Genomic DNA, 239372 nt, shown 5'->3' with positions numbered 1-239372 from the left:
CTCTAGTTCTGCCTGAAGACAAGGCCAGGAGTTTGGGATTCTGAAGAATGTTTGGATCACTATGTCCTCCAATCTTAAAGTAACTGTAACAGCCGTCCTTTTAGTGGCTGGTGTGGATGATGGTGACTTGAGACAAGGCAGGTCTCAGTGGAAAGGGAAAGGAGGGTAGTTTGGGTAAGGGTTGAACATTGGCAGCTGGGATCCAAGGAGGAAATTTTTTTCAATCATCCAGGAATATACCCTGAAATCAGTCTTTTCTCTTCAGAAAACAAAAGGACCTTGAAAATATTAAAAGATAAAGAAGTTGAAGAACTATGTATTCCTGATTTTAAAATAAAGAAAACTCTACCCTTCCTTCTCAGAGAAGATACATTTGTTTCCCAAGTAGAGTACATTACTTGAAGAATAGTCATTCTTCACAGTTAACCCTGTGCTTTGGCTTTAACTAAGAAGAATGAGTTTCTTTTAATATAGGAATCCCAATGATGCTGAGTATAATGGATTGAGTGTATGTGTCCTCCCCGCAAATTCATATGCTGAAAGCCTAGCCCCTAAGGTAGTAGTATTTAGAAGAGGGACCTCGGGAAGTATTAGGTCATAAAGGTGGAGCTCTCATGAGTGGAATCTGTGCCCTCATAAAAGGGACTCCAGAGAGCTCCCTCATCTCTTTCACTATGCATGAACACAGCAAGAAGATGGCCTTCCAGGAACCAGGAAGCAGGCTGACATCACACTCCCTATTGCCAACACCATGATCTTGGACTTCCCAGTCTCAGAACTGTGAGAAACAAATTTCTATTGTTTATAAGCCACCCAGTTTATAGTATTCTGCTATAACACCCCAAATGGACTAAGACATCAAGCTTCCACATGCATGCATTAACCAGAAGTACAGCCTTCCCCTGTTTTGACCAAATCTCTCAACAGTGCTGGCACAGTCCAAAGGGTCAGTCTTGGTTACGCTCATGTTAAACAATCACTGCTGAAGACTGGCTGTGTTCTGGGGGCAAGAGCAGACATTCTCCCCTTCACTCCTTTCCCCCTCTCTTAGCTCCCCCAATTTGTCACACTCAGCCTCAGGCGTGCCAAGGCAGATCTGTGTTCCGCTGGTGCCATCCTTCAGTTGACAACCATTTCCCCAGACACTCCCATAGTGTCAAGTTGCATGGGTCGGAAGGAGGCTCCAGCATCAGTCTCATGCTGTTTCCAGAGTTCCAGCTCCCCTCTGATGAGCTCGAGGCCCTTGGACACCCGTCCAGATTCTCCCCTGTCTTGTGATGAAGGTCATTTCAGCAGCCTAGTCCCAACTGTCTGTCACTGAGCCTCTGTTAGGAAGCCCCAAGTTCACCTGACATGTTTGAGTAACTCTGAATCTCAGAAAGACTAGGTCAATAATAATATGAGCTGTTACAGCTGTCATACGTTATTTATTCTCGAAGTATAAATTCATGTTAAATTTAACTGAATGAAACAGGAAGGGTGATGAGAAGTTGGCTCTGTGGCTTCCAGATGAATACGTGCATATGTGTGTGTGCATGTGCGTGTGTGTGCATGCATGTATGTGGGGAAAGGAGCAGGCTGTGAGGACCAGGTCCGGAGGACATATTCTGGGGTCCAGGACTCTAGTTTGTTGTGATTTCCTAACAGAACCTAGGGTAAGACCAATATGAAGATTTAGGAGTCAGGGAAATTTTATAACATCTTACTAATTGGCCATCATCTGTCTACAGTCTAAATTCTTGAGGCGTGCCCAGGTGGCTCAGTTGTTAAGCGTCTGCCTTTGGCTCAGGTCATAATCCCAGGGTCCTGGGACTAAGACCCACATGGGGCTCCCCAACTCGGCGGTAAGTCTTTCTCTCCTTCTCCCATTCCCCTGTATGTATTGTATTCCCTCTCTCGCGGTGTCTCTGTCAAATGAATTTTTAAAAAGTTTTTAAAAGAATAAAAAAATAAAATGGTTGAACTTTTGGCCAGCTGGGGCAGTTGGCAGTCTGCACTGTCAACAGTAACCACATCAGACATTTCTGTAAGTTTTGACAATCATATAACAGGCCAGGTACAAGTCATACTCTAGGTATGCCAGGAAACCCCAAAGCTGTTTAGAGCCCTGGGAATCCAGAGAAAGAGAGAGAGATGCTTCTTTGGCCTATGACAAACAGATTAATTTGGCACAATTAGTAACGCTAAGCATCTCCTCTCTGCTAAACCTTTAGGGAAAGAAATGCTGTGCCTCTTTCTGTGAAAGAGTCGATCACCTCCCTGGGGACAGCAGAAGGATGCAATTCTAGAAAGAATGAAGACAGAAGACTCTGCACAGGGCCTCTGGGCATGACCTTTAGCTGCCCTCGCTACCATTGTGTGACCAGCTACCTCCAGAAAGAAGTGCTTCCGTGTCTCCCACGTGGTCACTCTGCAGGGCGGCCACTGACTCTTGGAATCGGGGAAGAGTTTGCTCCCAGGAATTAGGGCACTTGGGTCGAGAGGTGGAATGGCAGCAGCTGGCATCCCTTATGTCTGGTTCAGGGGTGGGGTTGAAATGGTACCTCGAGGCTTTACCATTCACCAGGTGTTTTCAAGCCGGGAAAGGATGCACAGACATGTCCCGGGAGAGGGTGGCGGTTCCTGTGCCCAGAGATCTGGATGCTTTGTCATGGTGCTGAATCATCTGAAAAGGTAAAACCAAAACCAAAACCAAGTCTAAGTCAAGGTGGGTGGGAAGGGAGACTGGGGCTGGCAGGGACATCTACCTTAGGGTTGGATGAGAAGAGATTGGCCGTCTCCGGAGAGAGCGGGGTAGGTGTTTCTCACAAGAAGTGAAGTCCCCTAGTTTTCTACAGGGCTATGGGAAAAATTGCTTATAATTATGTTAATTACAACAACAGAGCCCTTCACGTCTCAGGAGGGCTTTTCATCTTCAAAGGGGCTCCAGGATGGGACATTAACACTTGACATGAAAGTCTTTGGAGTTTCAGAACTGAAGGGCGAGGCAGGGGGCGGGGGGCTAGCTTTGCAGGCTGGGGCACCGGCACAGGCCTGCAAGGCCAATGCCCAAGGAATTCTCTTGCTTTTGGGTGGGGAAAGCAAGGTCAAAAGCAGGGATGTGTTCCAGAAACTGACCCTTACCTCACTGAAATTGGAAGGACAGAGGGATGGAAGCATCAGCCTCACTCTGGTTCTCCTGAGCCCTGCCCCCCTATATTGGAACACCATGATAAATCTGAATTTCAGATAAACAATAAGCACACAAATGCACTACACAATCTGCTTACACACACCCACACGCAGCCTGTGAGCAATCAGAGGCTGAGCTTCCTACCTGATCGACTGCTACCAGAGAGGTCAGCAAATTGGGGCGTGTTCCCCCAGGGCCACAGGGAACAAGGGCTCTTCAGACCTGCCCAGACCCAGCCTCTTTCCCAGCCCGGTGTGGGAATGCCAGCTCTCTGTCAGGGCTAGAACTCAGGGCCGGGCTGCTGGGTGCACTCGGGCCTCCCCAATCCCTTATTTACCTTGGATTTGGGGGATGAAACAGCCTCAGGAATGAAGGTCTAACGCTTCCCTTCGCTCCCTCCCATCGCTCCTTCTCTGCAAACTGACCTGCCCTCCACCGCTCTGTGATTCAAGGGAGACATCTATGGCCACCCACCCCTACCTCCCGAAACGGCCAGACTAGAAATTCCTCTGCGACAAAAACCAGAGAGAAGTGGTCACTGGGCTGAGAGGAGATTCCAGCTGCGGCAGTGGAATCCAGGCTGCCAGGACGGGTCTGGGCCTGAACTAGGAACGCCGCCGGGTTCCCGGGCTGGGCGGGAAGGCAAGACAAGCTGGCACTTGCCACAGCACAGAATAGTAACTGGGAGGGGGTGATGCTGGCTGTGAAACAGAGCGAAACTCTCAGGGCCTCCAGACTCCGACATACTGAGAGAGGTTCCCAGGCCCCGAAAGCTCCAGAGCCAGCCCCTGGGCTCAGTCAGTCAGGGTCAAGGACAGAGCGTGCTGACTTCTTCACGCCCCCAGGACAGACAGATGGTCCCACACATCTACATCCTGGGATATGACTTCAGGCCTGTGGGCAAGATTAACATTCCGAAGCTTTTCGTTCCCCTTCATGACCTAATGGAAAGGGCACGGGGTCAGTCATGTGGGGTGGGGTTAGCTTCCCACGCACCACGAACCAGCTGAGTGAACTTGGGGAAGAGACTTTTCTACAGATTAAATTTTAAAAGTTTCCGTCTATGCTTGAAAATGAAGTCATTTAAAGAGAATAGATGTGGGTAAGAGGAACCTGGCTGGCTGGTCAGCAACACTGCAGGGATCTCCTGGACTGAGGGCAGGAGCACAGAACCTCAGCCATTCCTCAGATTCCAGAAAGGCTAATCTTAGGAAATTATTCTTAGAATTGTATTGGGGAAGAGCAACTTTCTCCTGTGAATTATAATAGTGGGTTAAGACAGGCTAATGTTTCCTTCTCTCCTTATCCTTTCTTCCTGAATTAAAAGAGCAAAATATATGAATGAAGCGTGACACACTCAGTTCATGGGCATCATTCAAATCATTACCTGCAGTTACGGAAGTATGTTGAACACTGAACAATGAATGTTTATTGACTGACTAACTAACCTACTGTCCCATTAGAGGAAGAAAGGCCAGAGCAAGGATTGATTTTGCGTCAACCGAGTAGATCTTATTAGAAATCCTGCATCTTATTTTAGAAGCCTCAAAGTCTAGTATTTTTTCTCCCCAAATCCCCATTCACTGGTTCTGCTGTTTTCCTTCTTCTTTCCATTTTTATTTATGCAGCAGTTATGCCCAGCTCTGCCCATAATATTTTGTAACTAGTGAACCAGAGCAGCTACTTGGCTTCACCAAGGGATTTGTCAGCCAGGCTCCAGGCCAGCGAAGGCCCTGTGGGTCCTTCCTTGGGTCTGAAAGGCCCAGGGGAAAGTGCTGCTGCTAGCAGCTCCACATTACACAGATGTCACAGGGCAGGGGAGGGACAGGTGGTGTGTGGGCTGCCTCATCTCTAATACCTAGGTCTGAGCAAAACAAAGGAGAAAAAACAGCCCGATAGAGTAGGATCAGAAGTATCCCAAGGGAGTTAAAACCAGGGGAGCCTCACACAAGATTTTGGTAACAAGTGGAAACAGCCCTGGGGTAGCAGGTGGTGCAAAGGTCAGATGAAGAACAGTTTCTACTCATAATCTGTTTCTCTTGGGAGTCATTTTGTCTCATTTCAAGTTCAGAGATTTGATCTTGAACAAGAGTATGGGCACTTGCTGGGTGATCTATTATCCTGTGTGAGTCTCTGTTTCCCCAAGTGTAACTAGAAATATGAATTACTAACCCATATGTATGTACTGAACACTTACTGTGTGCCAGGCCCTGTGCCACACCCTGAGAGGACAGTGAGAACAAGACAAAGCCCCTGTCTTCTTGGAGATCCTTTATACTCCGGGGCAAAAGCCCCCAAACGACAGCTCCTGGGGGGTGTTCTATCTGGCTCACATAATTAAAATTTCTTAAAATGTGTGCAAACTATGTGAAAACATAGAAAAAGTTTTACATAAAAGTCTAGATTTCCCAGTGGCAAACCTAAGCCCGTTTTCCTGGATGGCAACCATCAGCCAGAGCTCTGTGTCTGCTTCTTTTAAAAGGAAAGCATTCTCTCTCTCTCCATGTCTCCAGAGTCTGAGCATTTCCAGACACTCTTATCTTGCTCAAGCTTTAACAAGATTTTTGTTTGTTTGTGTACTTTCCATGAAAGTTTGTGTACTTCATGACTATAAAAAGGAGAAAGCCCAACTCTTTAACATGGCATTCAAGGCCTTCTAGGTCTATTTCCTGACTGATGTGTCCCTACAAATACTAAAGTTCCAGCAAACTGCAGTTTCCCACGTGGTACCGCTGAACATCTGCAATATCATTTTCTTTGCCCAACATGTCTTTTGCCTCTATTTTTTCTATTTGGAAAATTGATATTGATTTTTTAGGTTTAGACATTTTTTAGAAATGTCTTCAACATTTCTCTTTCTATTTGTTCAGACTTCCAGTGAGGAAATGCCCAGAAAAGTCACATCTTCATCAAAGATGGAAAAGCTACTTTTGAGATCCAAGGGCAGCAATTTTTCTATATCTTGTGGTTGGGCCCAGGAACCTTCCAACTGGTGACATTTTGTAAAAACCCTCAGCTTTCCTAATACATAGGACAAAATATCAACATTAAATGAAATAGTGACTATGAGAGAAATTAGATAAAACTTTAAAAAACACACATTTGACTGGAGTTATGGAAGCTTAGGGAGTAGCAGCTATTATTCTCATTGTATTATTATTAATATTCCAAGTGGAAGCAACTTCATCAAGAATGGGAGGCCAGAAACAACAGTGTATGTTCTGGAAAAAGTCTATTAGGGCTATAAGGTAAGATACGTGATTGGAAAAAGCAGGCTAGGGTGAGAGAGGGGCCTTCCAACTAGTCTCCCTACTTGGCCTTTTCCTCACTTCTTTCTATCTTAAACACAGCAGCAGAGTGATGCTGCAAAATGAGCCACCCCATGTTGCTCTTATACCCTAAAGCTCCTAGTGGCTCCCTAGCTCCCTCAGAGTAAAAACCAAAGTCATCATCTCTCCTCATATCCCAACACTTTCCCCTTGCTCCTTGTTCTTTTCAGCCCCTGAACTCCGTTCTGACCTCCCTGTCCATCCTTTAATGGGCAAGCATGTGCTCACCTCAGGGCCTTTGCACTTGCCAGTCCCTCCTTCTGGAATAATCTTCCCTCTGCTATCTACAGGGCTCCATCCATTACTGTCTTAGATCTTAACTCAAATGTCATCTTCTCCCTGGCTAGTCTGTGTAAAATTTTACTTCTCCCCGCCCCCTCCCCTCCTTAATCTCTGTTGACTTATTGTTCTTGGAACTTATCACCAACTAACGTGCTTCACTTGTTTTGCTTATTTATCTTGGTTATTGTCTGTCTCCCCCACTAAAATATAAGCACTCTGAAAGCAGAAGTTCTTTCCTGTCTTTCTTACTGCTGTATCCCCCAGAATCTAGAGCAGAGCCTGGCACATAGTAGATATACAATAAATATCTACTAGATGAATGTTTCTTGATTCAAGAAACCTTGGGACATCACAGAATGTTTTGAGCAGGAGAATGAATGGATCAGAGCTCACAGAGGGCTGTAGGATAGATTAGAATGGGGCTGGAACTTAGCAGAGAGGAGGTAGTCACAATAGCAGAAGGTGAAAGTTTAAACACAGGATTTCAGTACCAATAGAAGAAGACAATAGGGGGCGGTAAGTTTCATGAGGGTGGAGAATTTGTCTGGCATATAGTAGGTGTTCAATAAATATTTACCGATTGATGAATGAAGAAGTGATGCTTGTGTTTTTCACATGGGATGGGCTCAGGCCTCTGGTCTGAGTCTGTCTTCGGAAAGACCTAAACCTTGTTTGCTCTTGACTCTGGGATTCTCCTGGCCAGGAGATACATGAGGTCAACACTGAACTCTTACATTTGTAGGTACATCTTCCCTTCTTTCCTTGGCTGGGCTAACCCTCCATGGCATGCAGTCACCTTTTAGGCCTCAGCTTAGCTCAGACAAATGGGGGTTCAGACTGTAGGAATTGAGGTGGGGCTCAGGCTGCAGGTTTCTAGGGGGCAGGGACCTGATCAAATGACCTTTTTGAATACTGTACAACTAAAGTTTTAGGTGTTGCGGAGAAATTAGTGTAGAAGGGAGCTGGTAGTGTGGAAATGAGTGTGCCAGTCCAGAACCCCTCAAGAATGTGGAAATCCCTCTGCATGTCATCTTTACCTTTCCTGAAGAACCACTGGTTAATGGATAGGAGGCTGATCTAGGTTGAGGCTGGGTATGTGGACCATGTTAAGAGAAAGTCCCACAGTGGAAGGGGGGGGGGCGGGATGCGAGGTGGGGGGTGCCTGCTTGGTCAAAGAACCTCTTATATATACTATCCTCCCTGGTCTGCCCTTTCCCTAGTGACATCTCCTCAAAGGAATTATTCATTAGGTTCTGAGATCCACACTGGGACCTGGCCCCTAATCCAATCAATAGAAATGAAGTGCTTTATTACCTCCTGACCCCAAGAATGAATATATAGTAGCTCATTTCTGAATTCTCTAGGTTTCTATTAAGCAAATGCCTGGTACCCAGAACTGCACCAGATCCTTGCTTAAAGATGGTGGAGAAAAATAACATTTGCATAAGCTTATTACTGTTTTAGTTATTTGATTTGATCTTCTTGCCAATCCTGGTGAAACCGTCAGTATCCTCATGCAGGACAGGAGTAAGCTGAAATCCAGCTAGTTAACATAACTAGAAATCAAGAGAAGGGAAATTCAAGACAAATTTTGACGAATTCCAAAGCATAGGTTGGTTTTCTGAGGCCATCAGTGCTACCTCTAGAATTTAATCCCTGAACTAGGAATTGTTAGAACTAGATGGTGATTGCAGAATTCGTTCGGCTCCTTCCAATGAGGGGTTCAGGCTCAGAGAGCAGCAGCGACAAGCTGGCAAGCTTGGCGGTCACCCAATGCCAAAGAAAGGTCTGACGCTCAGGTCTCCTGGCTCCCCAGTGCTTTTCCTTTTGTCTTTGAAAGTACATGATGATAATATCTTTCTTAAATATTATGTTTACCTGCTTTAAAAGTCAAAGAGTACTGAAAGCTTTATAACCCAAACATCAGCTATCCCCACTCCTTATTTTTGTTGAAATAATATTTCATCTCCTAATATTTCTGTTGCAATCTTTCATCCCTTCTTATCCCCACCCCCCACCCCCGCCCACCACCACCATGCTTTTTGTTCTCTCTTGACCTTGTGCTTGTTCTAGAATGGTTGGAGGAGGGGAAAGAGATAAACCCATTTGGTCAATCAGTCCTATTGGACAGAAGTCCAATGTCTTAACCACGCTGTCCTCCATAAGATTCTGTATCCCCAGACAACTCATTTTTCTGAAGTCAACACATGTCCAGTGCTCACGTAGCTTACCCTGAGCCTGACCTGTGCTAGCAGCTCCTGGCTCACAAGAGCGCCTGTCTGGCCTGTGCCTTGCTGTGCTAAAGGACTTGACTGAAGCCAGAGAATGATTTACATGAGAAAACAAAGAGCAGATAAGTGCAGAGACGACCCCTCCCATCCACACTTGGCCAATTTCAGAAAGCTTTCATATCCACAATCTCATTTGACAGCAGCATATAATCACAGGATACGTTGTTGGGTGCTGACCGTGGAGACAATATCAGACACTGCTCTGTCCTGACAGGGCTGCATATTTAAAACCAGGACTGTGAATCTTCACATTCGAGGTGGTTTCTTATTTGGGTCTTTGGTCTGCAGGGCCAATGGAAGCTGCTTTCTCCAGGGCAGGTGGAAGTGGACTCCGGGATTTGGAGAGAGCTTACTTCTAAGAGATTTACTGAGCCTTGTTTTTTCCCCCTACTCGTCCTCCCCATAGATCCAAGTTTGGAATAAAGTAAACTGCTTCTTTGAGAATGCTTACCAGTGCTTGGCTCAGTTCAAGGATAAAAAGAGAGTCAGAAACTAATAATTCTGGGGCGCCTGGGTGGCTCAGTGCATTAAGCCTCTGCCTTCGGCTCAGGTCATGGTCTCAGGGTCCTGGGACTCTGAACCTGTATAGGGCTCTCTGCTCATCAGGGAGCCTGCTTTCCCCTCTCTCTCTGCCTGCCTCTTTGCCTACCTATGATCTCTCTCTGTCAAATAAATAAATAAAATTTAGAGAAAAAAAGAGAAACTAATAATTCTGAGCACTTTAGTGAGGAATCCACCCAAAATCCCAAACTGAAGTCAGTTTCATTGCCTGGGCTGGAAAGAGAGATTCATTTATAAATTTATTTCTGCTGCAGCTTCCATTGTAGAAATCTCATTGAACCTCAAATCTGGATCACACTCTGGGGTGCCTCTATAGGGAGTAAGGGGACAGAGGAAGGACAACAATTCAGGCTGCAGTTTAGGCAATGTGTTAGGTTCACCTATAACCCTAGGACCTTGAAACACTTGGATGGAGCTAGACATAAATCAGGGTAGGATTTAGGGTAGTCATGATGGGCTCCAAAATGCCTTCTAGAAGGCTGGATGGGGTCTGAGCTCCTCTGAGAGAGCACAGAATTGGACTGTTCAGCCTCTTCTATGGCCCCACCAACAAGTAGCCCAGTCTAGTGCTATTACTGACACCAGGGACACTAAGTTCCCCACTGTACTAAACCACTGGGAGCAGTCCCAGTTGCCACACCCTCTGCTCTGCCAAGACAAGTGGGATTTGGGTCACATGGCTTTATTGCCATATGATTGATGCTGTAGAGATGAAAGCCTCTGGGTGGTAAGAGAGACCCATCTTCACAAAGTAAGAGCTGCCTGCGAGCAGGAGGGAGAAATTCCCAGATTCCTTGTAGCTATAAGTCAGTGCCCCTGTGTTGAAACAACATCTCACTGCCTGAAACTCAGACTCACAAGTGAGTCAGCAATGCCTTACGTGAATGGGGATGGAAGGCAAAACAATGGGAATATCACAGGCCCAAGCCACATTGACAATCTCTGAATCTTAAGAGTGCCCTTTGGAGAACATAGAACTGATTCCTCCTGAGCCTTTGGAGGGGCTCGCAAGATGTTCTTATTCCCCAGACCAAGCAGATGAGGTTTATCTCAAGCCAAAGAAGACTTCAGGGTGGCTATTGCCAGATCTCAGCATTGAAAGAGTCTGGAAGTTCTTCCTGATCTCTACTATAATTCCTCCTGCTTTATTCTCTTTCATTGATTCTTCAGTAGAGTGACCCCAGAGTTGGGACTTTGTTTTCTTCACCATAGTATCAACAGTGCCTAGATACATGGGTGATTAAAAAAAAAAAATTAACAACTAGTGCAGCACCAGTCAGAATAGACTCTTGCTGGGATGCCGAACAGGGTCCAAGTGGAAGGGTTTGGGATCTAGTCTTGGCTTTGTGCCTAATTTGCTACGTGACCTGGAGCAAATCACTGGACCTTCTTAGACCTCAGTTTTCTCATCATTGGAAAGGGGGAATTTGGACTAGGCGTCCCAAACTCATATGCCTCCAGGGTCAGGTAGTTAAAGTAAATGAGTGAATCCTATAGGGTGCGGTTGTCCTGATTTTAACATGTGGATTCCACCTAAATGAGCAGCTGGTGTCAGATGGAACTACTGAGCCAGGATGTCCAGAGCATCTGACTCTTGGAGAGATGCTGAAAATCTGGATGTTTATGTGAAATCTCCTGGTGTTTAAAATACTGTGTGGGTCAAACAAACATCTCTAAGCCAGTTTTACCCTCAGACTAGAGGATTAGAAGGGCCCTCCCAGCTTGAATTTTCTGATTCTCAAGTATGTCTTCTAAAGAAAATCTTTAAGAAATCACCTTAGTTATGGGGATTTCTGCCAGCGCACAGTGAATGCCTGTGTGTGGGCTCATGCTTGTATGACGGGCTTTGGACTCCCATTAAAATGATGCTCTCCTGGTGGTCTTCCCCCCACCCCTCACACACACCTGCAGTGGACTGTTTGCTTGGTCTCCAGAGCCAAACCCTGAGCCAAATGGGACAAGTTGCCTGTCCAGTGAGCAGTAAAGAGCAGGCTGTATTGATTAAATAGTCCTTCCCCTCATGAAGGCAAGAGTGGCCACCAGCCGTGGCTGAGCCAGAAGTTGGCTAGGTCAGGCTTGGAAACTTGATATCTTCACAGACCTTTGCTCGATATGTCCCTAAGCTGAACTGGCACTGGGAATCAAGTTCACATGATTACCAGTCTGGAGTTCTCCAACATACTTGCATTAGCCTGCTCGGGCTAATGGAACTAAGTACCACAGTCTGGGTAGCTTTTTTTTTTTTTTAATATTTTATTTATTTATTTGAGAGAAAGAGAGAATAAGTGGTAGGGAAGGGCAGAAGGAGAGAGAGAAGTAGACTTTCCACTGAGCAGGGAGCCCGATGCAGAATTCGATCCCAGGACCTGGAGATCATGACCTGAGCTGAAGGCAGACGTTTAACCGACTGAGCCACCCAGGTGCCCCAGGTAACTTAAGCAACAGAAATGTCTTGTCTCACAGTTCTGCAGGCTGGAAGTCCAAAATCAAGGTGTCAGTAAGGTTGGATCCTTCTGAAGGCTCTGAGGGAAGGGTCTGTTCCAGGCCTCTCTCGTGGTTTGTAGATGGTCATCTTCTCCCTGTGTCTCTTCACATCACCTTCCCTCTGTGTCTGTCAACCTCTATGTCCAACTTTCCCTTTTTAAAAAATATAAGGACACTAGTCCTAGTTGATTAGGGCCCACCCTAATGACCTCATTTTTTTTTTTTTCTAATGACCTCATTTTAACGGGATCACCTCTGTCAAGACTCTATGTCCAACTAAGGTCACAGTCGGAGGTATTGGGGGGGACATCATAATTTAGGGGGGGGGCACAGTTCAACCATAACACTACTCATTCCTGGTCTCTCACTTATTGCTTTAAACTCCCAAACCCAAGTACCCCACTTATGCCCCTTCCTACCCGTGCCAGCTCGGTGCTTCAGGGTCTCCGTACTGTTTCAGAGCTCCCTGTAAGCATGTACTCTGTAAGGACTGGGATTCACTCGAGTGGGAAAGGAGAGGGGACTCCCATCAAACACCTGTTAGGGGACATATAGGCCTTGAATGTCAGGTAATAACAGGAGACGTCACCTCATTTTGTCTGTGAGGCATTGTCTATATACTTTGGATCCATATACAAAAACTTCAAGTATTTAAATATCGCTCAATAAGTGCCAAAGTGCTGCTCCAAATGCTTTTTATGAAGCAACCTATTGAACCCCCACGACACCCCTTTGAGGTGGGTACTTTTATTTACCTCGCTGTACCAATAAGGAATTGAGGACCAGAGAGCTTAGGAAATGTTCCCAAGTCTTAGTAACTGATGGAGTTAGGGTTTGAATCCTAATAGTTAGCTCCAGAGGCCATGCTTTTAGTCATTACTGGATAGTGACTGGAAAAGGCAGCAAATATTCTTCTTGAATAGATGAGAAAAGTGAAACCAAGAAGCCGAGTAATTTACAATCACTCGGGTAAGGGGCACAATAAAGGCAGAATTCCTGCTCTGGAAGCCACAAGGCTTCTCTCTCCAAGGGACTAAGTGTCCTGAGTCTCTTTTCCATATCCCACTCGCTTACACAGGCCCAAAGGGAGTAGGGCCAACCCAGAATCTCTAAACCCTTTTTTGTGGTTAACTGTCTCCATACGGCGGGGTAACTATGGGACAAGAGGAAAGGGGAGGCACCCTCTCCTCTTTAGATGTGACCTCCCAGTTTCCAAGACCACCAGCCCGGAGGCATGAGATCGAGACACGAGCCTGGGAATTTTCTCAGCCGGGGTTAGAAGCGGGAGAGTGAGGTGGGGAAGGGGCTGGGCTGCTCTGGGCCGCCAGGAACACAGAGGATCCTATTTCTCTCAACCCGCCAATGCCGAACGCGAGAGGGCGTGGTCATACCTGGGAGGCGGGGCCGGACGGCGGAGGGGCGGCGGCGTCCCAGGGCGAGGCGCTGACGTGAGTTCGGCGCACCTGGGTTGGGCAGGTAAGGGCCGGTGCGGGACGCGGAGCCGAGCTCCAAGACTCTACCTGCGCAAAGCCAGGTGTGCTTGCCGGACCGATCAAGGAGAGCGGTGGCGACGGGGGATCTTAACTGGGGACGTGGTTCGGAGGGACGTCCGCTTCTTGTCGCCGGACTGAGAAAAGGTGAGGACGCTAACTTCTGAACACTAGCATTGGAAGGGGGTGGGGGTGGGGTTTGGGGACACACCCGCCCCAGAGTTTGTGCGGTTAGGAACCTTGCTTGAGAACATCTGTTTGTTTGGGGAGACCTTCTGGGGCTGGGTGCCTGTCGCCCTGCTTTAGGTAGCTTCTGGGCGGTCCTAGCCCTGGAGCACGCGGGGCCCCTCCCGACCCCACACTTCTCTCTACTCTCTTTCTCTCCCTGCCCTACCGGAGTGTGCCTATCTCGGCCTCTACCCACCCACCATGGGATAGAGCTACGGCGCCTCCGCCCCTCCGGTCTTACCAGCTCGCTGAGCCGCTGGCCCGAGTCCCAAAGAGGGGGATTTCCTAGGCCTGCGGGCCTTTGGTCCTGGTAGATGTTTGGGGAAATGGGGATGGGGCTGCCAGGATTTTAGCCAGTTTGTTTTTCCTCCTTGAATTTGTTTGGCAGTCAGGCCCCTATGTGGGGCCTGGGAGACACCCATGGATTTCCAAGTAGCCAAGCTTGGTGTTGGGCAGGGTGGCACTGGGTGTGGTCGCTCTGGGGGTGAGGCCCTCTTCCCCTGAAGGGGATGGAGGGTGGCTGTGGAAAAATGGAGAAAGTCTCCCACCCCTGCCTGGAAAGGAGGCCCGGGGTGTCACTCTTTACACGGAGCCTGCTTTGTAGTAAAAGGGTCATCTCCGTCCCAAACCTGCTTTCCTAGTGGATATCAAAAGTGGAATCCAGGGAAGGGAGAGGGAGAAGGTGCTCCAGTAGGAGTTAGTGAAGGTTGGTGCTGACCCAGGAGAGTAGTTTAGGGTTAGATGTATGCATAATGCATGACAGCAGCTCCCAATACCCTGAAGCTCCCTCTCACCGCCCCCAACTTCAATCCAGCAAAGAAGAAGGGCATGGGAATTATGGCGAGAGGCACAGAATTTACCCCTAAGCAGGGCTAAACTAAATGGAGGGAAGGTTGGGGAACTTGGAACTACCTGGCAAGTGTGTTCTACTCTAAGCCAAACCGCTGGCCCAATCTCGAAGCTCGGCTTTGGGGTAGTGGTGCCCCTGGAAACTAGTCTGGGCAGGGGCTGCAACTAGTGGGGGTGGGGGTTGTTTATAGAGGACCAGCTCCCTGGAATGGGTGTGTGAGAGAGGACGGTTATGCCTTGGAGAGGTTGGAAGATCCCTGCTTAGTGCCCAGTGTGAGGGGAGTGGACAAGTGAGCATCTTTGTTCTTTGGCTGGGTAAGTACCTGTTGGAGACACAGGCTTTGAATTTCACTGTGATGGCAGCTAGAGATACCAGGGCTGAGTCCAGCTAGGCCAAGGTTCTGTGGGCATTGGGATTTGGGTGGTGTGTGTGTTTTGAACGAGAACTCTGATTCAGGTGTGTTTGGGGGTGGGTGTCATGGAGTCTCCTCCCTAACCACTTCCTTGGCCTTTCATGCTGCTGGGATCTTGTCAGTATTTTTGGTTTACTTTCTTAGTGTGCGGAAGGAGGGATTTGGAAAGCAGGGCATTGTGGCAGGATTCAGTGCTATGATGTACTCTGACTCAGGAGTATTGGGTCCAAGCCCCAGATGAAGCAGTTTTCTGTGTCTCAGTTAATCCAGCTATAAAATGGGGATAATAATAGTACTACTTCCAGATCATGAGGATGAAATCATACATGTTAAATGAAAGTGCATGTAAAAAACTCTAAAGCCTATGTAGGTATGAAGGACTGTTGGTATCATAGTCTCAGCAGCTATGAAGATGAAAAGATGAAGGGCATCATCTGTTATACCTTCCAGTGGCCAAGAAAGGTCTTCGCTTCCTGTGGTTAAAGGAAATACTATGTGTAGGTGTTTTTCACTTTTTAAAGAAGATTTATTTATTTATTTGACTGAGAGAGAAAGAGAGAGGGAGCACAGGCAGGGGGAGCAGCAGGCAGAGGGAGAAGCAGGCTCCCGCTGAGCAGAGAGCCCTATGTGGGGCTCGCCGAGGACCCTGGCATCAAGACCTGAGCTGAAGGCAGATGCTTATCTGACTGAGCCGCCCAGGCGCCTCAATTTTCTTTTCATTTTGTTATAAATTGAAGCATGTCACTGTAGGAAAATGTGAATCATACACAAAAGTATATACATATGTATAAAATCACCCATAATCCTATCACCAGGTAACCATTTTGGATGTCTTGTTACATTGGGGTATTTCTTTTACTTTTTTTTTTTTTTAAGATTTTACTTATTTATTTGACAGAGATCAAAAGTAGGCAGAGAGGGAGGCAGTGGTGGGGGAGGGGAAGCAGGGTCCCTGCTGAGCAGAGAGCCCAATGTGGAGCTCGATCTGAGGACCCTGAGATCATGACCTGAGCTGAAGGCAGAAGCTTTAACCCACTGAAGGCAGAAAGGCACCCTTTCTTTTCCTTTCTTTAAATCATCTGTGTGTACGTGCGTATGTATGCAAGTGCATGTTATGTTAAAGGATGGAGAGAATACTATATAGTCGATATTGTGTGCTGTATTTTCTCCCTTAACTTCATGTTGTAAACATTTCCCCAAATCCAATAAAAATTCTTCAGACACCCCGTTGTTAATGGTTGCTTAATAGTGCAGCCTGAGAGACTGTATGTAATTAGCCATTTTCCTCTGTTATTTTGGTTGCTTCCAACTTTTCCCTCTCTGCCAGTTTTTAGAGCCCTAGGTACTGAGTGGCAGGTGGGGGAGATCTTGGCTGACTCTTTTTTGACTGAGTTGGAGAGGGTTAGCAGCGGTGCAGGTGAGGCATGAGGAAGGCAGGCTGGGGCGGGGTTGTTACGTGCAGGGCCATCTTGAGAGAAGGCTGAGAACCCAGGACTCTGGATCTTAACAATCAGTCAGTCTCTGTGATATTGCTTCTTCCCTATGACTATGTGCAGGTTCCTGCGTTGACTTGGTTGCTTTAATTTTCTCTTGATGAGTTATTGATCAACTATGATAAATGCTTTTCTTCAAAGTCCATGGTCCGTCTAGAACTGATTTCACATGTCTGACAAGCGTAGACACAGGACTTATGGCTATTGCAATAGAAATTCTCAAATGTCCCTTACGAGGCTGACCAGTGTGGTGTCCCATTTCCCCATTCGTCCGTCCCTTGCTCCATCCCCTTTCCAGTGGGCTGGGACTGAGGAGCAGAAGGTAGAACTTGTCCTTAGGAGAAGATGCATTCTCTTCTCCTTCTAAGGTAAATGTTTTCCCCCTGGTTTGATGGCTTCACTTGCTGCCCTACAAAGCAACCCCAACAAGGCCAAGAACATGGGTTCTGGGGACAGTTGAATACCTGCATGCCAACCTGACCTGCCCACTCTAAGCTGTGCTCCCAGGGGGTAGGTTTCAGTTGCAGAACTTGTTAACTGGGTCAGAAGGCTCAGGTGAGAGCAGGTCCTGCCTTGCTCTTAAAGTGCCAGAAGCCAGCTTGATTTGGGTTTGGGTTTTCCCTGCTTGTTGGGAGTCTGGCTGGGGAAGGAAGTGGAGTTTGGGGCCACCCCCTCAGCTAAGCTCCTGTGAGTGGGAGCCTTCAGCTGACTCAACTGGTTTGGCTTCTGAACTGTGATCCAGGTGGGGACCTTCCTGGGTGTGAAGGTGACTTATTTATCTTCCTTTCCTCAGGCCGTTGTGGGGTTTGAGCAGTTCCAGTGTGGATTTCTTCAGGGAGTCTGACGAAAGCCATTTCTAACCGACATAGTGTTGGACACAGTAGCTGATGGATGTGTATTCGCTGAGGGAAGGCGATTTTGCAGACCTCACCTTAAGTAAAAACAAAGTAAAAGGAGAGTACACACAACAAAAAATACCTAAACACAACACCCCTGGCAAACAATTCTCTAGGGACCAGTTTTTCCTAAAGGCACCCAGCGTGGGCAGGCCTTTGTTTCCTGCTGTGAGTGCGGGCTGGTGCCGAATGTTATCTGCCGAGCCCGTGTGTTTTTATGAGGATCAATTGCAGACTTTACCCAGGCCGCCTCCTGCAACCTCCTGCAACCCGTGAGTTCACTCTAGCCTCTGTGGGGAGATAAACAGACCCAGGTGGAAGAGGCCAGCTTGTCTTATGGTTGTTTTTAGCAGCCTAGGGTGAAGAGCCATAGCACTTGATTATTCTTGGGCTCCTGGACTTTTCCAGACTCAGGTGTGAGAAGGGTCCTCAGAGCCTTTGTCTCCCATGTTCCCAAGTCTTCTGCAAGCCACTGGATTGTCCTGTGCATAACCAACTTGGGACCCCTTTTTCTTGATTACAGAGTCTTTGGCCAGCACAGAGGAAGGAGAGCTGACTCGAGGCCCAGCTCTTTAGATCCCCGTGGATACACTGCCCGCTCATCTCTGTAAGTGAGGACTTGGGAACCAGGACCCACCCCTTGCCTCCTACCCCTCACCACGGTGCTGTCATTTCTTATTAAAATATTCCTGATCGTGTTGAGTTGTCTTATCTATAAAGAAGGTGTGCTTCAAATTCTTGCCCCTATCTTTGCAGTTTCCATAACTTTTTTTCTCCTGTCTCCTGAGATGAGATTGAAAAGAGCAATTTCACTTCTCTTCCAAAGCCCTTGGTTCTTCAGGAAGGACTGTGTTCCAGCAGGGATGATGTCATCTTTTATTATTTTCCTGCTTCAGGATTTAAATAGGAGAAATGTGATCTACTTACATGATAAGTCTGATTTGGCTAGAACATGAAGTATAAATGGCTTTGGAATAAGAATCAAAAGAACCTTTTAACCTCTTTTCTTTTCTTCCCCACCTGGCACAGTCTATTCCCATATTTAGTTTCTTTGCTGTAATCTAATGAAACTGTAGCTCTATCATACGGGAACAGTGGCTGGGAAAAGTTCCCAGAGGCTGGCCTAATTCTCCTGCTCTCCTGACTCTCTACCCTCCCTCCCCCTCCCCTAGATCATGGCCCTCCACCCCCGCAGAGTTCGGCTGAAGCCCTGGCTGGTGGCCCAGGTGGATAGTGGCCTGTACCCCGGGCTCATTTGGCTACACAGGGACTCCAAACGCTTCCAGATTCCCTGGAAACATGCCACCCGGCATAGCCCCCAACAAGAGGAGGAAAATACCATTTTCAAGGTAAAGGGTTTCTTCCACCATCTGACTTAAAATGCTTTCCAGTTCTGTCAGAGCTTTCTTGGTTTTTCGGTTGTTGTTTTGTTCCGTTTTTTATTTTGGCATGAGGAGTACACTAGATCCCAAATGCTGATGCCTCAGAGAGAATGTTTATGAAGGGGTTGCCCAAACTTAGGCACAGTAATTTCTCTTGCCGGGACACGTCTGTGATTTTGAGGGTGTTTATTCTTTCCCACTGGCTAAAGGTACTCAACTCATATCCCAAAAGATCCCGGGTGCAGTTGGTAAAACTGCAAGTGATTGTGTTGGTGTGGTTGTTCCAAAAGCTCCCGGAGGCCAGCAAATGACCCTTGCTCTTCATGCCCTCAGGGCTCTGGCTATGAAGAGAGGTGCCTGGGCCTGGGAATGACTCTCCAGACCAGGGCAGAACTACTGATTGTTGGCAGCCTCCTAACATAGCCTGTAGGATGGATGTAGAGGGCCCTCTGCATGGTGTTCTTTTGATATTAAAATACCTTGCCCCGTGCATAACCTCTGCTTAAAACTTAATGGTGATCTAGTACAGGTTTTTCTTCTACAAGTATGTTTTCTTAAATAAAAAATAGCTCTGATGTGAGCATTGTTTTACTTAACAGAAAACAAGATTTAATCACACTGCATTTTACAAAATTCAGTGAAGCCGAAGTTTGGCTTAAGGCAGAAGTCGGTGGGAAGCTGGTCACAGGAAGGGGTGGAATGTGGTTTCTAATTCCAGACCCTGTGCCTTTGCTTCCGACCAACTTCTCTGTGCTGGTCAGCCTTCTGCCTCATGAGTTGCTTTAGTTCCTGCATGTCCAAGACACAGAGGAGTGAGTTTAGCTTTTTCTTCCTTTATAAGCTGGAAGTCAGAAGTGAAATCTAGTCCCTACCCTGGGCCTCTCAAGATTGACGCCCCAGTTCTTGCTGAGATTGGATCAGAAGATGTGGGCTTATCCCTCAAAGGAGAGCCGTCCTAGAGATGTTTCCCACCCAACTCTGTTATATCAGGTGTAGACATGAGAGGCAGAGGGAAAATTGGCCTGAAAGCACTTAGAAGGAAAGTATATGAGCGCTTTTAATTTCAAAAATGATAGGGAAAAACATCTGTAAACCAGCCCCAATGACTGAAGCTGGCACTGGGAGGGAATGGGCCTGCCTCAGCCCAGCCGGCCTCTGGCTGTGGCCATGGTCTGAAACTGCATTTGCTGTGGCTGGTTGGGAGTGGCTGGCCGTGGGGGAAGACGCTGGTTTCTGAAAGCCTCACTCACGAGAGTGGTCTGCACACAGGGCTTGAGAGGAACATGGCTGCGGGAAGCTTGTCTTGCTTATGTTTGTATCTCTGTTTGCAGAATGCTAAGGGAGGGCCTTAAAAGTCAGGAGAAGAGTGAGGGCACTTTCACAGATCCCAAGTTCTGAGAGGCCTTGGGAAGGATTTGTGGGAGCAAGAAGGAGGCAGGGGACCTGCTCCTTAAATGGATGCCTGCTCTGTATCCCTTGTCCATTGTCTCATTGAATTCTCAGCAACTGTGTAAGGGAGGTATTACCCAGTGTTGTAGGTGCAGAGGCTGAGTCTCTGAGGGGCTAAATAACTTGCCCAAATCACACAGCTAGTGAGGGGTGTGGCCAGGATTTGAACCCAAGCCTGTCTGCTCCCCCATTACCATCTACGCCATTCTGACCAGGAATTGGAAGTCCTCGTTTCAGATCCTACCATCAGTTGCACGGATGGTCTTGAACACGTCACATAATCTCTTTGGGCTTTAGCTTCCCCTTCAGTAAAATGGGGGATGAAACCAGTCTTGCCTGCCTCACAGGATTGTTATGAGAATTGAGTGAAATAATGTGTAGGGAGGGACTAGTGAATTACCAATTAAAATATAGAAGTTACTTCGATTTCTGGAAGAGAAGTAGTAGGGACCTGCACAGTGACCTGAGTGTCAGAAGCAAGACCCAGAATGGGTTGAGTATGTCCTGTTTATAAATCACTATGATTGCCACGGGGTGGGTAGCCCCACTGCTGCATTGCCCTCTGTGTGGGCCCTGAGGAGGAATGGCCGTGTTGTGAGCCAGAAGGCTGCGGCTGTGGTTCTGGCTTAGTTTGGCTGCTCTCCATGGAGGGGCAGGGATTTAAGGAGCCACAGAAATATTTAGACCTGAGCCAAAGTCAGCACAGCCCAAGCCGGGTGGGCGGGGCCAGAGCAGGAGTGGGTACCAGGGATCAAATAAACGGAAGGGAAGATGTAGTGAGCCAGCAGTCAAGTACCACCAGGCACCACTAGAGATGTGCTTCTCAGATATTGCGGACCAGTGACATCAACATCCCCTGTAGGGAGCTGGATGGAACGGAGCCAGCACAGCCATCTGGGGCAGCACCCATTTCTCAGACCTCCACATTCTGTACTGCAGAACTACACTGCAGGTGCTCGAGTCTGAGGACATGGTAAGAAGTGAATCTGAATTAGAAGAGGAGGACTGAAATTTGTTTTGGAAAAAACTTCCTGATGATTGTCAAGGTCTGGGGCAGGGAGTGACTGAGGGAGGTCATAGATCTCAAAGGATGGGGCAGAAAATTTCCATTTCAGCTTGAGGTTAGAAGCAGAGGCAAGGAGTTGGAACTGGACATGAGCCCTGTCCATTTCCACAAACTGGGGTATGCTTCCTGGTCTTGAGGGCTCTGCTAATGACATCCCCCTTTTCTGCACCAGAAGGTAACATCCTGAAGAAAGCATAGAGCTCTGAGAGTATGTTAGCAGTGGGGGAGAGTGGGTAGCCCATGAGTGGAAACACACATACCTCTGGACCCAGAAATGGAGAACCAGTGAGGAGGAGTCAAAGCAGTTTTAGCTCATACCTGGTGTTTGCAGCAAAGTATTTCCAATGAAGTGGGACTCTGAGGAACTAGGGAAGGGCAAAAGGTGTGGGATCAGTCCAGTGAGGCCCTCCGCCTCCAGCTGGACTCCCAGACTGTGCTGCCTTGCCCTCCGACAGGCTTTTATTCCTAAAGGCACTTGTTTTCCACAGTTATTTATGCATCAGATTGAAGAATGTAGGGGGAGGGAACAGCAAGGCCAAACTCTTCATATCACATGGCGTCTCCCTTTGTCATCTTATAAAAGTAATTAATGTAAAAAACAAGCCCCCCCAAAAAAATTGACCTGAAATCCTGCTATCCAAAGTTACCATTAGCATTTTGGGGTATAAAGCGGACACTTGAACATGGGTTGGAACTGCATGGGTCCACTTATTTATTTATTTATGTGTGTGTTTATTTATTTATTTACTTACTTACTCAATAATCTCTGTACTCAACATTGGGCCCCAACGCATGACCTGGAGATCAAGAACCACATGCTTTTCTAACTGAGCCAACCAGACACCTCTGTACACGTCCACTTACGTGCAGATTTTCTTTCAATGAGTACAGTACTATAAATTATATTTTCTCTTCCTTATGATTTTTTTAATAGCATTTCCTTTTCTCTAGCTTGCTTTATTATAAGAATATAGTCTGTAGTATAAAAAATGTGTATTAATCAGCTGTTACCAGTAAGATAGTTCAGTTTTGGGGAGTCAAAAATTAAATATGTGGATTTTTGACAGTGCAGAGGGTCAGTATTCCTGACCCCTGTATTGTTCAAAGGTGAACTGTATTTTTTCCAGGCCCTTCTTTATTACTAACCTTTATTATAGCCACTCTTGACGGGTGGTGCTGGCACCAACAGTTGAGATAAGGCTCCTCCTTTCAAAAGATTATGTTTGCATATGGCTTAATGTCCCTCTGGTGCTGCCCGGCCAGGGCCTGAGGGTGGGGCTTCCTGCTGCAGGCTCTGTAAGTGGGGATGGGGATGGCGGGGCAGTCAGGCCCGGGTATATGTGCTCATGAGCGAGGGTGAACACATTCTGGGCAACGGCAGGCATTCACTGTGGTTTCCTGTTCCTCAGGCCTGGGCTGTGGAGACAGGGAAGTACCAGGAAGGGGTGGATGACCCTGACCCAGCTAAATGGAAGGCCCAGCTCCGCTGTGCTCTCAACAAGAGCAGGGAATTCAACCTGATGTACGATGGCACCAAGGAGGTACCCATGAACCCAGTGAAGATATACCAAGTGTGTGACATCCCACAGCCTCAGGGATCAATCATTAACCCAGGTGAGGCCCCAGCTGCTGGCAGGACAGGTGGACAATAAGCCAGGTTCTGGGCTGGACTCTTTAAAGAGATAGTTGACTTGAACATCACTTACAAAGTTTAGTTACAAAGCAAGAAAGCCTTTCTCTAGGAAGGACCTGGAGAACAAAAGATATGTCAGCAAAATCTTCTTGTTCACTTAGGGGAATAGTTACTAGCCTGACTGTTTAAAAGAATGAGAAAGTAGAGGGAGGATAGAGACCTATTGTAGGAAGAGCTTCTCTTGGGACTCAACACTGAGAGGAGAGGTCAGGTGGTTTTGAAGATGGAGGAATTAAAAACCTAGGAGGTTTGAGTTCTGAACCTGGCTCTTATCATTTTGCTCCTTATGGGACATGGAATCTAGTCATTTGACCTTTGAGCCTCAGTTTCTTCAGTGGTAAAATCTGGGTTCTCATCTTTCCTGCCTACCTCAAAGACTATTGTAAGACTCAATTGACATGACATTTTAAAGCTATTAAGTTCCCTTTCCAAATGTTGGGTGAGTGATTATTTAATTTGTAGGATACTTTTCCTAAGAGAATACCACCCGATCCTCCTGTTTACCCAGTGCTTTGGAAGTACCGAGAGCCGGGTGATTTAGACTTGTTCTCCAATGGATCTAGTGAGGCCCTGCCAAGAGCGAAGGGTCTGTCCTCACATTAAGCTTACAAAGGGGAGAAATTGTGTCCTTGAGTCCTTAAAAGGGAAGCTAATGTGTAGCAAGAGGTTGAAAGGTGGGAATTCAGAGATTTCTAAGAAAGGGGATAGGGTCTGCAGTTCCTGGGTAGGAGAGAAGAGAGCTTACATTAGAGCTCAGTAGGAGGAGTTAGAGCCAGAGGTTAATACACCTTTGGTTCCCACTCTTTTTGGCTAGGGCATTGGGGGTGCATATTGAGCTCTGGATGCCTCTGTACTAATAATACCTAGCATATAGAGCAGATCAGCTATAAGGATGACAGTGCAACCCCAGCAGCTCACTTGTGGGATGATGTGTTTGTTTCTCGGTTAGGATCCACTGGATCTGCTCCTTGGGATGAGAAGGATAATGATGTAGATGAAGAAGATGAAGAAGATGAGCTTGATCAGTCACAGCACCATGTTCCCATCCAGGACACTTTCCCCTTCCTGAACATCAATGGTGAGTGGGGATGGTCAGTGGTGGTACAGAAGAATGAAGAGGGTGGAACAGGCTTTGACTTAACAACTACTGACTCAGCCCCAGCTGCACTGGGAGCAGTGATGCGGCCTTGTGGCCAAGCTGCTGGTCTACTAACAAGTAGGGGCCATAGACAGGGGAACTCTGCTGGCCCAGTTATCCCAGTGGGCAGCTTCCAGGCATAGAGAACATCTAAGGAATCTTACAGATAATTCAGAGAAATTAAACAAATTCATTCTTAGTTCCATATAAAAATACATCAGTTGTTATAAATTGCACTAATTTCCTTGAAGCCAACTATAGATATCATTTTGACGAATTATATGCAAAGTCTTCCACTATTTCCCTTGATACAAATTTTGTGTCACTTTCTTAGCAGGGTATCTACTCTGCTAAGGCTATGTCCTGGGAAACTTGTGGTTTCTACAATACTTGGCTTTGATAGAATTTATCTGCAAGAGACTTTTTGCTTCTTTTATGCGCTTTTTGAATTAAGCTTCCCAGGAAAAATGAGTTGAGGGGTTGGAAGGTCACTGTAACAGAGCAGGTACTGACTCTTCCATTGCACATTCTGAGGATGCTCAAATACAAGGTGAAGTGCTCTTCAGCATCTTCACTTGAACTGTCGACTGAAATGTTCCTAGTCTAATGCCGTGCACTAGTTGAGTTGAGAAGCTCATCACTCCATTTCTAGTTCCATCTGGCTGCTCTGGGTCAAATGAGATACTTATGCCACTTAGAAAAAGTTATCGAAATGATTCCTTTAGGAGTTTGGAGTCCCCTACTTTAGGTGATTCTCTTACCTTTAAGAATCGGGAAATAACTCTTATTTTCTGTCCACTTTCCCTCCTTCACTTAACCTGCTATTTATATCTTTACAACCAAGGGATGAGTACAGAAAATTATCATTGAGTTCTCTCAGGTCAATATTGTCACATGCTACATTCGCACTTAGTGATTTGAGTTGGATATCTGGAAATACGAGATTTGTTCCCAAATCCTTGGCTGATTCATTCTGTTATTTTCGCCCATTAAAAGGGTGCAACCTATCTCCAGGACCCTGATTTCATATTTTCTGTTCATATTTTACCAAAGCAAATTTTTTTTGCCTTATGTTAGGGGTTGCTTTGGATCATTTTGGGAAGATGTGGGACATCTATTTAAAAAGCGGCACCTGAGTGGCTCAGTTGGTTGGGCGTCCCACTCTTGATTTCAACTCAGGTCATGATCTCAATTTTTGGGATCCAGCCCCAAGTTAGGCTCCCTGCTCGGGGAGGGGGGGGGGAGTCTGCTTAAGGATTCACTCTCTCTCTTTCCCTTTGCCCCTCCCCTCGTTTGTGCACATGCTGTTTCTCAAATAAATAATCTTTAAAAATAAAAAATAAAAACAAAAAAGGAAAATGGGTACATTGATTTAACCAGACTTTTGCACAAACGGTCAAAGAAACATTACTTCTATGATTTCAGAGCCCTTGGGGCAGAGGAAGAAGAATTGTTGAAGAATAGATGCCTAAGAAGTGAGGCTAGGAGGAGAAATCTCTAGACTTTGGAGTGAACCAACTTTGAGAATAGCAAGAAATAGGATGGGTATTTCATTTTCTTTCCTAAAAGCTATTAATTGGATACTTTTGAATAAATATTGGTTTTACATGTTTTAAAATTCATAATGGTACCAAAAGGTTTTCCTCCCTTTCTGTCTCTGACCCCCTGTTTGGTTTCCCTGGAAGAAACTGATCCTTTTAGATTTTTTGATACCCTTCCAGATGTTTTGTGCACGTAAAAGTATTTGTGTTTATTTTTATTTTATTTTTATTTTGAAAAGATTTTATTTATTTATTTGATGGAGAGACACAGTGAAGGAGGGAACACAAGCAGGGGGAGTGGGAGAGGGAGAAGCAGGCTCCCCAAGGGGCAGGGAGCCCGATATAGTGCTTGATCCCAGGACCCTGGGATCATGACTGGAACTGAAGGCAGACACTTAACTGACAGAGCCACCCAGGCACCCCAGTATTTGTTTGTTTTTAATGGAATTTCTATATACCCAAAGATAATCAACTAATTCAATTGAGTTCATTTTATAGAAGAGTTCATTTTGTAGAAGACAGCCAACTTCTATGTAATTGCTGGGGCGAAAATCTGTAACAGGGAACCTTTCATTCATGCTCATTCTAATTTAACCCCAGAGGATACTCATATGTTTGGTTATCTTCAGCAAATGCACGTTTTCAGAACTTTGAGTTTATGGGAGAATTAATATGATTAGGAAGTAGAAGCAGGGGAACTGTATCTCTTTTTGTGTCAGTTGTGGAAATCATTGATGGGCTGCCACATGGAGTCATAGTCCAGTGTTTGACTCTTGTCTGTCAGCCTTGTTAGGTTTTAAAGCCCCGAGCCAGGTGATGTACAAACGTGGTGCCCCTGCCTGCTCACCCACAGCTTTCTGTTCTAGGTTCTCCCATGGCACCAGCCAGTGTGGGCAACTGCAGCCCTGAAGCAGTGTGGCCCAAAACTGAGCCTCTGGAAATAGATGTACCCCAGGCACCTATACAGCCCTTTTATAGCTCTCCAGAGCTGTGGATCAGCTCTCTCCCAAGTAAGTGAGACTTGATCTTTCTAGCTGGGTCTTCAGCTCCTATTACAGTCCCTTTTCCTGCCCCACCTTCTGCCTCCATTTCTTTGCCATATATAGAATAGCTACCCATCCTATAGGCAGCCGCTGTCCGGTTCCTGACTGGCTGATGAGTCATCAGGGAAGAAGTGAAGAAACATTAGTTCATATCTACCTGCCCATGGAGATGCTGTGATTAGTTGCAGCTCAGGGTTACTCACCTGTTAGGTGAGTGGAAGGCCTGGGTTCATCAGTTTGTCTAGGGGATCTGGGCTTAAGGCCAGTTGAGGGACAGGAAGATTAATGGCCATGAATTTGATCAAGAAGGTTCTTGGATTTTGTAGGGCTTTTGGAAGGGAGAAAATAATTCTGAATTGAACACAAATTGATCTCAATGAAGAACCAGTGTCACTGCCCCATCTCCCTTTCATGGTATGCATCGTGGTAGTGGGGATGGGGTGGAGGGTGGGAATGTGAGGGCTAGTATTTGGTCCAAGAGAGTAATAGCTTTGATAAGACCTGTAAGGTTCAGTGGAGGCTTGATGAGTAAAAATTTACTTTGCCATGAGCTGTGCGTCCTTTTATGGTAAATTGTTAGAACAAATCCTCAGAGTGTGCTCATGTGTGTAATTTTCAGAAAGATAAGATGGCTTGGTATTTTTTCTTACTCTTCTGATTTCTTTTAAAATGAGCCAAAAATGAGACACAAACTAGATAACCTTAGTTTTTAGCTGCTTCCATGTCCACTGATGTGAACACTTCAGTCAGTATAAATGAGGAGACTGAACCAAGAAGTTTGCTTGGAGAGATTCTAGCCCTTAGGGTGTAATGATTAAACAGAGATAGTATATGTGGACCTTGAACTATCTGCTTTTAAGGTAGTCTTTCGACTGAATAGTTCAGGGATAGGTTGATGTCTTCCTTTGTTGCAGGAAGGATAACGGTGGTGGTGACCTTCCTGAATGCTGGGCGAAAGGTGGCTTGATCTTGATGGACTTGGATGAGTCCCAGGCAGAGCATTAGAGCAGGACTCTCACTGTACTCTCTCACCTTGCAGTGACTGACTTGGACATCAAGTTTCAGTACCGTGGGAAGGAATATGGGCAGACCATGACCGTGAGCAACCCCCAGGGCTGCCGGCTCTTCTATGGGGACCTGGGTCCCATGCCTGACCAAGAGGAACTCTTTGGTCCCGTCAGTCTGGAGCAGGTGAAGTTCCCAGGTCCAGAGCATATCACCAATGAGAAGCAGAAGCTGTTCACCAGTAAGCTGCTAGACGTCATGGACAGAGGACTGATCCTGGAGGTCAGCGGTCATGCCATTTATGCCATCAGGCTGTGCCAGTGCAAAGTGTACTGGTCTGGGCCATGTGCCCCATCGCTTGTTGCCCCCAACCTGATTGAGAGACAAAAGAAGGTCAAACTATTTTGCCTGGAAACGTTCCTTAGTGGTAAGTCTTTCTTCAGAAGGTTTGTGATTGGGGGCTTCACCCCAGAAGTAGGTTTTCCACCTTCCCAACCCCCTTTCCTGGCTCTTCAGGTATCTTAAAAAAACTGGAGGAAGTAAAGGTAGAAGAGAACCTTAGTTCTAAGAAATGAAAGTGACCTGCGCAACAAAGAAGGGCATTTCACTCCAAAGCTATGTACTTGGAAGCTAATTTTAGTTTGGTTGTGGCTCCTTTAGTGGCAGAAGAGGGAGACAGCCTTGTTATTACTGCCAGATGCTGCCACTGCCACCTTAACTTTGGAAGTTGACTTCATCATAATCAGCAAAACATACTCTTCTCATTTGGGAAATACCAAGTGGCAAATTCAAGCAAATAGATTTAGGAAGATCACTGAGATGTGGATTTTACAATACAATTTGAACCCCAGGTCTAGTTCAATGATATCCTCAGAACCCTCAGAAATGATAAAAGTGTTCTTATTTGTGTTGTCCACAATGGCTCACATGGGGCAACTGAGTACATGAATGTGACTCATAATGACTAAGGAACTATTTAATTTTAATTAATTTAAATGTAATAGCCACATGTGGCTAGTGACCACTAAATTGGGCAGCCCAGAAAATGGTATTTTACTGAGTGGATATGGAATGGCCAAGTATACCAAGCTTGCTCTTCCACCTTCTACAGATCTCATTGCCCACCAGAAAGGACAGATAGAGAAGCAGCCACCATTTGAGATCTACTTATGCTTTGGGGAAGAATGGCCAGATGGGAAACCCTTGGAAAGGAAACTCATCTTGGTTCAGGTGAGGATATAAGGATATGTCAACAACTCTTTGCCTTTTTACCAGTGCTTTAGCCCCAGGACTAGGATTGTGCTGAGCAAAGATCCATCAGCCTATGTATGTTTTAATCCCATCAAATAGAATAGCAGACTCAAGTTTTGTTTATTGTAAGAACCAACTAGGACCACGCTGGAGCACAGAGGTCCTCAAAATGGATGACTGGCTTAGTGAAGACCTTACCTTGCATTCTTTTATTGACATTAGAGTCTTGCTGAAACCTAACAGGATATGGTCCTTTCTAGCTCTTTTAGAAAGACCTTTTGAGTTACTTTTAAGAGTGTAACCTTATTCTAGTAAGTGGCAGCAAGACCACTTGGATTTGGTTCCTGGCTTTGTAAAAAAAAGATAGTCAACAGATAAAATGTGGGTAAGAGACTTCCTAAATAAGCAGCTGTTTATCTAGGCATGTGATTTAATGAAACATATAGGTTCTTTACCTTCATTTGAACCAAGTTCTAGAGTGAGCCTTAGCAAGATGGTCTAGAGAGAAGAAGGCATACACTCTATCATAAGGGGTGGCAGCTTTCCTAGGACCTCACTGGTCCTTTCTATCATTTTGAGTCCCTCCTGCTGCTTAAAAATACCTTCTCTTCAGTGGATACCTGTGTGTTCTGTGTCCTGAACAGGTTATTCCAGTGGTAGCTCGGATGATCTACGAGATGTTTTCTGGTGATTTTACACGGTCCTTTGACAGTGGCAGTGTCCGCCTGCAGATCTCAACTCCAGACATCAAAGATAACATCGTTGCTCAACTGAAGCAGCTGTACCGCATCCTCCAAACCCAAGAAAGCTGGCAGCCCATGCAGCCCGCCCCCAGCATGCAACTCCCCCCTGCCCTGCCAGCCCAGTAATCATGAATGCCATCTTTTTTTACAATATTGTACATAGCAGTATTTTTTATTATTCAGATTTACCCAGCTTTTGAACCTCTTCCTTCTAACAATGTTAGTGGCCTTCGATTCTCCACAGTATGCCTGGCTTTTAAAGTTGATTTAATTTATGGAAAAAAATCACCTTTCATAGTCCCCCTTTCTTTTTGAAACCTCCCAGTGTTAGTGTAATGTAGTAGAGGGAGATTTGGCCTGGGACTTTGGACACCAGCATTCTAGCTGCAGTGCTCTGCTTCAGTGACCTTGAACTACCAACTCATTTAACCTCTAGACTTCAGATTAATTCCTGTAAAACGAAGGGGTTGGAACAGTGCCTGAAATAATGCCAGTTAAAACTCTGACCTGATGACTTCATTCTACTTGTACAAGGCATACCGGCCTGGAATAGAACCTTTCTGCATTGTTCTTGCATCATATTTTTTTCTTGCTTTCATTAAAGTTCCCTCAAGCACTGATTTGTCCAAGATTGATCTCCGTTTGACCTGTTCTGCTAGTATAGGAAGCTGGCTCCCTGACGGAGTAAGTGAGAGGGAGGGGAGCTGACTGGTTGCTTAGGAACCAAGCTTGATATCTAAATAGAAATAGGTGCCAAAGTCTGAAAAGTCACCTGGTCTGTGGAGTAAATGCTCATAAACAGCTCCTCAAGGGAATCTGTCAGCAGAAGGCCTAGGGATTCTGCACAGTTGGTTGTCAGGTGTTTACCTTGCCACCACTCAATAACACTCAGAATGTGGTAGGTGAGAGTGCATGACTCAGTGGTACCTTTCAGAGAGGATAGAGCTTTTTCTTCTTTCTTCTTTGAGGAAGAGCTGGGAGTGAGCTGGGCATCTAGGACAAATTTCTGACTAAAAAAGGGACAGTTCCTTTTTGTTTTAAAACTTACAGTTTTGCTATCGTTTGGACTTTTTGCAGTTGAAAAATTGGGGTATTCAGGGTGAAGGAGGACTGGGCAGTGCTCTTCTGCCAAAGGCTCATCTGGCCCAAATCTACTTGTCCCCTTTCTTGTGGAGGTAGCTGGGTGTGAACTATTCAAGTGAAGAGTGGTGTAGAACACTGTAGCTATGGCTGCCACAGACTGGTCTTATCTATTAACTCTTGCTCCATCTTCCATTTTTTTGCCTTACCCCCAACCTTTAAAAAAAAAAAAAAAGACAGTATAATTTAAACTCCAAGACCTAAATGGAAAGCAAGATATTAATCTCTGGTTGCAGGCCTCTAAGGCTCTTGAATACTGATGCCTCTTTGTGCCAGGCCATTACAAGAAAACCCATGTCTAGTGTACTACCCTTAAACTAGGCCATCCAGGCCATTCCCTACTTGCTACTGTAGTTGAACTAGCTGAAAAATCAGGTAGCTTCAAAAGCCATAAGCTCAATTTGGTTACAGGTGGCAGAGCTGAAGCTATGTTTTTAGGATCTCTAAGGGATGTAGTGGGATCTGCTGTTAAACTAAAGCATGACCAAGAGAAATCTGGGTAAATGTCAGGTGCTCAGCTGTGAGCAGCATTTGGGCTTCTAGAGATCAGGAAACATGCAAGGTACAGAAACTTTGTAATTTTTGGTCATTTTGGTTGAGTGGGTAACATGGAGGATTTGGTTTTGGTGTCTGGCTAACTCTGTAACTGCACAGCTCAAAGTTAAAAAGAGCCCACTGTAGGTAAAGTGGAGGGCAACTGCTAGATCTGGGTTGTCTTTTCCCCTTATGCTATGAAACACTAATAGCCAGGCTCTCCATCTGGATAGAGGCCCAGAAAAGAGGAGCTGGCAAAAGGTGATGAAGATTGTGTTCTGAAGAGCCAAGAAGGATCAAACTTGTATGTAACTGTAATGAAAAGCTTACATAGATGCCAGAGGAATGGATGAGTAGTTTTGTGTAGTCTTAACTAGAGAGACTAGTTTCTTCTATGTTTTTTATTGTTTTCAGAATGCTGGGAGAAAAGTGCCTGATGGCTCAGTTGGTTAAGAGCTGGACTGAGGGTCATGAGATTGAGCCCCACATCTCCATGCTCAGTGGGGAGTCTGCTTGAGATTTTCTTTTTCCTCTTCCTCTCCCTGCCCTCACTCACTCTCTCTAATAATAAATACATTTTTCAAAAAAACAAAAAACAAAACAAAACCACTGGGTGAGTGTGTGCAGGGCTGTTCACTGATCTCCCTCACTGCTCCTTCTCTGGTCCCGATGGATAGATAGATACCAGGTGCCCTTTCTTTCTTGGAGACTGTTAGTTTTGGTTGCTACGCCGCACACTCTCTTGGTGTGGTCTGCTTTCTTGCCTCCACCTTGCTTAAGAGTGGAAGGGGAATTGGATGGTGTCACCAGCTCTTCTTTTTGTTCTCTGTCCACCCCGCTAAACTGGATTAGCTCAAAGTTAAACAGAACAAAACACTGTAGGTAATTTGGAGGGCGATGGTTGGATCTGGGCTTGTTCCTTCCCCATATAATTCGATCTCTGGTTATATGTTCCCATATCATCCTATACTTCCTTTTTCAGAATAATCAATTCCCTTGTAATTGCTTAGCATCTGTGTCCTATTTGACTACCAACTTGCTGAAGGTAGAGACTATTTGTCTTGGACTCTGTTGCCAGTGTCTGGTGCATACTATTTTCTCAAATAGAACTGATCCTTGAACAACACAGGTGTGAGTTGCACAGGCCCACTTACACCCAGATTGTTTTTTTGATAAATATAGTACAGTACTGTAAATGTATTATGATTTTTTAGTGTTTTCTTTTTCCCTAGATTACTTTATTATAAGAATACAGTATAAAATGTTGCTATAACAAAAATATCTGTTGACTGTTTATATTATTGGAAAGGCTTCTGGTCAATAGTAGGCTATTAGTAAAGTTCTGGGAGAGTTATAAGTTATATTCAGAGTTCCTGCTGTGTGGGGCACCCCTACCGCCTGCTTGTTCAAGGGTCACCTGTATTTGTTGTTAGAATAAATGAATGAACTAAATAAATAAGTCTTTCATTTTACAGATTTATTGCTAAGGACCATGGGAAAATAAATCTGGGGAAGGAAAAAATCCAAAAATTGGTTTCTAGTCTCTGTTTCTGACTCTCTCTGAGCTAAAAACCAGCGTTAGACTGGGAGCTCCCACACGCTGATCCTCCTTCCTCGCTAGCCCCATCTTTACTCCATACTTGTCTATTTTCACCTTCCGAAGATACCACCAAGGTAGAGCAAGGAGTGGAGCCTCCCGTGTCGGATCCCGCAGTTCCCTTTGCCTCTGTCCTGCCCACATAGCAATAAAGTTAGGCCGTTTTCTCAGCAGAGCGTTCTCAGGAAATTCTTGCCCTAGGGCTGGCAGTTTAGGTGTTAGCCCTTCAGCGAAACCCTTCCTTCTTACTGGCCTGATTGAAAAGCTTCTGCCTCTCTGTTCATTTCTCATGTGAAGCCAGAAAACTGAATTTCTCGAACCTGAGCCCGTGAAGGTGGGGTTTCTGTGTATTTTGTACGTTGCAATAATACTGCCAGCGCCCAGAAGCATGCCTGGCACACATTTATTCCGAGTGAACAGGGCCCATGCCCTTCACACCCAGCTTCGAGACGGCAAATCTTGGGCAGGACAGCCCTTGCGCACCCACTTCTAGGAATTCAGCCTCTCCAATTGGGGATTTAGGCAGGTCAGAGTAAACAACGGACTTCGTAGGGCCACTCACAGGTGAGGACAGTCTGCAAAACATGTCGCTTTCTCGAGAGAAGCTTCGTTTGGAGGGGATAGCGCGCTTGCCCAGACAAAGCAGAGTGTTTTTGTGCTGAGCGCAGCGTGCGCCTCTTTGAATTCCCTAATAACACGACGCGAAGCTACGTGAGGGTAGCGGCCGGCTACTAGCTTCGCCAGGTCCCGCCTTCTCTCGGGCACTTCCGCCCCTCCCAGTCCCTGCGCAGACGGGCGGGGCCGGCTTCTGTCTGGCCGGAAAGGGCCGGGCCATAGGCGTCCACACTTCCGGCACAGCCGGGCGGGAGGTCCTAACGCGAGGCGCGCGAGCGGCCTGGATGACGTCACGGAAAGTGGCGGGAGGGCCTGTGTTGGACCTGCGCAGTGGGCCGGTTTTGCCGACCTGGAGCGCGGCACCTTGCGAGGGATTTCCAGTGTTTCGGCGGAGCGTTCTGGTTTCGGCGTTTTCTCGGCAGCTCACAGGAAACGCGCGGGCGCTTGTGATCCCGCGAACCTGCGGCGGAAGTGGAAGCAGAAAGTACGTGTGTCTGTGTGTGTGAGAGAGACCTGTGACTCATTTAACAAGTCACTCTAATATGCTCAGCGCTGCGTGTGGGGATTGGAGGGAGCCCATCGTCCGAAGGTCCGTAGGTGACGGCCAGAAGGGGAAGGCGGGGTCGGCAAAAGTATAACCCTTCTGCAGTTAGAAGACTTTATTGACTACTTCTGCGTCCCAGGGTGCCGTGGTTGTAAGCCCATATTCTAGTGTATAGTAATCGGATCGCTGTTCTTACAGCTGTTGGCGGGAAGATAAGGGGACGTTGGTAGGGGGAAAGAGGGCGTGTGGATCCCAGAATTCTGCCTCAGAAGGGCAGTTTTAGGGTTAGACCCCGGAATTTTGCCAAAGATAGCCCTGGCACTACTCTTCCCCGATTTCTTTAAGGTTTGAATCCGAGAAAGTAGTTTACAACAGGTAAAATTTAGAAGAATTCAGAGAGAATGTCAACGTAGCCATAAGGTGTGAAAGACACATGAATTTGAGACTAAGTCAACCATAGAAATCAGGCAGCATTGGCGATCGCATCTTATGTGATCTGGATTAGCATTTCACAGCAGAGGGAGGGACAAAAAGATGTTTGGAAGATGCTGTAAAACTTAGGGGAAGGCTGTTGGCAGGTTTCCTGGTTTGTCATTGGGTGGTGTTAATAATCCCCTGCTACTGCTTTGTTTTTAGGCCCTTCCTCAAGTGCCTGGAGCTCAGAGATGCGGCCCAGGGGAGGGAACTGTAGCTAGGTAAGGAGGCCATGCTTGCCGTTGCTTCCAGATTCCATGTCAGCACCGAGTCCTCAGATGCTTGTGGCAGCTGCTCAGCAGACCTTGGGCATGGGAAAGAGACGGTGCCCACCCCGAGCTATCTGCCTTCACCTAGCTGGAGAGGTGCTGGCTGTGGCCCAGGGACTGAAGCCAGCTCTGCTCTATGATTGCAGTTGTGCAGGGCCATCAGAGCTCCAGAGCTATCTGGAGGAACTGCAGGGCCTGGGCTTCCCGACCCAGGGACTTCACATCCTCGAGATTGGAGAAGACAGCTTGATTGTCAATCCTGAGCACGTTTGTCAGCACTTGGAGCAGGTGCTGCTTGGTACCATAGCCTTTGTGGATGTTTCCAGCTCCCAACCTCATCCTTCTATTTGCTCCCTGGACCAGCTTCAGAATTTGAAGGCCCTAATGGCTGAGATCATTGCGCATTTGCAAGGGCTGCAGAGGGACCTATCCCTGGCAGTCTCCTGTAGCAGACTTCATTCCTCAGGCTGGAATCTCTGTACTGTGTTTGGGATCCTCCTGGGCTATCCTGTTCCGTATACCTTTCGTCTGAACCAGGGAGACGACAACTGCTTAGCCTTGACCCCACTACGGGTGTTCACTGCCCGGATCTCGTGGCTTTGTGGTCATCCCCCCGTCTTGCTCTATTCCTTTAGTGTCCCGGAAAGCTTGTTCCCAGCCCTGAGGGAGATTCTAAATACTTGGGAGGAGGACCTTAGAACTCGATGTAGGACTCAGAATGACTTTGCCGACCTGAGCATCTCCTCTGAGATAGTCACGCTGCCAGCAGTGGCTCTTTGACTTTAACTCTTCTCTCATGCAGAAGGTACTCAGTAAACAATCAGCTCTAGCTGATGGCATCTCAAGTACCAATTCACAGCATCTTGAAAACACCGGGGACGGGGTGTGTGTGTGTGCTATAATCAGTTGTCCACATCACAGTGGGCATGGGATTAGTGGTGGCAGCATTGGTTGTACATTTGCCATTTCTGTACTAAGGAGTCCTCTTGACTTTGCTGTGATATCTGCTGATTTTTCCACTGGGTAGGAGATAGAAGAAGAGAGATTGTGCAGAAGAGCGGCGGAGGAAGTGTATGTTCTTGTGTGGTAACTATAAATACACCTGCCTCCGTGGGTGGTGTCTGCCAGAAAGTAGAAGACTAGGCGGGTTTTACCACATGCTTATATACCACCAGCTGAATTGGACTAGGGAGGGTAGACGAGGATGCTCAGGTGTCTCACACGTGTGATGTGAATTGTCATTCCAGAGTAAACGAAGAGTTCTGAGGAACAGAGACTGTTAGATGAAGTATTTATTTTACAATAGATTAAAAAAATAATAACAAAGTCAGAAATCTCAGGTGGGAAAATGCACCCCCCTTCAAAGTATATCAACCTTCTGAGTTTTTTATTGAGTTTCTTGCTTCAGGTTTTCACCCAAGCAGTGGTCACAAGTGATTCAGATCATCAGGCTGTCCTTCTTGGCCAGGAACACTGCCAGTGCTATAGCAATCATTACCATCAGCATCGAGAGCCATCGGCCACATTGCCTCTGTTAGGAGGGGCGGGGGAGAGAAAGAGGCCATGGGTTGTTGGAGAAGGTACAGGCAAAAATAATCTTCCTTCTTCCCATCCTAGCCCAGTGGAAAACCTTGGATCAGTAGAGGAGAAAAAGCTTTTTGTATCACTGTCTCTCTCACTTGGTCACATCCTTTGGGATAAAACTACTTTACTGCTGGTCACTGGCCCCCAATCCAGGGCCACTGGCTCAGGGAACCATACTCAGCAAGAGCTAGATACTTAGATACTGATAAGAATAGTTAAGGAAAGGGGCGCCCTGGTGGCTCAGTGGGTTAAGCCTCTGCCTTCGGCTCAGGTCTTGATCCCTGGGTCCTGGGATGGAGCCCGACATAGGGCTCTCTGCTTCGCGGGGAGCCTGCTTCCTCTCCTCTCTCTGCCTGCCTCTGCCTACTTGTGATCTCTGTCTGTCAAATAAATAAATAAAATCTTTAAAAAAAAAAAAAAAGAATAGTTAAGAATGGGACAGAATTCAGCAAAATTATATTATGCTCTGTTCGTATTCCGTGGTACTTTTGCTCTCCTCACTCTTACCACTAGCTCATAATAAGCTAAAAGAATACCACTTCATACTTTAGCTAATAGTAAGTCTTCCCCTCAGGCTCAAGAATTCCATGAAAATTAGGCTTGGATCCATGAGCCAGTGTTTGCTGACACTGGTTATAGTATCAAGTATGTCAACCAAGTTGAATGGAACAGGCTGGCCAGATGTTGGCACGGGCTGATAAACTTTATCTGCAGGATTTGGCTGAAGGAGGAACCATCCCACCAACATGCAGGGCGATCTGGGAGGATAGACCCTCTTACTCTGGGAGGCAGCTGCTGGCTCTGGTTCAGCTCTTCTCGACAGTGCTGCAGCTTACGCAGGCAGGAGAGGTACTCGTCACTGAGGTTGTCTAACTCCGAATGCAGTTCTTTGCACTGGAGGGGAGAACACCACCACCATCATCACCACCAGTTCCTTCTGGGACAGAGCCCCAGGTCTGGGACAGAGAGGGCCCCCTGTGAATCACCCCCTCATTCGTTTGGAATTTTTACCACCATCCTCCCTTCCCAGCTTTTCTCAGAGATTTCAGTTTGGGTTTTGACCGTATCACTTAGTTTTCCCGGAATGTGGTTGTTTAAATGATTGTAATGCATATTATAATATTACGTATTGTACATGTCTGTGCTCCCACGTGATTGTGTGTGTGCAAGTGCTTTGTAAATGGGGGCACCAAAAACTGAAGTTCTTGTAGCACAAAAGACCTGGGAGTGATCTCAGTACAAACATTTTCCCTAGGACCTAGTTGAGTTGCATGTGAAGACTTCTGGGGATATGTATGTTTCCAAGTACGTAGATGGAAAGGGTGTTGTTATTTAAAAGGCACACTGTATAAAAGTTTTAAGATAACTCTAGGACAAAGTGTGAGGGGTTAATATGTTTTATTAAATGTGTTTGAGTTTAGGTTGACTTTACAAAAGTAATTATTTAATAAAATCTGGAATAGCAGTTGGTATAAATGAAGAAGGGAAAAGATTGACAGATTAGCCCAAAAGCAAAGACATTTTATAAAGGCAAATGAATACCTGCTGGCATCCAGTTACTATGTAAACTTCAAAATCTTTGCTCTCTGGCTGCCTCCCAGCAGTTTTCCCTACCGTGGCGGGATGATTCCCTCACTATCTTAAGGTCACCATCTCACCTCCTTTTCCTTGGCCTGGAGCTGCAAAGTCTTCTTTTGCAGCTGGTCTCTGAAATCCCATTCTTTCTCCTTCCCTGTGCCCTCAGGTTCCACTTCATAATGGGAGGGCTTTGGACTCCACACAGGCAAAGCCTGATCTAAAAAAGCAGCCAGATTCTCAGTGATGGTGAGGTCCACACCTCTGAGGCAGGGTCCTATCACTGAGACAACACTGGAGTGAGGGGAAGGGAGGAAAGGGAACAGGGGAGGACCTGTCCCTGATGAGACAGCATAGAGTAGAATTCTCTTACTTCCTCCCATTGGGGCCGTGCTCAGTCTTGACACAGAGCTGGAATTTGAGCCCCTTGAGAGGCAGGTTGGCATCTTACTTTTCTTTGTATCCCTAGCCCTGTTTAATGGCAGATACTTCCAGAGAATACTTGCTAATCCATTTTCTTTTGTGATATTTCTAGTAGGTTTGCTGGACGCTTTAGTATAACTAACCCCTTCTCCCTTCTAGCTTCATTTCAGTCATGAGAATGGCTGTCCTATCCTAGACTTCATCTTCCTGTGGTTAAAGATGGCTTCTGAGCTGCATGGCAGTCTTAGTCTTGGTGAAGAGAGCACTGCCCTAGGAGTCAAAAATTCTGGATTGTTGTCTTAGCTGTGTCCTTAATTCTTATGACCGTAGACTTTCATTTTCTTACCCATTCTATGGGTATCATAACTTCTGCCTTCTCTTTTACATGGTGATTATGATGAGAAAACAAAAGACCATGTGGAGTACGTAAGTGAGGAACTTGCCCTCTTTAACCCCCCATACATGATGAATTCTTTTCAGGTAGCTAAGGCAGCAGACTTTTGAGTGCTAAGAGTGACGTGATTATTGAATGCAGCATGGTGTGGGCTTGTGGAGTTGGATGTGACTTGGAAAGTCAAGTGTAAAAATTGACATTAAATCCTGCGTTCAAAATCAATTTATTGAAATGTTCAACACAGATTTATATTTTCAGAGTAGAAATTCTTTTCACAGTTTATATACCTCTCAGGATAGGAGGCTAACTGATTAAAGTGTTCTCAAAGTCAATCATCAGTCCTGAAAAAGCTCCCCTAGATCCCTGACCTAACAGACTTCTAGAACTGTATGGGACTCCAAGAGGTCCTGTAGTCCATCCCCTGCCTCTAGGCAGGCAAGAAAGACCACTAGCTTAGAATTTGTGGAAGTAAATTTGCTGACCTTTCTTTGTTAAGAGTTTCTCCTGTTCTTGAAGCTGTGAGGATTGATTCTGGAGCAAACCTGTGGAAAAACACAAGGAACTTGTTTGTACTAGCCTGTCTACTGGACACAGTGTCTTTTCAGAACTTTGCTTCAAACCTTAATTATTTAAGATGTTCTTGTCTATTATTGGTTGAATTGTGCCCCTCCCCCCAATTCATAGGAAGTCTTAACCCCTAGTGCCTTAAAATGTGACTTTATTTGGAGAAAGGGTCTTTACAGAGGTAATCAAGTATTTTAGGGCGTTAGAGTGGGCCCTAATCTCATACGACTATGTCCTTATAAGAAGGGGAAATTTTGGGATGCCTGGGTGGCTCAGTTGGTTGGGCTGCTGCCTTTGGCTCAGGTCATGATCCCAGCGTTCTGGGATCGAGCTCCTTGCTTGGTGGGGAGCCTGCTTCTCCCTCTGCCTCTGCCTGCCACTCTGTCTGCCTGTTCTCGCTCTCTCTCTGTCTCACAAATAAATAAATAAAATCTTTAAAAAAAAAAAAAAGAAGGAGAAATTTCAACACAACTAGATAGAAGATACCTGAAGAAACATAGGGAGAAGAAAGCCAGCTACAAGCCAAAGAAAGTGGCCTGGAACAGATCCTCAGAAGGAATCAGCCCTGCCAACACCTTGACCTTGGACTTGTAGCCTCCAGAAAAAAATAAATTACTGTTTTTAAAGTCACCCAGTGTGTGGTATTTTGTTAATGAATACATCATCCTTGTATCTCTTCCTACCATGTCTTTACCTTTAAGTCGCCTTAGAAGAAAGACTTCCCCAGACGGCCCTGTATGAAATAGCAACTGTTTTCCCTTTAACCGGCTTTATTTTTCTCCATGGCAGCTATTACTACCTGACACACACTTAATTGTAAATGGAAGCTCCATACCTTATTGTAAGCTTCATTTAGGGAAAGAGCTGTGTCAGGGCTGCTCAGCACTGTATCCTCAGTGTGTATACCTAAGGTGCCTGGTACTTGGTAGGGAATAAATAAGGCATGATTTTGAATCCATTCCTTGCGCATTCAGCTCCTGCCCTATAGGTGCTCGGCATCTGCTTGTGGCTGCCTTACTCTTACTATGCATTGCACGAAACTTCTCTGTTGGGGTGTCAGGTTAAGGTGGTGGGAAGCCAGCAGAGCTATTAATTGAATCAGGTTCTCCAGCTTTTCAGCCATTGCCTACATTTTTTTTTTTTTTCCTCTCCTGAAATGTCCCCTTTCCTCTTTGGCCCCAACAGGTAGTTTTGAAGTGGACTGAGGCATCTGTAGTGTGAGCTGATTTTCCAAACCATTCCTAATGACAGATGTCTATAGGACATACTCACATATGTAATGACTGTCAGTATATAAAATAACTGCCTTAGAAAACTCAGCGTTTTTTAAAATCTGAAAATCCGGGGGAAATTTGGGTGGTTGTCTTTGGCACAGAAGGAGGAAAGTAGAAAAGAAAAAAAGACAGGCTAACATTAACTCGTGAAGAGCTGTGTAAATGACCTCACTTTTCAAGAAGGTCCAAAAACGCACAGAGGTGGAGGATGCGTCAAAGACCGGGCTCCAGGCCCCTCTTTTGGATTCCTCTTGTGGGGCGGGAGCGGCAGGAACACCAGAAAGAGCCAGCTGTGCTACTCTGAGAATCTGGAAGGGGAACTTACCCTGCAGCTGCTGTACTTGGGCCACCAGGGCGAGTTTCTCCTCCTCTGACCTCTTCAGCTGATCTGAAAGTGAAATAACGCAAATCGAAACAGATGAACCTGAGACTTAACCTGACCCCTGAGGAGGGGAGTTCGTCGTAACCACTGATGTGTGCTAAGTGGAAGTCCTCTCTTTTTTCTACTCGCTCAGAGGGACTGGCTGGAAGAGCCAGCTGATACAGACACTCTAGCACAGCACAAATCTTCAGGCTGGGATGATTGAAACAGCCCTGCCTTTCCCTCGAGGTAAAATGAAATCACAAACCCAACCAAAGACTGAGTGAGGCCTTCTCCTCCACCCATCTTCCTAGAGGCCTTGGAGGGGAAGACTACCTTGTAGGTGCAGGGTATCCGAGCTGTACAGATCTCTGTCCCCCTGCAGGTGTTCAATCTTGGCCTGCAGTTCCTGGTGCTCATTTTCCAGAAGTCGCAGAGCCTGGTTCATCTGTAGGTCTCTACTGTCTGCTCCCTGTAAGGAGGGGGTCCAACCCAGAGGCAGGTCAGTGCTGCGGCGGAGATTGGGAACAGATTCCATGGAAGAGGAAGACTAGAATTTTAGAGACAGAGGATTATCAGGGAAATGGAAACATTTGGGATTCTTTGTTTCTTCCATCTGCTCTTTCCTCATGCATTAGATTTTTGATATTTCACAAGGGACTCATTTGAGTCAAGCCCAAATCATCGCTTTTTTAGGTGTCCTTCACATTGCCTTCTTATTCTAACACTGTCATTTTTTTTCCCCCTTTGGTAGGGTCATTTTTCTCAAAAGATTAAGGTTCAAAAGAAAAAGGCCTTCATGAGAGATATGGCAAATAGTGTATTGGCCAGCTGGGTTCACAGCTTTGAGAAGACACACGCTTCGGCTTATTAATTTGGCTACTCGGGTTCCTGCTTCAGGAAAATGATAAAGGTGAATTTTTGATGTGGGTCCTCAAAATTTCAAACCAAGTAAATAAAATCTATGAAGAGAAATAGCTACTATGGATGGAGGCCTGTGCCAGTTGACTTTGACAAGATAACACCTGTTGGAAATGATGGAACCCTTGAGAATGCCAAGGGTCTACTGTAATTGCTTAAAAATGACATTGGCAGGATGTTAGTCAATCCTCAACCTCTGAGTATGTCCGGGTGGCTTGTTCTGTGCCAGTAGTGGACATATCTGAGCTGAATGCTCTGCTGGCTTGGGGTGCAGAGAGTGGGTTGGAGTATGACAGTAGGCTGATGAATATTCCAGTCTAACTCTTTGCGCATGGATGGTATCGTTCGGGGAACACTTAGTTCATTTGCATGAAACATCCTTGCTGAACTCATAATTAGATTCCAGGGCCCAAACAGTGAGTCAGAAACAAAGTGGGCAGTGAGTGGGGGACTGAAAGCCAGACGCTGTCAGGCTGCCTTGAGAACCCCCATCCCAGCAGCAACTTCTGTCTCCCTGCTGTCACTGCCCCTCGTCCCATAAGCCCTGCCTTTTCTCTCCCCATGTGCCCACCCCAGGGCCTGGTACCTGCAGTTTGGACTGGAGCACGTGGAGTTGGCTCTCCAGCTCTCTGTGCTGGGCCCCCAGGTTCCTCCAGTCCTCCTTCAGAGCTTCATACTGGCTCCTCCACTCTTCACACTTCTGCTTGGCCAGAGCCAGGGACCGCTGAGGGGATGGTCAGACAAGAAGAGGGTGCCTTGGGGGTTCCAGGGAGTTATGCAGCTGGCTCCCATGCTGCCCAGAGCCACCCAGGGTCCCAGCCCCAAGGACTACACAGCATCCCTGCACCTGTGTGCTCTGCAGTTGTTGCTCCGCGCTCATTTTCTCTTCCAGCACCTTCTGCAGTGACTCCTTGGCCTTCTGCTCATAGTTGTTTTTCTGGTCTTCCATCTCCAATAACACCTTTTTCATTCCCCAAGGGGGGTAGTTCTGTAAATTTCATGCAATTCAACAAACACATATTGAACTTCTGTGTGCCAACCCCTTAGCTGGGATACAGAAAGGAAAAGAATTTGCTCCTGGCCCCCAGAGCAGAGATACCAGTAACCTGGTGGACCTCCTTCCGGGTTCGAGGTGGACAGGGAGAGGGTCCCAGGTGATGAGGGAGGTAAGTGGGGTTAACATGGTGCTCTAGGCATGTTGGGCCTCCCCAGGCCTTCCAAGAGCACTTCAAATTCAATATTTCCAAGTCAAAATAATCTTTCTCCACCTGCTCCTTTCTCCTGGGCTGCCTATCTCGGTGACCAGCATCATTACCCACTCAGTCTCCCTAGCCTGAGACCAGGGAGTCATCCTTAATTTCTCTCACTTTCTCCCACCAATCCGTTGCTCATGGAACACTGTCAAATCAACCTCTTTAACACCTCATGTCTGTGTCTTCTCCATAATTCATGGCACTTCCTTGGTTCAAACTCTGGTAACACTATTATATGGGTCGATGCAATATTTTCTCTATCTTCAAGCCTTGAAGCTAGAGGGTACTTTCTGAAATGTAAATCTGATCACGTCACTCCCTTTTTAAATCTCTCAGTGACTAAGGATCAGGTCCAAAATCCTTGGCATGGCTCCTACTTGAGAGCTCAGACTTTGGTTCTATGCTACTTCCACCCAAACTGAACTGGTTGCAGATTCCCTAAGCACCGTGCATTTTGGCCTTTGACTTTGTCCATGTAGATTCTGCCTAGAGCATCCTCACCTACCCTTTCCACCTAGTTAAACTCTACTCATGCTCAAGACTCCCTCCAAGGATCATGTAAATTCTGATAAATTTTGACCAATCACCCCCGACTCATGGATTAGGTAGCTTTTCTTAGTGTTCACATAGTATCCTCTGTAAGTCTCTATCTTCCCACTCTGTTGACTCATTTGTGTCCCTTATGGGACTTTGGGGTAGAGAGCATACTTTTTTTCCCCTCTTTTATCTTTGTAGCTCTAGTACTCTCAATATTTTTAAATTCATATATTTGCATTTAAAAATTATCTTGGCTTCAGGAGTTAAGAAAAGAGTAGCTTTGTATATTCACTTAGGGTCTTCCCTTCCCTAGCTCTTTCATCTTTTTGCCCTGTGATTCTTGGGAAGGCAGGCAGCTTTTGCTGTCAACTCTGGGTTATCCCACTGAATAAACAGTAGTCTACATGGTACAGATCTCAGGATCAATATGAAATCATTTCCATTAAGCTTTGGAGTCATCTGAAAATTTGGATCTAAATGTGAGTGGGTCTTAGGTTCTTGGCATTTTCATCAAGAGCAGCATCCAGGAAGTCATACATAGGTATATCCCAGTTAGTGGACTTACCCATGCTGGCCAGCTTTACCCCCCTGCCCACTGAAAATGAAGAGCCTGGCATTCTGGATTATATGTCGGTATTTTATAAGCATGGTTGGCATCATATAGTTCCTAAGAGTCTGACAAAACAGGCCATACTGAAAAAACTAAAAGTTGTGAATCAGCAAACCTGTCTATAAACTCTGTTCCCCTATAAGACCCCAAGTGTGCACCCAGGTCCATCTTCTCTCCCTAACTCCACATGTGCCACCTCATTCTCTTATCTGACATCTCACCACTTGTCAGAAGCCGATCACTTCTCCAGTGTGAAAGCTGATTTCTTTCTATCTCTTGTAATCCAAGATCAGGCCAATCAAGAGTTTACTGAAGATGGATAACAATACCATAGAAAAGCCAAGAGTCGTGGCCTTTTACTTTCTTCCAGGGATTGCTACTAGACTAAAGTTGCCCACAGAATGGAAATCATTTTGTAAGACTTTGTTCCAATATCCAGTTTGTCTGTTCAAAGATTGGGACCTTTGAAGGTCTATCTGAGTGATGAGCATCTTTACTAGGGCCTGTCCCTACAGTTCCAGGTATTCCTAAGATTCCCTTGGAGCTGGCAGAATCCTTGATGCTGGAGTTGTTTCTCAGGGTGCAAAGGGAAGAACACTAGGAAAAATGGAGAAGAGGTGGGTTGGGGACCAAAGTGAAAATGGCAAAGCCAGAACCGAGTGAGTAGGAATGGGTGCTTTCAGCTTGATCAGGTGTCATTTCCAGAGAGCAGGATCGAGGCTCAAGCATTCTCCTTTAATTCTAAATTCCTGGGCTGGAAATGTCTTAAGAAAGCTTACCTGAGTACAGGTGTACAGCTGGTTTTCTAAAGATCTCAGTTTGCCCTTCAATTTGTCTTCGTTAAGCTGGCCCTGGAGCAAAGGGGATGAGTTAATGAGTTTGGACCAAAATACGACATGCAGAGTTTTCTTCTGTTTTTCCAGCTTACTGCCTAAAACGTGGTCTGTGCTCAAGCGATGTTTGTGAAATTGAACTCTTTCAGGATGTAGGGAGGAGGAAAGATGACAAAGGATGTTTGACTAGAAGAGGGTCATTTCCTCTTTCTCTGAAATAGGAGAAGGAAGAGTTGGACTGGCCCCAAGTCTTCTCTGTACCTTGAGGTTCTCTATCCAGTGGTTCAGGGTATCATAGTAGGAGTTCACTTGAGGCAAATCTAAGCTCTCTTTTTCTTTCCTCCTTATCTCTCTCTTTTGTCTGTCTAGGCACTTCTATATTCCTCATCTCCTCTTAGTTTTATACATGGAACTTTACTTCTAAAGTATAGGCCAATAAGACTAAAGGAGTCTCCATATTCCCTTCTTTACCCCTGTCATGGGCTGAATTGTGTCTGCCCCCTCCACTACCTTCCCCCCAAGTTTATATGTTAACATTTTAACTCCCAGCACCTCAGAATGTGACTGTATTTGGAAATAAGGTCTTTAAAGAGATAACTAAGTTAAGGGACACCTGGTGGCTCAATCTATTGAGTGTCCAGCTCTTGATTTTGGCTCAGGTCATGATCGTGGGGTTGTGGGATCAAGCCCCACATCAGCATGCCTGCTCAGCATGGAGTCAGCTTGAAATTCTCTCTCTTTCTTTCTCTCTCTCTCTGTCCCTCCCTCCCCCCTACCCCTGCTTTTTCTCTTTCTCTCTCTTAAAAAAAAAAAAAAGATAGTTAAGTTCAAATAGGTCATTAGGGTGGGCTCTAATCCAATATGCCTGCTGTCCTCATAAGAAGAGAACAGAACACCATGTGAAGACACAGGAGAAGATAGCCATCTGCAAGCCAAGGAGAGAGGCCTCATGAGAAACCAACCCTGTCAACACCTTGATTGTAGACTTTTAGCTTCCAGAATTGTGAGAAAATAAATTTTTGTTGGTTAAGCCACCCAGGGTCCTGGGATCAAGCCTACCACAGGGCTCCTTGCTCAGCTGGGAGTCTGCTTCTCTCTTGGCTCCTCCCCTTCTTCCTGTCCCCCCCCCCCTCATGCTCTCTCTCAAATAAATAAAAAAAATATCTTTTAAAAAAAAAGATGAGAAGGGGAGCCTGGGTGGCTCAGTGGGTTAAAGCCTCTGCCTGCAGCTCAGGTCATGATCCCCATGGTCCTGGGATCAAGCCCCACATCGGGCTCTCTGCTCAGCAGGGAGCCTGCTTCCTCCTCTCTGTCTCTGCCTGCCTCTCTGCCTACTTGTGATCTCTGTCAAAAAAATAAATAAAAATAAAATCTTAAAAAATATATGAGAATTTTTTTTCTTTTTCTTTTTTTTTTTTTTTTTAAGAATTTATTTCTCTTTGTCAGAGAGAGAGAGAGTGCACAAGCGGGGTGAGCACAGGCAGAGCAGGCAGAAGGAGATGCAGGTTCCCTGCTAAGCAAGGAGCCAGATGCAGGACTGGATCCCGGGACCCTCGGATCATGACCTGAGCCGAAGACAGCCCTCAACCAACTAAGCCATCCCAAGAAATTCTTTCAGAAAGCAGGAAATGGAGGAGAGATATCAAGATAGGGTGTGTGTATGTGGGGAGGGGTGGTGGTGGTGGTAGAAGGGCTTCCCAAAAGCCACGTTCTAGGTATTCATAAGCAGCGGTTCTAGGTATTCATAAGCAGCGGTTCTAGGTATTCATAAGCAGCGGTTCTAGGTATTCATAAGCAGGGTTGGCTTAATGCCATTTTGGACTTCCCAAGAGAGATGCTAATCTCAAGCGTGAGGGTAGAGAAAGGCAGGCTGGAAGAGCCTTATCTGTTTCTCAGTTTTTCAGTCTTTCTGCTGAGTGGCTAACAATCTCCTTGCTGCTTTGTTCTTTCCTCCACCAGTAGTGGTCTCCCTTTCTCCAAGGGCAGGGTTTTGTTCTTCCATCTCTGAGTCTGACTTAAGGTTGTCTGTATGAGGGGTTTGGGGAGAGAGCCGGTTTCCCAGAGGAAAGGCCGTGGGTCTCTAGCAGGAACTCTGATTTTCATATCCTTTTCTCTGGCTTTTTCCAACCAGACCCCGTGAGACACTTGTGAAGTCTACAAATTCTATTTCTCTCCAAGCCTGAGATGCCACATCTCCTCTCAGTCAGGCAGCTTGGGTGTTTGGAACCCTCGTGATGTTTCTGGTCTACAGTGGCCTGCGTGCAGCGGAGGGGCCTCTGTTTTGAGGTCTGTCCCCTTCAGTGAGTTTCAGGGCACCTGGGGGAGGCAGGAAGTGGTATCTCACAGCTCCTGTTTTGATCTTGTTTGGCTGATTCTTCTAGCCCTGGGAGCCAGGGGGCGCCCCCACCCTTTCTGCTTCCTGTATTATTCAGCTGGGCTTTGCAAAAGCAAAAAGCTTTGCCAAAAATAATTTTTCAAAGTGCCTCCTGTTATTAATGTTTTTCATAATGTCTTGTGTGAGAGCTGAGAGTCCAGGATTTGGCATCTCCAGTAGCCACAGGGCTTTGGGACAGATAAAAGAGATGGACAAAGACTTTCATTGTTCTGGGCTTTGGACTAACTGGTAAAAGGGCTGTATTTCCCTGAGTGACCTGTTCACTATCAATCCACCGGTCCTGAAATCAGCTCCTTCTGCACCCCCATTTCCTGGTTCAGATCTCTGCATTTTCCTTGTGCCTAAACTCCTGGCTACGGCAGAATGTAATGAAACCCACTGAGTTTAAGGTTTATCTTGCTGTAGTTTGAGAAGACAACAGACATGCCCAAAGCAATATCTTTACATTTTCCCCCTGTCTTCTACCCTTTTGAGATAGCTCCTCTCTCCTTCCTTACGATGGTTTTAATCCAACATTTTGCCTCTCCCAACTGTTTCTGTATTTTAGACATACCCCAGATTACTTTTCCATTCACGGTGCAATAGAAGACAGTTGAGGAGAGCCCCTTCAGTGGGGATGAAGGACCACCCAAGTCTGGGGCTTGGAAAAAAAATTTCTTATCCACAGCTCAACCTTCCCAGGCTCCCTGAGGCAGGGAAGAAAGCTGTAGCCAAGTTGTTGCAAATGGGGCATATAGTTTCCTGGTCTAAGCCTCAGTCCTCCTGCCACACATGCTCCTGCCCCATCAAGCCCAGTGGTATACTATGTGGGAAGAAGCACTCTTTATAGGCCTACTGTGGATGTTTTCTGGGCAACCGCCCCCCCTGGGAGCCCAGGGCTCAGAGAGCACAATACCTCTGGTTGGAAAAGGGAGCAAGATGGAGGCCATACACACCTGGTGCTGGTCTGAGGTCTTCAGCTCCTGCTTCTGCTTGGCTTTCCCCAGCCTCTGATCTGTTCTCCAGAAACACCACCACCTCACCGCAGAAGCGCCAGCCCACAGCTCATCTCTGCTCTAGCAGGGGTTGCTTAGGGCTCCCAGCCAATCCCCCGCGGTGCTGTCATCTCAAGATCTCATTTCCACTTTGCAGAACTTAAAACCCCAGTGTGCCCTGCTCCTGTTTTGTATTGCCCAACACAGCCAGCTTGCTTTCTCTACTGCCGGAAATGTGTCTGCTCTGAAGGGTGGACGCAGCTCTGGAGTCTCAGCAGTGCCCCAGGCCCCATCACCTCCAGCAGCACCAGGGTCAGCTTTGAGGTGGAGGCAATGCAGGGAGCTCGTTCTTGGGGTCCTCTCCGAGTTTGTAGTGAGCTTCCGTGCATGTGAAGTTAGAGAGTCGAATCACAGGGGCCAAATGGGAAAAATAAAGGCCAGAACTGGGCTGAATGTCAGTCCCTATTTTGGTCACATTCTTCCAATTAGTTTTCCCAATACCATAGTCTGGGCTTGTCCTTCAGCAGCAGTTGGCAGGGATGCAGGGTTGGATTATTTTGTTTTGGGGGAAGCAAGAGCTCTTAACTGACTATTTTTGTGAAAAACAGGAAGCTAGGGGTTTGGGGGGGAGGAGGAAGAATAGAAGGGTGCATATAGGGAGGGGTGGGAGAAAACCACAACCAGAGGAACTCACACTCGCGTGCCCACTGTGGAGGGAAACTGCTCCAGAGGTGACCTTGGAAATGTCTCCCATTCCCGCCAAGCTTGCCACGACTCGCGCTCTGAGTGTGGCTGACCTGGGATGTTGCCCCAGCTTTGGCCACTTCCACACCCACCCAGAGCCACGGTCCCCACTGTCGTCAGAGATACTTCCAAAACACAGATCCAATCGTTTTTTACTCACTTCCGCGACTTTTTAGCATGTGTATTGCCCAAGTGAGCACAGCTCCCCAGCTATTGACTGCGATCCTTGGGAGGACGGGCCAGATGTTCCTCAGTATCCGATTTTAAACCCACATTCTGAATCCTCCCGTTGCTCCCCTGCCGATTGCCTGGAGCAGAGTTTCTCAGACTGGGGTTGACATGTATTCTCCTAGGTCTGTGATGCCTATGCCTTTCATTTAGGAAAGAGTCTCTGCATTATTTAAGTTTGAGATGCCCTGTCCAACAGAAAACTTCATAATTCCAGAGCCCTGTCTGAAGCCCCTCCTGGTCTGACCTTTGGAACTCCTCTGCCTCCATCCATCCCTTCATTTCAGCCACTTTGTCACACAGAGGCCTACAACCATTCTGATTCCTTTACCATAAACACCCTTTTCTTTCTGTTTTTTTTTCTTCCCCATTATCATTTGTACTGCTGTAACCAATAAATGACGCATCCTTCCAGACCCGGCTCAAATGGTCCCTTTCCTTTGGAGCCTACCCTGTTCCACTTCAGGCAGAATAATTGTTTCCTTCTCTTTCCTCTGCGTCCCATTTTAGAAACCACTGTTACAGTTTTATCATAAGCTGCATTCGGGTTATTTACTACACGTCTCTCTCTTCCTGGTTGATAGGTGAGCGCCGCAAGAGCAAGAACCCTACTTCTTGTTGTCCCTGTAGCATGGGGCTCAGCACACAGTTGAAACTTATCAAATGCCCGCTGAATAGATGACTTTGATGATCTCAAATTAGTTCAGCACCAGAAATCACCTGGCATGCACAGCTTTCTGTCCAGGCTCCTGCTCTGCCCATGACAACGACTTCCTTGACAATCAGGAGCCCTGAGCATAGACACTAAATCCCGGTACAATGACATGTGAGGAAGGAGGCCTGAACTGAGGAAGTCTCTTTTGCATCACTGTCAACTTCTTGGTTTTGATCTACACCCTCCCAGCCCAACTCTCTGTCTAAAGACAAGTCCTCTGTGCTGGAGGGTTAGGTGTTCGTGGAGGCCTGTGAGGTCGTGCTTTCTCTTTGTCTGCCCTGCTCTTTGCTCCAGTGGCGTAGCTCCCGGAATAGCATAGTCTAGAGGGTTTCACTATGGGGTCTAAGGACCCCTGGGAGTGCCTGAGACCCTTTTACAGGTTTGGTGAGGTTCTTCCCTTTTCAACTACGTATCTGGGTGAGTCTGGATTTTCCTTCATATACTTCAATCAAAACAGTGTATTACAACAGATGGAAATAGGAGAATCGAGCAGTCTTCTTTTCAGACTTTAAAAAGATTTGCCAAAGTATAAAACAGTGCTACACTCTTCACTATTTTTTGGAAAAAGATACTCATTTTTCATAAAAATATGTAAATTCGGTTCACGTGTAATGAGCTTATTGTTATTTTAAAAATTTATATACATTTTAAGATTCCTATTTTCATTTCTCATATGGTAAATCCTAATAGGGTAAATATAAAAAATTCTTTGGGGTTTTTCATGAACTTTTTTAAGAATATAAAGCAGTCTTGAGATTAAAAAGTAGGAAACCCATCGCATTAGACTATAGCACACCTCTAGGTCTTTGCTTATGTTGTATCCCCAGCCTAGAATGTAGTTCCTGCTTCCACATTAGTCTGGAAAATACTTAATGTAACTATAAATATTTCCCTGGTTCTCCTCTTCTCTGGAGTCATTCCTTCCTTCTTGTGTACTATTATATCCCGAAAACATTTCTCTTATTTCATTTCTCATATCTCTGCATTGTTTAGGCATCTGTTTCCCTGCCAAAACCACAGTTCTCTGAAAGCAGGGACCTTGACTAATTAATCTCATGATTTCCAGTGCCCAGTATGGAGAACATGATCTATGAATATTTGTTGAACGAATGGACTAAATTAAGGAGGTCTGAATTTTAGTTCCAGTTCTGCCTCTAGCTAGCAATGTGACTTTAGGCAAGTCACTTGACCTCTCTGACACACAGTTTCCTCATTGGGGAAAGAAGAAAACTTAGACTACATGATCTCTAAAATCGCTTCTCACTTTGACCTTGATGTCTAAGCTGATTAGTAGGTACACAGTAGCTCACAGTTAATATTGGAGTGAATCCCGTACAAAAAAAATAAGTTGGCATTTATCACAATCCGTAATAGCAAATATATGGGCATCTTCCTTCTTTTCTCCCAACAAATTGAGCCATGGGAATTCTTGCCAGTTTTGGTTCTGGGTCTTTCCTGGGTGTGGAGTAGTATGACCCCAGCTCAGGACTGTGGATTTAGCTGAGCTCTCCCGTATAGTTACTGTGACATGTCTGACCTCTAGGTCTTAGCGCCTCCCACCTCACCTCTTCAGTAGTGAGAAAACCTCTTCCCTTGCTGGGATCATATGGAAAAAGGATCAGAAACTCACGAGCTTTGTTCAAATAAAGATTTCATTCCCTTACCTTCCAAGAGCTGTCAGAGGCCCTTATCAGAGTGGAGAGTAGGTCTTGGAGAATCACCATTTTCTGTTTTAGAACAAGCTCCCTTTGTAAGGCCTCCTGAGGGGCAAAACACAAGAAGGGACATTAACCTGGAGGAGGAGGGAGCAGGTGGGCAAAGAGCTGAGGGGAGAGCTCACAGGTTACTTACTTTGAGGTACTCAGAAAGCTGGATGATTTCCTAGAGAGAAAGAAAAAGGGTATTCTAGAAGATTCTATGTCCTCTGAAATCCTGGAACACAGAACCAGAGCCAGGACTGACTTGTGTCAAGTAAATGTTGTTCCTTGCTCAGACAGAGTCCCTCCAGGTCCCCATGTCTGTGCTTGTCCAGGAAGAAGGTGCCCCTTCATCCTAGCTGTGTTTGCCATGGAATTCCAGAATGTCAGATCTTGGAGGAGCTGAGATACCCTCTGAGTCAACCCTTCAAAGTGAGGATTTTCTTACCTTATCCAGAACTGCAACTCCGTAACTGAGAAGAGAAGAAATGAAAACAGAAATGACAATGGATCGGAGAAACAAGCATATGGGGAGAAGTGGGTAGATTCCTGCTCCAGTCTCTTCCCCTCTACCAACAGGGCGGGGCAGTTAAGGAGGACATGGAAGGTCACTGTGCTCCTTCTCCACCCGGGGGAGTGGGTGGCGGTGGTGGTGAGGGTTTCAGCAAAGCGTAGATGAGAGCAATGGGTGGTGTGTAAGGAAGCTGGGGGCAGGAACGGAGAAGGTACTCACTTGGTTTGCTGACTGGCATCATTCTTAATTGTTGGCTGGGCTGCTTCGGCCTTTGTCTGAGTGCCTGAGCGATAGAAGATAAGGCGATTCAGAACCATGGAGGAGGAAGTGGGAAGGGACAGCGGCTGTCCATTGTCAGCAAGCTGAGCCTGCTGTGGCAAGATTCTCTGCAGGCCCCAGTGAGTGAGGGAGGCTCTGCTCTTACCGCGATGGTGCTGGGGTGGTTTTTTGGTGGGAGAGTCCTTCGGTGAAAAGTCCCTGGCCTGGGAGGGGCGGTCAGGTAGATCCCTCCAGGTGCCTGAGGGAGGGTGACGCTGGGTGTGAAAAATCTCAGAGCTGGTGTCTGACACCTGGAAAACAAGTGGGGGATGCTGAAAGCTTAGAGCCTCTTAGAGCATGATTCTCCAGCTAACTGCAAAAAGATGAACCCATGATCAATTTCCAGTCCAGAACACCAAAGCAACCCATTCAAACCTTGAAAACTACTAAGTTGTCCCTGCTCCTGCCCTCTCTCATCCTGGCTGGTGGGAACTGTCCTTCCCAGGCCAGGCAAAGAGGGAGCAGGGCTTGACTCTCCTTACTTTCTTTGGAACCCCTGTCTACTTTGTTTGATTTCGGCCACTTACACTGCCCACGGTGATGTGGAGAGAGAACTGGTCTGAGAGTGAGGGCGTCTGGGGTCAGACCCTGCCCTTTCTATGAGATCTCAGTCTTCTGTCCGTGTAATGAATCTACATGACGTAGGCGGTCTCTGAGGCCCCCTCCATATTCAAGAGGTGGCTTCCTGCCACTCAGGGATGGCTGGAATACTGCTGAGGTTTTTGGGAAGAGCAGAGATGTGTAGGGAGGGGTATAGTAGCAGTTGTCACCATCTAGTCCACTCTTTTTAAAGATCTTCTATATGCACACTCAAAAATTCTATGGTTGTAACACCACCAAAAGGCTAAGGAATGCCTGTGGTGGCCAGTCATGCAGATTGACTCGACCGCAGTAAAACTTCAGTAACTGATAGGCTTAGGTGAAATTCTTTACTTACGTATGTTTTGTTCTTTCTCGTCTTAAAAAAAAAAAATTTTTTTTAAACAAAAAGCAAGCAAAAAAAGAACAGAAACCTCCTTGCTGTAGAAACTACACAGTTGGTTTTATTTCATAATCAGACTCAAGGATCGTTTTTCTGAACAGGGCCTTCTGTTGTGGATGATAGATCCATTAGTTAAGAAACCCTGACTGAACTTCTAGTCTGGGCATGGAACTAGGCCAGGTACTTCCAGGGAATACGGCAGACCCGTCCCTGCTGTCAACAGGCACACAACACGGATCGAGGACACAGATGGCTGGCTGGCTTAGATTGCCTCAGCAGACCCTGATTTCTGCCAGCACTGCTCCTTCCCAGGCCAGAACGATGGGTTCTCGAAGTATTATTACACAATCTTAGAGGATTTATAACCTCCTAAGGACCACAGAGAGCAGAAGAGGCCTGAGGAAGCCAGGGAAAGCTTACTGGACCAGATGAAGCTTTCGTTGAATGAATTTAGTAAAATGGAATGGTCCAAGTGGGTGCAACAGCCTCACAGAACAAGAGAGGACAGGGGTGTGTGTGTGTGGGTGTGTGTGTGTGCATGTTCCTGAGAGGGGGCATGAAGAAGATGGGCCTGTCTACCTGGCATACAGTAAGCACTCTGTAAATATGTGTTGAACGATATATGTATAGACCGCCTAAATCTGAACAGATAACTCGGAGTTAGCAATGGCGTTACTTACATTTTTTTTTCTTCTTTAAGGAAGAAAAAGAGGCAAGTACAAAACAAAACAAAACAAAAAAACCCAGCTGAACAAACAAACAAAAACCCAAACAACGAAAGTCCCTGAATGAGTCTAAGTGGCTCAGGGAGGTGACTTTATCACTGAGGAAGCAGGAACTTAATTTAAATTTGCTTTTCAGTGAGTCTGAACCCACCCACGTGCCATAGTACCCTTGCCCCTGTCCAGAGCAAGGTGTCCCCTGACATGACCCACCTGCTGCCGGGGGCAAGAGATCCTGTGGGCACAAGACAAGGGTTCTTTGAGGTCAGTTGGCTGGCCTGGCCTCCTGGAGGGACCTCGCTCCTTGGCCCTGGGGCTCTGGGCCTTGCCTTTCTCCTCCACCTCCAAGTTCCTCCTCCTGAAGAACTCCTGTTGTCGTGCTCTCTGGAGCTGCTCTCTTTGCTGGAGCCTCCGTGCCTTCCCCACCTGGCGGCAAGTGGTCACATTGGGGCGGCAGCGGCGGCTCTCACGGGTCTCCTGCCGGCGCTCACACTTGGCCTCGTAGCTCTCAGCCCACCGGGCCAAGCGAGGTGAAGGCCTGGGGTCCGGGCTGATCATGATGACCTCCTGAGCACCTGTTGTGCTTGGCTTCCAGTTCCTGGAATAGCTGCCTGGGTCTGCCAAATGCCAAGAGGGAGGAGAAGGGGAGGGGTCAGGAGATGGGCAGAAAAATGACTGTCACCCTGGACCAGGGGCAGAAATAGCATAGCCTCCCCCTGCATGTGGGTTGAAAACTGACAAGGCGATGGTGTTGAACTGGGAGTCAGGACTCCTGGGTCCAGGCTGTACCTGGCACCTGTAACTTTTGCTTTCCTCTCTCCTATGTTTCCCCCTCTGCAAAGCAAAAAGATCTCTCTGGCTACCACTTCTTCCTTGACCTTCCTTGACCTCACCCTGCCCCTGAGTCAGGGGAGTCTGAGAAATAATTGATGAAAATTGACATGGCAAGTTGATGAAATTTGGATGGTAGATAGGGATGTGTTCATTTTCCAGAGATTTCTAGAGAACCAGGTAAACTGGCTTCCTATTCTCCAATCTAGAAGGAAAGCCAGCATCTTTATGCTCTCTTGGCCCAAGCTGATGCTAAAATAGATGAGTGACTCTTCTGAAGGCCTGGAGAGATAACCAGGCCCCCCAAATTGGGGCCTGTCCTGTGACCCACTGCTATCTTCTTAACCCTTAATAGCTAGCTTCTGAGTCCAGTTTTGGGTGTGGTTTAGCAGGGAAACCTCACACTAACTCCTCTACTCATGGAGTCCTGACATTGGTCCGTTGGTACCCACTCCTGGCCCAGGACTGGGCTCTGACCTGGAGCACATCAACTCAAACCAATATTGGCTGAGTACCTGCCAACTGCCCAGCGTTGACCAAAACATTTCAGAGCTTCCAGCTCAGTAACTCTCCAAGCTGAAGTTTCCATGTTTTAGAATCTCCTCCCTGTTAGGGCTAAGTATGCTGCTAGGTCTGCTCTCCTTAGCCCAAACAGAGATCGTGCCATCAACACCAGCAACCATGGAAATGATACCTCAATAAGGCTATTATAAATGGAAATGAAACAACTGAAAACAGTCACCCCAAGACCCCAGGGAACCAGGCTTGATGCAGAAGCCATACTTGCTGCCTCTTCTTTCTTCTCTGTGCTCTTCTCCCTCTTTCCCACTCTCTGTCACCTACCTTCTGCACATTTGTTTCTTCTCCTAGAACCCTCTGGTAGCTTGGCTGAATTGGGGCTGGAGCTGGCTGAGCCAGATTCTGAGCACAGGAAATTCGGTGCCCTGCTTCCGCTGATCACTGGAGTGGATGATGAAGGAAGAGGGACTCTCCCTTCCAGCTTCTGCTTCTCCTCTCTGTCCCACAATGTCATCACCCACCACCCGGGGAACCCAGTTCCTGGATAGGTCAGAGAGGGCATCTCAGCTTCACTGGTCAGCAGACAATCTCCAGCTCTGACCCCTTGAGTTTATTTATAAGCCAAACAGACTCAACAGGTAGCAGCCTCTCTGCCCTTTCATTGGAACTTTGCTACCCATCTGGCTCAGTCCAGAATTCTCTGCAGGATTCTTACTCTCTCTCTGATCATACCACTCATGCTCTGGGGTGAGGGCGGTCTCACTCCAGGAGAAGGTCTTATAAGGTCAAGCCAGGCATTCTCCCAAATGCCTGACTCTTGAGGCTTGGAGGGGCATCACTCTGGCCTTGGGCCGTGCAGGCCCCAGGCAGATTGTGAAGTTGTCAGCGCTTTCCTCTCATCCCATCCCTGGGGAGCTCTCCCCTTTCTTTAGGCTTTTCTCCTCATTCCTACCCTGTAGGGTTCCCAGACTTCCCACCTGCCACTTCTGTTATTTAAAAACAGAACAGGATCCAAATGGTCCATTGGTATTGAGTTGTGAATGACTGAATGATTGTGTACAGGTGAGCTCCACATCCAGAATCTACCTTGTAGTAAGTAGCTTAAGCCATAGCCCCTGGCTATTCTGCCTTAGATGAGGGCAGCTGAGAGCCCTGGCTCCTGGCTGTGTGAGTTCATATCCTGGCTCTCCTGCTACCTCTGTGCTTTTGGACAGGCTATTAACCATCTCTTAGTCTTAGTTTTTTCCATTTATAAAATAGGACCACAACCTCCCTTGTAAGCTTGTAAGAATTGAAGAAAAAAAAAAATGCCCATCGAGCATCCGGCACATAACACACAATAAACATTAGGTTTTTACAATTCTGAAGTAGGATTATTATTACCCCGGTCTTGCTGATCTTGGCTCTTAAAGACTTGGTGCTGTAAGACCGAGACCTCCAGCTAGACTCCAGGAGCAAGCATGCCTCACCCCTCTGTCCCCCACTCTCTTCTCTTTGAAGGGGTGCTGTCTCCACATGGAGGGGATGTGGTCTCCGGTTGAAATCATATTTACGGCTCTGGTTCATCTGAGTGTGGGCCACAAGGAAAAGGGACTTCTCTGTGATCTGGGCACAGCTGCCATCTCAATTAGGTCCCGCAGAAAAGCAAAGAAGAGGTGGGGTGAAGAATGCATGTCCAGCCCATCTGCTTCCCACCATTAAAACGTGGGCCACTGGGTCCTCTCCCTATTTGGCTCCAGGGAATCCGAGGGCTTTGCAGGGGAGGCAAAGCCAGTGATTATGGAGAATCCTCCTACCTCCCTGCCATGGGGAGGAAAGGGCTGCGGGGGAGGAGCTGGGGCCAGAGATGGGGTCTCTCCAGATTCTGCCAGGTCGCGGACACCAGTGCACCAGTCCGCGGACACGTGGGGTGGCCTGAGGGGCAGACCCCGGGGCCAGCTACCCAGGCAGGCAGAGACTCGCAGTACGAATGGCTCCTTACAGAACGGAGCATTCCCAGACCCCCCACCCCCACCCCACCCCCATAGGATTAGATGCACACAGCTGAGTGGAATCCCATCCAGCCTTCCGGGATGTCTTGACCGTTCTGATTTGCTTAAACACAAGAAGCCGTGTGGGACGCCTGAGTGACAGGGATGGGCTGCGGATGAAAAGGGAACTGGTCCCTGTGTGGTTCAAAGAAAGGTCACTGGGCCGCTGCCCAGGCTTTCTGGCAGCATGACAGGGCCCATGTGGAGCTTGGAGAGGAGGTGATACAGGCTCAGGGTGTCCTGCCACGGGGAGAGGTCAGGGTACTGCCCTCACCTGACAGTGGTTTGTCGCCGCCTTTCCAAGTCTGCTCCTGCTTCCTGTCTGTGTGTGCAGTTAGGGGCTTCCCGCAGAGGTCTGGCCGCCCGGGGCACAGCTCCCAGTGTGAGCTTAGGAGAGAAGGGCCTGCACAGAAGCCGCGGAAAGGCAGCGTGTTGTTTTGGGGACTCTTGCTTTGAAGACAACCATAAAAGGTCATTTACTTCATGCCCATCACTGGCAAGCTGGGACCCTAAGTCATTTGACTCACTCCTAATCCAATCTAACGGACAGAGCGGAGGAGCGTACAAAGCTGTATCCCTGGGCCAGGCCTGGTGTCTCCCGGAACCATCGCAGGACGCCTTCCTGCTTACCCCACTCCCAACACTCTTAAACCAATTCATCTGCTTCTGTGTCTCCCCCTTGAGCCTAGGGAAGCTTGGGTGACGGATCATTTTCCCCACCCCAGAGTCAGAGGTCCCCAACCTGGACACAAAAGCATCCTCCTTCTCAGTTACCTTGGGTCCCAGGCTCCAAACCAAACAACTCAGGAGAGCATTCCAGCGCCTGGGCAGATCGTGGCTCTGGTCTCAGATGGGGCAGGACAGCAGCTGAGTAAAGCGCAAGCTCTCAATCCATGGCCCCCTTAGCGTTTCCCTTGTTAGTACGGTCTTTCTTTTTGCACAGCAGCCTTTGCTGAAACAGGAAACAGACAAAGCCACAGTGCTTGCTCACCCCAGTTCCTCTCTCTTGCTCGTGGGCACAATCTGAGTGGGCCCCTGAGCTCTTGAGGCCTCTGGGGCTGGGCACAGGAGCTCCTCCCATCTTCGGACACCCCAGCCACCCTGTCTCTGGCTGGTGGATTGTTGTGAGCTCTCAGTTGGTTTCAAATCCAGATCCCATTCTAAAAAGTAGACAAAGATGGGACTCAGGGTCACATCCAAACCTTGCAGTTTCTATGAGGAGGAAAATACCTTTCTGACCTTGAAGAGATGTTCTCAGTATAGGTTTTCATGCATATCAGGTAGCTCTGTCTGTAAAGATTTTCTCTTTCCCCTGGATTCCTCTTCCCAATCCTAAAGAGTTGGAAAGAGTTTCTGCTCTTCCAAAGTACCTGGTATCTTTCTCAGAATTCTGGAATGAGGCCAGCTCCAAATTTGCTCCTTTCTGAAGCAATGAGGGGGCGGGGGTATGAAAAGATAATGGGTGGGTGGCTCGGGCATGATAGGAGCAAAGCAGACGGAATCTCATAAAAAATCTCTTTCCAGTTGACTAGGAAATTTGGGGAAACACTAGAAAGAACTGATCTCTGTGCATTAAAAAGAAACTATTGCAAATGATATTGTCAGGAAATTCACAAGAAGTTGGGGATAAGAAGGTGGAGAGGCAACTGCATCAGGACAAGTTAACTAAGTAGCTTTGAAACCGAGCAGTAAGGAGTGGTCCACTCAATGCGGCTTCTGTGAATTCTAAGGCTTGACACATGTGAAGGATATAATGAGACTTTTAAATAGCTGCGAAAGCACCTATTAACTTGTGGGGCCTATGTCACAATCTTCTCTGGTGCCTACTACTTCCCCCATTCTCTGAGGAGGAAAAGGATAAGGAGTGGGCGGGGGGGGGGGGAAACCCAGAGCAAGATTCTCAAGCACTAGAGCTGAAGGTAAACAACATTCCTTCAGGAAGACAGACAAGGGCTCAAGATCCTGGGGCCCTGAATATGGGAATGAGAAAGAGTAGAGGAGAGAGAGGTTGGGGAGTCCAACATGGTAGGGATAAGAAATTTTTATTGGCACGGATGAGTGAGAGGGTGCCAGTAGTTCTTTACACTAGAGTATAAAGATTGTAACAGGAATTCCTATGTGCCAACAATTTGGACTCCGTTAAAAATCAGAAAGAAATGTGTATAAAGCTCAAAATTCTTTTCAGGGTGCATCAATGGGATACCACACCTACGATCATGTGAACGGTTAGGATGATTACCTTTGTTTTCAGCCAAGAATCCTGACAGTCTAAACAACATTAACTGTACTCATGAACACTCTAATTCTGGAGATATTTGCTCCCTAGTAAAATTAGCTTATTTAATAGTCTTATCTTCTGTCTGAAACTGGCAATTTTCCTTCCTGGCTTAAACTGTCATTTCTTGCCACAGCCTTAGTTAAACTATCCCTGTTATTTCACAGATGGCTTCATCCTCCAGAGCCTTTTCTATACATTTTACACATTTCTATCCTTACCTTTCTTACCTTTTTTAATTTAAAATTTTTTAAAGTAAACTGTATACCCAACATGACCTTGAGATCAAGAGTTGTATGCTCTACTGACTGAGCCAGCCAGGTGCCCTTCCTTTCTGGTCTATTTTATGGTCAGAACAATCTGTTGTTCATAACAGAGGACATTTAAATTGATGTAGTAAAATTGAACCCAAACTGATCTCACCAAAGTACTGACAGCTTGCTGTCAGCCTGCTGTGTAAAGATCATTTTAGGAGCACACTTTGAAAACGAATAAGGCAGATTGTTGGAGAGATGAGTCAGAAAGCATTGAGATATTCTTTTTTCAGCTTTGTAAAAATTATAATATGATACCATTAAAATAACTTGTATTTTTTATTGTATTTATTTGTTTTTTTTTTTTTTACAGTAGGTTCTACACCCAGTGTGGAGCCCAATGTGGGGCTTGAGCTCACAACCCTGAGATCAAGACCTGAGCTGAGATCAAGAGTCAGATGCTTAATCAACGGAGCCACACAGGTGCCCCTTTTTAATTTTTATTTATTTATTTTTTCAAATATTTTATTTATTTATTTGACAGAGATCACAAGTAGGCACAGAGGCAGGCAGAGAGAGAGAGAGGAGAAAGCAGGCTCCCTGCTGAGCAGAAAGCCCGATGTGGGGCTCGATCCCAGGATCCTGGGATCATGACCTGAGCCAAAGGCATGAGGCTTTAACCCACTGAGCCACCCAGGCGCCCCTATTTTTATTTTTTTCTTAAAAGATTTTATTTATTTATTTGACAGAGATCACAAGTAGGCAGAGAGGGAGGCAGAGAGAGAGGGGAAAGCAGGCTCCCCACTGAGCAGAGAGCCGGATTATTTTCATTTTTTAAATAAGTTTTAAAGTAGAAAAATAAACACCTTAATCCTACTCCCTAAACACAACTTAGTTTCATATTTTTCACGTTCCCTTCTATTTTTTGTCTATATGCACTTCTTTTTTACATATTTCAAGTGTAGTGAACCTATAATTATGTGTTTGTTTTTCCACTTGCTACCAGAATTTTTTTTTCAGATTTTTACTTTTTCTCATATTTTTACCTTTTAGTGTTGGTTTCCTAATGTTGTTTCCTAATGTTAATGTACCCCAATCTGTTTGGTAATTTCCTTATTATTGAACAGTAGCTGTGTCTAGCTGACATTGCTCAGGATAATTATTAACCCCTGGTAAATACAATTTAATAGCCATAAGGAAAATGAGTCTGAGTTATCATAATTTTCTCTAATTGCAATCATTAATTCAGCACTGTGATAACTTTCAACCTTATAACAGGATTACTTTGTAACTTTGTAAATCACACGGGTCACAAGCTCCGAAGCACACATACTTCCCGAGCAGCAGCCGCTGCGGGGCGGGGGTGGGGGGGTGCGGGGCGGGGCAGGGGGGTGTAGCCCGGCAGCAGGAGCACTCCAGGAGGGCTGCCGGGATTGGAAGCCTGGCTTTACCCTTCACTTCCTATTTCAGTTCAGTAAATTACTTAAGGTCTTTGCATCTCTGGTTCCTCCTCAGTAAGATTGCAATGATGATCATACCTACTCAATGTGATGATTTTAAGATTTGTTGTATAACACTTATGATGTGCTCAATAAATTCTGTCACTACCGTCATAGTACACCTGCAATTTGGAGCATCTGCCCTTGTGACTTTTTAGCGGTTATAACCAAACGGACCCTCCATCGGACCTGCAGTTGTAGGAAAGCGAGGTAGTTTCAATGCAACAGTGTGTTTTCTCTGATACCGTTTCATAAGTATATCCAGAGGCTAAAAAACATTTCGCTTTGAAAAATTAATAAACATGAAGATCTTCTCCGTCTATGGGATGATGGCAAAAGTTAAAATATGTACTTAAAAAAAAAAAGATTTTATTTGTTTAGGGGCGCCTGGGTGGCTCAGTGGGTTAAGTCTCTGCCTTTGGCTCAGGTCATGATCTCAGAGTCCTGGGATCAAGCCCGTCCTCACATCGGGCTCTCCGCTCAGCAGAGGGCCTGCTTCTCTCCACCCGTGTCTGCCTCTCTGCCTACTTGTGATCTCTCTCTCTCTCTGTCAAATAAATAAATAAAATCTTAAAAAATTTTTTTTTTACTTATTTGACAGAGAGAGACACAGTGAGAGGGGGAACACAAGCAGAGGGAGTGGGAGAGAAGAAGCAGGCTTCCTGCCCAGTAGGGAGCCTGATGTGGGGCTGGATCCCAGGACCCTTGGACTATGACCTAAGGCGAAGGCACCACCCAGATGCCCCCAAATATGTAAGTTTTTAAACTCACCCAACTCAAGTCAACTGACCATCCTCTTTTATAAATATGTATCATACAACTGTATCAGGAAGAAAAACATTTGATGTACCTCACAGTGCTGCTTCAAAGAAGTGTCTTGTATGCCATTTAACTTTCATTTTATATCAGACTGAAGCACATGTATTCTGAAATAAATAATGTGGACACAATAGCACCTGCCTCATAGGGCTGTCTTGAGAATATAAGTGAGTTCATATTCATGCACTAGAATAGTGCCTGAACATAGTAAGTCCTATGTTTGCTAATAAAGTGAAGTAAAAAAACAAATTGTCCCAATGTGATGAGACTCTTCTTAGTTTCTGCATGAAGTAATCGATTATTTGATTCATGTGGAGATTATAGAGAGGAATTGATTTTTGTTTATAAGGAGATTGTTGTCATTTCTGTTTTAACTTTTACAAATACTACTGCAAGTGAGCATCTTCTGGCAGGAAATTCTGTGTTCTTCTTCTTTTGAACTACTGCCTTTAGGATAAAATCCAGGAGTGGGTATGCTGGAGCAGTTTCAAGAAGAAGCAGTCTAGTTCTGATGAGGAAGTTTTGCAGGAAGTGGGCAGGAAGGAACAGAGCGAGGGTTTGGGGCCCTGTTGGAGATGGCAAGGTCCAGGAACTGCTGGGAGGTGAGGGGCTGTCCTGCCTGTTGCAGTACTGCTGGCTGTTTGTAGACAGGCAAAAACAGGGTGGTGTGGGGCAAGGAATAAAGGGCTGGAATCTGATGAAATGACTTTTAGATCCATCTACACCTTTTCCTTGAAATGAGAAGTTGTTTTGTCCCCATAGTAAGCCTTTCCCAGTATTAGGGTCTAGGAGTCCTTTATTTCTCAAACTAATCAAATACGTTATACACACCAAGATCTGCGTTCCGTATTAGGGATGCAACAATGAGTAACAGAAAGTAAATACCTTTAAGGAAGTACATAAGACAATTTTAAAGGTAAGTTTAAAGTCTAGTGAACTAAAGTGATTGATGGATACAGAGAATTATAGAGGCATAGGGTAAGGCTTGGGAGAGTACCCACCCCAGCACTGAGGACAGGCCTTGGAGGAAGGGAGGACACTTGTCCCAGAGGAAGTCATGGTGGAGCTGAGTCTTAAAGGACAGGTAGGAGTTAAATAGACAATAGGGAGAGTGAAGAGCGTTCGGGGCAGAGGAGATAACATGGGCAAAGGCCCAGTGGGAAAAGAAGGGTGCCTTCAGAGGTAGCCAAAGTCCTTGGACATCACTTTAAAGAATTGGGGTTCTCTTTGTACCATTTTCCTCAAGGATGGCTTTGGATAAATGCTAGCCTGCCGTGGCAGCCAAGAAGCTGCCTTGATTCCCCATTTCACCTTGGCATTTCTTTCCCAGGGAGGCTCGCCGCACCTTGCTTTCAAGGGTGACCACTAGCTGTCGCTATTGAACAGATCTAGCGAAAAGCCAATGGTTTAGGGCCTAACCTGGCCTTTAGGGCCGGGAGGCCCCACCAGATGCTTGAGTCCCGCCCCGCCGCCAGCAAGGTGTGTTCATCCGCCCTAAGCGGTGATTCACGAGAAGGCACGCAGTGTCGCGGTGCTGGTAGCGCTCCCAGAGCGTGAACTGGGGGTCAGAAACCGTGGTGATGTGCGGTACAGCACCAACAGTCAGCCACTGGGTGGCGCTGTGCCCCCTCGACGGCAAACCCCGAGGCTTGTGCAAAGGAAGTCTTTGGTTAGGCTGGCCTGGCTCTGTGTCTTGGGGTGGAGTAGCTTTTCTTGCCCTCGGTCACCCGGAGTTCAGAGTGCCACAGGACTGTTCGAGGACAGTGTGAGGTCCCGAAGCACGCCCACTCAGCGGTCCCAGGGCAGCCAATCACAGCACAGGGAAAGACCCAACACTGCTGACCTCGGCTCTCACCAGTGTGGGTCTTTTGAAACCCTCGGGTTCCTGGTCAAGGGACATGTCAATGTGTCCTCCCCTTTGGCTGCTGCTTCTATGCCATCCTCCCAAAAACTCCTATCTCCAAAGCCTCTGCAACTCAAGCAGGTTGTTCATCTGGCGCTTTCCTATTTTTTGAGAACTGATTTCCCTGCCCCTCCCTGTGGTTTTACCTTTTGCTCTAGGATCCTGTCCTCACCCGGTGTGTTCTGGATCTCTGCCGACTTAATTCTGCTTCTCCTGACTTTCATGCCTGTGGGCATTGGTGTCCTCAGTCCTGTTTGACCTTTTTGAAAATTCTCTTTTCTCCTTTGGCTTTTCTTTTCACATTAGCTCTGTACCAACCTCTGTCCCCCCTCCTTAAAAACTAGGATTTAGACACATTCTAAGTCTACCTAGAAAACGTCTAACAGCTAAGAGAACTTAGGTTTTTAAGAATTGCTGAGGGGGGAGGAACTAGCACATTGGGATAGCCTGATTTCCCTGAGCATTCCCCATGACCTGGTGACCGTGTGGCGTGTGATGGAGATTGGAGAGTACTGAGATGTTGACAGCGAAGCAGAGTTGCTGGAAGCATCCCCAGACAGGATATGCCCTGAATCAAGGTGGGCAATGTGTTTTCTCTGTTCCCTTAATGCTGCAAATGAGTTTGGTTTACGTACGTCTCAAGAGATTAAGGGATGCTTCTGGGACTTGATTAGCATACATTCTCCAGTGCTGGAAATGGGGCACAGTGGAGACGAACTTGGGTCCTTGGCAAATTCCTTGGACAGCAGGCAGTGGTGGGGGAGGCGGGGGAGGTGGAGAGGATGGATTCTACCCTACATGTGGCCCCTTGAGAGAGCAATGGGTCACCCTGAGCCACGGGTGCCTGCTGATGCTCTCACTAATAAGGCCTGGCTAGAAGCATCACACATGCTGACTTCTTTCTTTTAACATAGCTTCAGAGCCGAGCTCTGCAGCAAGTCAAGGAGCTACTAGATGTGGGGGGATGTGGCAACTTCTATTTATTTTTTATCTTATCTTTTCATGATTTCTATTTTTGTCTATGCTTTATGTTAGTAAATATTACATGCATGTATTATATAAATAGTAACTGTATATCTGTTAGAAATCTGTACGCCTAATCATGTTTTAATAATGAAGTATGCGATCCCAAGTTTTGGCAGCCACAACTCGAGAGCATCTTTGAAGCTTGCCGTCGACCCTGGGGGTGGGTTTGCGATGCTGGCCTACAGTAGGCCAGCCAAGGAGAAAGGCCCAACTTATGTTAACAGATGTGGTGGCGAAGTGGGAATTAACTGTCCTGAGAGGGAGCTCTCCAGGAACAGCAGATGGGATGAGTTACTGTCTCTGAGGTTACCTCGGGGCTCCCTGCTTCCTCTTATCTAGGGTCTTCCATTACACTCTTAACTGAGGAGAGGGAATCATAGCTCCTCAGAGTGGAGTTTGGAGAGGCGAGAGCCCAGGGTGCTCTTCAGTATGGGGGTGAGGAGGGTGTGGGGGGAGGGCGGGATTAAATTAGACCTCGGAGGTGGTCGGTGGAACTGGATCCTGTCACCAAGGTCAGGAACCTGGCATCTAAGGAACAGTGTCCTTCTGCTCTCATTGTGGATTTCTTTGTTTCTGTCAGGATTTACATAGGTGACAAAGACTTCTGGTTCCTCATAGACCCCAGTTTTGTTGGGGGTAAGTGTGGGCTCAGCTGAAAGCTCCATTTCTCAACCTCTCTTGAAGGGAGGGGTGGTCACACGACGTGACTCGAGCCCAGAGGATGTGAGCTGAAGTCCTTAGATGGGGCTTCCCAATTTGCTGTTTATCAGGGGGCAGATTCCGCTGGTGTGCCTCTTTCCCCCTTCCCTCTTCCCTTCCCTGAAACAGCATGATGCTGAGTTGGAGCCACTATCTTGTAACTCCACGGTGACAAGGAGGAGGATGGATGGTTGAGTGGAAAGACGGAAGGAGCCTGGCTCTCCAAGGCCCTGGTCGGCCCCTCTTGGACTACTTGTGAGGGGAGGAAAAGTAATTTCTACTTGACTGAGCCACCTTCAGTGGGGTTTTCTGGTATTCTCAGGGGAGGGCAGGGCTAGTGAATGTGCTAGTGAAAGAGAGAGAGAGAGAAAAGTCAGTTTGGGGACTTGCACACAGTTAAGGCTGTTGACTTCATGCAAAATGCTGACTCCCTGAGAGTTCAAGAAGGTGAATATCCCCCGTCTTTGGGAGCCCTTGCGCCCCCAGCCTCCCAGCAATGGAGTAAAAGCTGACCTGTTACTTTCAAGTCCTTGGAGGAGGGAAGAGGCTTTGAGCTGGGCCTTTAAGGATAACTAATTCTGTCAAGAATGTGGGATGGGAAAGTCGGGGCGCGGTGCTGGAGCAGGCAGTACAGGTTTGGGAGAGCTGACGGTGCATTTCTCTTCTAGTACACATGCAGCCATGTGACCCCCTGGCTCGAAATTGACCAGGTTGAGAGTATTTACATCAAGGAAGCAAGCAAAAGCTTCTTTTCTCTCTCTCTCTTTTTCTGGAGAGCCAATTGTTAAACATTTACCAACACACCCTTGGAAAGACCAAAGGTTTAGTTTATTAGTTACATAAATATTGTTACATACCTCCTCTTGCTTTCCCCATAAGTGAACAGAATCAGGGAGCAGCTGATTTATACTAAACATAGGCTGAAGTGTGCCTTTAAGCGGAAGAGAACCCTAAAAGTTCAGACTGAAGGCAAAACTAATTGGAAGCTGGCTCTGGCCATAAATTTGTTATCTGACCATGTTTCTGTCTCAATGTTTACCGCCTTTCCTCCTGACCAGCCTTCCACCCTCCTCCTGTTGCAAACCTGGCTTCTTGCCCCATTTGTGACACATGCAGAGGCCCCTGATTCTGGGACTAGCACAACAGTTTACCACCCGCTTCCAGACACTTGATGATCTTCTCTGATTCAGCACTAGTGTGCATATCCGTTGTGCTGTATGGTCAGAAATCTGACTTTACATTTTGGATCTCTTTTCTGGCATACAGGTGCAGTCAGGTCTTTCCTGTTCCCTTGTACTGAGCATAGTCTGGAAAGAATCTCTTTCTAAGAAAAGCCCAGCCATATTCACCCTCAGTGCTAGCTCCTTGTCCAGGTGGTTGGCAGGCTCAATGGATTCCAGTCTGTTCTGCTGCCTGGTCATTTAGATTAAGTGACGGGGAAAGGAAATTTCTCTGGTGCATCTAATCCCATGTCTCGTGTCCTAGTATCTCTTACCATGGAAACCCTGCATTTGGGGATGTTGAGTTCATGCTGGATAAACCCCATCTATCCCTCCAGAACATTCTTCATTCTTTCCTACTGTGCTGTCCATGAGGAAGCTGACCTGGGTGGTTTATATCAGTCTGCTCCCTTGATCCTCTGGTTAGCTAAGAGAAAATATTAGCAAGAAATTGAAGGGAGGGAAGAGAATGAGGCTGGGGTGTTTATCCCCTCCACATCCTTCCTGCATAGTCCTAGCTGGGCTGGCGGCATCCTGTAACTGAATGTCGTAGCTCCTGTTCTGTGATGCTCTGTGAACAGCTTCTATCTCTGGATTCTTGTAACTGTTCTTTTTGTCCCTAAGGTGGGACCCACCACAAGACACTACCTTATCCCTTGTGATTGCACTATAACCTTGTCCCCACTTCTGTAACAAAACCCCTGTTTACTAAAGCCTACTAAAATGATCTAATTTGCCCTCTTTTACCTGTTGGGGACCTAACCAATACCGGGCTTTGCTGAGTTGTTAATATAGCTGATTTCTGTTTCCTGTTTGGTTGTAGTCAGGTGATGTCTGACAAGTGTTTGATAAATGTTTGCTGGATAAAGAAATGGCGAAATGTGTAAGCGGGAGGATGGAACTCCATTCCCTTCTCTCCAGACTTCTAACACACAGTGGAGAGTTCACACATAAAGTGGAGATGCCTGATGCAGTCTAAGGGCAATCAACATGTTTACGTTGTGTGGCTCAAGTTCCCAGGGACTTCCACTTCCATGGCTTGCCCTAGTGATTTATACCCACCCAGGTATCCTCCCTCCTTGAGGAGCAATATAAAATAATATAAAGAGTATCTGAAATATACAATATGGTATGGACATGATGTCCATTAAATGGAGAACAGGGTGATTTCTGCAACTCAAAAACAATAAGAAGGTTCAGACCACGAGATACGAAATGAACACTGAACATTTTCACTTGTGTGGTTTTAAAGGACCTTACTGAATGAGCTGAACTTAGAGCTACTAATCATGAATTTACAACATGGATATGACCTTTATTATAATTAATATTGTATGGATCATAATCTTATATATGAGGTAAATTTGATAGAACTACCTTTTAATTATACCTGCGGTTACTATCCGTTTCGCAACTGCAGATTGCCGTGGCTCATGGCATTCATTATAATTAGGTTTCTACTGTGCAAGTGTTAGAGGAACTCCTTCAAACTGTGAGATGTGATGCGTGATTTACGACTCTCGGGGGCACCCATTTGTCTCTCTGGAGATGCCTTCCTGGACGGAGCTTAGATAGATATCAGGAAGAACAGTTCCAAAGCTCCCCCACCATGCTCCACAACTAAGGAAGTGCTTAGTTGTTGATAAATTTGTCCAAACTATAACTTCTTAAGGACAAGAATTCCAGGATCTTCCTCCCTGGATTTCCCAGCAGGAGATCTGTCCAGACTGAGTTGTCATAGTACACTTCCTCTTGACGCAGAGCTCCCCCTTTGATGATTTCCAGGGCACATTCTTCCTTGGGAGATGCATCAATGTTGATGATCCCCGAAACGGCCTTCATGGCTGTGTCTATAGAATGATGAGAGAAGAGTGGGGTTATCCAAGACCAGTAGAGTCTACAACATGGAAAGTCTGCAGACAGTAACAGCTTAACTTCGAGGGGCTGTTTGCCAGTGCTTGTTCTATAAGACCCACAGGCCCTCTCAGAAGACTGGGCCCGCATTTAGGCCCTGCTGTGCAAAAAGAGGCTTAGAGTTCATGTGGACCCTGTGTTCCTGGATGAAGATTTGGTGGGGGGTGCACAGTTAGAGGGGATTGAGGGAATTAAATCACGCTTCTCTCTTGAGTGTTTTGGTTGGGGTGAGGGAGTAATATGGGGGAGCACAATGGGGATAGAAGTTATATCAAGACCCAGTACCTAATGGAAAATGTCAGTGGGCAAAGCCGAGTGCTGTTTATGTTAATGATTTACAAATTTGTAAAAGGAAGAGATGGGCAAGAATCCAGGCCTTTGCTTTCTGTCAACACGAACCACTTTCATTTTGGAAGGGAAGTTACTTTATCTCTTCCAAATTCCCATGTCCTTTTGGATGGCTTCTTTTTCTCTTTCTATCCTCGTTTCACTGTGTGTGTGTGTGTGTGTGTGTGTGTGTGTTTTCTCTTGTTCGGTAACAACTCCTTAACTTATTCAATTACTCTTCAAAGTTTTCTTCTTGTACCTATTCTACATAAACTTGCATTTGGACTTACAGAAAAGTTGTAAAAATTGGGTATTCCCTTGTAGCCTTCACCCTGCTTCCCCTAATTATAACATCACGCGTTACCGCTGTGCAAGTGTCAAGGTACATTGTAATAAGGGCAATTTTACTAACTAAAACACAGACCTTATTTTTTTCACTAACATCCTTTTTATGTTCCAGGATCTTAGTCAGGATTAGACTTAGTAATCATTTCTTCTTTTCTCTCCAGTCTGGGGGCAGTTCCTCATTCTTCCCTTGTCCCTCATGGCCTTGACACTTTTGAAAAGTATTGATCAATTGTTTTGTGGAATGGTAGTTTGGGTTAGTCCATTTCTCTCTCTTTTTTTAAAGAAAAAAAAAATATTTTATTTTTCAGTGATCTCTGCACCCAGTGTGGGACTCAAACGTACAATCCTGAGAACAAAAGACTTCATGCTGTACCGAATGAGCCAGCCAGGTGCCTCTGTCTTTTTTTTTTTTTTTTTCTGATGATTGCAGTGAGGTTATGCATTTTTGGCAAGAATATCACAAAGATGATGTTGTGTCCTCATTGCATCATGTCAAGGGGTTTATGAGGGGCGCCTGACTGGCTCAGTCAATAGAGCATGCAACTCTTGATCTTGGGGTTGTAAGTTTGAGCCCCATATTGGGTGTAGAGATTACTTACGAAAAAAAGAAGATTCAGGATATCAATAGTTCTTATCACTGGTGATGGTATTAAGAATAACAAACTTGTACTTAATAAGCCTCAGAGAGGACAGTAATGGCCATTGAGTGTTCCTGAGGACATAAAGGTTCAGAATAGGGTTAAGTGATGGGTCTGGTGTCACTCGGCCCACTTGGTGGTTAGAATGGAAAGAAGTGTCTAAGGATAGTCAGAGGCGTCCCTGGTGACAAAGTGCTTCAGTAAGTGGAGACTGGTGCTCTTGCTGGCTTTTAGTCAATGACACATGAGTCAAGGAGTTTAGCGCCTCCTTTACTCACAGTGGTATGGCAGGCTGTTTGTTCCACAGTCTTCACCTTACCTGTGTTTATGAGGCCGAGGATACAGAGAGTGATCGACACATTGACCTTGGTCACAGAATGTTCCATCCTGACAGAGGAGAAAAACCCATCCAGAGCAAACTTGCTTGCAGAATAGGGCGCAACAAGTGGGCTAGCCATTTTCCCTAAATAATAAGGAAATGGGTTAAGAAGGTGACCCATTTTGGCTTCTACAGAGATGATCTTTGCTTTATCTGTAGTAGGACTTGTAACCCCTGTGGAGTCCTTTTACCCTCTGAGGCATAGTTTCTCTTTGCTCATATAGAGGCTATCATGCTGTGTTGAATTTCTGAAAGAAAAAAAGATTGTTAAGATATCAAAGAAACTTCCCTTGAAGAGACTGGGGTGGAAGGTGGGGTGGGCTGCATGAAAAGCTTCACTGAAGAAAGACTTGTTAGATTTTGGGAAGGGGAGTTTATGAGTGGGACTACAAAAGAGCCATGTAATCCCATAGTCACTAACTGCTACGTCTGACCCAAGACAGCAAAGATCTGAGGGTTTGGCAAGAGCTCTCTGCCAACACAGCAACCTATTATTTGATTTTCTTTTCTATACAAGGGAAATGAAAATCCTTGTATTTGCTTTTCTGCTTAAAACTGCTTTTCTTACTTTCATCACCCCTGTTCATTCTCAGTCAGTTTGGGGAAGGACATGTGGACATATGCCTGATAGGGTGACCTCTTCATTATACCCTTTTCAAGAGGAGGGATTAGAAGGGGACTGAGACCTTGACTGTTTGCTGAGCAAAGAGTTATAACAGCTACTTTAAAATTTTTGTCTGCTAATTCTAAAATATGGGTCATTTAAGGATTGATCTCCATTGATTGCCTTTCCTCCTAAGTATCAGTCATATTTCTTATTCTTGCATACGGAGTAATTTTGCAGTGTGTTCTTGATGTTGTGAATGAAACATTATAGAGTCTCTGGATTCTGTCATATTCCTCCAAAAGTATTGATTTTTTACTTTTTCTTTTTTCAGGTGGAGATTTAACTTAGCTTATACCCTGTGTCTCTTGCAGTAGGTTCCAGCTAAAATCTCTGTTGAATTCTTTAATCTTTTTTAAAAAAGATTTTATTTATTTATTTGAGAGAGAGACAGTGAAAGAGCGCATGAGCGATGAGAAGGTCAGAGAGAAGAGCCAACTCCCCATGGAGCTGGGAGCCTGATGCAGGACTTGAACCCGGGACTCCAGGATCATGACCTGAGCCGAAGGCAGTCGTCCAACCAACTGAGCCACCCAGGCATCCCGAATTATTTAATCTTAATTGGTTTCTTGGTATCTACATAATCCATGAGTAATTCAGAGGATAAATGGAAGAGTTTATATATAAAATTTGGTACTGTTCCACTGTGGCTCTTTCCTTTCCAGTATGTTCCCCTATACTTTCTGGATGCTACAGAAACCCTAAACTCTTTTTTCTGGTTCTTCAAGGTAGTAAGATGGCAGTTGCCTATCCCAGATCAGATATGGTGTTAATTGTGGACTGCCCTTCGGCATAAGCTACAAAACTCATTTATTGTCAGTTCCCTGTTTCCCCCTTTCAGGTGTCAACAACTCTCCAGTTTTTGTAAGCTTTTGCTTTTTCTCTCCAGTGCTTTCAATGGTTGTTTTCTATATTTTGTCCAAAGTTTGATCTGGAGCAGGCTGGTCTATTAGGTACCATTCTGCTGTTATTGGAATTGGAAACTCTATAAACTTACCAAATCAATGAAAGAAAATGACTTATTCAATAAAGATGCTAGTAAAGTTGGTTAACTCATTGAAAATAATTATTAGCTCCTTGTTCTATATCATATATCCAAAAAATTCTAGATGAAAAGTATGGCAGACACTGTTGTTTACCCAATATCCATTTCCCCCTTTTTAATAGTAGAATTTGATTTTTTTTAAACCAGGACAGCAGTGTGTTCAGATAAAAATATTTATTTCCTCAAGATTCCCTTGATCTTTTTTATGGCCAATGATCTAGTTCTGGCCAATGAGAAATCTAACAGAGGAGGTCTCTGGAAAAGATAATAATTTCCTAACGAACTAGGAGGATTCAGGTGACATGCATTTTTAAAATTTTGCCTCTTTTCTTTCATCCTAAATGTACTTCGGATGTGATGCCTAGCATTGCAGTGGCCATTTGTGAACCTGAGGAAAGCTACATATTAGGAATTATGGCACAGAAATGTAAAATGATTCTTGAAGATATAATAAGTCCATTAAACCAACCTTGAACTTATTCCCTGAGAAAAGGGAAGCCCTATTTAGTGTTAAGTGATTATAAGTAGAGTCTTGTTATATGTGCAGCAGAAAGCATCTTCTGACTGATAAAAAATAATTCAATCAGGAAAGAAGATAATATAGGTGGATATTTATCAGATCCTTGGTTATGAAAGATCATTCTAACAGAAAAGTAAAAAAAAATATGTAAAGGCAAAAAATATTTGATGATATAAAATGTAAAACTTCTATATGTGAAAGCAATAGCTATAATAACATCACTATAAAGGTAATGGGTAAATGAGAAACTAGAAAATAATTTAGAACAAAAGCTTAATATCTTTAATCTGAACTTCAATTCTTAATGTATTAACTCTTCAAAAAAATACAAACAAATCGGGCGCCTGGGTGGCTCAGTGGGTTAAGCTGCTGCCTTCGGCTCGGGTCATGATCTCGGGGTCCTGGGATTGAGTCCCGCATCGGGCTCTCTGCTCAGCAGGGAGTCTGCTTCTCTCTCTCTCTCTCTCTCTCTCTGCCTGCCTCTCTGTCTACTTGTGATTTCTCTGTCCAATAAATCAATAAATAAATCTTTAAAAAAAAATACAAACAAATCTCTCCAACTCCATTCTCAATCATGAGTTTTGGTTTGGAATTACTCTACAGTCAAGTTCCAGGAATGGGTGTGTGTGGCACAAGATGTCCAACCAGAGTATCTGATACCGCTTGGTTGTTGACTAGTCTAGGACTGGACCAAAGACTCCGTGAGGGCTTCAGGACACATTGTTGGTTGCCTAACCAGAATTTACTTCCCCTTTCTTCCTCTGTAACCGAACCCCGATTGATTTCATGTTTCTACCTGTTGTAGAGACTGCTAGCATGCTCTCAATATATCTTTTGTTCTTCTTCTTTAGTAGTGGAATCTCTGATGTGTGTCTGGGAAAATAATTATCTGGGATAAAATCCACATTTCTTAGCTTCTTTGAGCCAGATGTTGCCAAATGACTAAGTGCTGTCCAATGGGTTGTAAACAGAAATGTATCATGTGATTTCTGGAATATGTCCCTAAAAGAAGAAATCAGTCTCTCCCTTCCACTCCTTCCTCCTTCTTGGTGCCTAAAGGTAGATATGTTGGCTGTGGCTCCAGAATTACCTAAGATCATGAAGTAGAAGCCACATGTTGAGACTGGGAGAGCACTAAGAGAGGAGGGAAACTGGGTGACCATGGAGCCTCCCTCCTAGCCCTACCTCCAGGGTACTGCCTACCTCCAGACTGATTAACCTTTTGACTTATTTAATCTATTGCTGTTTTAAATTTTATGCATTAGAGAGCTGAACCTAATCCTTACTGAGAGTCCTTACTTTTATGCTGCCCATGTTCCAAAGGAAAGTTGATACCATCTCTAATGCTAGGGGTGGTATAATTGATTTAATCCAATCTCCTGGCCCATAATTGACACAGGAATGAGCATATGCTCCATTTTCGACCAATGCCTTTTTTTTTTTTAATATTTTATTTATTTATTTGACACACAGAGAGAGAAATCACAAATAGGCGGCAGGTTGGGGGGGAGCAGGCTCTCCACTGAGCAGAGAGCCTGATGCCGGACATGATCCCAGGACCCTGAGACTATGACCTGAGCCGAAGGCAGAGGCTTAACCCACTGAGCCAACCAGGTGCCCTCAACCAATGTCTTGAGAAGAATTTTGTTGGAGAGTCTGAGAAAATTTTTTATTCTTCTGGGAGAGTTTCTTAAAGTAGCCATTTTTTGTTTCTCTTCTACCAGACAATTTTGTGCATGAATACGGGGGCTAGGATTACTGCAGCTATCTACTGTCAGCCTAGGGATGAAGCCACACATGGAAGAGAGCAGAGTCAAGAGAATCATAGGGAGTGAGCTTGAGCCAAGTCAGCCTTCAATCTGGACTTCAGTTACGTCAAAAATGTTTTCTATTGTTTAAGCTAAAAATAGACCAAATTATTTATGAGAATAGCATAGTGGGGGCACCTGGGTGGCTCAGTTGGTTGAGCAGTCGACTGCCTGCAGCTCAAGTCATGATCCTGGAGTTCTGGGATTGAGTCCCGCAGCAGGCTTCTGGCTCCGCAGGCGGTCTGTTTCTCCCTCTGACATTCCCCCTCTCATGCTTGCTCTCTCTCATTCTCTCTCTCTCAAAAAAATAAATAAAATATTTTTAAAAAGAAGAGAAAAGAGTAGCATAGTGGTTAAAAATATGAATTCTACAATTAGATGACCTGAGTGTGAATCCCAAGTATGGCATTTCTTAGTTGTCATATGTGGATAATAATACTGCTAAGCTGAAATGTAATATACTCAGCTCAAACTCTGGGACATAGAAGTATTTAGTAAATGTGATTGCTATTAGTATTCACATTTTAAATTGGTGAGAAAAGTATGAGCTATTCAAAAGATTATGTTGGGACAAATAGGCTATTTGGAGAAAAGTACCCTTCTAATAAAAGAATTCAAATTAGAGAGTATATGTGGAAAGTAAAATAACAAAATGAGGGTCAATATATGATCTCAAGGTAAGAGATACTTTTTTAAAAAGACTGTATTTATTTATTTGACAGAGAGAGAGAAAAAAAAAACAAAACAAAAGAAGGAGGTACAGCGGGCAGAGGGAGAGGGAGAAGCAGGCTCCTAGCTGAGCAGGGAGCTCGATTATGACATGGGGCTCGATCCCAGAGCCTGGGATCATGACCTGAGCTGAAGGCAGATGCTTGACCAACGGAGCCACCCAGGTACCCCAAGAGATGCTTTTTAAAGCATGAAATCAAAGGCATAGATAATGAAAGAATATATAAATAGGTTCAAATATACAAAATTTTAAAGGCTGCTGAGTTCTGGAGATGCTCACCATTGTCTTTTTTTTTTTTTTTTCTTTAACCATTACCTTTCTACACACATACCCTTCAAAAAGATTTTGCCTTCACAGTCATAGAAGAAGGTGAGGCCAGTGATAGCTAGCACGCACAATGGCTTAACATCCATCATGGTCTCTCTCAAGATATTGAAATAAGTGATGCAAGGATTCTAATTAGCTGCTGTTGGATTTTGAACTAAAAAGTTGTGTAAGGTTGGGACTGGGGTTGCCATTTCCAGCCATGGAAAAGGATAAGCAAACAGACAAACGGCCATGTGGAGTAGACAAAAAAATCACAAAAATGAAGATAATAGGAGCTAACACTTATTTAGCTCTTAGGTGCCCATCTCAAGGCTAGACAATTGCCTGACGTTACAGAGTTAATGAGTAGGAGAACCAGGAGCCAAATCAGGATTCAAATTCAACTCTAGTGGCCCACAATTTCAAGCAGCAGGAGATAGCTCCTCAGAAGAAGCCACTGTTCTTTTTTTATTTTATTTTAATCCCAGTATAACAAATGTATAGCTTTATATTAGTTTCAGGTGTCCAGTAGTCATTCAACAATTCTATACATCACTGAGTCAGAAGCCACTGTTATTTATCTGAGTATTTTTCCGAAGCCATTCCTGAGTTGGTGAAGATTCTCTCTGCTTGACAATTAAGCCCCCAAATAGGCAAAATTTATGAATAGCGTTACTATTTTCCCTTCTAAGCTGACAGATGAGCTACCCATAGGGCTAATCACTTTTAGTCCCTTTATGTTAGTTTCCTAGGGCTGCCATAATAAGTCGCCACAATCTTGAAGGCCTGAGTCCACAAAAATGTATTTTCTCATAGTTCTGGAGACTACAAGTCCCAAACCAAGGTATCAGCAAGGCCATGTTCTCTCCAAAGTCTCAAGTGGAGAATTCTTCCTTGTTTCTGCAAGCTCCTGATGTTTGCTGCCAATCTTAGGCATTCCTTGGCTTATCAATGCATCACTCTGATCTCTGCCTCCATTTTCACATGGCCTCCTCCAATTCTGTCTCTGTCTTACTTTTCTTATTAGGATACTTGCCATTGGATTTAAGCTCACCTATATAACCTGGGATGATCTCATCTTGAGATCTTTACCTTTATTACATCTGTAAAGACCTTTTTTCATATAAGGTCACATTCACAGGTTCCAGGTTGACATATCTGCTCACTCTTCCCTTTGAGATGATAATAAAGATATTGACTGTATTATTTGTCCAGGTAGCAACAGGGATGCAGAAGAAAGAGACCATGTTAACCATAGTCTGAATTCCTGTAACAGTGATTTTGGTCCCATTAAGGGAGCTTAGTGTATCCCACTTTCTGTCTTTAATTATGCCTTAGCTTCTGCCAAAGCACAAAAAGATATTAAATTGTTTTGCAGGAGAAAAGAAGAGATTTTTGGTGGTGGTGGTGTTTTGTTTGTTTGTTTGTTGTTCTCGAGAGAAGAGAGAAAGGGAAAGAGGAAGAGAGGAGAGAGGTAGAGAAACAGCCAGACATGGAAGAAAACCTCCTGGAAAATTCACCGGTAGAAGCATGGTTTAAAAAAATATATTTTTTAAAAGACTTTATGTATTTAAGAGAGAGAGAGAGAGAGCAAGAGCACACAAGTGGGGAGAGGGGCAGAGGAAGAGAGAGAAGCCGATGCCCCACTGAGCAGGGATCCTGAGGCAGGGCTCAATTCCAGGACTCCAGGTTCGTGACCTGAGCTGAAGGTAGACACTTCACTGACTGAGCCACCCAGGTGCCCCTAAAAAAATATTTTTAAATGGTGAAGAAATATATTGAATTATTAGACAAGGGTCAAGATTGAACAAATTCTGTTGAAAACTCTAACTTTTACTAGGAAAACTACGCATGAGGTAAACGGCAACTGTCTTTCTCAGTCATTATAACCAAATTTTATATCTTAAATTTTGTGACCTGCTATTGATCTGCAAACCTTTAAACCAGTAATTCTCAAATTCATGGAGAGATGGGGCACCTGGGTGGCTCAGTTGGTAGAGCACACGACTCTTGATCTCAGGGTTGTAAGTTCAAGCCCCATGTTGGGTGTAGAGATTACCTAAACATAATAAAATTCTTAAAAAAATATATGGAGAGACCCTACAGATTTGAGTCTACTCCCTTCTCAGAGTCTTCTAGTTTGTTTTCTGGAGTAGAGGACTGTGTTGAGAGGTTCAGTAGGAAAGAAGGTCTTTATCCATAAAGGATATTTATGGTGGCCTTTGAGGGTGGGTGTGGGAGCAGGAGATGCATGGTGACATAAACTCATTGAACCTGATCTAGGAGCTCCCAGAAGAAGTGGAGAGGGAAGTTCTTTGGAAGGGGCTTCCTGAAATCTTATGATAGCAGCTGGGTAAACTATCATTAAATTATGAGTCACTGTGTCTCTTTAAAGCCCACACTAGTGTGACCGGGCAAACCATGTGTCCCAAATCTAAACTGGATATTTATGTGAAGAAAGATATTGAACTAACCAGGAAAGTTCAAACTTCACCTTCAGGAGGTAGGCTGTGAATTCTGCTTTGATGAGAGAAGGTACAGAAGGGCCAGGGATGGGTGGGAATGGCTTGTACAAAGACTAGAGGTGGGGATGGGTCACTTATCAGAAGAAGCTAGTAGAACAAGAAAAATAATAACAACACAGTTCATTATATTTTCTTCTTTTCAAAAGTATAGGCTATTAAGTACTTGTCCAAAACCCACAGGGCCTGATGTGTTAAGGAATTCAGAATTATTTTTGGAATTTAGGAGGTGGTATGGGGTTTATGGTGTGTACTACATAATACCCCCAGTAGTCTGAGGAGGCAGGTTGTAAGTAAACATATGATTATTTCTGCACTAAAATATTTGAAAGTTCACACTGAGATAAAAGCTTTAAGTAGCTTCCCTTCAGTTCAGGTTAAACTAACTATAGATAATTAATTACGGGGGAAGAAATCCTTAGTATTCAGAGCTCCTACCCCCCTCCCCACCCCTAATCCTAACCTCTACCCTTCACCCCCCAGCCCATAACTTTTTGGATTTTGGAGTTGCAGATAAAGGATTTTGTGAACCAGTCTAGGCTCACTAAAGAAAAGCTGAAACATTTCAAAAAGTAGAAAAAAGAGAAAAGAAGGGAGAAAAATCTCCTAAGTGCTCACTATTCCAAAAACAACACTGCTGCATTTCATTCAAGTCTGTTTTCTATTCATGGAGCTGTTCTTAAATTTTTCTGTATAACGCAGATACGCTTGTGTGAGGGAACCTCTGTGTTCTGCTATACGTGAAATATATTTAGAAGTTTCAGAAAGCTCAAAAGGGCAAGGCCCCTCTAAAAACCCAGATTTTTATTTTTTAGAAGGGTTCCATGAGTTAAGGGGCCCTGGCCAAGATGGAATAAATAACATGTAACAGGATGTTAAAAATTGACTTCTGTTCTAGTTTCAGCTGAGGTTCAAAGGCTGAGAGCAAACTGGCAAATGCCTTTGTCTTCTGAAGCAAGGTTCCAGACTACCTGTGCACTTACACAGCATGTGGTAACACAGATAAGCAAAAACCTGAAAAACCCCAAAACCAAAAATGTGTTTGCAGCATGTAGACCTTCATCCATCCTGAGGGAAGAAAGGGACTGAAGGCGCAGAGGCCAGAGGGCATGGAGTAGGAAGAGGATGTTGAGCTGACTCGCCGTGACCTTCTAAGGAGAAGGGGTGGGCCTTCCCCTCATGTCCATTCTTGTGAAAGAAGCTCCAAGGGCACCTCATGGAGAGCTTGTCCCAAGGAGTTTGAGGAGCATCAAGGACTGGGGTTTGAACCAACCCAAGAGGTCTGCTTACTATGGGCAAGGCCACTGCAGAACGGGTGCGAACTGTGTCGGACAGAAGGGAAGGAAGGCTTCCTGTAGGAAGCTGGACATCCAGCCCCCACTCGGCTTGCTGCCACCGTAGGGGCTTTGTCTTAACACTCATCCCTTCTTCCCCAGAGTCATTTCCAATCCTGTCCCAAAGAGCAGCCCCAAGTGGTGTGTATCCCCCTGTACTCCCACTGAACTCCCAGGGCCAGAGGGAAATACATCCCATAAGCACTCGCTGCCCCAATCACAAGAAGAACCAGCAGTGTTCCAGCAGGGGCTTCCTAAAGATACCCACAAAAATCCCCCATGCAAGAGCCAGATTTGGTCATGCTCCCAGCTCCAACAGCGTGAGCTTTGAACGTTTGCTGTGGCCAGAGCTCAGTGGTATATTAACCAGGTGTCAGCCAAGGAAGGCTTCACCTATCCTGGACCTTCCTTCTTCCCTGTGTTTACCTCTTTTCTTTTAAACAAGAGGGGCTAGAGGGAGCCTGGTAAGGGAGGAAAAACTGAACGCATCTCTCCTTGCTACAGCAGGCTCAAGCTCTATCAGGGGAGAAGCTTTAGTGAAATTACTCGTGACCGGACATTTTAATTACTGAAGTGAGACCTTTCTTGAGATTGGAGGCAGCCAGAGGATCTTTTATTAGCCGACAGCACTGCCCTCTGCCTGCCATCACACCCAGTTTCAGGGATGAGCTAACCCACAAGAATAAAGTTATTTTCTGACTGCAGACCCCAAGATTCACTTGTGAACTACCAGTTAGAAAGCAAAGTATGATCTTAATGAAATCAAATGAACAAGTAAATAAATGTACTAATTTGCGTGAAACTGTCATGAAACTGAGGGGGTAGAGGCCTGAGCTCTTCTGCCCAAGGGTAGGTTTCGTTTCCGGAGGGGATAGAATGGAGCCATCGGGGCAGAATAGATGTATGTTAGCTTGGTTTCTCTCCTGGGAAGTTTTAGACCGCTGAGAAACAGAGCTCTGGCGATCATATTTTCTGAAGAAAATATGGGACATGGAGTCTGACAAGTAAGAGTGCAGACTTTGTGATGAATAGGACATACTGTTTGCAATTAGCTCTGTCCCAGAAACGCTGGGACATAGCCACCGTAGGAACAGCAAGAGCCAGAGGGCTGGCAGCTCAGCTGTGTGCTGGAGCTTGTTAGTGGAGAAGAAGAGGTCAAAAGCAGGCCTCAGGGCTTTTTGTTCATCCACTCCACACCCTCCATCCCCAACTGCCCCGCTGAGATTTTGAAATTACAGTATTTCCATTTCAAAGGCAGATTTTCAACTGAATTGAGAGCTCCAAAGAAAGTGTGCAGGGTGGAAAAACTTCATTTCTGCCCGCCTTCAGACTCTCAGAGTGACCCCAGGCAAATGCGCCACATCTCCCACTGAGCGAACCCCAACACAGGGTTCACCATGCCTTGGTGGCTTCAAGGCTGGAACTCATCCCAGATCTGGCGCCTTTTATCCAGCTCTTCCTAAAAATATTTCCTGAGCTGGGCCCCTGAGGGTCTAACCTCTTTAGTTGTTTGGGTTGAGTTGGGCTCTAAAGATAAATCCGTCTTTCTATTGCAGGCTTTGGAGAACCTGAGGTATCATTGTAAACATTGGGACAACCCACAGTCCCGTGAAGCAAAGGGAATGGATGGTGATGCCAGGGGGGTATGTTGAGTGAGAAGAGAAGAGGGCTCAGGGTGGAAAGAATCTTAAGGAAACCAAGAGTACGACTTCGGGATAAAGAGAACTAAGCAAGGCATCCTGGGTGGCCAGGGGACATGACACCTGGGAGGTGGTGTGATTTGGCAGAACACAAAAGAGGAGAGTACATTATTGAAACAGTGCAAAATGTACCAGAGATAAGTAAGATAAAACCTGTTACCTAGGTTTTGCAAGATGACTTTGACAAAAGCTTTTCCGTGCAGGTACGGGGCCATGAAGCGCGTGGCTCCTCCTACTGTCCCGATCACATGAGCACATCTCCAGAGTAGATTTCAAGAGCTCGCACAGTTGCTGTGCCTGACCATTTCCACTTGCATTACCTAATCACCCATATCTGGCCAAAATAGTTGTGCTTGGAGAAAGGAGGGTGATCATCGTCCTATGTGTTCCTCCACTGCGGATTAGGGAGGTATTTGCATTTCCATCATTAAGAGAGGCTTTAAGATTACTTGGAGAGCTTTGCAAGTGTCCACAAGAGTTTGGGAACTAGTTGAGTGCATTGTGGGATCAAATGTACCAATGAGTATCAGGCTTCTCAAAAACCAAATATGGAGCCCATGGAGGGGAGCTGGCCTGGGGCCACCTGCTCAGGGATAGTGGGGTGGACTGGGCCGAGAGGGATGGGCTGATCAAAGCCTTTGGGCTGACGAAGAAGCCAAAAAGAGCGAACTGCAGGAAACATTAGCACATCTCCTGCAGGGAAGCTCCAAGGAACCCACCAAAAGGCCCCACAAAATCCACTGTCATACCTCTTCCAAGTCACTAGATCCCTAGGATGGAGATTTTTTTTTTTTTTTTTTTTTTTTTTTTTTTTTTAAATAACTTCAAACTTAGAGTTGCAAGAAGAGTACAAAGGACCTCTCCCTTCCCCTTCCTGAACCATTTGGGAGTAAATTGCTGTAATTGAGGTAATTGCCGACCCAAAGGCCCACGGCCCCTGAATATGTTAGTGTGCATTTCCTACACAGAGGGACATTCTGGGACTTAACCACAATGCAACTATCAAAATGTGGCAAATAATTTATTGGTTTCCTAGACCTGCTGTAACAAATTACTACAAGCTGGCTGACTTAAGACAACAGAGGTTTATTCTTTCACAGTTCTGGAGACCAGAAGTCTGAAATCAGGGTGTTGGCAGGGCTGCATGCCCTTCAGAGGTTCTAGGGGAGAGAGGATCCTCCCTTGATTTTTCTAGCTTCTAGTGTCTGTCAGCATTCCTCATGGCTTATCACTCCAGACTCTGCCTCTCTTTTCACACAGCTCTCTCCTTCTGGCCATGTCTTCTCATCTATCTCTTATAAGGACACTTGCCATTGGATTTAGAGCCCAAACCAGGTCATCCAGGATGATCTTATCTCAAAATCCTTAACTTAATTACAACTGCAATGACCCTTTTTTCAAATAACATCACATATATAGGTTCAGGACCTTAGGACATGGATGTATCTTTTTGAGGGTCACCATTCAACGTACTACAATATTTTGTAGGGTGGTACTTAAAATTAAAAAAAAACTTATTAACCAGTGTTAAGTGTACAGTCCAGTGGTATTGAGTACATTCATATTGTTGTGCCAATCATTACCAGCATCCATCTCCAGAGCTCTTTTCATCTTGCAACACTGAAACTGTGTGTATCCATTAAGAATAATTCCCCATACCCCTCTCCTCCTAGCCCCTGGCAACCACTATCCACTTTCTATCTTTATCATTTTGACTGTTCTAAGCATCTAAGTGTAATTATATAGTATTTGCCTTTTTGTGACTAGTTTATTTCACTTAACATAATGTCCTCAAGGTTCATCCACTTTGTAGCATATATCAGAATTTCCTTTCTTTTTAAGAATGAATTGAATGTCTTCCTTTCTCTTTCTCTTCTTTTCTCTTTTCTTCTTTCTTTCTTTCTTTCTTTCTTTCTCTCTCTCTCTCTCTCTCTCTCTCTCTCTCTCCCTCTCTCTCTCTCTCTTTCTTTCTTTCTTTTCTTCCCTTCCCTTTCCTTTTTAAAAGATTTGTTTATCGTGGAAACTCTGTTGTTAAGCGTCTGCCTTTGGCTCGGGTCATGATCCCAGGGTCCTTCTCTGTCTCCCACTCCCCCTGCTTCTGTTCCCTCTCTCACTGTCTCTCTCTGTGTATTTGACCCAGAGAGAAAGTACGAGCAGGCGGAGCAGCAGGCAGAGGGAGAGAAAGAAGCAGGCTGTCTGCTCAGCAAGGAGCCTGACAGGGGACTCGATTCCAGGACCCTGAGATCAGGACCCAAGCTGAAGGCAGATGCCCAACTGACTGAGTGACCCAGGTGCCCCTGAACTGTATGTATGTACTACATTTTGCTTATCTATTCATCTGTTGATGGACCCTTGGGTTGCTTCCATGATTTAGCTATTGTGAATAATGTTCTATAAACACAAGTGTACAAGTATCTTTTGGGGTGTACTTTCAGTTCTTTTGAATATATGCAAAGGAGTATAATTTCTAGATCATATGGTAATTCTATTTTTAATTTTTTGAGGATCCTCGATACTAGTTTCCATGGTGTTTGCACCATTCAACATTCCCACCAACAGTGTACAAATGTTCCAATTTCTCTACATCCTCCCCAGATCTTGTTGCTTCCTGTTTTTGCTTTTATTTTGTTTTGTTTTGTTTTTATTTTTGATAAGGACCACCCCAACAGTTGTTAGGTGGTATCTCATGTGGTTGGATCTACATTTCTCTGATAATTAGTGATGTTGAGCATCTTTTCATATACAGTTGTTTATTCAGGTCCTTTTTTCATTTTTGAATATTGTTTTTCTCTTGTTGAGTAGGGTGGCACTTTAAGACTAGGTAAATGCCGTGTTTCTTATTAAACTTTCACCCTCCAGTTTTGGCATCCATTGATGTTTTCTGGCTGAATTATTATTAATTTTTTTGAATTATTGCTACTTATTTCTAATTTCATCACTCCTCCTGTATTTCTCATTTAGCTTTCCACTATATGGAAATGCCTTCTCCACTCCCCACTTGTTTGTGTATTTATTTATCTCATTATGGAATTTAGTGCATCTTATGGGCTATAATCTGTTATTGTCATTATTTATTTGAACATCCCAATGGTTACAGGTTTGGCTTGTGGGAGCCTTTTAAAAGTTTCTGTGTCCTAGTAACATGTCCCTATATTCTTTGGGTAGTTTTTAAATTGCTGGCACAAGAATTTCAGGTTCATCTTAAACCTTTCCTGGCACTGCCCTGGAATCAACCATTTCTCCAAGAATACTTGGCTTCTTTTAGTGGAGAATGATATTTAGAAACCACGATCTGGACACTCAGTGTGCTCCCAGGTCCTCTCAGTAGGCAAAGCAAGGGAATTATATGCATGCATATATAGACATACAAATCTGTATTTCCATATCTATTCATGGATTTTAAGAACGATTGTTTCATAGACATCTCCAGGACCAGTCCAATATCATAGGGTTCATTCGAATTTGTTACACTGACAGCAAGATCCATTTTCCTTAGTATGTATTACTTCTTTGATGAATGCGCCTTGTATGTCATTATTCTGTAGTTATTTCTGAGCCCTCTGTGTGGATGCCCTCCTCATCCTCCCTGGACTCTGGCACTTCCTACCAGGGCTCATGGGTGACCTCTATACTCGATGTTGGGCTGCCCTTAGCGGCACCCATTGCAAAGTCCCCATTGCCTCTCTTAGTTCTAATGTTCCAGGTGCCACACAGACACCCTGCTTGGCCCACCTGAACTCTGAAAGTCCTCACAAGGCTACCATTGCTGTCTCTTTTATGGACGCCCTCTTCATCTCATCTCAGTGTTGCTATTCCAAGTCAGGCTGCCACTGCCGCTCCCTGACATAGACCTGTCTGATCCTGCCCAAGTTGGACAACGTGGGCTGGCAGAAGCAGTCTTTAAGGAAGATTACCCAAAGCCTGTGCAAATGACTCAGACAGGTCAACCATCTTCCACCCTGCTTCTTTCCTAACTCTGTCCTCCCCGTGGCCTCACTGATTAAACTTGAGTCAATGGTTGTGCCTCCAGGCTGGTAAAGTCACGAATAACTTCTGGGATTGACTTAAAAAATTCAGGTGAGCCAATCGGACGCCTCTTCTTTTGGGAGGGGGGCGGGAATTGGAGTTGGAGATCAAGTGACCAGGAGGTTTGGCCATGGGGCAGAAGTTCAAAGCATATGGAGAGCTGATAGGCTGAGAAAGGGGCCGTGGCAGCCAGGTTGAAGCAGGTGGCAAATGAAGCAGAGCCTAATGGAGAAAAGAGAAAGGGGAGCAGGTGTGCTGAGAAAAGCCGGTATGGTAGAGACATGCTATCTCTGGGAGATCTTGGCCTGGCCTTCTTTCCAGGCAGCGTGTCTGCTACAATTGCCATAAGGCCAGTGGTCTCCCCAGGGATGGGCTGAGACAGGTGTATGTCCAGCGTGGGCCAGGGATCCGGCACCCCTTCAAAATAATATTCTTTAAATATTGTTAACATTTAATGTTACTTACTTTTTAAATGCTAGAAATAAAGGATTTATTATATGCACTTATCACATGGGAGTTCCTGAACCAGACAGTTTTGTTGGAAAATAGCAAATAATTTAAAACCCATATAATAAAATGGACTACGCGTTAACTGGATCCTGAACTTTCAGTCGACTGTGATGGCTGACTTGAGGCACACGTGAGTGGGCTGTTTTCAGTGTTGGTAGCTTTGCTTGCAGATTGGTAGACAAGCTGAAAAAAAAAATCCTCCAATAAATGTTTTCCTGTGTACATCTGTGACTGGATTGGTGGTTCTATCTTGAGAGATTCTCAACATTATGTCTGCTGAGTGAAATGACGGAAGAACTTCTGAGGCTACTGATACATTTTGCCAAATTGTTTTAGACAAAATGAACAATGAGGGACTAGACTTTTAAAGATCAGTGATGGAAACCACTTAAAAATAGTTTTTAAAAAATCATACTCTTCCCTACCAGGAGTATATGAGAGTGACCAGTAGCTCCACAGCTACTCTGTGGAGGGAACAAAGTTCTCGGCAATTGACAATTTTGTAGGCAAACAAACAAACAAAACAACAAAAATCAACCCTCCACTCCCACCATGGCATTTAGTGGTTTGAATTTGATAATGCAGTAGTTTTAAGTTACTTGAATTTGCTTATTTACTTGTGAAATGGAGCACAATCTCTAATCTACCCTCGCCCCAAATCAGCCATCATGGGAGGAGAAATATTTTGGTTCCAGTTACCATATAGGAACCCAATCCCTTACTTTTTGTTTAAAAAAAAAAAATTATTCTGATTTTTCTAATTATCCTAAAGCTCATTGTGCAAGAAACAGTTCTGAAGTCTGTAAAATGAAAGATGAAAGCCCTATCTTTTTTTTTCTTTAAAGATTTTTTTTAAATTTATTTGACAGAGAGACAGAGCACGAGTCGAGACAGAGGGAGAGGAAGAGGACGAAGCAGGCTCCCCGCTGAGCAGGGAGCCTGATGTGGGGCTCTATCTCAGGACTCCAGGATCATGACCTGAGCCAAAGGCAGATCCTTCACTGATGGGGAACCATCATGCACTCAAAAAACCCCTTTAAACACAGTTGGGCTCATACTATATATAGTGTTCTTTAAATTACTTTTCCTTCAAACACTGTTTTTATAGTTAGTATGTATAAAAATTTACATAGTATTTCACTGCAATTTAGAAACCTGTCACTAGTGGTGAATATTCAGATTGCTTTCAGTTTTCAAATAACAATAAACAATGTAACGATCATTTACACTGAAGCGGGGGCTCTGCAGTGATGTCCCTAGCCTTGCTTTCCTTGCTCCCTGCCAGAGCCCTGGCACTGTGTGTGGCTCAGAGTGGAGCTGCAATTCATATCTTTTGAATAAATGAGTGAAAGTATTTTGCGAACACTTTTGCAAATGTGTGTAGAATAAATTTCTCAGATGTAAAGTTGTGCTCTCTCTCCCCAGACCTGTCTTATCCTGAAATATCTTAAGTGGACTTCTACTTACTGAAATCAATACTTATTTCAGCAGGAATTCTCCTTGGGTCAAACCCAACTGTCTAAAGGTCTATATTCACACCATGTCAACTTCACTTTTCACTTTATTAATTTTATACTTAACTGAGTTTCAAAGATATGCCTTTGTCAACATTTGCGACAAGAAGCTGCATATGAAATCAATTAGGTTATTTATTATTAGAAAAGTTTTGCTAACATCTCGATGGGCAGAGGCATGGCAAAACAATTCACAGAATAGAAAATATAAATATCCTATAAACACATGAAAATGTAATTAATTCACTATTGGCTGGACCTTTATTAAATATCCACTACGTGCCATGTGCTGCTGTAGGAAATAAGATATAATGTAATAAAAAATGAACACCACTGCTCTCAAAGGGACAGGGACCATGTTTCATGTCAAATGAAACTTATCACTACTAAACACCTTTTTCTTTTACCTACAAACTTGTCAATTGCCAAAAATTTTGTGAACTCTGCAAAGTAGTTGTGAGAGGAATACTTGTGTCTATACTTGGGGTGGGAACGGGCCATGATGCTCATATTCATCTAAATTCGTTTTTATTTTTGTATATTTTAAAAGTCTACTCTTTTATTTTTCCTTTCATCTAAAGCGGTTTGGAAAGATGTACCAAAAGCCTTCAAAACGTTTCTATCATTTCATCCAGTAAATCTAGTACTAAGAATTTATTAAGGAAATAATCATCAGCTCAGCCACATGTTTAAATAGAAGACATTTATTACAGGATTTTTAAAATAGCAAAATATTGGAAGGAACCTAAATGTTTGGCAATAGAAACATAATTGTTTTATATCTCTACCTTTTTTGGAAAGAAATTCTCCAAAATATTGGGACGATTATGGATGATTTTTACTTTGAGTTTTACACTTTTCTTCTTTTTCCAGATATTCATAGAATGTGTCTGTGTGTGTGTTGATTTTTAAAATTATGGAAACATTTAAGAAAGTTGTTAGGGGCATTGCTCTTTTCATTACTTTCTGCATGTACTTTATGTCTTTCATGAGAAATTTATTTTAGATATTATTTGCTTCCTATAGTACCTCCTTCTTTTGAATATAATCTTATCTATACACTGACCTTCTTCTTTTTCTTTTTGTTAAGAAAATTCAAGAGGCAGGGGCATCTGAGTGGTTTAGTTGGTTAAGCTCAGGTCACGATCCCGGGGTCCTGGGCTGAGTCCTCCCTGCATTGGGCTTCCTGCTCAGCGGGAAGTCTGCTTTGCTTCTCCCGATCCTCTACCCCCTTCCTAACTTGTACTCTCTTTCTCTCTCTCAAATAAATAAAATCTTTTAAAAAAATTTCAAGAGGCAAATCTGAAACTTAAGGACTGCATCTGTGTAGAGTCTGATTTTGGCATTATATTCTTTTCTTAAGATCTAGTTTTCTGTATGTATATTTTCAAGTAGAGTGTATTTGTTCTAAGCCTTCTCAAACTCCTCACAAGTAAATGTAAAGACACGATGGTAGAACTCCCCTCTTTTCACCAAGAAATGCACTGGAACAAAAATCAGTAGACTAGCAGGCTTAAGTAGACATGATGACTTAAGCTCTACCCAGCCTTTCAAGGGGAAAAGGTGGACCAATGGTTGTCACGAAGGGCACGATCTTGTTCACAACCTGGACTAAATTGTTAATGTCTTCAGCAAGAAATCATCTTTCCCCCTTGCAGATCTCCACTTGCCCCTTTTGCAGGGCTGGTACAACAATGAACCTGAGGACGAGTCCAACAGGTTCTGTCTCAGTCCTTCGGGTTTGCCTAAACACCACCTCTTGACTTTAGGCTAGCATGGCTCCAGAAACTTTTATGTCCAGGTTGTTGATTCTTCCTTGAATCTTTTCGGCCTTCCTGCAGACACTATAGATGACATATCTGTAAATGTAGGTATCTCATTCCCCCCTATGTTCCCCCAATCTCCTCAAAATAGTCCAAGTCTACAGCACCACCTCCCTCCTGCCCATTTCAATACTTCTATTTGCATGTATAAACACTTCCACTCACCTTGGAAAGTGTGGTTCCTGAAAATTCTTTCTTTCTTTTTTTAAAATTTTTATTTATTTATTTGACAGACAGAGATCACAAGTAGGCAGAGAGGCAGACAGAGAAAGAGGGCGAAGCAGGTTCCCGCCGAGCAGAGAGCCCGATGTGGGGCTCGATCCCAGAACCCTGAGATCATGACCTGAGCCGAAGGCAGAGACTTAACCCACTGCGCCACCCAGGCGCCCCTGAAAATTATTTCTGAGGTAATTGGATTTAAGGGTAAAGATTCACCTTAGAAAAATATAAAATAATTGGGTGAGGAATAAATCACCCCTTTCTACTCTAGTTCCTAGACCCCTTTGCATCCAAAGCCTTGACCTTGGCCTTCCTCTCCCCACCACACTCCAAGGCATATCCACACTATTTTGAGGCATTGCCTGCCTTTCAGGAAAAAGTGGGTATGCCGAGCTGAAGGCAGGGATGAGATTAACATCTGTATATTCTTGTCTTGATGCAAAACACCATTATGGGTATTCCAAATCCTGTTAGTTGATACATGTAGTTGAGAAACCCGTCTTATTTTTTTCCTCCCTCTTTGTAATGTTGAATTCTTGAAGTAGTTTTAGACCACACAGGCAGCCCTTAACCCTCAAACAGGTTAAGGTCGAACAAGTGACTTCATACATTGGTTTGAGTTTTCCCACAAAAGCCTTGTCTTATGAGGTATTTGCCTCTGCTTAGTCATCTCATAATACGCCTGAAATGCTATGCATCTATGTAAAAAAATATATATATATGAAGCAATGCTGGAAATGAGTAAACCAGAAAAGGAATACATTTGAATAAGACTTTAAAAAGTAAATACAGAAAGTTAATCTTTTCAAAAGAGGATTTACTTGGAAAATAATGAATTAGGTAACCAGAGACACTTAACAGAGCTGGCAAAGAGAGGTCTGAGCATTCAGGGGCCATTGGCAAGGTCCTCTTATTCCTTTAGTTTTCCATTTTGAATATTTAAAGAAACCCAGAATTATATTATGTGCAATTGCGCTTCAAAGTATGTCTTACATTTTTCTTGATACAGAAGCATCAATATACCTACACTTAATGCGGGCCTGGTGTGGTTAGCCTTGGTAGAATTTTAAAGCTGATTTTCCAAAATGTATTGGATAAGAGGAAGAGGAAAGGGTCTGGCAAGAATTGACAAGGATTTCATGGGAAGTGAGGTCCCTAGGAGGAGAAGGGGGCAGGAGGACTGCAGGATTGGTCTGTGAGTCCCGAGGGGCCGTAAAGGAGGGGCAGAGCAACAGCCTTAGAAGCTGGATTCTGGCTGTCATGCGTGTGACTGATGTGATGGGCCATCATTAACAGGGTTCACAGAGCCAAGGGATATGAAAAGGCAGTGACCTTTACTTTTTGAAAATTGAACCTAAGTCAAGAAGACCCATTTTGATTAATGGCCGATAAACTTTTTCCAGATGTTTTCAACTGCTCTTTGCCCAATTCAGTGATTTCTTTTCCAGTCACATTGGAGTAGTAGTATCTCCGTCTCCGTTTGCTTCACAAATACCATCTAGGCATTCTCCTTCTGTGCCTTCCCTTGCCCCACTGCGTCCTGCACTGCTGCCGGATGGAAGGGGTTTTGTTTTCATAGCAGACCTCAAATCTGGAGAGATCAAGTCTGGAGTGTGAGTCTATGGCGTGCAGTAGGCCCATGGGGTGGCCTGGAGGCACTCCCGCCTTCTGATCTTATATCAGATATAGATATGCCTTACCTTGGCATGGCTGATGAGGGAGAGAGACACCACTAGTTACTTGTCAACATCGGTATGTTTTGTAGAACTAGAATCCCTGGTTTTCAGTTGGACACAAATCCACTTTGAATAAAGACCACAATGGCAGCCAGCTGTGGTAGAAGACTTTACAGACTTTCAGGTTGTGTCCTTCTCTCTCCTTTTTCTGTAGCTAGAATTCTGATATGCTAATATCAGACCTGGACATACGGGTGAGGATAACGCCCTAGGGATGGCAGCTCTGAGACAGAGAGGTTCCTGGACAACTTTGTGAGACAGAACAACTGTATCAGTCTTAGACTGCTTACTCCAGGCTGTTTTATGAGAGGAAGGATAGATTTTTATTTGTGTAAGCCAGTATAAATGTGAGTGTTTGTTATAGTAGCTCAACTCATGGCCAAACTAGCACGTGGTGGAAAGAGGGGAGACGAATCAATGTAACTGGATATTATATATATGTAAAAACTTGAATAGTAGGTACCCCAAACATGGGTAGATGCGGACTGTAAGGAAATTCCCAGAGGCAGCAATTGTGTCTCGATGCTAAAGCATACATAAAGCTGAGGCTTTAAAGAATGTATTAAAAGTACAGGATTTCTAGGTAATGCAACACCTGGAAATGCACTGGGGATAAAAGACAACCACTTACCGCCATAATTCAATAAATGACTGAATGCATTCCCTGGAAGGAGTGATTAAAAATCCATCCCAATACTCTTTGGCTGACCTTAGGATCAATTTGAGGATTAGCATCCCACATTTGTGGAATTCAGATTTTAAGGAGGAAGGATTAGTGAAATGTGTTTTCTGAATATTTAAAAAAAATATAGCATAGAGCAGAAAAATTCTTCAGTTAGGAAGAGAAAGCAGTGTCTGTACTTTGCAAGTTCACAGACATGTTTCAAAGCAAACAGACTGAACTCTTTGAGCTATACAAACAGCAGATGTGAAGGGTAGTAGTTCAACTAGATTTCCATCTCTGAGTCCACACACTTTATGAAGCGACTTTTGGTAGGCGTAGAAGATGTGTGGAAGCAGAGGTTATCAGACTTTCATCATGCCTTTGGACTTCTACAGGGATTCTTGTTCCTTCTGAGAACACTAAGACATTGTCTGTGTTATAGAAAGTTCAATTTCTCTAGGCAAAGATGAAGCACACTCTTTGCCTAGAATGGGTATATTATTTAATCAACTTAAATCATTAAAGCCACCTAAACCATGACTGATGTGAGGGTTTTGGCCAATGCCCTCGGATGGATTGGGGATGTGCCCAGCACCCTCCCACTCAGTATGCATCCGGAAGCTCTCCTTCCTTTCAGCCTGGAGAGAGGCTGTGTCTGGGGAGGGGTGCGGAGTCTGTGTTGTCTGGGAAGCGCAGGGATGCATATCAATCCCTCCGTTTGGCGGGTAGCACAGACACACTGCCCTTTTATCCCGTCACTATGCGGGCCTTTCCTGTCCAGGAAATAAAATTCTTTACAACATCGATGGTGTTCTTAGTTACAGTAACAGCTCATAGTAGTTTGTGAAATACTTAAGAATTACAAAGTCTGCAGGTTATTTGTTTTTACATTGCCAGGAACCACATTTAGAGTGCAGATTTTAATCCTGGTATTTGCCACATCCTTCTGACTAATCAACAAGTAGGTGTGGGACTTCTCTCCTGGACTCGTGACAGAACAAACTCCCGAAGCTGGAAAATCTCTAGCTCTTTTGTGGGGATAACGTCTGATACTACCACCATCCAAAGAGTCAATGACCTTTCTTGATCATACAGTGTTCTCTTCATGAATATATCTCTGTACACAATCTCTCCCTACCCTCCTGGTATTTCAATAGCACTCTTAAGGTAATAAGTTCAGATTCTGAAGAACACTCCCAATTTAGGCAGATCTGCTAATACAGTGTATTTGTTTCTGTTCTTCATTTCATTTTGCCTTAGCCTGACCCGCGTACCAGACACATGTATGTTAAAATATTCCACTTCTCAGTTCTACCTTTGTATCAACTAACTTCACCAGCCTATAGCTTTTGGTTATGGCAGAAGCAAAATCCTATCCATCGTGACCAGGTCTCTCTCCCTTAGGATCAAGGTGAGCTGTATCTCCCCCAGTCTCTCTATGTCCCTTTAGACTTCTGTTTGTAGATCACAAGCCACCAAGTTTGTTTGAATTACTGCTCTTTCTCTGTTCTTTCCAGGGACCTTGCAGCCCAACTGCCTTGAACAGCCCCTTATTTCTTATGGTCCCACTTGTTCTTCACAATGTCTCTTTCACTCAGCACACATGCTTCCACTGTATTGACACACTCAAGCCTCATACTCAGATGCCTACTTCCTCATGCCCAGGAGCAAGCCGTGAATCAGCTTTTGCTTAGTATCACTGGGAAGATTGACCGATCGACTGGTTTATTGATTGATTTTGCACGGTGAACATTTAAAATTCTAGTTTATAGAGTATTACTCCTCTGCATGGAAATGGATAAAACTTCACATTCACTGCAGAGCCCCCAACACCACCACTGGCACGTCTCCCACTCCTGCCTTCCATATGGGTCTCAGCCCCACTCACCAGCCTTCGAGGAGACGACCACAATGCTTCCATTGCTCTGCTTCAGCATGGGCAAAGCAGCAACACTCAGGACCACATAACTGAGGAAGTTGACTTCCATGCTTCTGCGCACGAGGTGGATATCACCACTAAATAGATTCATAGAAGTGTTGGTGATGTGGTTGAGAATAAGCATGTCTAGTCCCCCTGCAAGAGATGGCTGTGTTGAGAGAAACCATCTGGGGGGGGATACCTTTCCTCCCATTCTCCCCCTCCCCAAAGCTCCCTGGTGACCCTGAGAACAGAGTCCAGTAGAGGAGGGAGGAGAAGCGGCCTCACCCATGAGCTTTCCAGCTTGGGCAACAAATTGCTCTGCAAAGGTCATGTTCTCCATGGAGCCAGCAATGTAGTGTGCTGAGGCTGCTCCAAGCTCCAGACAGTGGGATACCACCTGCGGGGACATAGCAGCAATGGTGTCAGACTTGGCTGCAGACTTCGGGGGCAATCTCTGAAGTAATGGGGGTTTAAATGGGAAGTTGCTCAGAACCCTGTTTTGGTAAGAATGGAAGGTGCCACCTGACACAATCTTGGTCCTCTGTCGGAAGTATTTCAGCGACAGTGTAAGTAAAGAAGTCATCACTGTGCTGGGGTTTAAGTTCATGACATGTGCTTATGAGTTTCTGTGAATAGAGGTATGTGAATCCATTCTTGGTGTGGATGCTAGTCTCTGTGTGAGTAGCCCTAAGTTTGTGAATGTTTCTATCCTTGGGTTTGTAAGTCTGAGCATATGAGAAAGCATGTGTCCGAGAGTCGGAATGGGGATGAGAATATGAATTCATGAGTAGATACTGGAATTTTGGTCTCTGAGCACATATCTATATATCCATGATCCCAGATCTAAATGTGTGTGCATAGGCATGTCTGTGAGAATAGATACATAGATAGGTAGATAGATAGAAAGAGAGAGATAGATGTGTGTGTGTGTGTGTGTGTGTGTGTGTGTGTGTGTATAGGAATCAAAGCTTAAATGCATTCTCTTTATATTCCTGTGGGTGTTTGAACCTGTGTGTGTGTATGTGTGTGTGTTTGTACCTGTGATGGGTGTGCCAGTTTCTATGTGTTGGCATGTGTATGTGACATGTGTCTGTGGGTGCAGAACCCTCACCTTCTTTAGCGTTTCTTTAGACCTTGCTGTCACCACCACATGGGCTCCCATCTTTGCCAGATGATAGGCCATCTGTTCTCCAATCCCCTTGCTGGCCCCTGTGACAATCACTTTCTTTCCTTGGAGCATCTCTGTGAAACCCAAAAGGAAGTGAGGGCCATACCCAAGCCAGCGGCAGTCTTCCTTCCACTCTGGATGTGGACAACCTTACCTCAATGTCTAAAGATTATGAGCCCAGACCAACTTTTCTCAAACTGCAAAATCAATGAAGGAACAGTTCAAGTCTTTCATAAACATGCTTTAGAACGGAGGCTTAGCTTGATTGCTCAAAAACAAGCCTTCTTGCTCTCTTTCTTACAAATGTCCATAGACGGAGGCTTCAGCTAAGACACTGGAGTTCCAGACATTTCTGGACTATCCAATTTTACTCAATTGAAATAAGACTCAAAAAGTCATCAAAACACATGTGCTCATAGAAATTCCAGGGATTTTCCCTCACTACTATTTAGTCATCAACTCCAGAGTCCTTTCCGGTCTCCCACTTATCAGTCCCTCCTTAGAGCCCGATTATCTGCCTGTGCTGTAAATTTTGGAATTACCCTCATTTTTTGTAGGGAATTTGAAACTGCTTTCCATTAAGGGTGCCAAATAAAGCATGGACTATTTGGCAGTCTGTTGGTGACATGCTTACCCCTCCCCACACTGCTATTACCCATATCCTTCCATGTCTGGAAGACACAGAAATACAGTCCCATCTCAGGCTTCCTCTTGTTCAGCAACTCTGGGGTTCAGGAACTCATTCTGATCCTCAGAAACCCTCCAGCCACCCCTGTGTTTTTATATCTATTCCTCCCAAATTAGATACATTGGTACTTACCTGGTCTGAATTCCTCATTTGCGGAATAGTAGTAGTAGGCCAAGAAGAACCCCAGAATGGGGGGGAGATATTTTTTCATAAAAGCCATCAGACAGATACCTGGCCCGAGGAGCCCTGTAGGACACACAGAGAGAACCTACAGAGCTTTCTACAACCTCCTAGGCAGGCAGCAGCCTCTGAATTGTGACATCAGGGACGGGGGAGGCTGGAGTAGTCTCAGGCAGTGCTAGCCAATTTCCCTGTCAGAGCAGCGATTGGCTTTGGGTGGGATCCCATTCGTCCCTGGCAGCCTGTGTGGTGGATTTCATAATGGACAATGTTTACTCCATTTCATTGAGCAAGAAGAGACTTCCAGATGGCCAAGCTCATGACTGTACAGAACTGGATTCCTGAACATCCCTACCCAGGGCCCATCTTCCCTTAACACCATTTATGCCAAGAATCAACGGCTTTTCAAAAGTGGTATGTCAAAGGCAGAGAGAAAGTATGTGCGGGGCTTCTGGGGAAATGTGAGTAATAGCAAATTCAAGCCAAATTCAAGCCAAATCTCACTCTTGTCCCCGCCTCCCAGTCGGAAGCAATTAAAAATAACAGCACAAAACAGAAAAATCAGCTTAAGAAAATAATGTGCACATCTTGGGGGGGAAAAAAAGCAAACAATTCCTATAAGCCCTACACTCGAGTTCAATGAACAAGTATTACAACATCAAAGGGGAATGCAAGCCAGCCAGAACCCAGATGGCGGGAAACCCAAGACCGGTTCAAGACTCTCAGGCAAGTGCAACGGAACGTACACTTATTACTTTAACAGCAAATAAAAGAAGAAATAGCGAGTGCCAAAAACCAAACCAAAACAAAACAACAAGGCACTACGCTATTAAATTGGGTCTTGTAAATGCTACAGAGGAACAATATACATGAAGAAGTAAGAAAGAGGGGATCTGGCCCAGGAGCAAACAGAACTGGCACCGCTGAAGCAGAATTAGCCCGCAAAGCCCACATCCAGCTAAAGGCTGATCTAGTAACAATCAAAGGGCCAGAGGGGGAAACCCCTAGTAATTTAGAATTATAGAAATAACCACAGAAATATAGAAATAACCACTTTGGTATGTTTGTAGCAAGCATTCAGTAAGCAACTATCCTCAAAAAGAGAATTTAAGATATATTATTGTTAAGTTTTTAACTTCAAACCAACTAACCAAACATAACAATTCTCCCATCACTGAGCAAATATAGAATTCTTCAAATTACAATTAGAGTTGGGAAAACCATGGAAATGTTAGGATAAGAGTAAGTCCCCGTGTTTTGGGAGGAAGAATATGGGTTAAGGGTGGGGATCAGGGGATTCACTCAAGATTAAGAGAAATTGAGTTATAAGCCCAAGTACAGTGTATGGAAACATGCACTGAGTTTTCACTTCAGAGTAAGGGGAAATAATTTAAGACCCAGAGGAGATGAAATAATTTGTCAACAAAGGCTCACAGCTGTGAAGTTCACTTCCTGAAAACAATGGAGATTTGACAACTGTTGAGGGCTAGCTAGAGCTCAAGGTTTATGGAGGACCAAATAGAAAAAAAAAGAAAGAAAGAAAGAAAGAAAGAAAGAAAATTCAAGTGGGAAATTACATTATATCCTGACAGAACTATAAGATATATATGCGTAATTTTATAAAGGGCTTTACGCTGCCAAGACTTGTTACAGACTAGACTCCATTTTCATCTCCAGACGGAAGGAAATTTAAAGTTGCACTTTCTTAGTACTATCCTATTAATAGAAAAATTATAGAAAACAATGAAAAGTTACTTTAAAATATGATGCTGCTGAAATGGTGAGAAAGATAGAGGGGTGCCTGGGTGGCTCAGTGGGTTAAGCCTCTGCCTTTGGCTCAGGTCATGATCCCAGGGTCCTGGGATCCAGCCCTGCCTCAGGCTCCCCGCTCAGTGAGAACCCTGCTTCTCCCTCTCCCACTCCCCCTGCTTGTCTTTCCTCTCTCACTGTCTCTGTCTGTGGAATAAATAAATAAAATCTTTTTTTAAAAAAAAGGACTTTAAGATGCACTAAAGAAAGCATATTTAAGGAAAACAAGAGTAAAGATAAAAGATAAAACTGCAGGGTGTCTGGGTGGCTCTGTTGGTTAAGCAACTGTCTTCTGCTCAGGTCAGGATCCTGGAGTCCTGGGATCGAGTCCCGCACCGGGATCCCAGCTCCATGGGGAGTCTGCTTTTCTCTCTGACCTTCTCACCTCTCATGCTCTCTCACTGTCTCTCTCTCAAATAAATAAATAAATAAAATCTTTTTTTTTTTAAATAAAGATAAAACTGCAGGTGATAAAACATAAAACAAATCGATCAACTATTGCTGATTTTTTGGCTGAACTAAAAAAATGAAGTCCACATTGTGCTGCTCAAAAGACCCACGTAGACATAAAAAGGCACAAAAGAAAACACAGACAGTTTAATAATTAGCTATTGTGCTAGAGAAAAAGGATACAGAAAAAGCATTCAATAAAGTAATTTTCATGAACTCTATGAAACAGTTTTTATCTGGTAAAATGCGTTTGTGAGAAATGAGGACACCATGTAATGGTAGATGATATATGAAGTCTTAGCAGTTCTCCAAATTTTTGGTCTTGGGATCCCTTTACAATCTATAAAAATTACCGAGGCTCTCCATTTTTGTCTAGAGGCAGATCTTGGAGATACTACAGGTTCAATTCCAGACCCCCACCAAAAAGCAAGTATTACAATAATGTGAGTCCAATGAGGTTTTTGGTTTCCCAGTGCATGTAAAAGCTATGTTTACATTATACTGTAATCTATTTAGTGTGCAATAACATGATGTCTTTAAAATATCTATACTTTAATTAAGTTCTTTATTGCTGAAAATGCTAACCATCCTCTGCGTTTTTTGCTAGTTTTCATCTTTTTGCTGGTGGAGGGTTTTCCCTCAATGTGGATGGCCGCTGAGGGGTCAGGGTGGTAGTTGCTGGTGGTTGGGTGGCTGTGGCAATTTCTTCAAATAAGACAACTGTAAAGATCATCACGTTGATCGACTCCTTTTTTTGTGAATGACTTCTCTGTAGCATATAATACTACAGAAAGAATTAGAACTTCCTTCAAAACTTGGGAATCAAGACTCTCAAACCCTGCTACTGCTTTATCAACTAAGTTTATGCAATATTCCAAATATTTTGTTGTTATTTCAAAAATCTTCACAGCACCAGGAATAGATTGCTTCTTATGAAACCACTTTCTTTGCTCCCGTATAACAAGCAACTCTTCCTCCATTAAGTATTCTCATGAGATTGAAGCAATTCACCCGTCCCTTCAGGCTCCACTGCTAATTCTGGTTCTCTTGCTATTTCCACCACATCTGCTGTACTTCCTCCACTAAAGTCTTGAACGCCTCAAAGTCATCCATGAGTGTCAGAATCGCCTTCTTCCCAATTCCTGTTAGTGTTAATATTTGAACCTCTCTCCATGAATCATGAATGTTCTTAATGGCACTAAAATGGTGAATTCTTTCCGGGAGGCTTTCAATTTACTTTGCCTAGATTCATCAGAGAAGTCATTATCTATGGCAGCTATAACTTTATGAAATGTATTTCATTAAAAAATTATTTATTTAAGAGAGAGAGGGGGAGAGAGTCAGAGACAGCATGGGCAGGAGGAAGGACAGAGGGAAAGGGAGAAGCAGGCTCCCTGCTGAGCAGGGAGTCCAATGTGGGGCTTGATTCTAGGACCCTAAGATCATGATCTGAGCCAAAGGCAGATGCTTAAACAGACTGAGCTACCTAGGTATCCCAAAATGTATTTCTTAAGTAAAAACACTTGAAAGTCAAAATTACTCCTTGATCCATGGGCTGCAGAATGGATGTCGTGTTAGCAAGCATGAAAACAGCATTAATCTAATTCTACATCTCTATAAGAGCCCCTTGGGTGACAAGGTGTATTGTCAATGGATAGTAATATTTTGAAAATGATTTCTTTTTTCTGAGTAGTAGGTTTCAACAGTGGACTTAAAATATTCTGTAAGTGGGTGAGCTATCATCCAGGCTTTGTTGTTAGAGCTAGTGCACAGGCACAGTAGATTTAGCATCATTCTTAAGGACCCTAGGATTTTCAGAATGGTAAATGAGCACTGGCTTCAACTTAAAGTCACCAGCTGCATTAGCCCTTAACAAAAGAGTTCGTTTGTCCTTCGAAGCTTTGAAGCCAGGCATTGACTTTTCCTTTTTAGCTGCGAATCTTCTTCAGATAGAAAGCTGTTTTGTCTACACAGAAATCTGTTATTTACTGTAGCCATCAGTAATTATCCTAGCTCGATCTTCTGGATAACTTGCTGCTTCCCCTTGAACTTTTAGGTTATGGAGATGGCTTCTTTCCTTAAACTTCATGAATTAACCTCTGCCTCTTCTGCAGCTTCCTCACCTCTCAGCCTTTATGGAATTGAAGAGACGTAGGGCCCTGCTCTGGATCAGGCTTTGGCTTAAGGGAAGGTTATGGCTGTTTGATCTTCCATCCAGACCACTCATATCAGTAATAAGGCCGTTTCACTTTCTTATCACTTGGGCATTAGCTAAAGCAGCACTGATAATTTCCTTCAAGAACTTTTCCTTTGAATTCACAACTGGACTAGCTGACACAAGAACACCAGCTTTCAGCCTACCTTGGCTTTTGACTCACCTTCACTAAGGTTAATCATTTCTAGATTTTGATTTAGAGTGAGAGATGTGTAACTTTTCCTTTCACTTTTTCCTTTCACCTGAAAGGCCACTGGGGGTGATTGGTTGGCCTAATTTCAATATTGTATCTCAGGGAATAGGGTGGCCTGAGGGAAGGGAGAGAGATGAGGGAACAGCCAGTTGGTGAGTCGGAACACTATTTATTAATTTCGCCATCTTAGATAGGCACAGTGTGTGGAGCCCCAAAACAATTACACCAGTAACATCGAAGATCAGTTATCATAGACCATAACAAATATAATAATGAAAAAGTCTGAAATATTGTGAGAATTGTCCAAGTGTAACACAAAGACACAAAGTTAGCAAAGTTGCCGGTAGACTTGCTTGATCCAGGGTTGATGTAAACCTTCAGTTTATAAAAACACAATATCTAAAAACACAACACAATACAGTATCTACAAAGCAAATAAAACAAAATGCAATAAGATGAAGTGTGCCTATATGTGGTTTTACTATTGATATTGATATATTAGAAATTGAGAATGAGGGGGCACCTGGCTGGCTCAGTTGGTAGAGCATGTGACTTTTGATCTTGGGGTTGTGAGTTCAAGCCCCATGTTGGGTGTAGAGATTACTTAAACTTTTTTTTTTTAATTAGTGGAGGCTCCTTTAAAAGAAATTAGGACTGAGATTTTTTTTTTTTTAAAGTAAGCTCTGTGTCTAATATGGGGCTTGAACTCATAACCCTGAGATCAATGTTCCATGCTCTACCAACTGAGCTAGCCAGTCACCCAAGACTGAGAACTTTTTTCAATTCAAGAATATATAAGTATACATGTATTATGCTTTGTATTATCACACATCCTGTAGCTTCTAGAAAACTTATGAAAGAATAAGAAAAAAAGCAAATGATGTCTTAGCATGATTATGAAAATAGTGGACCTTTCAAACCCCCCAAAGGGTCTCAGAGATGCATTACTGCCACACTTTGAACAGACTATGTAATAAACATTGATCCAAGGTATGTCCATATCTTCATGCCTGGTTCTCTTATTAGCTTATAAACTCCTGGAGGATGTGGACTGGATCTTTTTGTCTTTATTTCTTTCCATCTCCCCCCTAGTCCTGCTCCAAAATAGACATTCAATGAACTTTGCTGTTTTAGTATATCTGAGATGCTGCAGCAATGAGAAAATTGCTGTATTTCTGCAACCTGATTTATCCAGGGAAATCACTGGGACTCAGCATTCTGGTTAGAACTTTTAGCCCCACTCCCTACTCCTTTTCTAGTGGTTCTCAACAAAATAACAGTAAATAAATAAATAAATAAAACAAAAGGAAATATGAATGTTGCACCTAGCAATTGTTTGGAGTCATATTTTTCACCATTCAAGTAAAATTCCTTTCGCTGCCATGGCAACGAAGCTAGCTGTTCACTCTACTCCTTGATGCTGGCCCACATACACTTTAGAGCAGGCTTCCCATGAAATACCTAAATACAACCTGGCAGTTTTAAAAAATGCAAAGTGGGTCCCTCTCAGCTGGAGGCACATGTCCCAGCCCAGCAAGGAATTCTGATTTGATCATTCTCACCTGAATATATGGGTCAAGAAGTAGGAAGGGGAGAAGAGCAGGACATTGAATGGGAAAGTAACTCTAAGGAATGGGCCAGATCTGATAGGACTAATATATTAGTGGGTGGTAGTACTGTGAAGAGAGGCAGCCAAAGAGGAATTTCTATGCATTTGGCACTTGGCATAAGATGTGGATATTTGGTATATGATGTGGCTCATAAAAGGTGCACCTGTCATTTCTGAGGCAGCAGCAGCTATGGGGGGTTTTCAGGACTGTTTAGTAGCTTTGTTAAGTGGTCTCTTCTTTTTGAAAACTAACCCCACCAGGGGAAGAGTGGGAAGACCTCTGAGTAAAAGGTGGGTGAACCCTTTCATTTTGGAGATTCTCCCTTCCCTGGGAAAACACCGACAACATGCTGAAGCAGGAAAGGAGCTTATCATATTAAAATGCATAAAATTCTCCCTTTCTTTTTACCTTTCCCACCCATTCAGGTTCTCAGGTCTGATTTTTTAGGAACTCAATCTGCGCATGGCTGCCACAATTTGTTCCAAGTTATGGACACAACCACCACTTTATATCATTTTATCTAATAACACAGTTTCCTTCTAATAACACATTTCCCCCTTTCTTCCCCCCCACCCCTGTATATCTAATGAGGTATGGGGGAGAAGTTCTTTGTCAACCCTTCTGCATGATCCTGCTCCTAAGGGACAGATTTTTCTCACCTTTTCTAACTAATGAAATCTCAAAGTCAAGGAAAATGAACTAGTCATGTGATAAACTGCCCTGTGTATGCTGTCCTGCCCTCACCTGTCACATATGGTCTGTGGCCAGGAGAATGTTGGGGCAGATCACCTGGAATCCATTTGTGTGGGAGAGCCAAGATCCTCTTGGGAAAGAACAGGTACCTGATGAGGCCTGAAGCGTGGTCTGATCCCTGCCCCTCAGTGGGAGTGGGGCAGAGACAATTCTAAACATGCTGTAGTTGCAGTTTTTCAGGTTTTTCCTTTGGCCTAATTTCCATGGATTTGCATCTGAGCATGGAGGAGAGATAGGGCCCACCTACAGTAAGTGAAAAAAGTTATTCTCTGGCAACTTTGGTAAAGTAGTGGTAGCACATGAGGAGCAGTGGAAGAAGCCCACACAGCTCACACTTTTGAGCTTTGGCCCATCTTGTGTTTTTACTTGGTCATTCAGTCCAGCTTTCAGGAAGCCCATCAAGATGGCATGGCAGCCTCAGCTGGGTGGGTTTCTTTAGGGTTCACATGCCTTCAGCATTAGAGAGAAGCCACTTCCCTTTGGTGGGAAGCAGGTTTGCCAGATTAACAAATAGAAATCCAGGACACCCAGTTAAAGTTGAACTGCAGAATATGTTTTTTAGGATATATATAATCAATAAATATATATAAACTATGGATATATATATATTTATACACACACAACAAATACATTTTGGGGCTATGTGTCAGGGAGGAAAATTTTTCCTCTGCTTTTTAAGGTTCTTCTAGCTGGTCTAAGAATCAAATCGACTTAAGACAGATTAACAGGAGAAAGTAAAAACTGAAGTTTAATAACATGTATGCCTCCTATATACCTGGGAGAGATCCAGGGAAACTAACACCCTGAAAAGGCTGAAGCTACCCGTGAAATACTATCTCCAGCTAAAGACAAAAGATGTTGTGTGTGGGGAGTCAGCTCTAAGTTACCAGGAAAAGCATAGTAGTCAAGTATAAGGTTATTATGCAGATTGAAGTCCCTGCTTTCTCCATTGATAACAGTTTCTAGAATATTTAGAGTCACCTCCTTCCTCCTGGTACTGAAGGATACACCCTTACAAATCAAGATTTTTCCCTTATACATATAAATATCTCTTACAAAAAGGTAACTTCTACTTGTTTTTCAGAGCTTCTCTTGTGCCCACAGTTTATTAAAAATAACCAAATTAGAATAATCAATGTGTGAAAAAGACATATCTTGGGGTGATAAAATTTCCCTCCCTACAACAGAATGGGATATACTTATACTAAAACAGTGTTCATTGTTTATCTGAAATTCAGGTTTAACTGGGCATTCTGTGTTTTATCTGGTGATCCCAGAAGTGGCACAGAGCTTTGGGAACACTGGGATACTGGGCCTTAGGTGTCAGCAAAACATTCTTGACCATAGCTATTGATAGCAGAGGTCAGACTACCTCATCCACTTTCACACAATGAAAACCAGCAGCCTGGCCATAGACAGCTCCCAAAAGGGCCCTAAGTAGGAAGCAGGAAAAGGGATATATATGCCCTATGGTGGCTGAAGGGAGATTTCACCTGCTAACATTTATTTAGTACTTACTATGGGTCAAGTCCTATGAATGAAAAGCAAATAAAATGCTTTCTAAGTCCCAGAAGAAGACAGACAGGGAAGTAAGTGAAATGTATAAAGAGTTACTAGTGATATGGTAGAAGTCTGTGGTGGAGGCTGTGGAGGACATGAAGAATTTCCTCTGCTCTTCAAAGTTGTTCTAGCTGGACTCATCATCAAATTGAGAAAAGACAGATTAATGGGAGATTAATGTAACAGTTTTATACATATGGGGAATCCACAGACATGGAATTCCAAAGACAGTGAGGCAACATGAGACTTATATGAGCTAAGGAGGGGGCTAGGAGTCTGAGGATACAAAAGATTGGGGGAGTCATTAGCAGAAGGGTGAAAGGAGATGTTTGGAAAGCAAAGATTGCCCCATTATGCAAATAAGTTTCTTAGGTAAAGAGGAATCTCCCCTCTAGCTCTCTTCTGGGTAGAAGCAGGGAGTTGAGGGGGAGATAAAGAGCTTTTTCTGAATCTGCTGGGTTTTAACTGCTTTTAACTCAAAATAATGTTTAAGCCAAAGTGGCCCATCTTGGGGCAGTCTGCAGTTCCATCCTCTGAAACTTTCCTGGCATTTCTAAAAGTTGAGCCTGTAGATTGTCTAAGCTCACTGAACCAGTCTCAGCAATAGATCAGGTTAGTTAAAATCATTTCAGGAGGAGGTATTTGAGGTGTGTCCTCAAAGTTAGGCCTATGGTTCAAGCAATGAGGTATTAAATAAGAGGCATTTCAATGAAAACAAACAAAAAACAATGGTTAATGATTGAATCAAGTTATAAACCAGTTTCTGAATTCTGAGGGAAAATTTCTCTTGAGAGAAAATTTCTAGATGTCAAGCTTGAAGCATCTTCAAATAGTGTGACAGCAGCCAGTGACAGATTTTCCTGGTTTGTAGTTTGAATGTTTTTGGTGATATTTTTGCCCACAAAGCAGCAGGCATGAAGATTGCCTATATGTGAGCTGTTGTGGTGATTTCTCTGAAGTTTATATCAAGTTGTTTGTACTTAGTTTGCAGGGCTTCAGGACAAAGGGCATTTTAGTTCTCAAATGAATCTAACTCAGGATATGGGAGAAAAATAAAAAACTTTACTTTGAAGGGTTGTAGCCAGGTATTGGAGGACACTGGAAGAAATCAGGTTCTGGTCTAGTTTATATTGTACAGTATCAGAATCTATATTTGCTCAGGTCTGTTGTTGAAACCTATTTTCTCTCTACAGTCACCCCGATTTCTACCAAAGATAGCCAGACTAATAATTTGTTTGCAAAATAAGTCTAGTTTCAAAAACAAGCAAGCAAACAAACAAACAAAAAACAATTGACCTGATTATTTATCTAAGTGCAGCAAGAATAGCAGTTGGCCACAAAGGCTTTTTAAAAACCTGCCTTGCAGGCACCTGGGGAACTCAGTGGGTTTAGCCTCTGCCTTTTGCTCAGGTCATGATCTCAAGGTCCTGGGATTGAGCCCCGCATCAGACTCCCTGCTTAGCAGGGAGCCTATTTCCCCCTCTCTCTCTGTCTTCCTCTCTGCCTACTTGTGATCTCTCTATCTCTCTCTGTCAAATAAATAAATAAACCTTAAAAAACAAAGCAAAACAAAACAAAACCTGCTTTGGGGCACCTGGCTGGCTCAGTTGGTAGACTGTACAACTCTTGATCTCGGGATCATGGGTTTGAGTCCCATAGGGGTTGTAGAGATTACTTAAATAAATAAAAAATAAAAACTTGCTTTGCTGTAAGTTTTCATGAGGTATCTAGATTGAATTCTTAATCTTTTGAGGCTAGAGACTAAGTCATATATTGTCATCAGACTTTGCCTGCAATACTTGTGGACTTGGGTTAATTCCTCTCTTCTTGAGGTCCCCCAAATATCCTGAGGATCCTGTACCTGCCACAAAATGACTTTACTCACCAAATAGCCTGCTGGGAACTCTGAAAGCAAGGTACCAGGCTGATATTTCCAAGGGACTTTATTGCCTCCATAAAGTCAGCCTTAGTTCCTTAAAGTTGTGGGGTCATATCTATGTCTGGTCTATGTATGTCTCCCTCAAATACGAAATTTCAAAGTCTTGGTAATATAACCAATGTTTCCGATTTCCTTGTATCTTGTTACAAGGAGAACAGTTTCTTAGTAAACTTATGCAAGTAAATATATTGCCATGAAAATATAAAGAACACTCACTGAGAGCTTTTAAATTCTGGAAGGACAGGGTAGGGAGGAAAAGATAAATGTTTCAATTCTGATTACAAAGGTATAATTTCTCACACTGCTATAGGTGAGTCAGCTTAAGAGAAAAAGTTTCCTGAAATGCGGAAAAACAAAATATTTAAAAATGTCATCAATGATGTAAACAAAAAGTCATAAAAATGATAGTTGTCTTCTTATTCAGTCCCCAAGTTGTTAATTCTTTGATTCCAGTTTTACCACTAGTTTTGGAAATTCTTACCTAGTTCAGTTTTACGATTTTAAGGTTATCAGAAATCCGTACTCAGAATTTTTTTCTCAGTCTCACTTAAGATGAAATACATTGGCAACAGCATTGAAATGAAACAGTAACTTTAAATGAAAAGACTTACAAATGACCAGGGTTAAAGATCTGATTAGACTTCATTACAATGCAATGGACAGAGAAATTTGGTTATTTCTGTGACACACAACACTCTAAGAAGATAACATACCAGGACATCGGATTTCTAGGAGTTTCATACAATTTTTAGAACACTTAGTTTAATAAAATATCTATATAAATATAACCCAAGAGGGTTTAGTAACACTTATTTGACAATGCTTCCCATGTAATCTAACATGCCAAATAAGCCTACTTAATTTAATTTCTTACAAAATCCTTGAAATGTTCCAGGAGTGCTCTGGTCAAAAGATTTCATTTTAGAATTTCATTTTGGGATCATAATTATTATGAAACATTATTTTATTATGTATTTAACCAAATTGACAATAGAAGATTTCAAATACAAAAGGCTAAATAGTTGTAAGCAAAATTTAGCCTTTTAAATATTAGCACTCAGTTTTCTTAAGTAATCAGACTTGATAAATATAGGAAATTATTTTGGGAAAACACAGAATGCTTGTTTTCTAGGCAGGTAACTTTAAAGGTGAAGAAAAACTTTTGTTTGCCACTTCTTATTAAGAGCAGACCAATAGTTCAAGAAAACTTTGTCCTTTTATCAAAGAGAAAGACAAAATTTTGATTTTGCGTCAGTGTATTTTTAATATTAAAACTCATCTATTTACTTAAATCGACTCTAATCTTAGCCAGTACTAATGACACATAAAATTCCTTTCCAGATTTCTTTTCCATAAACCTGCAACATTTTTACACTCGGATATTGTCCTAAGTCTTCCTTCTTTAAATAACCAGCCTCACTTTAGGACAAAATTACTTTCTTTTCCCTCAACAAAAATGTTTTCCCATTCCTCATGCTTCTTCTTCTTCTTCTTCTTTTTTTTATCCCCAGACACACATCTTACTTTCCTTGCATACAAAGTTATTTCCTTTATTATTTTCAGTAGTCTTAATTATATTTATTAAAAATTTTCTCTTAGAAATCTTAATTTCTAAAGAAATCTAAATAGTAAGCAATTTGTGAACTGTTATACCAGTCTTCTTTAGGTTGGCAAATTTATGAATACATTTTAAAATTTTTAGAAGTGTGTGTTTTTCATAGTACAACCCTTCAATAAAGCACAAACCATGTTTACTAGCAGACCTGAATTTATCGTTAGTTTCTCTGTAATTAAGCAAAACTAAATACTTAATCTTTTATTATTTTTTCTTGTTTGGAAATGATCTAGATATTTAACAAATTTAGCAATGTGTCATTTAACTTAGCAAAACTTTGTTAAGTTTCAACTTATTAAAGATTTTGGAAGCTATTTAAAAGTTTACCTACAAACCTTTTCTCTTTTTACATCCATTTAATCTACTTGTTCTTAACAATTGTGTTTAGATTACCCACAAAACATCATGAGGCATTTGATAAAGTCAATGATTATTTGAAGATTTTTTTTTCTTTTGACAAATTTTGCAATAGAGATGTAGCATGAACTTATTTGATTTTCAGTAAATATAGGCAGAATAAAAGTTTTACATTTAATGCTGATAACTCTAAAGATATGTTTATTTTAATTAGATAAACAACTTCAAATAGGCTTTTTAATACTGAATATTTTCCCAGATCATGTGAACCGGAAAAACATTTGGGTTAGTTTCTCTCTCTGAGTTTTAGAATGTCCAAGTTTTACAAATGCTTGCCTTCAACTAAAAGAGCTCTTTGGCAAATTAATTTTAGCAATACCACCTGGAGGTAGAGAAAATAGCTCATATTTACAACACATATGGACACACATTCAGATGGAAACAAAATCTTAGAGCTTTTACTTTTACTAATATTTGTGGAGAGGACAGGAAGACCCAATTTTTAAATACCTCCCTCTATTTTTTTTTTCCCCCTGATGAAAAACTCTCTTATTTTTGTATTTCAAAGAATGGCTCTTAGGTCCCAGGAAAGATGGGAGTAGAAGATTTGCATCACAAAGGCACAGAGTAAATATCCAAAATTTTTCCAAGGTAGAGATTGGGTGCATATCTGCCTATTATCAGAGATGCTGGAGGCTGGGCATAAGAGCCATTTTAGCAGTTTTTATTTCAAAAAGCCTTCCTCCCTCCCTTTTTTCCTTCAGTCTCAGGTGACAGTGGGCTGTATTTACCTTACAAAGACATGATAATATTTACAATTTCAAGGGACAGAGAAAGAATGAAAAATGTTTTCCCCCCTCAAATTTCAGGGAAATTGCTATCAAAAATTTACCCCCCCCCCCTTTTTTAATACAGGGGAATTTTGTTCTGATATTGTGTCTATATCTACGATCCTTTTGAGAGGAAGAGGCAAGTTTTAGGGATTAGTAAAGATGGGTGGGCTTTGACTTTTATTTTTAGAGTTGCATTTCTGGTTTTGTAGAGCTTTGTAAGACAAAGACAGTTGTTTCTAATTCCCCCAAAGAACTGGATTACAGCCTGAATATCAAGGGACTGGCCTGCTTTTTAAACTAAATTTGCTTCTTTATATCAGGGGATTTTTAAGTAAAATGGGAATCAAAAGACTTATGCCTTTGTAGAGTCTATATAAAGCATTTCAACAAAAGCCTTTTTTCTGGGTACAAAATTTAACCTTGGCTTCTATTATTCCCTGAATATTAGCTTTTTGAGGTCATTTGTAGGAGGGCTACAGAGAAATGTTGGTCCTGTTTCCTCTGTGGAAGGGAGGTTATGAATAGTCATCAACCAATTCCTCTCTAACTTTGGTAGGATTTTCTGAGGAGGGGGTGGGGGAAAGTCTTTATAATTTAAAAGATCTGCTGCTGTCCAGGCAAAATAATTCTTCTGCAGTGGGGGATCTAGGACACACCTAGGACATGGCACAGGAATGCCTAAAGCTGGCAGATCCTGCTTATACTTCTAGCCCAGGGATGTAGGATCAAAGCCAGCCTCACTGCCAACCTTGGGTACTTTTATTAAGTTCATTTCCTGGCATTCAGCATTTATATAAGTAACTTGCATACCTTGAACCCAGAGAATAGGCTGGATGCTCCCTGGACATCTTGTAGGGAAAGGGAAGTTAAAACAGGCAGATTTTAGGAAAATTTGCATTGGATGTGCGCATTTATTTTTGTGCTAAGTCTAATTTCTGTCCTTGCATCTTGTCAAAGGACTCCCTAAGGTTAGCTGTTATACTAATAAGACAATTGGGAGCTCTCTATAAAAAATATTTTTCTTCTAAAGAGAGCCAATTTAAAGAATCCATCACTTGGCCATTGAGGAGTAGGATCTATTAATAGCAACTCAAACCAATACACCTTTTAATGGCTTAACCAAAGACACAAGTGTCATTCAAAGAGGGCATAGATGGTGCAGCCGCCATGATCCAAAATTTACTCCCAAGATTAGTCTGAGAAAGAAAAGGTCTTCACTGCACAGGCAGTAAGGATGGTGTCTGGTCTTGTTGTGCCCAAATTCCGAGACCCCCTCCCCCCCAAAGATGACCACCAGAGTCCAGAGTGAAAGCCAAACAGCAAGGGTTGTTTATTACGAGTTCGAACCCGGACCTCCGCGCACTCGTTGCCGGTGACACTAAGAGGTCCTGAGCTCAGGATCACAGCACTTTTTATACACTATTTTTGGGGAGGCAGGGACTTAGCATACATCATAGTATCTCTTAACAAATCACTACATACCGCGGGAAAATCAAACAGCAACTCTATAATATGACTGGCGCGCTACAGAGCGGGAAATGGCTGGGAACAGATTATTGGTTAGGTCAAAGGGCTGTCTTTTTTCAAACTGCTTGGTTGGCACCTCTAGGGTATGTGTCACCTCAGGATTGGCCAGGGTCTCCCTGTCAAGCCGCGGGGTGCCAGATGGTTATTATCTCCTGTACCCAAAGCTGGGTGGGGGATCCGGGAGCAGTCACTTTGTCACGTCCAATTCTGGGTGGGGGTTTCTCTGGCTCCAGATGGCTGTTATCTCCCGGCCCAGAGCCCAGTGGGGGTCTGGGAGTGGCCACTCTGCTAGGTTCGATTCTGGGCGGGGGTGGTGTGGTTACAGAGTGCCTTTAGAAAGTTTGCTGGTAATTTTCCATCGCCTCATGGGTTAGCAAGTGAAGGTACAGAAGCAGAAATAGCGGTTATGGTTATAATTTAGGCATCTCAGTCTCTTACAGAATCATAAGAGTCCTCCAGTCACAGGCCACTCATATGTGATACTAGGCAGGTGCTATTGAAATGGGACTTCCCAGCATTTATAAGCAATGAAGGTTGAGAGGATGAAGGTTCCTATGGTCTAGACATGCTCTCATGGCGAACACCACTGAGAGGTGGAAAGGCCCAGGATGAAAGGTCAGGGGGAGAGAGAGAGAGTCGGAGTTCGATCTCTAGTCTTTTCAGCTAGCCACCAAGGTGTACCCTGGTAAACACATCCTTCAAATGATGGAGACCAAAGAGAATATTCTCATGGGTCACAAAGCCAAGCTCTTAGGACACAGAACAAAAAAAAAAAAAAAAAAGGAAAAATCTTATATGCCTCTTAACCACTTTAGCTAAAGCCTTGGGTCTCTTGTGGTGTGGAAATATTGGGGTTCAGAGCAAATTGTCAAGAGAGAATTCTTGAGAATGTCTTCAGCGCAAAAAGGTGGTTTTATTAAAGCACAGGGACTGGACCCATGGGCAGAAAGAGGTGCACTGGGGTCGTGAGAAAGTGGCCAGTTATATATTTTTAAGTTGGAAGGGGATTAGAGAAAGCACAAACCTCCAAGGTAGTTTGGAAATAAGGTCTCCAGGACCCTGAGTGAGCTAGCTGTTATTTGGAAAAGGTCATTTATTACTGTTAAGTAAAAACTCAATCATGAGATCGTTCAGATGTGTATCAGTGGGCCATATGCTTGGAGGATGATTGCTAACATGTCTCTTGGGTAGAGACAAAGGAAGTTTTCCAAAGGAATTTCTATACGTTTAAAGTAGACTCACAGGATCCTGGGGCAGGGGTGCGGAAGATTGGGTGGAGGGGGTGGAGGAGGGGTCAGGCAAAAATTTCCTTTTGCCCTTAGCAAAGTGTCAACATTGAGGCCATTAAGCTCCCAGAGGAAGGTCACTCTGCCTGTTTCAAGGACTTGTCAATGGGCTGTAAGTAGTAAGGAAATTTCGTTTTTAAAAAGATTTTATTTATTTATTTGACAGAGAGGGAGATCACAAGTAGGCAGAGAGGCAGACAGAGAGAGAGGAGGAAACAGGCTCCCCGCTGAGCAGAGAGCCAGACACGGGGCTTGATCTTAGGACCCTGAGATCATGACCGGAGTAGAAGGCAGAGACTTAATCCACTGAGCCACCTGGGTGCCCCAGGAAATTTAATTTTTCTTTTGCTTGTTTCCCACATCATTTCCCCCTGAATAATTTTGACCCTTAAATCTTTAAGGTTTCTGAGGGTGGAAGGTCTTATATTCTGTAGCTTTCTTCTGATGAATATGGGGATGGAGATATCCCTATCTGTGGGTCAACATTGGTCAGTTGGGGGTTTATACATATAGGAATTATGAAAGGCAGAGGCAGCTGAATTCAAGGGAGACCACATGCTGGATCTTCCCAAGTGGAAAGGAGCATCTGTTGGCTTGAGTTATGGCAGGAAAGGGGTCTCTGCACCAGGTGGAGAGACATGGGAGAAAACAGCAAACATGATTAGAATAACAAAAAGAAAAAAGAAGCCCAAATAAAAGTCCTTTGATAGTTGGCAAAAATCCTCTTGGAGTCCAGGGGTTCAACCAATCATTTAAAGAAAGAGAGGGATCCTTTTAAGTGCCAATTTGAGTATTCATGTCAGTTAGAAACCCAGAAATGTTTTTTGTGATAACCTGGAGTGTTATTATGATAGCACAAGTTCTACCTTGTTCAGCAATTAAAACATCTAATGCCATTCTAGTTTGTAAATCTGTTTTATGCATGCATGTTACTTCAGCATTTAATAGGGAAATGCTATTTTGAATGTCATTTAGGGCTTTGACTGTGTACTTATCAAGTGCTTCCATGCGCCAAATGACATCCTCCAGTATCAAAGAGGTTTGTTCCCTCTGAGTTTGATGAGGTTTGTTTGAACACTAGATGTTCATACCAATGAAACAGAACATATCCACTGTTGTCTTTCTTTCTTTCTTTCTTTCTTTCTTTCTTTCTTTCTTTCTTTCTTTCTTTCTTTCTTTCAAGATTTTTATTTATGTATTTGACAGATCACAAGTAGGCAGAGGCAGGCAAAGAAAGAGAGGGGGAAGCAGGCTCCCTGCTGAGTAGAGAGCCTGATGCGGGGCTTGATCCCAGGACCCTGAGATCATGACTGGAGCCCAAGGCAGAGGCTTACTCCACTGAGCCACCCAGGCACCACACCCCACTGCCGTGGTTTTAAATTTGCAAGGTTGGATGGGTTTTAATAATATGTCTATGCCTCCAGGCTAAACCCAGAGTACAGTGGCCTATCCAGCCTGGGGGAAGCCACTGCCATGAGTCAAAACCACATAGTCACTGGTTCCCATTAGGAGCCAGCCATCCAATTCTGGGCCTCCTTGAGCGGCAGTCAGGATACCAAGGGCTACTTGGTTTTGGATCCTCCTTTCCAGAGGACTGTGGATGCTAGGCCCAATGTAAATAGTAATCAGTTGTTAAGGCCTGCGCTATTTGCTGAGATGTTTGTATGATAAAAGATGGTCTGTTATCACATTGTAGGGACCAACGGAGTCCAAATCTAGGGACAATTTCTTTTAGCAAATTTTTGTCACCTCAGTGGTCTTTCCTGTCTTATAAGGAGAGGCCTCAATCCATCCAGGAAAGGTGTCTACATAAACCAGTAAGTACTTATATTCTTTACAAGGTGGTATTTGCATAAAATCTAATTGCCATTCCTCTGCAGGATACATCCCTGCCTTCCGACTGACCCTAAAAGAGGGCCGGGGCAAGTCTCACTCTAGGATTTGCTTGCTGCAGATAGCACATGATTGACCTGTTTAATGGTAGTGGTTAAGCTAATTCCACCAGAGATATTTTAAACCATTTGTTCCAGGGCCTTTTTACCCAAATGGATAGCTTGCTATAAACCTTGTATTACCTTTCATTGGTTATTTGTGGGTATAAAGGATTTTCTCTCCTTATTAAGAAGCCAGTCCTGTGCTTATTTTGTATATCCTCATTCCTGGGCTCTGTGAATTTCTTGATCTGAATAGACAGGAGTTACGGGCTTTATTGGAATTAAGACTGGCATAAGAATTCAGTTTGTTGATTTTGTGCTGCCTGCTTAGCTGTATATCTGCTAAATTGTTGCCTTTAGATTCTAAAGTCATATCCTTTTGATGTCCTTTGAGGGGAACTACAGCTCCCTCCTTAGGTAGGCCTACAGTCTCAAGAAGAGTCATAATTTCAGGCCCATATTTGACTGGGGAGTTATGGCTCTGTAATAATCCTCTTTCCTTCCAAATTCCTCCATGGGCCTGTAGGACTAGGAAGACATATTTAGAGTTAGTATAGATATTATTCGAGGCCCTTCGCTAATTGTGAAGCACGAGTGAACACTCCTAACTCTGCTTTTTGGGCAGACGCATATGACGGGAGGGCTTTGGCCTCAAAATTGGGGTTAGACTGACTCATAGTGTACCCAGCATTTCTTATCCCCTTTTCCATGAAACAACCGCCATCAGCAAACCAACTGTCATCGTGTTTTCAATAGGGACTCTTTTAAATCTGGTCTGCTGGAATAAACAAGATCAATAATCTCTGAACAGTCATGTTCTAACGTGGGAATGTGATGGTCAGGCCTGGGCACAAGAGTAGCTGGGCTTAAAGTCTGACAAATTTTAAGTATTATTTCAGGTGTATCTAAGAGCATAGCCTGGTATTTAATAAGTCAGCCTCCCATCATCCATTGGTGGTTTTTGGTCTCTAAGACACTCTGGATCTGATGTGGAGTCATCACTGTCAGGGACTGTCCCATAGTGAGGTCTGATGCTTCCTCTACCAGGAGGGCTGTTGTGTGCTTGGCTAAAGCCTCTTTTTGCAATTTTACCTCCATAGAGGTAGTTCCTAGGACAAATATGGCAGAGGGATAAAACCATCAAGAAGCCTTCTTTGTTTTGGGTCTAGTCTTTATAATACCCTAATTACAAGAAATCACTGGGAAGTGGTAGAAGACTTGTCTCAGGAGATAAGGGTATCTCCAAATGCATCCTCCAATCCAATCATAAGGAAAGTGGGGTCATCCATTATCTTCACAAGTCCATAGTTAACCCCATAGGGTGGGTTACACTCTGACTTTTAGGGAACGATATTGTCATTCCAGCCATACAGAATTGGTTAAGGTGTTAGTTGTGTTTTGCAGTTGTTGGGGAGTCAATTCCATTTTCCAGCTGCTCAAATAATCATATGCCCCTGAGCTCCTGTTACTATCCCCACAGAATAACAAGCATGAGGATTGTCTATACATGAGCTATAATGGCAATTTCTCTGAAGTTTACCTCAAGTTGTCTAGTTTCGGCAAACAGCAGTTAAAGACAATCAGAACTAGAATTTAACATCCACAAAGGTGTGTAATTGAAACATAATTCTTTCTCTCTATAATCACTCCTAATTCCAGAGATACCCAAATCAAGACTAATTCGTTTGAAAAGCAAGTCCATTTTTTTTTTTTTTTAAAGTGGCCTAATTATTTACCTAAGTTCAGCAACAATAGCAACTGGCTGTATAGATTTTTCAAAATCAGCTTTTCTAGAAAGTTTTCATAAGGAACCTAGACCGAACTTTTAGTAGCCTCTCCAGGCCAGAAGCCAAGCCAATTACTTGCCATCAGACACACCTGCAATACCTGTAAATTTGGGTGAATTTCTCTTCTTGTGGTCCCCAAAGTAACCTGAGGTTCATGCACCTGCCAGGGAGTGATATTCTTTACTCACTCGGTGAGGCTGCTTGGAACTCTGTATCAGGCCAACATTTCCAAGGGGTTTTATGGCTCCATGTTTCATAAAGTCAACCTCAATTTCTCAAAGCTGTTTGGTCATATCTGAGTCTATGCATGTCTCTCAAATATGACATTCCAGTCAAAGTCTTGGTAAAATAACCAGCGTTTCCAATGGTGTCCTTTTACAAGGAGAACAGATTCTTATTGAACTTATGCAAATGAGTATGATTGCCACAGAAGAAAGAATACTTACTGAGACTTTTTGAATTTCAGAGGGTTCAGATAGAAAGAAAAGTTAAATGCCTCAGTTTGTTCACAAAGGAGTATTTTATTGTATTTTTCTAAGTCATAGATATCTTAAGAGAAATTTTCCTTAATCTAGAAGAACATTAGAGAACCAGCAATATTTTAAACAAGAGTCCAAAAACTATAATCATACTTCTCAATTCATTGAGTCCCATCTTACTGATTCTTATTTAGTTTGAATGTAGCTTTTTAGTTCTGGAAATTCTTACCCATTTCAGCTTTATGATCTTAAAGATATCAAATACTCTGTTTGTCCTAAAAATCTTTTTTATGAATCTCCTTGAAGATGAAACATGTTTTACAAGAGCATCAGAACACTTACAAATGACAAAAACTCAGAAATGAACATTGTTAATGAAATGATTTTGATGAGGAATAGAAGCCTGGCTGAAGACAAACCAACCCTCCTGCAACTCCCCCTCCCCCCCCTTGGAACATGTGTGACATTCTTCCAGGGACCTCCCAACTATCTTAATGTTAATACCTTGCTAGAGGGGAAACCCACCTTAGACTTGACAATGCCAGGGCCTCAGAAATCTTGTAAGTTAGTCCTTTAAGCATATGAAAGTCTTTTGAAACCTCCCTTTTCCTTACTTCCCCAAAATCCCCAAGTATATAACCACCACTCCTCAAGACCCCTGTGCAGCAGCTTCTACTGCCACGGGTACTGTCTCTGTGCTTTAATGAAACCACCATTTTGCACCAAAGATGTCTCAAGAATTCTTTCTTGGTGGTTGCCTCCAGAGGGCACCCCACAGAACTTCACCTAGATTCCAAAATCCCATCAATATGAGTTCATTAGGATGCAATTGACAAGCAAATACACTTATTTCTGTGATAGAGAACACTTCAGTAATCAGAATATCAAGTGATGACCTTATATTAGAATGTAACACACCAAATAAACAAGCCTAATTAGTCAGAGAGATTTTGTTTATGATTTAAATCTTGGGAAAGTTCATTAAAGCCTTAGAAAGTCTTAGGCACATGCCTAAATAGGATTATAGATCACCAAAGACCAGATAAAGACAAAACAGAGCTCCTGGTTTTTCCTTCAAAGAGAAAACATCTTTGTTCACATTTTCTCATCAAGAGCAGATCAACAATCCAAGAAAACTTGTCTTTTTAACAGAGAGAAAGCAGAATTCCAATTTTATACCTGTATATTTTTTAAAGCATTTATGTATTTATTTCATATATATAGAGAGAGCTTGAAAGCATGGGAAGGAGGGGGAAAGAACCCCAAGCGGATTCCACTCTGAGTGTGGAGCCTGACAGGGAGCTCAGTCCCACCGCCCCAAGACCATGACCACCTGAGCCGAAACCAAGAGTCCAACGCTTAACTGACTTAGTTAGCCACCTCAGCACTCCACCAGTGTATTTTAAAAATCCATTTATGTCAACCTCAGTTCATCCTGACTACATTTAAATTTCCTTTCCAAGGATTTCCCTTCACAAACCTTCTACAACTTTCCTTTGCATTCAGATTTTTTCCCAATTGATTCTTCTCAAATTAGTCTCAGTTAGGGGGCCTGGGTGGCTCAGTCAGTTAAGCATCTGCCTTCGGCTCAGGTCATGATCCCGCAGTCCTGGAATCGAGTCCCGCATTGGGCTCCCTGCTAAGCAGGGAGGGTGCTTCTCTCTTTCTCTCTGCCTGATGCTCCCTGTGCTTGTTCTCTCTCTCTCTCTCTCTCTCTCTCTTTTGTTAACTCTTTCTTTCTTTCTATCTCTCTCTCCCTGTCAAATAAATAAATAAAACCTTAAAAAAAAAGTCTCAGGACAAAATTACCTTATTTTACCTTCCACAAAAATATATTCCCATTTCTTAGATCATTCTTATACATACAGAATTGCTTCCCTTATTTCCATCAGTCTTAATTACATTTAGCCGAATTTTAACCCTTAGAAACCTTAGTCTCCAGTGAAAACTAAATAGTAATAAATTGTGAATTGTCACACCAGAATTCTTTAGATGGCAAATTTACAGAGACATTTAAGCACAAAGCAGATTTTCCAACAGACCCAAATATCCTTAGTTTCTCTGCAATAAGAAGTCAAAAGCAGATAAACCTTATGTTTAGTAATCAACACTTTAGCACTTTATTCCATTTGGAAAATACCTAGATGTCCAGTGACTCCAATCCCAATTTAACAACCAAACAAAACTTTAAACTCAGGTTACCAAACATTTCGAATGCTATCATAACAATTACCCATGAAAACTTTGAGACGGACAAAACTAGCTATCGTCTTAAGTCATCTTTTTTGCTAACATATGGCAACAGAGAAAACATGAGTTTGACTTTTAGTAAACCTTGGTAGAATCAAAGTTTTGTACTTGGTGCCAAGAATGCTGAAGACCTATCTATCTTAAGCCAACAAATTTAAATTAGTTTAAATATCAAATTATGTTCCGCCTGGGTCCACTTAAAAGCCAATCAATTTGTTCCCCATTGTCATTTTTACCTGCGGCACCGTGGGGCAATCTGAAGTGGGTGGTGTTAAGTCCGGGGGTGCTCTTCACTCCATGACAGCGAGGGGAGGAGGAGGAGGAGCCAACGGCACCAGAGGCACTGACAATGGTATAGGAACCAGTTATACAGGCCCTACACAAGGTGCTGCAGAAATAGGAGGAGGGGGAGGGAAAGGTAGGAGGCCAGGAGCTGCCAGAAGGCAGAGAAAAAGGGTTCCTTGTTCTAAACCTCATTAGTTCACAGATGAGCAGAAATCATGTTATGGGTATTGTTTGTTTGTTTGTTTTCCCCACCAAAGCAGAAATATCTAGTTGATGTTGGGGTAAAAAAGACAGGGCACTTCCCCGAAACAAAGGGAGTTTTGGCAGCTGCTTGGGAATATTCCTTAAAGTTCCCATCCCGAGGTACACTAACCACAGTTGGCTCCAATTGTAGCCATTAACCTGGGAAACGGATGAGGGAGAGGCTCCCACATGTATTAGGAGGAGAAATGGTGAGAGAGGGTCAGTGTCCCTTTCATCAGGGGTGGCTGGTTTCCTCGAGCAACCTGGGTTCTGGCAGGAGGAGACCTATTTAGATAATTATCACCCAGGATCTCAAGAGGGAGTTTACTGGCCTGTTTACTGACTAAACATGTTCTGGAAGAGGCTGTTAAATCCAGGTCCTGATTTAGAGCCATGAAGTCTTGTACCTAGGATATCTCTGTCCATTGCCCTGTTTCCTGCAGAAGAGATCTTACTGATCCTACTGAGGCCATGCAGTGTTACAGGAGATCTGTCCTTTCTTAAATTTTGCAATCGGAATTGTGGGTTAAAAGGCATTAAACCCACTGAATTTATAGTGGGTTAAAAGGTATTAAAAGGCACTAAAAGGGAGAGTCCTTGGGAACTGAAGAAGAGAGAAGGTCCATTACCAAGAAAATCCACCCCACCGCCCCACTCTCAGGTGGCAACCCATGCAGGATACGTCAGAGTTTCCAGGTGTCAATGTGACCTGTGGTGCCCCTCGAATGAAATCACTATGATCACTGCCTTGCCATTAAAGGCCCCACAGGAGGGATGCTAGCAGCCCCCAGCTTCCCCATTGCATTCTAGATGGCAAGTGGGTGCCAGGTATGGATGAAGAGACTGTGCCTTGCCTTGCCATGAAGAACCCATCGTTTTTAACCCATAGAAAACATTAGAAAAGTTTTACAAGGGGAAATTACCCAAATAACCTAAGTAGTTAATAGAGGACATTGATGGAAAATAGTAAAGATGGAAATTCATGATGGTGTAAGGGACATTCTAACATGTAGACTTTTACAACCAACTTCCCTAGGAAATGGTCCCTGTTTGGGTTTTAATTCAATCAGGTATGGTTTTGGCCAGCTCTGAGTGGAGGTCTCCCAGCCAGAAGTGACTAGACCAGAGATGTGGAGGGGATCACATTGGACCAAAGAGGAGGAACTTCACATGGGAGTCCTAAAGATTGGCAGCCATCCTGGTGACTTAGGTGGCCATCTTGTGCCCAAGACAGACAGCTTTGAATAAGGACATGCGTAAAGAGAGGGCATCAAGTTTCTGGGTCTCATTTCAATTCTGACCACGGTTCTAAGTTCCAGCCAAAAGGCAGGCTTTCTCCTCCCCATAGAGTAGCCACTGGAGGACTAGAGGATTGGAGGGTTGTAGCATGAACAATGGACATGAAAGTGTTCCAATAAGACCATACTCCTTAAAAAGGCCTTGAAATTAAAGTAAAGAAAGAGAAGAGAAAGTACTCACCAAGTTTGCACCGAAGCTCAGAGTCCAAATGAGAAGACTCAAGCCACATGTTTGGACACCAAAATGATGTTGAAATGTTGGGGTTCAGAACAAATGGTCAAGGAAGAATTCTTGAGAATGTCTTTAGGGCAAAAAGCCCTATTGAAGCACAGGGCAGAACCCACGGGCAGAAAGAGTTGCACTGGAGTCATGAGGAAGTGGCTAATTCTGTACTTTTAAGTTGGAAGTGGGTTAGGGACAGCACAAACCTCCAAGGTAGTTTGCAAACAAGGTTTCCAGGATCCTGAGTGAGCTAGCTATTGTTTGGAAAAGGTCACTTATTACTGTTTAGTAAAAACTCAGTTATGAGACCTTTCAGAGGTATATTGGTGGGCCATATGCTTGGAGATGATTGTTAACAAGTATCTTGGGGGGTAGAGATGAAGTTTCCAAAGGAATTTCTATATGTTTAAAGTAGACTCATAGGATCCTGGGGCATCAGGCTAAGATTTCCTTTTGCCCTTAGCAAAGTGTCAACATTGAGGCATCTGAGCTCCCAGAGGAAGGTCACTCTGCCTGTTTCAAGGACTCGTCAATGGGTTGTAAGTAAGTAGAAAATAAATTTAATTTTTCTTATGCCTTCACTTCCTACATCATTTTAGAACCACACAAATACTTAGGAGGGATGTGCCACAAGGCTGGGGACTGTGTGCTGTTTTACTGTGTATGCATTACAGGGAAATTAGTGGGCAACCCAGTGTCAACCTAACACATTCCATGACCAAAGACACAAAGGACACAGACAAAGGAAAACAAAAACCATCTCTGGAAAGAAATGGATCAGTAACCAACGAGTTGTCTTAGCATAGTTAACCAGAGTTGCTAGACTCAAGGAACTAGTTCCACGAATATTTTGTCCTGCTAATCTAAATTTAGATAGAGGGAAAAAGGACTCTCATGCCACTGAACTCTGCCGATAGAGATTCTGGGAGACTGACATGGTAAGAAATCTTACCTTCTGCCAGCTGTATGTCAGATGTCCCAGGATCTTTGAGCAGTATCCAATGAGTTAAAGTATCCCGCTGACTATGTCAACTGTTGGGGAGTGAGAATATCCTCTCCCCTTCAAGGTCCTGAAAGACCCCTCCCCTAGAAGATAGATAGGATAACTAACCGCTTGTTTGCTTTTCTGTGAACCGCTGGCTTTTAGGCGTAAATTAGGTTATTAATTGCTCTTTTGCCCTTCTGTAACTGCTTGGCTTATAGAAATAATAGAAGACGCCATGATGGCGTTCCTACCTTCCCCCTTCTTGTTCCCCTTTCCCGCCTCTCTCCTCCCGCGCGCGGGCCCTCAGAACCAATCAGCTTGTTCCCCCTTCCCGCCTCTCTCTTCATGCGCGCGCGGGTCCCCAAAGCCAATCAGCAAACTCCACTAAGGCCTTTTTCAAAAGTTCTGTCAACCAATCAGTTGCGCCCCACCCAAAACTTGTTTGTACCTGTCTATAAAAACCCAGCACCACCCCAGCCGGGTGTGCTCAGCTAGTAGGAGCTGCTGACCACCCGCAGGCGCCTGCGTAACAATAAAGAACCTCTTGCTGATTGCATCCAGTGGCAGTGTTGGATTCTTGGGTAAGGGGATCCGCGGGTCTTTCAGTCCTTCTGCTGGACTAAGAATCAAAGTGGCTTGAGACAGATTAACAGGAGAAAATCAAATTTACTTTCAGACATACAGTGAATCCACACAGACAGAGAATTCCAAAGACAGTGCGGCAACATGAGACTTACAAGAGCTAAGGAGAAGGGTAGAGTTCTGAAGAAACAAAGGGGAGAAAGACCATTAGCAGGAAGGTGAAAGGAGAGATTTGGAAAACAAGGATTGCCCTGTTATGCAGATAAGGTAAAGAGGACTCTCCTTTCTAGCTCTCTTCCTGGTACAAGAAGGCAGTTGGGGGGAGCTAAAGAGCGTTTCCTGAATGTGCTGGGTTTGGATTGCTTTTAACTCAAAATAAGATTCATGCCAAGGTAGCCTATCTTAGATTGGCCTCCCCAGGGTGTAACGAAGGAAACAGGCTGTTCCACGTGGGGGACGGGCAGGTAGGCAGGGCCTTAGAGGCATGGTTAACCGTGATCCATATTGAAACAAGAGCAGGAAAGAAATGAAGAAGGGTAAGAGTGAGCACTGAGTTGGGTTCCAGGAGTGTGTGTGGGAGAGCGGAGGGCTGGCTTATAGAACATTCCATGCCGAGGAAGCTGTGTGAGAAAATAGAAGGAGGTGTGAAAGAGACTGGCATGTTTGGGAAACTGCAAACAATTCCATATGGCAGGATCACTGAATTTAAGGGGTGGGTTACATGGTTAGTAATCTGCTTAGAGGAGTAAGCTGGAATCGCATCTTTAAGGGCCTGGTATATCCAAGGCTGCAATCTGCAGTTGTGGCCATTCACTTCCAGACTTGGAACCTCTGCCCCCTGGGGTCTCCAGCCCTATTCCACAACTCTGCCTGTTTTGACCTTTTGTCTTCCCTCTTGCCATGTGTCAGAAATTCTGGGTCTCTGGTACTCCGCAGGCTCATCAATCCAGCCTCACTCCCTCCATCAACATTTCATTCCTTCTGTTATGCTATGCCCGAGCCTCTGGAGGCTTTTGACCTCTTGGAGCTAAGCTTAACAGTGTTACTGGGCTCTCTTTCCTGTCCCAAAGCATCTTCTTCCCTTGGATTCTGTCCATTTATATTCTCTGGGCTTTTTTCCCTACTCTCTGGTTGCTTCTTCTCAGTGTTCTTTGTAGGTTTCCTTCCCTTTAGGATTCCTTGGATGTTGGAGTTGGCCCTGATTCTGTTCTCACTCCTTTCTTCTTTCTCTTCCCTATGGGATTTCCCTCACTCCAATGGCTCCAGTTACTATTTTTGTGTTGGTGAATCTTAAAAATCTCTATCTCCGGTGCAGCATTGTGTCAGGTGGTGTAACCATTTGCTTGCTCAACCTCACCTTTTTAATGCCTTTTTTTTTATAATTTTTTTATGGTAGACATCTGTTGCATTGTTTATTTTATTTTTTTACAATACCCATTCAATTTTTAAAATTTAGTTTATTTTTTAAAATTTCTTTTCAGTGTTCCAGAATTCATTTTTTATGCACCACACCCAGTGCTCCATGCAATACATGCCCTCCTTAATACCCACCATCAGGCTCACCCAACCCCCCAACCTACACCCTCCCAAACCCTCAGTTTGTTTCTGAGAGTCCACAGTCTCTCATGGTTAGTCTCCCCCTCCAATTTCCCCCAAGTCACTTCTCTCCATCTCCTTATGCTCCACAAATGAGTGAAACCATATGATAATTGACTCTCTCTGCTTGACTTATTTCACTCAGCATAATCTGTTTCAGTCTCTCATCCATGTTGATAAAAAAGTTGGGTATTCATCCTTTCTGATGGAGACATAATACTCCATTTATACTGGACCAAAGTCCAGTATATATGGACCACAACTTCTTTATCCATTTGTCCGTTGAAGGGCATCTTGGTTCTTTCCACAGTTTGGTGACTGTGGCCATTGCTGCTATGAACATTGGGATACAGATGGCCCTTCTTTTCACTACATCTGTATCTTTGCAGTAAATACTCAATAGTGCAATAGCAGGGTCCTAGGGAAGCTCCTCCTAAACTTAACCTTAAACTCAACATGCTGAAACTAACCTGATTTTTTTTAAACAGCTTTTTTGAAGTACAATTTATGTACCAGAAAATTTTGTGGTAAGTGTCCGATTCAATAGCTTTTAATAAATTTACAAAGTTGGGAAACCATTCCACAAGAGAATTTCAGGACATTTTCCTCACCCCCAAAAGATCTCTTACCCATTTCCAAATATTCCCCGTTCCCATCCCCAGCCCCAGGCAGCCAATAATCTACTTTCTGTCTTGCGTATTAGTGGAATCATTAATGCATGATCTTTTGTGTCCGACTTCTTTGACTGTAGCCTAATGCTTTTGAGCTTCACCCATATCGCAGCATGTATTGGGACTTTGTTCCTTTCCATTGCCAAATCATAATTCATTGTATGGATATATACCATATTTTGTTTACCCATTCACCAATACACACATTTGGAATTTCCACTTTTTGGCTATTATGAACAGTGTTGCTATTTGCTATGAACAGTGTTGCTATCCACACAATGTGTGGACAGCCTTTGTCTACATGTTTTTATCTCTTGGGTTATATATAGGAGTGCATTGCTAGGTCATATGGAACATTTATGTTTAACTTTTTAAAGAAATAGCCCAAGTGTTTCTGTTAAGAAACAGCCAAACTGTTCTCCAAGTGACCTTGGTTTTTTACTCATCACCTCCTAGGGATTTCTATTTCAATTAATGGCTACACCATTCATCCAATGAATACTCCAGAACCTTGGAACTCCTTTTTTATTCCTCCTTCTCCTTATCCCCAAATTCCATTACTCATCAAGTCTAGTCAATTCTACTTCCCAATTCTATCTCTAGACCCATCGCCTAATCTTTGCCTTCGCTATGACTGTCCTAACTCACGCCACTGTTATTTTCTGTTTTAGGAATCTCCTCATTCTTCTGCCTGTCTCACCTTCTATAATCCAATCATTAAAAAAAAAAAAAAAAAGGCTGTGAAACATTTGATATGTGCAAAAAAATCTGAACCATTATAAATAATTTATAAAGCATAACAATAGAGTGAAAGCCTTATGGGTCTCCTACCATCCAGCATAACCATTGCTAACACTTTACCATTGCCAGCACTGCAGATGTGCCCCATGAGCTCTACTCCACCCAGTTATTCTTCAGTGGCTCCTTATTGTTCTTAGGATAAAGTCCAGACTTGCTATTTTAGCTTTGTAAGTTTTTCATAAGTTTTGAAATCCTTTCCCAGGGACTAATTATCTACCCACCCCATTCTTTTCTTTCAGATTCTACCATTCAAAATCATCTTCCCTGTCCTCCCTTGGACCACTCGGCATTTTTCATGTCACAGCTCCCATCACTTGGCATTCACAGTTGTTCGTTTGTCTGTTTTCCCCAACACCTTGCTCTGGGACGCAGAGGCCTGGTCTGTCTTGCCATTGTATCGCCAAGGTTTTGCATGGTGCTTGGCACACAGTAGGTACTCAGAGAGCATTTTTTGAGTATTTAAAGGAAAGTGATTTCCATACATCCAGATAATGATGGCTGGTAGATATTTGGAGCTCAAGAGAAAGGTCTAGGCTAGAGATACCGATTTGGGAGAATTAACTCTTGTCAGTAAAATTAAAACTGTAGGAATCAATGAGACTGCCAGGGACAGGGTGAAGGGTACAAAGTGGGGATAGTACACTAACATTTATGGTTCAGGCAGAAGGGGAGAGCTAGCGAAGGAGGGCAAGAAGGATCAGGAAGCAGGATGACTTGAGAAAACAGGTAGTCTGTGGGGGAAGAGAATCTCAATGAGATGGGAGAAGCACAGCTTTGAAGTTTTGGAAGGTCGAGGAGGATGATAAAGTGCCAAGGATAGGTTGGGTCTTGCATACAGGAGTCCCTAGAGACTGTGTCAGAAGGTTCTGGGGAGCTAAAGCCAGAATGCTATGGGGTGGAGAATAAAGCACATGAAGAGCAATGAGTTAAGCTTCCATTCAAATGTTTTTGAGCAACTTTTCTGTGCCAGATCCTGTGCTAGGCTGAGCGTATGTTCAGCTCCTGAGAAAAATCCAAGAGTCCACAGACAGGTATGATGTACAGGCTCTGGAAGAGGGGACTCCAGAGGGTACAGAGAGCGTGGATATTGAACACTTTGTCTTCCACTTCCAAATTCAGGGAGCTCCTCAGCCTAAGGTGTTCCTTTCCTTTGAGTTTTGGGAGGCAGATGGATGTGCAGCTCCCGTTCATCCATATCTCTTGGCCGAGCTGGAGGAAGGAGGGGAGGAAAAACTCCTTAAGGACTCCTTTTCCTCGGGCTTGACTACAGTATGTACCTCTCACTGTCATTTCTGCCTCGTCCAGCTCCCTCCTGATCTTTATATATTCACACACGTAAGGCAAGAAAGTCTTTCCCCCGTTGGTTGACTTTTCCATTGCCGATCTGACCCAGAGGGTTCAGGAAGTTCTGGAAGGGCTTGGAAACCACCCCAGGGGAAACATGACCTCATAGGAATGGAATGAGTTTTTAGGTTTGGGAAACTAAGCGATTTAACAGGCTTCTGCCAGCAGAGGGAGCCCCAGGGCTGGGAGAGAAAGATCCGACCGCAGGGTTTAAAATGCGATGGGGGCTCGTTTCGGGCGATGTTTTTAGCAGTCCAGAGGTATTTATGGGTTAAGTTCAGATAACGGGATGAAAGAGAGAGGGAGGGAGAAGGATAGCTTCATAACACATTGACATGTACACAGAAGCGCGCGCGCACACACAGACACATCACATTTCCCGCCCCCTGACCCCTCCCTAGACGCACTCACAATTTCGGCTTCCAGTCCAGTGGTTGCTGCACCTTTGCTGTGCAACTGAATCATCTGGGGGAACTAGGGGCAGGTTTCCAGGCCCCCTCAAGGCCGGTGGAATCAGAACCGGCAAGGGCAGGACCTAGGCATCTGTATTTTTACAAAGCTCCTCAGGCGATTCTGAAGTGAATGTGGAGAGACTGGTGAGCTGCTCTGGGTAATTAGGTAAATACTTTAACTATAGCTTGTTCGAGACTTAATTTAATGGCTCCAGGCATCAACATGTTGACTGCTAGCTAGAATGGAATCCGAGGGAGACCGTTGTTAGGACTGAGCCATTTTCGCTCTTATTTTCTTTTTTTAATAATTTTTGTTTATTAATATAATACAAGAGGAGGGTTTAAAAAGTCACATGGCACCAAATGGGTTATAATGAATAATAGCGATCCTTGTTCCTCCCTTCCCCGTGCCCTAGTCTCATTCAAAGGCAATCACTGGTTTAAATCTTACTTTTTCCTCCCTCTGGGAATCAACTCCATATTTTTAAACAATATCTTTTCATGGCTGTTTCTTGATTTTGCAATTTTAGAAATTGTGCATTTGATTACCTACTAAGGAATATTAGGACTTTGCTTTTTCTTACAAGGCTCACATGCTCATTTCCTGCCTTTTAGATTCCTAGAACCATAATAGCACAATTTTTAATTAAATCAATAGCCGGTGTTTATATTATTATGATCAATTGTTTACAGCACAGCAGTATAATGTACCGTGATTGCATTTCTTTTTTTCTCTCCCCTTTCCTCCTGGAGTTAATAATCCCCTCATTTTTGTTTTCTTACTGAGTCATCCATATTTTCCAAATGCTCTGATAAGAGCTCTACAACTCAAATAAATTGGTCAATTTCATTGAATAATCTAATTTTTTTCTTTGGAGACATCCCTCCTGGAGCCCCAAGTCATTCTGTTCCAGTATGAACTGGGAGCTTGACAAGCTGTTATCTAGGACTTTCCCTTTGCTGACCACCTGGGAACTCAGCCTTTTTTCTCTCTTGGCTCACTTCCTTATGAATGGTAGAGAAATGTTTTTGACACCTTGGATGCAGGAGTGATATTTCACATTGAACATCTTTATGTGGCATGAATCCATCAGACGTTGGCCAGGTAAACCCCAGTGAGGCAGCTCTGTCTGCTTGTTTAGTTTATATTCCCCTCCACTCAGTTTGTCTGGGTAAGGATTTCAGACTGAAGGTGATTTTCTCTTGGAATTGGAAGACTGGGCTGAACTGCATTTCAGTTTCTAGCTCCAGTATTATTCACTGAGAAGTCCAATTGCTCTCTGGATTCCTAATCCTTGATTTGTGAAGTGTTTTTCTTCTCTTTAGAACTTCAGGGATCCCTTTATTCCTGGGGTTCTAGCATTTCTAATCATGTACTTTGTGGAGAGGCACTTTTTTTTCCTTCCACTCATTGTTTTGGGCACCTAGTGGATCTTTTCAATGTGGAAATTCAAATCTTTCATCATGGGAAATTTGGGAGAAATTATCTTTTTATTAATGTATTCCCCTCCACCTTCTCTTGTTCTCTTCTTGGAATTCTTATTAGAAGATGTCCGGGAACTTGGACTCACCCCGTAGGGTTTTATTCTTGTCCCTTCATCTCCCTTTTGGTCCTACTTTCCAGGAGATTCTGTCAATTCTATCTTCCAGTGCTTCATTTTAATTTTGAAATTTCTAGTTGTATTTTTATTTTAAAAAGCTCTTTCTTGGGGCGCCCGGGTGGCTCAGTGGGTTAAGCCTCTCCCTTCAGCTTGGGTTGTGATCTCAGGGTCCTGGGATCAAGCCTTGGCGTCCGCATCGGGCTCTCTGCTTCAGTGGGGGAGGCTGCTTCTGCCTCTCTCTCTCTGCCTGCCTCTCTGTTTACTTGTGATCTGTCAAATAAATCAATAAAATCTTAAAAAAAAAAAAAAAAAGCTCTTTCTTGGGATGCCTGGATGACATAGTTGGTTCAAGTGTCTGCCTCTTGTTTTGAGCTCAGGTTGTGCTCTCAGGATTGTGGGATCAAGCCCAGCATAGGGCTGGCTCCCCACTCAGCACAGAGTTTGTTTGTGATGTTCTCCCTCTCTTCTCTACTCCTCCCCTCCCACTCTCTCTTAAATAAATAACTGAATCTTTAAAAAAAAAAAAAAAAGCTCTTTCTTGTTCTCCAGTAATTTTTTTTTTTTTTTTTTGGAACAGTGGCTTCCTGATCTTTATGCATGGTTGCCCTGTCTTCTTTTACCTCTGGGAAAATTTTAATGTTGTGTTGGCTTTTGTTGTTAATGATTTCCTCTGCTCTCTGGATTACTTTGTTGGAGTCTCCATCTTCAATGCCAGAGACTTTCATTCCATGCTTAGAGCCCGTTCCTTGGCTGTTGGAAGCTTTGGGTGTGAGGGCAGGGCTTGTCAATTGCTGGATTCTGCCGGAGGGTAATCCAGAGAGTGCTTGGCAGTGTCATTGAGGGACCCCCAAATGTCAGTGTCTGTGGTCTTCTTTCTACAGGGCACTTTCTACAAGGAGGCATCTTGGATTCTTCTGCCCTAGTGCAGGCTTGAGTAGGATGAAGGATAAACTGCGCTGTTCCTGGTCCGGGAGCTGAGCCAGGACAAGGGGCTGGGGAATCTCATCTTTCAGAACTGAATCTTTCTCTAATCCCTCTGTTTCTCCCTCTGTGCCTACCCCACCACGTGCTTTGCCCGGCGTCCCTGAGCCTGGTGCCTCTTTGACCAGTATTTCCAGAAAATCGATTTCCCTTTTTCACTGGGGGGCAAGAGAGGGACTCTGGAGTGTCTCCTATTTCCCCTACTCCCCACCCCCATCTCTGGGGCTGTGTGCTGAGATGCCTGATAGCCCGATCCCTGACACTCTCCTGCACTCTTTGGCCTCTCGTGGGCTTCCCATCATGGGCCCTTGGGCTTCAGCAGTCTCTTTGCATAGCAGTGTCAGCTTTGCATAGTCACTTATCACTCATCCATCCACTTTTCATCTTCCAAACAGTGTTGACATCTCTCATCTGCCGTTGTTTCTATTCCAGTTCTCCTTGTCCTTGTGGTTTATAGCATGTAAATTCTTCTACTGTGCTCAGTGCATTTTATCAGGCAGCAGAAATTAATGTTTGTTCAACCGCCACATTTAATCCTAAATAGCTTTTTTGAGTAGCTGGTCAGGCTTGACATGATGGGAAGCTTATAATAGTCACATCTGTTTCCCCCGAGTTATTCGAGACTCAGGCACATGGAAATGAAATGTTCATTAAATCATTTTAATGGAAGAAAACGAGGGGAAATATTTCATTTGTTCATTCATCCCTTTCACCCCCCCAAACATTTAACGAGTACGAGCATATGCCCAGACTGTGCTAGGTGCCAGAAAATAAAATCTGAGCAATATTTGGTATCTTCCTTCAAAGAAATTATAATTAATTATAGGGAAGGTAGGCAGGTAAGTCAAAGCTCACAATAACATAATAGTAATATGCTATCATAGGGGTGTTTGCAAAGGGTGCTGTAGGAATACAGAGTAGGGTGTCCAAATCAGTCCAGATGCTGGGAAAGGCTCCTGGGAGGAGGTGACCCTGAAGCTAAGTTTTGAAGGAGAAATACAACTAACCGAGATGAGGAAGATGGGCAAAGGGCAACCCCAATAGAGGGGACTGTGTGTGTTCAGGCAAGGAGTCTAGAAATAGCATGACATGGCAGAGGAACCTCAAGTAGGTTGAAATGGCTGGAGAAGGGTCCCTGCTGGGGAGTGGCCCAAGTAAGAGCCTAACGGTCACTGACTATAAATATCTACATTAGTCCAGAGCGTGAGCCTGGGCCGACTGATGAGAGATACAGAAATAATAATATCCTATTTCCTCTGTGAATTTGAGCCAATTTTAAAAATGTTATTTGTAAAATGAGGATACTCATTTAATGACATTACATAAAGAAATGACACAAAATGCTGGGTCCGTGGCAGGAATTTAAAATATTCTAGTTGTCTCCTGACAAACCTGCCTTCAATCTTTCCTCTCTCATTCTCTTTCTCTCTCTCTAGTCCCCTAACAGTTATAAAACAGATTCTGGAAAAGCTTAACTCTTAGGAAACTCTTTCCTTCTCTCCCATCCTGCTAGGCAGGGGATTACTTAAGCATCTTTTAACTGAGTATTTTTTTATTTTTTATTTTTTTAAAGATTTTATTTATTTATTTGACAGACAGAGATCACAAGCAGGCAGAGAGGCAGGCAGAGAGAGAGAGAGAGGAGGAAGCAGGCTCCCTGCTGAGCAGAGAGCCCGATGCGGGCCTCGATCCCAGGACCCTGAGATCATGACCTGAGCTGAAGGCAGAGGCTTAACCCTCTGAGCCACCCAGGCGCCCCTGAGTATTTTTTTAATCAGCAGATGCGGTGTTTATGAGTTCTTGGGTGTCTGGGGCACCTTCCTGTAAAGTCTGGGTGTCTTTTTAAGGGCCCTAGGGTGAGACCCGGAGAAATGAATTCCAGTCTCCTCTCCACCACTAACATATATGTGACCTTGGGCAAGGCCCTTTCTCTGTCCTGGCTCTGATCCCCTCAGCTGGCAAACAAGAGGAATTAAATTAGATTACCTTTAAGGTTTATTCCAGCTCAGTAATTGGATGCAGGGAGCTTTTGGTTGTACCGATACTAATATAAAGAGAGAGGTAGGATTTTTGGATTTTTACTTTCATATCATCTATTTTTCCTATCATATGATATTTTCATATATCATGAAGAGGGAAAGGCAATTCTTTTCCAGTCTTGGCAAGCAGGCAGAAGTGGGATTCCTCACTTCTTACCTCTCCTACCTTCCCGCCCTTTCAGCTTCTGACGGATTTACACACACAAACCCCAAAAAGAAATGCTGGCACAAAACAAAACAAAACAAAACAAAACAAAACAAAAACACAAAAACCAATAAAAAAAACCTTCCAATGTGTCCTTCTGAATTGTTCTGCACTGTTGGGAAAGTTGGGGGAGCTGGGACTCTTAAAAACCAACTGTTGTGAAAACACATCATCATCGTATACAGTCCCGGTCCAAAGCCCGAGGCCAGCTGTTTTAATCCCCCCAAGTGACTGCATGGGCCAACGACAACCTTCTGGTTGGTCTGGTCGATCCATGGCAAGTGAGGGTTTGGGTAAATCGTGGGGGTGGGGAATGGCATTTCCTGTTCCCCTCGGGTTTCTCTAACTGATCAGAAGGAAGTGCCTTGGAATTCTCCCTGAACAGGCCCTTTTTAAGGCTCAGAGGGTCCGTACCCTGAGCAGTCAGCCTGGACTGGGGGTAAGGTACAGGAGAACAGCACATGCAGAATTTTGATTGACACCTTTCGGCCTCCCTTGGTCTGTTGAACAAGACTTCTTGCGATATAATGGAGCCTTCCTTGAGGCTCCAGGTTTCAATACTAATAATATTGGGGGGTCCGATGACTGGCTGTAGCCTGCAGATATCGGCGTTCTCAGCAATTCCCAACACACAGCCTGGTGTTTGTGCTCGGTCATCGGTTGAAAGCCAATTTTTAAAAAAATGCTTACGACCTGCAATCTTTGTACAATTTTAAAAGAACAGGCAGACCTTTTAGAACTATTTTTGCAACTTTTTGTTCCAACTTTACTTTCTGTCCCAAAATGATCAGAATGCTCCCAGTGCCAGTAACAGACATCCCGTTCCATCTGCGTCTTATCATATCTTCCCTCCTACACATTGCAAATCTCATCGGGCATTTTTTTTTTTTTTTTTTTTTTGACCAGCATTGACATTGAAATCTCTCTTCAGCCCAGACCTCCAGTTTATTCCAATAGATGCATTATTTCAATAGCGGTTTTCTGGGGGTCTACTGTGTACTAGGCCCCGGAACAAATAATGATGCTATTATATATAATGTGATTTTAAAAAGTCTTACCTTGAGGTTTCAACCAAATTTGACTTCTTTTAATTGATCTCCTGTTTCCTTTTGCTTCTTTTCTCCCTTTCCCTCCTCCTCTGCTTTCCCTTCTGTTTCATCTCTCTCTTTCCCTGCGGTTTCCCACTCTTTGGGGAGGGGCAGGATTTCCTGCTCCGAAGTTGGTTGGTTTCTGGGAGGAGCCAGAAGACCTGCTTTGGGCCTGGAACCAGCTGGTCTGCCACCTGATACAAGAAGGTGAAACCCAGGCCAAGGAAGAAGGGCCTTCTGCTAGGACAGAGCTTGCGGCTGGGAGGTGCTGAGAGAGGAGCCCTAAAGGGAAGCCAGAGCGGACCAGTGGGTCAGTCCTGGCAAGCAGGCCCAGGGGTTCAGGGCTCTCCAAGGGACAGAGCACCCCAGGCTGGAAGTATTGAAAGGGGTCCTGGTTGCCCTGGAGACTTAGCCATTACTGTTATTACTGTTGTTAGCTCTACACAGGCCAGAGGCACAAAGGCAGAGCCCCTGTCCCACCCTCAGCAAAAGCTCTTTGCTCCAGCTCAGATCCCTGGCTTTGCCTCAGGGGGAGATACTGAAACAAGAACTGGGTTTGAGCACATTCTCCTTCCCCACCGGAGGAGACTTTAGGATCCCGTGTACTCCGTGAGACGTGTGTATCTGCACATTTTTCAATTATGAACTCCTCAGGGAGTCATCTAAGTGACAAAAACAATTACGGTGATCACATCAATAGGAGCAGGGAGTAGACAGTGGAGGGGAAGTCAGGAGCCTGCCGTGAGATCCAGGTGGGGTAGGGGTTCCCAGTCATTCCAGCCTGATTCACACCAATTAATGATGGAAGCTCATTCCTCAGTTTAGAGGTTTCGTTCTTTTGGACTAAGGCATGGACAACAGTGTGCCCATACAATGTTCACTGTCTTTATCCATTTATTTATTCACCATTCAACAGATATTTAATGAGCACTTACTCCATGCCGGGCACTAGGGTAGAAGCTGGGAGTAGAGGGTTAGCCAAGCTAGACATGGGCCCACCCTGAGGACGGGTATAATTGACATGGTCGCACAGTGGTGTCTGAGATCTGGGAACAGAAATTTAGAGGAAGGGCTGGAATTGTTGGGTGCTAATGTCTCCCTTGAAACTGCATCACTGGATAGATTTTGGTTCATCATCTTTCTCTTTCTTAGTCAAATGGGACATTGTTTCTTTCAGCAGTGTTTCTCCTTGCAATAACTAACTGTAAGTATCCCTCTCTAGAGGCTCCCGATTCTTAGAGGATAGACTTTTTAGTTCTGTTTTTCTTTCAGGGGACAGTTGTTTTATCTAGAGAACCATAATTCCTATTGATTTCTAGCTTATTTACTTTCTAAGTCCCTCTGAAAATGCTTAGACCCAAATCGGACATTCAGGATTTCAATTATTTTTTCCTCTCATTAAATCTCCTAATTTATATTTGAGCCCATTAAAAGAAAGAAAAGAGAACTGAAAAAGACTAGTCTCCTTTATTTCAACTGTTGGGTCTACTCCAGCATACTCTTTGAAAATTTCCTGAAGTCTGTTTTCATTTTTATTTAATTTATAATTTTGAATCCTCGTCCACCGTCCCTTTGAAAGAAAGGCTTCTGGAATTATCTTTTGTACTGTATTTTCTATTTTTTCTTGCTCTCTTTAGGCACTTTTTTCTTTCATTTTACATGGCTGAATTATTTCAATTTCTCCCTTCTTCCCTGCTGCTTTTATGTATTTTTTTCCAGCTGTAGTACTAAGGATTAATTGAACTACTTGGTACAAGTCTGTAGCCCAGAGCAATACGTACCTAATAAAATCCCATTTAACAAATGTTTACCCAACTTCTTTAGGTCTAGAAAAATCTTTAATTATAACTCTTAATATGGCTCTAGACCAGGGCTTAAATTAGGTCTTTTTTAAAAAAAAATTCAATTTATTTAAGTCGAGAAATGAAACAAACAAAAATCCCTCAAAACAGTTCAGCCAGCTTCTCTACGACTGCTTTCTGGTTTAGCAAGGTTGCAATATGATTGCTTTTTTTCCCGAGAAAATTCTGATGAAAGGATGGCTCATCTAAAAGATCAAGCAAAGATGAGTGGAAAAAGAGTAAAATGAAATAAGGGTGGGTTTCAGAAGGCACGAGTCCTTGAGAGAGACCATAGTGGAATTAGAATTTTGTTATTTAGGCCTCAGCATATGAATTAAAGAAGCAAACTATTGATTCTTTTGATTTCTGGAGTCCTGCTTAACCTGTATTAGTTTATTCTGGGGTTTTCTCTTAAATGAATTAATTTACTGATTTTGACATGTTGAAGTTCCTCCATGATGGCCATTGTTCTAACTCAAAGGTTTTGTCCTTTATCAAAGTAAGCATAAGAGTTAGGATTACAGTGCAGCTTTACATGGGAAGGAGGAGTTCTTCTAAGAGTAGTTTGCAATTTTGACATAGAAGAACCCAGAAAGACAAAAGAGGCTGTTTAGCAACAGTGTGTGCTTGCAAGTGGTATCTTGCATGCCCTTCCTAAACAGAGGTTAGGAAAGGACCATGCAATCCAATGACCTGACAATGTTTGACCCTGGAATATAGACTGAAAGTGTATTCCTTCACACATTGACAAGACAGAGCATGCTTTCCTGTAAGTTTTGTAGGAGATCCAAAGCTAAGTTTGGCCAATTACCTTTTCCTAAATTGGGCACCAGTCTAATGGATCTCCAGCTATGATCCCCTAGGTCAACTTGGATTGGATTAGTGATTTATTGGGCCATTCCCTTTGGAACACTCCCTTATACATATATCAGAAATAAGGTATTCCAGAACAAAACAAAAACACAGAAGACAAGACATTACCATATAGACAAACAAAAACAAAAGTAAGGTGAGCAACAGGGGAATAAGCAGTTTAATGACACAAATAGTTATCAAATGATATACCTCCACACAAAGGGTCTAATGACAAATATGAGACCGATGTCTAATTACTCAGTGGTAGACCTCCTAAAAACATATCTAATGACCTTATGCAAAGGCCTAGGTATGATTATTTATCAGCATCTACACCCATCCACTAAAATATCTAGTTACTTTGTACAAAGACTGATGATTTTATAGAGGCCTACTTGGTTACAAATCATAGAAGTGGTGAGAACTCAGTTGAAACCACTGGAGTTCAGACAGTCCTTGGGACTGACTTAGCTGGCAGCAGGTATGAAGGGCAAATAGAGTTTGGGTACAAGGAACCTAGGAATCATACTTGTTGGGTTTTGGGAAACACAAAATTCAGAGATTGGCATACTTTCTCAGGCTTAAGTGGGCGGACATCACCTATAGGCATATTATATATATGCATACTTATGGTTTGACTGCCTGGCACTCTGAAATGTATTTATGGGGTGTTTCAGTTCCCGGTTGGTTGGCCCTTGGTCGTGATGGTCTGTCACTGGTTGGTTGGCTTGTAAGAGTGTGTCCGCTGAGGTGAGTTGCCATTGATGGAGCCGGTGGGTTTAGACTAGTTCTGGAGACCATGGTTATAGAAAAATCAGATTTGTCCAAAAGATGTGGCAAGTTTTTAGTGTTCTCACAGTTGATACCAACTATGTGCTTTCATTAAAACATAGTACAAGTTGGAATCTAATATAACACAAAATTACATATTTATCTCTATTAATAGATCCGAGTTTTATAATGAACAAGGTGACTTCTAAGTGTTGCACGATGACAAAGTTTGATAACCATTAGGCTCAACCACCAGGTTAAGGTATTTTTTAAAAAATACTTTATTTATTTATTTTACAGAGAGAGAGAGAGAGAGAGATCACAAGGAGGCAGAGGGGCAGAGATGGGATGGGGAGTGGGAAGAAGGCTCTCAGCTGAGCAGGGAGCCTGATGCGGGGCTCCATCGCGGGGCTCAATCCCAGGACCCTGAGATTATGACCTGAGCCGAAGGCAAAGGTTTAATTCACTGAGCCACCCAGGCAACCCCAGGTTAAGGTATTTTCTAAGAGGCAAAAGCCTTTGGAGGATGAACTTAATTGGGAAAGAGGTTTTTTTTGGAATCAAATTCATTATTGTTATTATTATTTACATTATAGTTAGTTAACATATAAATTCATTATTTTTAATAATCATTTAGTAAGAAGGAAAATATTTGTCAACATGCTGAGAAAAAGAACAAAATGGCATTGGAAACACAGAGCGGGTGTGTGTGTCGGGGGCGGAGGGATGGGTTCAGAGAAACAGGCTGGAATAGGAAATATACCCCCTCTTTGGTAGTTGTACCAAGTAGAATCCCAGCATCTTATAATTGGGTGGGACCTCAGAGGTCATTAGCCCAATCTCCTTTCCAGGTTCAGAAATCTCCTTTCCAGTTTATTTCCAACTTCTGCTTGCATGCTTTTAGTAATGAGTTTACTGTACATCATAAGGAAACTCCTTAGGTTTTAATGACTCTGATTTCTTAATGACCTAAGAACTGCTTCCTTGTACTTCTTTTTGCTTTTAGTTTTGCGTTTTCAAGCCACATAAAATAAGTCTATTTATTGGATCAATATGGCTGCCTTTCAACTATTTGGAGGTAAGGATGTGGCAGGATTGTATTGGAATTTCTCTATTCCTCTATTCAGTTGTTCCGAATGTGACAGGGTTCTTGGATTTTTATATGCTCAAGTCCCTCTGATCCAAGTAGTTTTTGTTTGTCAAGGTCTCTCTTGAAATATAACAACTATCATTGACCGAAAGCTTACTGTTTGTTAGGTACCTGCATAAGTACTTCACGTGCATTGTCTCAGTTAATTCTCAAAAATAATCACTAGGGAGGCGCTATTTTATAGATGGTGCTTAACTTAATTAACCTGAGGCAGGGAGTTTATAAGTAACTTGTCCAAGGTCTTAAAGAGAGCTAATGGAGGAGTCCGAATGGAAAGCTAAGCAAATCCACGGGTTCTCTTAACTTTTTTGGTTTTCCACCTGCCAGATTGTAAAGTAAAATAAAACTACCTCCTTGTCCCCTTTTCTGGACATACCACTCCTACTAATAAGATGTTAGGAGTTCTTGTTTTTTTTTTTTTGTTTGTTTGTTTGTTTTTGGCAGACCTTTGTTAGCTTATATTGAGCTTGTAATCAGTGGAAACAGCTAGGTCTTTTTCATATGATCCGCTGCTAGAACAAGCGTTCATAATTCTGGGGCCATGCAAGTGGATTTTTGGAACTAATTCTGTACTGTATCTTCTCTGTTCAGTTTCAACTGTGCTTCCAATCTGTTGAGTCATTTTGAATCCTGACTCTACAACCTCACTAACAGAAATGATATGTATACCTTCTGTCACTTCTAGGTTGATGATAAAATTGCCAGGCAGGATAGGGCCATTTTTGTCCCTGTTTGAGGAGAGGGACTGCTATTGATAACTACTACAGTCCCTGGAGACGGCCTCAAAACCTTGATTCTGAAACTGTTAAGCAAACCTTTTTCCTTCCTTTCCTTTAACCCAGGGCTCCTGGACCTCTGCCCTACTGATTGACATTTGGACCAGGGAGTGCTATGTTGTGGGTGGGTGTCCTGTGTATTAGAAGCTGTTTCGCAGCATCCCTGGCTTCTACTCCCTAGGTGCTAGTAACAGTGCCCCCCTCTCCCTACCAGACAACTAGAAACATCTCCAGACATTTTCAAATGTCTCCTGGGGGACAAAATTGCTCCTCCTCTGAGAATCAGTCTCTGACTTCATAAATAGATTACCTGAGCCATCAAGTATTTACTAAGAACCGATTATTTGCCTGGGACTTAATAATTTCTATGAACATTAAAGAGGAAGAGGAGGACAAGGAACTTGATCACAAGATTATACTCTGTTCCTGGAGGAAGAGGACTCAGATGGGAGATTGCCTGTCTTTTCTCTTTCTAACCTAGAGCTTCTTACTATGATTTGAGTTGAGGAGGAGGAAGGCTGGGTAGAGCCAGACATCCATTTGGGCATTCTTGGGACCTTGCCTTGTCTTCTGACTAGCTAGCTAGTTTTTTTTTCTTTCCTCTCTCTCTCTCTGTTATAATACAGTTAGGAAAAGGGGCATCTGGGTGGCTCAAGAATATAAAGCCTCTGCTTTCTGCTCAGGTGATGATCTCAGAGTCCTGGGGTCAAGCCTGGCATGGGACTCTCTGCTCAGCAAGGAGCCTGCTCTCCACCCCCCACCCCAGTCTACTTGTGATCTCTGTCAAATAAATAAAATCTTAAAAAAAAAAAAAAAAGAACAGGAAGAAAGAGGTATCAGTCAAAGGAGCCTCTAGTCAGGTATGAGATGGCAAATAGGTTTTTTGCCTTGAATTAATCAGTATCTGCTATTAGTATACTGTAGCTCACAAGCTGATTTATCTTCTGATCCTAAAATGGGTGGGACTTAATAAAACTTTTTCTGCCTCCCCTAACATGAAACAAAAATGAATCCTCCATATACTTATAAGCACGCAATATGAGTATCGGAGTCCCTGACAGTGAAGCAAATGCTGCCTGCGGCTCAGGTAGCTGCTCTCCCCACAGGGCTCAGCTAAGACCCCCTCTGCCAGCATGCTTACCCTCTCTGCTGTCCGCCACAGGGAAACAGGCCCCTCAGGAATCAGATACTGAGACATAGTATAAAACGAGTTTTATTTCAAAATGCAAAATGGTGGTCACTGTAATAATTAATAATAATAACAAGAATATAAAAAGCATTCCCCGCCTTCCACCCTAGTGCAAAACGGTGGATGCACTCAGAAAGCTCGAAGACATGTTATCCTGCAATGCTGCACAGCAGCAACACTTAATCCCAAACTCCTTCTGGTGGATCCGTGTGGTAGTTCAGGTCTGGAAGCGGGTGGCTTCTCAGATCTAAGTCCAAACAGCACAGGACTCCTGCTCTTTCCCCCTTGAGCCCGACCCTACACGCGCCCTCTTTCTCGAACTCCGGCTTTCTCTTCCCTCCCTCCGCGGGCTCCCAGGGGTCCTACGAGGCGTGCTGCCGGATGGAGGGCGCGCGGCTGCAGAGGACGGCCTCCTGCTGCTTGCTTTTCTCCCGCAGGGTCTGGATCGCGAGGCTCTTCCGCTCTTGGGCCGCCTGGAGCTCGGCCACCGCCGCCTCCTCGTCCCGCAGGCGGCTAGCGGCGGTGAAGGGGCTGCACACAGTCTCCACTAGGCCGATGACCATGCCGACGAAGGCCAGCACGCCGCCCAGCACGTACAGCTTCAGCACCTTCCGATTGGGCCTCTGGGCCATCAGCTCCCTGGCCAGCGGGATCAGCTCCTGCACCGTTTCCATCTCGGGGCCGGGGGTGACCTGCGGAAGGGGCGACGCAGGAAAGGGGACCGTCAGCCACGGAAAGATGGCTCCAGCCTGCCCGAGCTCCCCTCACTCGGCTGTCCCGCAGGAAGAGGGGCCCGCCCCGGACCCCGCCCCGCACCCCGCCCCGCCGCACTCTCTCCCGCGGGGTTCACCTTGGGGGCGCAGCGCGATCAGGAGGCAGCGCGAGCGGTCAGCGCGTGAGGGGGTCTGGCCGGCCTCTGCGTTCTCCTCCTACGCAGCCGCGGCTCTTCCAGGTGGAGACTCCGCAGTTGGCACCTCGGCGGTGCCCCGGGGCCGCTTATATCTTTTCCTCCGAGACCCGCCTCCCGGGCTCCCCTGGCCCGGGGCCAGCGCCGCTAGCGCCAGAGGAAGGAGGGGGAAGTAGGGGGGGCGGGGTAGGGGCGGGGAAGGACCTAGGTGGGGGCGGCCAGGAGCTGTGCACGCCTGGGTCTTGAAGCTGGGAGTCCCAAGCAGGGGAGACCGCGGCGGGCGTGCGGGGATGGGGGCTGCCGGGTCGCAGGAGGTCCCCCTCCGGGTGCACACTCTGGTGAGGACCCGGAGCCCTGGGAGGTAGTGCGGACACACTCCATGTGACTCTTCCTTAGTGTGGGTGGGTGGCCCAGCTTTCCTTGCCCTGGGTGGCCTGTGAGGGACCCCTAATGGGCTTCTACCTAACCGGAAGTTCTTTGGTTTTTATTCCTAAGTGTTGTCATTTTCCCACAGGTGTGGGGACTGGAGGGGAGAAGGCAAGGGGGAGGGATCTTGGAAGGAGCAGAACCAGGTTTCAGGGCTCTGTGCATGCTTGTGTTTCTTTCCGGCTTGACTGGTTTTACTCACAGGTGCTAGCCCTAATAGGGTCACTTGATAGATTACTACTTATTGAGGGTGCCCTTTTACCCAGGTGTGTGTGTGATGCCTCTCTCTGCGCTTGCGCCTGTTTGTATATGTACTTCTGGGTATCATTAAATCCAAATTATCTCCACTCCTACTTGAGAAGTGCAGCTGTGGGTTACAGGGCAGAGAAGATGGAAGGGGACTGTCCATAAGTTTCTTCTGGGGGTCTGGAATGCAAATAGCTCATGCTCTCAGTGAATGCTTGCCACTTCCCTGGGTCTGGGGGTGCAACGCCACTGTGCTGGCTCCTAGAAACGGGGCAGAAGGGTAAGAGCAGGGTTTGGGTAAGAGCTGGAGAGAGAACTCTTGGCGGGAGGGGGGGGGTGCTGGCTGGCTCAGTTGAAGAGGGTGTGATTCTTGGTCTGGGGTCCTTAGTTCAAGCCCGGGTTAGGTGAAGAGATTATTTAAGTAGGACTTAAAAAAAAAAAAAATCACTCTTGGAAGCAAGGGACGGGAGAAAGATACATTTTGGCTGGGATTAAAATCATTCCTATGGGGTGAAGGGTGCAATGATTTAGCTTTGGTTATCCATTTACCAGAGTTAACTAGCTAGAGGTGAAAAGCAGAGGCAAGTGGGCCAAAGGGCTGCCAGCACTCAGGGGGAGGAGAGAGAAATCAGACTGGCCAGAAAATTTGTGAAGGTCAGTGATGCAATCTTGCAACAGCCTCCTGTGGGTAGGGACAGGGAAAGGGGCTGTTTCAAAGATCAAGTGTTGGAGTCCTTGCATATTTTAACAGTAACCTGTTAAATTGCTGAGGCAATTTCCCTGACAATTTAGTTAAAAAAGACAACCCTGCCAGCTACCCTTTGCCTTGGCTATTAGCATTTACGGTAGTAAGATTTGTGTGGGCAAGGTTAGTTAAGCAGCTTTTGTAAAATTCTGCCTTTTAGTCAGAACCTAAGCAGTCAAGTTGACATGGGGCCAAATAGAGGTTATTCCTACAGGTTGGTGAACACTGCTTATTGTTCTTTTAATGTTGTCAGACAGGAAATTTCTGCAACAAAGGACCAAGTTGAGATTAATAAGTGGAGATTAATATCAATCTTGGGATTTTCTTTCTTTCTTTTTTTTTTTTTTAAGATTTTATTTATTTATTTGATAGAGAGCTCACACAAGAAGGGGAGAGGGGCAAAAGGAGAGGGAGAAGCAGACTCTCTGCTGAGCAGAATCCTGATGGGGGTCTCAATTTCAGGACCCTGGGATCATGACCTGAACTGAAGGCAGAAACTTAACTGACTGAGCCACCGAGGTGCCCCAGTCTTGGCATTTTCTTTGATTCTTTCTTAACATTTTGAAGAAGTCTCTAATAACCTGGCAGAAATGATATGCAAACCTCAAGATTTGTGAGTGTGCCAAACACTGTGGCTTCTGGAAGCGTATATAATATATACCTTATTATCGGGGCTTTCACTTGGTTCCTTCTCTGAAGGTGAGTTAGCCCAGCATTGGTCGCAAAACTCCAAAGCTGACCTGAAATTGACTCCATCGTAAGCATTTCCGGTATTTCTATAACTCAAAGAAGAAATCCACGTGCCTTCCACCGTCAGCAGACTGTAATTTATCCGGGGTTCCCCTTTTTTGTGATTTACTGTGGTAGAGCACATTACTACCTGGATGAGTTCCCCTCTTTCCCTCTTTGATAATATGACTTTGACCTTGACCCCCGACCCCACCAGCTGGCTGGCCAGGGCTGTGCAGACAGAGCAGCAGGTGGTACAGATTGGGGGTGCCAGGGCATTGGTGTTTCTGGTTTAGGTGGTAGCCGGAGCTGAGGAAGAGGTGGTGGGAATAGAAGGCTGAAGAATCCAGGATCAATTTGTGTTTAGGAATTTCTGATGGCTCCTCTGTCTAGGTGGGAAAAGAGAATCCAGCTTCTTGGGTAGAGGGTTATATAGGGCTTGGGAAACTAAGCACGTGCTTTAACAGTGCTGATGTCACTTTAGAGATGGAAAGCCTTATGTTGCATCATGCAGGTCAGACCAGCTGTAGGGTAATCAACCATTTCAGGGTGTCTAGGGCTGAGGGGTTTCCCTGAGTGCAGGACTCACAGGGTTGAAACTGGGACAGCTCTGGGCTAATTGGGGTAGCTGGTCACCCGACACTTGAGTCTATCCTAACATTTAGTTGTGCCATTTCTAGGAAGGTAGGAAAGGCCAGTTTAAAATTTATTTTGTGGGCACCTGGGTGGCTCAGTGGGTTAATCCGCTGCCTTCGGCTCAGGTCATGATCTCAGGGTCCTGGGATCGAGTCACGCATCAGGCTCTCTGCTCAGCAGGGAGCCTGCTTCCTCCTCTCTCTCTCTGCCTGCCTCTCTGCCTACTGTGATCTCTCTCTGTCAAATAAATAAATAAAATCTTTAAAAAAAAATAAAATTTATTTTGCTTTCCAAATCCCTTTCTCCCAAACACTAAAACAAACACCCAGAGCCACCTGCAGAGGAGCAGAGGGGCAGCAGGTGTGAGTGCAGGAGAGAGAGAGAGCTACCCCACAGCTGTGCCTTGGGAACTGAAGGAACAGGAGACAGAGGCCTTTTGGATGATTGGTTGTCTATGAGCCTCAACTAGTAATAGCATTACTTTGTTACCAGCTCTTTGCCGCCTACCAAAGTCACTGCCCACATGGGTATAATAGGAGGCTGGAGGGGGAGGATCCTCCATTATAGGAGACAAGATAAAATCATTTGTAAATCTGAAACTCCTCATTTTTTTTTCTTGAGTTACTTTCATTTCATGTGCACTACTTTTGGAGAGGTTTTTTATCTCTCAAATATCAATGATTTTTGAATCTACATGTCCAACTTTTGTCTGCTTCTGGATTAGAGTTCCAGAGTCTAGACATTTCTATGTGGATCTGTTGCTTTTATCACAAGCTTAACACACTCTAATTAAGATGCTCCGTATTCTCTAAGTCAAGCGGAGAAAGACAACTATCATATGATCTCCCTGATATGAGGAAGTGGTGATGCAACATGGGGGCTTAAGTGGGTAGGAGAAGAATCAATGAAACAAGATGGGATTGGGAGGGAGACAAACCATAAGTGATTCAATCTCACAAAACAAACTTAGGGTTGCTGGGGGGAGGGGGGTTGGGAGAAGGGGGGTGGGATTATGGACATTGGGGAGGGTCTGTGCTTTGGTGAGTGCTGTGAAGTGTGTAAACCTGGCGATTCACAGACCTGTACCCCTGGGGATAAAAATATATGTTTATAAAAAATAAAAAATTTAAAAAAAAAAGATGTTCCGTATTCTATGTATTCTTACAAACTAACTCACCTTCTCATGTATCCTTATTGCTAGCAGGGGCATCTCCACTGTACCTGTTCTCTGGGCTTCAAATACTGTGGCATTTTTTTGGCCTTTCCTGACCATTCTGTCTCACTGTGCCCTACCCAGTGCCCTGCTTTATTTTTCTTCCTAGCACTTAGTACCTGAATTTATGTGGATAGAACTGTTGCTTTGCTTTTATTTCTTTTCCATGCTCATTGGAGCCACCAGTGAGGGCCGCCAAGCTTCATGAGGGCTGGAATTGTATTTTGCTTTTCACTGTGTCTCCAGAACCTCCTATGATCCTTGGCATATGGTAGGTCCTTAAAAGGTATCTATGGGATTAATGAATGTCTTCCCCATTGGACTGGCAGGAAGGGACCGTGTTTATTGGATTTGCATGTAGACATTTAGCAGATGCTCAAAGAAGCATTCAGGCTTTTTCTTTTTCATTTTTTCTTCTTAAGTAGGCTCGGTGTCCAGCATGGGGATTGAACCCAACAACCCCGAGATCAAAAGTTGCATGCTCTACCAACTGAGCCAGCCAGGAATTCCATTGTTTTTTGTTTTTCGATAGTTTTCTTTTCTCTTTTGTTGTTGTTGTGGTTGTTGTTGTTGCTGTTCTTCTTCTTCTTCTTCTTCTTTTTTTTCCCCCTTTAGTTTTCTTCTCTGTACTCTATTTCAGACACTACAACCAAATAAATCTTAAAATTAAATTTTTATTCTTTTTCTTTGCTTTTAAAAAAATTTCTTATTAACATATAATGTATTATTAGCCCCAGGGGTACAGGTCTGTGAATCGTCAGGCTTACACACTTCCCAGCACTCACCAAAGCACATACCCTCCCCAGTGTCCATAACCCAACCAACCTCTCCCCACCCTCCTCCCCTCGGCAACTCTCAGTTTGTTTTGTGAGATTAAGAGTCTATTATGGTTTGTCTCCCTCCTGATCCCATCTCATTTCATTTTTTCCTTCCCTACCCCCCAAACCCCCCATATTGCCTTACAAATTCCTCATATCAGAGAGATTATATGATAATTGTCTTTCTCTGATTGACTTATTTCTATTAGCTTAATACACTCTAGTCCCATCCACGTCGTTGCAAATGGCAAGATTTCATTTCTTTTGATGGCTGTGTAATATTCCATCTTCTTTATCCATTCATCTGTTGATGGACATCTAGGTTCTTCCCATAGTTTGGCTATTGTGGACATTGCTGCTATAAACATTCGGGTGCATGTGCCCCTTCGGATCGCTACATTTGTATCTTTAGGGTAAATACCCAGTAGTGCAATTGCTGGGTCGTAGGGTAGCTCTATTTTCAACTTTTTGAGGAACCTTCATGCTGTTTTCCAGAGTGGTTGCACCAGCTTGCATTCCCACCAACAGTGTAGGAGGGTTCCCCTTTCTCTGCATCCTCGCAGCATCTGTCATTTCCTGACTTGTTAATTTTAGCTATTCTGACTGGTGTGAGGTGGTATCTCATTGTGGTTTTGATTTGTATTTTCCTGATGCTGAGTGATGTAGAGCTCTTTTTTATGTGTCTGTTGGCCATCTAGATATCTTCTTTTCAGAAATGTCTGTTCATGTCCTCTGCCCATTTCTTGATTGGATTATTTGTTCTTTGGGTGTTGAATTTGATAAGCTCTTTTTAGATTTTGGATACTAGCCCTTTACCTGATATGTCATTTGCAAATATCTTCTCCCATTCTGTCATTTGTCTTTTGGTTTTGTTGACTGTTTCCTTTGCTGTGCAAAAGCTTTTGATCTTGATGAAGTCCCAATAGTTCATTTTTCCCTTGCTTCCCTTGCCATTGGCTGGCGATGTTTCTAAGAAGAAATTGCTGTGGCTGAGGTCGAAGACGTTGCTGCCTGTGGTCTCCTCAAGAATTTTGATGGCTTCCTTCCTCACATTGAGGTCTTTCATCCATTTGGAGTCTATTTTTGTGTATAGTGTGAGGAAATAGTCCAGTTTCATTTTTTTTGCATGTGGCTGTCCAATTTTCCCAACACCATTTGTTGAAGAGACTGTCTTTTTTTCATTGGACATTCTTTCCTACTTTGTCAAAGATTAGTTGACCATAGGGTGGAAGGTCTATTTCTGGGCTCTCTATTCTGTTCCACTGATCTATGTGTCTGTTTTTGTGCCAGTACCATACTGTCTTGATGATGACAGCTTTGTAATAGAGCTTGAAGTCTGGAACTGTGATTCACCACCAACTTTGGTGTTCTTTTTCAACATTCCTCTGGCTATTCGAGGTCTTTTCTGGTTCCATATAAATTTTAGGATTATTCTATTTCTTTGGAAAAAATGAGTAGTATTTTGATAGGGATTGCATTAAATGTGTAGATTGCTTTAGGTAGCATAGACATTTTCACAGTATTTGTTCTTCCAATCCATAAGCATGGAAAATTTTTCCATTTCTCTGTGTCTCCCTCCATTTTTTTTTGTGAGTATACTTTATAGTTTTCTGAGTACAGATTCTTTGCCTCTTTGGTTAGGTTTGCTCCTAGGTATCTTATGGTTTTGGGTGCAGTTGTAAATGGGATTGACTCCTTAATTTCTCTTTCCTCTGTCTTGTTGTTGGTGTATAGAAATGCAATTGATTTCTGTGCATTGATTTTATATCCTGACACTTTTCTGAATTCTCATACAAGTTCTAGAAGATTTGGAGTGGAGTCTTTTGGGTTTTCCACATAAGTATCATATCATCTGCAAAAAGTGATAGTTTGACTTCTTCTTTGCTGATTTGGATGCCTTTTATTTCTCTTTGTTGTCTGATTGCTGAGGCTAGGACTTCTAGTACTATGTTGAATAGCAGTGGTGATGGTGGACATCCCTGCCGTGTTCCTGACCTTAGCAGAAAAGCTCTCAGTTTTTCTCCATTGAGAATGATATTTGCTGTGGGTTTTTCATAGATGGCTTTGATGATATTGAGGTAAGTACCCTCTATCCCTACACTTTGAAGAGTTTTGATGAAGAAAGGATGCCGTACCTTGTCAAATGCTTTTTCAGCATCTATTAAGACTATCATATGGGTCTTGTTCTTTCTTTTATTAATATATTGTATCACATTGATTGAGTTGTAGATGTTGAACCAACCTTGCAGCCCTGGAATAAAATCCTACTTGGTCATGGCGAATAATCCTTTTAATGTACTGTTGTATCCTATTGGCTAGTATTTTGGTGAGAATTTTCACATCTGTGTTCATCAAAGATATTGATCTGTAGTTCTCTTTTTTCATGGGGTCTTTGTCTGGCTTCGGGATCAAGGTAATGCTGGCCTCATAAAATGAGTTTGGAAGTTTTCCTTCCATTTCTACTTTTTGGAACAGTTTCAGGAGAATAAGAATTAATTCTTCTTTAAATGCTCAGTAGAATTCTCCTGGGATGCCTAAATTTTTATTCTTGATTGCCTGCTTAAAGCCTGGATTATTTTTTAAAAAGATTTTATTTTGTATTTATTTATTTGAGAGAGAGAGAGAGATCACAAATAGGCAGAGAGACAGGCGGGCGGGGCGGGGGGAAGCAGGCTCCCTGCTGAGCAGAGAGTCCAATGTGGGGCTCAATCCCAGGACCCTGGGATCATGACCTGAGCTGAAGGCAGAGGCTTTAACCACTGAGCCACCCAGGTGCCCCAAGCCTGGATCATTTTTTTATTGCCTCCTTGGACTCCCGGATTCTGCAGATTGGATTTACTTGATTGGTATTCTTCTCTACTCATCTGACTTCATATTTCATTCTTCTCCAACAAGAATCCTTTGCTCCACAGGTGGGTTTCTCATGGCCAGAGAAACAGTCCATTCTCATTTCAGCTGCCTCACCTTTGCTCATAATCTTCTTCCTACCTGAAATGCTATTCTCATTCCACTCTGTCTTCCTTTCTCCCATTCATGTGCTCCAGGAAGCCAGCAGCACACCCTGATCTCTCTTTTCTGTGAATTTCAGCCGCCTTTATGGCTTGTCCTGCACAGGTCTGCACTGTGTTGTGTGCTGTTTATACAGCTCTTTCACTGTTCCCTGTGGGCTTGCCGTGCCTCCATAAAAGACCAGATCTTTGTACCTTTCATGGTGTAGCGTATAATAGGGGCTTAATCAATACTAGTTCCATTGACTTGAAAGTCACTATTGAGATAGAGATTGCAAAATGATCAGATTCTCTGGGGAGGTTATTTTAGGCACAGTGGCTTGTCCTTGGCATGGAGCCTGGGGGTGAAGATTGCCCAAGACCTCACAGCTTGGCTTGGTTCCTTCCACTCTGGCTTCCTCACCTTTCACTTGCATTCCCAGCTTAGTGTCTGACATTGCAGCGATTGGCTTACTCTGGGGTGCTCCTCCAGCCTGCTCCTGGGACTCCGGGGCCTTGACAAATCCACACTGGTGAACAGGCTCCTTGTAGACAGTTTGCTTTAGTCCCTCATGGCTTCTGGCTGAGCGGAGCCACCATCTGCTGAACCATGTGGCGTGTGCCCCGAACAGTAGCACCCTACAACCCCTGTCCCACTTCTGAATCTCGCTACTCTACTCTGCAAGTTAGAATCAGCAGAGAATTTTCCCGAAGCTCAAATGCCAGTGCGACTTAAGAGGATAGGGCTCTGGAGTCAGATAGACTTGGGTTTGTTCAAGACCTGGCTCCACTTACTAGCATCTGACTTTGGACAAGTGACTTAGCTTTTCTAGTCTTGTTCATCATCTGTAAAGTGAGGGTGATGATCACATCTATTAAATGAGGTGTGAGGAAGCCTGAATGAACTGGAGCACTGGAAAGGGCTTAGCAGGCTGACACGAATGAAAGCAGTCATTATTCTGTTGATTGTTGATTGACATTATTCTGTTGAATGATTCAGTCATTATTCTGTTGTCTTTGCCTCTTGCTCAGGTCAGCCATTCCTATGGTCTTTTACCCCCGGGCCCAGGTCATTCACATTCCCTAGGTGACACACAGGCAGGGATAAGGTCCAAAAATATTTGTTAAAGTCTGCCATGTATCTGATACTGTATTTAGTTACAGAAAGCAGAATACAATACAACACTGTTTTTGCCCTCCTGAGACTCATAGTCAAGTAGAGGTCTCGGACATTAAGTAAGTTATTACAGTATACTGAGATAAGCACAATAATAGAAATAGACACCAGGTAAACAAATAGAATAGAATGAGAAATATATTCACCGATTTAGTTTGGGGATTCCTTGACCAAGGAAGGCCTAAAAGTGGGTGATGCCTGAGCACCTGAGGGTATTAAAGGATGGATAATGTTTACCAGGTGACTCTGGGAGGGAGTGGGGATTCAGGGTTAGGGGAGGCCTGGAGTGAGAGAGGACTGCATATAAAAAGGATGGGATGCATGAGAATATGTTGCATGGTCCAAGAGAAGTTAGGCAAGACTGGAGTCAGAGCATAAAGGGTGGGTTTTGGGAAATGGCAGGAAATCAGGAGGAAGTAATAGGCAGGAGCCATAATGAACAATACCTAAATGATTGCCAACATATGTGGTGTCAGGAACTATTGACCACTCCCTTCTTCTAGAAAGACATTCTCCTTGGCTTCTGGGTCATATGCTAATTTCCCTCCTGTTCTATTCTGGACACCCCTTAGCTTTTTTCTTTTTCTCCCCTCGCTTTTGCCTTTAAAAAATTTTTTAAGTAGACTCCGTGCCTAGCATGGAGCCCAGTGTGGGGCTTGAACTCATGACCCTGAGGTCAAGAACTGAATTGAGATCAGGAATCAGACACTTAACTGAGCTACCCAGGTTCCTCATCCATTTGCCTTGTATATGACCTCTAAATATCAGAAGTTCTCAGGACTCAGTCCTGGAACCTCTTTTTAAACTTTACATAGTCTCTTTAGGTGATTTAGTTTACTTGTGAGGCTTCCATTATGCCTCTGTGCAGATGACGTACATGCCAGAGCTCTAGACCTCTGTATCTTCCTGCCCAGGAAGATATCCTCCTACATCTTGACTTGGAAAGCTACCAAACTTTCCATGTCTGAAGCCAAAGTCAGTATTTCCACCCCCCAAATTTGTACCACCGTCTTGCTTCATCTAGACTTCCTCATCTATCTGGTAGACCAGTCCTAAGCCTCGGAGCTGTCCTTTTCTCCTTTCTCTGTCATCCAAGACTTGTCATTCTGCATTTTAAATATCTCTTGACTTTATTTGCTTTCTATCTCCCTTGCTACCCTCCTAGTCTAAGACCTCATCATCTTCTTGGACTATTGCTGTGGTCTCACAATTTGTCTCTCTGCCTTGGGTCTTGAACTATCCAATCCAATCCAATGTAAACTTAAAAAAAAAAAAAGAAAAAAGAAAAAAAGAAAACCTTGTCATGTCATTCTTCTCTTTAAAACCCTTCAGTGGATCCCCATGTTGCCCTTTGGTTCATGGCCTGGATTCTTAGCATGGTGTATAAGTTCACCCATGGTTTTTTCCTTGTCTGTTTTTCCAGTTTCATTGTATGTCCCTCAACCCTTGCTCTCTTGATGCCAGCCACACTGTTTTGGATCTTTCACAAGATCCTTCCACATGTTGTTCTCTTTACCTGGAACACTTATCATTTCCCTTTATCTTTTTTTTTTTTTTTAAGATTTTATTTATTTATTTGACAGACAGAGATCACAAGTAGGAGAGAGGCAGGCAGAGAGAGAAAGATAGAGGGAAGCAGGCTCCATGCTGAGCAGAGAGCTCGATGCGGGACTTGATCCCAGGACCCTGAGATCATGACCTGAGCCAAAAGCAGCGGCTTAACCCACTGAGCCACCCAGGCGCCCCCATTTCCCTTGATCTTATGAACTTATACTCATCCTTCAAGTGTCACTGTCTTCTCACTGCCTCAGGGAGGCCTTCCTTGATGCTTAGGTGAAGGAAGCTTCCTGTGCTACATTTTCCCACAGCCATCTCACTTTCCCTTTCATGACTCTATTGTGTGTCTCTATCACCAGACTGTAAGCTCTGTGAGGGTGGGGACTATCTCTGTCTTGTGCAGTGTTCTCAGAGCTAGCACCATGCATCGTCTATTGAATTATCTAATCACAGCTATCACTTTGTCTTATATTGAATTGCTTATGCTCTAGGCAGTTGGAAAAATTGATGAATCTCAGGTAGCAGAATGGTTCAATAAGACTGAGTTTTAAGGAGATCACTATTGGCAGAGTGAAGAATGCATGAGTGGAGTGAGAGTAGAGGCAAAGAATGGGATGTTGCTAGGGTAATTCAGGCAGTGAGGGACTGGGCTAAGACATAAGTAATGGGGATAGAGGGAGACAGATTTGAGTGATGCACTGTAGGTAAAACTGGAAGGCTTAGTGCTCTAGAGGAGAAAAGGAGTCAGAGATGACTCCCAGGTTTGGAGGAGAAAGAAGCAACACATTTAGAGAAGAAGAAAATGAGTTCCATTTTGGGTATATTGAGTTTGGGCTGTTTATGAGACAAAGGTGGTCATTAAGGAGTTGTATATGAATCATGAGTCTGGAGCTCTGGAGAGAGATTGGGTTGTGAGTTGAGGATTTGAGAGGTTTCATTGAGTTGGGGGTGGCTGAGATCTTGGGAATGGGGGAGATAACCCATGAGGGACTAGAGGGAGGAGAGAAGGATGGAAATATGGGAACCAAGGAATCACTGATGCTTGCCTCAGGCTGGCGGTGAAGCAGAGCAATCGGTCTTATTTCCTGAATCAGCTTGCAGAGTAGTTCAGTTCTAAGAGTATTTAATCACAAAATCTGATTTTCTTCTTTCACATCCAGAATCTAGGCCAGGAGCCCTCTTGGACTAAAGGACTCATTTTTAAGGTAGTAGGCAGAATTTTAAAATGGCCTGGATGTACAAACCCTATAAAGCCCCCCAGGATTTGCAAATATGATGGGATAGTCACTCCCATGATTAGGTTATATTATATTATATTATATTATATTATATTAGGTTATATATATATTAGGTTATATTATATTTAATTTAATAAAATTAAAAATCAGTTCATCAGTCACTTGAACCACATTTTGAACACTCAACAGCTATGAGTAGTTAGTGGCTACCATATTGAACAGTGCAGATACAGAACATTTCCAATGTTGCAGAAAGTTCTATAGGAGTGCACTGGGTCTCAATCCTTGGAACTGCAGGATAACATCTGGGAAGCGGTTCTCAATTCTGCCTGAATTCTTTGTTCCTCTTCATATCTAAAACTGTTCATTCACAGTTGTCTACAATCACTGTATCCATTTCTTCATCAGCCATCCCTCTTTTGCCTACGTCCATCTGGCTTCCTTATCACCACCCCCACCAAAAGCTAATGGGATGTTTTTTGAATGAACTGGATTTTATCATTCAACAGATAATAACTCTTTCTTCCTTCTAGAAACACCTTTTCTCTTTGCTTTTCTTTTTGCTAGATCAATTATATCAGAAATCTCTCTAAGTAGGTCCCAAAGATAGTAATGTTTAAAGCTGTAAAGTTGATTCTGCCACGGTAGTGAATTACTGCTCTTAACGATGGGGGGTATTCTAGGGTCTTACCATGATCCCTCTTCTCCAGCTACATTATTTCTCTAGGTCAGTGGTTCTCAATCCTGGCTCCACTTTAGAATCATCCTTGAGGGTTTTAAAAGCCATCATTGCTGGGGAGTTCCCAAGATGGATCAACTCTGAATTCTTATATCTCTTGGGGCTGGAGAAAGACTTTAGATGTCCTAAAAGCCCTGAAAAGATGGAGTTTTCTACCCTGCCCATAGAAATAAAAATAACAGCAATATTAAATCTTAGAAATATATATAGGGCAGATGTGCAACCTTCTAATTTTGCCTTAGGTGTTTACTTCCATGTCTTAAAAAATATTAGATATAAAAATTTTCCAAAAAAATGTTGGTACTTCTACCTTGCTGGCACCTTAAATATATGTTTAGCCTGCCCTAGGAAGTCCAGCCCCAAATCTCATTCCAAGGTCACCTCCTAGGAGAGACTTCTCTTATCCATTACTTTTTTTTTTTTTTTTTAAGATTTTATTTATTCAATTGACAGAGCACGCAAGAGAGCACAAGTAGGGGAAGAGACAGAGGGAGAGGGAGGAGCAGACTTCCCGCTGAGCAGGGAGCCCAGTGGATGTGGGGCTCCATCCAGGACCCTGGGATTGTGACCTGAGCTAAAGGCAGACACTTAACCGACTGAGCCACCCAGGTGCCCCCTATCCATCCTTTCTAAAGTGGCACTTTATGGTCCTCCCCTTAAAAAATATCTCATAGAAAGTATTGACATTTATAATTGTTAGATTTATTTTTTGGCTTACTTGTTTATTGTTTGTTACCTCCACGAGGGCAGGGTCTTATCTTTTTTGCTGTTCATCTAGCACAATGTCTGGTACGAAGCAAGTGTTCAATGTATATTTCCAGAATGAATGAGTGAATGCACCTGATGTATGGCAAACAGCAGTGAGTAGAGGAATCCCAAGGCAGGTAGGCTACCTTGGGTTGTTACCCTGTAAAAGACTGTCTTCATGGGGTGGGATGGGAGAAGTGAGTTCATGAAGGGATGTCCTTGTTTCCAGCAACCTGGTCAAGGCTTAGAGGAGTAGGCACATGCCATGATGTTGATGGATGCCAGCTAGTATTTATTTTTAGGATGTAATTTCTCTGCGTCACCTCCAAATTTTCAGTAAAATTTCTTCAACTCAAGAGCTATGTGTTCTTAGGGGAATGGAGGAAGGACTATGTGTCGTGTTTGGGATCAAAATAGGCTGGCAAGATGCTTAAAAGGGAACTAGGAGTGTTTGAAGACAAAGAGCAACTGGAATGAATTTGTATTAACTGCTAGCATCTCCCTAGAGTTGTCAGCATTATGGTTATTTGAATAATAGACAAAAGGGTGATTTGGATAGCTAAAAATTTGAGGTCACTCTGGTTACATAATTAATAAATTATTTGGTAATTCTGTGTTCAGTGCCTGTGTCCTATGAGACAATGGCTTGCCTCTGGGCAGTGATTCTGTCTGACTTGTTTACTCCTGGTCACTGGATGCCTTGGCTTGATGGGTGCTCAGTAAATATTTGTTTTGCAAATAAATGGTTCTGGATGTTTCTGTGTTTCTGGGTCAAAGTCAGAAGGGTCTGCTGACACATGATGAGGAGAACTGAGAGAAAAGCCCAGGCTCTGAGAATGAGGACCAGGTAGAAGCTGGGGGTGGGGGTGGGGGTGTTCTGTATGGTTTGTTGGGAGGATTCAGATCCAAGCTCAGGCCCCCTGGGTGGCTGGAGGGAGAACAGGACACTATTGGTCCCTCATCAGTGGACTTGAGAACCAGGTATTCTGAGATCCTGCTGGGTTGTGGGAAGGGGTTTCTTAATGTCTTAGGCTTGGTGCTCATTGGCCCAGGGTTGGGATGGCCCTAAAATGACTGGTGGGACACATTATCTTAGACCGCATAAGGATAGGCAGGAACTGCCAGACTTTGGGCTGCACGTGTTCCCTGATTCTCTGAGAGTGACAGAGAACCCTTAAAGGTGTCGAGGAGTTCTTGTGTCCTAAGACCCTCTCTCCATTTGTACCTTCCTCTCCCCTGACCCCACTTCCATCACCTCTGCAGGTTCTAAAGCTGGGTCTTGTATGCTTAGAGTGCCCAGGTCGATGGCCTGACCACAGAAGTATTTCAGTTCCCCAAACCAAAACTACTGTGATTTTGATTCCTGACCTTTCTGTCCCCAAGGACCAGGACCAGCCATGGTAGACGGAATAGGAGGCCTAATCTAGGGAGCCTGTTGATCAGTGGATTGATTCATCATGAATTTTCCCAGGTTCTAGATCTCAGGAGAAAAAAAAAAAAAAACAAAATGTTTATTTTTCTATATGATTTTCTCCGTATGTTGTCTTGACAGAGAGTTATGCAGTAATATTCATAAGATCGTATTTTTTAACACTTTTTGTTAGGTGTTCCCTTGTCCCATGGTTCCATACTAATAAATCAATATTTGTTTATTGAGCACCTACTATGTGCAAACACCGGGCTATATGGTTATCTGGAGGTAAAAAGAATGGTTAAAGGTTGTTCCTGTTCTCCAGGAGTTTATAATCTGGGTTTGGGGACAAATCACAAAATAACCAAAAGTTGAATAACCATAAATATGTATTTGACATGGGAGGGATTTACAAACAGAACAGAACTGATTGGTACTTGAGTTGCATAAGGCCTGTTGCTGGAATTTGGGAAGAATCTATAAAGAATAACAGAGAAGTCATCACTGATCCAGGAACCTGATCCGAGTCTTGGATTTTGAACTTATCAAGTGCACGAGAGGTGGAGACATCAGTGGAGACAGACAGAGCTGGATGAATTGAGCCTAAGTGTGGTTGAGGGAAAGGAATGGCTGGATCAGAGTACTGTGTGAAGGGGGGCTGTGTGAGATGAGGTCAAATGTGCCTTTTTTTAAACAGGACCCCGAGAGCCTAGCCTGGCTGTGGACTTGGGATTTTAATCTGGATGATGGAAAGCATACAGGTCAAAGTGCATTACCAAATCCGACTCAGCAAATGAAGCACTAGGCCAATGCTAACAGGATGAAATGTACCTTGGAAGAAGTGCAAAGGCGTGTGTGTGCATCTGTGTGTGTATGTGTGTGTACGTGCATACACCTCTGAAGAGGAGCACGAATTTGAGACAGGGATAGCCTGTTTTAATAGTATTTGACTTGAAACAGATAGAGGTGTCTCTCTCTATGTCTCTCTCTATCTCTAGCTGATGTCTCTGTCATCTCCACTTGGGTCCTTGGAAAAGCCTCCTGCACTTTAGGCTTCAGCAGCAGGAGTAGAATCTCCAGAACCAAAGTCATGTTGACATGCAATTTTCTTTCCCCAAGTCCTTGAAGTGGACTACTTTGATAAGGCGGCCGACATTCATAGAGGAGCTTCCCGAGTTCCCTCCTAGGGGAGAGTCTGATTCTTGTGTGCTATTTCCGCTCAGGTTTCCCTACGACTCAGAGCCAACCTGACTCCCTCAGACCACTGTGCATCATCATGCAGAGTTCACTGGGCCACCTGAGGTGACACATTCACATCTTGTCTGGGAGAAAAAGGATCAACATAGAATCTGGTAAGTAAGGTTTTCTGTGGGATGAAATGGTTCTCTGAGATGTGGAACTTCTAGAGCTAAAACAGGGAGAATCCTGGAAAACTACAATGGTTGGTCACCCTACAACACACCAGAAACTTCTTGAGGATTCGCCCCCACACCCAGTGGTTTTTCTCTCAGATACTGGAGCAACACACCTGACTCATGGATACTTATCCTCTAGGTACAACTCACAGAGAGCTCATGGTCTGTGTTTCTCAGGTTTTCTAAGGGGACAATCTTGTGATGCTTCAGGTTTGCAAAGCTAAAATATTCACCAAGGCCATTTTTCCTGTCCGTTTCCTCGAAGTGTCATATTCTACAAACTGTGCCATATGACTTTCACTTTTTTGAGAAACAGATTCCCTTAATCTTGGGAAGACCAGATATTGCAATGGAAAGACTATGGATTTTTGGTACTTGAAGGTCTTCCGGAGGATTCTGGTTTCACCATATACTAGTTGTGGTAGACAGTGCTGCGTATTCACACGTTCTGCTGTGTTTTCCTCTTCTGGGCACATAGGAAGATCACTTAGGCGCCCTTGAACAGTTGTGGCCAATAGGTTGTAAGCTGAATGACTGTCACTTGAGAGCTGAAGCATGGAATATGAGAGAGCGTCTCCATGCTCCTCTATCCTTGCTGTCATGAAGCCCATGTGTCCTTGTTGGTGGGGCCACAAGACGGCAGAAGTCACTGAGTGTAGCAGAGGACCTCTCACCTCATCATTGTCACCCATCTTACTCTGTGCCAGCAACAAATGAGTGTTTGTTGTGTTAAAGCTGATGAGATTTTGTGATTATTAGTTTATTACTGAAGCATAACCTGACTCGAACACTAGTTCCGTGTCTTCCTCCCCTTGGGTTACCCTAATAAAATATCATGGATTGGGTGGCTTAAGCAATAGACATTTATTTCTCAAGGTTCTAGAAGGCTGGAAGGCCAAGATCAAGGTGCTGGTGAGAGCTGGCTTCCTGGCTTCAGACATGTAGCTCCTTGTTCTCTATGGAGGCAGAGCCTGGGTGTCTCTTCCTCTTCTTCTAAGGCCAGTAATCCCATTATGAGGACTCCACCTGCATGACCTCATCTAAACCTAACTACCTCCCAAAGGCCCCCTCTCCTAACATCATACTTGGGGAACGGTTTCAACGTATGAATCTGGGGAGGACATATTCAGTCCCTAACACCTTGTAAGCTTGTCAAGCTACCTAATAATGCTGAGGTTAAAAAAGGGAAATAATATCTCCTTCAAAGAACCATCTTGGGGTGCCTAGGGGCTTAGTCGGTTAAACCTCTTCCTTCTGCTCAGGTCATGATTCCGGGGTGCTGGAACAGAGCCTGCCTCAGGCTCCCTGCTCGGTGGGAAGTCTGCTTCTCCCTCTCCTCATCCCCCTGCTTGTGCTCTCTCATTAATAAATAAAATCTTAAGAAAAAAAGAGTCATCTTATAGGGCTGCATAAATGAGATACTTTAGATGTGTTTAGAATGGTTCCTCCTGCATACCAAGAGCAGAAAAATATATTTTTTTTCTTTTCTTTTAGCAAAATATACAGGTACTTCTTTCCGGAGTAATACTTAACCACAGGAGTGAAGACAACCTCTCCTGTCCGGGGACGCACACAAAATCTCCAGATGACGCAGGTAGGCCCTTCTCTGTACTGGTGTTTGGCTCTCGGTCTTTCACCTGGAGTGGTCTTTGATCAAGGGACCCATGCCCAGAACATGCCACCATGATGTCGGACATTGGACACCAGGACTCCCCTCTGTTCACTTTTTTTTTCCTTAAGGTTTTATTTATTTATTTGTCAGCACAAGTAGGGGGGGGTGTGGTGAGCAGCAGGGAGAACAGGCAGAGGGAGAAGCAGGTTTCCCGCCAAGCAAGGGCCTCAATCCCAGGGCCCTGGGATCATGGCCTGAGCCTTAGGTAGCTGCTTAACTGACTGAGCCATCCAGGCGTCCACCCCCTTCCCCATTTCAGTTCTAAGCATCATATTTTGGGGAAATTGTTGACAGGTGGGGAACTTCTAGAAGAAGGGGAACAGGTGAGGAAAAGTGGAAGCCATGGGGATGGGTGGACCACCTACTACAAGTAAGGTTGTCAGATTTAGCAAATAAAATATGAGAAACCCAGTAGCATTAGAATTTTAGATAAACAGTGGGTCCCATTTTAGTATATAAGTGGCGTCACGCTATCTTGGGGGTCTCCTTATACTAACAAGGTATCCCTTGTTTATCTGAGATTCCAGTTTAACTGGGATCCCTGTGTTTTATCTGGCAGTGCTAGCTGCAAGGATTGTTGAGGACAGTGCACACACATCAGACAGAGATGCAACATCATACTTAGGAACACAAATGTGTATTTATACTTGGCTACCGGGAGCTGCTGGGTATGCAGATTTCTGAGCCAGCAAGGGGGAAGTTCAGAATTGGGTGTGCTATTCTGGGAGAGCTGCATGGGAGAGGCAAATCTGGGTGAGGGTAGGAATTTTGGTCAGCACCACTTCTTCCTTCCGCTCAAAATATGGATAGATACTGACTCTTGCTTTTGATTTGCCCTAAGATATACAAACGGGAAGATAAGGTGTTGATAGTTACTTAGTACTTCTGCCCGCCCCCCTTTTGGTCTGTCCTTCCTTACACATTTATTAGTACATGCATTTACCTAGGAACTATGCTAAGGGCTTTCTTTCTTTCTTTTTTTTTTTTTTTAAGATTTTATATATTTATTTGACAGAGAGAGAGAGAGAGAGATCACAAGTAGGCAGAGCAGCAGGCAGAGAGAGAGGGGAGGCAGGCTCCCCGCTGAGCAGAGAGCCTGACGCAGGGCCCAATCCCAGGACCCCGAGACCATGACCTGAGCTGAAGGCAGAGGCTTAACCCACTTAACCCAGGTGCCCCTGCTAAGGGCCTTCTTGACAGAAGAAATCTAATAGCCCCAAGAAGCAGTATTTCTTAAGAAGAGGAAACCATATCTTACAAACTCAACAATGATTTAGACAACTTTTAGTGAACTCCCTGGCAGACTGTGGGTCTAGTGGAAGGGGTTCAGGGCACAGGAGGGAGCAAAGAGAGGATGATTCACAACTTGTAGAGGAACAGAAATTACCACCCTTACCCTTACCCTGACACTTTTAACTTCATGTTTACTGATTATTCTAGGAAAAAATTCTCATTATGGAAGACAAGAGCATGAAGAGAAATAGGAGGAGACGGGAACTATTAGTGCATTGGATATTTTCTCCCTGTCTCTCTCTGAGTATTAGTTTTCTTTACAGTTAAGATTTTATGTACATTTATTTTCTAATTTTTGCCTCCCACTTAACAGTATCCCATAAACATGTCCCTCTTTATTGGTATTAAGTCTCTTCTCAATGTTTTAGGTAAGCAGGGGGCCAGTTTTGACTCCGTTTTCGGGGGAAGGAATGAGATTGGATAAAGACTCATCACCCTTGTCTTCTAGGATATGGACCAGATAGATATTGAAGTAAGACCCCAGGAAAAGTAGGTGCCTTTTATTGAGAGCCCTCAGACTTGCAGGGCAAGTTAAGAACAAAACTTCTGTCCAGATTTGTGTAGAATCCTATCTTTATCAAGTGTTGGACTCTGGTTTTACTAAATCTTTTTTTTTTATTTTTAAGATTTTATTTATTTATTTGACAGAGAGAGATCACAAGTAGGCAGAGAGGCAGGCAGAGAGAGAGAGAAGGAAGCAGGCTCCCTGCTGAGCAAAGAGCCCGATGCGGGACTCGATCCCAGGACCCTGAGATCATGACCTGAGCTGAAGGCAGCGGCTTAACCCACTGAGCCACCCAGGCGCCCGGTTTTACTAAATCTTGATGGCCATAAAATAATAAGTCTGTTTTGCTTATGCCTTTCCTCTGCAATCTATCCTCTATTTGTAAACACTCCCCACCCCCTACTGTCTGTCCTTCCCTCTCCAGGAATGCTGGGAGCATCGCCCTGCTCTCAGGAGCTTAGCTTTGTTGGCCCCCAGAGTGTCCCCGCATCCCTTCTGGTCCAGGTCATGGCTCCTGAGGGGTTTGCGGCCCCTAAGCAATAGAGGGGAGGGCCCAAAGCATTCTCGATTGGGCCCTGGAGCCTCCACGGATGGCTCGCTTCCTGGTAGGTGGGCTATGGAATATTGGGGTGGGGGTGATATTTGTGTTTTGATAAGAACAACTGCAGATTCTGCTGATCAGAGTCCTTGACACCTGCGTGTGATGCACACGTGGGTACAGACACCCTTTATGGAGGACACACCTAGCCAGGCCAGAAGTTTGCATTGTTTCCCTCAATCTTTACAAGGATCCATGACATAGATGGCTAGTATCCCCCATGGAGGCAAATAGCTTTGGTTGTCCAAAAGCACACAGCCAGTGGGTAGAGAACCAAGACCTTCATCTTGACCTGTTCACTCTGAGGTCCAGGCTTTAACTACTGTCCATCTTGGAGAGCAGAACATTCTGGAGCTAGAGGAGGCTTCAGAGGAGATTCAAAAACTTTGAATCTCCCAGCCGCTCTATCTCCCAATTACATTTTTGAATGAGGCCTGGCTTAAGCGTACAATTTTTGAGGTTCTACAAGTAATTCTCAGAGGCAGCCTGCATTAAGAATCAGTAAAATCCAACACCTTTATTTATAAATGATGAAAATATAACCCAGTGACGAGCTTGTTGATGCTTTTATTGAATAGCAGGCCTGGAGCTAGGTCTAGGATTTCCAGGATGTCCAAGTCCATACGTGGACCCTGTGTGACCATGAGCACTGTAGGGAGGTGCTGATTAAGAGCCATGAGGGGGGGGCTGACTCCAGACATGAAGCCAGATACACCCACGCTCCCTTTCCTCTCAAACCACAAGGTGCTCATTGCCCCAGACTCCGACAACAGATGCTGATTTGAACATTTGGGTATTTAGTTTGTCATTCGACTGGCCCTTTCAGGGATCTCCTGGTGCAAGTGCCCACGTCCCTCACAGCCATTCCTCTGTCTTCTCCAGAGGCTTCTGGCCTGCCGTGTGGCTGCAGGTTGCCCCCTTCAGGCATCTCTCTCTCACCTCTCAGGCTGGGCCACGGCCACAAGGCCAGTCTCACATGGCAACTCTGTGGCCAAAGGTCTCAGAGGTTGGACTTGGGTTCTGAGGGGAGAGGCGGAGGGGGTCAGGGCTGGAGGAGGGTGCATGAGAATGAGCTGGCCTGTCTGCTGGAGGAAGGGCAGGAATCTGGGAGGGCAGTAAAGGTGGTGCCAGCATATCCTTCCGTCTGCTCTGGGAAGCCAGCCAACAATGGGCCAACCATGGGCCAGCGTTCTCCTCCAGCAAGCCGCAGGGTACCCTGGGCTGCACCCCTCGGGAGGGAGGGGCTGGGGCATTTGGGGGTGTGCCGTTGGAGGTAGAACAGAAGGAGCTGAGGTTCCTGAGGTGACCTGGGAGGCTGAGCTTGGGAGGGGATTCCCCCTTCCTGTGGTGAGGCAGAAGTTGTGTCATCCTGTCACAGACGCTTTGTTTAATCTTGCTAGGTCACTGTGACGTTTGTCCGGCTACCTTCTCTTTCCGTTCCTTATGAGGCGGTCATGTCCTTAGAGCAGCTCCAGTCAGCGTGACGGGGAACCCCTGCCTGTAGGTTCCTGAGCCTCTGAGGTGGGGGATTTGGAGGCCAGCCCCTCCCCCATTTCTGCCCACACAAGAGAGACTGTCAATTTGAAAAACAAACAGGAAGACACCTAATGGTTATCTTCTGGATGTTCCTACAGCATCGATGTCTCCCCAGGAGTCCCCAGCTGACACCAGTCCTCCAAGAGTTGGAGCAAGAGCTCGAAGAGGACTTTTCAGGGATTGGGCCTTGGTTAGGTTTGGGGAACATGAAGTTCAGAGTCTGGTGGGTTCGGGTCAAGGATTAGCAAAGGGAGAAAAGGGGACCTGGAGGCAACGTTAGTATCTAAGTGGTGGTTAAAATTATGAATGCTGCAGCAAACTGGTCTGGGTTCAGGTGACCCCTTCGTAGCTGGAACCAAGTTACCGAAAATGTGCCTCATTTTCTTCGGTTGGAAAGTGAGGATATTTAAATGTTACCCCCCAGGGATGTAGTGAGTATCGATCGAGTCAGTACATACCCAGTGGTGTGGTGGAACGGTGCCGGGCACACCCCGGAGCACCAGGTAAAATGTGAGCTGTAGTTCATCCAGGCTGTCTGCCTCATTCCTCCCAGACCTCAGGCCCAAGCTGATGTGTGCTTCTGTCTGCTGGGCGGATGTTCAGGTTGAGGAAGGAAGGGTCGGGGGACAGAGGAGGGCACCGAATGGAGTCCCCGATGATGGCAGGCCATGCTCCCCAGGCTCCCGTTCTGGTGGCTTCTGCTCCAGGCTGGGTTCCTGTCTGTGCTCAGTCACACAACAGATGCACTTTTCCCCTCTGGTTTTTGGAAAGGAGTGTGGAAGAGGGGCCAATGTCTGGGCTGCTGAGCTGTTGAGGTGTGGAGGGCCACGCCAGCTTGAGTCAGGTGGCGAATCCCCGGGGATGTTCCTGGAGCCTACCCTGTCCTACAGACGCGGACTCAGGCGTGACTCACAGTACGCAGGTGGTGCCTGGGCCTGAGTCACCTGGTGCCCCTTCCTCCAGCACCTGCGGTCTAGCCTGGCCCTGGCTCTCCTTAAACTCTCGTCTCCGTTCCTCTCCCCTTCCCTCCTTTCCTTGTTCTCTACCCCTTGATCTCCTTGATCAGATCTTGGCTGATCTCCCCGGCAGATGGGCAGATGGATGACGGAGACAGGAGCTTCTGATGCCACTCCCATGCCCTGTCACGTGTTGCCAGGAAAGAGAAGCGTATGGCATTCTGCCTCTCGCAGTATGGTGGCTGTAATCCGAGGGGAGGTGTCTCCAAAACGACCCCTCTCTGCGGCTTGCTGCTGCTGGAAATGCTGCTCTCAGCCACCCGTTCTGGGGACGGGACGCCCAGCCTGTCCCCTCTGAGAACGCAAGTTCCCCCAACAGTGCATGGGGATTCCTAAAACTACCTCAGTTATTTATCCCACAGTGGGAACCTCTTCGCTGCACGAAGCGGGAGCACCTACTATGTGCTCAGCGGGAGCACCTACTATGTGCCCAGGGTTACTCCCAGCCTTGGAAAACAGTAGTGAACAAAATGGACAAGAGTCTCTACCTTCTTGGGCGTTAGATTCTGGAGGGAGGAGTCAGGAAGTAAACAGGATAAATAGGTAAGTTATACAGTTGTTTTACAGGTGGTTACGTGTTGCAAACAACAGCAAAAAAGATCCAGTCTACCCAGAATGAGGGTAGGTGGAGTTGGGATCTGGCGGGGAAATGGGTCAGAGTCATTGAGAAAGTAGCATTTGGACAAAGACTTGGAAGAGGTAAGATAGTTAGCCTTGCAGAAGCAGATGCCCAGGCCCACTCCAGGCCCAGGGATACTGCGTTCTGAGGCATCTGGGGCCAAAGCCCGAGGACAGAAGCAGCCCGGTGATTTGGAGGGTGTGCATCTGGGGTGAAGGAGCAAGGGGCAAAGACAGAGAAGTAATAGGGGTACTTGGGTCATACAGGGGCTCACGGACTCTCTCCAGGGGCTCTGGCATTGACCCTGACAGTAATGGGGAGCATGTGCAGGGTTCCAAGCAGAGGAAAGATATGACCTATCGTGTGGGGTCTGCTAGAGACCAGTTGGAGGATGTTGCAGAAGTCCAGGGAAGAGAGGCTTGGGCCCAGAGGGTGGAAGCTGCCTTGGGAAGGGGAACTAACATTTCCTGTAGCATGAGGGGGTGCGAGAGAAGCAGGAGTCAGGGATAACTTGACTAGCCACTTTCCTGAATACAAGTTCTGATGAGCCATGTCTAGGGGCTGGCGGTGGTGGTGCTGACACTGAGGGCTCCACAACAGGGTGATGGGAAGAACAGAGTGGGGGTGGGCATTGTCGTGGTGCCCCCACCCTGCCCTTTAGCCCTGGCCAGGTCCTAACCCAGCCTCTGGCTCTGTTTTAGGCTTCATGTCTCCAAACAAATTTGGTTCTGAGGTTCAAAGCCTGTGTCTGAGGCCATGACATCCCTGAGGGGTGTGGGATGTGTCTAGATCTCTCCCTCACCTCCTGGGGAGTGCTCAGGATCCCTGTGGAAGGGGGCTGACTGGTAGCCTTGGGGTCTGCAGAAACGCTGTCACTGTCCCGGATTGGGCCCAGGGTGTGTGTGTGAGGCCCAGACACAGCAATTGCCACTTTCTTCTGTGAAGCCAGACCCCTGCTGGGATCTGCCCTGACCTGTGAAGTCTGAGACACTACAGGCTTAAATTTACCTGGGCTCCTGGCCTCCTGAGAGAGGAGGGGGAGGGGGGATTTGAAGGGCTCCAGTCAGTCAGCCTGAGGCCCACCACACACTAGGCCCCGCCTCGTCTGCAGATCTGGGATCACCACACCTGCTCCTGCTGCTGGTTAACTATTAATGAGTTCTTTGTCACAGCCTCTTTCCTGGTAGTGGGCTGGGGAGGGGGCAGTTCCAGGAGGGGGAAGGCTTCCTGGAAACCTTGAGTTCAGGGAGCTGGAGACGTGGAGAGAAATAAACCAGACTGGTGGGCTCAGAACCCCGGGGTGGGGGTGGGTTTGGCAGCAGTGATCTTTCTCCAGAGGATGGGATGGGGTCTCTCTGGGGTCTTGTTGCAGCGGCTGGCCGATGAAGGAAAGCGGCCTGTGCTGATTGGGGCTGGCCGAGTTCAGCCAGATTTCGTTGGAATTCTTACAGGGGGTCTAGACACTAACATTTAGTGGCTTGTCCTTTCTGCATATAAACAACTTAATGCCCATTTGCTAATTACACTACTTCCTCTGCCCATCCAAACTTAGGGAACTAAATGAGAACCTAAGGATTAGAAATGCCCAGTTGAGTCCACAAAAATCCTCCATTTTCCTCTTAAGGATTCTCCTCTTAAGTCCATTTCTTGGACTTAACCCTCAAACCATAGAGAACTTTCTGCTTGGGAGCCACTGAAGCCTGGACTGGGTAGTTAAGTCTCCCTTAAATAGAAACTTGGAGGCAGTGGTGTTTCACAACCATGCCATGCGGGCTCTTCTGCTCTGCAGGGCCAAGACAGGGACTGGGGGACCTTCCAACCTCTCTCTAAAAGCCCCCTGATCCTAACCTGGGGACGAGTGTCCTCTGAGACCAGCCTCTTGTTCTAGGCCTGTTGCCACCCTGTCAGGTGGCCCTCAGGCAGCTGTGCCCCCAGAGCCCCACACAGGGAGCTGTGTTCTCAGGCCTGGTGGGGGTGGGCACAGGAAGTTGGTCTGGTTATGCTTCAGGTCAGGTCTGTTTTCTGGCCCTCTGGGCTAGCATTCCTGCCAGGGGAGGGCGGGGCTGGGAGACCAGCCCTTAGGAAGCTGGGGGCATGACTCACAGGTAGTTACCTGTCCCAGGGCTCCCTGCCAACCTGCGGAGGGATCCGGAGGGGAGACATTTAGAGTTTACTCCTGTTTATTCCTCTTAAGCTTTCCTTGGGTGAGTTGGGTTTTGACCCCCTTCCCAATGAACCTAAAGCTCCTGCAAATTCCCCCAAAGCAGGGATTTTCCACTTTTTTAGTCTTCCATTGGGAAGGGGTCTGGTGCTTTCCAGGGTGCTTTGCAGCCCAGTGACAGGTCTGGGCAGTAACAGCCTATATAAGAGCTTTGTGTCCTCTGCTTAGTCTTCTGTCCAGGGCTGCTCAGGACATAGGATGAAGCTGACCCCTGTGGGCCTTGGGGAAGTGCCAAGTACAGTGCCTGTGGCAAAAGTGGGTGCCCTTCCCTGGCCCCTGGGAGTCACTGACATTCAACGCCTGGGGCTTTCAGTTTGCAGTGGCTCCCTTTACCCCTACCCCCACTCCTGCCCACCCCCGCAGGCACCCACAGGCCGCTGGGACTGATGAGCTTGCTGTGAGGCCTTTGAGACGGACCCACCTGCCCAGTCCTGTCCTGGGGGGGCGGGCGGCGGAGGGGGGGGTGCAGTGACGGCACATGGGCGTGCCAGACGCTGGATTCCTGAGGCTCGCCCTGCAGTGGGTGACGCCCAGCTGGGGAGTCTCCAGACGTGAGGCCTTTCTTTAAAAACTGGGAGCCAGGAGAAGAGACCCCACATTCAAGGGGTGCTCTTAGAGCCCACCTGGAGAACGAAGAGCAGCAGCACGGAGCAAGGTACGGGACCGGCCTTCCCCTGCGCGGTGGAGGCCAGGTGCGGGAGTAGGGCTGTCTGCGTCTGGGGTGTCTGGGGCCTGGCTGCAGGGGCCCGATTCATTCTGGATTCCTTCCTCCTCCTCCCAGGAGGGCACTGAGCAGGCGCACTCACCTGCAAAGGCTAGGTTAAATGTCTGCCATTGTTTGGGTTGCTTTTTTACATCGGGTAAGTGTTTCAGTGACTGGGGAGGAAGCAGCTTCAGATCTGGGCTGAGCACAAAGAGAAGTGGGAAAGTCTGGGCTGGCCGGGCTAGAGCTCTTCCCAGGGCCAGCCTGTACCTGGCTGTGCCCTGGTTGTGCGGGGATGGCAGCCTGGGGGCAGGAGTGCAGAGAGAGCACTGGAGGAAAACCAAAAAGTGGGTCTTCCTCCTGGGCCAAGATTAGCTGTGCAACCTCAGCCACCTGTCTCTTCCCCGGGCCCATGACTCTTCCAGGAGAGGTTTGGAAGGCATGATTCCCAGGCCACTAGCCTGTGGAAGGTAGATGCCGGGTGGGCCCCAGCTCCCTCTCTGCAACTGCCTTGCCACCCTCTCCCTTCGCCCCCCCGCAGCCAGAGGGCTCTGTGGCTGTCACTGGAGTCAGAGGTGGGCCGCAAAGGAGTAGGGGTGAGGCCTGTCTCCTCAGTCTAGTATCCAGCCTCAGCTTCCAGAATCCCAGGTCTGCACAGCCCTGGGCCATAATGGGAGACATTTTAAGATGCTTCCAGTTCTGATGAAATCCTCACTCACTTCTTAAATTCTGCCAGGCTCATCTTTCTCCCCACCGTGTCCCAGCGGCCTGCTTAGCTCTGAGTTGTGGTCACCAGAGCCTGCCCCTCAGGGAGGCCCCGGGTGGTGGCCGAGAGGCTTCGCCTCCAGGCCCTCAGCCACTCTGACCCACTCACCTTTGGGTCTGCAGGCCTGAGAAAGGCCAATTCTGGGGGTGGGGGGAGCAACAAGTCCTTGGACATCTTAATAGCTCCTCTCCTGCAAAGGGCCCAGCCCTTTTCTGCTCCCCACATTGTCCTTGCAAATGTGTGGGCCAGGGAGGGCCACGCCTCTTTCCCTTCCATCTCCATGGGGGGGAGATGAAGTCTGGGAGGGGATGGCATTTTCCCAGGGTACAGTATGCATCACCGGCCAGCTGGGACAGCAGTCCAGGGCTCTGGCATTTTGCAAGCTTTTGGTGACAAATGAACCTGCTGCTTACAAGTATCCTAGGTCAAGGCCCTAAGTAAAGGGGGCTGCTGTCCCTTAGGGTTTGTATTGTTTTATCCAGGCTGCTTTGCTGAGTCCCGGGTGAGGTCCTCTGAGGGGAGTCCCCTGTTGGCTGAAGATGAGGCCCCTCCTTCTCCTGTGCTTTGGTAAGTCTCCCTTCTCACCCTTCCAGGCCCTGTTGTGTGGCAGGGAAGGGACAGCTCCGTGGGGGAGGAGAGTATACTGAAGGGTGGGTATCATCCCTCGGTCACCCCGTCGTCCTTCAGTTTGGAACACTTGTCTCCTGGGGCCCCTGTGGCGTTTCCCTGCTCTTTGGGCCTTTGGGAAAGACGATGGCCTCTCTTGAGAGGCCAAGTGTCTTCTTCTTCCAGTGTGAGGGTGGCTGTGGTTCCCCAGGTGCCCGGCACAGCTGATTGCCCAGCCTTTCACTCTCTCGTGGGTTCCAGAGCCATCACAGCTGGGTTTTACAGGGGACTGTCGCTGGGGGTTCACAAAGCGTGGCTGGGTCCCGGCAGTGGCTCACTCGTGGTGAGCAGCCAGCCCCGCTCTGGCCGCTGACCCAGGCAGCTGCTGGTGAAGGGACAGAGGCCTGTGTCCCAGGGGCCGAGCATGGGCCTGTGACAGGATCCTCAAAGTCACATATGGAGGCCCCATTTCAGGATCATCCAGGGGTTCCAGTAGCCAGTGCTTCTCCTCCTTTCCTTTTTATTTTTTATTTTATTTTATTTTTTTAAAGATTTTATTTATTTATTTGACAGAGATCACAAGTAGGCAGAGAGGCGGAAGCAGGCTCCTTACGGAGCAGAGAGCCCGATGCGGGTCTTGATCCCAGGACCCTGAGATCACGACCTGAGCCGAAGGCAGAGGCTTAACCCACTGAGCCACCCAGGCTCCCTCCTCCTTTCCTTTTTAAATTACAGGTTACTGAACATGAAATCAGCTTCTTTTTTTTTTTAACCAAACAGCATCAGGATTCCAGTCCTTAGAGCCACCACTGGGGGGGAGCATTAGGGAAAGGGTCTAGGCTTGCTGATTTGCTGATTTATGCTTCCCTGGGGGGATACTGGGGTGGCCTGGGGGGCCCTCCTCTCGCTAGGCTATTCCCCAGCACCCCTGTGATTTCAGTCTGGCCCGGCCTCCTGTGTGCCCAGCAAACCTGCTCCCGTGGGGCCTGCTATCCACCTGTTGGGGACCTGCTCATCGGAAGAACCCGGTTTCTCCGAGCTTCATCCACCTGCGGACTGACCAAACCTGAGACCTACTGCACCCAGTATGGCGAGGTAGGTCCTAGCACCATGGCCTCCAGGGCTGGAGAAGACGAGGTGGGGTGGGGGGAGGGCGCCCTTTGTTCACAGAATGCCTGAAGTGTGTTTGGGATAGCCACAGCTCCATGTGCTGTGGAGAGTACAAGAAAAGCCTAAGGCCAGATGTCTGCCTCCAAAAAATTTTCTCCTTCACTGGGCGAGAGAAACCATCTTCAGAATCAGCTGAATAGCTTGGTAAAGCTGGAGTCTTTCCTCAGTCCTCGGGTATGGGCAGGATGGTTTTTCAAGTCTTGGGAACAGACAATTAGATGAATGTTGATCTTTTAGAACTGAGAGCTGGCGTGTCGTCTGTGGGGGACGAAGTCAAGGCTGACTGAGCACAGGTGGTGGGATGGGTGCACTGGGTTGTGTTCTTGCCATGAGATGAGCTGAGTGGTGCCATGGTCACTGTTGGCTCCCATCTCTTTGGCCAGTGTTGGGAAGTGAGTGTAGACAGAGCTAGCGGCAGAATATTTGATTGTTGGCTAGAGTATGAAGAGCCAGTGGTCCCCTCGGGCAAGTGGGAAACAGCCCAACTGCTGTTAAGAGGACATAAATCAACAAGGTAGATGCAGAAGTGATGAGGCCAGCGAGAGGGTTCAGTGACTCAGCTGATAAGAAAGAGCTTGAGCTGAACAATCCAGAAACCCAAACACTTTGACCTAGGTCAGTTAACATTCCCTGTTTAGGCGACTGAGTTCTTCAAAGAGCTGTTGTGATTTTTCTTCTACATGCCTCTGGACCTATTTTGGAGGAACGTTGACTTCCTTTCTTTTCTCTTCAACAAGGTGGGGCTCATTCTTGGTGCCTTGTGTTTACCAAAGTTGAAACCACTTAGTGTTAACTTGTTTTCCAACTGCATGTCTCATTTGGCCATTTTTCTGCCCTGAAACCAAAGGTTTGAACAAAGGAATGTGTGAGGGAGGCGTGTTCCCCAAGTCTTCTAGTCTTTTCAGAAAAAGAGAGAAAGAGAGAAATACAGAAAAAAAGGGGAGTGAGAGAGACTGACTGCATGAAGGAGACTTGGGTCCTCCGTGGTCCTCTTTTCAAACTGTCCTTGTAGTTGGGACAATGGAGGTGGCATCGGCTACTGCCGCTGGGCCCCATCGCCCTTCTAGTCCAGTGTTCTTTGGTTACTTTTAATGGCAGATGGAGCTGAGTAGTGGCTTCGGAGGTGCAGAGCAGAGATGGCTGTGGTTCCTGCCTCTCACCCAGCTGGATGTGGGAAAGCCAATCTGACAGTGTTGGGTCAGATGGCCAGTGTTAGGCCAGGCCTCCCTGTGGACCCAGATTTCTCCACAGGCATCAGGGGGCCTGGCCGTATTGAGCTTTCTAGGCAACGGAATGGTGTTCACTGCTGCCTTCCCACACATGCCCTATATCTGGTGCCACTGAGCCATGTCTAAACCTTGCAGGGAGGCTTCTGCTGATTTCCTTCCTTGAGCGGACCTGCCTTCTGGCAGGGGGAAGTAGGAGAAATTCCTGGACAGCCTCTTTCCCCAAAGCTTTGGCCTTTTGACTTCACCTTGGCCTGCCTTCTGCCTCTGTCAGAGGCCGGAGCCCACCACCTCCCTTCCTCGCTTACTAAGCAGCCCCCTGAGGACAGAACGGTGCTTGCAAAAGAGAAGTCTAGACTTTTGCAACCCTGGGGATGGAGACATCCCAGCTATTTTGGCTTCTCTGAAACTTGAGACACATTGGCTTTTCCCCCTCTTTTCTATGAGGGGGAGGAAAGCCAGGCAGCCTCTTCTGGAGAGTAGAAGGTGGGGCATCTTGAATGCATGTGATCTTGGGCAACACAGTCCCCTTCTTTAAGCCTTAACTTCCTCTTCCATGAGTGTTCGATGAAAGGGTCTGAAGGTTTGCTCTTGGCCTCAGGTTTCTCTGGGAATGAGCCGACTGCTGAGAGCCCCCCACCTTCCACCTCTCCCTTGTTCCTTTGCCCTTTCTCCCGCTTTTCCCTTTCTACTTCCTAGAGGCTATTGGTTGACAGCAAGGAAGACACACCCCCAAGGCACAGAGCTTCACCCTCGGAGGCTGCAGTGGCGGCTGTGTGATGACAATTGGGAATCAATATTTTAACTCTGCTGGCTTCCAGTTTCAGTTTTTGAGTTTAATATATTCTGTTATCAGATGATAGGCATAGCAGCTAGAATTTATTAGGCACATGTTATGGGTCCCAGGCCTCATACTCAAGAGTTTCACAGAAATTATCTCAATTAATTTGCACAGTGCTTCCTGTGGGGGTGTTTGTTATCTCTGTGTGCCTTTGGGAGGGTTTGGGTGTGTGCCGGGACCCCATACTTCGGATGGAAACACAGGTGTCGAGTTTTCCGAGGAGTTAGAGACGGAGGGTGGGTGTAGCGGGGAGCCCCAGGCAGAGATGAGGCATGAGGCAGAACAGCATTCCTGGTGCCTGCCCCTCTCTCGTCTCCCTTCAGCCCTTCCTACCAGCTCCTGGCCCCATATACACACTTTCTTCAAGCTGAAGCTTCTGGTTAGTGCCTCTGTTCTATTTCTGTGACATGGTGAGCTCTGAGCCAAGCACGACTTCATCCCGCACCTGCCGTCTGCCCACGGACGTGGCACGAATGCAAGTGCACCAGAGATTTACAACTCTTGGACGTTCTACACTGCTCGTTCCTCCGCTCTTAACCCCAGCAGGACTCAGTGGAATGGGAGTTGCAGGAGCCATGGGGACTCCTTCCAGTTCCAGAATTATCTCTCCCAGCTTCCGGTGTCAGAGTGTGGCTCCTGTTCCCTTGCTATCTCCTCTGCCTGATTTGGTCTCAGTGGCTAAGTCCTATCAGCCTCGAGGACTTGCTTCTGTGGTTTTGGGGTCCAGGTTGCAACCCTTGCAATGACGTAGGACTTGGTCAACTTTGCCTTGGGGTACCCCACCCCCAACTTTGCCCTTCGTAGGACTGCCTGCCTTGACTGCCCTTTAACTATCCAAGCTTGGGTCCAGGCTGTTCTTTACCAAAACAGCCCTGTCCCCTTGTTCTCCTTCCTTTGGTCCTAACTAACATCTGGGCAGAGTCACTGTTCCCTAGAGCTTGAGGCATGTCTGTGTGCCTCCTTGTCCTTGTCCTTTTCTGTATTTTCTCTCAGTGTTGGCTCCTCGTTTGAAACCTGAGTCACGGCAGCCCCCAGCCCGGTGAGCGGTTGTGAGGAGCGTGTAAAGAAATGAGCAGAGTTGACCAAGGCTGGTGTCGGCAAGACACTGAATGTTCCATCCCCCTCCCCTTACGCAGCCACCTTCTGGCACCCGTGTCTGCTTGCAGAGGCCACCCCATCTGCGAATCACACTCCTGAGCATTTCTCCCCTGATTAGGACATGCACTTGCACACTTATCGAAATAACCCATCCTTGGGCCAGCCCACTCTGCTCTCAAGGTGGCCGCTGTAAGTCTGGTCTGTAGTGGACTGTTGGAGAATCTGGAGGCAATCCCGGTCAGTGAGGTTGTCCTGCCAGGGGGTGGGGACTCTCTGGGTCTGATCCTGGTCTGACCCTTAGATGAGGGATGGGACCTTGCTAGCTCCTGGGTTCTCTCTAGACCATCGTGACTCCGTGTATGAAATGAAGGAGTTAGGTTCGTGGGCCCTTGTGTTTGCTCACTTCTAGCATCTCTGCCTGCCTCTCAGAGATGGCTGGGCTGTGCGTGACCCCGTGGGTTCAGCATGGTATCTGTGAGGCAGGGGCTTCTCCACTGGCAGGGGCTGAGCTGTGCCCTTCCGGTCATCTCTGGGCTGCTTCAGGCTCCCCAAGACGCAGTGCGTTTTGCCCGGAAGCTTTCCAGCCCTGATTTCTGCTTCTGACAATGTGTCCTCCAATGTTGTGTTTGCTCCCCTAAATGCTTTATTTATCGCCCACTCCCTCCCTTTCTGGGGGAAAACTTAATTACCCAGCTGTCTTAATAATAGTTTTACACAGTGCATTCCTCAGGTTAATTAGCTGTATAAATCCAACAGCTGTCATTTTTATCTCTTGGAAACAAGCTGAGGAGCAGTAGCCAGTTGCTATGCCCTCCACCCCAACACACGCACACAGAGACAGACAGACACACACACGTATGTCAGTGCACCCACATGTACACCCCCCAACAACCACTGTCTTTCTCAGTTCAACGGTTATCTGTTTACTGGACCTTTGGCAGGGCTAATACGGAAGCAGGGGATGTGTGAGCTCCTTATGTCTTTGTACTTTGAGACTGCCTCTGACTAAATGGTCTGTCCCCCTGTTTCCCCAGAAGTTCTCAGCATTTCTGAAACTTCCAAAGCTCCTGCCATTGGTGGGCCACTCTTTTGGATGAAGCATTGTTGTGTTCTTTGTTTGAAATACAAACTCGCTTGAGAAAGACACCATATCAATCTATCATAGACCACTATATCTCAGCCAGGATTTGCTTATCAGAAAACTAGCTGTGTTGGGGAGCCTGGGTGGCTCAGTGGGTTAAGCCTCTGCCTTCGGCTCAGGTCATGGTCCCAGGGTCCTGGGATCGAGCCCTGCATTGGGTTCTCTGTTCAGCAGGGAAACTGCTTCCACCTCTCTCTCTGTCTGCCTTTCTGCCTGCCTGTGATCTCTCTCTCTCTCTCTCTGTTAAATAAATAAATAAATAAAAATCTTAAAAGAAAGAAAGAAAACTAGCTGTGGCTTTTGTGAAGGGTTCCAAGAGAGTAAAGGCCAAGGTGGATAGGCTTTGAGGGATAGAAGGACATGGAGGGGGACATTGGGGGAAAGTGTTACCATCAAAAGGAAGCAAAACTTGGGTTGGTGGCATGTGAGAGTCTTGGGTCCTGGTTGTTATGGGCTGGGGGATATAGCTCGTGGGGCTAAAAGGATCGGAGAGGGGGGAAAGCTGTAATGGGAAGGCCTAGACAGACCCAAGTGGCCTCAAACTTTGCTGGCCCATTGCTTTTGGGGTTCAGGTCTCCAGAAGTCCTGGCAACATTTTGCAGACCTTCTTTGCTTCTTTGTCCTCGAGAGCTGTAGGAACCATTGTCACAGGCAGAGCCTGCAGGGGTCCAGACAAGCAAAACAATTCTCTGCACTCAGGTCTAGGGAAATATCTCTGTTTCTGGAGAGGTCCAGGCTGGGGCGGAGGCTGTCCTTTCCAGAGAAGAAGGGAGGGGGCATCCTGACAACCAGCTCCGGTCTCTTCCAGGGGCTGCCAAGTGACCTCTGTGTCCCTTGAATTAGAACCAGCCAAGAAGGTTTAGCTGCAGACATCCTGGGACAGAAATCCCTGCTTTGTCTCTTCCCAGCTTTATGGACTTGGACACGTTTCTTAACTTCTCTAAGACTTGCTTTCCTATCTGTCAAATGAGTATCTGCATATTTTAATGGAAGATACCGACCTCAGAGATTTGGGGAGGAGGCAATGAGATAATGTATGCGCAGTGCCCGGGAGAGAGCCTGGTACAGTGTCATTTCTGGGTGTGTGGTGCCCATCGTCTCCGACCAGCTTCACAGTCAGTCTCCTGAGCTTAGTCTGGATGCGAGAGGGCAGCACGGAGTGAAGGCTTTGGTGAAGGTGTCACTTCATGACAAGACAGAAGATGAGGGACACCTGGGTGGCTCAGTGGGTTAAAGCCTCTGCCTTCTGCTCAGGTCGTGATGCCAGGGTCCTAGGATCGAGCCCTGCGTTGGGCTCTCTGCACTGTGGGAGCCTGCTTCCCTTCCTCTTTCTCTGCCTGCCTCTCTGCCTACTTGTGATCTCTGCCTGTCAAATAAATAAATAAAATCTTAAAAACAAAGAAAAAGAGAGAGAGAGGATGAAGTTGAAAGTGCCTGATAGCCCTGGGGCTTTCCTCCTCAGCACCCCAGCAGAACCCGACTTTTGACCTTCGCCGCCAATATCCACTGATCTAGAAGGGCTGAGGCTTGTGAATCCCAGTGGGGACCAATGGAGGTCTTGCTGACCAAGGGCCATAAGGGGTACTTCTTCTGCTCACTTAGCTGAGAGGCGCGATTTTCCAGTACGGCATCTGGGTAATGTCCTTTTGGGTTTTTTTCTTCCTTCCTTTGCATTCTTGTTCGGAGTGTTTTAAACTTCTGAGCAGATAAGCTGGAGTAGGGGAGAATTCGAATAGCGTGTTAGAGCAAGAAAGAACTTCATTATCTTATGCCACGCCTGCATATTACCAGGGAGGAAGCTGAAATGGAGAGAATGCCTTTTCTTGCAGGCAGCTGGATTTTTTTTTTTTTTTTTTTTTTGGTCCTGGCTTCCTTTCTTTAGGCCCTGGCTGGTGGCCATGACCCTGATGCTATCTCCTTAGATAGACACAGTCTCTGGCTTGCTCATGGGAGGGAGCTGGGCCGTGAAAACCAGAGGCTGTTTCCACTTCCCTCTCCAGTTAGCTCCGTATTCTGCAAAGGCAGAGCTTCGATTCACGTTTACCTACCTTTTCCCACCGATTTCCACTGTGATTCAGGTTCCTGCTGGCTCTCGCTCTCTTCTTTGCCCTCCCCCAGCTCTCTGGGAGGGTTCGTCTTCCGGCCAGACTGCTGAGCTTCTAGAAGGCTCCAGGATAAGGGAAGAGGCCCAGCCTTTCCAGATGGAGAGCAAGTAGGAGCCAAACTGGCTGGAGGCCTGATAGGCTGAATTGATAATAAGGCTGCGTCTCTGAGGTAGCACGGCCGGGAGAACCGTTGGCCAATGGACCCCAGAGACGGGGCCTGCTGCTGCCGAGGGCTTCCACCTCTGGGAAGGACGGAGGCACGAAGCCCACGGGAGGGGAAGAGCCTCGTGTGGAGAGTCCCGCACACGCATTGATACACATTCTCACGCAGGCAAACGAGAATGAATAGAAAGGGAAGCTGAGGCCCAGAGGGAAAGAGAAAGCAGCTTGTCTTCCCGTGGGCGCCTGCCATAAGCCTCTCTGCTTCAGGTCTCCAGCCAGCTGGCTGGCTGACAAGCAGAGCCACTTAAAATACCTGTCCCCAGCCTGTCTCTAAGGATGGCAGTAAATCCCTCCTTCAGCTGTGTTTCTATGATAAGCAGCACGTAGGTTTTAAGCCCACGAGGGCATCTTATCGTCCATCAGTGCCTGCGCACGTGGAAGGAAGGTGGGGCGGGCGTGGGGCACCCCTGGGCTCACTGGGAAGCCTGAGCCAGAGGCAGGGTGAAAAGCCCATGTGGACATTTTTTAGTTTTCTTTACTTTGTAATAATGTCTATTTTCCTGAGTATAAAAGTGAGTATATATCCATGGTATTGAAGTTGAATATTATTAAAGAATAAGGAAAAAAAGCTCCCTGTTATCCTATTACCCAGAGATATTAGGGTCAGCTGCTTGTGGCGGTCATTTTTGTAGGTCACATTGGCTGAATAGCAACCATTTCATATGGTTCAACCTAATCTTTTGGGGTGTTTCCTTCCAAACACTTTCTGTTCCTTTCAATTTACGTATTTGAGAACATGACAGATACATGTTTATGCTCATCCTTTCTTTGTTCTTCATAAAATACTAGAATGTCAGCATTTTCCCCAAGTAATGAAAGGCTTTCTGTGAGCAGTCTTTTTAATAGTTACATAATATTTCATCCTTTGGGGACCATCAAGGTCATTTCCAGTTCCAGGTTGAGGCGTTCTAGGTCCGGTGCCCCAGGCCTGAGGAAAGAAAGAGCCTTGTTTCTGGCGCTGTCTTGGCCAGGGAACAGGCCGGGATCAGGTCCCAGCAGAGCTGGGGAGAGAGCTCTGGTGACAGGCGGCCGGAAGGCAGCTGGCCCTTGTCTCTCGGCGGGACATGTGCTGAGTGCATACAGAGGCTGGCAGTGGAAAAGTTTGCCCCCGAGAGGCTGTGCAGAGTGGGGAGAAGGGCACGCTCCCTGCCAGGGACCAAAATAGGAATCTGGAGGAGAGTCAGATTCCAGCAAAAGGCTTCTCTTGCCCAGAAAGGATTATTTTATGTGCTCAGGTATTTATTCCAGCACTGACACATCCACAGTTTCTGTTAACTGAGCTGGGTCAGCCTGAGAAGCCAGCTTTTTTCCCAATGTGCTCTCTCCACCTCAGGCTCCCCCATGGTCAGCAGCGGGGTCAGGCCAAGCCCTTTGAGTGAGACAGACATTGTCACCCTTCACCATGCTTCCTGTGATGTCTGTGCACCTACCTGGTTTCCTAGCACAAGTGAGAGGATGACACAGAGGGAGGGAGAGGGAGGGGTAGAGAGGGAGAGAGAAGGGGGAGGTGGTAAGGGGACCCTCTCTAGTGTGGGTTGGTGCTGGCGCTGCCGTGGCTGTCAGTCCGTAGAAGAGTCACTGCCCTTTTGAGCCCCATCTTTTTGATCTGAGTTCACATATATAAAATGGGAATAATATTCCTTACCACATAGGGCTGTTGTGAGGCTTAAATAGGTTTTCATATTCAAATTCCTAGTGCAGTACCTGGCCCATAATGGGCTCTCTGTCCTGTCCTGTTGCTGTTTTGTTACCTCTCCCCCCCATCCCTCCTTTTAAACTCCCTGCCTGCAGGAAGAGAACGTCTAGGGCTAATTAAAATGTTAGCACTTACTGAGTATTTGCTATTCATTCAGTAAGTATTAAGGGCCTACTCTGTGCAAGGGACTTTCCTAAGCACGGAAGATACAGGAAAGGAAGCCGTCGTGGAGTCTACTTTTGTAGCAGACAGTAAACAGATAATATAAGCAAATACATAGACAATAAACGCATGGTATTTCAAGTGGAGATATGTACTAAGAATAAAAATGTAGCAGGGCAAAGAATGGATGAGCAGGTGGGAGGGGCAGTGAGCAGGAGGGAGGGGCAGTGAGCAGGAGGGAGGGGCAGTGAGCAGGAGGGAGGGGCAGAGAGAGGGACAGTGCAGGGGAGGGAGAGACCGTGGAAGGGAAGGGAGGAAGCGAGCGTTCCTTACAGGGCACGTGTGCTGGCCATTATTTGAACATTAAATATCATACAATTATTGTTTAATAAAGCACTTTGGGACCTGATGAGGAATCCTCCAAGCAGCAGGAAGGGTGACGATTCTCTTATTTTGGAGGTGAAAGCTGGAAAGTCAGGTGGGAAGCAGAGGCTCCAATGGCCAGGAGTGTGGATTCTGCTCCTGCTTCTGCACTGCCCCAAGCTTTGTCAGCCGTGGAGAGGCACGATGGGTGTTGGGCAAGGAGTTTCCATCACCCCAGGCTCAGGCTCAGCATACCAACTCAATGCCTTTGGGACAAACCTGTCTGTTAATCAGTTCCGCAGACACTATCCTTTCTAAGACGTCAGCCTTACTGGCTTATCACCTTCCCGGGACAGGGCAGAGGTTCAGGAGCTGGAAGGCCTTGGCGAGGCCAGAGCTCTCCCCTGGTTCTGGTGAGTGGAAGCCTTAGAGGGAGGCAGGGGCTTGGGTATTTGGAGTACAGTTGTCCCCACCCCGAAGGAGTCGCAGGCCAGTGAGGTTCTTGTCCAGGCTTCTACTTGCGGGGGACTGTGGAGCCCTCTGAACAGTGTTCTTTACTCTGGGCACAAGACCTGGTAGCAGGGTAACTCAGAGAAAACAGAATTTGTTTGTGTTGCATGGGGGAGCTGAGGCAAGGTCATGCTGTCCCTGGGGGGGCTGTGGGCACACACACATACAAACTAAGAGAACACGGGCCGTGTACTTGGGCACTGTTCTTTTGCTTGGGGATCTCTGCCTGGTGTGGGGCCCATGGGGTTCAGCTCTGTCTCTTGTGTCACTCCAGGGCTTGGGCAGGCCAGGGGAGCTGTCGTTTTGTGGGAAGCTCCCCAGTGAGGTTGTTTCCTTTCCGGCTGCCTACCCTGGCCTTGATCTTCATGAAGGGACTCTTGCTATCAGCCTCAGGGCTGCAGATTTCCTCTGTCCTATGCATTCCTGGCCTTGGGACTGCTTAACCACAAAGCTTCATTTGGTGGGGAACCCTCAGATTCTTTCCTGTGGATAGGGAATGCCAAACCTGGGAAGCGTCCTCAAGTCCCAGACATTGGTGCTGGAAGGCCTTTGAGATCATCCAGATGTTAATGTAATGTTGACACCCTAAGGGGAAGGTCTTTATTTTGTTCTCTGTTATAACTCTGGAGCCCAGAACAGGGCCTGGCACATAGTACACACTCCACAAATATTTGTTGAATGTTTGAATGAATGACTCTCATCCAGCCTCCACTCAATCTACAGAGGAGAAAACTGAGCCTAGAAAATGGAGTAACACAGAGCTAGAACTGGAACCCTAAATTCCCTTGTCTTTTTTTTCTCTGTGCCCCATCTCCTTGGTGCTCAGAACCTCAGTTTACCCTGGAGTAGCCAGGATGAGGTGAGATGAGATACAAAGCTCTCTAACGTTTTCCTAGCATACAGCAGATGCTAAACTAAAGTGAGTTCCTCATCTTTTCTTCTTTTGGCTCTTGATACCCTTTTCAAGTTTCTCTTTTTTAAAAGATTTTGTTTATTCATTCATTTGTTTGTTTGTTTAGAGAGCGAGTGCAAGCGAGGGGAGGGGCAGAAGGAGAGGGAGAGAGAGACTACCAAGCAGACTCTGTGCTGAGTATGGAGCCTGATGTGGGACTTGATCTCACAACCCTGAGATCATGACCTGAGCTAAAACCAAGGGTCAGATTATTATTATTTTTTTAAGATTTTATTTATTTATTTGACAGACAGATCACAAGTAGGCAGAGAGGCAGGCAGAGAGAGAGAGAGGAGGAAACAGGGTCCCTGCTGAGCAGAGAGGCTGATGCAGGGCTTGATCCCAGGACCCTGAGATCATGACCTGAGCTGAAGGCAGTAGCTTTAACCCACTGAGCCACCCAGGCACCTCCTAGAGTCAGATTCTTTTTTTTTTTTTAAAGATTTTATTTATTTATTTGACAGAGTTCACAAGTAGGCAGAGAGACAGGCAGAGAGAGAGGAAGGGAAGCCGACTCCCTGCTGAGATCATGACCTAAGCTGAAGGCAGAGGCTTTAACCCACTGAGCCACCCACGCGCCCCAAGAGTCAGATTCTTAACTAAGACACTGAGGCCCAGGTACCCCTCAAGTTTCTCTTTGAGGCAATGTTCCGTACCAGTGTTTTTCTGCCACCCAACACCTTTTTCCTGGCAATAATGCCTATTCATTATTCACTTATCTATATGTTAGGAGGAGCACAAAAGAATTATATTCAAAGATGACCAGTAGCCTTGTTTTAAGATGCTAATCCTTCCAATGGTGTGAATGAAACCAGTGGATCCCTGGGGGTAGGATTTTTACATAGGAGAAGTTCTAGGCTCTCAGGATGCAGGAGGGGAATCCTGCCTGGACCCCTCTTACAAGACTCTGTCGACTCCCTCTCCCACAGTGGCAGATGAAATGCTGCAAGTGTGACTCTAGGTTGCCTCATAATTACAACGGTCACCGAGTGGAGAATGTGGTTTCGTCCTCTGGCCCCATGCGCTGGTGGCAGTCACAGAATGGTGAGCTCTGGCCACCTCCAGGGGTCTAAACTTGTGGGAGGTCCCACAGTGTGGGAGGTGGTTGGGGGGTACCCGGGAGCCCTTTTGGGTGTCCCAGGCATTTCTTATGGCGGTAGGACATGCGTGGTCAACAGACCTTCTGCCTCTCTGATGTTGTAGGTAGAAGAAGTTGCTAGAAGTTGAGGAAAGGGTAAGAAGAGTGAAGAATGCCTTTATTTCCCCCTACTTAGTTGCAGCGAGCTTGTTGTAGGAGTTGAGCTTGTAGAATAGACACGTTGAAATCCTTTAGTGTGTTAGGGTCATCAAGAGATGATGGGAAGGAAATCTGGCCAAGGACAGGTGGGATCTTGAGTAGGAAATACAGGGAGAAGCACGTTGGTGCCGCTCCTCTCGAGAGGGAAACCAGAGGATGGATGTTAGCATTTCTGACTTCCCAGAGCTAGTAGAGTCCAGAGCCTTTTTTGGGCTGGGAAGGTAGAATTTCTCTGGTCTAAAGGTTCTACTTTTGGTCCTTCCAGATGTGAACCCTGTCTCTCTGCAGTTGGACCTGGACAGGAGGTTCCAGCTTCAAGACATCATGATGGATTTTAAGGTTTGCTTCCTGGGGATGGCAGTGGGTAGAAGAGGGGGGACCCAGGGGCATGTGGGCTTGGGCTTAGGGAGAGCACAGTGTCCTTGTCTCCCCAGGCTTGGGTGATGAGGAGGTGGATATTGTTAGTTACACTGTGTGCATTACTCATTCAGACTCATTAACCCTGAGTCTGGGTCGAGGTGACAGAAGAGGCCCACTGTTGGGAGCACAGTGGCACCTCCAGGCCCCCTGTCCTGGCCATGCCGTGGTTATGGATCTGTTCTCTCTCTGTATCCTCCATCCTCAGCCCATCTGATTCATTCAGCTCGCCAAGTACAAGTTCCACTGGGCCTGGTCAGTTATCGTGCAGTCGTATACATATATTCTTGGTATGTTTAATGCTTTTGCTGATGAGATTGAGTTTAACAAACAGCCAGTGACTGGCCCATCCTTATGAAAGATGTGCTTTGGAGCAGCACCCTTGATGGGCCACTCACTGCTGTCACATCTCAGAGTAACTTTTGGATTCTGCTTTTAGTCCAGCCTCCTGAGATATTCCTTTGGGAGGGAACATTTTTATTCATTTGTCATAGCCACCCCCCCCCCCGCCTTTTTTTGAGAAGATTTGATTTTATTCTTTCTCCAGAAATAGTCAAATATTTAAGGATCAAGCTCAGTTAATAAGATTGGGTGAGCACGAAGGGTGATATCATTTTCAGGAGCTAAAATGAGCTGTGCATAAAAAGCGATATGATCTGATTTCTTCCTTGGCTCCGAAAGTTAGCACTGAGATCCTCTCTTCAAGAAAAGGTCAAAAGTATTTTGAGAAATGACAGTATCACTTGAATAAATGCCGTGTCTAAAGGGGACACCTTTGAAGGGCAGCATTCATCTGGATGGATATTGTTAGTTACACTGTGTGCATTACTCATTCATTTACTTGTCCGTTCTTGCTACACATATACTAGCACTGGTTGTATGTTAGGTCGGGGGACAGATGCCTGGGGTGGAAAGATGAACAAAGCTAAGTCATGGTTCTCACATTGCTCTAGTTTATATTGGGAAGACAGGACTGATGAGGAGGCATGACAGGTGCTCTGATATTGGTAGGAAATGGGGCTGGGAACACAGAGGGGTGTCCAACTTGGTCTGTCTTTGGCGGGCGGGTGGGAGTCGCAGAATGCCCAGGAAAAGGTGAGCCATTGTAGGACACTGATAGTCAGGCAAAGGGCAAAGTTTATTCTTGGCAAAAGAGGACCACCCATAAAGTGCAAAGGCCTGGAGGGGAGAGGCAAGAGGCAAGAAGGTACGTAATGGTAGGGGGGTGGGCTTGGTCAAAGGAATTGACCCTATATAAACGCATATATAGGGTCTGGAGGGGGAAATGTGTATATGGTGGTGAGAAGTAGGGACGTGGGAAGCTGCAGGCTGGTGAGAGATGAGTTTACAGACATTAATGGGGAGGAGGGAAGTGGACTAAAGCTTCGTGCCTTCATTCAATGAATGACTGAGTGCCTTGTGTGTGCCAGATGTTGGGGGTGCCCCTGGAGCAAGACAGACAGGGGGACCTGTGATTTACTGTAGTGGCTCTCAAACAAGGTATTTGGCAATTTCTGGAAATATTCTTGGTTGTCACAACTATGGGTATGCTACCTCCTGTGTATAGGTCAGGATTGCTGCTAATTGTCCTGTGATGATTGGGACGGCCCCACAGGATTTAGCCAGCTCCAAATCTTAACAGAGCCAAAGGCTGGGAAACCCTGGTCTAGGGGGAGAGGAATCAGAAGCAGCAAGCCAGATGATTGCAAATTGTGGTGACATTTATGAAGGAAACAAACAAAATGCTGGAATGGGGTAAGGTGGGCAGAGTGTGGGCCGAAGAATGTGTGCTAGATCGGTACGAAAAATCTTGGGAGGAGGCGACACTTAAGCTGAGAACAGAAAATGAGAAGGAGCCCACAAGGGGGAAGAGCGTTCCAGGCAGAAGAAGCAACCTGAACGAAGTCTCTGAGGAGGGAAGGAGCATGGTGCAGCTGAGGGCTTGGAATGGTGGAGGTGCAAAGGGCCTGAGGTTTGCTGGGGAGACAGGCCCACATAGCACAGGACCTGGTCAGGAGTTCAGACTTATTCAAGAATGGGCAGGGGACTTGAATAGACATCTTGCCCAAGAAGACATACCGATGGCCAGCAGGCCGATGAAAAGATGCTCAACACCAGTAATCATCAGAAAAATGCAAATCAAAATGGCATGGGTCTGTCACCTCATCCTTGTTGGAATGGCTACGATCCAAAAGACACAAGTATGTGTTGGTGAGGATGTGAGGAAAAAGGAGCCCTTGCGTACTGTGGGTGGGAATGTAAATTGATGTAGCCACCAATGAAAATAATGAAATAGTACAGAGGTTCCTCCACAAACCTATAATCTGACAATTCCACCTGGGTATATGCAAGAAGGAAATGAAATCCCTGTCTCGAGGAGATATCTGTACCCTCCTGTTTATTGTCACACCATTCACAGCCCGAGACATGGAAACAAGCTAAGTGTTCATTTTGATGAACGGACAAAGAAAATGTAAGCCCTGTCCATACGTCTGTCCACAATGGGATAGTCAACTATAAAAAAGAAGGAAATCCTGGCTTTTGTGGCAACATATGTGGACTTTGAGGGTATCCCGCTTAGAGAAATAAGTCAAAGAAAGACAAACTTATATGTGGGATCTAAATAAACTGAACCCACACAAACAGAGACTAGAAGGGTAGGTGCCAGGGGCAGGGGATGGGGAGATGTTGGTCAAAGGGTACGAACTGCCAGTTATAACTTGAGTAAGTCCTGGAGATCTAGTGTATAGCGTGGGGACTGTACTGAACAGTGTCTTAGAAAACTGGAAATCTTACATGTTACCACCACACACAGAAATTGGGAATTACGAGAGGGGATGGATGTGTAACTATGACAATAATCACTTTGTGGTACGTACATGGGGCAAATCATCACACTGTGCCTCTGAAACTTACATATATGTCAATACTCTCTCAATAAAGCTAGAGAAACGAGAGCAGTGGGAAGCTGGTCTAGGTTTTTTCTCAGAGGGTGACGCCATCCTTGTGGTGTGTGGTGGTGGGTGCGAACACCAGGGAGGTCGGGGGGCACCTGCGGGAGAGAGGTGAGGGGGATGGGCGGTGAAGCTGGAGACAGGGCCTGGTGTGGGATGTGTTTGGAGACTGGGTTTCCGAACCTGGGAGCCATCAGGGTAGAGACAGCATTGAGAGCCCCAGACATGGGTGGTCTCCCCCGGGGGAGGAAGGACCCCATGCGTCTTGTTGAGAGGCTTGTCCTTCATCTTTACGTAATGCAGATGGGGGGCGCGGGGGTCAGACAGTCAGCTAGGATACCCTGTCAGTTGAGGTGGGTAGAGAGGGTTGGAGGGCCCGGACGTTTGGCTGTGGGATAATTTTCTGGCCTGACCGCTGGGTGGTGGGCTGAGCAAGGATCGCATTCTTGTGGAGTGTAGATCACCTTTCTCTTGGTGTCCACGGTTCCCATGGGGGAAATCAGAGGGGGCCAGTGTTTGTCAGGAGAATTGGACCCGGAAACCCTGAAGCCCACTTGCCCCTCCCGCGCCCCTTCTCCTTCCCTCACTGTGATTCTTTCGGGGGAACCACCTGTGCATTTCCCTGCCCGTTTTGGTGATGTGTCTCTCTGGTGGCCCCTTCCGGCCAGTCCACAAGGCCCCTACCTGGTCTTTGTCTCCGCAGGGGCCCATGCCCGCTGGGATGCTGATCGAGCGCTCCTCGGACTTCGGAAACACCTGGAAGGTGTACCAGTACCTGGCAGCTGACTGCACCTCCGCCTTCCCCCGGGTCCGCCAGGGCCAGCCCCAGAGCTGGCACGATGTCCGGTGCCAGTCCCTGCCCCAGAGGCCCAGCGGGCGCCCGGATGGGGGGAAGGTAGGTAGAGAGGACTCTGAAAAAGAGGCACATGGTTGTGTGTGTGTGGCGGGGTGCGGGGGGGGGCAGTCCTTGCCACCACGTTACTCCCACAGTCCCCCAGCCCCCGGAGAAGAGACGGCCCCTCAGGGCACCTTGCTGTCTCCTGTGCTCCCTGGCCACTCCCAGAATATTTGCTGTTTGTCCCCTTTGGTGCTCAGGAGCAATATTTAAAAACATGTCGAGGGCACTGCGTCACCCAACCCTGCCCTCTTGCTTAGCCGCTGCCCCCGGCTCCTTGGCACAGCCCATCGTGGAAAGGGTAAAATCCCTTCTGCTGCAGTGGGAGGACTTTGAGATGGTTAGTTTAGATTCAGGTGAGCAAATTACACAAATTGAGTTCGAGCTCTGATTTCACCTGGATAGGGCTGAACAGAGGAAGGCGCTTTCTCAGTTTAATCCCTCCATCTGGCCCTTGGGAAAATTCAGGTACAAGCCATAGGTCCGGGTCACTGGAACTTAAGCCCCGAGAGAGAAACAGAGAACTTGCCTCTAGAAGCAGCTCAGAACTCTCTCCCTGACGCCTCGCACCTGGGGTAGGATTCTTGCCTAGCTGCCTTTCCCCTCCCCAGCCCCTGAGGGAGGCTGCAGGTTCTGACCTCCCTTCTCTGGTTCAGGCTCTCTCCCTGCACCCAGTGCTCAGCTCCCTGTGGATGGTGCCTCCTGAGTTACAGCGCAGCCCACGCCCAGGTTAACTAACCACATTCCCTAGACTCCAGAGTGGAACACAGGACTTTTTCCCGATTTGTGGAGGGCTGTCATAAAGACTCTGGAGTCCCACAAAATGAGCTGTTTTTATGAAAAAGGGAAAGCATCGTGGAAATCGGGGTTGTCTGGAGAGCGGTGGTGACCACATCCATGAATCCTTGGGCCCTGGGCCTTCTCATTCATCCGAGGTGTTTGCAAAATTAGTATCCCCTAAACCCTCATGTGTACACTGTACATCTTACTATTATTTCTGACCCAAGGAAATCAGGAAATTCTTGGGATATCCCTTTTTCTCAGTGGAGAGAAGTTATCTACACTTGTGTGCATGCACACACACAGACACACACACACACATTTAGGGCCCAGTGACCATCTCACTCCCTCAGGGTGCTCGGCAGGCCTCATATCCATGGTCTGTTCAGGGTTCCAGGCGAGAAGGATCTTTGAGCCATGAGACAGGGATGGAGGATTGGTGGGAAGGTAGCCTTCCTCTGAGCTTGGGGTATCCCAAGTTTACCTCTTCCCCAGATCTTCCCTCCCCCTTTCTCTGTAGGTTCAACTTAACATTATGGACTTAGCCTCTGGGATTCCAGCCACTCACAGTCAAAAAATTCAAGGTCAGTGTGATTACTCCTCCTGCTTGTGGTGGGACTGCGGGTAGGGAGCAAAACTTGAAACTTGGGACTTGAAACGGTTGGTCGGTTGGAACTTGGATGGCAGAAATTCCCTGGTCTTTCTTATTTCTGTCACATGGTTGGATGTAATACTTACCCGGTTTATTCCATTGAGCGGATGGGGTGGTGAAATCAGAATTCCTTTCCTTATTCATCCTGCCCTAGGAGACTTGATTGTGCATCTGACTTCCTTTCTTTCCTTTCCCTTGCCCAACCCCCTCCTGCTTACTGTTTGCCCCCTCTCAGAGCTGGGGGAGATCACCAACTTGAGAGTCAACTTCACCAGGCTGGCCCCTGTGCCCCAGAGAGGCTACTACCCCCCCAGCGCCTACTACGCCGTGTCCCAGCTGCGTCTGCTAGGCAGCTGCTTCTGCCATGGCCACGCCGACCGCTGCGCCCCTCAGCCCGGAGCCTCTGCTGGCCCCTCCGCTGCAGAGCAGGTGACAGCCTCTGGTGGGAAGGGCTGAGGGGAGAGAGCCAGACCACAGCGGACATTCTGGGGGCCCCTATAAAAGAGGGGAGGGCGCTCAATTTAAGATTTGGGTCTTTAACATTTTAGTGAGAGTGGAGTCTAAGTAATGATTCCTTCAAAGAGCAGAGTTTTGTAGCCCTTCCAAAGCTTTCCGTCTGGCTTGGGACGACTTGATTTTCAGTCACCTGTAAGCACATCTGTGGGTCTCGCGGGGAGCTTAAGGTGATGCTGCTCAGTCCTGGCTACACGCTATAATTTCCTGGGGAGCTCTGTCCTTAGATATTCCCTTTTTTTTTTTAATTGTTTTTTTAAAGCTTCCAGGGGATTCTCAGCGCTGCCAGGGTGGAGAGGCACTGATTTGGGGACTCTAGTCCCACCTAGTGGCGAGGTCCGGGGCTGGGTGAGAGAAGAGAGTCTCCCATCTTGCTCAGTCTACCCCAGAGCCGCTGACTCTAATGCGGCGGAGATGGGAAGGGAAGCTCTAGCTTCACCAGCAACCCTGGTGCTTTTGTTAGGAAAGGAAATGTGAGAACCATTAAGAGAGGGGAGAGAATCTTGGGCTCCGAGGTGGAGGAAACTGTCGTTTCGCTTTTCTGGAGCATCGGTTCTTCGTTCTTCAGTTAATATCGAGAGCTCATTTGCCCTGGGGGTAGAGGGGCACAGGGCAGTCATGGTAAAATGGCCTGCGAGGGCAACACAGGTGCCGGGGGCCCTGGGCAGCTTCATCCTTCCCACGGCTGGGCCAGCCCCTGCCCAGGGCTGCAGAGGAGGCCAGAAGGGGACCAGCTCCAGGAATGTGTCATCCGTTAGGGCCTGGAGATGAAGGAGCAGAACACAGGCGGCAGAGGACTCAGTGCTGACGGATGAGGAAAACAGTGTTCCGGGGGCTGCAGGAGGAGGGGCGGGGCACGCCCAGCCCCAGGGGCTCTCGAATCTGGCTGCACCCCCATCCCTTGAATCACTGCTTTAAAGTGTTCTGATGTCTGGGCCTTGTCCCTGAGCTGTGGATCTGAATTGGGCCTGGCCATGGTATTTTTTAAAAAAGCTTCCCCCATGACTGGAGTTACATCCAGGGTTGAGATCCATGGAAGTGGAGGAACCAGGGAGGCCCGGTGGAGAAGGTGCCCTTCCAGCCGGCAGGATCTCGCTGGTGAGGGGAGGAAGAAGGGAATTCCGGGCGGGAAGAAAAACATCAGTAAAGGCCAAGAGGTGGGGAAACATGGCTTGCGCGGGGTACAGCTGGAGGTGCAGCTCGGCCCTGCTGTTCCAAGGGGAAGTGACGTTGGGGCAGACGCCATTCGAGTCCTGCCTGCCAGGCTGAGGGTGTCGGGCTTAATTCAGAAGACAGTGAGCACGTAATAGCTATTCTGTCTTTATATCTTAATGAGTCTAGTAACAATTGATCATAACAGACCCATTATCCAAGCAGCCGTGGTCAAAGATTGTTAGAACATCAATCTCCAGAGGGCCCACAAAGTTCTGGAATCAGAGTTTGCCAATAAGGGTGTCTGGGCACCTTCCAGGGGCTGCTTTGGACTGGGCATCAGGGGGACGTCCAAAGGCAAGGAATGAGCTTTTGTTTAGTTATTTTTTAAAGATGTATTTATTTGAGAGAGAGAGAGAGAGAGAGAGAGAGCGAGCACAGGGGGAGGGGCAGAGGGAGAAGGGGAGAGATTCCCAGGCAGACGCCGCCTGGAGCGTGGAGCCCAATGTGGAGCTGATCCCACGACCTTGAGATCGGGACCTGAGCTGAAACCAAGAGTCAGAGGCTCAACTGACTGCACTATCCAGGTGCCCCAGGAATGAGCTTTAAAAAGCCTAGCTAGAGTACAAGGGCAGGCACATGCATGTACACATGTGTGCACACACACACACAGCCACACATATACAACAGCACACAGGAAGGCAGCTGGGAGTGTCCTTGGAGCTGAGTGAAGACTGGAGGAGGTGGGGAGTCTGGACCCTGAGTGGTGGGGGGTGGAGGGGGCGGGGAGCTGGCTGGGACATTCCTTTGAGAATGATTCTTGCTAACTGGTGGCCCCTTTCCCAGGTCCATGATGTCTGTGTCTGCCAGCACAACACTGCCGGCCCCAACTGTGAACGCTGTGCACCCTTCTACAACGATCAGCCCTGGAGACCCGCAGATGACCAGGACCCCCATGAATGCCAGCGTAGGGTCCCGGACTCACCCCTGCCCCTGTAGTGGTTGGGGGGGTGCTGGCCCCTCTGGGCCTCAGTGATCTCACCTGGACACCGGGAGAAACTATTCTTTACTATTTAAATCTAACCTTGATCACACACTTGTAAGGGAAGCTCTCCTTATTCTGTGGGGATGGAGAGTTTGGGTTGCAGCTACTCTCTGCCTCCCCAAACTTTCTTCTCAGCCAGGCCCAGAGGGACTAAGGCTGGTCCGTGCTCCTGATGCCACATGGACTGATGCCCTTCCACTTGCCTTGTCCTGTGTAGGACGTATCTGGTTCCTTACTTCAGAGGGCCTCCTGGAGTCAGGGCCTTTCTCTGCACAATTGGGAGAAATAAGGGTCCCTGGCCCAGAGAGAGGCTGTGACCCAGCAGGAGATCCGTGGTGGCAGTGGTGGTTGGGGTTGGGATGGATCCTTCAAAGGGCTCCCTTTTTGGCCCCACATGGGTGTTATTCTTGGGTTAGTCCCCACACTGGGAGTTAGGAGGCCTGGGTTTTTACTCTAGTCTGCTTTCTTACTGGGCATATAATCTTAAATGAGTTACACAAGCCTCCCTAGGCCTCAGTTTCCACATTTTCTAGACCTGAACATCTTGCAGAGTTGCAAGAGTTAGATGCCAGTGTGTTAGTGTGGAACGTGCTTTGTGGACGGAAGCAGGGCTGCTCTGTCGGTCAGCCCCGGAAATCTCCTTTTTCAGGGTGTGACTGCAACGGGCACTCAGAGACCTGTCACTTTGACCCAGCTGTGTTTGCCGCGAGCCAGGGGACACATGGAGGTGTGTGTGACAACTGCCGGGACCACACTGAGGGCAAGAACTGCGAGCGTTGTCAGCTGCACTATTTCCGCAACCGGCGTCCTGGCGCTCCCATTCAGGAGACCTGTATCCGTGAGTAGGCCTCTGGGGACCCAGGTATTGTCCATCCACACTCTCCCTGGGAATACATGAGCCCTCAAGAAGCAAGAAGCCTTGCTTGTTTGTCAGGACTTGGGGGCAGTTGTTTTGACTTAGCTGTGCACTTCTAAGCAAGTCACTTAGCTTCTCTGGGTCGTCAATCAGTCAGTCAGTTGATAATTAGGTAGCTCTTATTTTGGACATAGGAGAGACAAAAGTAGATAAAAGAGATAGTTCCTGCTTTCAGGAAACACACACACTGTTTGGCAATGGAAACACATACGACAGAGGCAGACAAAGCCCTTCGTCCACATTTATGTGACTGTTTTTACCATATGGTAGTGTGGTTTGCTCTGTATTTTTCTCCCCACCTCCCCCCAATATTGAGAACTCCTCTGGGGCAGGGATTACATCCTCTATCCTCAGGCTCTAGCACCATGACAATCACATAGCTGATGCTGAAGAAATGTTTCCCGAAGGAACGTGGAACAGCCAGGAGTGACTTAGCATGTCCACAAGGCCGGTGTGTTCACACACAGCAGAGTGGACCGAACTGATCTGAATCAGGAGAGGTTAATCACAAAGGACTTTTTCTGATAGAAGAAGAATCTGCATTTTGCAAGGCCTGCAAGAGGTCTGGGTGTGGGGAGGAAGAGCGCTGGCTTGCTTCCGTTGCCGTCGCTGGGGTATGGAAAGAGTGAGAAAGGCAAGCCAACTTCTGTTTCCCTCAGTTACTTGCTGTGTGACTTGGAGTGTGTCCCCACCCTTCCGGGCTGTCATGAGGGTGACACAGAGCAACAGGCAAGCGTGCCCAGCTCAGCGCTTGGCACACAGCAGTCGTTTGGGAAAGAACGTCGATAGTATTTAACATGCGCCAAACACTGTTCTACCTGCTTTTCATTTACTCATTTATTCCTCAGAGGGAGTCTCTGAGAGTTGTATCATTGTGCCCATTTTAGAGATGTGGTAACTGAGGCCCAGAGGCGTTAAGTAACCTGACCAAGGTTGTCAGCTTGTAAGTGGTGCAATAAAGATCTGAACCAGGCAGTTTGGCTTCTACAGTCTGCTCTTCACGTTCTGCTTCTCCTCTTTATGTTCACTGTGGTGGCTGCTTTTATCTCTCAGCTTGTGAGTGTGACCCCGATGGGGCGGTGCCGGGAGCTCCCTGTGACCCAGGGACCGGGCAGTGCGTGTGCAAGGAGCATGTGCAGGGAGAGCGTTGTGACCTGTGCAAGCCAGGATTTACAGGACTCACCTATGCCAACCCGCAGGGCTGTCACCGTGAGTAGGGGGACCCAGCTTGGGATAGCAAGGGGAGGGTGAGGTGGGCCCCCAGCCACCGGACTTAGCTCACAAGGCTGTATGCTGCGGGCTGGGTGCCGTGTCCTGGGCGTCCAGCAGGTGGCAGCGCAGGACTGGTTTGGAAGGTGGTCCTGAGTCAGCTGGAGGGAGGGAGGGCGGGCTGGTGGTCAGGAGCCAGTCAGGCCTCCTGAGTCAGTCAGGTTATCTGGAAAGAACAACCCTGCCTGGTTCTTTACCCAGGCCGGGTCCTCTCCCTGATGTGTGTCCCTTAGGGGTGTGCTTTGGTGGGTTTGTGAGCGGAGTAACCCTCTGTCCTGCAGGCTGTGACTGCAGCGTCCTGGGGTCTCATCGGGACATGCCATGTGATGAGGAGAGTGGGCAGTGCCTGTGTCTGCCCCACGTGGTGGGCCCCAAATGTGACCAATGTGCTCCCTACCACTGGAAGCTGGCCAGCGGTCGGGGCTGTGAGCCGTGTGCCTGTGACCCTCACAACTCCCTCAGCCCCCAGTGCAACCAGGTACAGGAGGGAGTGGTCCCCTGGGTCCCTCCACGGGAAAGGGGGCCTGCCCACCTGCCTCTGTCTCCCCTGCATGCTGCCGAGAGTCAGACTGGGCTGCTTCTGCCCCATTCTCCTTGGGGATGCCACCGGATTTCCCTCCTGGTGTGGATCTGAGCCTTCCTCGAGCCATTCGGGGCTTTGGCATCCCAGCCCATCCCTCAATAGGTGCCCTTGTTTCGGGGGCACCCCCTCTCTGCGGAGAGGGGTCAGCGTGTCCTGGACCCTGTGTGCTGAGCAGGGATCTGGGACCCAGGCCCCGATACCAGGACACGGCCGGGCCTGGCAGGACGCTCCCTCACGGTGCTCCCCCTACAGTTCACAGGCCAGTGCCCCTGTCGAGAAGGGTTTGGTGGCCTGACGTGCAGCGCCGCAGCCATACGCCAGTGTCCCGACCGGACGTACGGAGATGCTGGCACAACGTGCCGTGGTGGGTGCCTTACTGAGTGGGGGGACGCGGGGGCTCCGGGGGCGAGCGCGTAGGTGGGCAGTGCGTAGAGGGTGTGCGGCAGGGTCTGTGGTATGGGAGGACATCCTGTAGTGGAGCGTGTGGGGTGGGCCCTGGCAGCCCCCTGAAAGCGTGTGTTCCCCGCCACTGCTCCAGCCAGCCTCAGGGCCCCCTGTTCTCCTGACTGGAGGGTGGGGGATGGCTTCCCTCCCTGTTTCCCTGAGACAGCACTTCCCAGAAGCCATCTCTGGGGCAGCAGCAGGGAGGGGAAGAGTTTCCTCCTAGATGGAGAAAGTGAGTCCTGAGGGGAGAGGTGTGGTTTCCCCAGAGTCTTTTTAACAAGCAGCCACAGGAGCGTGGGACCTGGAGCGTGCAGACCCGGGTCTGGTCTTAGCGTGGCCTCTGTCTTGCCAAGTGGCTGGGCCAGCAGCTGTCCCCATGGCCTCGGGTTCCTGAGGGCCCATAGCACTTAATATCCCTGTGCCTGTCGCCGTCTACACATGTGGGGGAAGGAGCGTGGTTGACTCTGTCACAGAGGGGCTGTGCGAGCTGGCGGGTGTCTAGCTGAGGGCGGTGCCTGGCACACAGTAGGTGCTAAGTGAGGACATGCTTTTGTTGCTGCCCTTGCCGTGATTTTGCTCTGGCCTTGACTGTCTGCTGTTCCAAGTCCTGTCAATGGGCCCTGAGGTCGGACCTTGCTTCAGGCTCTCCCCACCACATGCCTTTGGTTCCTGAGCCCCCACCCTGACCGCCATCTTTTCCCATTTTAGCCTGTGACTGTGACTTCCGGGGAACCGAGGGCCCAGGCTGTGATAAGGTCTCAGGCCGCTGCCTCTGCCGTCCTGGCTTGACCGGACCCCGCTGTGACCAGTGCCAGCGAGGCTACTGTGACCGCTACCCGGTGTGCGTGGCCTGCCACCCTTGCTTCCAGATCTACGATGCCGACCTCCGGAGCCAGGCCCTGCGCCTCAGTGGCGTCCGCAATGCCACCGCCGGCCTGTGGCCAGGGCAGGGCCTGGAGGATCTTGGCCTCACCTCCTGGATCGCGGATGCGAAGAGCCAGATGGAGCAGATCCAAGCCATCCTCTCCCGTCCCTCGGTCACCGAGCAGGAGGTGTCCCAGGTGGCCAACACCATTTTCTCTATCAGGTAAACTTCCCCTTCCCTGCCCAGCACCCAGAAGAATTCCATCATGCGGGTTCACCTAAGTGGCGCACGCTGGTCCTTCATTCCGCTGGCACAGCCCTTTACGGTTTACAGAACATTCTCACAAGCACGCTCTCTTTGAACGATCACAGCAGTCTGTGAGGTTGGTGTGTTGGGTGCCATTACTTCGTTTTACAGGTGGGGAAACAGGCACAGATAGGTGTGGGACAGTCACGTGGCCACTAAGGGGCAGAGCTGGGACTCTGAGTGCGAGCAGGAGCCCCAGTGTTCTTTCAAGTGCCCGGTGCTGCCCGTGGGAGAGAGTCAGCTTGGGATTAGTCACCCGGGTGCAGGGCATCTGAGAGGCAGGGGCTCTAAAAATAACTTGTATTTGCCTTTGGAATGGGAGCGGTCCCACCCACGCCTCCTTCCTACCAGCAGAGGCGCCTTCTTAGGTTTGGTTCTGGAAGTTTCTATAATTAGTTTGCATTCCCCACGCATTAGCTGATTTTTCAGTGCCCAGAACCATCCAGGTGTGGGATTGACCTGCGTCTTAGAACTGAGTTGGTGTTTGGTAGGCTGAAAAAGCAGGCATGGAAGGGTGTCCATGGAGGGACATTCTGTGCCAGAGCAAAGCCTGTGGGTAAGGAAGGCAAAGCTTGTGGGAGGGAGTTGGCGGTTGGTAGACCAGCAAAGGGGATGGGGAGAGAGGAGAGCTGAATGGTTGTGGGCCAGGGCTGGTGGATCCTGACCCCATTTGGGTGGAGACCACCCCCCCAACAGCTGTGGGTGCTCATGGGGAGGTGTGGGCTACAGAGGAGAGACCTAGGAGACTGGCAAGCAGGTGGTGGTGGGGGGAAGCCGATGTCAGCCAGCAGCGAGCGACTCAAGGAGGAGGGGCTCATGGAAGCCAGCTCTGGGAAGGTGCGGCAGGCTCAGGATGGTAGAGTCACGCAAGTCGGGGAAGGAGAGGTTTTTGTGATCTGCCTGCTGAGGGATGGAGGGAACCGGGGCTGGCTCTCTTGGCCTTTGTCCTGCAGAATCCTCCTCAGCCTGTGGAGTGTACGTTCTGTGGCCTTTGCTGAAGACTTTTCTCTTTCCTGACTCAGAGAGCTAGCCTTCTCCAGGGGTTGGCAGGTTCTGAGGAAGCAGGCCCTCTCCCAAATTTTCGTGAAATCTCTTCTCCTATCACAGGCAGACTCTCCAGGGCCTGCAGCCTGATCTGCCTGGAGAAGAGGAGGCCTTGTCCCTCTCAGAAGACGTGAAGAATCTGGACAGAAGCTTCAATCGTCTCCTCATTACGTATCAGAGCAAGAAGGACCAGTTTGAGAGGATAAGCGGCGCGAATCCTTTGGGTGAGGAGGGCTGCTCAGGTGCCCGGGAGGCTGAGCCCCGCCTCAGCCCTGCACCTGCTGCTTCTCCATCTCCAGGCCTGGGGGGGCCTGGGCGGCTCAGTTCCCTTCTTGTCCTCCCCCAGGGGCCTTCCGGGTGCTGAGTGCAGCCTACCAGCGGTCTTCCCAGGCTGACCAGCAGGTCTCCGACAGCTTCCAGCTGCTCGTACAGCTCAGGGACAGCTGGAGAGAGGCGGAGAGGCTGGAGGGTCAGCTGGGAGGAGGAGCTGGAGTCAGCGGTTCCCAACTTGTGGCCCTGAGGCTGGAGATGGCTTCCTTGCCTGATCTGACACCCACCATCAACAAGGTGACTCAAAGCATGGAACCCCACATCCCTGCTCCAGCTTGTCACAAGCCAGCTGGTGCTGTGCCTCCTCCTGGGGCAGTGTGAATTGCCCCACGCCCCCACCCATCCTGATCTTTGGCCCCTCACGGTGTGCTCAGTGGTTGCTAAGGAAACACGTTTTTTTGGTGCCTGGTTGCCATAGAGACGTCTGGCTGTTTGTTCCTGGGGTGTGGGCTGGAAGTGGTGGTTGAAGAGCCTTGGGTACCCTCTTTGATGCTCCCTTCTCTCCACAGCTCTGCGGGGGCTCCAGGCAGGCGGCCTGTACCCCAGGAGCGTGCCCTGGAGAGCTGTGTCCTCAAGACAATGGCACAGCATGTGGCCCTCACTGCAGAGGTGCCCTCCCCAGAGCGGGTGGAGCCTTCCGGATGGCGGGGCAGGTGGCACAGCAACTGCAGGGTTTCAACGCCCAGCTCCAGCAGACCCGGCACATGGTGGGTGAAGCCACGGCAGGGCAGGCACACGTCGGTCAAGGCTAAGGCGATAGAGCCCCCAGGGCAAGTCAGTTTTAATTTCACAAGTCAGGAGACAGAAGTCCAGAGAGGTTAAGTAACTTGTCTGAGGCCCCACAGCAAGTGAGAGGTCGAGGAGGGGGGCCAGTGATTTGGGCTTTTTAACCTGACTCCCCATCATTGCTTCCAGAGCCAAACCAGGTTAGCGCCCCGTGTTTCCCAGGTAGATTGCGGGTAGCGGGTATCCACAGAATCCCTGAGGGCTGCTGGGAGGCACTCTCAGGGCCTTGACCGCGGCTGACCTATGGCATGTGCTGGCAGATCAAGGCAGCTGAGATAGCCGCCTCGAAGGTGCAGTCAGACGCTCAGCACCTGGAGACCCAGGTGAGCGCCAGCCGCTCCCAGATGGAGGAGGACGTCAGGCGCCTGCGGCTCCTCATCCAGCAGGTCCGGGACTTCCTGTCAGGTGAGCCTGGCCCTTACCCTCCTTTGGCCTGATGTCTGGACTCCTGCCTGGCGCTGGACCCTCTGGTCCCTCCATCGAGCTCGCTGCCTCCTCCCGTCGCCTCCAGGCCACCTGGCCAGGCTCCCCCCCCACCCGCCCCCCGGTTAACTGCCAGAGCCCTTCAGGTGTTCTCGTTCCTCATCCCGAACTCCTCCCTGCCTTTCCCTCATTCTTGGAGTTACTGTGGCCTCTGTGCCCCTCCTGGGTGTGGACTTGTGTCTTCCTGCCCATTCTTGACCAAGCTGACTCTTACCAGCCTCAGAGACAGGACACGTGCTTTCTCGGCCTGGAATCCTCGTTCCAAGGATGCTGATTCTTACCCTCATGGCTCCATTAGAAGGCCATCTCCCCACAGCCGCCTTTCCCGACCACCCCATCTGGTCCTCCTCCACCCCCCCCGCGCCCCCCCAGCGTCCGACCCTCATGGTCTAACCTTCCTCACACTGCTCCAAGCCTGTGGTTGTTGAATCCATTTGTGTACGAGTGTATCGTTAGTCTCTCCACTAGATTCTAAAGTCCAGGGGGAAAGGGATGGCTGTCTGCCTTGTTCACTGTGTCCCTGGCACCCAGCATAAGCCAGACACAGAAAAGCACCCCATCTTGTTGAAGGGGTGAATGAAGCAGATCCCCTCTCTTGCTGGCCCAGGAGCGGAAAGCTCCCTGGACAGGACTCAGGGTGGGTTGCTTTCCTCTTGGCCTCATCTTTCGCTTCTGCAAACTGGGATGGTAGTATTCCATATTATTAGATTTCTGGTCCCTGCCCGGGAATTTACTTGGCCGGGAGCCCAGTTCCTAGGAGCCGAAGCCTTGGTGTGACGACAAGGCTCTTCTCTGCTCCTATTGCGGTGCCTTTGCTCCCAGCCAGCCCCAGCTCCTGCCTGGGTGTGGGGGGCAGGTTGGAGAGGGGTGGGGAGGGTCTGCAGCCGTGGCTTGTCCGAGGCCAGGCTGGAGTCAGCCTCCCGGGGAGCCCCAGAATGGGGGAGAGTGGATGCAGGGAGATATTGCTCCGGAAACAAGGACGAAGGGGCAGGCCCAAGTCTGGGGCTTGGACTCGCAGATAAGGATGCTGCTCCCCGATGCAGAGCCTAGTGATGCTGAATGACTTCGTCGTTGACCGGGGGGGTGGGAGGCAGGTTAGGAAGTCTCTGGGCTCATGTGGATCAGCGGGGAGTCCCTCTTGTCCTATAAACTGTACGTGTGTCTCAGATCAGGTCCTTTGACGGGGCCAGGGGCAGGGAGAAGGAGCAGGGTCTGAGGGAAGCGTGATGCCTGTGAAGGGCCCAGGACAGTTCTAGCAGTCTCCACGGCAGTGGGATTTGGTGTGCAGAGAACCGTGCAGGGGCACAGGTACTAACCGGATGCTGCCGTGTACAGGGTCATTGTGGGGGTATATGTGGGAGGCCTGTGGGGGAAGGAGGACACGTGGTCTTTCCCACGAAAGGAAAAGAAAAGTCTTTCCTTTCTTTGAGTTTCCATTGAACTCAAATGGAATTCACAAAATCATCGCTCACGCTTATTGAGTTCTCCCTAAGTGCCCAGCCCCGTTCTAAGTGCTTCATGGGTATTACGTGACGTAGTCCTGGTTGCCTACCACTTTGCAGAGGAGGGTTTCGGGCACAGGGAGGTTAAGGAACCTGCCAAAGGGCATCCAGGTTGGAGGGAGTACAGATAGGAGTCTTCTCATTCTGCTGCCCACACTCTAGATGATTGTACTATTAGATGGATAAACACACACACACACACACACACACACACACACAATTTTTGCTTAAAAAGTTTTCCCTCTCTCTGGATTGCTTCCCTGCCTCACTTCTCCAGACCGAAGTCCGATTCCCCCTTCTAAGAATCCTCTAGATGACCCATTCTCCAGGACCCCCCCCACCCTCCCATCAGACTGGGTTAGGGCACCCCTCCAGTAGTCCTCTGAGCCCCTGTGCTCGCCGTTGGCACTCAGGCTGGCCGTCCTTGGTTATGTGCCTGTCTGTTTTGAGCTCTGTGAGGACAGGGATTGAGTCTGTTTTGATTTTCAGTCTCAGTTCCCCACGTGCTGGCCTCAAATCCCAGGACAAACCACCCAGGTGGTCAGGTGCCCCCTTCCCCTACCACATCAGTCCCTTGATCTATAAAAGTGAACAGGAGAGATAGGGAGGAGATGCCACATCTGTACTTCTGACCTTGCTCTCCGAGCTGGAGTTGGCTTATAAAATCCTTGCTGACTGGTTGTTGGATTTTGTCCTTTCGGGTTGAGGACCATGACCCATTTCACAGGTCTGCAAAGTGAGCTCAGAGGAGCCATTTGACTTGAAGCCAGTTTGCTTGAAGAGTAGAGGGGAAGCCTGGGTATGGAGGTCTTTGAATCATTCATTGGCTTTACAAACACCAAGTGCCTCTGAGGGTCAGGCACTGCGGCCGGGGCCGAGGATATGCAGGACGCCCAGTCCCTGCCATCACAGGGCTTCTAGCCGGGTAACGGGAGACAGATAGGTGAGCAAGGGTTCGGCGTGTGGGAGGCAACAATTGCTAGGGAGAAGACAGAGGAGAGTAAGGGGTATCGGCATGGGGAAGGTTGTGATTCTAGATCGCATGGCCAGGCTTGGCCTCTCTGAGAGGTGACACTGGAGCAAAGACCCGATGTTCTTTCTCTGCCTTTGCACAAAGGAGCACACTGGCCTGGGGAGGGGTGTGTGGAAGGAGTCTGCTTGCCAAGGAAGCAGTTCGGCTCTGGCCGCTCTCCCCAGCGTAGGGCTGCTGCTGTTCGCGCTGTAGGCATTGTTCAGTCCCAGCTGCCTGGCAGCTCCTCCTTCTCTCCAGCCAGCAGTTTCCTGTGGCATCAGACACTTAGCTGCCACAGCTGTGCCCACAGACTCCCCCCAACACCCCCCGCCACCTCCACAGTGTTCCCGGAAGTTCTGAGAACGGGCCCCTGAGTGTCCCTGCAAGAGTGCGGCAGCTCCTCCGGTGGCCGAGGGCAGAGAGGCACGTGGGTGCTTCCCATGGATCTGCTCAGCTTGGAGAAGCCCCTGATCTTTGGGGAGGTGGCGAGGCTCTGGGATCTGATGGATGGCTGTCTTTCAGACTCAGACACCGATGCGGCCACCATCCAGGAGGTCAGCGAGGCCGTGTTGGCTCTGTGGCTGCCCACAGACTCGGCCACGGTCCTGCGCAAGATGAATGAGATCCAGGCCATTGCCGCCAGGCTACCCAACGTGGACCTGGTGCTGTCTCAGACCAAGCAGGACATTGCTCGGGCCCAGAGGCTCCAGATGAAGGCCGAGCAGGCCAGGTATGGCCCGGGGCCCCGGGCCTATGCTTCTCCCTGCCCAGGGCTGGACTGGGGTTTTGCTTCCCGACTCCTTGGGTTGCTGGCAGAGGGTAAAGAATCTGTACACGTCAGACGGGTGTAGAGGGCTGGGGGACAGGTGGGGGTGGTGAAGTGAGAAACGGTGTCCAGGGTCACCCTGTCTTCCATATTGGTGACGCCAAAGGGGTTCTCTGACATAACGCTTCCACTGCCCAGGTCTGCTTGGTGAGATCCTGGGATGGAAAAGCTGCTGTGTTAGGGCTCCCTTTCTAGTCTTGGCCAGGAGGGAGAGTCTCTTGAGCTCGTCGGTGAGCAGAGCCACCCATCTCTTCATTCACTGGTCTCCTTCCCTCACCTCCGCTCCCCTCCCCCCGCTGCCGCAGGAGCCGAGCCCACGCTGTGGAGGGCCAGGTGGAGGATGTGGTGGGGAACCTCCGGCAGGGCACGGTGGCACTCCAGGAAGCTCAGGACACCATGCAAGGCACCAGCCGTTCCCTTCGGCTTATTCAGGAGAGGGTTGCGGAGGTGAGGGGTGTGGTTTCCTTCCACTGGATTTGGGGGTGAACAGACAGATTCAGGCCCAAGATACAGAAAATGCCAGAAAGTGACCTGGAAGGGGACCTAAAGAGGGAAGACTATGAACTATGGGCCTATGGGTGTGGCTTGGAGCTCTTGGTTTTCTGGTTGTGAGGCTTGATGGAAAAGGCCAGGGGTGGGCTCTGGGCTGCAGCAGGGTGTGTGTGTGTGTGTGTGTGTGTGTGTAGGGATTGGCTGAGCTGGGAGGGAGGGGGCTGCCTGGATGCCAGGGGACAGAGAGAGAGGGGATCAGCAAGGGGACAATAGTGGTATCCTGCTTGGAGAGAGTTTTTGCTACCTGATGAGCTGGGCCAGAGAAGGACAAGGCTGCTGCTTAGGAGATCTGCCACAAGCCAGGTCTCTCTCCCCACCAAGGTTCAGCAGGTCCTGGGGCCGGCCGAAGGACTGGTGGCTGGAATGACGTCGCAGCTGAGAGACTTCCGGGCGCGGATGGAGGAGCTCAGCCGCAGGGCCAGGCAGCAGCGGGAGCAGGCAGCGAGGGCCCAGCAGCTCACGGAGGGTGCTGAGCAGCGGGCACTGAGCGCCCAGGAGGTGAGGGCGGGTGGAGGTTGTCCTGGGCAGAACCAGCCAGGGTGAGGGTCCTGAGCAGGAGAGGACTCTGTATGCTATCTGAGACCCTGGGCTCAGAAGCGATTGGAACATGTTATTCTAGAATCCTCAGAAAGGGCTTCAGGATTCACTCTGACCTGGCCTGGCATCTGGACCCCACCTCGGGCCACCTCTGGGGAGTCAGTTCATTGGTGTTGCAAATGATCTAGTCCAGTCCCTCTCTTTTTCCAGAGGGAGGGGTCACATTGTCTGGCCCCAAACTCACCTACAAAGCAGGTCCCTTAACATCCAATCCAGAGCCTGTCCCCTGCTGTGGCTTCCCAGCCCAGAGGCAGTCTTGACTTAACCTAACCTGTGCCCCCACCATTGTCAGAATTGTGTCAGAGAGGCAATGAGAGGGCCCTCCTTTGGGTCTCCAGTGTACCAGGAACTTCGGCATTCATGGTCAGGGTCAGTAGCGGCCTGGTTGCCGAGTACACTGCCAAGTGACCACTAGGTGCCCGGCGCTGGGTGGGCTAGGACAGGAGCAGATGGAGGGAGGGACGTGCGGATGAAGGAAGATACGGCCTGGGGTCTCGGGGTTTTCACAGGCCAGAGCCACCCCCTGGCATGTGGATTTGAGTGCTGTCGCGTGCTTTAGTGAAAGGTCTTTAGAACTTTGGGTGCTGCTGCTTATGGCCCTGAGGTGGTTTTCCCTTTTTCAGGGATTCGACAGACTAAAGCAAAAATACGCTGAGTTGAAGGACCAGTTGGGTCGAAGCCCCATGCTGGGGGCGCAGGGCAGCCGGATCCTGAGCGTCAAGACGGAGGCCGAGGAGCTGTTTGGGGAGACCATGGAGATGATGGACAGGATGAAAGGTGAGGGGACGCTGCTGGGGCTTGGACTCCTGGCATCCCGGGAGGCAGGTCCCAGCCCAGGGCTTCTGAGGCCCGGCCTTGTCAGAGCTGGCTGTGCTGAGGGGGCAAGAGCAGTGGGGCTTCCCCAGGTGCCCAGGGACTAGGAGGCACGATGATGGGGCTGTGGGGACTGAGGAGATGCTCGTAAGATTTGTGCTGCCCTCAGGAGCTTGCAGTCCAGACGGGGCCATCTTCCTGGTCCCCTGCAAGATGCCTGGAACTACCCAGCAGCACAAGGGAGTCTGTGACGGGAGCCTGCATGATCAGTACTCTGTGGACGGACGTTTCTGTCAAGAGAAGTGCTCGGTGAAGGGAATATTCAGAAGAGATACGACTTGACGTAGGCCTGGGGGAGGCTGTGAGGAAAAGCAGGGACTTTAAGACAGGGTGAGGGGAAGCAACAAGACATGTTCTGGGGCTGGGGGGCAGGAGCACCCAGCAGGAGAGAAGGGGTGAAGAGGGTCGGAATGGTTGGGAGAGAAGCAGCATGGGGTCAGTGTGGCTGGGTCCACAGGGCTGGCCTCGGGGCCAGCACGAGAGGGGAGAGAGTGGAGAACCATCCAAAGGTTTTGAATATAGCAGGGACAATAAAAAATTGTTGTCAAAAGGGTTCTGAGGGGGCGCCTGGGTGGCTCAGTGGGTTAAGCTGCTGCATTCGGCTCAGGTCATGGTCTCAGGGTCCTGGGATCGAGCCCCGCATCAGGCTCTCTGTTCAGCAGGGAGCCTGCTTCCTCCTCTCTCTCTCTGCCTGCCTCTCTGCCTACTTGCCATCTCTGTCTGTCAAATAAATAAAATCTTAAAAAAAAAAAAAAAGAAAAAGGGTTCTGAGGTTCTTCCAATGTGAGAGCAGGGATTTCCAGGAACTGGGCTCAGTCTCTAAGATGTGATGACGGGTCACTGCCCTGGTGTGCCCAGCAAACGCCACAAACAGAATTTCTCTGAATTTCAGAGAAAACAGACAAGAATCTGTTTGGCTGGCAGGTGGACACCCTGGGAAGGTTGGGCGGGTGAGGTGACGAGGTAGGCTGGAGGCTGCGGCCAGCCATCCCAGAAGGGTGAGCTGCTAAGCCTGACGGGGTTGCCAAGGCTTGCGTCAGTGCCCACCCTGCCCTCGTCCATCAGTGTTTTATGCGAAGATAAAGGATTTGTTCATCAGACCTGTCGACAACAGGTCATTAATCCTTTAGGTAAGAGAACCAGTCATTCTATGGCTATCTCAGAAGGCTGAGAGGATGCACTGAACCGAGCAGGGTGACATGAAAGAGAAGTGTTACCTTCCACTCTGGCCTTATTTGGGCCCAGGCTCACAAGTACAGCTCAGGTGAGGCCTGGCTTCTTAGTGGCTCACATACCTGAAAACCTTTTATAAGCGCTCAAATGATAAAACATTTCAAAATTGAGGAGTGAGAAGCAAATATGAATTGTTAGTCACCTGGAAAAAACCCAGGGGTTCCGAGTGATTTTAAGCTCCATGGAAGTCGGGGGTGTCTTGCTACCGCCCAAAGGGCAGATAAATACAAAGCATGCGAAATCTTTAGTAACTGGTGTGTCACACACCTATGAATCAGAAAAGGTTCCGATTATAGCAATGGAACAGGCATTTACCTGTTGACAGGATTTTACCTTTCATGGCAGGATTTTGGGGAAGATCATGTGTGGGTGTTGGGGGTCCTGGGGATGGGGAACACAGCGGTAGCTGCGAAAATTTCAATATTTGATCAGCCCGCAGGCCCGGAGAGATGGCCAGTGGCTGAATGTCTGGCCAGCAGCACCACTGTTCCCAATGCCTGTGGGATCTCACCTGGTGGGTGGTGTTCAGCGGAGGGGGGGTGGGGCTGACAAGTCTGTGCCTATTGCGGGGAGCGCCACCAGGGCTGGGAGTCGAGAGACTTCGTAGTGACATCAGGTGCAGAGTGGGTGAAGGAACTAGGGAGATTTCATCTGAGAAGGTGTGGCCTCAGACATCTCTAAGACTTCCACGTGGGAGGCAGAAGAGCTATATTCCCCATTTACTCCTAGGAGACGGACCCGAGACAACCGAGGGGAAGCGGAAGTGGTCAGATTCCGGCTTCATGAGACTTTGAGCAGCTAGAGCTGTCTAAAGTTGGAGCATTGTGAGGCCACACACTCCCTCCCTATTCCTGGGGGAGTTCAGGCTGAGGCCGGTGCCAGTCCCCGTGCGTGTGGCAGAGAGGCCTCTCGCCTAGGCTGACAGGATGGTCCGGCTGCACTTGGTCACTTTGGAGTCCCCCACATGCCCTGTGCATAATCTAGTGGTGGCATACAGATTGGACCAGAGCGGGGGCCAGGGGGGCACTAGATTTATCTGGAGTGGTAATTAGGGAAGGGAAAGTGCAGGGGAACTCTGGTACCCCAGCCGGCTCTGTGGTTGTGGTGCCTGCTGGAGGATCCCTGGTGGGACACAGCTGAGTCCAGCAGTTCTAGGTTGCTAATCTTGATGCCAGTGGTTTGCTTTGTCAGTCTAGGACAACTGAGAGTGCGTAGAGCAGAGGAGAAGGGTAGGGGCTTCCTGGGTCTGGTTTCCATAAGAGTGGGGTAGGGGTGGAGAGCCAAGAGCTGCCTCAGTGTCCAGCTGCCCCCACCGGCTCCCGCCCCCAAGCAGGTGATTTCTCCTGCAGGTGCTGCCTCTGGGTGAGTGGGTGAAGAAGGAAGGGTAGGGAGGCTCTGGGTGTCTCACCAGCTCTTCCACAACCCCCCTTGCCCTCCATCTGCCTTCAGACATGGAGTCCGAGCTGCTTTGGGGGAGCCAGGCCATCAAGCTCCGCTCGGCAGACCTGACGGGGCTGGAGAAGCGCGTGGAGCAGATCCGCGACCACATCAATGGGCGTGTGCTCTACTATGCCACCTGTAAGTGACATGCCAGCCTCCAGCCCCTGGCCCCGCTCATCTGCCCTCTTTATTTGGGCTGGATTCCATCCTGGCTCCAGGAGACTTTTCTACAGCCTCGAAGCACAGCCCAACCCACCCTGTGTGCAACTGGTAAGATCTTTCTGCGCTGCTGCCGAACCTGAGCTGATGGGAAACTATATTGGAGAGACGGAGAGGGTGGAGGCGGGCCGTGGCCTTGGGACAAGGAGCTCTAAGTGGAGGTGCACTTGGCCGGCCGGCGTCCTTGCCCTTCAGCTTCCATGGACACAAAAACTGAACAAAAAAATGACATACAAATGAAAAGCCCAATAAAAACCTTTGGCAAGAAGTCTGGAGGTTGAAAGAGAGAAATTGGTCTGTGTCCCATAAGTAAACCTTTGTCACTTGTTCCTGTCTCCCACTTGGGGTTCTGGGATGCTCCTCTGCTCAAGCCCAGTGGTATAGGGAGCACAGTGGTATAGGGAGCACAGGCTGCTCCCTGTGTCAGTACAGCTTGCTTGTCACCCAAACTTAGAAGGACTGGACCCCTTTGTCCCAGGACTTAATGGAACCCATCCTTGAGAGACCCGATGATTTTCATCTTTGAGCAGTGACCCAGTTGCTCCTTCATAGATGAGGAAATAGAAATCCAGAGAAAGGAGGGCTTGTGTCCACATTCACAGCTCCAGAGGCAGAATCTGTGTCTTTTGGGGATCTCAAAGAGAAGCTGCAGATGGATGTGCGTTTGTGTGTGCAGCAGATAAGGGAAACGGCGCGGGTGTGTGTGTGCTAACACGGCCTGGGCCATGTGCTAGGTGTTTTCAAAATTGAAAAAAAAAAATTGTCTTAAAGGTTTCACTTATTTATTTGAGAGAGAGAGAGAAAGAGACAGAGAAACAAAGCACAAGCAGGTAGAGAGGCAGAGAGAGAGGGAGAAGCAGACTCCCTGCTGAGCAGGGAGCCCATTGTGGAACTTGATCCCAGGATCCTGGGATCATGACCTGAGCAGAAGGCAGGCGCTTAACCATTGGAGCCCCCCAGGAACTCCATGCTAGGCATTTCACCTACATTTTCTTGACATTATTAATCCTGTTGATTATTTACTGAGCACTGTGCAAGACACGTTGTCTGCGTTATCTCATGATGCTGCTTCCATTTGACAAGTGAGGAAACCAAGGCACAGATGGTTGTTGTGTCACTCCCCAAAGGTCACAGATGTGGCAGGGCAGGGCTTCAAATCACCATCATCTAGATCATCTAATATCATTGTTAGGAGACTGGACTGGACTGTGTGGGCTCCGACAGAGCTACCCCAGGAGCGGTGGTGAGGAGGGAATGAGTCACGAGCGGTATCTCATGTGAACTACTAGCGAGCACACGCTATGCACTCAGTCTGTGTCCGCCTCTACACTGCCAGGTTCCTCCAGACCCCAAGGCCCCAGCTCCCTCTCCACTCTGCACAGGCGCCGAAGTCCCAGAGCCACATCTGACTTGACGAATAACCAAATAAAGCCTCATAGAGAAAAATATGTCCATTTTATTGAGCACAACACCGAACGTGAAGCTGGAGGGTAACGGGGGTACAAGAAAAACGAGGGAGGGACAAGAGTAAGGTTTCTGATTTTCTGGGAGAGAAGAGCAGAAGCAGGATGAGAATTACCAGCTGAAATGGAAACAGTCCACTTCCAACTTTTACTTAACCGGGTGTGGGTGAGGCATCCGGCCAGGATGAGAATTCCTTCCAGCCCCTCATCACCGATTTCTTTCTTTTCCATCTGGAAGGCTGTGGTTCTGCTTTTGGCCTGGGGCAGGGCGGGAGGTGTGCCGGGCCAGTTGGAGCTGATCATGGAGTCAAGGACTGGAACTTGAGAGCTCACAGGCAGAGCAGGAGCCCCCGGCCATTCATGCAGATGGGCAGGTGACTACATTAATGAGCCCGTGCTGGCCACGGGCATCAAGGCCTCGAGGCAGAAGCATGTGCTGAGCAGGAGTCGGGGGTTGAGGCTCCATATGGCTTTGCTCAGAGAAGGTGACACAGCCTGGCCAGCCCAGGAAGCTTCTCATCACAAACGACACAGACCCGGGCGAGAGCTACCTAGTTCACTGCACAGAGCCACGGCACGTAGGGTGTGGGGGCACAGAGCAGGCAGGCCAGGGAGACCCCGTGGGTGGGTGGCTGCCGGCTCCTCCTGCCCACAGCTTCAACGAGGCCTCTGCACCTTGGGGGCTCACTCCTGGGCCTTCTGGAAGGGTCTGCCCCAGGCGGCAGCAGCCTGCTGCTTCTCACCGTCACCCACTCCCTCCAGGCCCTGCTCTGCCCGCTCCGCCTTCCTCCCGTTGATGGGTGGACGCCGGGCTGGGAAGGCAGAGAAGAGTCGTGCACCTCTCCTGCCGAGGAAAGGGGTTCAGGGTGGCTGTGGGCCTGCAGCATCCAGGGGTCCTCAGACCCATTCATTCGGACGGTGAGGGGGCTGGCCTTCTGGGACAGCAGCTCTCCCAGAGCCCCCTGCTTTGGCCCTCCCACCTGTGCGCCTCACCTGAAAATCGACCCAGACGCGGGCTCCGGGGATCACATTATGAGACAGACTCCAGTCTGCCCCGCCCGGCAGTGGGAACCGCCACCCGCTTTAACTGGCACCATGACCTCTGATTTGTAGTTCCTGGAAAGCAAGCGCGGTGGGGGCTGTGACGTGTTCGGGGAAGGGACAAGAGCTGGGGGAGCTCTCCGCGCCTGTGGCCTCCGCTCGGCCCTCCCTCCCTCAGGTTCACAAAGTACACGCCCTTGCAGAGAGGATGGAGAGGACAATGGAGCCCCCCCCCCCAAAACACAATGGTTCTAGAAACTCGAGAAATCGACTGTCCACCATGGACATGTGCGCAGTTTTCTGCAGACATTTGTAATTCCCGTTCACTAAGCTTTTAGGTAGCTCTGTGAGGTGGGCAGAGCATCTCTCACAGATGAGCAAACCAGAGACGGGGACATCCACTGATCCAACAGCAGCCACATAGCTAGGGGCAGGGACAGGACTGTGAGCACTGCCCTCACCCCCTCCGGCCGAGAGCTCTTCCCGCCCTGCGGAGCCAGCTCCCTTCAGCCCCAGCACCCCAGCAGGGCGAGGCCTCTGTCTTTGGCGGAGAATACGTACTGTTTCTTGTTGGCTTTTTTGAGCAGCGCGGGCTCGGAGCTGTAGGAGGACTTCCCTTTGCCCCCGATGCTCAGGCAGCTGGAGCAGCAGCCGCAGGGCCCGGCGGCCAGGGGCCCCTGCTGCATGGGCACCAGGCTGCTGCTGATGCGGAGCGAGCCGTTGACCAGGCAGTTGAGGGACCGGCCCCCAGGGGCCGCCGGCTGGGCACCGAGCTGGCAGGGCAGCCTCGTCAGGGCGGGAAGGGCCTCGCTCTGCTCCAGGGCCGGGGCCTCGGGGACGGTGATCTCAGAAGAGCCGGATCTCGAGGCTTCTGAGACTGCGGTGCTGGGTGGTCTGTTCTCCACCTCCGGGCGGAGGCCTGGGCTGTGCAGGTTCATGTGCAGCTTCCTCATGTGGTGGACCACAGCAGCTGCGTTGAAAGCTTGCTGAGGAGACATGAGACCCAACTCTGACCCTCTGCATTCTCTCAGGGCCACAGGGCTCAAGCTTTCCCTCCGCCTGGCAGCTTCAGCCTCTTGAAACTGATGTGCTCACATCTCACTTCAGAGAGGGTCCAGGGAGGCCCAGTGGCTGCCGGAAAGGCCCAGAGAAAGCCCCTAGCCAGCTCAACCTCCAGGGCCCAGAACAGCCCACCTGCCTCCTGCAAAGCGCCACTTACCCTCCACTTGCTCTTGGCAAAGTTCTTCTGGATCTGGAGACTGACTGATGGGTAGATGTCCCGGTGGAGGGCTGTGTTCCCATCAATCCTGTGGGTGTAGAAGGGAAGCCTGGCTCACTGCGGGCCGTGCGTGGGGGACCAGGTTAAGCTGAGTGCCGTGCCTCAGAGGAAGGGTGGCCCATGGCAGGAATGGGCTGGAACCAGGGCTCCTCTGTCCCCTTGGGCAGCTCATTACGGGTTCCATGCTTTGGTAAAACCGAAGTCTTATTTTATAGTAGGTGGGCAAACTATGACCTGTGGGGCAGATCTACCCATGGCCTGTAACCAGGTCTCACTGGGACCCAGACACGCCCATTCATTCAAGTAGGAGCTGTGGCTGCTTCCATGCCACAAGGGCAGACTGAGTCGTTGCCATATAGACCGTACGGCCAGCTAAGCCTAAAATACTTATTTTCTGGCTTCTTGGAGAATAGGCTTTCTGGGTCCTGTGTCAGAGGATACTTAGCTCAAAACTTTCCTCAGAACACACCTCCTCCAGGAAGACTTCATCAGTGAGGCCTCCTAATACAGGCCACCTTCTTCCTGATCATCCATCTCTACGTGCTCCTCAGATACTTGCCATTACATGGCCCAGGACTTTCTAGGTACTAGGGACACAGAGTAGTAACAGATGGGACCCTCATCCCTGGGGTCTTCCAGTGGAGCTGTGGAACCTTGTTCCATGCCACGAACTCGAGTAGTTCATGGTAATCTGTGTAATTGCCAGAGGGAGGTAAGGAGGTGAGCCTGGCCTGCAGGACCCAGGGCTTCAGGCAGGGCAGAAACTGCTCTGGATCCTGAGGCATGCTGCATACAAGGCAAGAGGCAGGACATTCTAGGTGGTAAAAATGGTGTGACCCAAGGTATAGGTTGGAAAGAGCTTGGGATAGGGAGTAGGAGAGGGCAGGAAGAGAAAGAGAGCTTTGAGGCCTTTCTAGAACAGAGAAGGTATGTTGGGACTTTGGGGAAATGCAGGTGGAGGTAAAGGGTCAGGCCAGATCAGGGAACATGTGAAGAGGCAGAGGAACCTAGGCTTGCTATGGCAGCAGGTGGGGCATTATCACGAATCCTGAGCAGGGCTGAAGCATGAACAAGGGGTAGAGCATGCTCACTTTACTGATCGGCTCCTTTGTGATTCTTCGCCAATCGCCTCACTTAGAGTAGGTTTTGACCCACAGTGAAATGATGCTCTCCAGGACAGGGCAGAGCTACCTACTCCTGGAGCCTGAGTTCTGCATCCTAGTACTGGTAACAGTTCCTGGCTGCGTCTGTCTCCTAGCCTTGACTAGTGACACAGTAGCCACTCTGGGGTCAGAACCCACTTCCTTAAATGCTGTCTGCACCTCTAGCTGGACCAGACACAGGTGTCTGCGCTCCTTGCGTGCTGCAAAGCAGAGAGCTCAGGGAAGCTGACTCTTGGGAAACACCCCTTGAATGAGTCATCATGGTCTCTGGGGAACCACCAGGCTAGGGGCCGGAGCTCAGCCCACCCTCACTCACCACGGGTGCCTCAAGGCCTTCTCACAGGTGTACCGTTCATTCGGGTCCTTCTCCAGCAGGTGGCAAATAAAATCCTTAGCTAAGGGGAGCAATCAAAGACACAATAGGGACCAGGTTTCATGACTGATGGAAACTCACTTCCGGGCTGGTGGGTGGCAGAGAATGCATCCTTAGCTAATCTTCCAAAGAGGCAATTTTAAGACTCTTAAAAGAGAAAAAAAAAATCCAAACCACCTAACAGCAGCCCACCATAAACCACCAAAGAGAGACTCTCCATGGCAGCAGATACAGCTCTTCTCATGAGGCCCCGCTGTGTCTGCAGGTCGCGGGGGTCTGCCTTTGCACCATCCAGGCGCCGGCAGCCACGAGTGGGCACACGTGAGTGCAGCCGCAGGCCTCCACGGATCTCCACTTAATGGACCCAATGACTTGTAACGACTGCCTCCTCTCACACACGCAGATGTCACAGGCTCTCAGTCTGGTTATATAATAAAGGCAAAACTTGGCCTTGGTTTTGCCACGCGTGCCTGGAACACTCCCTTGGGCAGGCTCTGCCCTCCTGGCTCCTCATCTAAACTCCCCCGCACTCCGCCCCCCTCTCCTTGCATCCTGTGGTTCTGTCTCCAGGAAAACAAAAGCATGAACCTGAGATGCGGATAAATTTATTTGGCCTTTGAGCCAGATGAAGATTTCTCCACTCTCCTTGGCAGCCTGTTCTAGAAGATTCCCAGGGGACTTTCAAGAGCCAGGCCTGTCATCCGCTCTTAAGCTCTTTTTCTCTTGGCAGCCTTTGCCTTGAGCCTGTTGTCTTGTCCTTCACACCTGCTAGCCTTACCTGACTCAGAAATGTCATCCCAGAATGGAGACTCAAATTCATAGTAGCCCTCCTTGATCTTCTCGAAGAGCTTCGACTCCGTTTCTTCATAGAAGGGGGGATACCCACACAACCTGCAGTGAAACAGGAAGGAGCTATGCTGCTAACAACCCCAGTCTCTCCCCTCTGCCCGGCCTCCACTGTGGATCACAGGCAGGAAACAGGACCCCCAGCCAGCAGCAGGAACAGGATCTGCCTGACTCTGGAATGATGCAGGCCCCATCAAGCAACTCTGGAGGGCCCCTTTGTGCGTTATTCCCCCCCAAAGGCACACTGCCCCTGCTATACCTCCCTGACACTTAGAGAATGTATAAAATACCTTTAAGAGAGATAACAGAACACCTGCTTGAATGTACGTTTTGTGAGGGATTTTTAAGGTTATTTTGTTCTTTATTCTTTAGTACCTACATCAGTGATTAGCGCAGAAGAGACGGTCAATGAATTTTTGTTGAGTACACGAATAAATGAGAGTAGTTATTCAACATAAGGTTAGTAAATAAAGAGTTGAGTCCCTGCTAAGGGACAGATATGGTATTTTCCTAAGAGCAGAGTCATCTGGAGGTGAGGAGGGATGGTGGGGGAGGGTGATGAATAGGTCTGGAAAGGAGAGGCCAAGACAATGTGAACAGGAACCATGACCCGGTTCATTCAGGCCATCACTTTGCCTTGGGCTGACTTGCCCAATCTGAGATGGGAACATTGTGCCCACTTGGCTTCTAAGCTTGGCTTGACCTTTCCTTTCTTCACTGCTTGTTCCATCGAGCAGGACTCAACACAGTTATAGAGACTAAATGGGGGTGGGGTGCAGGAAGAGACAGAACCATATGGCTGAACAGTGGGTTCACACTGAGCTCTATTGTAATAACCTGGTGGAGACCAGGACGGAAACCTTTGGAGCTGTGTGCATGGTAAGTGTGAGTGTGTGGGTGTGCGCGTGTGTGTGTGTATGTATGTGGATGCACATGTGTACACGCACACGCTTTGAAGGTGGATTGAGGAGCTAAGATAGGGGAGGGGAAAAAAAGGATGAGCTGTTCTGAGATTTCCCAGGAACTGAGCCAATGCAGGCTTCTACTCACAATATGTAAGTGATGACGCCAATGGACCAGCAATCCACAGCCTTGCTGTAGGGTTTCTGGGCCAACACTTCCGGAGCTACAGCAAATGAAAGGTAGAGTCAGGGATGGAACAAGAAGAGAGGGCTGAGGGGTGGGGGTCAAAGGTCAGGAAGAGGATTAGAGGAGCAGACTAGGAAGCTCCTGGGATGGTGGTGTTTCTGTAAGAATGAAAACGTTCCCAGGGCAGGGACTGGGGCGCTCCCATCATCCTGAATCTTCCTCCGTCAGCCTGGAAGGTTCCCATGACTCTTACATCAGACCGGGGCTACATCTCTCCCATCAGACTGAGTACTCTCTGAAGGCAGGTCTTTGTCTCTCCATGCAGATAGTGTGTCCCAGGGCTGGGGCTGTGTGTCTCTGTTCAGACAGGGACATATGTAAAGTAGAGGCAGTCTCTCCCACTAGACTGGGATCTCCCTAAGGGAAGAGACAGAGTCTTCCACATCAAATGAGGAGCTCTTAGAGGGAAGTGATAACTGTCCATCCATCTCAGGTTAACTTCTGCTGTATCAGATCAAGAGCTCCATGAGAAAACAAGCCATGTCTTCCCCTGACTGGGAGAGTAGAGAGTTATCTTCTGAATTCATCCCAGATACCAGGGCTTTGTACTTGGTAGGACTCAACACCTACTGACTGACCTCTTTTTGAGGGTAAGAGTAGGAATTTCCTCTATTATGCTAGAGGTAACCTTTCTGTGTGCCATCCTCAACCAGGTGATGAGTGGCTAAGAGGGAAGTAGACAGGAGGGGATGCTCTGATTATTAGTTTTCTCTCCATGGATCTCAGGAATGTTTTCACCTGGTAACTTGATGACTTTTACTTTTGGGGGGACCTTCAAAGCCTCCTGTTTAGGGAGGAGGCCCCATCTCTACCAGTTTCTTAGGGAATATATTTGGGGGAGCACACCTGGGTTCCTCAGCTTCAAACTCAACACTATTCCTCCAGGATACTAACAACGGGGGCCCTGAGGTCTCTTCTGGGCATGGGAGAAAGGAAAAGGGGTGCCTAGTGTCAACCTCTCGGCAATCTAACCATCTCTGGTTTTATGCTCTTGTCTCTGCCCCTCGTCTAGCCAGAAAGACAAAGCAGGATGTCTGTCTGCAAAAATGATAGCTAAGTATAGGCAGGGGCTGTGGGATGGCTCAGGGGTAGGCTGTCTCTAAAGATGCAGGGTTTGGGAGCAGGAGGGGTAGTTCCAGAGATACATGATCTACCCTAAACCTCATAGTTAATGCTCTACTTGGGTTGCCTTTGAAGTTGAACCCTGTCTCCCGATAACCACCCCTCCCCATGAAATAATATCCATGAGGTTGAACACAGCCAACTGGTCAACCTTTGTCCTCCTCCCAGACTCACCCACATAGCCTGGGGTCCCACAGGCAGTGGACATGACTCCACTCTGTTCCATCTTGGACAGACCAAAGTCTGTGATCATGATCTTAGAGTTCTCTTCAGGGGTTAGGTATAGCAAGTTTTCAGGCTGTGGGAGAAGAGTGATACCATGTAATGTAGGATATAATCATCTGAAATACAGATTTCTTTTCATCTCCTGATATATAATTTCTTAGGAAGCTGTGCTCTGGGCTTCTGACTTCAAGGTCAGGCTCATCTCCCCCAGTTCTTTCCTCCTTCCTCCTACCTACAGCCCCCTACTCCATATCCAATCACTCTGTATTTTGCTCATGGCCCTCATGTTGGTCAGCTTTCTAGCCATTAAGTTACTACACCCACCCTCCCCGCATCCCCAACTACCCTAAGACTGTTTCTTGAGGGGATCAAACCATGGTTAATTGTCTCTGATTTCTCTAAAGTCTAGTACATGCTTGGTGCAACATTGACACCCCCCATTAAGTATTTCTTACATTTTATTTTGACTGTGGCTAGGTTTGAGAAACATGTGGATTATCTTAGTATCCTGCTAGGGTGAGGCCCCATGGAAAGTTCAGGAAAAGGCTGAGATGAAACTTAGCAATGATTTTTCAGTCATTTAAGTTTTGTTTAAGGAATCTGAGGGCAGAAGGGACCTTAGGATTCTACTGCTCCTACCCTCTCATTTTACAAGGCTTAGGCTGCCCATGACCCAGGCAAGCTTCCTAAAGGGTCATTCTCTGTGTCCCACTGAGGGCTCCCACTTTGGCACCTTTAAGTCTCTGTGGACGATGCCATTCTCGTGGAGGTATTTCACTGCTGACAAGACCTGCTGGATCACCAGGCTTGCATCCTTCTCTGTGTAGACACCCCGCTCCAGGATCCGGTCAAAGAGTTCCCCGCCAGAAACACTGTGGGCATAGGGGCAAGCGCAGGAATCCAGGTCTTATTTCAGGTCAAAGGGACATAAGTGTGTTGCTCTGTAGCCATGAAGATACAGCTGTGGTGGAAGAGGCAGGTGCCCATGGCCTGGGCAGGGAGGTTTACTTTAGTCTGAGAATAACTCCTTTGGGTGTTGGAGTACTATCAAGAGGGTGTCATTTCTTCGAGCCAACCATTGCCCTCTCCCTGGACCCTTCCTTAAAATGCAAAATGCTCCTGGTTAGAGTCAAGCAAGTAGCCCATAATCCCTTTGTGAACACATTCTTAGCTGCCTATACTCCTGGCCCTAGGGCCCAGGGAATCATGATGAAAAGGAGAGGTGAGACTGAAATCAGGCCAACGCAGGACAGAGATGGTGTACAAAGGAGATCAACTGTGCTTGTGTCGGGATTTCTTTTCTCGTCGTGGAAAGCTGGGCTACCTAAAGCCGGAATCATGGACGGAGCTGTAGCAGTATTTGGAGACTCTAGTGGTATGGCACCTTAGGACTCAGAGGCTTTAAGATCCAGTCTGCCCCTGTCTCTTGAATGCCATCTACACTGCTTTGGCAAAAAAGTTCTGTAGTCCATAGTGGAACACCACAGAGGGAGACCACTCACTACCTCCTAAGAAAGACTGCTTTATCTTTCACCACCTTCTCAGTATTTCTCTATATTATGATGGAATCCACTGCTTGCAGTTTCTACCCGAGGATACGGCGTCTGCCCACGGGGCCACACAGAACAAGAATACCAACCTTTCACGTGAATCGTTTCCAGTATGTGAAGGCAGCGAAAGGCTCCGCTGAGGCCCTCTCCAGGCAAACCTTTCAGCCTATGTCAACCATGAACCAGGGCCTCCAGTTCTGTCACAGGCCTGGACCCCTTCTCACTGTCCTGGGACACTGGCTACGGACATGCGCGTGTGATAGGACCATGCGGTAAAGAAGAAGGAGAATTTCTCTAATCAAAAGGCTTACCACCCTACTCCTTTGTTTCTATCGAAAGCTCTGGGCTCTGCCATAGGAGCTAGAGGCCCAGGGGAAAGATAGTCTTGATGCACAAGGTGGAATTCCTGACTTGGAACAGCTTGGGTCCTAGCGCTGGTACTCTCATCGGCTTTGCCACTCTTTGGGGATAGCTCAATCTGCCTGCTTCCCTGCCTCCCCTACTGTCTCAATGTGGGCTAATCCTGTTGAACTGGCCTCATTAAGGTGCCACATGGTCCCTGCTCACTTATTAGTGCTGTTCTGCCTCCCTGCCTCCCCTCACCACACTCCCTTGACCACCTGCTCCCTCTAGTCACTGCGCCTCAGGTGAGCTGAGGAGTTAAAAGGCTGCTTAGGCCTGAGTTAGCTCATCTGAGTATCTGAGGAATAAGCCTGTTGGTCAAAAATACTGCATCTTGCTACAGAGATTGCAGAGTGGTGTGTGTGTATGTGTGTGTGTGTGTGTACTTTATAAATAGAAGTTTCTTTGAGTCCAAGGCTGAGCCCTCAGAAGCACCAACCAATGCCTACAGCATTCACCCCCAGGCAGAACTCCTATTTATACGTGATGGGGATGTGCAGACTTTTCTAGTGAGGTGCCATCTCTGTCCCACAGATGGGCACACACACGGTCACAGCTTGTTTTAACATTGAATGGATCTCTTTCGAGAAGGTCTTTTCTTTAAATATCAAATTGAAATCTAGGTACCTATGGTTTCTAATCCCACAGTAATTTTACCCTGGAGTGGCATTAAGACATTTATTTTTATTTCTTTTTTAAAGATTTATTTATTAGGGGGAGAGAGAGAGAGCATGAGCAAGCAGGGGGAGGAGCAGAGGGAGAGGGAGAGAGGGAATCCTCAAGCAGACTCCCTGCTGAGCATGAAGCCCAGTGAGGGGGCCTGATCCCGGGACCCCGAGAACATGACCTGAGCGGAAATTAAGAGTCGCCCGTTTAGCCGACTGAGCCACCCAGGTGCCCTGGCATTAAGACACTTAATATTCAGTGTGATGGACACAGACAGACTGGTCAAAATGGACTCAAGCCATGGTGCCAGAGAAGGGTTCTGGAGGTGCCCTGCCATGCCAGGCATATCCCTTCAGCTGTGGGGTTGTTTCTGGGGTTATCCCAGAAAGGCTGACGGGGGTGACTGGGACAGCAGGGGTAAATGAATGAGATGGAGTCACAGCTACTCACTGACTTGTAGAAAATATTTTTTAATAACTGGTAAGGCTGTACTGGTACAGACCATTTCAATCATCAGTCCTAGATTTACCCCTCAGTCCACACAGAACATGTTTGTGACCAGAAGCATACTTAGCCTGAGAGAACTCTTGGCATTTGAGAGCTTCTTTAGCTAATTTTTGATCTTATCTTTTGAATCCCCATACTCCCACCTCTAGGCCTCCCAGGCCCCCAAGACACCTGTGGAGGAAGTGGGTCACCTTTCACTTACAGCTGCATGACCAGGTAGTAGTGAGTGGAGCTCTCGTAGATGTCCTCTAGAGTCACGATGTTTTCATGCTTGATCCTGGGGGGACACCAAGGCTCATGGTGAGTGGTATGTGGTGTAGGGGGTCAGACAAGGAATGGACACCCAGCCCACCGGACTTTTACTTCTGTTAGAGACTTCTGATGACAACGTTTAGGAAGAGCAGATCCTTGTGAAGCCTTCTCAATAAAAAAGCAGTCACAAAGAAATCCTAGAGAAAAGATCCCAAGGTTGTATTCAATCCCTATTTTTGAATGGATAATTGATCATCCTGCCTTCAGGGAACCGACATTTTGTCACTTCCCCAGAAATCTCTTTAGACTTTACCAAAAGAGAAAGTTAAAAGAACCGAAGAAGGCTACGAACACACCCCAAATGAAATTATTTTACAAAATGGGTATTGGATCTCCTTCAGAGACATCCTTGAAGAAGGCAGACTGCAACAGAAGAGAATCAGGTTAGCTAAGCCTCCTCATGGGTGACCATGGAAGGAGTTTTTGTAAAATTATTATTCCAGAATATTGTGAGGAGCAAGGAAGGTGCTGATTTCTGGGGTCAGCTCTGTGAGATGTTGTGGATCAGTAATTCTCAACCAGGGGCTCTTTTGACCCCCGGGAGATATTTGGCAATATCTAGAGACATTTTTGTGGTTGTGACTGGGGAGGAGGGAGGTGCTAACTGGCATCTAGTGGGTAGAGGTGGGAATGCTGGTAAACATCTTACAATGCACACAGAATAGCTCCCCAACCCAGTAAAGAATTATCTCGGCTAATATATCAGTAGCACTGTGTTTGGGAAAATTTGCTCTAGATTCCCTCTGCCTGGGATTACTCAAGGGCTAAGACAAGCAGAATAATCATATTAACCGGGGCTTGGCCTCGTAGGCAGCAATTCTATGCATGCCTTTCCAGGAGGAACATTTTTTTTTTCTTTTTTAAAAAGATTTTATTTATTTATTTGATAGAGAGAGGCACAGCGAGAGAGGAACACAAGCAGGAGGAGTGGGAGAGGGAGAAGCAGGCTCCCCACTGAGCAGGGGGCCCGATATGGGGCTCGATCCTAGGACCCTGGGATCATGACCTGAGCCAAAGGCAGATGCTTACTGACTAAGCCATCCAGGTGCCCCAGGAGAAACATTTCTAGGAAGTTTAACTCATGGCTGTGTAGCACATGGGTGAAGAACTTGGACTCTAAGGTCACTTGGGCTTGAGTGCGGATCTAGCTAAGGTACTCAGGAACTGGGTGACTTTGGCTGGCTTTCTCAAATATTCTAAAGCCCACTTTTTGGTCTGTAAAGTCCATCTCTCTCATAGGGTTATATCAAGATTGAAAGAGAGAATGCATGTAAACTGCTAAGCACAGTGCCTGGGGAATAGCAAACACATAATAAACAGTAGCTATCATGTTTAAGTTTAATTTCTAAAAATTAAAGACCTGTTACAGTGGTTACCTGATGGATTCAACCACACTCACTAGCCGACAATGCTAACGTAGTTTATCAATGGTTCATTACAAATAGATACTGATGGGGCACCTGTGCTGTTAGGGATGCTGATAAATGCAGTGGTAAGCAGGACCACCATAGTCCTTACTCTCAATGAGTTCACAATCTGCCTCGGCTCTAACTTCCCTGGAGCCCAAACTGGTATCCCCAGCACCCTCCCTGTAGTGACTGGGGAATACATAGATTCAATATGTTCCAGCAAATGTCCTTCTATTTCCTCCAAGCCTACACCTCCTTTTGGTTTCCTTTCCCAAGCAATGATATCACTATCCACTGAATTGCTCAATCTCGACTTCATTTTTTTCTTTAATAGACTTATTTCTTTGGGGGGTGGGGTAGGAGGGACAGAGGGAGAGAGGCTCAAGTGGACTCCATGCCAAGTATAGAGCCCAACATGGGGCTCAATCCCACAACCCAGGAGACCATGACCTGCCGAAATCAAGAAGCAGACGCTTAACCAACTGAGCCACCTGCATCATTTTTAATACTTTTCTCTTGTCTCCTCATTCTTTGTGGAGATTATTGAGGAAGTGTTAGAATTGGTCTCCCATTCTCTAGGCGCTCATCAAATCCATGTTACACCATCCTTAAGAGGAATGGCTCTAAAATAGAAATCTGATCATGTGAGCCTTTCCTTAAAATCCTTTGATGACTTTTCTTTGCCCACAGAGTAGAGTCAGCGCTCTTTATCATGGTATCCAAGACCTTTCATCATCAGGTCTCATTTGATTCCATCTCCTGCCCCTTGATGGTCCTCACTCTAAGCTCAGGGGGTCCCAACACTGACTCTTCCCTAACATCCTCTGTACTTTCACAGTTCTATGTTAAAGTTTATGTTACCCTCAGCCTGACTTCCCTTTCTGCATTGTCTCTTCTGTCTCCATCAAATTCTTCTCATCTATCAAGGTTTCTTTTCTTTGAAAATGTACCTAATACCCCATACTTATTTTTTTAAAAATGTAGGCAAAACAAATCTGTCTTCTCTAGACTTTGCCTTCTGCTACCGCTGGCTCATGCTCAGTGGGATTAGAATTTGTTATGGGCACTTCTGTCCATGCCCAGAAAATGTGAGCTTCTGAAGGTAAGGGATTTTAGCAGCCTTATTCTTGTGCTCCTGATGCCCAATACACTTTTGGCACACCACGGGGTACCACAAGGCTTTATTATATGGGTCCTGCTGTTACCATTTGATGGTTTGTTAGTGTGGCCTCCGTTGTGACGGTTGGGTGCTGAACCTACATTTGCTTTGGTACAATCCAGGCTAATTTCCAAATCTTATTCTGCTTCCTTAATTACTGATTCTTCCTGGTATTGGCCCTCAATTGATTTTTGTGCCTTCTAGCTAATTACTCTCTGGTGTACATGCACAAACCAGGTCTGGCGCCAGCTGGTTTGCTAATCAATTTGCTGTATGCCTTTCCCACCATGCCCACCCCTCCCCCTCCAAAATCAGCCAAGACACCTGTCTGGCTAAACGTAGCCGACTGATCAAACGGACCCATCAAAGCGATGAAAGAAAGCAACGCCTTTAGGTGTGGAAATCAGCTTCAGTCCTTCTCGAAGGTAATTTGTGAAGGAAATGTTGTGATCCCACAGTTGTACCCGGCCAATACTAGGACCCACTCACTTTTTCAACACAGCAATCTCATTCTCCAGACTGCTGTCCCGGAAGGCAGGTGACTTCTTGATGCACTTCAGGGCAAAGAGCTTCCCTGTCAGCCTTTGCTTCACCAGGAAAACTTCTGAAAAAGCTCCTCTAAGTAGAAGACACCAAGAAATAACAATTAGTACTGGCTGGCTCGGGAACACTGTCAGAAGCAAAACCGAGGGGCAGTTGAAAGATGGCGGGGCTGGTAATTAGTTTCCATTGTTACTGTGGGGACCTGAGGAGCTGTATCGAGGGCAGAGCCCATCCGACAAGCCCTGGGTCCTTTCTTTCTAGAAGGAAAAAAGTTTCGACTACAGACACAGAGACTAGCCGGGTGCTATTTCCTGATCCTATAATTTGCGAAGGACTCCCAGGGACTCGGCTTTGGTTATGGAGAAATTTCCATCTGGCCAAACCATTAAAAAGGGGCCACTGCAGAGCCAATTTACTTTGCTTGTTCCAGCACGGTGGAGTGTGGCACACTGGAAAGGCAGCTGGAGTTAGCACTGGGGACAGGGCTCAGGCAGGGATGGAAAAAAACTCCAATCTCTGTTTTCGATGGTGATAATTACCCTGAACTCATTATCAGATCCTAAGGGGAGCTGAGTACCCTCTCATTTAGTAGGATCTGTGAGAAAGAAAGACAAGACCCCAGCAGCTCTGGGCAGGTTTCCTGAAGATGGAGAAGCTGGAATCCAATGGAAACACAGGGTAAGATTCCAAAGAACAGCGTTATTTCGTTTTGTTTTGTTTTTTAAAGGGACTCCGAGACCAGGCTGGAGCTGGAGCTGTAGTTAGCTAGCAGTGGTTGCTGGAGCCCAAGTGTCCATAAGTGAGGACCTCAGCTTTGCGGGTGACAAGTCACTTAACTTCTATAAACCCAGTTTCTTGATCTGAAAAGGGGGAGTGTCAATAGTAGCTGATTCACAGGGTTGTTTAGAAGACTAAATGAATTCACATATGTAAAGTGCTTAAAAGCATTGCTGACATCTGGTATACTGCGTGTGTCAGACACTATTATTGTTATCACTATTATTATTTGAATACCATCAGGGAGGACACCTGGTAGTGACAAGAGGCCATAGCGTGTAAGGGAGGAAACAGCTGAACCATCCTCTCCCAGGCCATCTGGGGATTCTAGAATGGAGGCCCAATAGCAGTAAAGCTTGTGCAAGGACTTTGAGAATCTGCATTAGAAAATACTTGGTGTTTCCTGGGTCTGAGCTTCCTGTTTCCCCCAGCTGCACTCAGCTGAGTTAATCAGAGCCTTCAGAGCTTCCTCTATCCGTTATTCATTCCTTCACTCATCCCTTCAATCAAGATTTATTGAGCACCTACTGAGTCAGACACTGGAGATAAAAAGGTAAGTGTTTCGGGTCTTACAAGGCCTGTAGACAAGTGAGGAACACAGACAAATGAACCATTAACATTTGATGTAAAACTTGTTATTATGCACTCAGTGAATGCTTGTTCAGCTGACAGACCCTCTGCGCTAGCCCTCGGCTGAGTATCAGTCTAGCGCAGAGTCTGGTGTGTGAGATGGACACGGACGGAGAGGCAGGGGGTGTTGGGAGACCACAGACAATGAACGCTGCAGACAGGGTCTCTGCTCGGCTCTGCTATCAGCAGATGCTGGTCACCGTGGAGCCACTGCACATCTTCATACAATAATTATCACAACACTTCTCCCCAGCAGATAGCAAGCTGGAAACAAGGGCGCTTGTTTCCTAGTGTGTACAATGTGGTCGCTTGGCGTAGCTAAGAAGCACGTAATTAATTCCCAGGCTTCGGGCTTCAGAGCACCCTGAACCCAGTTTTACGGGGTGAATGGGAGTCAGCCCAGTGAAGAGCTGGAATGGCTGTCCCAGGCGGGGGTGAGAGGGACTAGCACGGAGGCACAGGAGAGCAGGGCGGGATGGGGCTACTGGGGCCCAGCACCATTTGTGAACTGTGAGACAGGGAACAAGTGGGAGGAGAGTCATGAATGTGCGGGAGAACCTGGTCCTCTGCCTGATCACATACGGAAAATGCTAAAGAAGTGTGTGGTGGATGGCTGGATGGAAGCCTGGAAGGCTGGTTGTGGGAGAAGTCTGGCCTGGGATTAGCCGTGTGTTCTACTCATCTGCAGATCCCACTTTCCCTAGTGTGAAAGGAGAGAAGTGAACCACACAGCCTTCAAGGTTCCTGCCGGCTGTGACTTTCCGGGACCCACTTTCAGAGTCCCCCCCTTTCGCCTGTACACATAGGTGGCCCCCCCATTTCAAAGCTGACACCCACCCTGGGTCCTCTTGTGGAATGAGATCAAATTGAGACCTTCCTGGGGGTGTCATTTATATTGCAGTGTGTGTGTGTGAACGGTGCCGCCTGGAGTTGTGCAGTGTCACGGCAATTCGAAATGGTGCTATTGCCCTTCTGCCTCAGGCTGCTTTGTATAGTGCGAGTGCGAGCGAGTGTGTGTGTGTGTGTGTTGCATGTGGCACATGCGGTGGGGCAGGGGAGATCAATTATAAGACTTAATTGTGCTGTTGGTCAGACTGGGGAGCAGAGGGAGTGGAGAGCTAGTTTTGAGCAGTTAAGGTTGCTGGGGTCAGAAGGCAAGACAGGTAGAACCTCTAGAGCCAGGAGTGCTTTGCTACCATAGAACTTGGTCTGCCTTTCCTGCTCTGAGAAGCTCTCCCCGCTTGCTGGGAGAGGTGACGGAGGTTCGAGGAGAAAAGCCTCTTTCTGCCAGTGGAAGGAGGCGGGCTGGCAGCGGGTGACATTCCCCCGGCTACAGACTAGCTCTGCCCAGTCTCCCTCCCGTACGGCCCTGGAACTGTGGGTGACCTCCGGGCAGAGTCAGTAAAAGCCTTCTCTCCCTGGTGGGTTGTTCCAGAAGAGCTGAGGGCTACAGAGAAGGAGCCTTTGTCCTGAGATTCTGGGACATCTTGTTCAGGGGAGTCTGCTCTGCCCACTGCTCCCTTCCATTCAGCACCTCCCCTTAGTAACGACATGGGGTCTGCAGCCTGGGCTCTCGCGGCCCACTCCTGGGCACTGCAGGGGTGCCTACTCTTTAGCTTTTGTTCAACTGTTGCAGCAGGGTCACCTGCCCTTCCCTGTCTTGTCCCCTCAGTTCCCCGTATCAGGGCGGGGCTGGGTAGGTTAGAGCAACTGAAAGCATGTAAAATAGAGATTCCTGGCTGCCCCGCCCTGCCCCCGTCCCCTTCCTCAAATTCCAGGGCAGTAGGTCTGGGACTGGGAATCTGTATTTTTTTGTGGGTTGGGAGGACCTACATAGGCTAAAATGCGACTAGGGAACACTTATTAACTCTCTTGAGTGCAGCAGTGCCATTGTGCATATAGAAGAAAATGCCGTTATTTTTAGGAGACGCAGACAGAAGGATTCCAAGGTGACATGTCATGGTGTTTGCAACTGTTTACAAGTTGTTCAGGGAAGTCCGTGTGTGTGTGTGTGAGACGTGTGTATGTAAAACAAATATAGTGAAATGTCAACGATTGTTGAATTGAGGTGGTGAGTATATTGGTGGTTCAGGTACTATTGTTTCACTTATTCTTTTTTTTAACTTAGGTATTTTCACAGTTGCAAGTTAGAGAGCTAAGCACCCCCGGTGACTCTGATGTCCCTCCAGGTTGAGGACCTCTGTGGCTGAGCTCCACGAGAGCAGCAAGTGTCTGGCTGCTGCCAATCCCACAACCCACGTCTGAGCAGAGCATGAATAAGCGCCTGTCAACCTGGGCATCCTCCCGTCCTTCTCTTGGTTTTTGGGATTCTTAGCAAATCATTTCTGATTCACACATGAGTCTTATCCCTCTCTCCTGCCAAAACTCCCCTCTAGCCACCCCCATCTTGGCAAGGGTCCTTGATGGAGGGCCAACACTATGATGACCAGCACCAGTGCCGAGATCCTCCTGGGGGGCTCAGACCCTGAAACTTGCCTGAGCAGGGAGAGCTCTGGGGGGGGGGGGTCTCATCTTGGGGCCAGGCCTGGCTCCTCTGCGTCTACAGTGAGAGAGAGTGTGGGCAGCTGTCACTGCTCGAGGTCACTGACTCCTGGCCAAGGCAGAGGGAGCTAAACTTAGCCCGAATTGGCTCAAGGGAAAGCTTGCTTGAATGGACAGCCTACTCCCTGCCCCTCACTTCCTGGGGCCCAATTAGCCCGGACTAATTAGCTGGCCAGCTGGGGTCCCGAGGCTACGGAGCCGGGGGCCTGGAGCCGTTGGCAGCCTGCGTCAGAGCCTGCGCCCGCCCGGAGGAGAGGCAGGACTGAGCGGACAGTCAGCTCCAGACAGGCTGTCTCTGTTCCTCCAGCCGTGTAATCGTTGTCAAGGGGCAGGCGCAGACACTCCAGAGGCTGGTAGGAGTTTGGACTACGGCGTGACTTTATTTTTCCAACATGGCACTTAAATACAGAGCAGAGAGGAGGGTGGTGGGGAGCGGACTCGGCGTGTGTCCTGTCAGCTCTCTGGGCTCCAGAAGCCCCTTCTCCTCTGTCTACAGAAGACAGTGGGGTTGGCTGACCTGCTCGCTGCCGGAGGAAATAAAGGAACTGGAGGAGGAGGGCCAGGAAAGTTCTAGGGCCACTGAATCTCTGGAAGGGCTCCAGAATGCCTCCTTCCTGCCACTAGGACAAGAAGCCACAGGTTGTCCCTGACCTCGAAGCACGGTCCCTTGGGGTGAGGCAGGGTGGAGAGCCTAAGGAAAGGGCTGGTATCCCTGTGGGCCCCAGTGTACAAAACCAGCTTCCTCTGCTCTACCGACCGAGTCCCTTCGAGCTGCTGAGATGATGTCCCAGCTGCCTCAGTCCCAACTTGTCAGCTGTTGCTGGCCCAGAACAATTCTTTCCAGGCTCCCCCCACCCCCACCCAGCACACAGCCCCACTGCCCCGACTCTCAGCCCCGGGACTCACGATCCCAGCACTTCCATGAAGATGAAGGTTTTCCGGATGTTCGTGGTCTGTTTCTTCCAGGAGCTGCAGTCATCGTCTTCCTTTCGACCCATCGCCTCCAGAGTTGAAGCTTGGGGGGAAGCTTTGAGGAAGGGGAGAAAAGGTCTGATCAACGAATGTCTCAGATAGGATGAGAACATGGCAAGAAGAATAGAAAGCACATCTCTTACGTAATAACTAGAACGAAGGATTAGGAGCAAAACCTGGATAATGGGCAAAAATAACACTATTCTCTCCAGTTGCTTTTTAAAACTACTACAACAGGGGCGCCTGGGTGGCTCGGTGGGTTACGTGTCTGCCTTGGGCTCAGGTCATGATCCCAGGGTCCTGGGATCGAGCCCTGCATCGACTCTCTGCTCAGTGGGGAGCCTGCTTCCTCCTCTCTCTCTGCCTGCCTCTCTGCCTACTTGTGATCTGTCTGTCAAATAAATGAATAAAAAAAATCTAAAATTACTCTAACAAATGTGTTGCACGTCTATTACCTGCCCACTGGTACTTGCTGAACACTCAAGGAGTTGAGAGTCTAGTGGTGCAAAGTCCACTTCATACATACATATATATGTATATATATATGTATATAAGGGCAATAACGCACACACGTATGGATTAGTACATGAACATCCACCTTGGGGGGATCTGAGCTGAGCTGTTTCCTGTGTTTCCAGGAGATGGCCAACGTGTTGATTCAAACCCCAGAATCAGCCCGACGACCCGTCGGTTACCACCTGTTGTATCTGTTCTCCCACATCCCCAGTGATGCTTACTGCTATCTCTCTCCTATCCGTTCCGGGCTAAATGAAAGGCATCATTCGATGAACGAGCATCGTTTCCTCCCAAACTCCCACAACATGAGTACAGGGCTGGAGAAACAGTTATTCATTAAAGTCTGAACTGAATCTTGTCCTCTTTGTATCGGGGTTCCAGAATTGCCATATTCATTCACCCGAGTCAGCAGCTGTGAGGCGCTGGGTGCCGGCCGCGCACCAATGATGGTTCTGTCTTGGGACCGGCAGGCTCCAGGGGGCATGCCATGAGCAAGGGAAGTACCCCACGTGCAGTGACGGAGTGTGGGAAAACGGTGGAAGAATAAAAGCTTGGTTTGTAAGAGGGAAAAATGGAAATGGTCACCTTTAGAGAAAGTCACGGAAGGGCCTATAGTTGGTCATGTTTAAGCTGGGATCGGAAGTGTGTGCAGGAGCCTGCCGAGGATGGAGTGTGTGTGAGGGAGCATTTTGGCAGATGGAGTGAAATACAGGAGGTCAGCGTGGAGGCGGGGCAGGAACAGAACTTGAGGGGATGGGTGTGCTCTGCATGACTCCGGGCGGTGAGTGGGCAAGGGAAGGAGGGAGGGGACAGACCACAGAAGGCCTTATCAGCTCTGCTGAAGATGCTGGATTTTCTTCTAAGGAGATGACAAAACACAGAAGGATTTTTAGCAGAGCAGGTACACCCCTGATGTTTCAGAGCTCACTCCAGCTGCTCTGAGGAGAATGGGGCGGGGGCTAAGAGTTGGTACATGGAAAATGGGTGGGGGGACAGATGTGCAGGAGAGAAACGGCGGTGGCTTCGATCATGCTGGCAGTGAGGGAGAGAAGGGGGCTCAGGATACATTCTGGGGTTCTGATTATACGAGATCAGGCTATCTGCCCACAGAGGGTGAGAGGGGTCTAGGCTAGCTGTCCTGTTTCTGGTAGGAGGATGGGGGGGGGTGTTGCCCTTAGTGAGTCAGTGAATACTCGACAGAAACATGTTCTTGGGGGTGGTTGGATGGGTTGGGGGGAATCTCTGTCCCTTTGGGTCCCTTCTGCCCGAATAGTCTCTACTACAGGCTGACACTGAGTGTCTGGGAGGGTGCGGGAACGTTTCTGCCAACAAGCTTCTCCCCATTCTCCTTGGAACTAAGAAGTAGGAAAATATGTCCAACGGATGCATCTCTTAGGCAATGCCCTTCCTTCCCCATCAAACAAACAAACAAACAAACAAAAAACGAACCAAAAAACACCTGTAGAATCCATGGTCTTCTGATAGCCTCAACACAAAGGGGTTTGTGCCTCCACAATTTAGCATTGGGTAAAGAGCAGATTCAACCTGAGTTCAAATTCTGCTGAGGCTAAATGCCATTTGAATGGCCGTAGGCGAGTTATTGACCTTTTAGAGTCTATTAACTCATCTGTAAAATGGGGACAGAGCCCTCTATGGTCATGGTGCAGGGTAAATGAAACAGTGGACATAGAGACTCAGCACATTGCCTCCCGTGTACTGTACAGTTGTGATAGAGATAATATTTGGGGGGATACAGAGTCTACGTAACCCCCGTCTGGAGGACTCAGGCATATGTAGGTTCTACGGGAAAGAGGGAAACCGCTTCTGCATTCAGACACAAGTGTGAGGTGTAAGACCCTGTGCACAAGAGGAACATGACTTGAGGGAGGGCCTTGCTGGGCAGGAACAGGTGGTGACAGACTGACAGTTTTGGTCCGAGTGGATCCTGGGAAGGAGATAGGAGAGATGGGTGCACACATCTTTGGTTGCACCCATCCAGGAATGGGGGAGGTTGGTGACACAGATGGGTGGCTTCTTAGGACCCTGCTAGGGAGAAGCCCTAAGCAACTCGGATTGCAACCACACTGAACAGGGCAGGACGTAATCACGGGGCAGGCCTAGAGGGAGGAGGTGAGTGAGAGGGGGTGGCTTGACCTGCAAGATTCCGGAAGTTCCCCAGGGCCTGTGGGGGGCTGGAGCCTGCTGGTTCCAGAACACGGTAGCTCAGTGTGTGGGTCTCCCCAGCTCAGCTGTGCTGAGTGGTCTCACGCTGTCAGCTTGAAATTGGCTACAGTGGGAGTAAATGCCACAATCAGGCTTCTGCCCCACCCATCCTTAAACTCTGTCCTTAAATATTTATCATCTCACTTCTGCCCAGGGCCCTGGTGAGGGGACACAGAGCTGCTAGAGGGCCTATTCCCTGGGGTCCAGAAGATGACAGCATTGATCAGGGCTTCTCAGGAGAAAGTAAGTGGCTGGGAGCTGGGCTTTTAGTGGAGGGTGTCAGCAGGATGTACCACAGCCCAGATGGGACCAGCCCCACCTGAGGCCAGCAGTCATCCTTGGGTGAGCTCCCAGACAATAGGGATCTGAGGTCCCCGAGGGGTCTGAGGCCCCCTTCTCCTCTATCGACAACCAAGTCGAGTAAGCACCTTATAACATAAAATGCCCCCTTGAAGCAGAACAAGAGGAGGAGAAGCCATCTCAAGGCTGTGTGTTTTCCTGGAAGAAACTGAAGTAGCTCAATGAGACTCTGTGGAACCTGAGGTGCTATAATGATCAAGTTCAAATTTTAAGTTCTCCATTTCCCTTTTCTGCTGCCTGGTGAGGGTAGGACTTAATGAGAGAGATTTTCTAGGAGATGAAGATGTTCTATTCTCTTTGTTCACTTCCATATTGCGTGTAAACTCGCAACCTCGCTGTATACTAACTGGTGGTGGATATTATGAAAAACCTGAGAAAAGTTACGAATTCCTTAGCATTTGGTATGTTCCAGTGCAGACCTGGCATTTTGTGCTGGTCTTTTCAGGCCCGTTTGTGGAATTTGCTCCCCTGGGAGGGTGGCGGCCCAGAGGGACACAGTGACCCAAGCACTAGCCAGAGGAGGACCTGCCGGCAAGGCCACAGCAGCCTAAGCCCTGATTTGGAGGGCATAGTCCACAAGGCACAGATAAATGAGCCCTGACTGGCAGACTGCTTTGAGGAAGACGAAATACTAGAATCAAGGGCTTTAGCCAGATACCATTCTGCAGATTCTTAGCCCCAAATCTGGCAACTTCCACTTATCAGGGCGGCTGTCATCTGTGCTTGGACCAAGTGCTTGTTAGCTTACACGCTGCAGCTGGAAGTCTTGAAGAATGTAGGGGATCGGGGCATAGGGGTGGACATTAAAAGAAGTCAAATCAACAGGGTCAGTCTGTGTCCCACTGTTTCTTCCACTCTGTCTCTCTCCCCCCCACAGACTGGCAGGGCTGCAGATGATGCTTTTATAGTATAGGTAAGGACCCATCCAAGACTCTTCTTTCCAGCTTGGGGACCATCAGCTGGGTGTTCATTACTCCCCCTGCTGGAGCCCTATGGAATGACGGGCTGCTCTCCTGAAGGCACGACCACCTCATTAGCAGCTCTGTACTCACTGTTCCTTCTCTCCCATCTCTCTTAAATAGCTTAAAAACATAGTATTCTTAGCTAAGCTAGGCTATAAGAAAACATCTTTCCCGCCCACCCCTCCTCCCATACACTCAGTACCAACAATTTAGCTCTATCTTCAGAACAACGTGGAGAACTCGGGGGTCCAGATCTGAAACCCCCAATCACTCCCACCCCTCCCTGACCTCAGAGAGGTCCCCAGGCCCCACGCCCAGCACGGTGGAGATCTAACCATGGGCTCTCAGAGGGGCAGCCCACAGTGCTTCTGCATCCTGTTTCTTTCTGTCAAAGTCCTCCTCCTGCTCCCATGACTCCTGTAATCTAGGTTCTTTCAGAGGAAAAGAAAACACATTCTGAGCAGCTTGCAGCCCCAAGATTGCTGTCATTGTTCCCAAAGTACTCCCACTTCTCTCCTTCCGGCCTCCACTTCCACTGGGCTTCAAGGCGCAGGAAGAGCCGAGTTACCGCTGATTTCACAGGTGTAGCTCAGGAGACGCCGTGGGCGTTGGCACCTGTGATCTCTACTCCTCAACAGGGCAAGGCCCTCGAGGACATTCTGCAGAAATGACTCCCGGCCACGGAGACGACCTTATTCATGGGGCCATCTTTGAGGTGTGGAGATAACACTCCTTTGTTCCCCACTGGACAAAACCCAGACATTTTTCAAAAGAACGTACACGTGGCTCTCTGCCTGGGGCCAAAGCCGTGCAGAGGTCAGTTGTAGGTTGTCGGTGGATGTCTGAGTTTCCCTCCCCTGTGAGCTCCCTCCTCTCTGAGCCCAGAGAGTTCAGCCTGCCTGTGTTAAATGATTCAGTGAGGAGGAGAGGCCCGTGACGAGGGTGGGTTGATCAGAGAGTTGGACTTAAAATAGGGACATGGTGAAGAATGGACTCTTTACTTTGCTCTAGAGAGAGACCTCTAGCAAGAAGACCCCTAGCCTGGGAAGGGTAGGCCTTGGGCCTCCTCTCTCCAGTTCTCAAGGTCAGGCTCTGTTTAGACCACTGCAGCAGGACAGGGCAGAACGGCCACAGAGAGCTGAACCACCTTGGCTCCATATTCAACCTCACCACTCAGGGCCTGGGCCTGCTTCTTGGTCAACAGCACTTCCCGGGGACACTCGAAGAGGCCTTCCCTGACCATTCTATCTGGAGTCAGCCCCTCTACCCGCCCAAGTCACTCTACCACGTGAGCCTGCCCCTTGCTTCTGTAAAGCCAGTGACAATCTGAGATGCTCCTGTTTATTTGTTTGAGGTCACGTCCTCAGGAGAAACTAACTCCAAGCAGACCAAACCTTGCCTGTCTTCTTGTCTCCCTGGGGCCTAGTGCAGCACCTGACTCCCAGGCGGCGCTCAGTCATAGTTTTCGGGGTGGTCTTCCTGCTCTGTTGGGGGACAGTTCCACAGCTGGGGAGGAGACTGTGGAGGGAAAGTTATTCCTAAAGGGCAGGCCAGGTAGCCCTGAGGGGGATGCAGCCTCTGAGTGCCACCTTCTCTGTGCTTCTGGGGACGGGCTGTGCGGTGTGCGGTGGCATCCAGTCTGGTTGTTTATGAGGTGCTGCTGACAGATGCTTAGGCCCCGAGCCCAGGAGGCAGGTGCCCTTCTCATGTTTCTTCCATGGCGGATCCCTGTCCTTCTCTCCTTGCCGGGCTCCATTTGGTTACAGGAACAGCACTAGCAGCACACAGAACTCTCAGGCAGATGACGCCTACCTTCAGTGTCCTCCTCACTGTCATCACCATGCCCCAAAGAGGCCAGGTCACCTCAGGACCCCACACTGCCCTGGAGCCTCATTCTGGCCCCTCACTCCTGCCCACCATGCTCCACACGGCCTCTTCACTGAAAGTTTCCTATGTGGAGTCCCAGCTGCTCCGAAGTGCTTATTAGAAGAATCAGCTGGACTAGCAGCTTCAAAGTCACCCTTCGTGATAATATATCTGAGAGCCTTGGGTGCACCGTGTTTTAATCCAGGAATTCCATTCCATTCCATTCCACTCGATGTGTGTTTCCCAAACCCGCAGCAAGTTCCTAAACTGGGTAGGAACAACCCAGAGGAGATGGAGAGAGGGGGAGAACTTGGAGGAGCACTTTCAGCCCACAGATAATGGCTCTCAACTCTATCTATGGGAAGAGCCACGGTGCCTTGGTTTATGCCCTCCCTTGGGGTTTCTGGGCAAGCAGGTATAAATCACTCAGGGCATGGTAATCAGGCCTCCGAGCCTTCTTGAGGGACCATGTCTGGCTCTCTGACTAATCTTAGTAGAATCAGCCCACCCTAAGACTGCTTTGTGGTCTGCTTCCAGGCTTTTCCATTTCTTGGGAGCATGACTCAGAGAGGCTTGTGGGTCTTGGGAGGGAGGTTATCAGTTGGATCATCTTTCATAAGAATGTGCTCTGTGCCTCCAGGCTGGGGCTCACAGAGTCACAGCAATATATAAATCACTTGATTATAAGGGGGTAAAAGGCTAACGCTGGGATGTTTTCTTGCCCTGAGCTCCAGTTTCCTGGACTCCGGCCTATATTGGACTTGGCGTCATCCTTGGATTGACAGGGACATTAGAAAAAGCTCAAGTTCTTGTCCCAGTTTTGACTTGGTACTGAGGAGCTGTGCAGCCCCAGGCAGATCGCTGTCCATCTCTGGTCTGCCACATTTCTCCTTAGTGAAAAGAGGAGATTGGAATAGATTAAGGTTCCTTGAAGTTTGTTTTTCAAAATCTTAGTCCCAGAAGACTGTCCGTGTGCAAAGCGGATTTGCTGCTCCTTCTTAGAGATTCATGGCCCACGACAACTCTTAAAGACACTTGGTTAGTGCTGTTTAACCTGGCATCCCCCCAACTTACTGGACTGTGGAGCTCTGCATCCAGGGGATCTAGGGTTGCCCAGAGCCTACTGTGGAAAACAGAGAGACTGGCCATCACTGATACTTAGTGATTCTCCATGGGTTTGAGCAACACATGAAATTTCCAGCAGTGTGCTGCCCTCAGTCACAGCACTGCTCTCCTCATGGTGTCAGAGGCACATAGCTGGGCCTGTGTGAGCCGTCACAACCCATTCCCACCTCACCCGCTGTAGCTCAAGCCCAGGCCCTGGATCTTAAAGCCTCCTGGAGACTTCTGGATGGACAGAACCTCCCCAGAATAGGGCCTCCAACTCCAGCACCCCCACCAGGCCTGTGTCTCAAAGGCCAGCACTGCATGCCAGTTTCGGTTCACAAAATCACTGAGGAAGGAGGTTTTACAATGGCCTCCTGCAGTTTATTTCAGGCTCAAACCCACATTTAAGTTTAAGCAAATCCCTCCTGCTACAGTGACAAGCCAGAATTCACATGTTGCTTAAGATTTATTGTGTGCCTGTTATAAAAGAAATGAACATGCTCTAGGGCTTCATTTAGTGGCAGAGAGGTCAACACACAGGAGTCCCTGGAGAGAGCAGGGTGTGCTGCTGATTCCTGCTGTGCTCCTAACCCTAGGGGGCCTCAGTTTCATCCTTTGCTGAATGGGATCCCTGCTCTATTCCCACCTCCGCCTCCCCCCCCCCGCATTCCTGGGGCATGGGGGGTGCACAGAATCAACTGCTATGATGCTATGTAGTGGGTCCACATCACAGGCACACGAATTAAACCCCATGTGCTGGGGAGAAAGCGAGGGAAACAAATAAGACTTTAAATAGACCTCAATACGCAACAGGGGACGTGAAACCACTGCTCCCTAACCGGTCACAGCTCCCAAGTACGCCTCACAGTGTGGGCATGGCATCTCACTGTGATTTTAAAATGTTTAAAAATATCTACTTTTTCATGCATCACGGTCTTGAAATGCAAACCAACTACTTCATCTGGTACTGAACCAAGAGAGCGAGCTCTGCCACCAGCCTGGGAAACACCGCCTGCCAGCATTTCTTCACCCGCATCACGCTGGTCTCCCTGGGGTACCCTTCTAAGGAGTTTTCAAGGGTAAAAGTGTTGACTGTGTGCCTGCCACAGGCTGCCCTTAAGCCAGACCCTGCAAGAGGTGCCTCCTTTGTGCAGTTGCAGGGCTCCTGACTGGGAGGTCCCCGCCAGGCACGCTCCGCCCGGCCCGGGGAGGTGCGCAGGAGGCGGGCGGCGCGCACGAAGCCCTGCGTGACCAGCCCCGCCTCCCCGGACGCGGGCCTGACCGGCGTGGACAGCCGCACGGGGCCCCAGCCCCGCAGGCGGTGACCGAGGGGGCGCGCCCGAGGTTGTAGTGGCGCGCGCTGCCGCTCCCGTCTCATTCATGCCGAAGCTCATTCACCCGGCGGCCCAGCACCGCACACGCTGTGCGGGGCAGTTATTTCTGGCCGTGAGCGCGCTTGTGAGCGAGGAGAGGGTGCCGGGGCGCGGCTTTCCGCTGCCCGCGGGGATCTCTCCTCTCCGGGCCCCAGTGCTCCCAGGCCTTGCGGTGGGGGGGAGGGTGGGGGAGTGGGGGAAGGGCGGTCCTGGCTGAGCGCTGGGCAGGGCATCCTGCGGGCGCTTCACCTGCATCATCCTCCCCATCATCGTGCCTGACTGCCGCCTTTAAGGGACCGTTTCATGGCTGCGGTACAGATGGGCAGAAGTGGTAAGAAAAATGCCCCAAATCAGGGAGTAAATCGCAGAGCCGGACTTGGGAAACCCGTCTACCAGCGCCACCACAAAACCTGTTGCCTCTTTCCTGGAGGTGATTATTTGATTTCACTTACCTTGCTTCATCTTTAGGAGGTTTTCCTGCAACCCCAGCACCTGACCGAGTCCTCCTGGAACACGTGACTTGGATGCTCTGAGAAAGGCCCTGAGACCAGGCCAACCACCGCTTCTCCTGGCTCCGACCTCAGGCTTCTTTCCCAAAGTTTTGCCCTGATTTTCTCAACAGAGCTGTTCATACACACCCGCACCCAACTCATCCCTCCCAACACACTCTAGCTATCTGTAGTGTCATGCAAAGGTCACTGATGATGTCAGAAGTCTTGGGTTCAAATGCTCATAGAGACCAGCCATATCCAGGTCTGCAACCCTCAGCATTCTCTTTGAGTAACTGTGGTCTCATCTATACGATGGGAGAAATACTATTCGCCCTACCAGCTCAGTGGGCTTGTCCTAAAGGCAACTGATTAGAGGCACATTAAAAACTGTAACTGCGGTCCCCATATCAGGTATTACTAAGCACTTTGTGTTATGGACCTATTAGATCTCATCTTTGGCCCTGGTTAAGGCTGGGTCAAAGGAACTGCCAGGAGCTGGGCTGTTTCCGGCTTCTGCTCTGGGAAAGATCATCTCCTTCCCCAGGAGAAACCTGCCTGACTCTTTGACCCTTCTCAGAGGCTTTCCTCATGATCAATTTATCCAGCTCCAGAGCGAGCAGCTGGCCAGCCGTGCACTACCGCCAGACCAGCTCGAGCCCTGGCAGCTGCCTCTGGGAGCCTCGGGGTTAATGCTTGTGCGTCAAAGTTACGTGGAGAGAAGGGGCCACAGTGCTCATGGGGGTGGTGGAGAATCCAGACCTCCTTTTGCCATCTTCACCTGCCAGCAGAACTGGGGAAGTTTAAAGACAGGAGGGAGCTGGACGAGCCCGGGGAAGGTGAAGGTGCGGTCTTGTGACTGACGGCAATGAGTCCTGCATCCTCACGCAGCCCAGGCGGGGCCATGGAGCTGGAGCCTGTCCAGGGCCCCTTGCCGGGAGGGACCAAGACTGGTCCGTTCTCCTGGGGGTTACAGAGCCACAGGCTGTTTATAAACTGCCCTTTTTGCCCACTGGCTCTCTTCATCCTCCCAATAACCCAGACAGGTAGGCAGAAGGGCATTGCTCCTTGCCAGATGGGGTCAGAGAGGTTAAGAGATGAAGGATGGGCGGGAGTTAGGGGTCCAGGCACGCTAGGACAGGTCCTGGGACAGCCCCTCCCAGCCTCAGAGCCCTGAGGATTGCCCCGAGAATGCAGCCTGCAGGCAGGCATCGCAGGAAGGACAGCTACCGATATTTCGCTCCCCTCTCCCTCCTCAGAAGTGCTAACGGTCCCCACTCACGCCAGCCTTGAAGTGACAGCAGATGGCTCTAGGTGGAGGTGCCACCGGGCCCCCATTCAGACTTATTTTCCAAGGCGGCTACAACTTACCCTTGATACCACACGAGTCAGGCAAGACTGGAAATGGGGTTGAAATGAACAAAATACCCAAGTTCCTTGCAAAAGTATTTCTTCACACACATCTCTAGGTGCCGCCTGCCTCCCACTAAGCCAGGAAACCTCCCCAAAGCAAGAAAAGAATGAGACTTTCTTACCCAGAGACTCAGAAGGAATGGTGCTCCTGGTGCTCCTACTCCAGCTCCCACAGGTCTGTGAGGATTAGCTGCTCCAGTGCCTTAACAATAAACCGAATTAAAGGGGAGGAATGCAGGGGTTTTCTTTCCCAGGACCGTAACCAGGCAGTCTTAAAGGGGAGGAATTGCATCTCCTGCCTTTTTCTCTGCTTTGCTTTCCCTCCCTCCAAGCAGCATTAAGCCTGGTCCAGAAAACTGCTTTTGCAAAGGTCCCTTTTATGCCGTGTGTGTGTGCGTGTGCGCGTGTGCATGTGTGTGTAATTGTGTTTGCACTGATGTGTGTAATGGAAAGAGAGGGAGGAAGAATAAAAAACAAAAATAAAGCCTCATATTACAGGTTTCCATTGGCCTGAATGGGGTGATAACAGAAAATCAGAGAAGCTTTTTAGGACTGCCTGCCTCAGTTTCTCTTAACTACTCAGTTGCTGGAGTGTATTGTGTAAAAACACCATCTGGGGCAAGAGGCTATCTCCATTGGTTGAAATGAAGGGATTGAAGACCCTTCTGTGTCCAGTTGTCTCTTATAGAATGGGAAGAGAAGCAGGGGGACTCTCTGTTGGGTGGTTCCTCCCTCCATCTCTGATAGGTCTCCTCTCTCCTGTGTCTAGAAACATAGCATCCTGATCCCCAAATTCACCATCCTCCTGTCAGTCCTAACCCATTAGACCTTAGGAGATCACTGCCCTTCTTCTGGAAGCTCTTGCTGACTCTGCACCCCTGTACGCACCTCTCTATCCCACCCTTGAGCATCTCAGCCTCCTCTTGGCTGTTCCTTCCGTACAGGTTCCTTGAACTTCTGTCTTATGTGTCCCCTTGCTTTCACTTTCGTTACTCTTTCCTTAATCTCTACATCCACATACAGGATCTGTTATTGTCATTATGTGAATGTCCCGAATCAAACTCCCATCTGGGTTGTTGACCTTAACCTTAACATCCAAATGTCTGCTTCCATCCACAAATAATTCTGAACATGTAATAGTTTCTTTTAAACCACCCTTCTCCTGTTTTCCCAGCGAGGCTGCCGAGCTACCCTCTTCCCAAACACTCAAGTTAGAGAGCCAGGGGTTTTCTTTAGCTGTGTTGTCTCTTTCACTGCCTTCCAAATCCAATCAGCTGTTAGGCACTTTCAGTTGTTTCTTTGAATTGGCTTTTAAATTGTGCCTTTTCAATGTTTAAAAATTGTTTGTGTTTTTTGAATAAATAGCATGTTCACATGGGCCAGAAATCAGAACTATATTGAAAGACATACACTGAGGTGCCTCACCCCACTCCACTTCCCATCCACCCCTTCCCCTCCCTGCCCTGCCCCCTATAGGTGGCCATTCTTATTAGTTTCTTGTGTATCCCTCTAGTAGTTCACATGGATGCGAGGGAATGAATAGATACAGACACGCAGATACAGATAGCTATCGATAGATATATATGGATATTCCCTGCCATTCTTTTTTACACAAAAGGCAGTAAGTAAATGCTGCCTCTTTTATATTTTCATCACTACAATTTTAATCCAGGCTCTCCTCCTCCTCTCCCTGGTACTATTGTGATGATTAGGCTCTAATTGGTCCCCAGGGGAGGTGGTCCATTGGGATAGCTAAAAGTGGCTCTGGAGAAGTTTTCTAGGTTAGACTCCTGGATGACTGGAGCTGTGGCCTTGGACAAGTGACTTACTGTCTCTGTGCCTCATTTTCCTATCTGTGGAATAGGATAATTCCTGAACGTACGTCATAACTAGAAGGGAGGAATGAGACAGAACGCTAGTTGTTTAGAACAGCAACTAGAATCTGGTAGGCAGTCAATATTACTGTTTTTTTTTTTTTTTCTCCAATCCAGCTTTAGTTCTTGTTAGAATTATCTCAATAAAACATATTGATTGCTCCCACCTCAAAAAAGGATCTGTCACCTACAGAATAAAGGCCAAACACCTTAGCCCATCACTGGAGGCATTCCAGCACCTGGCACAAAACTATAACCTCTCCCCTGAGTCCTTCCATTGGGACTCCAGGGGAGCTGACAGTCCAGCCATACCATCGAAGACAAGGATTTCTCGCCATTTTTCTCAGAGTTCCTGACCTTTGCTTGTGCTGGTCTACCAATACAGAATGCCCTTTCTTCATTCTCTGCCTATGAAAATGCTACAGATTGGAAAAATCCTCATCAAATACTATCTCATCCATGAAACCTTCATGATTTCCCGACTTTATTACTAGTCACTCTTTCTTCTGTTGTGTTCCCCAAATTCTTTGTCTACAGCTCTCTTCGGTTCTTTATGTTTTTCTGTCTTGAATTTCAGCCTGTGTTGCCAGTGCTTAGATTCCCTGGTATAGCATCCCCAACTAGCCACTGTCCTCCTCCTGTTTGAATGCTGGAACTAGGGAGTTTATCATAGCCTGAGACAGTCAAGTGGTGCCCACAGGCAAAAGGTATGTCAGAAAGTTTATTTCCATAGGGAGCTGAATGCCACCAGCACACACATATACACGCACTCGTTTCTTAAGTATTTATCAAGACTGACTGTGAATTAGGTAGTGGGGGAGACAAAACCAGACCCAGATTCTACATTCATAGAACTGCTGTCCACATCCATAAATCAGCCAAGATTCTCCTCTGTAATGTGCCCTAATACAAGTTTGAACTGGACAATGAACTGTCGGTCAGCAGCAACCCCCTGGAACCCTCTCCCGCCCCTCCCCCTTTCCTTCCATCCACCTATAGGCTGCTGGCCTTGGTTGAGCCACTGAGCCAGGGATGACTTCTCAGCTGTGGAAACGGAAGTAAGTTCCACGTTGGGTGCCAGGGGAGAAAGTGTTACCTCTTTATGCTGAGTTCCAAAGGCAGATGCCCTCACAGATACTGACCAGGCCATATGCTGGACATCAGGGGCCAGAGTAGGGACAGAGCGTCCATTCCTGGAGTAGTAGCATGGGTGTTTAGAGAATTGGGCGGGCATTCCAGAACATGCTCCAGGGAGCTGGAAGAGAGCTTTTAGTATGACCACACATGCGCACTTGTGCATAGAGACACCCATGTGCACTTGAACCTAGACGTATGCATGAGCACGTTTATACTGTGTGTGCATTTTCTGGTTCGGGTTCTTTTAATGGCTTTATTGCTATGATTTCCCCAATCAACAATCAACCGAATATTTATTCAACATCAACTATGTGCCCAGTAGAGTAGGCAAGACACAGAAAGCAAGTGGAGGTGAATCAATAATGAAATCAGGTACTGTTAACCCACATCGTCACCAGAGACGGAGCGCTGGCAGGAAACTGTGTGTTAGAGGCATCAGGAGTGGAACGTGGAAGGCTCATGGAAGTCGGCCTGGGCTTTATGGATGTTCTAGGACCAGATTTAGAAGGTGTGGTGGGCGAGGTGGGATTAGGGAAACGCAGAGGAGGGAATAGCTAAAGTGCGTGTTGGACGTGAGGAGGCGGTGGGGGACAGGTCTGGCCAGGCAGGACTTGGGACTGGGCTGTGAAGGAAGTAGAGGCACGGCAGGTTCCCCAGCACGGGTGTTTGTGGGAAAGCAGTGGCAGAGTGCCTGAAGTGGGGAGAAATTAGAGACTTAGAATGGCGGCAGTGAGGCTCTGCTGTCACGGAGACACGAAGGGTTGAAGGTCTGAACTAAGGGGGTACAGGATAGGAGAAGGGGGACCCCTGCCCATCAGGGAGCATCCTTCTCTTACCTAAAACCCCCTGTGCATCTGAGCCTGTCACAGGTGATGTTGGCCAAGGGAGAAGGTGTACTCACTGGGTGCTCACCTCCCTGGCTCCCATGTGGTCGTGCCTACCCCACAACTGGACAAAATAAAGGGGCCTCTTATGGTTTGAGGA

General features: G+C 46.9%; 7 protein-coding genes and 1 non-coding gene across 27 annotated transcripts; 4 read left to right on the top strand and 4 right to left on the bottom strand.

The window, feature by feature from the left end:
• Nucleotides 1-13535: 13535 nt before the first annotated feature.
• On the top strand, nt 13536-30419 carry IRF6 (interferon regulatory factor 6). 2 transcript variants are annotated; one of them, XM_004775304.3, is made up of 9 exons: nt 13536-13756; nt 18012-18095; nt 18661-18837; nt 22795-22999; nt 24028-24156; nt 26624-26767; nt 27840-28232; nt 28917-29035; nt 29701-30419. In XM_004775304.3, the coding sequence occupies exons 3-9, from the start codon at nt 18664-18666 to the stop codon at nt 29923-29925; spliced, it is 1389 nt and encodes a 462-aa protein (XP_004775361.1). In that variant the 5' UTR covers nt 13536-13756; nt 18012-18095; nt 18661-18663; the 3' UTR covers nt 29926-30419. The 2 variants fall into 2 exon arrangements, with proteins under 2 accessions (XP_004775361.1, XP_044942994.1); XM_045087059.1 differs by lacking the exon at nt 13536-13756 and adding an exon at nt 17296-17902.
• Nucleotides 30420-33905: 3486 nt separating this feature from the next.
• Nucleotides 33906-37690, top strand: CUNH1orf74 (chromosome unknown C1orf74 homolog). 2 transcript variants are annotated; one of them, XM_004775296.3, is made up of 2 exons: nt 33906-34169; nt 34866-37690. In XM_004775296.3, the coding sequence occupies exon 2, from the start codon at nt 34961-34963 to the stop codon at nt 35750-35752; it is 792 nt and encodes a 263-aa protein (XP_004775353.1). In that variant the 5' UTR covers nt 33906-34169; nt 34866-34960; the 3' UTR covers nt 35753-37690. The 2 variants fall into 2 exon arrangements, with proteins under 2 accessions (XP_004775353.1, XP_004775354.1); XM_004775297.3 differs by having other exon boundaries at nt 33906-34274.
• TRAF3IP3 (TRAF3 interacting protein 3) lies at nt 36247-58992 on the bottom strand. 8 transcript variants are annotated; one of them, XM_045087055.1, is made up of 18 exons: nt 58745-58992; nt 58245-58373; nt 57324-57506; nt 54804-55207; nt 52993-53137; nt 52788-52851; nt 52503-52527; nt 52209-52238; nt 52022-52117; nt 45248-45319; nt 42916-43056; nt 42655-42792; nt 41484-41697; nt 41112-41174; nt 39431-39490; nt 38215-38414; nt 37337-37450; nt 36247-36503 (listed from the first exon to the last, which is right to left on the bottom strand). In XM_045087055.1, exons 4-18 carry the CDS (start codon nt 55146-55148, stop codon nt 36411-36413), a joined length of 1800 nt encoding a protein of 599 aa, XP_044942990.1. In that variant the 5' UTR covers nt 55149-55207; nt 57324-57506; nt 58245-58373; nt 58745-58992; the 3' UTR covers nt 36247-36410. The 8 variants fall into 8 exon arrangements, 7 of the variants coding, with proteins under 7 accessions (XP_044942990.1, XP_044942989.1, XP_044942991.1 ...); XM_045087054.1 differs by lacking the exon at nt 57324-57506; XM_045087056.1 differs by lacking the exon at nt 58245-58373.
• A 9963-nt stretch (nt 58993-68955) lies between these two features.
• HSD11B1 (hydroxysteroid 11-beta dehydrogenase 1) lies at nt 68956-133437 on the bottom strand. 8 transcript variants are annotated; one of them, XM_004775295.3, is made up of 8 exons: nt 133311-133437; nt 121948-122081; nt 96302-96415; nt 95425-95555; nt 94599-94710; nt 94281-94466; nt 71212-71355; nt 68956-69515 (listed from the first exon to the last, which is right to left on the bottom strand). In XM_004775295.3, exons 3-8 carry the CDS (start codon nt 96387-96389, stop codon nt 69298-69300), a joined length of 879 nt encoding a protein of 292 aa, XP_004775352.1. In that variant the 5' UTR covers nt 96390-96415; nt 121948-122081; nt 133311-133437; the 3' UTR covers nt 68956-69297. The 8 variants fall into 8 exon arrangements, with proteins under 8 accessions (XP_004775352.1, XP_044942985.1, XP_004775351.1 ...); XM_045087050.1 differs by lacking the exon at nt 133311-133437 and adding an exon at nt 127386-127569; XM_004775294.3 differs by lacking the exon at nt 121948-122081.
• TRNAK-UUU lies at nt 101538-101610 on the top strand. The gene has a single exon. It is a non-coding gene; the product is annotated as a tRNA-Lys (tRNA).
• A 6493-nt stretch (nt 133438-139930) lies between the features above and the next one.
• G0S2 (G0/G1 switch 2) lies at nt 139931-140924 on the bottom strand. Its single transcript, XM_004775281.3, has 2 exons — nt 140773-140924; nt 139931-140614 (listed from the first exon to the last, which is right to left on the bottom strand). Exon 2 carries the CDS (start codon nt 140594-140596, stop codon nt 140285-140287), a length of 312 nt encoding a protein of 103 aa, XP_004775338.1. The 5' UTR covers nt 140597-140614; nt 140773-140924; the 3' UTR covers nt 139931-140284.
• A 146-nt stretch (nt 140925-141070) lies between these two features.
• On the top strand, nt 141071-205187 carry LAMB3 (laminin subunit beta 3). 4 transcript variants are annotated; one of them, XM_013047213.2, is made up of 25 exons: nt 141071-141167; nt 156722-156850; nt 158408-158507; nt 168325-168409; nt 169389-169543; nt 180864-180978; nt 181497-181570; nt 185306-185497; nt 186798-186861; nt 187165-187358; nt 189441-189561; nt 190289-190477; nt 191609-191764; nt 192106-192302; nt 192660-192771; nt 193560-193938; nt 195130-195290; nt 195413-195633; nt 195906-196103; nt 196443-196587; nt 199702-199909; nt 200311-200452; nt 200879-201055; nt 201778-201931; nt 204710-205187. In XM_013047213.2, exons 4-25 carry the CDS (start codon nt 168382-168384, stop codon nt 204844-204846), a joined length of 3519 nt encoding a protein of 1172 aa, XP_012902667.1. In that variant the 5' UTR covers nt 141071-141167; nt 156722-156850; nt 158408-158507; nt 168325-168381; the 3' UTR covers nt 204847-205187. The 4 variants fall into 4 exon arrangements, with proteins under 4 accessions (XP_012902667.1, XP_004775346.2, XP_004775341.2 ...); XM_004775289.3 differs by lacking the exons at nt 141071-141167; nt 156722-156850; nt 158408-158507 and adding an exon at nt 166269-166356; XM_004775284.3 differs by lacking the exons at nt 141071-141167; nt 156722-156850; nt 158408-158507 and adding an exon at nt 166557-167028.
• Nucleotides 205188-206355: 1168 nt separating this feature from the next.
• Nucleotides 206356-235778, bottom strand: CAMK1G (calcium/calmodulin dependent protein kinase IG). The gene is made up of 13 exons (XM_013047211.2): nt 235500-235778; nt 225004-225124; nt 220075-220203; nt 216908-216982; nt 214314-214452; nt 213530-213653; nt 212135-212210; nt 211017-211129; nt 210182-210260; nt 208643-208730; nt 207985-208409; nt 207376-207498; nt 206356-207226 (listed from the first exon to the last, which is right to left on the bottom strand). Exons 2-12 carry the CDS (start codon nt 225093-225095, stop codon nt 207408-207410), a joined length of 1431 nt encoding a protein of 476 aa, XP_012902665.1. The 5' UTR covers nt 225096-225124; nt 235500-235778; the 3' UTR covers nt 206356-207226; nt 207376-207407.
• Between the last annotated feature and the right edge of the window lie 3594 nt (nt 235779-239372).

The sequence above is a fragment of the Mustela putorius genome, unplaced genomic scaffold (assembly GCF_011764305.1).
Source record: "Mustela putorius furo isolate JIRA1106 unplaced genomic scaffold, ASM1176430v1.1 tig00001012_pilon_pilon_pilon, whole genome shotgun sequence".
NCBI lineage: Eukaryota > Metazoa > Chordata > Mammalia > Carnivora > Mustelidae > Mustela > Mustela putorius.
This window is presented reverse-complemented; position numbering and strand designations above follow the sequence as displayed.

Bases quoted from the DNA above. Each gene is read 5' to 3' on its own strand.
- IRF6 (XM_004775304.3), top strand. From the start codon at position 18,664: ATGGCCCTCCACCCCCGCAGAGTTCGGCTGAAGCCCTGGCTGGTGGCC. The intron at 24,157-26,623 runs GTGAGTGGGGAT...TTTCTGTTCTAG, and splicing joins CCCCTTCCTGAACATCAATG to GTTCTCCCATGGCACCAGCC. The intron at 28,233-28,916 runs GTAAGTCTTTCT...CACCTTCTACAG, and splicing joins CCTGGAAACGTTCCTTAGTG to ATCTCATTGCCCACCAGAAA.
- CUNH1orf74 (XM_004775296.3), top strand. From the start codon at position 34,961: ATGTCAGCACCGAGTCCTCAGATGCTTGTGGCAGCTGCTCAGCAGACC.
- TRAF3IP3 (XM_045087055.1), bottom strand. From the start codon at position 55,148: ATGATCAGCCCGGACCCCAGGCCTTCACCTCGCTTGGCCCGGTGGGCT. The intron at 45,320-52,021 runs GTAAGGGAATGA...CCTTTGCTCCAG, and splicing joins CCTCTGACAGCTCTTGGAAG to GGCCAGCTTAACGAAGACAA. The intron at 42,793-42,915 runs GTGCAGGGATGC...CCATCCCCTCAG, and splicing joins AACAACTGCAGAGCACACAG to CGGTCCCTGGCTCTGGCCAA.
- HSD11B1 (XM_004775292.3), bottom strand. From the start codon at position 119,423: ATGAGGTTTAGAACAAGGAACCCTTTTTCTCTGCCTTCTGGCAGCTCC. The intron at 95,556-119,182 runs GTAAAAATGACA...TGGGTTTCACAG, and splicing joins ATTGCCCCACGGTGCCGCAG to AGATGCTCCAAGGAAAGAAA. The intron at 94,467-94,598 runs GTGAGGCCGCTT...CATCTCTTGCAG, and splicing joins CCAAGCTGGAAAGCTCATGG to GGGGACTAGACATGCTTATT.
- G0S2 (XM_004775281.3), bottom strand. From the start codon at position 140,596: ATGGAAACGGTGCAGGAGCTGATCCCGCTGGCCAGGGAGCTGATGGCC.
- LAMB3 (XM_013047213.2), top strand. From the start codon at position 168,382: ATGAGGCCCCTCCTTCTCCTGTGCTTTG. The intron at 168,410-169,388 runs GTAAGTCTCCCT...CTGTGATTTCAG, and splicing joins CCTCCTTCTCCTGTGCTTTG to TCTGGCCCGGCCTCCTGTGT. The intron at 196,588-199,701 runs GTGAGCCTGGCC...GCTGTCTTTCAG, and splicing joins GGTCCGGGACTTCCTGTCAG to ACTCAGACACCGATGCGGCC.
- CAMK1G (XM_013047211.2), bottom strand. From the start codon at position 225,095: ATGGGTCGAAAGGAAGACGATGACTGCAGCTCCTGGAAGAAACAGACC. The intron at 211,130-212,134 runs GTGAGTAGAAGC...GTTTCACTGCAG, and splicing joins GGCGTCATCACTTACATATT to GTTGTGTGGGTATCCCCCCT. The intron at 207,499-207,984 runs GTACGTATTCTC...CTTGCTTTCCAG, and splicing joins AAAAAAGCCAACAAGAAACA to GAACTACAAATCAGAGGTCA.